Here is a 216,171-nt window from a genome sequence, read left to right on the forward strand (position 1 = left end):
CATATGGACCATGCTGATAATATGATATTTTTTTCAGCCAATAATATTATCACATAATCTTCAACTCAGCCTACTCAGATAAGACAACTCATCAGCTTATTCCTTGCATAAAAGAATACATTAATGGAGTTGGTTGGCAGCTGTAAAGCTGTATCATGGTGCTTTTCTTCATGGCTAAGGAATACATTAATGGAGTTGGTTGGCAGCTATAAAGCACTTAATTTCGAAATTCCCTATGCATGAAGGGTTATTTCATGCAATAGTATTTATTTTTGGGTTTAGGGCTTAGAAAGGACTTTAGAAACTGATGATATCTGGGCAGAAGCTCTCTTAGAGAACCCCCTTAAACTCTGTATCTCTTATATGCGTCCTTGAGTGGTGAGTCTTTTATTTTCTAGTTTTGTATCCTCGTTTAATTTCCGTTGGGTGGTGAACTTTCTATATCTCATTGTGATTTTAAACTTGGTGATGAGCTACTTTTCATTTTTATCAAAGTTGCTTCATTAGTGCTTCCAGTATCAGTTCGTTCCTTGTCTACTGTGATGTTTTCTATCTGAAAAAAATTATTCCATCGGTGTTATTTAGAAATCTATTCTGCGTTTTACCCACACCGGTATCAGCAATGTTCGCTCTTCTAGGCCCAATGCCCGAACTCATGGCACAAAGTCTTCTACTGACATGTCGACCAATCCTCCAGCTCGAGGTCCAATCTTCTAACATGTTCCACTCCAACCCAACATTGATTATTCCTGCTTTAATTGTCTCTTCATGATCGAAGCTAATCATACATCACTCAAAACACATATTAGATCATAAACTCTATTAATTAATTTTATCATCAAAATCCGAGATTCAACACAACCATCTAACATTCCATGAGTGGATCAATCAATGGACTCATTCTCCAATGAGCACCTGCACTATATCCCTAGTGTCCCCACACAAGCAGCTATGAGACTAGCTGCATCCATCATATGGATGGGTATATAACATACCAGTCTGTCCGGTTATCTCAATATCCCTCTCGAGTAACTTATGACCAGGATTATTTATGATCTGTGTTTAAAGGCGAATCGGTCTCATTATCGTGATCTCAACATGATCTGATTCTCATTGCATAGATCCATGCATATCACAATATATTCGTGCAACAGATAATATAAAGTAATAAAATATCAAATAATAATAATAAGCAAAAAGACTACATGTCAAATCACACATGTCATCACTCACATGATTAGCTTGTAGAGCACCTATGACTAGAAATTGGATCTCATCCATAGGATCTAATAATTTGGGGCCTTATTAGATATCCAATAAGATATAAGCTCTAGCGGATATCTCATATATGAATCTCTGTTCGTTGTAACACCTACCATATGTGTGTGACCCTCTAGGCCCAATATCGAGCTAGCTGTGAGTTACATGTGTCAGAACTCCTCGATTAGACCTATTACAAGGCCACTACGCCACAGTCCCTAGACGATATAGGGGAATCTAATCCATTAGACCTATCTATCCTCAATTATAGTATATCTATAGTCCCTCATCAATCTAATATCTCAAAGATCGTATACCGGGTATTGTGCTATCAGGCCCGTATAGTTTCTACTTAAGTCTCGCTCTAATCGGATTCTCCCGGAGAACTTTTTCTCTTTCAATCTGAATGACCCTAGTTAGGGATTTGCTTAAGCAAAAATACATGGGATATTTCTCTCATGACACTGAGAGAGGATGATCCTCTATTGATACTCAATAGCCCTCGTAAGGTTGGCTGCCACTCCCGATGACCGACTGTATTAGACCTAAAACTTTCAGACCTATAAGTCTAGTATTAAAGAGTAGAGTACTCATACTGAACATCCTTAGTGTCTCAAGTCTAAAGACCAAACACACCACTAGGATGATGGAATCGTTATCTGAGACATCATCAATTATTCAACATTCTATGAGCAGATCAGTGAACACATTCTCCAATAAGCACCTTATCCTTGGTGTCCTCACACGAGCAACTATGAGACCAATCGTCTCCATCATATGGACGGGTATACAGTACACCAATCTATCTGGTTATCTCGATATCCCTCTCGAGTAACGTATGACCAAGATTATTTATGGTCTATGTTTAAAAGCGAATCAGTCTCATTATCATGAACTCATCACAGATTCGAGAGAGAACCTTTACACCTCTCTTTTACAATAAAACCTCACTCCTTTAAAAAGACTTTTAAACTCCAAGAGAAAGAGACTAACACTTTAAGAGAGTTTCAACACTTAAAATCTGAAGTTTTTTCATATTTTTGTAAGCAAGTATGATACGAGTATTTATAAGCCCAAATGACTTCAAAAATGGAGCCAAAATTCAAATTCTTGAGTTTTCGAGGTAGTGACAGTACTACCGCCTGCCACCTTGAGCATTGCCGGTACCATCGCTAGTATGAGCAATATCATTACCTAACACAGTTTTGGGAGACTCTATTCTGATGGTACCACTGTTAGTTTAAACGGTACCATCGTTGACTCTAGCGGTACCACCAACGAGTTTTTTTAGAAAAGTACATTTTGTACTTTCTATCTCACATATGGTTCCATCACTTAGCCCAACTTCAAGTCATTGAATTGGCTTTCCAATAGATCCAATTTAATCTCAATTCAGGCCCAATGAGCGCCTAATCAAGATGGCATAATTACACCCATAACTAACTCAATTAAAACCAAACTACTTCGATCGAGACATAAATAATTACAAATATGAATTATATGTTGTTCAGCATGTTATTGGTTCAGTAGGTGCTTCGTCCGAACCTTCGATGTATATCCTCTCCTTCGGTATATTGCTCGATCTATCGACATGTTGACCTTGTTGAATCTCGGATTTTGATGATGAAGTCAATTGTCATTTGTTGTCTAATCTATGTGTTGAGATAAGTGTGCAGGATTAACTACGATGAAAGTTAAACAAGCAGCAGGAGTTGCGCCGAAGTCAAGTTCATGATCACGTTGGGAGTTCGAGAGTTCGACGGAAGTTCGGACGGTCGTCGGAGGTTCTGCGAGAACAGATCCGAGAAGTCCAGAAGCTTGCCAAGCGAAGCTCGTCGGAACTCGCCAAGTGGATCGTCGCAAAGTCCAGGAGTTTGCCGGAAGTCCGCAGGAGCATCACCGAGGGTTCGTCGGATGATCGACGGAAGTTCGCCGGAAACTCGCCGGAAGAAGCGATTGACGCACCGAAGCAAAGCTGCAGAAATTGTCTTAGATCTAATCGTAGTTAGCACATTAATTAAGTTGGAAAATGGGAGGTGATCCCATTAGCTTAATCTTGGGGCAATTGGGCCCCTGAAAGACTGAAATTGGGCCGAATAGAGCTAACCATTCGGACCCTGATTGCACCAGGAGGTGCAACCGCTTAGGCCAGGAGGTGGCACCGCCTGGGCTAAGCCTCCCAGCGAGACTGGGCGGTGCAACCTCCCCAGCCAGGAGGTGGCACCGCCTGAGCTCAGTCTTCGAGCTAGACTGGGCGGTGCAACCTCCATGACAGAGAGGTGGCACCGCTTGAGCTCAGTCTTTGAGCAAGACTGGGCGGTGCAACCTCCCTGACAGAGAGGTGGCACCGCCTGAGCTCGGTCTTCGAGCTCTGGCAGAGAGGTGCAACCGCCTCAGTCAAGAGGTGGTACCGCCTGGGCTCAGTCTTCGAGCTCTGCCAGGCGGTGCAACCTCTCCAGTCAAGAGGTACACCCACCTGATCCCGGAATTCCGGGATTTGATCGTTTTGAGCTCCAAATTTGAATTGGGTTGGGGCTTATAAGTACCCCACCCATTCAGCACTGAAGAGATACAGACCTACACCGAATTCTTGATCTTTTCTGTGATTCTAAGAGCTCAAATTTGTGTAAATCCTAAAGTTCTCCTCTTTCTGTTCTTCAAGTCTTGAGTTGTAAAGAGAGGAGAGAAAGGTCCTGTAAGGGTTGTCTCCTGAGCCCATCAAAAGGAGTGAATCTGTAAAAGGGCAGTTGGCCTTCGCCTATTGAAGGAAGGCCTCTAGTTGACGTCGGTGACCTCGTCGGTGGAGGAAGCCAAAAGTGGAGTAGGTCAAGACTGACCGAACCACTCTAAATCTCCGGTTTGCGTTTATTTTGAGCACTTTATCATTACTGCAAACCTCCTACATAGCTACTGCTCTCTGCGCCTTTACGAACAAGTCTCTAAGTGCTGATCTTTCCGAATCTGCATTCAGACGTAAATCGTGTTTTCATACATTACAGTTTACGATTACGTTTTGTAACTGCAAACTGTCTTCTGCGCTTTTACGAACGAGTTTCTTTGCAGTTTACATTTACGTTTTGATTCTATTTATAACTGCAAACTGTCTTCTGCAATTTTACGAACGAGTTTCAAGGTTTAGACGAAAATCTGCATTCAGACGTAAAACTGCATTTAGACGTAAATCGGCTTTCCTCGTACAATCATCAGATTTCAGTTTATGTTTACGTCTTGATTTCAACTGCATATTGCCTTCTGCGAGTCTACAAACGAGTTTCAAAGTTCAGACGTAAATCTGCGTTTAGACGTAAATCTGCTTTTTGTAGATTACTTTTTGAGCTGTACAATAGCAGCACACTGTCTTTATACTTCTGCTTAAACTGCTTTTGATCTAAACAAGTGATTTATGCAATCTGAGCTTAGACGTAAACTGTGCTTAGACGCAAACTGTGTTTAGACGCAAACTGCGTTTAGACGCAAACTGTGTTTAGACGTAAACTGCACTTAATCATAAGTAATCTTAGAATCAGCTTTTGCATCAAAATAGTTTTTATCGAACGAGCGCAGCTTTCGTTTTTAATCGCTGAAAGATTTCCGCTGCACTAATTCACCCCCCCCCCCCCCTCTTAGTGCTCTCGATCCTAACAATTGGTATCAGAGCCCGGTTAACTCTCACACGGATTAAAATCCAAGAGAGATGGCTTACGCCGGAAACCAAGAGGGCCATTCCATTACACGTCCACCCATGTTTAATGGGACGGACAACACCTATTGGAAGACCCGAATGAGGATCTTGCTTATTTCTATGGATGTAGAACTCTGGAATCTTGTTGAGAATGGTTTTTCAAAGTCTTCTCTTCCAATGATCGATTGGAACGATTCGGAAAAGAAGGCTTTCGCTCTTAATGCAAAGGCTATGAATGCCTTATTTTGTGCACTTGATAAAAACGAGTTTAACCGTGTTTCAACTTGTGAGATTGCATTTGATATTTGGCACACACTCGAAGTGACCCATGAAGGCACAAGTAGAGTAAAAGAGTCAAAAATCAATTTGCTGTTACATTCTTTCGAACTTTTCCGGATGAAACCGAGTGAAACCATTGGCGACATGTTTACCCGTTTCACGGATGTCGTCAACAGTCTAAAAGGACTCGGAAAGAGCTTTTCTGATTTTGAGCTTGTTAATAAGATACTACTAAGATCCCTTCCTAAGAGTTGGGATCCTAAAGTCACGGCTATTCAAGAGGCAAAAGATCTGTGAAATTTCCCTCTTGAAGAATTAATTGGGTCATTAATGACCTACGAAATGACCTGTAAAGCTCATGAAGAGCAAGAAGACATCCTTCCAAAGAACAGGAAGGATATGGCACTCAAAATTTCTGAAGATCACTTGAGAGAAAACTCAAGTGATGAGGACTGTGACGATGACTTGGCACTTCTAACTAGAAAATTTAAAAAATTCATTAAAAGAAACAAGTTTAAGAATGATACTAAAAATAAACTTGAACCCAAGAAGGATCAAGTTATTTGCTATGAGTGCAAAAAGCCGGGACACTACAAGAGTGATTGTCCCCAAGCCAAAAAGAGAACAACAAAGAAGAAGGCGCTCAAAGCAACATGGGATGATTCGAGCGCATCTGAGGAAGAGGAGTCCAACACCGAGCAAGTTGCTCATTACGCCTTAATGGCTATCGGAGAGGAGGTAACGAATTCATTAAATGCTGATTTATCTTTCGATGAATTATTAAATGCTTTCAATGACTTATTTGATGAATGCAAGAGTATCAGTAGAAAATACAAATTGCTGAAAAAGGTGCATGATAGTCTTACTTGTGAGTTTGACAAGTTAAAAGTTGAACATCATGATAGTTTAAATTCATGTATCAAATGTCATGATTTAGAAACTTTCCAAAAAGAAAACCTGCTACTCAAGGACACCTTGAAGAAATTCGAGGTTGGTAGCAAGGCATTGAACATGATCCTTGCAAACAAGGGTCACGTTCCAAAAAGAAGTGGAATTGGATTTGTGAGAAGTCCTCACCTAAATCCAACCACTTTTATAAAAGGCTCCATCTTACATGTTCAACACCAAGCAAAATGTAACTTCTGTTGTAAATTTGGACACAAGACACATTGTTGTCCATTCAAGAAAATAAGTCCAAACAAATTGATTTGGGTTCCTAAAGGAACCATGACAAATTCTATGCAACATGATAAGAAGTGTAGATCTATTTGTAAGGCACCCAAAAGCAAATGGGTACCTAAAAATCATCCCTTCCTATAAAAACATTAAAATTTTAGGCTAGAGCAAGAAATAATATTCTGCTCCTTGATTCTCGATAGTCATAAACCAAGAGTCAAAAAGTAACTCGCAACGCTTAAGTAACAAGTGGAAGTTATAAATGCGATTTGGATACAACCTTATTAGAAACATATGATTCCCAAATTCACATTTCCCCTTGATCTTCGAACCCGTCAACTCTATCATCTACGAATTAATTCTTGTATCATGAAGAAACTAAATATGTCATGATCTTAAAAGGGATACCAAACAAACTATCAACATACGTGCGACATACGCACGTTAAAAAGATCTATCTTGATCATACAAAGAGCTTCTTCCTTAAATAAAAACTCATACGAAATCACGTAAGAAACGTTAATTGCTCTGAAATGAAAAACTCTCCTCAAGGCAAAGGCTCCCTGATCAAATCACATTAGGTGCTCACTGGCTGCAGGCGGTGGCACCTCTCCAGCTAGCGGTGGCACCTCCAGCTACCACGGGTTGCCAGCGGTTGCACCGCTCCAGCCAGAGGTGCAACTGCCCGCAACTCTGCCTTTTTAAACCCACGCTAGGGCCGGCGGTGGAACCGACCCCAACTCACTCCCATTTCCTCCTCTACTCTTCCAAGTCTCCTCCATTCTCATTTCACTCTAAGCTTTCCAAATACCTCCCATTTCGGAGCAAAACATCAAGAATCCTTCCTTCTCTTGAAGATTTCACAAAGGTACTCTCTAAGAAGCCCTTAAATTCTGTTTTGTTCTTCATTTACTCTGGCTCATCATCATCCCTCTAAACAGCAGTAGTTATGGGATCTAGAAGATCCTCAAGGGACAAGGGAAAGAGGAGATTAGTAGAAGAGTTTGATTTCACCCTTTTCAATTCAAAAAACCATGCTGAAAAATTTCCCTCTTTCGAACTTAGAAGTATCAATAAGGGAAAATACGTAGATCTAAATGAACTAAGAGACTTAGAGACTATCCAATGGTTTGCAAACCTAGATCTACTTCCAATCTTGCAGATTAACGAACCCATCTATCCTAGGCTAGTTAGATTATTTTACAATAACATGCAAATAGATGATGAAGGAAGAATGTCCACCTATCTTTTAGGACAACACATCTCAATCACTGATAGGTTCATTTATGATATGATAGGCATTCCCATAAAAAGCATATGACTTTACTTTAGAGGATCATGGGATGATGAAAGTATTGGAACATCCTATGTTGAAGCCTTAGGAACAATCTTTGCCAATCCTAATATAGCATTGGTTCCTAAAAGTTGTGAACATCTACTGCCTTTGAACACTAAGATACTTCATCATATCATGACTAGTATAATTCTTCCTAAATAATACCATCATGATGAAGTAAGTCAATTAGAATTAGGAACTATGTACTTAATCATGAAGGAACATGACATCTGTCTTGGTTATCTTATCCAACAAAACATGTTAGAATTATCTAAGAAAGATATGATGCTCCCATATGGTGGTATAATCACAAGAATAATGAAAGCTTACGACATTCTAATACCACCAGAAGAAGAAGTAATGAAAGTAGATAGATTCAGCATAATAAACAAAAATCTACTTCACCGACTAAGATGTTACTATAGAAACGGTAACTGGGTTAGAATCCCTAGAAGGACTGATCACACTCAACCTGAACCAGAACCGGAAACACCAGTATTTAGGGGTACCCAATCTCCTCCGACCCTTCCCTTTGAGGAAACACATCCAGTTGAGCAAACTCATACATCCATCGAAGAAATTGGGATTCGAATGGATCGATTCGAACAGAGACAAGAACGGATTGAACAACGACAAGATCAAATCCTATCTGAGCTGCAGCAAATTCATAGTTAATTTGACTCCTTGTTTAGGCACTTTAATTTTCCACCTCATCAATGAACTTGTTGAACACCTGTTGCTGTTGTAAACCTCTTATGTTACTCACTTCTGATGTGCTGGCTGTAAACATCTATCTTGCGCCTTGTGGTAAAAGTTATCTCAGATTTTTATGGTATCATTACTGTTTGGTATGTGATGAGTCCAAATTAAGAATGTTATGCTTTGAAACTAAAAGTTTTGAAAACTTTGTGCTAGATTTCAATCTAACCCTAAGATATCTCATCTCAAAGCAGTTAAAAGAATACTTAGATATCTTAATGGAACCACAAATATAAGATTATGGTACCCAAAATCAGAAAATTTTGAGTTAACAGCTTATGCTGATGCGGACTTCGCTGGCTGTAGACTAGATAGAAAAAAGCACATCAGGATCATGTCAATTTTTAGGACATACCCTTGTTTCCTGGTCATCTAAGAAACAAAGCTCGGTTGCTCTATCAACAACCGAAGCTGAATATATTGCAGCAAGTGCATGCTGTGCACAAGTTGTATGGATGAAAAACACTTTAGAAGATTACAAAGTTAATCTTAAAGATATTCTCATTAAATGTGATAACACGATTGCAATATGCTTAACTAAGAATCCTATACAACACTCAAGAACAAAACATATTGATATTAGACATCACTTTATACGAGATCATGTCACTAATCATGACGTAACCATAGAGTTCATTGATACTAAACATCAACTAGCTGACATTTTTACAAAACCTCTAAGTGAAGAACAATTTGATTTCATTCGAAGAGAATTAGGAATGTTGATGTGTCCGAATAGATAAATTTGTTAAAATCATTTTTCGGACTATATTGAATGATCAAATCACTTGATTGCCATGTTTCTATGATTATATGTGAAAATCTGCAACAAAATCTTGTCCGAATGCATCTTATTTATTCGAATGCTATAAAACAGATTTTCTCGTACACTTTCATGAAAAATAAGTTTCTCAAATAGATTTGATGAAGTGATTCATGTGTATGTATTCCATTCTGCAAAATCTTTACATAGACAATGGATTATAACAAAAAGGGGAAGAAGTATTTAAAGCAATCTGTGTAAAATTCCTCTATAAGCTTGCTATTATTATTTTCCTGGCATCATAATTATTATGCTTTTTGTTGATGACAAAGGGGGAGATATATGAATTGATAAACACTGCCATGATTAGAAATACTATGAGTGATGCTATAAACACAGTGCTATGATTATGCCATCCTTGTATCACCAAGAGATATATGAACATGTGCTAAAGTTTGCATTATGCCCTGAGTTGATATCTTATCATGTGAAGAAAATGCAAAACTTGCTAGAATATTTCAAATGTATGCATCATGTAATAGTGCTTCACAGCTTTAAATGATAATGTTCAAAATACATGATGAATAGTTACAATCACAATCATACAAACTTGATGATGTATGTCAAGCCTTGACATCATCTTTGAAGAGATACCTCATGATGAGTATCATGATGGGAGTATTGATAAGTTTAACTGATCTAACTTATCAATACGTCACTTGAATTCTTAGGTATTGAATTCAAGGTTGACTTATCTCAACTATGGCATATAGACAGGGGGAGTTAAGGATAACTCCATTATCAATTGATTGTCATCATCAAAAAGGGGGAGATTGTTGAATCTCGGATTTTGATGATGAAGTCAATTGTCATTTGTTGTCTAATCTATGTGTTGAGATAAGTGTGCAGGATTAACTACGATGAAAGTTAAACAAGCAGCAGGAGTTGCGCCGGAGTCAAGTTCATGATCACGATGGGAGTTCGAGAGTTCGACGGAAGTTCGGACGGTCGTCGGAGGTTCTACGAGAACAGATCCGAGAAGTCCAGAAGCTTGCCAAGCAAAGCTCGTCGGAACTCGCCAAGTGGATCGTCGCAAAGTCCAGGAGTTTGCCGGAAGTCCGCAGGAGCATCACCGAGGGTTCGTCGGATGATCGACGGAAGTTCGCCGGAAACTCGCCGGAAGAAGCGATTGACGCACCGAAGCAAAGCTGTAGAAATTGTCTTAGATCTAATCGTAGTTAGCACGTTGATTAAGTTGGAAAATGGGAGGTGATCCCATTAGCTTAATCTTGGGGCAATTGGGCCCCTGAAAGACTGAAATTGGGCCGAATAGAGCTAACCATTCGGACCCTGATTGCACCAGGAGGTGCAACCGCCTAGGCCAGGAGGTGGCACCGCCTGGGCTAAGCCTCCCAGCGAGACTGGGCGGTGCAACCTCCCCAGCCAGGAGGTAGCACCGCCTGAGCTCAGTCTTCGAGCTAGACTGGGCGGTGCAACCTCCATGACAGAGAGGTGGCACCGCTTGAGCTCAGTCTTCGAGCAAGACTGGGCGGTGCAACCTCCCTGACAGAGAGGTGGCACCGCCTGAGCTCGATCTTCGAGCTCTGGCAGAGAGGTGCAACCGCCTCAGTCAAGAGGTGGCACCGCCTGGGCTCAGTCTTCGAGCTCTGCCAGGCGGTGCAACCTCTCCGGTCAAGAGGTACAACCGCCTGATCCCGGAATTCCGGGATTTGATCGTTTTGAGCTCCAAATTTAAATTGGGTTGGGGCCTATAAGTACCCCACCCATTCAGCACTGAAGAGATACAGACCTACACCGAATTCTTGATCTTTTCTGTGATTCTAAGAGCTCAAATTTGTGTAAAGTCCTAAAGTTCTCCTCTTTCTGTTCTTCAAGTCTTGAGTTGTAAAGAGAGGAGAGAAAGGTCCTGTAAGGGTTGTCTCCTGAGCCCATCAAAAGGAGTGAATCTGTAAAATGGCAGTTGGCCTTCGCCTATTGAAGGAAGGCCTCTAGTTGACGTCGGTGACCTCGTCGGTGGAGGAAGCCAAAAGTGGAGTAGGTTAAGACTGACCGAACCACTCTAAATCTCTGGTTTGCGTTTATTTTGAGCACTTTATCATTACTGCAAACCTCCTACATAGCTACTGCTCTCTGCGCCTTTACGAACAAGTCTCTAAGTGCTGATCTTTCCGAATCTGCATTCAGACGTAAATCGTGTTTTCATACATTACAGTTTACGATTACGTTTTGTAACTGCAAACTGTCTTCTGCGCTTTTACGAACGAGTTTCTTTGCAGTTTACATTTACGTTTTGATTCTATTTATAACTGCAAACTGTCTTCTGCAATTTTACGAACGAGTTTCAAGGTTTAGACGAAAATCTGCATTCAGACGTAAAACTGCATTTAGACGTAAATCGGCTTTCCTCGTACAATCATCAGATTTCAGTTTACGTTTACGTCTTGATTTCAACTGCATATTTCCTTCTGCGAGTCTATAAACGAGTTTCAAAGTTCAGACGTAAATCTGCGTTTAGACGTAAATCTGCTTTTTGCAGATTACTTTTTGAGTTGTACAATAGCAGCACACTGTCTTTATACTTCTGCTTAAACTGCTTTTGATCTAAACAAGTGATTTACGCAATCTGAGCTTAGACGTAAACTGTACTTAGACGCAAACTGTGTTTAGACGCAAACTGCGTTTAGACGCAAACTGTGTTTAGACATAAACTGCACTTAATCATAAGTAATCTTAGAATCGGCTTTTGCATCAAAATAGTTTTTATCGAACGAACGCAGCTTTCGTTTTTAATCGCTGAAAGATTTCCGCTGCACTAATTCACCCCCCCCCCCTCTTAGTGCTCTCGATCCTAACAGACCTTTCACAACATTCGATCTTGAGCAATGTCTGATTCTTCTGGCTTGATATCTGATATCTAACTCCGGCCTAATGTCTGATTCTCTTGCTTCAATTGATTTATCTTTTCATGATCGAAATTAATGTTGTATCACTCAAATGCTTATTAGATCATAACTTCATCAATTAATTTTATCATCAAAATCTAAGATTCAATAAGTAAATCCTCAATGTTGTTCAACTAAAATCTTTACTACTGGAATTGCAGAATTGAGGAGGAATTGAAAGTGATCAACGATGCAGAAGATTTCACTCGTTTCTCTTGGTACCGAAAGCAATGAAGTTTACACTAGTATCATCATCGGACAAAGTCCAATCTCCAGTCAATGGGTCATAGACAAAACCTACCATTTCTTGTACCTGATCCACAAATTTAATAACCTTATATAGTAACAACAGAGTAAAATGCTTTGATTTGAAAATACAGAGATCGCTTCTCTTTCGAAGATCAAGACTTGTTCCTCTAGAGTAAGAAATTGGGACCACCGATGAGTGCCTTTTGGGAGCTGAAAAAAGAAGAAAGAATGAAAAAGTACTTGAATTAGTCCTAGCAAAAGAGACTTCACTGGAAACGAAGTTATATCATCAACTATGGGTTATACTTATACTCGCTTGAAGATAATGTTAAGTATCACAAACTAGAAACATGCAGCATTCAACCTGGATAAAGCTTGCTGTGTAAATGACTTGCCAAGACCAACTACGACGTATGATGTCTCCAGATTTTAATGACTTCTGCAAGACCACATGCATTCGATAGCATTTAAAATGCTAGGATGAGAGTGACAATGAAATCCCAGATGAATCCAAGAACGTTGTGCTTCCTTTGACACGAGCTGAGGTTTCCGACACCCTGTTTCTTATCTATGATTTCAGCAATCCAAGATTTTTTGACATTGAAAGAGCCTACATGTACTAGCAAAGGACTAATGATGTCACAAAGTTTTGGTCTGTAACTTCTTGCAAGGCACACTCAGAATTCCTGTTCCACCACCTACAGTTCAGCTGTGAACTGGAACTTGGACCAGACAATTTCATCGATACGAGTTCATACCACCTGGTTTTCAAATTGGTATACAAGCGTCACCAGGTGATATGCAACCTATCTTCCTCCTGTGCTTATTTTTCTTGCTTAAGCCTTATTTCTTGCTTAGGTTATATGCTACTTCACCGTAAAGACTTGTTTTGTATTTTGAAGCATGCATATCAGATTTGCATGAATTCAGCCTAGATCCACATATTTAGGCTAAATTGATATGAATCTTGGATCTAACACAGTGATTTAAAAAGCATTAAACACCAAAAGTGCTAAGGTCAAAAACTATCCGAGATGCTAGGTGCTCGTCCAAGCAAAACGAAGTACTAAAATATAAAAATATATAATATAATTAATAAATATAATTATTTAAATAAAATATATAATTAAATTTAAAAAATCTAAAGAATAAAATCATAATAAAATTTTAAAATTCAAAACAATAAAATTTTATATCAAAGACATTCATCATAATCAGTATGATACTGTACAGATATTGTATCAGTCTCACTGAGGATTGTTGATTGTATCGGAACCGGAACGAGGTCTAAAATCTTAATCAAAAGTAACAATAAATCAACAAGTTTAAGATGAAAATAGTACAAATGACACCTAGTTCATCTATAGTCCAAGAATCTTTAATATATTTCCATTCAGAAGTCTTATTAGTAACAAAACATCATACCCAGTCAAGGAGGTCCTCTGCAGCAATAATTGCAGTAGCATATGATCTCATAGAACGGTTGATGGGAGAGATAACAGTAGCACCAAGAGGAACTGCAATGCTGCAAGAGATTTGCAAAAATCTGAAGGATCTGCAACATGCTCTATTACATGAAAACAAAGTCAAACGTTCTTGACCTGTAAGTCTGAGTACCTGTGCAAATACAGTCAGCTTTCTCTTATCTTTTTTCTTTTTTTTTCTTATACATCAGATGGACAATCCATCAGGAAGACCATCAATCATATGGTATTAAATAAATATTAGAATTTGGACAAAAACATTAAAGGAAGCCATCAATACTGATAGCTAACAAGATAACAAGGGCAACTGACTCTCAGATGATGCATATAAAAATTAATTCAGTTCTCTCCAAAAAGATAATACTCATGAAGAGAAAGACCATTTATACTAAATAGTAATGCATCATCAGGTTCCTTTTTCCTTAACTCAATACAGTTCTCCCTCAGAAAGCAACTTTTGAACAAAATCAGTTGCACTTAAATACTTAATGACCCTTGGTTTTATGGTCCCTGCTTAATGTCTAGTTAATCCAATCCATTCATTTCCATTGCAATCGACTTGATAATTATTACGTTAATATTTGCATGAAAAAAATATTAATCTAATTTTTATACAAACCTATATTAACATATGTGCACCAATTATCAGATAGATCAAACTAACAAAAAAAGAGAAGATTATGGCACAGATATAGTGCAAACTGTAGGTAAATTAAATAAAAGCCAGTCTCTAGCTCAAGAACAAACTAAAAACCAAATAGTTTTTTATAATAGTTTAGGAACATCACCCAAATAAGAATAAAAAATGAAATATTTTGAATATCACTACAAAAACACAGTAAAAGCCACTTAAAAATACTGTAAATTACTCAAATGGATTCCTAACCACAATCAAACCAACTACAAACTAAAAATATAATATTGTAATAGTTTACAAGCAATGACAATTAGGGAGGTACAATATGATGTTTTTCAGTAGATTTATAGTGTTTTTAACATCTCAATAAGATAATTATAATGCTTTTGAAAGACATGATAAATGAGCTAAATGAAAATACTGTAACAGTCCAAAAATAGTAAAAAAACTAACGAAAAAAATACCATTGAGATTGATGAGAGGTATTATTCGAATTAAGGGACACCATCTAGGAAAAACGAAAACAAGAAATGTCTATTAAGAAAAAATAAAAAAGAAGAACTTTTGAGAAATATCGTATTTAAAATTTTGCCTCAACTTTCTCTTATAGAGATAAACTACGAATAAAGATTCAAATATGTCAATGATGGAGTGACAGGGACTCCAAAATAATAGGAAGCTATTCTAGAGTCATAAATGGAAGCAATTAGGTTGCAGCTAATTTTGCCTTTTTTAGTAAAAAGATGCTATTTTTTAAGCTTCATATTTGATGGTTCATCAATACAAATTCATATGAGAGCAATTCAAATATGAACACGATCATCTAGAAAAGAAGCAGATAACACATATAGTGGACTTAAGAAATCATGACAGATATTTGTAATTCACATTTTTTCCAAGTTGAATTAAAATAGAATACTTCATTTCTCTTGAACATGATCCAAAGCAAGATATTATCTGAAACATGTAATAAAAAGGTCAATACAAAATGCTCAACCTTCCAACATCCGGCATGCAATTGCAAACCTTTACATTATGATGGATAGAACTCATAAATCTTTTGAAAGAGAATGGGTGCATTTTGGCAATTATTAGAAGATGAATAAAACTCAAAAGTATATGTACCCATGAAAGAAAGGTGACATTACCTGTCTAGTATTGCTCTTCCTTGGCTCCTCCAAGCATCATATTAACATAACTAGGAGATGGATGTGAAGAATCCCAAGAGAAAACCATTTTCAGTTAGAAGATTGAACATTACAGATAAGAAAGCTTAAGAAAAGAGATGATACCAGAGAAAACATACAAGAAAACAATTTACCAGTGTAGCTTGAACTTGTGCCATCTTCCAGATTAACAAATATCCTGCAAATTTTAATTAGTGACCTCACTGCAAAGCTTAGCATTATAAGCATGTATTTACCAGTGCCGTTCCTCTTCTTTCATGGCAAAATGACTTGGAACGAAACAAAGCTCTGTTATCCATTCACCTGAGTGTAACAAGGTAACTCAGAGCAAAGTAAATTTGGGGTAGAAGCTATAGACAGTGCACGCTGCCATCTAATATTTACAACATAATGTTTGACATCGACGCCTTGACAAACCTTGCCTGAAACTAAGATTGCTTTATGACAGGCAGAGATAGTATACATCTGAATACCAGATCAGAAGCCTGTGCTTTCTAGACTGCACACAACAAAACTTCCTTCTGTGCTCTCCTGAAGTGTCTGAGATCGGGACATAGCTGCCGGATTTGCATGCAAGACTTTAGTGGCATCTGATGGCTGATTGTTATCAGATTTGGAATGGAACGCTTCAAAGATGCCGCCACCCCTTTTGATTTTCTTACCAGGTGAGATACCTAGTGTTGCCCATATAGAGCTCTTTGCAGCCTCATCCGGGTCATCGATCCTCAGAGTCTTTGGAACCCACAAAGTTTTCTCTGTTTTCTCCACGGACTCAGAAATAGCATCTCTAGAATGCTTGCCCAAGGTCGGAGGGTTGTTGCTGGGACACCCATTGTTACTGATAGAAGATGATGAGAGTAAGTCACAGCTTGGTTGGACACAAGTTACATTCCATGTATCTTTGGGCCAGCTAGACATGTGACCCCAGTGTGAAGCTGGAAAGAATGGGAAGGGTATGACAGGTTGACAGTGTAGAGAAGAGGCCATCACTTGAGGAGGCCACGGGACTGGATATGGACTTCCAGTCTCTGGTCTGTGAACCAACTCAGAAGAGCACTGACCCGTCATCACAAGGGCCATATTGTTCCAACCCAATGGCCATGTGCATGGCCAAGTAAGCCTAGGAAAGCATGGCAAGTTGGACATGTGAGTGACACCATTTGAGTAGCTCTGGATGTGGTTTTTCTCCATGCCTGATGCAACTTTCAGAGGATCATTTTCCATGCAATTAGAGGGGGTCACAGATGTTGTGCAGGAGCCCTCTTCGCTGTTCTCATGACAAGAATTCATCTGGTCTTCAAGATTAAGAACTGCAGCCATAGACTCACAGAGTGGTCCTTCTGAATCAAATTTTGAGACAGTCTCATTTCTCTTCAAGACCTCCATGGTCACTGAGACCGAAAGAGCTGCAGTTTCAACTTGATAAATTCCTGGCTGTGGAACATCAACCCTGTTGCCAATCATTCCTTGAGACGGAACACCGATATGACTGTGGTGGTGCACAGCAGCATTCTTGCTTTTCCTCTTTCCGGAACCCACGGGAAGGTTCCTCATTGTGCCTCCTGCAGTCCAGTACCTCTGGCATTTCTTACAGAAATGCCTAGGTTGGTTCACATTATAGTTATTGTAGTAGCAGAACTTGGTATTCAAACTGTTGCATCGAGGGCATGGCAGAATCTTATCTGGCTTCTTAAGGGTCTTCTCTTGGCCTGAGGTATTTGCCTCACTATTATCCTTTTCATGCTTCTGTCCTGATGATTCTTCATCGTTTTGGGTGGAAACTTCATCGCCATTGCCATTGTTCAAACCAGAAGAGGTGGATGGTTTTTGCAAGTCTACCATTTCTGATGCAGAGGTTTCAACTTCACTTTCTCTTACTTCTGTGCAGGTATCCTGGAATTCACAGTGAAGAAAGTTAACATGGAAAAAACAGTACCACAAATTGCAGGAAATAAAATTGATGAGAATGAACTACAGAAGGGGAAGTTTATCTGTCACTAAAAATGTAAGCCTACCAAAGAAAAAAGATTATGATTTCTTCACTAAGATTCAGGTCTAAGCCTCATCATAAACCTCACAAGAATGACTATTAATATCTCCTTTCTTTTGCTCAAAAGGATAACCATGTCACACCGAATACTTGCACTGAAATGTTCTTGAGTAATCAACAATTACCATAATTTCTTTCTAAAATTGACCAGCTTGAAAATAATGTGATGAAATAACAGTTCCATTAAAAGATTGCAATGAAAAGTTTCTTTTCTTCAAAGATAAGTACAATAAATTACTACTCTTCGATTTCAGATATGTGACAGAGTCGAGTCTTCTGCTCCTTTTTGCATCACAACACTCTTTTCATTAATTTTTTTTATTTTCTTGCATATTTTAATTTTGACTAAAATGAAATTTTCATTAGGCAAAGATTCATAACAAGAAGCAAATTTCTCCTTTCATTAAAAGAATTGCATTAGCGTATCGAACAAGTAGAGAGATTCTAAGCAGCGATTGGAATCTTATTTTGCCCCTTCTTTACACCTGAGCCCTAGACATGTTAGCAGAGGCTTGTAGGAAGAAATCATCAGGAAAATAGGAAATTTCATCTACTTAACTCCTGAAATCATCTAAAAGAAATCCGAGATTGCATCAGTTCTGTTACGGCTATCATTCATCAGAAGGAGGTAAACAAAACAAAAGAGCGCCAACTTTTTTCCGCTTCGATCACATCCAAATCAAAGCTCACAGTTCCTCCATCGACCAAAGCAAAAGAACCAAATCAGGAAAAAGCAACCCCGAAACTGATTCCAAAAGACGAATGAAAGACGGCATGACAGATGGAATAAATGAGCACGTCTCTCTTCACTCACCTTCTCGTGGCGTTCGGACGGGGAGGAGCTCTCACCGGGAGGTTCCGCCGTGCCCTGGCCGTCCTGTGGAGGGATCGTCAGTCAGAACAGCTTGATTGCCAGATCTCTCGCTTCGGACATCACATGGGCGCTACCTACGTCTCGATCCCAAATTCCTCTTCCTCCCTCTCCGTTGCTCGCTGTCGCTGCTTTCATCTTCTTATCGTCGGGAAGAGAGGGAGGGGAGACGGACATTGGGCGTGACCGGGAGACGCCGGTCGAGGTCGAAGAGGGGGCGGGCGACCAGGGGGCCAACTCGGACGACTCCGAGCCACGAGTTGGGATCATAGTGGGGGTACCAAACGTCGGTGGGTCCCACCTAACCCGTTCACGTGATCTCAGCCAATAAGAACCCCGGAGCCGCAAAGCGCGACCGCTGGCTACCGTTCATCTTCCCAACTCGGCCCAGCCGCGAAGGATCGACCGCCACGTGGCGATCCGTCGCGCCGCAGGATGAAGAGACGCTTTTTCCCGCTGCGCTCCGGCCTTGAAGGCCCATCTAGATCTCGAGGGGCTCGACCGCCACGTGGCGGGCCCATGGGGTCGGAGGATAAAAGAGACGCTCTTTTTGGTTTCTGCGATTCCGCCTCTGCTTGGCCTCTCCATCGGACACAACCTGCACCGCACACGTGCCCTTCTCCATCTACATCTCAAAGGGGGGTATATTTACGAGGAAAATACTCGGTGCTATAAAACTCTATTGTTTTGAATTATCATCATGCTTTTTATGATGTGCACAACTTCCAGGATTCCATCAATCAAGGTGTTCAACCACAGCCGTCCATTCATCTGATTCGAATAAAAATAAATATATAATTTTAATTGGATCGAGTCAACGATAGGAGTGATGTCAACTGGGGAAATTACTTCCCCATCTCCAGCCCTATCTCATCCTCGATCTTCCATCTCTATCTTATTCTTATTTAGATGAAAAATAAAAAAAAATTATTAGATGAAAGAATTATAATTCTTCATATTATCTCAATTAATTTATCTTTTTTTTAATAAAAATATTATAAAATTTATTAATAATATTAAATTTTATAACTAATAATAATATTTATAAATTTTATAAGTCATATAAATATTTAATTATAAATATATTTAAATATAAATATAATCAAATATATCTAAATATTCATATAAGATGGATCCTATATAAATTAAAAAATATAAAATATTTAAATAAATCAAATAACTCGACTCACACTCAATTCAATCGAGACTCAAATCAATTTAATTTGAATCGATTGAAAACTTGACCCATCTAACATCTAGATTTACATATTGATGGGATTGAGATGAGTACGAGGACCTCATCCCTGTCGGCAGAGGGTATTAATATTCGTGGATATAAATTTATGTTACCAAGGAGGAAAATTCATTGGATGACTTAGTATGATATGTTATATATATATATATATATATATATATATATATATAATGTCCCAAGATGAGTACAACTTGATATATAAAGTTATGTAATTATTACAATATTTTACTTAAAAAATTTAAGCCTTGTTTTTTGTTATTTAATGTAAGTATAATTTTATAAAATACTAAATAAATAAAAATGTTATTTAAAATTTCCAATTAAAACCAAAGTGTTGTTAAATGCTATTATTGTTTTGTTCTATCATCACAAAAGGAATTTAAGATGAAAGCATATTTTCAAAATTTTCAAAAATTTAATCAAAACTATCAATTAATAAATACAAAAGTAAAAGCAATCATATCAAAGAATAAGCATAAATAAATCATATTCATTGCATGTTGGTCCCTTGATCAAAATTTATAGAGGTTTAATGAATAGTGAGACATGTAGATCTGATTGAGAAAACTAAACAAAATTAAGAGAGAGTGGGTAAATGCAATGGATTAGTTCGTTAGTATGAGAATGCGAGACAACCCCCTTACGGATTCCCGGCGAGAGAACCGGTGACGACGTGCCACGTCCTCATTTCCAAATACCAAAATTCCAGCCTCGCTTTGGATTTGGAAGCCAATAAAACAGTGGGCCACCATCGTCTTCCCGGTCTAAGGAACTACCGAATCTGTCCCTCGTCCACAACGAATTTCCTACATTACACTCGATAATTCCCACAGAACATCGAGGGTAATATAGTCAAATGAGGTCGTCCTCCTATAACCGAGTCTCTGCGCTTCCCTCCCTCCACTCAAATTGACGCCTCCCTTCCTCGATCAGAGACACGGTGGGACGTCCGCGAGAGCCCCGCGGTCGGGCGCCAACGCTCATCCAACTGGCTGGAAGCCTTCCCGCCGTATCGAAGACGGAGATCTCGGCACCAGAAGACGAGCCCAAATAGCACGGTCAGAATCCTTTCCCCTTCTTTCTCCATGAACGTTCTTCCTCCTCTCCCCTTTCCGCTTCACGTCGACAAGTCTTCTTGCTCTCGACGCCCCGGCGGTGGGAGGCGATCCCGATGTGGTTCGTCGACCTCCGTAACCGCTTCGAGATTCATAACTTCTGTAGAATAGGATTAAAAATTTTGGAACTCGAAAGAAACAGGGGCGTCGAGCGGTTCCGGTGCGTCGCTGGAACTGCCCTTCTTAGACTGAACCCTCAAATGCCAGAGATAGGTCTTCGATCGATGTCTTATGCCCACGGATCTCGAAAAAGTTGAATCCTTTTGCCTCTGCATTTACAGCTCATTGGCCATCTTCCCTTTCATCTTCCCTCTTCCAATCAAGGTTTTTTTATAAAAAAAAAATTGATAAAGATTTTGATTGAGTGACCAATAATTTTTATGATTTAAATAGGTCCAGTCAAATGTACAATGCAAACAATTAGATGGAAAATCTTCTATGAATAATGATTAAATATATGCCTGTAGTCATATAAGGAGCAATTGTGAGTATAGATGCATCAGATGAGAGCCAAAATAATGTCGTTGAGATGAATGGGCTTAGTCTCGTTGACGTCACAATAGATAGAGAAGCAGTAAGGGGTTGGCTTTCACCTGTTTTGGTTCGTCGAAATATATGCACTCCGAAAGGGCTTGTTGTTTGCGAGAACACTTTGCAGGTCCGTGGCAATACAATATAATATCACGCCATGTTTCGTGCATCATCTCCTCTTGTGATGACCGTCATATTCCCCACCACGAATATTATAACAAGTCTTTCGGATTGCCGGAGGGGTCGGAAGCCATACCGGCTTTCACGTTCAAGAAGACTTTCACAACTCACATTTCCTAAAAGATCGCAAGTGGATCCTTCAAAAAATGACGTATTTGCCCCTTAGACTCTTCCCGAACCACAGCCGCGCGTCCTACAAAGTTGGGCTTCAGGACGTACCGAATCCATCAGGGTTGAACCGTCAAAGTATCCAATTCGTGGGGCCGACGCTCCATGCTTCTCGAGATGCCTCGTGGGGTTGAAGCTCCTGATAGCATCACCTTCTTTTTCCCCTTAGGGGTGCACCCCTTTTCACGTCGAGGTGGACTCAACCCCCCGCCTGCAGTGATGGGAATGGGGTAGGAGCATAGCGAGGAGGGCAACCGCATCGGAGTTGGGGAAGAAGAACCAAGGGCCGCGAAACGGCTGTTCCAACGCAAACGCTATTCTATTCCTCGAAGACCAGCTGCCCTTCGTTTGACCGCTTCTGCGGACGGACCCAGGAACACCACGTGAAGCTAGGCCTTTGATCGGCTCAAAGAAGGTTTCATCTCGCAAGGAGAGAGAGAGAGAGGAGAGAGGAGAGAGAGAGAGAGATCAGAGCGAGCGTTGTTCTCGAGGCGGAAAGGACGCCGTCTTCTATTGCTTGCTCCGCTCTGTCCCTCCTCCTCCTCCACCTCCTCCTCCTCCTCCTCATGGACTGTTCCATTGGTGGTGGGTTGCTGTATTTGGAACAGAGAAGTGGGGAACAGCTCCCTGTGTTTAGCTTTGGAGACTGCTGAGGTCTGACAATGAGATCTTTCATGTGTACTGCGCCCCTCTTTCTTTGTCAGAAACACTTTTGTTCTTTCATACGTGACAGTATATGGAAGTCGTTTCTTTAACTAGACTGCATCTTCTCCTACTTAGATTCGAGGTTTTATCCTGAACCTGTAAAGGTCTCTTCTGTTTCTTGATTCAGTGCTGGTGAATTGGCTTTGGTTTCTTTTGTTCTCGCGCTTTCCAGTTATACATCTGATTCAAGTTTCTTTGTGATTTGGGAACAGGAAGCTGGGATTTCTTTTTATCAAGATGACCTTAAGATGTGACACATGGAAAAGGGTAATTTTCTTTTTCTTTTGAGAATATGGTGAGGAATGTTATTAAATCTAGTGTAAGCTATTCTTCTTTGTTGACTTTGGTTTTGTGCTGCTGACCTGAGCAAGCAAGTAATCTTTCCTCCTGTTTCTTTCTTTTTCTTGATGGTGCTGGCTGCAGTTTTCTCTTCCAAAAATCGTTCGGACCAAAGATAAGAGTGCCGCAAATGCGAGCCCATCCAACGCCTCTGGTAGCTTCTGCTTTTGATTTAACGCCATTCTTCATGTGTAATTTTTTGTTGCAGTCATCATTTTTGCATTCAGCAAGCAAACTTGTTATATATTGATCGACCAGATTCCTACATCCAAAACATTTCGTTTAGTAAATACAGATTTATCGATAACTACTATGATTTCTTAGTTTAGCTCCCCTTTTTCTTTTTTTTTTTTGACTCTGTGTCTGTATCTGCAAACCAGATGAGTTTCATGGAACTCCAAGTTTCTCAACCTCCTCACCTGTCCTTAGAAAAAGCTTTTCAGGTACATCCCTAGCTTGTCTTTCTTTTTTTATCTTCATTTACAGTTTCCATACTTCATGTTTCCTGTAAAATTATCTTTCCTTTCTTGTAATCTGATACCATTTCTTGAACACCATTCAAGAAACAGACAGCGTGTCAAGGTTTGGGAGCTTAATTTTCAGCGACTACTCATGTCGATCACCAAGCGCAGTAAACACCGAGGCCTTCAGGTGGCTGATATCCTTGTTGCTTGCTTCTGTTATGCCTCATCTCGTATTCCTTCTTCTAATGTTATGCCTCCATTACGTTTACAAATTAGGATATTCGTCGCGACATGGAATGTTGGAGGAAATACCCCTCATATGGGGCTTAATCTCAATGATTTCCTTCCTGCCGATGATCACTCGGATATATATGTTTTAGGGTATGGATTGCTTCATATCTTTTTCAGGACAGAGTATTGAATTTGTATCATGGGTTGCTCGCGGTCCTGAATGAACCTTATGTTTCTGTTTCTTGTGATCTTCCAGGTTTCAGGAGATAGTCCCTCTGAATGCAGGAAATGTACTTGTTATCGAGGATAACGAGCCAGCAGCAAAATGGCTCTCCCTAATCGACGAAGCATTGAACGGTTCAACGGATTCTGAGACTGACACTGACTCACACACGCCATCTCCCTACACTACCTCTATATCTTCTCAAGCTTCCGGCATGAAGACTCCGATCTCAAGAGATTCAAAGATGCACAGCGGTACATTATTCTTCCAGAAGCCATTACTGAAATCTATAAGCAAAACTTACAGGACGGAGCAGGGCCGACGCCTGAGAGCATGCAACTGCCCCTCCAAAGTGACGAGGAAATATTACAGGGAGTCATGTTTCAGATGCCAACATGCTCATATCAGTGACGACGATTCCACAGATGAGGAGGAAGACGATGAACCAAGCAGTTCTTCGGTGGCTGGTTTACCCACCACACTTACGAGTAATCAGCAAAGGTACAGTCTCATAGCCAGCAAACAGATGGTGGGGATCTTTGTTACTGTTTGGGTGAGGAGGGAACTTGTCCAACATCTAGGTCACCTAAGACTCTCTTGTGTTGGACGGGGCATAATGGGTTATCTTGGCAATAAGGTGAGAAGAGGGCTTGTCATAGTTTTCATCAGCCTCTCTATCTGCATCCATCCTGGTGGTATCAGCTTTGATTTAAGACCTGCTTCTTCTTCTTCTTCTCACCGCAGGGATGCATAAGTGTGAGCATGTCTCTGCACCAAACAAGCTTTTGCTTCGTCTGCAGCCACTTGGCTTCAGGGGAGAAAGAAGGAGATGAGCTAAGGAGAAACTCTGATGTCTCAGAAATACTTAAACACACACAATTTAAAAAGGTTTGCAGAAGATCTGGCCGAAGAATCCCTGAGAAAATTCTCGAGCATGAGTAAGCATTTCTTTAAACCTGTACTCTGCTCTATCGCACTGAGATCTGTAAACTAATGCATCGATCGATCCTTCTTTCTGATCTGTTAACTCAGTCGTATCATATGGTTGGGAGACCTGAATTACCGTATCGCTTTGAGCTATACTGAAACCAAGAAACTTCTCGAGGAGAATGACTGGGATTCTCTTTTCGAGAAGGATCAGGTAATTTGTTCTTGATCAAAATGCCAAGCAAATGAAGCATCCAACTCATTGAATACTTTTGCTAATTGGTTGCTCGATCATTATGTGTTGCAAAAGTTTCAGCTTTGTGATCTTATTCATCCGGATTGTTTTGATAGCTCAAGATCGAAAGAGAAGCTGGGCGAGTGTTCAAGGGATGGAAAGAAGGGAAGATATATTTTGCACCAACATACAAATACTCCAACAACTCAGATACTTATGCTGGAGAGATTGTGACATCGAAAAAGAAACGAAGAACCCCTGCATGGTTTGTTAGCCACTGGATTCAATCAACTAAACCGCATTAAGACTAATGCTTTCTGCTAAGATGGTGTTTTTGCCTTCTACCTTCATATTTTGAATAGTACAGAAATAAAAATATACTTATGCCTTTCCTTAACGATTTTAATAGTTGATGCAAATTTTATGAGTTCAAGATCATCTTTTTTCCTTTTTGCCCTTTATCAACTAAACTGTATCGTTTGAGGTGCACATTCTGCAAGTCAGTGTAAACAGCTATTGCAGCTGTTGCTACTTGGAGGAAAAGGTTCACATACTGCTACTGTAAGAGTAGAGTAGAATTCATGTGAAAACCGTGTGTTGCAACATCTAACATGATCAACAATTTCAGGTGTGATCGCATATTATGGCATGGTGATGGAATTGTGCAACTGTCTTACATCAGAGGGGAGTCTAAATTTTCCGATCACCGCCCGGTCTGTGCAGCTTTTATTGTGGAGGTTGGAGTGAGCGATGACAGATTGAAGAAGCAGGGTTTATCCACCCCCAACATGAAAGTAGGTGCTGAAGAGAGATTGTCTTCGAGAGCCAGCTATTTCTGAGTAGACAAATATGTTCAATATATCAAATGGTTTCTGTTTCTTCCCACGAGAGGATCATCATGCTCATGAATTGGAGTGGAGATTGGCATCTAAGAATATAGTTTTCTTTTTTCTTTTTTGTAAACGACTTGTCTAGTCAGCAAATCTATACCATTCAACGATCTTTAAGAGTACGTTCTCAATTCAAGACCAAGTGGGGTTTCATGAAAAGTCCCCCTCGCTTAAAGATTTCAAGGTTTTGCAACCAGTTCGCGATATGTACCAGCCATCAGGCTAACTATATTAGCTTCAAAATAGAATGGCTTGTTCTTTGAAATTTTTTTGTACTTACTGATGGTAAAAAGTTGATCAAATCTATAAGAATCTTACATACTTTTCTCCATTTTTCTTCATTTTTTCCTTGCATCTATCTTGCAGCCACCATTTCTTCATGTAGATGAAGCACAAACTATAAGACAAGCTGGTAAAGAAACTCTACTGTAATTAAAGGTCAAGTTATAATGCTTGGTAGGTTTGCATGCCTACCAAACACATTTGTTTCACTACACTTTATTACTTACTACATGCTGATAGTAAGATCATTCTTGTGACCACAACATTTATTATGCTCATCGTATATAAAGTACATAGTACATGTCATATTTATTGCACCATCATTTTATCAATCGAAACCATACATCACATGAATCAATCAGAAACTGAAACTTCATTTCCTGTGTTCAGCTAATGTAACCCAAAATACGCTCGTCAGTCGAAGTGTATACGACCATAGCGACACTAACAACTTTGTACATCTTTTACGTACGTTAGCCTCTCGTAACTCGTCGCAAAGTATCTGTTAGAACGAATCATGAAGCAGGTAAAGACATTGGTAGATGAGCCGTAGGTAATAAAGAAATGTCCAAACCAGTTGTGGGTCCCGGTGGCGATGGCCGATATCACGCTCTATAAACATAACGGGGCGGGCTCGAAAACCGTGGGCTTTTCTCTTCCTTGTGGGGCGCCCGCGCCCCGCGTCGCTCTGTCGACCGGCGACGCCTCTCCCTCCCTCCCTCGATCCCAGGTTCGATGCAAGCAAGCAATGTCGACCCCAAGATCGATGGATGCTGTTCCAGCTTATAATGGTGAGTGTTGTTGATGGGGCTCTGCTTTTGTATGTGCTCCTTGTTAGGGATGAAATTTTGGGGAGAACGAAAAGATGATCTAAGTGAAGTAAAGACAAAAAAAAGAACCAAGGGTTTTTGGTCGGATTCTGGGAAGGGCCGACTCCCAGTTTTGTTGTGGAAGTTGGATTTTTGTTGGATGCGTCTTTGAATTTATTTGGGGGTTGATCTCCGAGCAGATATCTAATTTTATTTCTTGGTCTTTTGCTTTAAATTGATAGTTGTTCTTGCTCGTTTTAAGAATGCAGTAGGGTTTGTCGAAGAAATGCCGAGTCTTTAAGATGGCTTTACTTTTTATTTTTGCTGTCTTTTGATTAACAGATTGCGAGAGATTTGTGGTTCATGTGCTCAGAAAGTTGATGCAGTGTTAGGAAGTGGGAGGATTGTTTGTGTATTCAAGAACTTTGCATGTGGGGTTTGAGCCGGAGGCTGTGATCACTGATGTATTTTGTTGGAGGAGTTGGTTGATGGGCGTAATGACAATGGCATCGCAGGGTGGGGTTGGCAACAGCGGCGATGGCCAGCGTTCCCAGACTCATGGCCTATCCAGGCAAGGGTCGTTCTATAATATGACCCTTAATGAAGTCCAGAATCACTTGGGAGAACCCCTTCATAGCATGAACCTCGATGATCTCCTCAAGACTGTGTTTGCAGCCGAGGGTAACCAGTTATCGAGTATGGATCTTGATAGTCCAGGAGACCAGTATGCCTCCGACTCTGGTCTCCATCGCCAGGGAAGCATTACTATGTCACGAGAGCTGAGCAAAAAGACGGTGGACCAAGTGTGGAGAGACATTCAGTTGGGAAAGGAGAAAGGTGATGAGGTGCAGAGATCAGGTCATGGTAGGCAGCCGACACTTGGTGAGATGACACTGGAGGACTTTCTTGTGAAGGCTGGGGTGGTTGCCAAGGGCTTTGGGAAAGACAGAAATGATCTGACCGGGAATGTGGATCCTGTAGGAAATGCTGATCTGATTGCCGGGACACAGGATTTTATGCGAGCAACAAGTTGGTTGCAGCAATTTCAGCGGATGGCTACTATTGATCAGCAGATACATGGGCAACAAAGCATGACAGGGGCTTATATGCCAAACTGTGTGCTTCCACAGCCAATGGGTGCTGGTACTGGTCCTATGCTTGAGGCTGTTTTTCCTGAGGGTCAGATAAATATATCATCACCAACACTGGGTGCATTTTCTGATTCTCAAACTTCTAGTAGAAAACATGGAGCTTCAGAAGATTTGGACATATTAGCTGAGAGGAGACACAAAAGGATGATCAAGAATCGGGAGTCTGCTGCACGTTCAAGAGCTAGGAAGCAGGTGATGTGCAACGTATTATGGGCTTGTTTTTCTTTACCTTTGCTGATTTTGTTATGCCATGAGCTGAGAAAAGCTCTTAATTTTCTAGGAAAGGTCTTTGTTTTAAACTCCTTTATTTTGTTATATCAGGCATACACTAATGAACTGGAAAACAAGGTTTCTCACCTAGAAAAAGAGAATGAGAGGCTGAAGAAGCAGAAGGTAGACATATTTTTTTTCTCTATGTTGATTTTGTTGGATTCTGATTTGTCTCGGGTAAATTGTCTTACTGTTATGTGTTACTGAATTCATTTTCTTATTGTACATCTAATTTGGAGAGTCATTCTTGATCAATTCAAGAACAACAGTTATCTTTTTCTGAATAACAGTGTGTGGTTATGTTATAGGATCTAAGATAAAAAATTGTTGAGTTAGATGGCATTCGGAAGTTTATCATTTGGATCCTTGTTTCATGGATTTACCAATAGCGATCCCATTCCTGATTTTGTAGGCTATGCTAGCAAGACAAGAATGCAATTCACCTAAGACTCGACTATGGCTTGTCCTGCATTTGTTTGATTTCTCTGTGCAGATCTCATCCTCAAGATCTACAGGATCTCCAAATATAAACTTATAGGCCTTAATCATTACATGATCTGGTGGTCTGATGCTTGTGCCTCTAGCAAGTTGGCTCTCGGTTCACTATTTGATTAGCAATGCCCTTGGATTGACAAATTAGTTGTTTAGGGTGCTTGATCCGTCACTCAACTTTTGTGTGCTATTTCTGTGTGCATTAAAAATGTTTTCTTTAGTGGCATTGCTTTTTGGGAGCTTTAATTTGAACCATTTAGGAGTGATTATCAGCTTAAGCATTATGTTGCTTAGGCTTCACAATCTCAATCTCATGTTTTGTAGTCTCTTTATTGTGATCCCTTCTGTTGAACTTTTACCACTCTTGGCTGAGAATTTAGATTTTAACCATTGTCTTAAGCATCGCTTTCTCAAATGCACCATTAGAAGTATGCCTTCTCTTTATTATTAAAATAAGGTAGAGAGCATAAGGATAAGGATCTCCATAATACACAGTTGAATACGAAAAATCAGTTGAGAAATAATATGATCTGCCATCGTGATAGCACATCTACCTGAAACTTTGGTACAAGTTTGTCAGATAGCACATGCGAGGGACAAACAACCAGCCTATACAAAACTCATGACTTTAAGAATCTTCTCAATAAAATGCATACATGACTTAATATTGACTCTTATATATTGTATTGGTTGCTTGAAGTGCAAGCCTACTAAAAAAAGAAAATGAATGTTTATCTAATCAAATTCTAATCTAACCCGAAAAGATTAGATAAAGATCATAATCTCAACCGAGCTAAAGTAGACTTACTACCTCCACAATAGGAACTCTTACAATGGAAAATTACATATCAGATAAAAATACCTAATAGAAAAATTACATGTCAGATAAAAGTACCTAATAGAACTTGAGCAATAGCATGTATCAAGTAATTTAGTTCCAAACATATCTATTGTAACCAAAAGTTGAACAATAAATTTGATCAGTGTTCAAATGAAGGGGATGAAGCTGATATTCAGCTTGCTGCCAGAGTGCTGAGATGAAGTATCCAGTCTTGAATCTCGACTGATCATAAAGATATTAGCATGATCCTTTTCTTTTTCTTTGATTCTAAAGTCTCATGTATGTAATTCTTCAGAATTAAGTGTGTGATCATGAAAGTTTCTTTTATAACTAGGATTCCCACATGACCTTAACTATTCACTTATCCTTAGCAATCCCATCGACTAATGTTACTTCATGTAGCTACAGAACAAGTTCATGATCATGAAAAGAATTTCTTTTATAACTAAGATTCCCACAAGACATCAACTTTTAACTTATCTTTAGGAATCCCCCAGACTAATATTACTTCATATAGCCACATGCTTTATTTAATAAAGATGCTTAAAAAGCCTTTTGAGGCTGATTATTTATGGACATGTTTGTCCATAAATATGCATCCTTAAATGAGATATCCTAACACTGTTGGATGTTGAAATGATGAACTTGTACTCTTGAGTAAACATGGTAATGTATTATAATCTTGTTCATCAGGACATTTATCCTGTGAAATATAGCTCCGAGCTGCAAAGAGTTTATTCTTTGATGTAGCATTGTTGCCATCTGATGCTAAACATTGCATAACAACAAATAATTATTTATAAAAGTTGGCAATACGGGTCAGGTTTATGGCACAATTCAGCCATTAGATGCAATGGAATAAAGAAGGCTTGACTTTCTTGGCACATGCTGACATACAGACTGAGACACAAAGTGATTCATGATCTAATAATGTTAGGTCTTGTTGGTAAACGGATATTTTGGTGTGATCTGCCCTCAAGTAATCTGACACAACTCTAGTTGTCACTAACTTGAATTTAGAGGTTCAATTGGGTTATTTCAGGTTGAGATACACATAATCAGATGCTAAATATGTCCTTGATTTAGATTTTTTTTATAAAATATGAATGTTTGTGCTTTTTATTATGTACTTGAGAATTTATACTGATATCTAGCTAAATTCTTGTTTATTTCAATTTTCAGTGTTGTTATATTTGTCATCTTTGTCATCGAAATTCTTGTAATATTGCAAGTACTTTTTTTCTACTTCTGGTAGTCGGCAAAGATTTTAAAACCCTAATACCACTGTTGTAGTTTCCTTACATTCAAGCATGTATATTTGTTAACATGTTTTTGGCTTGTAGTATTTGTTAGGAAGGTGCGCTCGAGTCACTGAGCATTTTAAGTTTGATTGGCATTGGGAGTTAGCAGCATGTTAAGTAGATTTGGATGAGCAGTAGATTTTGTCTTGCATGTTTCCCATCTACTGTTTTATTGCCTTGCAGCAAACCATATTGCAAACTTTGTGTTTTATAAACAATGATCTGATGTACGAACTCCATACATGATAGTAAAATCATACGGTGGAAACACCTGGTCATCCTGATGAAACATTCTGATAAACTAAAAGCCGATGAAACAGTTCTTGATTAGAAGACTAGGCGATATGAAATTACTTGCCTGCTTCTACATCAGGAAAGCAATTCTCTTAGCTTGTGTAAAATTCTTCACGAGTTTCCTATAGCTCACGCTGGTCATAAGTTGGCTTGTTCTTTTGATCAAGCATTTGTTTCAGCTATTACTCTTAGTTTGTCATAAACTTTCTCTTGATGGAAAATATAGCGAAACTGGGTATGCCTTTTTTATCTAAGATATCTTAGACTCATGCAGCATATATATATTATATATTACTCTTAAAACAAGAATGGATGATGATATATTCTCTTAAAATGTGACTGTAGAAGAAATTTATATGCAAGATTTTGCCTGAGCGATGCAACTGTAAACTGACTTGTTTCTCCTTCATTCTGTTGCAGGAGTTGGACAAAATACTTCTCTCAGTACCCCTACCGGAACCAAGGTACCAGCTTCGCAGGACAAGCTCGTCCCCATTTTAGCCTATATCATGTAAGTTTATTGATATGGTTACTGTATTATTATCATTATAGAGGCATGGTAATATGTCAGTTCAGCATTCTTATTTTAAGATCCTTAGGTTTTTATAATTATAGCTGCAGTTACTGTTCCAGTGAATGACTGCTATCATAATAACCTTGTAAATTAATTCAATTGTCTTTTCTTTTCTTTTCTTCCTAGGCAAAATACTTGTGTAGCGATTTCTTTTCTTTTTCTGGCTGATTTATTAGCAAAAACTAAATCTCTGTATGCATTACTGCTGCTCTGGCAAATTTTCAAGTGCAACATGCACTGGATTTTTGCCTATTGCGGAATGGTTGTGGTGAGGTTTAACATTTGGTCTAGATGGCTCAAGTGCGTAATGGACCGGTCCGGTCCGAATATGAACCAAAATGTGGATCCGTCCAATATGGAGCGGTTCACATTAAGTTTTATGAATACGGCTTGTTATTCAGCTATGGGCAGTTGCCCCAAGTCGTCGATCCACCTGTGCTTCCCGGCAACCGTCGATCCGTAGCTGCTTGTGCCGTGGATCACCCGCAACCCTCTCGTTATAGCTCGCGCCATCCGCTGTCCATCGTCGTCGATCCACAACTGGGACTCGTGTTCATGGGGATTTAAGGAATTCCAAACTACAGTAATTGGATGCATGAGGTAATTGTTGCTATCCCACATGCCGTGCAAATTAAGCATATGTTACAACTTATGAAACATCAACCAGAGAAATAATGTGGGAAAAAGATGGAGAGAGAGATTAGACAGTGGTGAAAAGCAATATTCTTGTTGAATACGGAATGAGAGTTCCCTAAATTGTACTACTGGAACAGTCTTCTTCGGCTGTAATGCATCGAGGAAGCAACTCACACAAGTCAGTAGTTTTAGAGTCCTCAAAGCATTAGAAACACCGGTAAAAATCTGTTAACTACTGAAAACTTTTTAGTCAAAGGAAGCAAGTGCTTTTCCACTACATGCAAGTCAAAAGTGGAAGCAACGACACAAGCATCCCTCTGAGGCAGCAGCAGCAGCAAACTGATGCAGAGTTTGTGGCATCGCTGCCAAGCCGTCCCTCCTGCATGATACTAAAGTAGAACAAGTGGCAGAATTCTCCTCGATAACGATGGCATTTTTTTACCTTGAGTTTTTTTTTTAATCTGACAAATGCTGCTGTGATCTTTGATTATGTCTTAAAAAAACCTCTATGTATACATAAAAAAGATGCTGACTCACAATTTTTTTTTCTAAGATGGATTATGGATTTTTAGTTTCATCATAGTTAACACATCTATATTTTGATAATATCATTAAAAGGATCTAAAAGACGAAAAGAACAACAGATCTTATCTGATTTCTTGTTGGTCGCCCTCTTTGTCTCTAGATTTAGGGCTCTCATTCTCAACATGGGTGAGTCATCGTACCATCGATGATAGGAGAATAATAAAGGTGGGGGCTCCCTAAGTAGAAAACCCTATCCTTTTTTTTTTCAATATTGCCCCTATATTATTAATTAAATTAATTTATCAATATTAGTCTAACCCTAAAATTACTTATTATTATACAAGACTATTAAACAAGATGTCTAGGTGAAAACAATTGAAATCACTAAAACAAGATACCAAAATATGTCGCGAACATGCATCAAATACCTGACGATGTCGGTTCTTCTTTGGCTGCTACACCACCTAACTCCAAGCTATTCTTCTTTGACTTCTACACCACTTAACTCCAAGCTAGTCTTTCAATATTGTTACTGAGCAGTTGAACTTTTAACTACTATGTTGCCTTAACTCACTAGTGACTCCAAACTTCAATATGAGGTTTGGTTACCATGGATCTCTTTGAGGAAGGAAAACAAATCTTCATTTTTGAGTGCTAGTTCCTCAAATGTCTTATGTCGGTTCAACCGAACTAATGCACATTAGAGCTTTAACCAGCAGCACCACCTCATATAATTTGAAGTTTTGAGGCATTCTTCTCTTTGGTAAAGTTGATCAACACTAGTAAGGATTTAATAATTATTATCTTCTTTTTAATACTCTTCAAAGAAACTTTTGAAGTGTGCAAAGCTTCCCTATTAGATAAGTAAGAGAAATGAGATACTCTGTTCGATTTTGTCCATCCTCTCAAATGTTAAGAAGACCAAGATTATTTAACTTTACCTACCTCCTTGAGTGTTATACTCTACCCATCATGCTGGTTACCAACTTGTGCTTACCTTTTTCTCACACTTTTGGAAGTATTGTCATAAAGTTGGTTATTGAAATTTACCTTCTCCTTATCATCAAACTTTCATTGCATTAGAAGTGTTTTCTTGAAAGAGTAAAATTTTGCTTGATAGATTTGATTCTCCCTCTAGGGTTGTACCACCTTTTCATTATTTTTATTGCTTGCTAGTCTGAGCAAAGAAGGGAACAACGCTTACTATTGTCTACTTTATGCCTTGGTCGATCACCACCACATTGGCTTGAAATCCCCAACTTTCAGTTGATTTAATAAGAAATCCTTCGACATAAGCCTTGTGAAGACCTCTAGCCATTCTCCATCATCTCTACCTCTTTCTTGACTAATGTGCTCTACCTTTATGATCATGATCAACCAGAAGTTTCACCTCTATAATATCGTAGTGCTCTCTCATGACCATGACCTTGTTAGTGGCCTCACATCACATCCCTTTCTTGTGATCGGTAGAATTTACCACTATAGTCTCTTGGCATCCAATCGAGTCTATCTTCATTCTAATTGATACTTGATTTAGGTAACTAAATCTCTCTAGACTAGTTAAAATTTACTTAGAAGACTCATGTTGATAGCTTTAGTTAGTTAAGTCCATCCATTAATTCCCATAGCTTTATCCTATGCATGTATGGAAGATTTACCTTTATGATACCATGACACTCACTCTAAGTTCATAGACATCTCCAAATGAAAATTAGTAGCATGCATAGAGAACTCACCTCTGTGGTATCAACACATTCACTAATTCAAACTATAACCCTTTTTGTTGTTATGTTGTTTATTGAAATAGAACTCCCAACAACTCTAATCATTATCGTGGATGATTAGGTCCCTCACTAAACTTGTCAGTTTGTTGCTATGTCTCGAACTATTCCATGATGATATGCTACCTTGCATTGTCCTCCTACTTAATGTTAACATCCCTTTGATCTTTCATAGGAACTCAAAGCATGGACCACAACATTCTTTATGGCCTTTGCCAATATGTTATAGGGTAGTCGTCACTTTCAATTATATTCACATCATTGTCTATTGACCTTAGTTTACTTGCACTCGAGCCAATGGATAAAGCTTAACTCTAGAATTTATCGCCCAATATGCCATGACCCTTAAAATAATAGACACATGGATCGAGTTGATGAATCTCCGTAAGTATAGCACAAACAAATTAACAAATGATATTAGAATTGATTTATACTTAGGTGACACAATATTGAAAATCTTCAAGTCATCAATTCTTTTGATCCCATGAGTCATTGTAGTAACTCTTTCGATCACCAATTAACTTTTTACTGATTTGCACAATCTTATTATCCATTACAAGCTTTGACTTTGTACCAAGTATTGTTAAGTTGGATTAATAACATTGAGGTTAGCTATTCCTAGGAATGAATGATTTTATTCCCCATGTCTCCATGCTTATTCTCTCCAAACGATCAGGTGTGTGGACTACCCTCTATGCAATCCTACTAGGTCCCTCATGTGACATGCCAAATGTTTTTTAACATACTTGTCTTACTATGATATTAATATCCATCGTGCAACAACCTTGTGATATATGTTTGCAAAAGGCTAGCCTCCCCAAAATCTCATGCAATCTAGTAGGGACTTGTAAGGAAAAGATGGGTTAGTGAAAGCAAAACTTGTGATCACATAAGTAGATATTATGGCACACTTGTACTAAAATACAAAGATGATCTTTATAATATCTAAATAGTCGCACAATAAAAGGTCTAACCCAGTCCACCACTCACAAAGTCATTATGCACAAATGCTCATTTGACATTGATCCACCCAAAATAAACCATTTTTGGCTATCAGAACGAGCGAATGACAAACAAAGAACGGTATAATACTATCTTGCTACCTGGAAGCCCCATCCATCAAATCCTATGCCACCTGAGAGGTTCAATAGTGCTGAGATTATTAACGTTTTACACTACTTACTATGGTTGCTGTAGCAAGTGAAAATTGTTAGGACTGTATCAGCACTAAGAGGGGAGGGCGGTTAATTAGTGCTTTCATAAAACTTTGATGGTTTGAAAACTTCATTCGATAAAGCCCATATCGAAAAAAGGTTTAACTTGAAAACGTTTGTAAGAATATAATGAGCAAGTAAAGCAGTTTGCAATAAAGGTAAACAACAAAAGAAAAGAGCACACTGGATTTATAGTGGTTTGATCGTTATGACCTATGTCCACTCCCAATTCCTCTTCAATCGAGGCTACCGGCTTCCACTATCTATTTTCTTTCCAATGGGCGAATATCAACTACCCTTACAACTTTTTTTCCTTTTGATAGGCTTAGGAGAGAACCTTTATACCCCTTTTTTACAATGTAACCCTCACACATCTCCCTTAGATCTACTTCTAAGCTTGAGGAGGGAACTCAATGTTTTGACAAAGTTTTCTCGATTTTTTTCTTAAGAATTCTTGCTTCTTTCTTGCTGCCGAAGTAGGGTATTTATATGCCCTAAATGGTTTAAAAAATAGAGCCAAAATTTTAAAATTTTGGGTCTTTTGGGTACGGGCGGTACCACTGCCTACACTAGGCGGTACCATCTTTTGCCAGTTTGACATTGGGCGGTACCACCGCTTGGCAGCCTGAAAAAGTGTGCTCTTGACTTTTTCAGCTTATAGGTAGTTCTACCTAATCTTGAGTCACTGAATGAGCCTTTCACTTGGCCTAAAACAATCCCAACTTAGGCCCAATGGGCTCCTAATTGAATTGGCATGGTTACACCCCAAAACCGACTCAATTAGACTCTAAACTTCAACCAAGACTTAATTACAATCATGAAGCCTACGTTGTCCGGCATGTCATTGGTACATCTGGTGCTTCGTCTGATCCTTCAGCACATTGTCCTTTCATTCGGCGTATTGCTCAATCAATATGTTGACTTCCCACAACACCCGACCATCTTGGCGCAATACCCGATTCTTCTAGCCCAGTACTCAAACTCATGGCACGAAGTCTATCCTTCGACATGTCGACCAATCATTTGACATGTTGCTCTCCGACCCAAATTTAGATTTTGCTTCCATGATTCAAGTTCACGATCAAAGTTTTTCATACGTCACTTATTTTAAACGCATATTAGTTCATAACTTCATCAATTGATTTCATCATCAAAATTCAACATTCAACAATTTCCCTCTTTTGATGATGACAACCAATTGATGACGGAGTTTAAACTAAACTCCCCCTATCAACATGTCATATTGAAATGAAGCATCATTCAAATTAATGATAACCTTCAAATCTAAGTTGAAACGATTTTAATCATGAATCACATCATATGTAATACATCATCATAATAAAATCGTGAGTATTGCATACATAATCATAATTTCAAAACATCAAAGTACACTATGCATGATTCAAATTTCAAATCATTATAACTTCTCCTCTTTGTCATCAACAAAAAGGAGAAAAGTGCAACTATCAAATTTCTGAAACATGCAAAATTTACATCACTTTAGAACATACAAGTTAGCAAGTTTTAGAGATGTACAAGTTTAACAATATTTACTTCTCTTGAGATGCACAAGCAAGCAATTCTTGCTTCTCTTTTGAGATATGCAAGCTGGCAATTCTTTGCTTTTCTTTAGGATGTACAAGCTAGCAAGTTTTTCTTCTTGAAATGTGTAAGCTAGCAAGTTTTCTTCTCTTTGAAATGTGCAAGTGAGTAATACTTTCTTCCCCTTTATTCTTGTAAAAAAGAAGGGAAGAATACAATGTTGTAATTCTTTTCCCTTTATATCAATTTTCAAATCATGACAAAAATAAATAATAAAGATAAATTTACATCAATATTTCAATCATAAGAAATGAAAGATCAAGTCATGAATACCAAAAGACCATATGTCATTTTTGACAAATCTCTTCTTTTGTAAATAGAAAGAATGATAGGAAACGATCTTGATTCATAAAAAAAACTCAAGTTATAATTCTAAAAAATCAAGAGAAACCATGAGTCATATGGATAATTCTCCTCTTTAGTAAATAGAAAAAAGAAAGACAAGAGAACAAAGAAGAGATCTTGATTCATATAAAATAAATCTCAAGTTATAAATATCAAGATCATAGTTTGTTTGTATAAGTCTCCTTTTTAGTAAATGTTAAAAAAAAGAAATCATAGAAGATAAAAAAAAAATCTTGATTCCCATAAAAGATATCTCAAGTTAAGAAATCAAGAGATGGTTCATGATTCGGTTGGAAAAATCTCATTAAAATTTAAATCATCAAAATCATTTTCTTAGTTCAAGAGATTCATAAAATAGATTCATCACTAAGAATCACTTGTTGAAAAATCGAAAAGTTTTAAAGATATTTTCAAGAAAAATGCATTCTCTCCTTTTTGTTTCAATTTAAACAATTGATTTCATACAAACATGCCTAAGTTTTTTTTTTTAATGCCAAAACCATGCATCATTGCTTAAAACCGAAAAAATAAATCATGACAATCATCAAGATAAACATTTAGGCATTCATAAAATTATTCTTATTTGGTATGCGAGCATTAGATTTAAATTTAATTTTATATCTCTTATTGCACAAATGCTTAATGAGTTATGTCTACTAACAAAACAGGTTTAATAATAATTCTAATTATAATGATATTTTCATTATTATTTCAACTAGTGAGCTTTGAAAAGTGTGTTGGATCTCTAATCATAAGCTTTGTGCATCCACTATTAAAATATCATTTTTGCTCATAGCTTTCGATTGTAGATATTTCTACAAGAAATGTGGGTTTGTTTTAGGTACTTATTTAGCTTTGGGTCCCTTATGGTTAGATCTATCTATCTTGATTTTTAGCATAAGGTCATTTATGATTCTTTTAGGAACTCAAAGTAATTTATGTGGATTATATTTTTTGAATGGACATTTATATGCAAAATGACCATGTCTATCACAAAAATTACACTTAACCTTAGGGGTAATATGCAATTAGGGGTAATATGCAATGTGGGTCCTTTAACAAATGTGGTTAGCTTTTATTGAGAGTTACTACTCACAAAATCGATTCCTTCTTTTCTATGAACATGTTTAAAGATTTGCTACCAATTTTAAAATTTTCTAATGTTTGTTTTAGTAACGAAATTTTTTTTTTGTATGAATCTAATTTTTCACATTTAGTGCAAAAGGTTAATACGTAATTATCATGCTCATTTTTTAATTTTTTAAATTCACTAGAAAAATAAGCATGATCTCTTTTTAATAAATTTATAATTTTTACTAACTAATTTAAATTCATCAAATAAATCATTGAAAGCATCAAATGATTCATTGTAAGGTAAAGGAGTTTCGGTTGAGTCATTTACCTCGAAAGCCATTAAGGCATAGTTCGTCACTTTATCTTTGTTGGTTTGCTCCTCGTCATTAGATGTACTTGATTCGTCCCATGTCACCTTGAATGCTTTCTTTTTCTTTGACAACTTCTTCTTTAGTTTTGTACACTCATCTTTGGAGTGCTCCGACTTCTTAAGTTCATAGCAAGTGATTGTCCTTTTTTAGTTTATTTTTAGATTCTTATTTTTATGAATTTTTTTAAATTTTTTCGTCAAAAGTTCTATGCCATCATCACTTAAGCTTTTGCTCGAGTAGTCTTCTTTTGTTCGAAATGTCAAATCCTTCTTGCTCTTTGGAAGGTTGTTCTCGTGTTTGTCATGTGTAATATATGTCATTTCATAGGTCATTAAAGACTCGATAAGTTTTTGTTTAAGTCCTTTGATTCTTGTATTGATGTTACTTTTGAATCCCAACTTTTTGGAATAGATCTTAGAATCTTGTTTACAAGTTCAAGATTAGAAAACATTTGGCAAGAGCCTTCAAACTATTGACGACATCCGTAAAACAGGTGTACATGTCAATAATAGTTTCTCTTGGCTTTATTCGAAATAATTCAAAATCATGCATCAAAAGATTTATCTTAGATTCTTTTACTCTATTCGTGCCTTCATGAGTTACTTCTAGTGTGTGCCAAATCTCATTTGCAGTTTCACATAAAGAAATAGGATTGAACTCATTTTTGTTCAAAGCACAAAATAGAGCATTTATAGCTCTAGCATTCAAAGAAAATGTCTTCTTCTCCAAATCATTATATTCATTCATTGGTTTGAAAGACTTTTGAAAATCGCTTTCATCAATATTTCATAAATCAAAATCCATAGAAAGCAAGAAAACTCTCATTCGGGTTTTTCAATACGTGTAGTCCGTCCCCTTGAATATAGGAGGACGAATAATAGAGTGACCCTCTAGATTATTGATAAAAGTCATTCTCTTGGGTGTTAAACCAATTGAGAAAAACTTAGCTTTAATATCAACTGTTAGGACCATATCGACACTAAGAGGGGGGGTGAATTAGTACTTTCATAAAATTTCGACGATTTGAAAACTTTATTTGAGAAAGCCCGTATCGAAAAGATGTTTAACTTGAAAACGTTTGTAAGAATATAATGAGCAAGTAAAGTAGTTTGCAATAAAGGTAAAAAGTAAAAGATAAGAATACACGGGATTTATAGTGGTTCGATCGTCGTGACATACGTCTACTCTCGATTCCTCTTCACTCGAGGCCATCGGCTTCCACTACCGATCTTCTTTCCAATGGGCGAAGATGAACTACCCTTACAACTCTTTCTCCTTTTGACAAGCTCAGGAGAGAACCTTTACACCCCCTTTTTACAAGGTAACCCTCATACACCTCCCTTAGATCTACTTCTAAGCTCAAGGAGGAGGGAACTCAATATTTTGGCAGAGTTTTCTCAGTTTTTTTCTTAAGAATTCTTGTTCCTTGCTGCCCAAGTAGGGTATTTATAGGCCCCAAATAGTTTCAAAAATGAGGCCAAAAATTTAAATTTTCGGGTCTCTCGGATACGGGCGGTACCACTGCCTGCCAATTTGACATTGGACGATATCACCGCCCAGTTTGGCGATACCACCGCCTGCCACACTAACACTAGGTGGTACCACTGCCCAATCTGGTGGTGCCACCGCCTGACAGCTTGGAAAAGTGTGCTCTTTCCTTTTCTAGCTCATAGGTGGTTCTGCCTAATCTTGGGTCACTGAATGAGTCTTCCACTTGGTCCAAAATAGTCCCAACTTAAGCCTAATGGGTCCCCAATTGAGTTGGCATGGTTATACCCAAAACCGACTCAATTAGACTCTAAATTTCGACCAAGACTTAATTTCATGAAGCCTACTATCACGGACAAAGTTCTAAATGGGATGTTTGATGTAATGCTTATGTATGTCCGTGTCTTTTGGTTTATTCATGCTTTGCACAACATGTAGAGGGATGGTCGAAAGCTTAAAAGTCTCATTTTAGTTGGGTTTGGTAGCCTTCTTATGCTTGTAAATAAAGGTTGTGTCATGTGGACATATGTGAGAGATATTCGGTCTGTAGTGGACCATTTTAACCCTTTGTTGTGCAACCGTTCAGAGCTTGTAAAGTTTGTTTATAATTTGCATTGTCTATGAAGTGTTTCCTAAAATGTTTGCTTGTGGATCCCGAGTGAGGCGCTTTCTCTAGCCCGTTTTCTCTTTTGTAGGTCCTAAGGGACCATGGGAGGTTTCGGGGAGGCTGACCTTTGTGGACAGACACACAAGGGTACCGCACGACTTAGGCAAAACTAGCTAAGTCCATAACATATGGTATCAGAGTAGGACAAGCACTCAGAGAAACACTTGGCATGTAAATGCGGGGGGACCTAGCGGGGCTGTGTTGAGGGCAGTCAGCACACGCGCAATCGTTTGGGGGAAAATGGGCATGGAGATGTAGGGAAAAGGAGTCGCTCGGAGGAGAAGACATCTGAGATTGGCATTCAGAGGAATGGCCAACCCTTCACGTAAGAGGCACCACGAGAACAAGCAAGCTTAGAAGAATGCAGAGCGCACAAAGGTTGGGATGACTGAGTTCGAGTTATGGCTCGTCGTTGACAACTAACTTGATGATGCTCAAGGCAAGCAAGACGCTTGGTAAAGGATGAGACCATGTAAGGTGGAATGAGTTGCTCAGCGACCGAAAGAGTTATACTCGAAGAATTCGGTACTCATACATGGGCTTGTATGTGGACGATGGAATGTTCGCGGCCATCCCAAGGCGACCGAAACTCGGCGCCATGGAGCATTGAAACTTGCTCTTCGGCATGTGAAGGATATGTCCGTAGGAGGCTGAAGTGTGTAGTGAGTTCAACATGTTGTTAGGCCTTGAGTGGTGTAGTAGGGGTTGTATTAATGTAGAGGCAATCTAGCAAGTGCGTTTGCAGGAGGCAAAACAATGCACATTTTGTTCAGCAAATCGGAGTAGTCCAAAGGGGATGATGGTCTCCGAAACTTTCAAAGAGAACGAAGCATAGAGAGATGTTGCTCTAACGGGACATTTATCCAGGAGGGATAGATCCCGGTTCTCTAAAGGGAGAATCATGTACAACATATCTCACATATTGAGGAGGAGTACCTCAAAACACAACAATCCCACGAAGCTCAATGGACCGAGCGAGCAACGAGGAGTCGTCGCATGATCTCGCTTGAGAGACTGCATTGGTGGATGTATTGCGAGATCAAGTGGGGGAGCGACCCAAAGCAACACAAATGAAGGCACACTTGGAGTCGATGTGGAGATCATACTCAAGGGAGGGCCGACCCGTGGAATGGTGGGCGTGAGGGCCACCATCAACTCAATGCAAAACGAGGAGCAGAGCAACTTGGATGTAACTTAGCGAAGTACCCAAGCCGCATGAAGTGAGCCGGCATAGAAGATGGAACATGGAGCGGAGGCATAGAGCTGTCCTTGGACAAAGGTCAAGGACATGAACTCTTGCAGAGGCAAGAGCAGGATCATGTTGTTCCATGGGTCATTCATTCTGACAGAGCGGACTCATCTTGCATGGTGCCAAAGACGAAGGGAGCTTCTGGGCACATGCACCTTATCTCGATGAAGCATTTGATGGAGAACTAAGACGACTCAACTTGCAGAGGTGAAGTTGGGTTCAGAAGGCCTTGGCACGGGGCAAGAGGACGTAGAGGCGGGTACTCTTGAAGAATATGACATAGTGTCACCATTCGAGTTATCATGAAGGAAGCGGTGCACAACGGAGATTATGCTGGTAGGCGTAGAGGCCCAAGATCCAAACAATGGTGCACCATTTTCGGCGAAGTCGGTGGGCTTCGAGAGCTACTAGGCTATGGACTGTCCTAGAGCGGTGCTTCATCTAGGTGTGACCCAAGAGCGAGTGGATGAAGATCGATTGCTAAAGGAGCGAACAAAATCGAAAGTGGAAGAGACCTTACGATGTATTGGCAGAGGCTACACATGGAAGGATTACAATTCGAGTTCATCCCACAAGGATCATAATATAATAGAGATGTCACCAGAAGGTGATATGGTGCAACGGATCGTGGTGGAACAGTTCGTAGCAATGCGATACACACGACATAGTCCCGTAAGGGACTGTATCATACAAAGGTATGATCGGGGGCTACTGGAAGCTCCACTTCGGTGAACAACACGACGACAAGAAGGTCTATGGATTCAAGGAGTGAAGGCCATGGTACCGCAGAGGCAGATCTTCCGTGTGTGCATCGAATTTTGCATCGGATGAAAGCCTTGGTCATCAGCATATGGGGGCTGTGTTCCACCAAGGGAAAAGTTCGAATGCAAGTACTAGTGAGTCCCATGGGAGGGGCTTAATCATGTAGAGGTATAATCGAAGCAGATGGAGAGTTGGACTGCTCTAGAGCCTATATTCACTTAAAGGAGCCCGGCAAGTCAAAGGACAAGGTCGAGTAAGCGAACGTTGCTACCAAGGAAGCTAAGGAGAATAGAATCGGTGCAAACCCTACAACATGATAGTAGAGGCCATGCATGGGAGTTGCAGTCTGTCTTTCCATCGACCAAAGGGAGCTGCTTGGAGAACACAGAGGTGTTGAAGCAGGGGGTCGAAAGGGGTGAGGAAGCGACGACGAGTCTAGAGGGACCTAGCTACCCAAAATCAAGCATCAGTTAGAATGGAGGTAGACTCGGAGGAGTGTCATAGAGACATATATCTACTGATCGTGAAGAAAAAGGATGCAGATATGAGGCAACGGATAGTAGGGCCATGGGCATGGCAGCGCCATGGTACCGCAGAAGCGGGACTTCCGTGAAAGTCATTGATCCCTTGCTCTCATGGAGGGAGAGCGCTTGGTCGTGAAAGGGGCTGAGGAGGTGGAGCATGCAGAGGCAAACTCCAAGTACCAAGACAAGGCTGAAGGGTAGATGCCAAGGAACTTCGTAAGACCGGTGTCAACGAGCTTCTCATCAAGATAGCCGAAAGTGAAGGGTTTTGGGTCATGCAAGAGTGCACGACCAAGGAACAAAGCAGACAGTACGCAGTGCTATACCTTTGCTACTCAGTGGAGTAGGCGACCGGGTTGATAAAGAAGACGGTACAATCCCAGAGGCAACCAAAACTATTAGAGACTTACTCCAAGTTGGGGTGAAAACTTCTTGCATTCCAGAAGTTCGATGGCATTGAGAAGGTGAATCACAATAGCTAACTCAACGCAAGAAGTGCAAACACTTCGAGTGCTTCAGAAGTGTGAGCAAAGAGCAAGCGAAGGCTAGTAACCAGCTCAATGTATGGAGTACAACCCTTGAAGAGGCGGACGAAGTCAAGTAACCATTGTCTTCTCAACTCTTAAGAGAATAGGCAAAACCGAGTACCCTAATTCTCTTATCTATCCAGCAGAGGAGCTCTGCACAGGTTCAAAGACCCTTCGAAGATATTAGAAGACAATAGTTATCAAATCCTCACCAATGGTGATCAATGCTACTGAGATTAAATTATCTGCTTCATTTCCCAACAGAATGTCAATCGAAAGCGGAAGTGATATGAATCTACTTGGAAGTGACAACTAAGTGAAAGAAGAATCGATGAGCAAATTTTGTAGAGGAATGACCCAAAACTTTATAAGTTTACGAGGCGATGCTCGTTAAAGCTCCAACAAGCATCCACCCAGTTCAAGCAACATGAGGCTTTTGAGAGACTGGCGCATAGTAAGGATGGTCTTTTCCTTCATCTGGATGATCCGCAGGAACCAACAGGGATCAACACAACTCAGCCTCCCCATACTAGAGTCAGAGTCATTGGCGAGTTGAAGCAGCATGGCGGATCAAAGGTTCGACTACTCAAAAACAACAGCGGAGAGCAGTTGGGAGCCAAGAGGTGCTTTGTAGCTGGAGCAGAAGATTGAAGACTCAGCAAAGGCGAGGAGTTACAGTGTCGGCAAAGGCTTCGACGAGGATATCGAAGGAATAAGTGGGGGAGAATGTCACATACAAAGTTCTAAACAGGATGTTTGATGTAATACTTATGTATGTCTGTGTCTTTTGGTTTATTCATGCTTTGCACAGCATGTAGAGGGACGATCGAATGCTTAAAAGTCTCAGTTTAGTTAGGTTTTGTGGCCTTCTTAGGCTTGTAAATAAAGGTTGTATCATGTGGACACTTGTGAGATATATTCGGTCTGTAGTAGATCATTTTGACCCTTTGTTGTGCAACCGTTCAGAGCTTGTAAAGTCTGTTTGTAATTTGCATTGTCTATGAAGTGTTTCCTAGAATGTTTGCTTGTGGATCCCGAGTGAGGCGCTTTCTCTAATCCGTTTTCTCTTTTGTAGGTCCTAAAAGACCATAGGAGGTTTCGGGGAGGCTGATTTTTGCGGACGAACACGCAATGGTGCCACACGACTTAAGCAAAACCAACTAAGTCTGTAACACTACGTTGTCTGACATGTCATTGGTACACTCGATATTTTGTTCGATCTTTCGACACATCGTCTTCTCATTCGGCGTATTGCTTAATCGACCTGTTGACTTCCCACAACACTCAATCATCTTGGTGCAATGCTCGATTCTTCTGGCCCGATGCTCGAACTCATGGCATGAAGTCTATCCTCTGATACGTCAACCAATCATCCGACATGATGCTCTCCGGCCCAATGTTAAATTCTGCTTCCATAATTCAAATCTATGATCAAAATTTTTTTTACGTCACTTATCTTAAACGTATATTAGTTGATAACTTCATCGATTGATTTAATCATCAAAATCCGATATTCAACATAAATGACCCAAAAATACTCGAAACAAATCACTTTTTATCATGCAAACAAGTAGTAGCGACGGACAACGAGTGACATGTGGTGCAACATCATTTTGTTACTCGGAGCCCTATTCAATCCTTTACTACCCTTTTACTACCGAAGGTTTTAGGATCATCATAGCACACCAAAACACCCCATTCAAACTAGATCATTTTTTTTTATTGCTTGCAAGACTCAATGTTTGAACCCCATGCCACTAAGACGGTTTTAAGGTGCTAAGACAACTAACATTGTCGACCATTAGACAAAGTATTCCGATCATCAACCAGAAATCAGACATAAAAACAATATTATTTTTTATTATTTTCCCTGACGATGTGACTCTGTCTACAATGTTGATTAAAAACCACAAATATGCCTGCCAAAAAACCAAAATGGAACTGCTAACTACTAAACATACTAATAAACAACCTGTTCCTGGATGCACACATCAACTACGATATATCATAACAACGTTACACTCGTAAATATGATGATTATAATCTTAAAGTAAGGTTTAAGTTAATCTTGACAAGTCCCTATGCTTATTAGACCCGTTGTTGACATTTGATACTTCTCGTTCAACATCCACTATAAGAAGAAAAAGGATGAATTTGCACCCACCGTCCCAAAGTCCTCTATACACCAAAAAAAAAAAAAAGTTCTGCAGCTTAAAATATTATTATTATTATTATTATTATTATTATTATTATTATTATAACAATAACAATAAACAACAAAAATAATAAACATAAGTGCATAATAGCACGGATTGCTCTTTGGATTCCGGAGGATGATTTAGTTAGGATTTAAATTTCCCTGCATCTCTTAATTAGAAAGGTCAAGCGGGGCAATTTTATTAATACAATCAGATTATAAAGCAATGAACCAAACCTTGGTAGAACAGTTACATTTCACAATAAGATTATCGAGTTGACGGCCAAGAAACAGTATGGACTAAGAAATAAGTCAAGAAGATTAAAGTAGGGATGAAATCTTGCAACAATTTGTAGTCAAAATTTGATCTAACAACAATAGGAATTGACCATATTACCAGAGGACACAGGTAAATATTTCTACATCGACTGGCTTCTCTCACTGTTCTCCAGGCATGCTCTTGATGATGTCAGAATCACCTGAAAGACCAATAATCTTAACGGTTAGGGTTGGCTTTTAGGAAGAAAAGCCAAGCAAGCTCCATCAGGTTGATGATTGCACATACCAGGATCCATGATGCTGAGGCAACAAACACGAAAATATTTTCCGCATGCAGTTCCAAGGTCAACATTACCTGAAAAAAGTGCCGAATCAGCAAAAACCCAATTAAAAAAGAAAGGTAATCAACAATGCAATTGGCAAACCTTTTACATGCACCATATGCATCACATAATTAATAAGGAATGCTTAAACTAGAGTAGTGAAGAGCCTCGGTGGTGAAATTTTGTTCACACCAGATGACCAGATGTTCTTCTGGTCAGAGAAAATGCTTTCAGTGGCAGCACATGGTATACCAGGTTGCCATCTCTCCCATCAGTAGTAATAGAATCATGTATTGCTTTTTATGTGACAATTTCATTCATAAAATAATCCACTATAGACAGTTCTAAATGCTGGCTTGTGCCAAGAAAAAGGAAAAAAAAATTCAACACAATAAAGTTACTAATTCATAAAAACAATTCATTCCCAGAGTGACAAAAATTTGAAAGCTAACTAAGAATTTTGGTGGCATGAGTGATAACAAAGATAAAAAAACAGGGCAAGGATTAGAATACTTACTTCCATTAAAATGATGTACTCCAACCTTAGACAACATTGCATAGTACTCGATCTCAGATTTCCGCAGTGGAGGACAGTTGTTTGCGATTAAAATCAATTTTGCTATTGAAACAAAATAAATTTTAGCAGTCACGTATATAGAAAGATGTATTATGCATAACGAAAAGGCAGCAAACCAAAGATATGGCAGACGAGGAATAAAAGAAATAGGATCTCACTCGAACATTCTTCAATTTTTGAATTAAACAAATCATCCAATGTCACATCAACAGGCTAAAAAAACAAAAACAACACTTCATAGTGGTGGGTCATGCAAAAAGTGTTGAATATGCTTGAATAAGCATAGAACAGGAGAACAGACATGTCTAATAACTTGAGCTTTTTGAAATACAAAATCGATGCATAATGCAAAATACCAGTGCAATAAGGTTATTGCATTTACATATTTAGGGTCATTGCAAGCACATTTATCCACATTAGCACATTTATCCACTTTCACTAATCCATTGAAGGTGCTCCTGAAACTCAATCCTCAAATCCTACATTTGTTAATCATGTCACTAAAGAGAGAACAAACAAAGAAATGGCACGTCAAGGAACAAAGAAAACACATCATGATGAGGTTTTCATTTTCCATCAAAACTCTTGGCCATCAGAACAGTAGGGCTGCAACTTGAGCTGCACTCAATCTGAAGTGGCAGATCTAAACTGTCTAAAATGGTTGGTAGGCATCCCAATTCTTCAAGCCCAACAAATTAAGCTTACCCATCACTAGATCTGTAACAACCACAAGTTTAATCACACATCAGGAGCATACCTGGGAGGAAGAAGGAACGCAATGACAATGTCGTTGGCAGCGGCAACGACAGCAACACTGAACGTGAGAAGAAGGCTCATGTTTGATTGGCCTAATTTCTATTTTATTTTTCCCTTTTTAGTGCCAAGTTGTATGGGCCCCACCATTTCTTTTGAATATTTATTATTTATATAGAACTGAATCGAGCCACTTGAAATAGGGTGGCCCACATACCGGCCCACATCCACACTGATACATATTGCCCGTTTCATACCATTTTGTTTTGGGTGGTACAATCATCAATGGATGGCACTAGAGAACACAACGCAACATAAAGCCACCACTACGCTAGATCCCATGTTCACCGTACTAGCATTTGATTTTAAATTATGTTTGAGCCTTGACAAGGACATCAAGTCCTTAACTAGGAGAAATTGTCACACCTTAAGCCACCACATTGGAGGTGGGTGAAAATTTCAATTGCCTTTTAAGGGCATGAAAGATGAAGAACTATTAAATTTGGCTTAAAGGTTTTGATTCAACGGTCAGGCTCAACAAATTGATGGGATCAGTTATCCATCGAGTCATTTCATTACAAAATCTACCATAAATTAATTACCAAGTTCTTGTGCCCTCTTGCTAGCTTACCTCTTTCTCATTGCGGCATCTTAATAAAAGCAACAAATTGAGAATTCAACCAAGTGAAGTCACAACAAACTCTTTTGTCTTCAAAAAAGATCCATAAAAGTATTCAATATCATTTATGAGAACTCCATGACGAATCCCAATGAAATTAAGTTTCAAAATGACAACGATTGAAATAAAAGCATTAGCATTATCGTTACTATCCATAGCACAAAACATAAGGACTGATAGTGCAGAAACTTGTCTAATATATTCAAAGAATAAATCACAATCACAAGAAGAAAAAAAAAGAGAACATTTTGCCTTCCACACATTCCGATAGATTATTTAAACGATCTAATGGGATTGCTCAAAGGGGAAGAAGGCCAACTGGATATGGGAAACTATATTCATCTCTTAGGCACGATAAAACAGCCAAAGAGCCAAACTCCAGTTCCGTACCATTTCCACATCAACAAATACCTCAAACTAAGATGTTTTCCTGCAAATCCCAAATCCATCTACATATCATCGGACTTAGAAAAAAAAAAGATAAGCAAGGTAGTATCACCTTTAGAGCCCCGAAGCGATCTGAGTACGGTCTTGTGCCCGAGGGTGTACTTCCCGCTCTTCATCACGAGAGCGAGTCTGTTGTTGATGCTCTCAGTGCTTTTCTTCTGCGTCAATCCATCGAAGAAAACAAAAACCCCGTAATCGATACGAGGCAAGAGGGACAAAAATCACCGATCCATGATCAAAAGGCGTGAATGCAAAAGAAGACGCAGAGACGACAGTACCGCCTTCTTGACGGCCACCATTGCTGCTCCGAGCCCAGATGTGAGGCGGAGGCGGAAGGATGCTGCGTCTCAAAGTGGGCGGCCGTGAAGAGAGTCGCTCGCTAGGGTTTCCTAAGGGATGATAACTACCCATCGAGAACGGCTGAATAGTAATTATGAATTTACTTTATTACCCTTAACGGCAAATCATGAGATCCGCGGTGTTGTTCTCATCAGGACCGTCTGTTGTTGGGACGCCAGCTTAACGACGACGAAGGTTTGTTTAGACCTCGGATTCGGAGCACCTCACCTTAACGGATCCCGTGATGGGATCCGTTATCGATGAAGCGGACTCAGAAAAAAGATGGTGCAATTAACCAAGAAAAAAGCCCCTATTTTTATGAGCCTCCTTCTAAGAATTAATTTTATATATACCTGAATTAATTCATCAAGATGATATCTTATTATATGAGAATTTGAGATGAAATTGTTAAAATTAATTTTGTTATATTCATAAATGAAACTTATTGCGTTCGTTTTTGTAAGGTCAAATTTGAATTTAGATATCTCCAAATTCACTCAAAATTATAAGTTACTACTGACTTTATTTAGATGCCTACTCCATTATGATGACAGTCCGATGTAAAATGTACATATTTATGTTGTTATATTTGTAAATGAACATTATTATTTTTTTATAATCATTATATAGATTTTAAATTCTAATCTAAATATTCTTAAACTCACAAAAATTTAATTAATTATATATATATATATGTATATATTTTGTGACATCCCACTTAGTCCCATATTGAAAGCGGACAATGACTATGATTGACTTATATAGGTCTGATGAGTATATTATGTTAATTTTTACTTAAGCATTTTGAAGTATTATTTCAAATTAAAAATGTATGTTTACGTAAACATTGATCACAATGATCTGCGATGAGCATAATGTATATGTGTTTTATTTTAACAGCTTTATAGATATACAATAAAAAAAATTCTATAAAATATCGATTAAAATGGTAAAATGATCATGAAATTAAATCAAACATTAACAAAATGGTTAACAATAAGTGTGTCAAGTTAGATTTAAGTAGAGAGGAGAAAATTTGCGTTTTTACTATTTGAATCTTTAACATTTTTTTCTGGTAATTTCTTTTCCCGTAACAAAAAATTAATAGTTGCCTTCCTTTCTCAAAAAAAAAAAAAAGGAATGAATGGAATGTTTTTAGATGGAAATTAGTTCCACATAAATTATTATTTCGCTGCCACGGAATACGACAACATCTCATCCCTTCCAATAATATTCTCATCCAAACATACTTCAACTTTATCGGACGAGTAAATTCAATGTATTTGTGTTTTATGCAAAACTATATATTGGAATTATTGATTACCTAATTAAAATATATATCAAGGAGGACGCATGAGATATTTGGAATCACCATATTTATATAGGAAACCGCTTACCTATGCTTTCCAAGATTCGTGCTAGATCCCAAGATTTTCGATAACCCCGTACGCAGTCTATCGGTCCAATTAGGAAAGCCTTTGTCGCTCATTACCGCTCCGAGGGCGCGGACGCAACGACTCCGAAGGTTAACTCCCCCTGGCTTCGGTCCATACCCCACATAGATATCGAGCATCTCATCATCTATGTAGAATCTAGCAACCAAAGTAGGCAGCTTCCTTCAAACGTAGGAAGAGAAGAAGAGCACAGCATATGCGGGCCAAATATAAGATCTCTTTTTCTCATTGTTGATCAATCCGACTTCGTCGATGGAGCGGAAATGTAGAGGTAGATCATTGATCGATCCTTCGATTGTTTAGAGAGTAAGGCATTGGGTGTTCTACTGAAGTCTCTTCGATTTTCAGGTTACTCCGATTCATTGGGTTACTGGAGGAAGTACTTCCGGTGTTGCATGACCGACATATTTGACGTGATCAGGAACGCATTTCTTGTTGCTTCTACCGACAACCCTGATGAGTTTGTCAACCACAGAGATGAGATGGTGGAGATGATACATACTTGGAGCCAGTGTTCCGGCTGCAGTGCCTTGGAGGCTGAGCGTGTAGATCCCAACCGTATAGGTGAGGACGACGACGGTAGCAGGAGAAGACCTCAAGAGGAGATTAAGGTTGTTGGATCCGTTGACGATCCTGGCACCGGCAAGCAGCCCGAAAAGGGTAAAAGGAAGGTTAGATTTTACAACGATGAGGATGAGGAGCCAAGTGATGAGCCCATGGAGGAGGACACAGAGATACGTGAGGTTATGAGGATCAAGGAGTTGGTGATGAAGCACAAGGGAGAAGAGGTTTGCAATAATGCTGCTTGCATTGGAGTTCTTCAAGTTCATGTTTGATCTTTGCTGTTCTTATTCAGGCTGATGACATCCTTTTCGAGTTACTACGGCAGCTGCAGACGATAAAGATGTCAGTAAACACTATACAGGTCAGTATGCAATTTCCATTTCTTTATGGAACCGATAAAAGGCTTGCCATTACGTGCTCGTTGTTAGGGCTGACCTCCGTCGGGCTACGTAGGTCACTGGAATCGCCAGGGCATTGAGGGATCTGAGGAAGCACAAGTCAAAGGAGATCAAACGACTTTTCAGGGCTCTCATCAAGTAGCTCACACTTCTAACATTGCTGATATATAACATAGTTTGCTGTCTCTGCAATCCAATCTCCAATTTGCTAGTTTGCTTTTCACAAGTAGGACTTGATCATAGGTAGATGTTTGATCATGTTTCTTTCGAGGAAACATTAAGATTTCTTATGGAACTACATGCTGATACACTTGCATCATCTTAGCAAGTTACGGAGAGATTCCCTACTATTTAGATTAGATGTATGCATAGAATTTGATGTGCATCATCTTATTGCTTTTTTGCTGTTTGACGACAGTGATTGGAAGATGATTGTTGAGGAAGAGATCAGAGGCACTGCTCCGACTGCACGTATGTCTCTGGTGGACCAATTCATTCTACTGTCCTTTGGACGTTGTTAGAGATTGCTATTCTACAACGCATCACCTTATACAACTCGCATGTAGGTGTGGTGGCTCTCGACTCTGAGGCCAATCCATCTCATACCAACATGGATGAAGAGGAACTCTTCTCTGCTAAATCGAGTCCTGTCGACCTCTCCAAGGTAGACTCATAATTGCTGACCATGTTCTGACCCGTTCCCTGATTCATTGACGACTAACGAATTCAGTTGCTCTTCTCTTCCTTTCCCAGAAAGATGATGATGGAAGTAAGTTTTGCAGTGAATTCATCTGTACCGATGTACGTCGATCCTGTGTTTACTTCCCAACCTGGTGCCTCTTAAAAATGGTGCAGACGTGAACCATGAGGAAGCGAGAAGAAGCCGTAGTAACCTCACGAGCAAGCCAAATGACGCGGCAGAAGATGCCTTCAGTACTGTAAATCCCCAGGCCGAAGGCCATCGTCCTCAAAAGGTTGCTGACGCTGGAACTCCGAAGGAGGTGGTTGGTGGTAGCACACACGCATGTTTCATTTCAGCACTACAGGTTTGTCTGACTCATTCTACTTGGCTGTTCTATGCAGCTGGTTGGGTCTTCCTGTAGCATGTTGACGGAGTCTGATAAGCTGGAGACTGTAAAGAGGAAGCTCAAAGAAGGATACCGAGAAGCAGAGAACGGTTTGTTCCTTCTTGTCTTCTTGTGGATTAGTCTCTGCTCGTCTCTGAGGCAGTAAAAGACTTCATGGAATACTTACCGGTGCAGCTAAAAGGCAACGGAGAATTCAAATAATGGAGCCGCATGAGTTGCCGGAACCTCCTCCTCATCGGATAGAAGGGCAAGAGACGGGGAAACGTCACTACAGGGGTAGATATGGGCGGTGGTATCGCTGGCGTTGAGTTGAGGACGGCATCCGCATGCCATTTGCTGAGCATGCAAAGCTACTTCACACGCGGAGAGAACGAGGACATGGTCTCAGTTCTCTTTCTTGAACGATGTACAGCACACATATTGTACTACTCACGATGCGGAAAGACGTGCTGTTTGTATAAGCGCTGCTGTCTTCAAAGTACTGTTGTCTAATTGCAGTGGTATCTGAAGGCTCGTGCTACATGTAGATTCTCGCATATTTCCGATGCATAACTTTTGATACTATGATCCTAAAAGGAGCTCAACGAAAGAAAGTACCAAAGGAAGATTTCTGAACTGGAAGCTATATTTCACTTATTATTGGAAATTATCACAACAAGAGGTGTACAAGAAATAGAACTCTGCCGTTGACTTGTATGATGTACTGTATCGTGTCCTGCCACCCATGACACGCGAATCGATCAGATATAGTGCTGTCGTTGTACATCTTTGCAGGCATCACATGTAGGCGCTGTCCGCAAGGCGTGGGCTAACCGCGGTCTTGAGAGGCACTGCCTTGGGGAGCACGAGGCCAAACCTCTCCTCCATGTTGAGCTCTTCCACGTCGTCGGCGAGCTTCCAGTCGAAGGAGTGCACCAAGGAGCCGAGGGTGTACTGCACAAAGACGAGCCCGAGCTGCATCCCTGCGCAGATCCTTCGGCCGGCACCGAAGGGAATCAGCTCGAAGTCGTTGCCCAGCGGCTCGATGTGTGCGTTTTTGCCGCTCAAGAACCTCTCCGGCTTGAACTCCAGAGGGTCCTCCCACACGTTGGGGTCCCTCCCTATGGCCCAGATGTTGATGAGGAGCCTGGTGTTCTCGGGGATGTAGTATCCGTCCACCTCGCACGATTCGAACGAGTAGTGTGGGATGCCCAGCGGCGTGGAAGGATGCAGCCGCAGCGCCTCTTTGCAGATGGCTCGCAGGTAGGGGAGTTTGGGTATGTCGGACTCTTCCAGCCTCCGGCTTTTGCCTATCACTTGGTCCATCTCAGCTTGAGCCTTCTTCAGTATGGTTGGGTTCTTCAGCATCTCCGCCAGCGCCCACTCGATTGTGACGGAGGATGTATCGGTTCCAGCGACGAACATGTCCTACAAGGAGAAGGACAAGGTTACATCTCTGTCAAATCATGACACTGGTGATGTGTGAGGAGCGATGAGCATGATGTGTTTGTAAACGCCGGGGGTAGTTGGTTGTTCATATGATACTAATATGTTATGGGAATTATTGTGGAGGGGAGGAGGAGCTCACGAAGATGAAGCCTCGGATGTTGACGTCGGAAAGCGACACGCCATCGGCGTCCACCTTGTTGGCCAGCAAAAGGTCGAGCACGTCCGGCCTCCCCTTGCGCTCGTGCGCCGTCTCCTGGTGCTCGGCCACGAACTCGGAGAGGATGGCGTCCATCCTCAGGTGGGCGCGGCGCAGGTGGCGCTGCACCCCCTGCAGATCCATCCACGCGATGGCCGGCACGAAGTCGCTGATGTTGAACATCCCCACCCCTGTCAGCATCTCCGTGACCGCGTGCTTGAACTTGCTCGACTCCTCGCCCTGCGCCGCGAACACCCGCCGCGACAGCACCACCTGGCCGATTATGTTGGCGTTGGAGCACACCACCGCCTCCTGGACGAACACCGGCCGGGAGTTTTTGCTCGACTCGCGCATGGAGCGGAGCAGGCGGCCGACCTCGTCAGCCCGGACCTGTGCCCAGTCCGCGATTGCCTTGGGGCCGAGAAGGTGGAGGTTAGAGAACCTGCGGAGAAGCTTCCACCGAGGCCCGTAGTTGGAGAACACGAAGTTCTGGCCGTCGTAGGTGACGTCCTTCCCGCTGATGGTGGAGGGGCGGTTGGCGAACTGGAGGTCGTGCGCCTTGAGGAATGATCGAGCGGCGCCAGCCGTGGAGGCCACCACGACCCGCACGGTGCCCATCTTGAGGTGCATGATGGGGCCGTAGCGCTTGGCGAGTTCAGCCAGCGAGGCGTGGGCCATGGGACCTATCTGCGGCAGCGCGCCGAGCACCGGAATACCCTTCGGCCCGGGGGGGAGCGGCAACCGTGGGTTCGATCGTAGCCTGCGGCGGAGGAGGAGGTGGACGACAACGCTCAAGAGAATGCCGACGATGAGCACAGTGTCAACAGCCATGGTGATGGTGGTGCTGCGTTTGCTTGGCTCAATAAAGGTCCGTCTGATGCTTCATATATATACACAGGGAGAACATGCACGGAGGACGAAAAGTCAAAGTCTAGCGGATGATGTCTGCTTTGAACGTCTCAATTGGCGTTGTGGCCGCCAGAAACCCAAACGTTTATTGCACACAAAGGAAGAACGAGTTGATGGCTCTTTGAAAAGCATTATTATTATTATTATTATTATTATTATTATTATTATTATTATTATTATTTTATTCATCTTTTCTTTTTTATCTTGACTTGAAACATTAAACCTTGTGGAAATGTTTGTTTCTTTTGTGGACTATATGTCTATACATGATCTGTAGGTTGGTCTCTTATATCGATGCATCGTTCTTAGAAATATAGACACACACACACAACAAATGACAGTCTTCGATGGAGGATGGTTTAGCCAAAATTGACTCGTGAAAACAGAGTGAATTTTGGTCAGTCAAACGGAATACTTGAGTGATCAACACGTATACTACTCACGATATGATTTAATTAATAATATATATGACACTTATACGTAGATTCGAACATAAGACAAATATACTAACCAATTGAAGTATCTTAGCAAAGACTATAATACCAAAATGGTAAATCTAAAATTTTACTTATTGTATAATAATTAATACCATAATTTTTTTTTTCACTTTGCACAATAAGCCATAATTCTCTTTTTGTTGTTATAATTTGCATACCGCAATATCATAAGTTAAATCAAGAATAACAATATACTATTAATCCAATGGGGACTACAACTATGTATCCATAAGTGGAACATTTATGGATGCATATGTTAAGCATAACTCTTGATAGGTAAACTAATACAACTAATTCTAAATATTAACAAATAAATCTTTGGTATGAAAAAAATAATTGGTATCACAAGTAAATCGAATTTTGGCAACACAAATCTACTTTTGGTTAGCCTCATAGCAAGGAGCAATATGAAGAACACTACATGACTATAGATTTCTCAGCACGGCAGCTTAATTTTGTGCATCCACACCTCCTCTCTCACCACAAGACTGGCAATTCTTTGTAGTATTGAATCTGTTCCAAGTGCGTTGCTTACGGAGGACAATATTATTTGTGGAGACATGAAAAGGACTTGACTTTGTGATATGTGCAAGTTTAGGGTTCATAAATTTTGAATAAGAATGATGGTGGCATGCTTAATTATTCTCATATATTATGCTCAATTTTGTATCGGATTTTTGTTTAGGTTAACGGTTCAAAATCTCATCACATAAATCGTTATATTTAAAATATTGACTCGATAGTGATGTATTAATCTATTTACTAGGGGTTAAGGATTCATAATTTTCGTCATATAAATTTTATACCTAAGACATCCACTTAATAGTAATATATTAGGCGATATACTAGTGTATCAGATTCGCCTAAAACATTGATCCGATAGTAATATACTGATTTTACGCTTGTGATCAATATATCGGAGACATTCACTAAAAATCGAGATTTTGAAACATCATATAAAATATTAGTTTAATATTCAACTACGAATATTCAAAATCTCATTCGATCAATTTTACACCTAAAAAAATAATTAGGTAGTAGAGTGCGAGGACTAATTAGCAAACGTTATAGAATCAAAGCTCATCTAATAAATTTTCATCTATTCAGAGCCGTAAGATCTTATGATTTAACATATATTTATTTTATTTGACATGAGGTGACGTACTTAACAGTTCTCCTCCCGTCGACGTCGAGCCCTGCATGAACAACGGTGCCATCCAAAAAAGGGGAACCATGTGACGAAGTTTCTTCTGCGCTGATACGTTCTTATTCTTGCGAGAGACAGCGTAGTAAAGCAAACACCGACGAGTCCCTCTACGAAACGCTCCAAAGGGTTTGGTGGTTCCAATTCCCTTCCAAACTAAACTTTGACGCTGCCGTCCACTTGGGAAAGTTTGACACGGCAATCACATCACCTTATCTGCCTCTCCAAATCGTCAAACATCTCTCTCACGGTCAAGCTATATAGTCCAATGAATTCTCTCGTGCAGGCGAGACTGCACCTCCTTCCTTCTTCTGTCACAGGTAGCGGCGATCTGTGGCAACCTCACACGTTGAATTGCTATTCTGCTAGTCAAAGTTTGTGCATGATAGCGGGGTTGGTGGCCATATAGATCTGAGGTTTCTTTATAGGGCTCCAAACAATTTAGCCAACGAATGACTCTTTGTTTTTAACCCTTCCTACTTAAATATTGTGGATCCATTGTTGTCATTTAAGAAGGGATTCGGACAAAAATGAACTCTACAAACGGGCAATCTATCAAAAACTATATTCTTACCGATTCATTAGCCACAAGTAGATGTATGTATGCCGCTAAGAAGATGTCATCAATAATGTGATCGGAGAAATTAGTGTAAGAAGTCATTTTCAGATACAGCCAGCTCAAGGCAAGGAAGGAAGGAAGGAAGGAAGGAAGGAGGATTTTGTGAGATTTCGATTGAAAAAGGGATGGATAATATGAGGTGTTGTGTCATCGTCCTTTGTCTCTGTGCAACTGTTGTATTGATAGAGTAACTACGTAGAGACATGGAAGAGTTGGTGGCATTTTCCATGGTCTAAATTCATGAACATTGAATTGTCCCAATCACGAATTCAACCATACAAAGCATTGAACCACATTCCCGCATATATATATATATATATATAATTCAACTGTTCAACTGATGATGTCTCTATAAAGATATTAAGTACCGACGTCGTCGCCTTCTGCGGTGCTGCTGCTGTTGCAGGCGGAAACAAATATTTTTGAAGTGTGATGGATAAGTGCCATATTCGGAACAGTCACTTCTTGGGAGTAATTAATTGGCAGATCACTCGTGTTAGGCTCATCGAGATAAGTCTTTCCATCACTCTGATGCAAATCAACCCAACGTGGAGAGCTGTTCCTTTCGGTGTGCTCTTTCTTTCTTTGACTGTTGGCCTAATCTAGTTTCTTATGTTACGGTGTGTGGAGGAGAACAAAGACTCAAAACATCTCCTCTTTTTGGCATTATTTATTTATTGATCATTTTTTTCTTAAAAAAATTTATAGAAAATTTAATTACAATAGTTGTTTTTTACCAATTGATTTTTTTTGCTGTCTTTGAATGTATTATTAAAATTTATTTATTGATCATTTTTTTTGTTTCGTTTGGGTTATTAGGAGCCCAAAACTGTTGCCTCTTCACTCCATTAATAAAAATAAAAAGGCTTAAATCTTCTTTGGAAAGGAAGTGAGAGAAATTCTGGTGACACTTAATAGCAAAGAAGATTTTTACAACTATACGAAGAAATCTCTTTACTCTTTTCTTTCTATTCCTTTTTCGCTTGTTTTCTTTATCTGTCTTTCTGTATTTTTGTTAAGGAATCTATCTAATCAACCTTAGTTGTCATGATGATTTATTTTAGTTTTAAAATTGAGGATTTTGGTTCTTCTATATTCGAAATTTATTCCAGATTATTTTAGTTTCGATTCTTAAAAACTTTGGATTCTACATAATTTTGATATCAAAATCATGTGTTTCGGTACGATCATCGTTTTTATTAATAAAAAAAATAAATTCGAAATCGTTAGTTTCGATTCCATTTATGATTTCTAGGAATTGGAAATGAACCATATAATCTCAAATTTGTACTATCAAACCCTTAATTAGGTTCCATTTTGATACTAAATAGCTATGATTCTTATTGGTAATGAATTAGGCTCTCAAAGCAACTCATGTAGAGAAATGATGCAAATCTTTTTCTTTGCTACATAGAAAAGAAAAAAGGGACTAAAATTAAATATTTTTTTGGAATATAATTGAACTTAATTTTAAGCGTTGCTATATCAATTTTTACTAAACTACTAACTCAAGCCTTTACAAAACATGATTCTTAGATCAGAGCGTCATTATAGGATTTAAAAAGAAAAACTCGAGATATTCATTATAATTATTTTTTTTAATTTTAAAATTTTATGATAATGAATTATTAAAATTTAAGATTTTTTGAACCGATATCATAATAAGTATAACTTTATCAACTTCCACTGAGTAAATCTAAATTTTGACAGATGATTGATTTCATATTTTTATTTATTTAAGAAGTTTATAATAATTAATTATTAAAATTATGTTTGGCGATTGAGTGTAATATAGTTTAATTTCGAATATAATTGAGTCAATTTTCACTGAGCTACTCAAACTTTCACCAAATTACTTTGTCATGATTCTGAGATGATTATTTTAAAAAAAAAATTATTTATGATAACTAATATCAAAATAAGAGATTTATTATACGTTTTGTTTTGCTTTCGATTATAACTTAGTTCGATTTCAAGTACAATCTGATCAATTTTTGCTAATCAATTCAAACTTTCACATAATTATTAAGACATAATTTTAAGATGTCCTAATACCAGTTTATTTATTTTTATAACAAAAAAATTATAATAATTAAGTATTAAAATTTTTACTGAGTTCAGTTTCTGAGTGCAACTTTGACCAATAAGATAGGATTATAGGATGATCGATTTATTTATTCTCTTTTTTTAAAAAAAAAATTATAATAATCAATTATTAAAACTAAAAATTTTCGACCAAGTAATAATTTAACTAAAAAAGTCTTAAAGGATACTTCCGAATACCGATGATGACATCAACCGATAAAAAAAATCAATAGTTGAGGGTTTTTTTCCAGTAAAAAATGCCCTTCTCATTTCGCACAACGTTAAAAATTGTACCAACTTTCTCCATTCAACTGCAAAATTTTGTGCATCATCACATCATCATAAAATGACACAAACATTCTCCTTTAACACAAAAAATGAAAATGAAAAAACGTTGAAATTGTTCTTTTATTCTCACGCAACGCTGTCCGAGCATCGAAATGACCTAAAAATTTTCTTATTTCACACTGCAATCCAACAGGGTTGAAACTGCACAAACTTTATTCTATCACACAATAATACGATGGCAAAGAAATAATAACAATTTTGTTTTTTCTGTGCAACAATACAACCGTGGAAAAATGATCTCCACATGCTTGCATTACAGAAAAACATGTTAACTGAGAAATAAAACAGATTCATTTTAATCCATTAACACGCATGAGAAAAAAATGCAAGAATAGCACATTTATACTTTTTTTTCTTTGCACAGCGATAAAAAAAAAAAAAAAAAAAAAAATTGAACTCACGGAGCAATGCTAGAGTAAAGAAATCACATGGCCTTTCTTTTCGGCTGAAACCAAAATTTCAAACTGCACAAAAAACTAATAAACAGGCAAAAGTTCTACAGGCCGAACCGATCAGCATCTGTGGTGCATCAGCCAATGTGACAGTTTAAAAAGAAAGCCAACGATTATCCCAAGACTCGATTGTTTAATTTAAGCTTATTTTCTCATAACAGATACATTTCTGTTAATTTGAAAGGGCCTAAACAACAGATACAGTAAAAGACTAGAACAGATTTGATGCTATAGCGGGGCCTGTCATAATATACAACCTAAACCATGAAAGCTAACACGAGCCAAGTGAATAATAGGTAAGATGGTTTTTGCTCGATTGGTCCAAATGATAATCTACACCTTGTAGTTTCCACTTCCATTAGGGTCAAATATCAAAAATTGCCCAGCTCCTGAGTTACCATCCAACTCCATTTCCTCCACTCGTACCGTCTCCAGTATCGGGTTGAGATGCTACTGATCTCCTAGAATCACCCCATCCCGGAGCTGAAGCACCAAATCCAGTGTTTGAACTGCCTGAGCCATTGGGATTTGCTAATTCCTCAGTCAAACCGCCAAAGCTAGTGCCTCCACCCCAGCCACCTGTGCTGCTGCCACCGCCACCGCCACCGCTATTCCCACCCCAGCCAGGACCAGTACCACCGTTTCCAACTCCCCCCAAGCCAGCCCTGACCTCTCTGCCACCAACATTGCCTCCTGTCCCCCAGCTACTACCTCCACTGCCACCTTCGCCCCAACCACTCTTGCTGCCACCCCCACCCCATTTGTCACTGCCTCTATCAGCATAGCCACTTCCCCAATCCCCACCACCAGTACTACCACCAGTGTTGCTCCCACCCTGTCCACCACCACTGCCCCCACTGCCCCAGCCCCAAGGGTCCCTGCCAGGGGAATTCTGAACTTTGGCACCAGGAAATGTGCTCAAGCCATTGTTTTCATTTGAACCCCATTTTGTAGCACCATAACCAGAATCGTGGCCCCCACTGACCAAATTATTTCCTCTGCCATGCCCTCGCCCATGCCCTCGGCCTGGACGAGGAAGCCCACTTGGATGAACATCTCGACTGCCAATGCTCCTAGAGTCAAATCTGTCACCTGGTCAGAAAAACAACACAGGATGAGAATTGCAATTAAATGCTGCCAGCAACAAGGCATATTTACCAGAAAAGATATGTTGGTAACCAAAATTTACATGCCAACATGACTTCAGTTAAACAAATGAACTTCATCAAACTAGCACATTCAAACAAACACTGTCAAGAAGATGCAATGTCCAGGAAACAAGACACCTGACACTTGTGCCAGTCATCACTCAGCCACACCACGTGTTCCCCTCTTCTGCTTGTTGGACAGAAGAATTAGGACAAACAACCTTACAACTGATTAAATACTAATGTTAAAGTTTGGCCCTGTAGGTGTTATCATAAGATGTTTCTCCCTGAATTGTGGAAGGACCACCACAGCACAAAATATTCTACATGAATACTAGCAATAAAGGTTTTTAAGCCATTTTACTAATTTGCAAGAAATTCATTTTAAATCTGGCCAAATTCTAGCCCATTGCTCAACAATTTTCATGGCAAAACCACATAATAAACCAGCCATCACTACTGATCCATGACAATGAAATGCATTTAAAATGGATCTGATGAATCTTCATACGTAAGGTCAATGTCAACTCAAACCCTGTTTTAATATGGAATGACCAAGTATTAGTTATTTGACTCCTTTTGGGGATTCTCATCAAAGCCAATTTAAGTGTCAACTAAATTTATATTCATAAATAAACATATAAAATCAGTTCATTTGAGATTTAGTAAGCTATTTGCTGGATATCCAATTTACTCTGTTCAACTCCAACAATATTTCTTCCCAGCATCATAATTAAACAATTCCACATATAGCATGAGAAATCAATATAGTATGGCTACTTTTACTTCTTATGGTAAAGCAATCATAGTACCATTTAGTTTTCTTATCCAATATAGTATGAGACACAACTATAACGATAATGGACTTTATCAATGAAAACACAGCTACTTGGGGCCAGCCACAGGAGAATACACGAAATGTAAGAACAATTATTTATAGAATTCAATGAACTAGACATAACCAAACCAAAAATCTCAATTTGATTTGACTCTGGTTTTCAATGATTTTAGGAACAGTTTTAGTTTCAGACAGCTAAGAACAAGGGGCCTGTTTAATTCAAAATTGTCACAATATGCAAAACCAAACTGAACATCCGTACCAATCAGCATCATACCATGCCAAAAAGATATCAGCACAATCATGCTACAAAAGGACAATCCCCGAGATGGATAACACAGACAAAAAAAGTAATTATCAAAAGGTAGCTGACATGTTCTTTGATAGATAACAAAATTTTAAAGGAAATAGTGAAGCTCAAATTCTTTCAGATAGCTCATCAGGAGTGTATTTAGTTTTTCAAAACATGAACTTGGTAAGAGACGGTAATACAATATTAGTAACAATGAGACAATTAAATTGACAGGTAAAAAACACAACAATTTTTTTATTTTCAAAAGCATGGTTGGTGAGAAACGGTGATACAAGATTAATAGCACTGACAATTATATTGACACAAAAATAATAACAAACAACCTTACTCAGCTTTGAGAACAACACATTTCAATTATAATATTTTATCACATACCTGTTCTCGAACCAGGCGTGGAAGATCTTTCCCGGTCTGAATTTGCATGACCTCTCCAGCCATCATTACTGCCTGCTGAGGCACTGCCTACAGATCCCCCACTAGAGGAAACCCATGCAGGGCTTTTGATTGGTACCATTGCAGCAAGTGTTCGTAAAGATGGGCCAGCATCAGGTGGTGGTTTGTCTATGTTCTTCTGAAAATAAGCCACCAGGCGATCAATGTCATCAAAATCCTTTTTCCGAAACCTAAAACCTTTTGGATACAACCCAATATACTCATGATGTGGATTTGAACTTCTGATATAGGATAAAATGAATGTCCCTGGATGTTCATGAGAAATCCCAAAACAATAGACTATCCTCATTGGATTTACTGCCTTCTCTGCTCTCAACAAATCGTCAACTTCCATCTTTGTTCCTTTTCTGAATTTGCGATAAGAAAGCATAATTTTCAGGTGAGCGACCAATGGATCAACATATCTATCCATAACCTGGAAGTCAAGAAACAACATGCCACTTGAGAGATGTCAACTCACCTAAATGTTTATTAATAGAATCAAAAGACTTGTGCATTAAATCCCTCTTTGTTAAGCAATCATATATAGACAATCAACATGATTAAGATGAGAAACATAACAAATTATCAAAACTTAAATTCTGGCAACAAAAAGAAAATGTAAACTTGAAAAAATACAGAAAATCCAAACAATCAGAAGAGTATGGTATGGGATGGAATAGAGCTTCAACGTAATAAATCTTTATTTCGTTCTGTGAAAAAAAGTTAGCCTAACACTTATCGTACATATATAAGTGCAAAATACAACAATTATGATTTTGTCCTTACCACCACCGGTTAGAAAGTTTGAAATGAGAGAAAGAGAAAAGCTTTAAGAGGATTTATTTCATACTCTGGAAAAAGATTTGATATACCATCTTAGCTTTACTTTTAAAGAATGTTAAAAATATATATATAAGTACCTAAAAAGATTTCACTTTGACCAAGGAGTGAAGTCAGAAAAATACCCTTCAATTGCATTTTGTATTATTTTTACAAGTTCTGTGGGAAACCTCTAAAAGTAGGTTAATTAAACAGTTTATCACTTGCAAATATTTAATCTAAGCACCTTTTCCTGAGCTTTTAAAAAAAGTCAAAATCATATTACTTAGTCCATATTAAAATTGAAACTGTGTACTCTTTCATAACACTTGGCAAGCTTTCAACAATTGCAATATATAATGAAAAATGCATAAATAGTAGAAATGGTCTCATGAAATATTTAATTTAGATGCTATATAATACAAGCTGAAATAGGAAATACTGAGTTTTCAAGCAATACATACAAAAAAAACTTATGATAACTGTTATCCATGAAGCATGGTGATTTTGTGTCATTTTATAAAACCAAACAATTTCAAAATCTCTTACTACAATGTTTAATATGTTCTCTAGTGTGTTTCATAATATTAAACAATATGCTTCAAGGATAATCATTACTGAGAACTGAAAAACTGCAAATGCAAGTAAAATATAATAATATATATGTGCACTAACTTCATCAAGATCTTCAAATGTATCTTTATCAATTGTCAATGTCTTTCCCAGTCGAAGTAAGCTGGTAATATTTTTGTGATCTTTTCCACCTTCCACTATTTCTTTATGAGCATATACTCCATCAAAAACTTTCAGTGTCAATGTCAAAAATGAAGGCCCTTTAGAACTGGGTCGGATAATGCTCTCACCAGGTTCCTTATCAGATAGGTACTGTTGCAATAAATTATTTTAAAAGTTAGTCTCAAAATATGAGGGCATTAAGTAAGAGGCAATACTGAATTCCATCAGGGGTGCAACTTGTCAAAAAAACACACCTCCATTGTTTCATCAGCTGTCAAATTCTGGAAACGGGGATGAACAATCATCCTTGGTTTGAAATGTTTCTTTGCACGTTCCTTGTCCTTTCGGGCCTTCTCCATCTCACTCTGCAAACTGATCTCATCCTCATGGTAATAAGGATCACGATTACGAATATTGTAAGGTCTTCTCCTCAAATCACTAGCCTTGGTTGTCAGGTAAACCACAAGTCTATTCTTATTGATCTGCTTAATCTTGCAGGTAAGTATATCACCTTCATGTACCTTCTCAGGATCATATCCGTCGTCTGAGAAATCATCAGAGAAAATCATCCCTTTCAAACCAGAATCAAAAGCACAAATGATACGATTTTCTTGTACATGGCGCACTGTGACCTGAACAATTCTCCCTTCTGAAATGGTATCATCCGTTTCACCAGAGAGCATAGCAAACTCCTCCTCTGCACCAGGTTCTTTGAAAGGTGTCCGCCAATCCTGGAATCCATGTAGAAGCTCCATCTTTATATCATACAGGGTCTCCCTTTTGTTGGTCCCATACTGATTAAAAATGCTTTTGGCATACTCATTGATGTCGAGCACTTTAAGCATATGTGGCCTCTCCCTCACATGTTCGATTGCCATCTCTTGTACATCATCATCCATATCGTTAGGTTCATTCGGAACATCTTCAGCATAAACATCCTTGGCCAGATTCTTTGCTAGATCATACGACTCTGGATGAATTCTTGTGTCATCCAGAAGGTCCATAATGTGACTGCTAGCAGAAGCTGCCCCACTCCGGCAAACACGCAAAAATCCAACAGCATTAATGAAAACTTTCTTTCTAAGAATCTTTCCCATAGGTATCTCCTTACGATTAAAAATGGATCCGGCCCTAACAAATGCTTTTTGCAAAGCAGATGCTTTCCGTGGTCCAAGACCAGAAATGAACTGTAAAGGAGCAAAAAGCCATTCATGACTTGAAGCTAGATTTATATCCACACCAACCTGGTTGGTTGCATCAATCATAACCTGCTCAACAACCTCATACTTCTCATCTGGTGTAAGAAAATGTTCCAGGGGACAAAGTTTCCAAGATAGAATCTCTTTCCCTGGTCCACAGAGTGTAGCAACCATCGCCAAAGGGTTTTGCAGATATCGACCAAGAGCCACGGCACGTTTCACAATACCTTCAAGGAAAACTACATCAGAAGGATCAAGAATAAAATTAGTATATTATTCAAATAAAATAGCCTTTACCTGGTTGACCAGGGAGTTGATCCGAAGAAATTCTTGAATTCTCATATAGGCGAGGCAAGGATTCATCCCCGAAGACAATACTGAAATATTCTAGATCCTGGCTGACATCTTTTGGATGATCTTCCACTATCTTGAAAATAACCTACAAAACATAACATATGGGAAGTCTTAGGTCCTAATAAATTCTCAGAATAACTAATATCCATCAAACAGTCATCAAGTGGATATATATTTCTTCAATTGTATATGCATGAACCAAGTAGTCTTTAATATTCTTAAAAATGCATGATTACTTGTAAAGTTATAATTGTATTCAGAAAGTAATATATGCAGCATTCACTATTGAATTAATCAATTCATTCCCAAAAACAGAAAATTATAAACTACAAAACAACCATTCTTTGTCATCCATTCACAATCAACATGTTTTCTGAGGCATTACATAGTAATTTTATTCAAGTTACTTCATATCATCCAAATTGCATGCCATTATAAGCTGTATTAATTGGAGTATTTGTAGCATGAAGCCGTAGTAGATTATATATCAGCAGTCCACAGTAGAAAGTAGACTATATGTCAGCAATCAATGGAAAAAGAGGTATTAAGTTGAGCATGTCTTCCAAGAATTAGAGGATGTGGCATTCCTGATCATTAGAACCTAAACTGAATTATTTCATCATCCAACATCAATTCCTTGGTACTGGATTTTCTTTTTGAGCATTGTTGCACCTATTGCTTCTCCAAGGACTTCGCTAGTGGTGTAAGATGCATCTAAAACCCATGTATTAAAATCTCAGTCCAATACTGATACCGGCTGGTGTCCAAACTCATATGGTAACTCATAAGAGCAGTGTCCGACACTCAATATGAGTCAGTACCACCCAGACCAGAGAAAAAAAAAACACAGAGAAAAGAGGAAGGTATATGGGCAGAGGAGGAGAAGAGGAGGGGATCAGGAGGAGGCAGATGAAGAGGAAGAGAGGAGGCAGACAAGGACAAGTACTGGCATAAGGAGGTGACAATCTTGATGAGGGGACAACGTCGACCCAGCAAGGAGGCAGTGGCAGCGACACGACGAGGTGGAAGAGGAGGCAACAGAGAAGGGTAGAGAAAACAAACAGAAAAAGAGAGAAGCAGAGAGAAAGATTGCCAACTGTTAGGATGTAAGAAACCCAAATAGTTGCCAGAATTTAAAAACCTGATGTGACATCAAGCTATAGGCTTAATGCATGGTAACCATAACGTCAGTATGTTCCCTGCTAGTAAGTCCAGAATAATGAGCTTACCCAGCAGTTGCTTGGTTTCAGACTTCGGACAAAAAAAGCAAAAGAGAGACAGAAAAAAGAAAACATGGATCGCTACAAGATTCTAAAAACAAGATACCTGTACTGTGCTACAGGTGTAGGCTTACCTTTTGGTACAACTTGGTCGATCTGTTTACTTCCCAATAGGCCCCAAAGTGAAAAAGAAAATCATTCTCTTACATATCAAACACAAATTCCTTGCAGAACCATTTTTCACGAAGTTCTTGATACCTTACCAATCCTTAGACAAAATCCATAACCTAGTAATTCCATTCAGGCTGACAATCATGCTTCTTGAACTCCCAAAGATCCATTCTCCACATCTTTCCTCCAATATTTTCTTTTGAACTAAGGCCTAAACAGAAATATATAGTACGTACTACAATTTTGGCAACCAACTGACACCTAATTTGAACACAGCCAAAAAAATGGTCTTACTGCAAAGTAGTCATCATATGTTAACAAATGGTAAAATTTTGAAGTAAAGTCAGAAACCAAAATTGAGCACAAATCACAAGAGAAGAAAAAAGCTTATTACTTCAATAAGACGCTGCTTGTATTTGACATGGACAACTAAAGTTGAACACAACAGGAAAATAACAAGTAATGATACTCTTATCAGTATCTTAACCAGCTTAGTATAAATATGCAGATATTGAGAAATCAAAGCTGGATAGAAGTATCAGTAATTGCATCTTAGGCCACAGTTTCAGAAGCTACAGAATTTCATATACAGCAAACAACAAAACTAATGAACTAAAGTGCAAAAGTTGCAACCAAGCAGCGATTTAAAAAGGCACTTGGGTGCTCGCCTAGGCGCTCAGACGAGGCGAGGCGAGGCCCGAGCACCTCGCTAATCTTCCAGGCAACGCGCTTCAAAAAGGCGCCGCCTGGGCGCTCGCCCGAGCCCAGGCGCTAGGCGCTTCGGGCGAGCGCCTGGGTTAACCAAGGCGATCGAACCAGGATTTTAGGTCTGGTTTGGTCCTGGTTCGGTCTCCGGTGGTTAGTTGGTTCAATCGAACCAACTAAAAATGATATCAGTGACAACCCAACCCTAACCCTCGTTGCCACTACCGTTGCCGCTGCCGCTCCCGATCCCGCTGCTCGCCGCTGTCGCTGCTCGCAAACACTGTCGCTGTCACCGCTTGCGCCTCCTGATGCTCGCCGCTCCTGCTCCCGCTCCCGCTCCCGCCGCTTGCCGCTGCCTCCTTACACTCCGCTGTCGCTGTCGCTGCCACTTCCTCTTTTCTCAGTCAGCAGGCTCAGCACCCCCTTACACTTCCTTCTTCTCCTTCTGTTAACAGTATATTGTATACTGTTAATATTATTAGGTTTATTTGAAATTATTAATTTTTAATACTGTTAAAAGATTAATAATATATTATTTTAATTTTTAATACTGTTAATTTTCATTTATTTGAAATCATTGCTAGATTTTAAGATAAATGACAAGTGTACAGAGCAACTCAATTGAGTCTCCAATGGCATAAAAAAAAAGATTCAATGAAGATGATTTATGTGAAAATGACTATAATATTGATTATGATGAATGACTTTGATATAAAATTTTATTGTTTTGAATTTTAAAACTTTTTGTTAATGTGACATTGTGATTTTGTATTTTAGATTTTCTTAATTTAATAGCATATTTTAATTTAAAATTTTAAATAATTATATTTATTAATTATATTTTATATTTTTATATTTTAGCATCTCGCTTCGCTCGGGCGAGCGCCTAGCGCCTTGGGCGTTTTTTGACCTTAGCGCCTTTTGACGCCTAACGCTTTTTAAATCACTGCAACCAAAAATTCCAACAAAAAAAAGATGTATATGGAACATGAAAAAAGGAAAGAAACACAGCACGCACTTCATAAATGTCACCCTTCAGAAGCTCTGTTACTAAAGTGCAAACAGCAAACCTAATAAACTAAAGTGCAAAGTTGCAATCAAGAATATAAAAAAAGATGTATATGGCAGTGTAGTCAAAAGTGCTAGGCACCAAAAGGTGCCATGGACCCAAAGTGCCCAAAGCGCGTTGCCCGAGCGAAGCAAGGCGCTCTTAAATATTATAATTCAAAATTATATATCATGATTAATAAAAATAAACTAAAACTAAAATAATACATCAAACTTGCATTCATTTAAAGTACCAAACTACATTGTCTATATCAATAACAAAAATGACAGAATAAAACAAAATTAAAGATATATTAAAATCCAGTTCATCATTTTCAATCTTGTCACCATCTTCCTCTGTAGGTGATTTATATTCCTCTTCTTCCTCTTCCAATAATTGCAGCTGTTCACAGAGGAAGGGGCAGCTGCTGTTCACTACAGGCAGCTGCTGCTCACTACAGGCAAGACGGGAGGCAGCAGGGCAGCTGCTGTTCATTACAGCAAGAAGAAACAGCCGCCACTGCCGCTGGATAAAAGCGTCGCTACAGCCTCCGGAGGGAGATGCTGCTGCAGTGCAGAAACGGGAAAGAGGGTTCTGCGTTAGGGTTCTTCTCGTGTGCGAGAAGAAGGGTTTCGTGCGACAGATAACTGGTTCATTTGAACCAGTTCACTTGCGTTCATTTGGTTTGACTCAGGCTCAACCTGGACTGAGTTAAACCAGGAGGGCGCTCGGGCCTCCACTGGGACCTAGGCAAGCACCCAGGTGCCCGGTGACTTCAATGGTATACGGAACATAATAAAAGGAAAGAAACACAGCACATACTTCATAAATGTCATCCTTCAGTTGTCTGCAGGCCATATTTGCTGCTCCCACACAGACAGCATGAGGTTGATGATCTGTCATGAACTTCAGAAGCCTTTGATGGTCATTTTTCTTTCTCTGTTGATCAGCAACAGCCTGGGATCGAACACTAACAGAACCAGCATACAGCACATCCACCATTTCTCCTGCCGAGTCCAACATAACAATTGTAGTTGCAGGCTTCCCAGGTCCCCAACAGCAAGCCATTACCCTTGATTCAGATTCATCCTCCGGATCATTGTCTGCATCCTTCCGCTTGAAAGGGGCAACAGAGACTTTATTCCACAACTGTCTTCCATATTCCATAAGAAGCCAACTCTTGGCCCTAGCAGTCAATAGTGATTGAGCTTCCTTTGCCATTGATGGAAGAATAAGGGTGAGAAATGAGTCGTCCAATATCATCTTCCGTTGCTCATTCCAAAGCTGAGCAGATCTACTGACACGCTCACTCAGATAATACTCGGAAGCATCACTTAACAATTTCTTTTGGATATCTTCTGGTAATTTGATCGTGACCTTAAGCAGTTTCTCTTCTTCACCTTTTTGGATAAGTAGCCATTGAGCATCCACAAACTCGGATAACGGCTTATTGCGGAGCCACTTGACACCTGCAAGCTGATGATAGGAATCAATTGCCATATTTCCCTCAGGAGTAGGACTTGTTGACACGACAGCCTTCTCCATAAAGATACTGCGCACATGTCTTCTAACATTTGGCTCACATCCAATCTCCACTGCTGCCTGCAAGAAAACAAAGTCAAAGTTGCGACAAGATCAATAAAACTTGAGACTAAGAACATTACATCCACACAGAATCTTTAAGAAGAAAAAGATGAATACAGAACACACATACCATGTGCCGAGCACCTTTAAGCACATCTTGTGGTGTTTCAAACAAAGCACATGTAAAATTTGCTGCAATTTCTTCAGGAGTTTCTTTTGCATCTTCAAATTCATCTGATATCTGATAAAAAGGTAAAACAGCATTCAGAACATTAATTCCTAGTACGACAATGAGCAAAAAGTCACCAGAAACAACAGGCTAGAGGCTCGAAACATACCACATATACACCCCCAGTAAGTATACTAGTGAGTGATACCAAAGGCAAATCACCAATTCTATGAACGTTGACTATTTCTTAAAAACTAATAACAATTTTTAACTTCTTGGGCAAAATAAAACCAGAATAAAACTCACCTTTTCTAATGAGAGAAGCAGCCCAAACTGCTCAGAATTAGCACCAAATTTGTTAGCAACCTCCCAGAGACCAGCTTTGTGGAAACTACTGTACAATGATTTCCGCTTTGGTCTCTTAAATTGAACATCCTCTGTATCAACTTCACCTGGAGGAAAATGCAAATTGAACTTGGCATCAATATCATCGACCTCTCTCTCTGATCTTGCATCCTTCAGAGCTTCCGTAATTGATTTGAAAAGTTGTTGATTTAATGCAAGTCTCGTTTCATTATCAATTCTTCGAGCTTCCTCTTCAAAGCGTTTGTTATAGTAGGAATGGAGGGCACTTTTCCTCTTCTGAAGCAACAACCATTTTCTGTCCAATGTCTGAACAGCCCAGAGCACCTGAAGACAATTGAGACTGCTTTTAAGAATATGTTTTACTCACCCACTATAATTTTTTTATAAAAAAAGCTTATACAATAGGTTTACTAGGAAAATTGAGATTGCTCCACAGAATATGCTATAGCCCACCCACCACCAAAGAAAATTATGCAACAGACTTACTAGGATTTAGTAGAGGAGAATTTAAGTACCTTATGCCACTTCATCTTTGGCGTTTCTTCAATATCTGCCATGTTGGCATCAGGATCTTTCAAAAGACTGTGACATAACTCCTTGCGGTACATGCTAATGAAAGGAATCTGAGAAACAACAGCAATTACTGATCAATATCCTTATAAAACCTTAATAAACATAATTGAATACATCAAAGAAGTCCCTACATCAAGCTTCTGCACATGCATCATTGTCAAGACATTTCCAATTTCCTCCTTATTTATCTCTTTGACTATTTGATCATAACCAACTAGAGGAGAAATACCACCACTAGTAAGTTGGCTGTATATCCACGTACTCTCGTCTTCTATGCTTTTATCATCGGTCGGAGGTGACCCAGTTTTGTCCTCAGACAACTGCAAGGGAAAAGAATATACCAACACCAAGAGATATTTCGTAATTTACAAGTCCACCTACCATATGCTACATCTTAAATTTTATAAACATATGATGAATTGTGTTATTACCTGAATTCTCTCAGGCACATCTGTTTCTCGGATAATGTCATCCTTTGGGGTCATATACTTCTCTGAGAGAATAAAAGGTTCAAACTCATCCTCCAGTCTCTTCTCACTCCAACTGCCATCAGCAGAAACAGCTGCAAGGCCTTGCTTCCGTAGCATTAGAAGCTCATCAACATCACCAAATATTTCATGGGCTTCTTGTAAAGCAGATGATGAAACTCCTGGGGCTTGGCGTGACATCTTTTTCTTGGGCTTTTTCTTTCTATAAGAAGTCATTCAATGGTCAAAATAGTTAAGAGAACAGTAAACGTGGCAACGGAGCATATTGAAAAGTTCGAGGAGAGATAACTCTTCAGACCTTACAACAGCACCAGTCTCATCAACATCTTCTTCATCCACGATAAAATCTGCCATTTCATCTTCCTCCCCAATAATGTCCGCTTCTTCTTCTTCTTCGGGCTGCTCTTCTTCCTCAGCGATATCCTCTAATGGCACCACTGTATGATGAAAGAGAAGGATAGTTAATTTCCACAAACTAATCATCTCTGCAATTACACGAGTTGATTACCTTCGTCGTCTCCAAACAAGCTACGCTTAAGTTTTTCTTCAGCTGTTCGGCCACCACGACTGTCCCTATCAAATTCTTCATCATCTGAAAACCCAGACCGCTCCACTTCATTGTCCCTTCCAGCCTTCTTCAATCGCTTAAATTTGCTACTCTACATGCGATTACCCAATAACAACTCAAACAATACATAGCCATGTTTGAGGAGGAAACACACAAAAATCCCCAAGGGTCTTAACAGTGAGAAGCAAGGTCAGGAGACATACTGGTTGAGGTCGACGGAATCCGGTTATGTTGTTGTCTTGAAGTAACTCATAATCATCCTCATCAAGAACGTAATTTTTCTCTGAATCCCTGAAGTGCAGATCATACAGTTATAAATATGAAGAGGATTTCACCTATTAAAAAAAGCCACAAGGGAAGTCAAGATGCATTACCTTCTCTTCTTCTTCCTTTTTCTATGTCTCTCCTCGTCACTCTCCTGTTTTTCCTCCTCCTCTTCTTCCTCTGCTTCCTCCTCTTCCACATCGTCCACTATAAATCCATCTTGCTCGTACTCATCCTGCCCCTCTTCTGCTGACAGAAAAAATAACTTATTACACGCTAAAAAGACTGTTACCCCAATCACCCAAAAAACTAGGGCCTCTGACCACCACAGGAGAAAAAGATCAGTCGAAATCCCAACTGTACCTTCTTCTTCCTCCTCATCATCGTTGCCCCCATCACCAACGTCATCAGCGTCCTGCTCCATGGCTCGTTCTTCCTCATCCTCTTCGACCTCATCTGCACGCAACGAAAAAAAAAAAAAAAAACTCAAAGATGAGGAACTAAGAAAGTCACTTGATTAAGACACACGAAATCACATCGAACGAGATGCAATTTTGGACCTTCCTCATCGGAGACCACCGCTCGTCCGCCCATCTCGTGTTGGAACCGGAGAAAAAGGTTAGGCTTCGAGATGCAGCCTGGCAATTTTCGACAAGGACACTGTTCTCTGCAAGATTTCGCGATCGCAAGGGAACGGATTAGGGTTTCCCGAACCCATCGCAAACGGCGAATAGAACGAGAGATCAGAAGAGTGATAGAAGAAAGATTAGATGATCGTACCTTAGATCTCGAAGTAGTGAACCGCTAGGGTTTCGGAAGAGGGAGAAGGAAGAAACCCTGACCTCGGAGCTCCACGGTGAGTACGTCGATCGATAGGGAGCGGGAGAGGGAGGGGGAGAGGGGTGAGGAATAATGAGATGAAATTAATACTTAAAAACAGATGGAGGGGCATTTTTTCTAGAAAATACCTCTTCCCAATTGGTACCTTCTTTTTTTTATTTTTTTTATTTTTTTAATTTAAAAAATAAATTAATTATCTCTTAATTAATTAATTAATTATATTATTATTATTATTATTATTATTTGATTTGTTTACCGTATTTTTATTATGGTGATCATCACATTATGATCAATTAATTTTTTTTATTTAAGTGATGTTATTTTTAAACTATCATAAATATTTATTTTATTTCGTAATATGATATATCATCAATTTTTTATTATATTTTAATTGTATTTAATTTATTTATAATGTTTATTATAAGTAGCTTTTAAAGTATCTTTTATTATGATTATCAAAATATTATGTCATGTCAAAAATAGATCGAAACTTATGAGGGATAATTTGAATATTTTCTAAATTAAGGATACTATATTAAAAAAAAAGAGAAAATATTATTTGAGAAAATAAATATTTTCTAGAAAAACCATCCAACCCTCGAGACCGAAGCCAAGGATTACTCTATACCCTATCAATTATAGGGTTTGAACGTGAATCTATTTAAATTTGATTTAGAAGTAGTTAAAATTAATGAAATCATAATTTATGTCAGAGTTCTCCTCAAAATTAAAAGATTAAGATAGTTGAGGGGATATAAAATGAAATAAAATTTTTGTATATGAATAAATACTACCAGACTATAACACACAACGGAATTAAATGAAATCACAATCAAATACAATTCCGAGATATACGTGGAAAACCCCTCCAATGTAAAGGATAAAAACTATGAAGCAAACTAGAGATAATCCACTATAAGAATAATGAATATATAAATCTCAATCTCTTGTCCAAAACCCTAGCAACAATCACAAGAAAATAACTATGATACAATATCTAAATCCTCCATAATTCTCCCCAAGTAATCATAGTAAGAATTTACTGTAGATCTGATCTAATCTGAGATGAAAGCTCTACTATATGATTGAGAATACTCTCTCTGTGTTGTCATTGTCTTCTTCCCTTTCTTTCTCTTCATTTTCTGTCTTGTTCTCCTCATTTTCTTTGGAATCCCATAGCTGCAATAAACTACCACGTTGTTGCCTTTTTCTACCTCTTTTTATAGCCACCACACCCCCCTAATATAATATAAATTAGGATTGGATTAATAAGGGGTGAGCTGTGGGCTGATAAAGCCCACCTTGGGTTGAATATGGGTTGTCGGCCCAATAATAAGTCGGGTATTACAAAATAAACGGAGGAACATTTTAAAATTGACTTTAGAAAAATCATAACATCACATAAGAAAACAATCCTAATGGAGTTATTTAAGTTCTAAACCTTCCAATTTATACAATTTTATTTTATCATTAAAGGCATTTATTTATGCCCTTCATTTTTATTTTTTCTTTTACCATTTGTCATTTTTACCAATAACACCATTCACATTAAATTCTTTGTGTTTAGTCTCTTTTTTTTAAGTAGATATTTTTTAAAAATTAGAAGAAATTTCTATTACATCAAATAACATATCATGTTTGGACTTGAACTTAGGCCCTATGTAACAACAACTTTAATGAACACATATAATGATAGATTTGTGTTTTTTTAATTCACTAAGTCTAAATTGAAGCTGATTTAAATTATCATGCATGGGGTTAAACATTATACGATGTAAAATATTAAAATGATTAAAGAACATATCAATATTTTTTATATACATTCATCTTATGTTTAATCGATCTTTATGATAATTTATGGCAAAAGGTCTCTATTTACTACAAAGAGTTAAAGCGGGACAAAAGATCCCCAACTACAAATAATCTCACCTACTCTCACTTAGGTCAACAAATAACGACACAAAGAACAACAAGTAACGACTTGCAACTCGTAATAATTAAGGTTATAAGAGTTCCGATTCTCGATGTTAAAAAGTTTCAAAAGCAAGTGTTTTTTAATAGGCAAAAATTCATTTCAACAGTTTTTCGACCGGAAATTATTAATTTTTATATTTTATTATTTTTTTCATATATCATTGACGATTTTTCCCAAAAAAAAGTCATAAATTCTTTTATGTCGTTGCTAATTTCTAATTTGATTTTGATTAATTATATATTAGTTTGTTAGATTTTTATGATCCTTTATAATTAGATAAGATATGTAACGTAACTAATTAGATTTTGATAAAATATATTGATCAATAGAAAGGAAGTCATATTAAAATATGATTCATTAGGGGATGTTTACGAGAGAAACTCTCAATAGACGATTTAGTTAAGGGATTACAATATCTCTTTTAGATTGATAATGGATCTAAAGATGATGATTTTGTAAATCACATAAAGATCTCTTTTTTTAGATGACATCAAAATATACGCATTGTAAAATCAAATTTAATTTTATTTGATTTTAATTCTCAAATAGGACAATCAATTCAAAACTTCTAATATATCCATATTGAACACCATCATAAACTATTACAACATAAATTAATTTATTTTTTTAAATCATGACAATTGATTCAAATTAGAATATATATATATATATATATATATAGACACACACTCTCTTTTGCCACTCCGTCAAGCTATTACCGGAGAGTCTCGGCCTTGTCTTCTCAGGCAAAAATCCTTGCTTTTGTTGCTGTAATTGTTGTCGTTGCTGCTTTCTCGCTGTTGGTCTTGCAACTTCCCCTTTGGCAGATAAGGTATGAGCCTCGTCATGTCTGAGAGTTTTATTGGTTTGAGGAAGAACTCCTCTGCTCCTCCCTCCAAGCATCTGTTTGGTAGGGGCACATCGAAACACTTCCACTTTATGGATTGCATCAACTCCAGAATATTAAGCAAGTCTAGCAATTACAAGGAGAGGAAGATAGAAAGATTCTGAGCTTTCCCTTCGTCGAGTTCCGACATCTAATGGGAAGGATATGATGCAGTTTTCTTGATTCCGACATGTAATGGTCAATATCCGCACTTGAATCTTCCTAGTCATTTTTATGGTGATATAACTCATGCAAGAACTTGATAGAATAGAGTCCCTGTAGTAAACGAGCAGTCGATTCATGTTTTTTACCTGGTGGTCCAGGATGGCACATTCTCAGAGGACATGATCACAACTGGAATGTTCTTCAAGGATGATGATCCCTGACACCAATGCAAACTCATAAAAACATTGAAACATAGTTAGGAAGAGAGAGATCGAACAGCCATCATTATCACCTTAATCTTCTTGAGCAGATCATACCCTGTCATCCCAGGCATACAATAATCTGTCATGACCAAGTTCACCTCAATCTTCTACAACCAAAACCACCATCTAAATCTCATCAGGATAAGGAAATCCATGCCGCAAACAATCAAGGGATCATCTATAGATCTCACGTTCTTATCTGCTGGTACAGGTGATGTGCTTTCCTCATCCTCTCTCAGACCCAACATTTGCAGAGCCTTGCTCCCGGAATCCACCGTCGTAACTGAAGCACCAACACATGCCTTTAGATCCCACCCCCTTCGCTCCACTCTATCAAGGAGTGTCGTCGTTACCTTGGCAGGATGATGAGGTCTTGAGGAGCCTCTCGATGAGCTTCCTGTCAATGAGGCTGTCATCCACAGCAAGTACATGAAACTGTGCCTCCTCCGCAGCGACAGCCATTGTTGTCTTCCTTTCTTCCGACGACACCGCCACGCTCTTAGCGAGCGATGAAGATGACAGGAACCGGGTGTAGAATAAGCCGAAGTTGGCGTCTTGTTTGGTCGAGACGGTCTCTTGTCTTCTCTTCTCTTCACCTTCGCACGTCTTCCGGCATCCAGCAGTGAAACACCACCTTCCAACCCACCAAAATCTCACCTCTCGGAAAGCGAAGATCCGAAGGCTTTACTCTATCATTGAATTGGATCCCAAGCAAAGCCACCACCCATCCATCTCTCGCTCTTCCTCTCTCCCTCGCTCCGTGAAACGCCAACGCATTCGTCTTTATCCAATTACCTCAAGATGAGTGCAGGTGATAAAAGCATTTGGATGACAATATTCCATGCCATCCCATCTGCTCTCGGCTGTCTCCATCGTTTATGCTCGTATAAAAATAGAGACCGAATCAGAGACGCCACCAACTGTATCTTCATGCATATATGTTATTATTGTTCTATGAATGATGAGATGGTGGGATAGGACAACGCATCCATGTAGCATGCATGCGCCTCTGACAACTGCACACTTCATAGGCTGTCTACATCGATCGCAGAACCTAATGCAGATATTGCTGCTTCCTATCAGTGGTTTCTTATTATAATTAAGTAATATATATATAATATCTTTAGGATATATTTTTGAAAAAAAAATCTAGTTTTGATAAATAATCGTAGGGCACTCCCTTAAAAAAAAAAAAATCTTTGCAAAGCGTTTTTTTCGTAAAAAAATGATTTTGCCCTTAGGTTTTTCGCTCGTGGCATAATCCAAAGATCTCGGACCCACCATTAACTACCTTTATGCATCGACCCCTAAATAGTGGGGTAACCTTCGTCACCTCTTATAAAGTCAAAGATCTCAACCAAAGAAGGCAAAGGCCTCGGACCCATTCGATATCAACCATCATGTCCTCTCTTTCGTCGTCTTCGTCATCGCTTAAGGGCTCAAGCTTAAGATGACTAATGGTAGAGGCGTAGGAGACTAATGACCTAAATACAATCGACCTATGCAAAGGTGCAAGCGATTAGGATGAAGGTGGCCATCGACGAAAGTGCAAGCGACCATGGGTGAAGATGCAAGGGTAAAATATTTTTTTATATAAAAAAATGTATTGTACAAAAAATTTCGAAAATGAGAATGTTCTACCAAAATTTCTTAAAATCAAGGACATTTTCTAAAAATTAAAATAAAATTTTATATGCATAAAAAAGTAAAACTATACATTCAGAGGAATCTATATGATATGCATAAGATATGTAATATCTTAATATTTTATTCGAGGATGAACTAATATTAGTAAAAAGAAATGTGAATAAAAACTAGTTAGGTGTGACAGGATTAATTTTCTTTATGCCAATGCTGACTTTTTTTTTTTGGGACGTAAAGTGGATGAAAAGAAAACATTGAAACTGTAGAGATTATAACTAAATGAATCATGTTTGATTTACATAATAAGTGTAAACTATAGGAATTATAGCTAAACTGTAGGATTAAAGCTTCCCTCACGGAAATATATAACGAGTACAAGTTTTGAATTATAGGACCACTTGTTTTAAATTTTTTGATCACCATTATTACTACATCTACAAGCTTAAACCTTCAAAGGATACATCATCTACATGCGAGTTCCTAGCTGCATGCATTTGTTTGTTGACCTTTCAAGAGGTAAAACTTTGTTGCGTCTTCTTTTTACTGCGAAGGCTGAATAAATTGCAACATGTACGTATTGGGCTCAGTTTAATGAATTAAACACACCTCTCTTAATTGTCAAGTATCTTAGAAGACCACATCTCATAGAACATTGTCGAGCTACATTCAACCATCCAATAAAACAAACACATGGCATTTCAACTACACCATCGAGCTACATCTTAATTGGCACGATTCCTCTCGAGCGACCCACTGATTCCATCCGAAAGAAGATGGAACGGAATCAGAAGAAGCCCTCCGTCGTTGCCCAATTACGAGTGGCGGAATTCATGAACAGCAATGAGGGCACCGTAACAATCCATTCTCGTTGCACGCGTCGCAACGTCGCACGCTGCCTTCCTCCTGGACGAACACCTTCCGGCTACCATGGCAGGTTGAGCACAGCACGAAACGCACACCGCCACAGCCGCCGCAGACGAAAGCAGGGTCCTGAGCCACGACCCCCTCGAGCATTCTCCCGAGCTCACCGGCGTCATGCCACTGCCGGACCTCGTCGGCCCCTCCGAGCCACCTGTTCCCGATGAACACCTGGGGCAGCGAGAACGGCGGGCCCTTTCCGAGCAAGCGCTGCAGCTCGCAGCGGTACGAGACGTCCATGGAGACGTCGCGCTCGTCCACGGCGACGTGGAAGCCGCGCAGGATAGCGCGGACGGCGCAGCAGTCCGCGAAGGTGCGCCGGACGCCGCGGAGTGAGGTAGAATAGAGGATTACCTTGGGGCGCTTCGGCTCATCGGCGAAGCGCTTATAGGAGGTCTTTGAGGCGGGGTGGCGGTGGTGGTAGCTGAACGAGCGGAGGAAGGAGGAAGGCTTCTTGAAAAGGGAGGCGGCAGAGGAGGAAGACGAGGACGGCGACGAGGACGACGGCGGCGAGAAGTCGTCGGCGAGGTTGGCCATGAGGGCTGCGGCGTCAACGGACGGTGATCAGGGGTGGGTTCCTATGGAGTCGACGTGTCTGCATCCCACTGCTGTACGACCGGCGGTGGGCTCGCCGGACCCATTTCATCCGGCATCTCAACCATTCACCTCCCTCAACAAATAAATAATAATAATAAAAACATTTTGACCAAATCAAAAGCAGAAATTAGAATGCCAGTTGGTGAATAGGTAAAACCGAATCAAATAGGATAAATCTAGATTTTGATCATCTTGAAGCAAACACTTGGTGCCGTTCCATAAGTAAATATATGAGAGAATCCTACCAAAAAGAACATGCAGTTATTGTGAACGACCAAAAGAAATGCGATAAGGAACAAAAACATCAAGAGTACGAAACCAGGGGCTTCATGTAAGCCGCATCTCCCGCAAAGCTCACAGGGCGCATCCAAGGAGGGTGGTAAGCATCGATTGCAATCTCCTGGTTGGCTTGGAGCTCACCTTCCCCTTCATCACAATCATCATTCTCCTTCGCAACCTGAGAATGCAGACCACATGTCAGGATAACCATCACCCGAAGCTGCTTTAGTGCAACCAGATAGTAGTTGCGTTGGAACACCCATATAATATGGTAAGGTACATGCACAAGTACCATAAGATTGCATGCACACAAACCAAACAGTGTAGTAAATCGGATTATATTCGTGTCATATTCTGTCAAATATTTCCAATGGAGATAAATCATTTTCCGTTTATGTTAGAAGATAAATTAAATTGTCCTGAAGACAAATCGCATATTGATCAAGCAGAAACGAATAAGGAGCCAGTTCACATGGATCATAGCAGTTTTTATCAGCAAATGAAAACTCAGGTGAGAATGCTCATTAATTGGTATAAGATGATTGCTTAAATGGAGAGAGAAAGACAGTATGCAGCAGACGGCCTAGTAGATTTGTGAAATTTAGCTTTTCAAAGAAAACAAGCCAAGTTTCCTACGAGGACTTGTGATAGGAATGAGGAATGGTCTCATAAGAACACAAGGGGAAGAAGCAAGGTTCGCAATACCGTATCGTACCGGTATTTCGACCTGGGCTCGGTACCGGTACGATACGGTATATCGAGTGGTACACCCAGATGTATCGAGTACTATAGTACTGTTACAGTACACTCGAACCGGTAACAGTCGGGTCCACGTACCGAAAACATGGATAATAAATTTTATGCTAGAAACAAGTTGATGCTACCAAGATCTTGAACTAATATTACTTTCATGTTCACATCAACATCTTCTAGTTCGGAAGAACAGGGTACAACAAAGTAATTACTGATTGATCGGCCAAAATTTTGGGAAAAGAAAAGAAACATCTTAACAATAAAGAAAAACCTTGGCAATTAGCCACCTTGTCTTGGAGGGGACGTTTTCATCAATTTCAAAGTGAATCGAAAAAGTAATGAAATGCACAAACATAATAAAAAACAAGGAGATGATGCACCAGAAATCATCTAACAGTATTGCCAGGAAAAATAAACAGAGCATCTGATTGCTGGACAAGCCATAGTACTTCACCTGGAGTGGTGCTAGAATATGAGCCACACCAATCTAAATATCATTGGTCTCCCAGAAAAGGGGATGAATGATGACTAACTTGACAAGTTTGCAACTTACAATAAATAACACACCCCTAGTGGATAAAGAGCACGATTGGCATCAAACTTACTGGAATATAACCACCAATGGTTATTGCTCAAGTTAGTTAAACAGGAAGATGACATCACTATAACCATTAATGTAAAATACCTTGATCGGGCAATGACAAAATGTCGGCACAAATCGAATTTTGCAATACTCATTGAACAATATAGTCATGAGTAGGAGTAAAATGGTGGAAACTGAAGCTCCCGGCTTAGACTTCAAACCAAAGATACCAATCATGGTAATTTGCATGAGAATAATGGTGATGAACAGATAGTGATGAATGTGTGGCCAGTACTGTCCACATGTATCATAAGTGATATCATACACATCTTGCATCTGCAAGGGGAGTATCCAAAATTAAATATACAGATTACAGATACCAATGAATTAGACAAATGTAACCCCAACAAACCATACAAAGAGTGATGAGACCACAACCATAAATTACCACTAAATCCATGATAGTCAATAAGCAATTGATTATTATTAGTAACTCATTACAATTAGATGATGTAATACATCTCTGTCTCAGGAGTTTGTTTAATAATACTCGTTGATATGTACTTCTCCATGATACTTGTGGTAGTTATGAGGAGAATAGAACAGTAATGTCATATAGTGTCACCCAAGTAGACAACAATGGGACTATTAGCACAGAAAGATCTTTACCTTGCATGTAGTAGTGTAAACTAACTGGTATTTACTATTCATAAAATCATGTACCCTTATTAACTATTCTACCCACTGGCACAATTATAAATTCTTTGTGATGACCCAGCAATTTCCCAATTAGGCTATGGAAATCTTGCATATCGGTATAAACTACCCAGAGCATCCAGGAAGCAAGAGTCAAACCCTATAGCACCTCCTCAGCAAGTTGAGCATGCTTGGACTTCTTCATGGATGTCTATTATAACTCATGCAGAAATTAGATCCACTTTGGTCGACGTTTGACAAGTTAATGAGATCATTCCTAGTTGTAGTAGTTCAGGTTAATCCATTTCTCATATTAGTCCTAATCCATTCAATCTCACCAAAAAGGAAGAGACAAGGATTTAAACCCCTTTTGTAATGCAGATAGACAGCATTCAACAGTGAGAGCCGACCAGCTGTCAACCCCTTGGTTATGGCCGAACACCCACGAATGCCAGGAGAAGTTGGCAAGGTCAATAAGCCATCACCTGAGGGAATATTTTCGAAATAGTGTGAATACTTAAATAGGTTACAGAAGTCCCCACTCCTGGCAGTCTATATATCATGGATGTAGCTCCTAAAGCAAGTCTCAACTAATCTAAAGAGAATTTTCTCTAGTTTTTCTTTATTCTCTCATCTTCTTTGTCTCCCCTTAATTTATCTCATCTCCCTCTATCTCTTTCTCCCCTTAATAGAAAGAAGGCATTCAATGTAAACGATAGAAAACGATAGAAGTGATGCTCCTATAAATTTAGTATCAAACCCCATTCAAGATCTACACTGCTTCCAAAATATTGGCGCACTCATCAATTGTTGTGTAAATTTAAGTAGATCATATGGAGATAATGATGGAAATGTTGACATGGTTGACTATGAATTCCCCCTTAACAAATCCAACAAATTTCACACTTTGATCAAACAAATGCACAATTCAAAACTTGGTCCAAATCGATCAGAGTTGAAGAAAAAAAATTCTGACTTTTTCCTTCCTTCATAGAAATGTATCAAAACTGACTCATGATAATCCTAACAATTTGCAACTTTTTATTTAATGTACATCTGAAGCAGCACGTTACAGTTTAGATGTTAAACATAGTAAGGGGCTGCTTCAATTCATATGGACCACCAACAGACCTTCAGATAGGCCATAATTTCTGATGAAGAGTCTCGAAAACAGGCCTCGAGATATATCCTCACACCAGAATGACAAATGCAGAATGTGGCTGTATCAAGAGCATGGATAACAATCTATCTGAATCTTTGATAACAAGGACTAAAAAAGATATTTGCAGTGCATTAAAACTAAATATCACTCATGTATAAGAAAGTACTAGGATGTGTATCTTCTTAAGGACTCTTCGAAAGAGGTGCAAGAACATGACTTTTTGTAAAGTAAAACTGATTATCAATGTGAGCAAATGTGCATAAACACAAACATGATGCCAAATATTGTCATACCTTACGAAAAGTCTAAAAGAATGAAAAGACTAGCAAAGAGCTAACTCAAATACTGTATAACAATGTAGAAAGTATATGAAAACATAAAGAATTAAAGGCGATGCAACAATTGCATTCACAGTACCGATGGTTACTAGCAGGAAATATGTTGCCATCTTTTTGGAAATATTCGGAAAGACAGCATACCTGATTTACATAAACTGCATAACCAAGTAAGAAATAAATGATAAGGAAAGGAAGCAACAGCGGTGAAATGACAGCATACACCATCCCGATCAATATTGCAAGTGAAACTATTGGAATAACTCTGTAGTAAGGGAACCCAAAAAGATAAGAATCATTCTCTATGCTTTGACCAAACAAACAGGTCCTCACAACATGCCAAGTAACCAAACCAAGCTGCAGAATTTCCAACGAAAATCCCGATAATCCATCTGTCAAAATGTATGTAATAAAGAAATCCGACTGCAAGAAAAATACAATAACCACAAGATCATCTCGCTGACTGCTCCTTCAGAAACCATGAACAAAAGAATAGGCCTAAAAAAGACATGTTACACATAGTTAACACTTAACAGTGCTTTGATGGCAAATAGGTTAGGTTACTACCATTCTCACACTTGCTAACTTATCAAGTCTATGGTAGGTGAGAACAAAAGCCTTACAATCGAAAAGGTTTCAACCCTTGCTTTGCAAATAGTAACATTCTTATTCAGGCTTCGAAGGAACTGAAATATTTACTACGTTTTAGTACAATCAAATGTTGGGGAAAAAACTCTTAATTTGAAAGAAATCAAGGCAGAATTTCAAAATTTTCCAAATTGATTTCTTTTAAGGATATGAAGTTATGAACCATGATTATTCTCGATGTCTGATGAACAGCTTTCACAGCCTACATAAGAAAAGAAATATAATTTCTTATGAAGCAAAAATGTCATTCATGGATCTCGCTTGGCAAACCAAGGATTAAAAACCTGATCTAGAAACTAATGTACCATTGGTTATCAATTAAGTTAACGTTAGTAATACTACATTTTATAATGGTTATCAATCAAATTAGTATGGTACACCAAGCTACACTATACGTCAATATGAGTTTATAGTCCATACCATACAAACTGGTACAAGAGGGGAGGCTAGGTGGGATGTGGCATGGTAATTTTCATGAAGAGACCAATGACAGTGGTGACAAAAAGGGCAACGAATAGTTGGGGGGGGGGGAAGAAGGTGATGCCAATGTGGTTGGCATGGCGAGTCTTGATACAAGGCCCCAAGGGCTACCCAATGGCTAATTGGGTAGTCATATTAAGGAGGATAAGCTTATCACCTGGTACAAGCCTATACCAAGTCCCTGTTCAGGGCGACATGTTTTAAAGCGAGCTTAAATCACCCAGTTTACTCTGGCTCACGTAGTGATAGATTATTAGACCAATAAATGTTGCATCATACCAGACGATATTAAAAAGCATGGTAATAGAACATTAATAATGCATGACATATATAATTTTAATTTTTTACTTGTCTATAATGTCAAATAAATGTATCATGTGTCCTCACTACTAACTTTACAAGGCATTTTTCATATGTTCTCCTAATACATGATTTGCTAGAGACTTTAAAACATTTTAATTCATTATTAAACTAAACAAAACAAATATTTATTTTTTGCAATTTTAATAGGGTGGAACTAGTCCGATTGGCACAGTACCATACCATCATTGACCCACATCGTGTCGAAACTAGACCTAGATTTTAATCCTTGGCATATATAATGAAATTTCTTCCATAAGGTATGTTTTTAATCATCAGTGAGATACTTATACTGGAACTATGACTTCAGAACTATAAATTCACATTTTTGAGATCTTCATTTTAATGGATCTATGGCATGCCAATTTTAATTGGTCAGCTAACAATATTTCTGCATCCATATTCACTTCATAATATTTTTTCTTAGCATATAGTTATCATACTAACTAGATTCCAAATCAATATGGAACCTTGCAAATATTTCTAGTAAATAAAAAGAAAGAGCAGCATCTCATCAACCCATGCAGCTAAATTGATATTGTTTTGAATATAGTTTAATAACTGTTAATTTTAAAAGCTACCTGAGCTGAAACAGCACTTGCAAGATGACTAGGAAAATCCTTTGGATGAGTGAATGACTCTCCAATTTGTTGCAGTAATGACCCTGATAACAAGCTTAAGAAGAAAACATTCCCAACCAAGAAATAGAAGACCATGCTACAAGCTCTCATTTCTTTTCTGCTCTGAGAAATATAACCCTCTAATGAGGCCATATAGACCATTGCATAGGGAATGACATATATGAAGCTATTAAGAATCACACTTGGAAGATAGCCAGTCAGGAAAGAGCTCAACCCTGGTCTACAATTCAATAGAATATACGTTTGTTTAATAGTTAAACGACATAAAAGTTATGCCGAAAAGAAGGAGAAAGGAAAGTCAATGAAACTAACATAGTAAATTTATTCATAAATTTCCTTCTACTAAATGAACAGATGCAGGCGCCACAAGTTGAGTGGATATTTGATCATACAAGGTTAGAAATTAAGAATTTCATTCTCCTTAATGAACATCCTTATGGACTCGATAAATTTGAAGCATCAGAAGATGTGGCAAAAGAGTGAAAAGGACAGATATAAAGAAGAAGGGAAACAAGAGAAAAGCAGAAAGGATAAAGATAGAGAAAGGAAACAAAATAACAAGCTGAAAATGAAAATAAACTGCACAATCTGTGTGAATGATTTTCATCGTCAACAGACAGATTCTTTAAGAAAACAATCATATACATGAACGACGATAGGTTATCTTTAAATTTAAACAAAACAAACAATGGCGTGGTGGCAGTTTAAAACTTCAAATAACCAATATCAAAAAATGCATAAAAGGATCGGCCACATTCGATTGGTGGGTCTCAAAAGGATCGGTCTATAAACCACGTGTCGTCATATAACGTCTGATGTGTCTGCCAAGTGTTTGCCAGGTTATCCCTTACCTATCAGTAAATAAAAAGATTTATATATACTTATAATTATAGGCATCTAAGGGACTAAAATGTAAAAATGCCATTTTTGACACCGAGGACACTAATGTAAAGTTTTAATTTGACAATTGTCTAGGGACCTACTTGTAATTAATGTTCTCAATGATTAAAATGTAAAATTATACTTTCCATACACATCCTTTCCTCTTCCACCTCCTCAACCTTTCACCACTTCTCATCACTGCCTTCAAAATTTCCACTACCTCATCACCCTATAAAAAGACATGTATACCCTTAATAAAACAGCAAGATAAGAAAATAAGAGAGAGAAAATTAGGTAGTATTTATTATTCTGTTATTTTATTATTTATTATTCTATTGATTAATGTTGTTATTTAGTTATAATGTTATGATATCAATTGGTTAATTTTACGATGTCAAATTGATTAGTCAAAAATTGATAATTTAATCAGCCCAATTAACACGTAAGGTAGCCCAAATCTGTGAACCCAACCCAAGCTAGGTTCGGGTCTATATAAAAACAAAATAAAAATTAGATGCCCTTACCATAATTCAAACCTTAGACCTTTAGTTGGATTCAAATTAAATCTATATATCATAACTAACCTACCTTTTCATATGATATATGCCATTATTTGAACTTAACATTTTCTGAGATCAGATAATACTAAATAATGATTGGTAATCATGTTCTTATATGATTAACTTAAAATTATGATATAAATAATTTTTTATTAGATTCATTAAATATTGATGAATCTTTTTTAGTTGTTTCTCATTGTTATCTGAATTTTTGGATTTAAATGGTGTACTAAAGCATTTTATAATATGTGCCCACATGATTACTAATGTTTACTGAAGACATTGGTCCTTGATATTGAGCAGGCAAATCAGTACTGGTACAGTGAATCCTTTCGGTGATTTAACAGGCCACTAGACATGGCGACTAACGATCTCCTACTATGGCTATGAGAGACATATCTCCACTTGTGGCTAGTGAGAGATACTACCTCAATGGGAGTGTGACATGGACCCGTTCCATTGTTGTTGGAAAGTTGTCCATCCCGAGAGTTTGAGCGTCCTCAGTAAATATCAGTAATCATGTGGGCATATATCATGCAATGCTTTAGTACACCAATTCAAATACAAAAATTTAAATAACAATAAAAAACCATTAAAAAAGATTCATCAATATTTAATGAATTTAATAATAATTGATTTATATCATAATTTCAAGTTAATTATATAAGAATATGATTAACAATCATGATCTATTCTCATTCAATCTTAAATAATCTTTAATTCCAAAATATTTATCACCCGTTTTGTTGGTGACACTTTAAGAAAAACATGATCGCTTATTTTGAATTCCAAATCTCACCTTTTCCAATCAACATAAGTCTTTTGTTGACTTTGGGTTGTTAGCAATCTTTGACTTATCGACTAAACAATTTTCACACCTCTTTATTTCATTTGAGGGTTGAACAATTTTCATATCTCTTTGCTGAATCGATTGAACAATTTTCTTTCTCCCACATCATCCCAATAAATGGAAGATTGATATCTTCTCGCATATAATGCTTCAAAAGGAACCATTTAAAGTCTAGAGAATTAGTTAATTCTACCAAACGTAGATGTTCATCCCAGGCTCCCAGCTACCACTAGAATCCATAGAACAAGCTCTAAGAAGATCTTCTAGTGTCTGTATAGTTTTCTTAGACTATCCATATGTCTAGGGGGTGAAAGGTTGTCCTAAATTTATGTTCCCAATGCCTTTTGCAAGCTACGTCATCATCTCGAAGTGAATCTAGGATCCCGATCTGAAATGATACTGACCAGTACCCCATGGTATCGAATAATCCCTTTGACATATAATTCTGCTAATTGGATTAAAGAGTAATTCTTTTTTATCAGAAGGAAGTGTGCTGACTTTGTTAGGCAATCAACTATCACCCAAATAGTGTCACACTCTCGTTGGGTTCTAGATAGACCTGACACAAAGTCGATAGTCGTGTGTTCCCATTTCCATTCAGGTATAGGCAAGTCTTGTAATTTCCCAACAGGTTTTTTATTCCAACATTTACCTATTGGCACACTAAACATTTGGAGACATTCAGCAATGTCTCTCTTCATGCTTCACCTTTTCTTCCCTAAAAACCATAAATAGAAACAAAGTATTTTCTCTAACTATTTTCTTATATCTAACTCCCAATCAAGACCTAGATATACTCATATACATAATGTATATATAACAACAAATCCTAATTCACTAAGAACTTATCTTCAGACTTGAATCTCTAATCCTAATCTTTATCTTTCAAGAAGTTTGAATCAAATTAGGTTTTATCCACGAATTTGAAACCTCTTAGAACTCCGAAAGTACTTGCTAACCCCAACAATCTTCCCTTGGTGAGTATTTTGTCCACCCTCCCGAAGAGAATATACTTTGCCTCAAACTCCTCTCAATCTTCATCAGTCATCCTTATTGAAACTCTAATCACAAGATCTTTTGGACTTGATACCACTTCATCGGGGAGAAGATTTCCAAAACCAAACAAAGATTATAGAGATCATTAATAAAAAATATACTAAAAAGCCAATATAAGATTTTGACACCCTTTGCTTATATATAAAGAAAATATCTAATTTTTCATCATGTGAGTTCAATTACAAGTACCCTTGAATTAACCTCAATCAAGCATAAATCAGCTTGTACAGCCCTCCACATAAATTCTGAATAATTTCTCATACCTTTTCTCTCACCCTCTTCAGAAAACTTAGGTGCACCCAATGTATTTTCTCACATCTTGCTCTGCCTCAACCTACACAACGTATTTATAACAACAAAAGCTAATTCACCGAGGACTCATCTTCCTACTTGAATCCCTAATTCTAATCTTAATCTTCCAAGAAGTTTGAATCGAGTTAGGATTCATCCAAATAATTTGAATACTCTTAGAACTCTAAAAATACTTACCAACCCCAACAGTTAACAATATTAACAACATTTATTCACTAGAAAAATTGGCTTTTTCTAGCTGACAGACAGAATCAACAACAAAGACGAACAAACTTTAATGAGAAACTAGAACAAAGAACCACTTACATTATCTGTACAGCTCTGGCAGGAGGGAACCACTTCTTTAAGTTTTCAAATTGAGCGATTCCTTGAACTGCTGTCACAGGCAAGGCAAAGAAAACTGTGAGTAAAAGTGCTGCAATGAAAATTCCAGTTCTGTATAGTGCCAAAAGATGACAAGGGATAGCTAAATTTTTCCATATGACATCTCTTGGCTCTGGTGCAGCTTCTGTGGTCCATAATAGTGGATGCATGTGCTGCTGTGTCTGTGCAGCAAAAGCAGCACCACATCGAGACTTAAATGAGACGAAGGCAACAGGTAATTCCTGGAAAATATGACAAGATCTCAAAAACCTAAAAGAACTCATATTTTAAGGTTGACCAGATTACTTGTAAAAAATGCATGCTGTAGATTTAAATTAAAATACAGACATCTATGTAGCAAAAAAAATAGACATTAAGTTCTCAAATTATCATAAGGTCTCTTCTAAAACTTGTCACATCACACTGCAAGACTCAATGTACTTGTGCAACAAGCTACGCCATATAAGTTGGTCAACAAAAGGCAGAAAAACAATATTTTGATGCAGCCAAAATGCAACACAATTCAGCCTTTATAGACATTTTAGTGATCCTAGCTCATTAAAGAAGGAGCAATACATTAGACATGAGATTACTTGAACTTAAAATAAGGTATTAGTGCAGCTTATTTGGGTCCTTACTTTAGATCTAAATCTGTGGTACTGGGTAAGTAATAAACAGTGAGTTCCCTTGCAAATTTAAGAGAGAATTTTCTTTTGTTTCATTTGTTGGTTCCAGGGCGACCACCGGTGGCCTAAAGTTGGTATTAAGAAACTGATGTGCTGCTCCAAGATTTTCCAAGAGTTTTAACCAGGATCTTTAATTCAGAAGTTGCCCAGTCCACGTACTGATTAGCCATTGGACTGTTAAATACCAGTCCATACCGAGCAGTACTATGAGTATTTGAATCTACCAAGAATTATGAAGATGAAAAAGCTACATTGGCTCCTCTGGGTTACCATCTGATCCTCTTAGCGCCGCCTCTGTCTTCTCCTCCTTATCCTCCACTTTCTCCTCTGCTAATCCTCCTATACCTCCTCGTCCTAATCCACCTCCTCTTCTCCTTCTCCTCGTCCTCCCCTGCTTCCTCTCCTGTAGCTAAATGATATTAAGGAGTAAGTTTGCTTATTGTTTGTTATCAGTACTGTTAGTTTTATTTATTTTTGATAGTTGTCACAATTGTTTTTTTTTTTTTCTGTCCTTTCTCTCTTTCTCTCACCACTCTCTCAACCCTCCTATGCCACATCCCTTATGTCTCAATCCCCTCCTCTGCACCACCATGTCACCGCTTCCTCCTCATCTAGATCACCACCTCATCCTTCTAACGCCTTTTTGCCTTCTCCTTCATCTCTTATCCAGTGTTTTCTCCTCCTTTGCCTCCTCTTCCTCCTAATCTGCCATTGCCTCTTCTCCTTCTGCTTCTCCCCCTCCTCCTTCCCCTTCTCCTTCTCCCTCTTCTCTTCATCTCTTTCCTAATGGCATTGACCCATACCAAGAGTTGATACATTGATTTGTACTAGTCTAGCCACGAACCAGTATCAGCACTAGATGGAGATTTTAAACCTAGGTATTACCTATTTAGGAAAGGTATTTTCTTTCAATGTTTGACGTACTGTTTGAAACAGTACAAAATGGGTGTAACTTATTGGTCCACAAACTGACACTTATGTATGTTGACCAACCAGGACAGTAAGAAAAGGGTCAAGTATTGGCTGAGTGATATATTGACCGATATGGGTCAGTATCGATTGAAATTTGATCGATACCAACCCAAATCGGATCAAGTTTAACCCCAATGATCAAACTGACCATTGGGGCCTCTTTTGGGACTTTAAATCCTCTCATGCTCCTCTCTTTTGCTCACTCTTATTCTCACTCTTTCTCACACTCTCACATGTGATTAAAGTTCCTAATTGGTGATTAATGGTAATCAAGCTATTGATTAGGATAAAAGAGGGATTCAAACATAGGATCTAATGGAATTTTTATAAAGATTAAACATGATTAAGATCATTTTCTTGCGTTAGTCCTAATTAGGTCTATTGTCTTACATTTAGGCCCAAATTCAGGGTATTTAGGGTTAATCATGGCCTTATACATTTATTTATGCCTCAAATATATACTATTCTTAATTAAATATAATAAAAATATCATTAAATTAGGATAAAAACCTTAAACTTTTTTTTTGTGAATTTCTGGCTTTTTTTTTTTTCAGAAACTATCAGTATGTCAGTATTGACCGGTATATATTGGTTCACCCATGGACCTATGCCACCGGTTGACACGATACGATGGTCCTTCTCTCCTATACAATAGGTAGTGAAATCCTAAAAGTCCAAAACTGAGAATACTAACCACTTTTAGAAAAGAAACGTGGGAAAGAATATGTCTATATTAAAATCATCACTTTAAAATGGTCTATCGAAAGAATATGTTCATCACTGATGCCCATGAGCCCATCCAAGTAAATTTAATCTTGCTTGTTTATTATTTAGCTTCTTTTAACAAAAAGGTTATTAATGCAACCATGCATCTCAAACTCACAAGTGTTAGTACTAGCACAGTGTAACTACTTCCATCCAACAATATGTAATAGGCAACAATAGAAAGGAACCAATCAGTAGACAGATGATATATTGAAGTCAGCAAAAAAGATATATGGCACATGCTTCAATTTTTGTAGCCCCCAATGATCCAATATTTCCATTCATTACTAAAGCAATTGTATAACATGACATTACTTCAAAGTTCAAATTTCTACTGCACATTTCCATTCATTAATCTTTGGTTTCATTCATGAATAGAAGAATTGAATAGTAGTTAGTACCTTTTTGTTGATGATATTTTCATGTTGTAGCAGATGTATTCTTTGGCGTACTTCCTGAAGACTTTCCTCATGAATCTTTGGGTCTCCAATATGTGACCAAAATGTATCACAAAGACACAACCACTTCATGGGTTTCTCAACAGCTTTTCTATGCAAATCCTTAATTTTGTGTTGAAGTGAATATGCCAATTTCTGCAAAATATTAACTTCTATAAGAAAATGGTACAGAAAAATCTCAAAAACATTAAATAAGATGTACTAATCTTGACTCTAAGTCTGTGGCAATATCATAACTGCATTACTTTTTCTAACATTGTTAGAATGTAGCCTGACCCCCTCATACAGTGCAGAGCTGTGTAGAGAACTTTATGCGAGCAATAACTCAAATGTACTCATGATGTCTGACAAGCAATCTACTCTAATCAAAAGAAATTTTGAGCAAAAAATGATATGCAAGGTCAGAATTTTTTCTGGCAAAAAGAGGATTCAGAAAGGCTCATAGAAAATAAAATGTCCATGTAACAACAATCTTATCAGCAATAAGATCATAAGTAACATCTTATAGATGAAACCAGAAAGGTAGTTTAGTCATTAGAACAGATAGAATAACAAAAGAAAATACAAATAGATATGAAACAGAGACAAATGGTAGGAGCAAAATGCATCATATGTATATATAGTATGCAATGCAGAGCATAATAGGTAAGATTCAAAATTCTAGCATATTGAGTAATAGCTTACCAGTAGCTTTCTAATGCATTTCCCATCATGGACTATTTTGTATGATTGATATGTGAATGGATGATGCTTGGAGAAGAAGTGGTCTACACAGCATCCATAAGCCTTGTGTTCAATACAAAGTGGAACTCCTCTAACTAGCACAGTGAATTGGTCAGGCCGCTGCCTGTTGTTATCAATATGTTGAAGTCGAAGAAATAGTATCACCTTATATTCCTAGTTATGGAATCATGAAACAGAACATTAACACAACTACACAGTAGTCCTCTACTTAAAACAATCATAAATTAGACCAAAGTAACACCAAATAACTTATATAAGCAATTCTAGCTACCACAACAATATTGAAATCATCACCACAATCATCCCTCATTCAGAAGAATATAGTCTTGAACTACATTAAAGGCACACCAATAAGTATAAAGTGATATAACATGACATTGATTCTCTTGAATTATGCTTGAGCTCTGAGTCCTCTGACACAAGTAAAGTTAAATAGAAGGGGCTTCAATGAATTGTGAATGGGACGCTGGGGTATTGACCTTCATTATATACAAAGAGAAGTGATCAATTATGTTCAAGGATGGGCAAGGAAAAAGCAGATACAGCTTTTGTTTGGAAAGCTCAGTTTCATATGCAATTAAATTGTTATACACAGCTCACCACATCAGATCTAAGAACCTATCACTCATCAACAGAGAGACTGCAAAATAATTCATATGCAAGAAACATATAGGACACCAATGGATTTTCCCCCCCCCCCATTATTAGAACAAAGTATACAAGGGAATAGCAAGTGTGACATGATTGCTATGGATGCTTGCCAATGCTTATGAACAGGTTAATATCAGATCATCCCCAGCAAAGATGGAAATATTATTTTTCATCCACAGTGAAATGAAAAGTTATCATACTTTCTAGGTAATACAAATTAAGCCAAGATCGCTCATTTCTTTTCTAGCATTTAATGCAGCCTTATTTTTCTGTCCAAGACCATATCAGTCATTAGCTGGATCAATACAGGTTTAATGTTGTACCACACAGGATGCTAACATACGGGTCGGCACAGATCGAACAGAAAGAGGGATAAAAGAGGTGGGAGGAGGAAGGGCAGAGGAAAAGGAGGAAGAGAAGGTGGCAGAACAGAAGTGGTGGAGCAGCAGCAGGATGAAGAGGAGGCATATAAGAAGAGGATGTCTTAGGCCCTTAACATAGCACAGTGGATGCCGAGGTGACATGATGAGGCAGTGGAAGGAGAGGAGGGAAGAGTGAAATCATCAAGAGGAAAATAGGGAGAGAGAGGATCAATGGAAGGAAAAAAAAGAAAAAAAAAAAGAGGACTAGTTGTCATCAAAAACTTAAAAGAAGGATGTGAATATCAGTGTTAAGACTTCCTATCCAGTACCCCTGAATGTCAAGGGTGGTTTATTAAGGGTTACTAGACAATAACCCTTGTTTCTTACTGGACTATGTCTGTGTTATGTTTTTTAGTTGAACTGGTAAATATTAATCAGTGCAGACTCATCCAACTGGTTTTTAAATCTTTTCTTCGACCTATTGTTGTCATGAGCATATGCTGTTTTAACTTCAAAGTTCAAGGTATGCTCTCTTCACGCTAATTGTTTATCTGTGTTTTCTGTTTTTGTATTGAGAAGTGTATGTAAATTGGACTAATCACCCATTACATATATGGTGAAACTCATATAACAACTTATTCACCTGCTACCTAAACAACACTTATGGATTCTTTATGGATTAGTGAAAATCATGAACAAACACAAAGAACTCAAATCAATGACTAGGTTGTTTTGGCTTTGGCAATAGTTTTACGGTAAAAAGCATAAAGCCTAAAGTGTCCACACTTGAACATCATAATGAAATTAATAACATGAAAATGTTGCACACTACAACTATAAATCTCCTGGTTTCAAATGAAACCTGTTCATTCCCACATCAAATCCAAATGTTTAATTAGTCTAATGTCTATGTTTAGAGTGAAGCTTAAATCATTCCCATATCAGATCCAAACCATATATCCATGTAGTTCATGTGTTTCCCCATAGTACCATTCATGGTCCACCTTATTGGTTCGTATAGGTGTACCGAAAGGCTATCAGTACAGTATTTATTGATATATCCACACATGGTACGGTGGGATGTACCGACAAACCGATATATACCACCCATACCAGTCTCCTATTAGATCGATATGTACCGCCCATACTGGTTAATATGTCACAGTACGGTGTACCTGAGTACCATTTCTCTGCTAATAAAGAATGTGTGAGTTCTCCTATTATCTATGATAGGTTTTTCTTGTAACATTTGTTCCCCTCCCACGAGAGCAAGTGAAAGGTGCCGGATGTCTTGGTTGATTAAGCATGTGAAATTTTAGAATATAACTATGTCGTTAACAGTGTAACTTAGTCAATAAAATCTTTATACAATACTCAATTCAGACAATTATCCAAGTTTCTATTCCAATTGTTCAATATCTTAGTTCAGAAAATGGTTGTGAAATCTATTCAATTTATTCTCTTATTGTTCTGGATAATTGACTAAATACTAGTTAAACATTAAAAGATACTACGGATGATTGGGAATTAATAATGAGATGAATATATAAATACAAAATTGAAACGTGACCAACTAATCTTTTTTGTTTTTGACAACCACTTATTGAATTTGTACATGTAACGTGGTCATATAGTGTTTGTTTAGGATAATGTGAACCAACAATTTCTCGATAAGAACAAATGAAGAATCAAGGTATGAACTTAGAAAAGGTAGAAAATCAAATATAGACATTTCTGATTTATGATCTTATACCCTACATGGAGAATATACTGCTAGTCATAAGTATCCTACAAGCGAATCACGTGAGTGATGACACGTGTGACTTGATACGCAATCTTTTTGCTTATTATTATTATTATTTGATATTTTATCATTTTATATTGTCTGTTGTATGAATATATTATTATATTCATGGATCTGTGTAATGGAAATCAGATCATGATAAGATCATGATATTGAGACCGGTTCGCCTTTAAACATGGATCCTAAATAATCTTGATAATAAGTTACTCGAGAAGGACATCGAGATAACCAGACAGACTGGTGTGTTGTATACCTGTCCATATAATGGATGCAGCTGATCTCATAGCTGCTCATGTGGGGACAATAGGGATATAATGCAGGTGCTCATTAGAGAATGAGTTCACTGATTGATCCGCTCATGGAATGTTGGATGGTTGATGATGCCTTATTATCAAACAGCGATTCCGTCGTCCCAATGGTGTATCTGGTCCTTAGACTTGAGACACCAGGGATGTCCTGTATGAGTACTCCACTCTTTGATACCGGACTTATAGGTCTGGAGGTTCCAGATCTAGCACAGCCGGTCATTGGGAGTGGTAGCTAACCTTACAAGGGCTATTGAGTGTCGATAGAGGATCATCCGCTCTCGATGTCATGAGAGGAATATCCCATGTGTTTTTGCTCAGACAAATCCCTGGTCAGGGTCATTCGGATTGAGAGAGAAAGAGTTCTCTGGGAGAATCCAATTAAAGTGAGACTCGTGAAGAAACTATATGGGCCTGACAGCACCATGTCCGGTATACGGTCTCTAAGATATTAGATAAATGAGGGACTAGAGGTACACAGTAACTGAGGATAAATATGTCCAAAGGATTGAATTCTCATGTACCGTCTGGGGACTGCAACATAGTGGTCTAGTACGTCTACAGTCGATGAGTCGAGTTAATTATTATGGAGATAGTAATTCATTAGAGCCGGAAGGAATTTTGACAGGTATGACTTACGGCCAACTCAATATTGGGCCTAGAGGGTCCCACACATATGGTAGGCGTTGCGACGAGTAGAGGTTCGGATATGAGATTTGTTGGAGCCCTTATCTTATTAGATATCTAATAAGCTCCTGAATTGTTGGATCTTATGGATGAGATCCAATAAGAGCTAATAAGAGATTATTGGATAGAGACCCACTAATCTAAGAGGCTTGGGTAGTTGGATGAAGATCCAGTACCCAATATGGTAGGATCCATTACGATTAAGTTGACAAGGGATCTCTATAAATAGGAAGGAATCAAAGACCCATAGGCTAGAGGTTCTTTTTAGTTGCCTCCTCATATTCTCCTCTCTCCCTCTCCTCATATTGCAGCCCCTATTTGGGGCGTGTGGACAGCAAGAAAAGACAGCCCCTTCTTGATTGCATAGTGCACGCGAGGAAGAGTTTTGGACAGCGATTTGATTAGCATTTTCGTAGCTCATGCCGTGTGGATCACCGTTAGAGAGGAGGATATTTGACCTGCTTCATCCTCTCCCACAGATCTACAGGTTTTCAGGGATATACGATCTCCCTAGGTAATTCTCTTACGCACAATTTTTCGGTTTCGCGGGTTTTTGCGCACTAACTTTTGCATAACGATGAAGCCTTCTTTTCTGCGAGAACTCTGGGTTTGTTTTTTTGTTCTTCCGCTGTGCATATGATGTCGCCCCAGATTTCTCAACATATACACCACTTGTATAAAAAAAACGAAGAACCTACAGGTGATAATGCCTCAAGTTAAAACAATTTCAAAGCTCATTGTTGTTGCATTAGGAGGCCAAAAAGGAATAAATGGCCGAAATAATAAAATCTCAATAAATTCAACTATTTCACAAGATCTACATACATCAAAACTTTTGCTTACAGCCATGAACAATCGTTTCGCCTAGACCAATAAGAAATAAATGGTATGTAACGGTCTAATCGTGCACCAATGCACGGACCACCCCTATTCGTATTCACCTCCTAATTGTCACGAACGATCATCGCGCACCCGCAACAACTCCATTCAACGATGAACTCATCTACATGTACAGTTGCTTGGCAGCAAGTTTTAGCTTGGTTTTAAGTCCTTTTGCTTGTAAAAATGTAAGTTCGAACAAGTTGCAACGCTACAGTGCGACCGCTCACCGAACCGAGCAAAACAGCCCCAAAACAGCCCAAAACAGCTCCGTTTTTACGTGCCACGGGTTGTTTTCTGTAGCTCGCTGCTGCACGCGAAACATCAACCATCTCAGCACCCTGGAACCACCCGAGTGGCACCATGGGGGATGGGGCTTCTATATAGTGTCGGGCGTTGAACAACCTTTTGCAAGTTCGCACGTTACCTTGATGGGAACTTGTTGTTGCGCCCGGCACTCGGTGAGCAGCTTTTTGTAGACTTGCAGTTGTTCGTTCAACCCTCTAAAGTCCTTGTTTTCCTCCTCTCCCTCTTTTCTCTTGTGCACGCAAGGTGCTCGCTGAATTGCTTGTAAAGCTTTCCCTTTTCGCGAGGCGTCGGGACTTGTCCGTTGCTCGTTCTTCGAACAAATCAACTTTCTCTTTTACAGGTCCTTCGGGACCTGCGAGGGGTTGCAAGTGGGTTGATCTTTGCAGACACAAATCGCAAGAGCGAAGCGCGACTTAGGCAATGCAAGCTAAGTTCACGTCTTTGCCGCAATGGTGCCTCGTGACTTAGGAAACGCAAGCTAAGTTCGCGTCTTTGCCGCAAGGGTGCCTCGTGACTTAGGAAACGCAAGCTAAGTTCGCGTCTTTACCGCAATGGTGCCTCACGACTTGGGCAATTCCAGCTAAGTCCGTGACATTGTGGTATCAGAGCGGACAAGCACTTCGAGCGAGCAGCGAAGGAACTTCGCAACTTCGACATGGCAAAGCATCGTGGCTAATCAAGCAAGACAGGGCAAGCCAGAACCTTGCCCCAAGCAGCCGCAGGTGGGCAGAAAGTGCACACTTGCGCTCATGTTGTTGGAGCCGCTCAAGAGGAGCGCGGCAGCGAACATGATGAGCGAGAAGTTGGCTACTCTCCGCGAGCGGAGGAATCGTAATCTGGAGCGCCAACGGAAAAAAAAGAGTCACAAGGAGAGACTCATAACGACGGAAACCCGCTTGGATATTCTTAAAGCGAGCTTGGAGGAACTCTACCATGGCCAACGAAGGCATGTTGGGGTAGAGAGCTCGCAAGAAGAAGCAGAGTCTAGGATCGACAAGGTTGAGGCCTTAGTCGACCGATTATCAAATGACACCAAAGACTCCGTGCAACACCTACAGGAAGTTATGACGGAACTCACTTTAAGGGTGACCATGCTCACAAGAGCACTAAATGCGGGAGGAAGCAACACCCGCGTTGCGCCGCCACAAAACTTGAGGGCACCTGAGCCTCATGTTTATGGAGGGGCCAGAGATGCCAAAGAGCTCGAGAATTTCCTGTTCGACATGGAACAATACTTTCGAGCTACGAAGCCTAATTCTGAAGAAACCAAAGTTTATATAGCAACAATGTATCTGAACGGAGATGCAAAACTTTGGTGGCGAACCTGTTAGGAGGAGATCCAACAAGGTCGGTGTCGAATTGACACATAGGAGGACTTGAAGCGGGAGTTGAGAACTCAGTTCCTACTGGAGAACACAGAGTTCGTCGCAAGAAGGAAGTTGAGACAACTCCGCCAGAGTACTTCCATTCGAGACTACATGAACCAATTTTCTGCGCTATGCTGGACATACAGGATATGTCCGAGAAGGATAAGCTGTTCAGCTTCCTCGATGGTTTGAAGCCATGGGCTCAACAAGAACTACATCGAAGGAATGTCGCCGATGTGATCGGGGCAATTGCTGCCGCAGAAAGGCTCACTGACTTTGTTTCCTCTGAAGACCCGGGAAGAAGGAAACAACCTTTAGGCAATCGCCCTCCAAAATATTCTCGAGGGAAGGAGCTCGGGGACGAACAAAGGAAGAAGACTTCCCACAAAGAGCCAAGCCTGAAGGGCAAGGCCCCGAAACCTGACGGATGCTTCTTGTACGGAGGGCCGCACATGGTGAGGGAGTGCCCACAAAAACAGGCACTCAATGCTTAACAGCTTCCATCCACCCCCCCCAGATCGGACAAAGGCAAGGTTGTCGCTCTTAGTTCGAGTAGTTCTGAATCCAGCAGCGATGGTGAGGAGTCGCAAGGACCCGGGATGGGAGCAATGCATTTGTTAAACACCATGCGGGGTCAAGTGGGGGAGAACACGAAGACAAGGCTACAAAAAGCAGGAAGTGGTGAGCTGATGTACGTAGACATCAAGCTCAATGGCCAAACGACCCGTGTAATGGTGGACACGGGCGCCACCCACAACTTTATTACCGATCGAGAAGCAAAGCGACTTAGGCTGATCTTGGAGAAGAGCCCAAGTCGAATGAAGGCGGTGAACTCGGAGGCCAAGCAAATCTCCGGGTTAGCAAAGGGAGTTCCCATCAAGATCGGAACATGGAGCGGGAACACAAACATGATGGCGGTGCCACTAGATGACTTCCAAGTGATTCTTGGAATTGAATTTATACACGCGACGAAGTTGGTGCCAATGTCGTTCCTTAACTCCCTATGTGTGATGGGAGGTGACGACCCCTGTGTGGTTCCCGTCTCTCCGAGAGGAGCCAGGGAACCCTAACATATATTGGCATTACAAATGAAGAAATAGGTACGAAAACGTGAATTAACATTCGTGGCTGCTATGAAGCTAGAGCCACTCAATGAGAAGGTCATTCATGAACCTGCTGTGGTGGCGAACGTCCTAAAAGAGTTCACTGACGTTATGCTACCCGAGTTGCCGAAGACACTTTTGTCATGCAGAAGCGTGGATCACAACATTGAGCTGGAGCCAGGAGTGAAGCCTCCAGCGAGACCACCCTACCGCATGCCCCCGCTAGAGTTGGCAGAACTCAAAAAGCAGTTAGGTGAACTGCTAAGCGGTGGTCTTATCCGTAGTTTTAAAGCAAGAAGCGTGGATCACAACATTGAGCTGGAGCCAGGAGTGAAGCCTCCAGCGAGACCACCCTACCGTATGCCCCCGCCAGAGTTGGCAGAACTCAAAAAGCAATTAGGTGAACTGCTAAGCGGTGATCTTATCCGCAGTTTTAAAGCACAATTTGGAGCTCCAGTTCTCTTCCAGAAGAAACAAGATGGGAGCCTTCGACTATGCGTCGATTACCAAGCCCTCAACAAAGTGACGGTAAAGAACAAGTATCCCATCCCGCTCATCACGGACTTGTTCGACCAGTTGGGCAAAGCCAAGTATTTCTCAAAACTCGACCTTCGGTCGGGGTATTGGCAGGTGCGCATGGCTGAAGGCGACGAAGCGAAGACTACCTGCATGACCAAGTATGGAGCGTTTGAGTTCTTGGTGATGCCTTTCAGCTTAACCAACGCTTCGGCCATGTTTTGCACTCTCATGAACCAGCTATTCAAGGAGTATTTTGATAAGTTCGTAGTCGTCTACTTAGACGATATCGTCGTCTACATTCAAACGCTCGAGGAGCATGTCAAGCACCTTCGGACAATTTTCGAGGTTCTCAGGGAGAACACTTTGTTCGTGAAAAGGAAGAAATGCTACTTTGCTAAACGGAGATCATATTCTTGGGGCATCGAATCAGTGATGGCTCCATTCGGATAGACAAATCGAAGGTGCAAGCGGTTGCGGAATGGCGAACTCCAAAGAAGGTGCCAGAGTTGAGATCCTTCGTTGGCTTCGTCAACTACTATCGATGCTTCATAGCGGGGTATTCGAAGTGTACAACTTCATTGACGGAGTTGCTGAAGAAGGAGCAGCCTTGGAGGTGGTCTGATAAATGTGAGATTGCATTCCAAGATCTAAAGGCTGCTGTATTGGAAGAACCGGTGCTCAAATTGCCAGACTATGGGGAGCCCTTCGAAGTCCATACAGATGCTTCAGACCTCACTATTGGGGGAGTACTCATGCAGGAGGGTCATCCGGTGGTCTATGAGAGCCGCAAACTCAACGAGACCGAGCGGCGATATCCGGTGCATGAGAAGGAGATGACCGCGGTGATCCACTGTCTACGAGTTTGGCGACACTACCTTCTTGGATCGCGATTTGTACTAAGGACAGACAACATCGCTTTGAGCTATTTCCAAACTCAGAAGAAACTCTCCCCAAAGCAGGCACGATGGCAAGACTTCCTGGCTGAGTTTGATATGGTAATGGAGTACAAGTCCGGAAAGGCGAATGTTGTGGCCGAGACATTAAGTCGGAAAGTGGAGCGTGTGAATGCTGTACAATTGGAGGGCAGAGGTGTTAGGACTCTAGCTTGGAGAGTCCTAATTGAGAGGGACATTCATGTAAAAATGTTAGGACTCTAGCTAGGAGAGTCCTAATTGAGAGGGACATTCTGTTAGGACTCTAGCTAGGAGAGTCCTAATTGTGAGGGGCATTCATGTAGGAGGTTTTTTCTTAGAGAAGAATTAGGAGTTGTAAGGGAATAGGAGTTGTAAGGGAATAGGAGTCTTGAGTACGAGTCATATTAGGAGTTGGTTAGAAGTAAGAGTCTTAAGTAGGAGTTAGGGTTTAGAAGCCCTATAAATAGCCATGTATTCCTTCTCTTTTCATAAGCAATAGATAAATCTTTTATGCAGCCTTTGAGCAACAACTTGGAGGGAGGAACCCCTATAGAGTTCCAAGGAGGCCGATCCCCTAAAGAGATCAACCCCAAGTTTAGAATCTGCAAGGGTTCTAACACCTGGTATCAGAGCAGCGTTCTTGGCGTCTCGCTGCCCTTCCACAGCCATCCATCAACCCTCCACAACCATCCAAAGCAATTCCCACAATTGCTTAAAAGATCGTCCCCGAATTCCGCCATCATCTCCGCCACCGCGGATCATCCTTTGATCTCCCCGTGAATTGCAACAGGTTCTGGTTTCCTACCTTACTGCTGCTGCAATTTAGTTATCCTTATTCGAAAATAAAAATAAAAAAAAAAATCGTTCTTATATTGCTGCATAAACTTTGTCACAAAGTTTTCATCTCTACGATGAAAGATACATTGCAGAATTCCAGCCGCATAGCACAATCTGTTTGATCTTGTTACTGTGCTTTTTCTATCCAAATTTCTACGAAATTTTTATGACATCTTTGACACTTCCTAACAGTGGATTTCCCTTTAGTTTCATCAAAAAATTCTCAGTATAAACTACTGATCTTTTATGTCCAATCTGCTGCACTTGAATTGCAGAATTCAAGCTGCATAGCACCATCTGTTTGATCTTGCTACTGTGCTTTTTCTATCCAAATTTCTACGAAATTTTTATGACATCTTTGACACTTCCTAACAGTAGATTTCCCTTTGGTTTCATCGAAAAATTCTCAATATAAACTACTGATCTTTTATGTCCAATCTGCTGCACTTGAAAATCTATGCTGCAGAAAATTTCAGCTGCATATCGTTGCCTTAACCCATCTATTTGCAATCTTTTTTGAATGAAATTTCTTATAGACTTCATATATCATCTTGGCTTCCATCTAAGATTGATCTATTAAGAAATTCATCTCTAAAAACGATTTTATGTTGCTGCAAATTTTCATCGTAACCCGCTGAAATTTTTCGACGATAATTCTGCAATTGCAACTTGCACCAATTTCTTTACTGTTATACTGCCGAAATTTTCTTTATTAAATTAGATATCCTTGCTGTCATATAAACTGTGATTTTTCTATCAATTCCCTCCTCAATTCTCTCAAGTTTTTGGTGGAAATTACGTCGATAAACTGTTGTTTCTTCGACGACAATTCTACTCTTACAAGACAGCACATACTTGCTGCAACTTCCACGGATTTCTGTTAAACCTTTGCTACCATCTACCACAGATCCAAAACTTTCATCCACAACCCTAAAACTCTACCAAACCACACCCTCAAACTGCACCCAAAACAGCCACAAAACAAGCCTAAACCGCAGCCTACATCCACCAATCCACCAACACTTTCGACCATCACTTCTCTCAACCTATACATGCCTTTAACCCAACAGCAAAAGAGAGATCTTAACATCACTGATTTGGGGCCATATACTATGGCATCTAAGGAGGCAATCAATGCTAAATTCGAAGCCTTGGAGGCGCGAATGGAGGATAAGATTCGGACGCTCTTTACCGAACTCAGATTGGGCCGACCACTAAGCCCGAAGAAATCATATCAAGGAGAGAGCTTTGCCCAATCACACCAAGCCCGAAGAGATGACTTCCAAGGGAGGGTAGGCTCTATGACCAACCCCAACTATCCATGCATGAGAGTGGACTTCCCTAGATGGGAAGAAGGAGACCCGATTGGTTGGATCTCGCGCGCGGAGCGATATTTTCGGTACCACAAAACCGCGGATGTATCTATGGTGAAAATTGCAGCTATACATCTTGAAGGGGATGCTATACAGTGGTTTGACTGGTTTGAACATACTTATGGAGTCCTTTCATGGCGACAATTCAAAGAAGGACTGCTGATTCGCTTCAGACCAACCGATTACGAGAATATTGACGAACAACTAGCAAAGATCCAACAAACCTCCACCATTCAGGAGTACCAAACCAGGTTTGAAAGGTTATCTAATCAAACGCATGATTGGTCTCAAAAACAGCTATTGTGGACCTTCATTGAGGGCTTGAAGCCGGAGATCCGAGGAGAAGTTAAAGCGCGACAACCGTATACGCTTATGGCAGCCATCTCTTTCGCACGACATCAAGAGGAGCAATTGAACCATGAAGCTCGGAGGACTAGGGTCTCTCCTCAACCAGTAATATTGAAGCCCTTAGCCCCCCCTACTGTCGACCAAGTCCCTACACTAAAGAGGTTACCAAGAGAAGAGCTTCGGGAGCGATATGCGAAGGGGTTATGTTGGCATTGTGACGAGCTGTGGAGCCGTAAGCATCGCTGTAGTAAAGGGGGACTTCTTATGATTGAACCGATAGAAGAAGAGGTCATTGAACATCCAAAAGAGAGCCTTAAACATGAAGAAGAAGATGCAGAAGAAGAGCCACAACCGACCGAAGTTACGGTACATACACTAGCTAGCTACTCAAACCCGCAAACGATGAAAATTGGAGGCATTCTCAAACAACAACCAATCACTGTTCTCATCGACACAGGCAGTACTACTAACTTCCTAAATAGTAAGCTTGCTGTTCGGATATCATTACCTATCGAGAATCGCTGCAGGTTTGATGTTAAGGTCACCGACGGACGGATTTTGAATTGTGATCATAGGCGCTTGCAGGAGAAACTATTGCTGCAGAACCAAGAGATAATTGCAGATTTCTTCCTTCTCCCTCTTAACAATCATGAGGCCATGCTCAGAATTAAATGGTTGACGACATTAGGTGATATTTCTTGGAATTTTATGAAACTAATTATGAAATTTTACAGTAAGGAGAAACATGTGACATTGCACGGGAAACGTGGGGGCGACATAACAACGATTTGCACACAACAAATGGAGAATGTTTTGCATAAAGTATGCAGCAGCTTTTTGGTACAACTTGAGCAGCAAACTAAGGGAGAGCCAACAGAATTTGAAGATCCAAATCTACTTCCTTTGCTTGTTGAATTTTCAAATATATTTGACGAACCGCGCAACCTACCTCTTACCTGTCGGCATGATCATTGTATAATGATTCTTCCAGGCAAATCTTCAGCAAATGCTCAGCCATATCAGTATCCACATCTCCAGAAGGATGAAATAGAAAGGATTATAAAAGAGATGCTCGAAACAGGAGTTATTCGGCCAAGTTGCAACCTCTACTCTTCGCCGGTGCTACTTGTACACAAGAAGGACGAAACAAGGCGAATATGTGTTGATTACCGAGCTCTCAATGGCATAATCATCAAGGACAAATACTTTATTCCAATAGTAGATGAATTGCTAGATGAAAGGGAGCACAAATCTTTACAAAGCTGGACCTTTGATCCGGGTATCATCAAATACGAGCATGCGAAGAAGACATACGGAAAACCACCTTTTGAACACACAACAACCACGAATTTTTGCTTTCTTCAACAAAAGGTGGAATATCTTGGGCATATCATATCAGAGGAAGGTGTGGCAGTGGACCCCTTCAAAATTGGAGCAATGCAAAACTGGCCGACCTCGAGAAACATAAAATTGCTACATGGCTTTCTGGGTTTAACAGGCTACTACCGCAAGTTCGTGAAAAACTATGGAAAGATCAGTGCACCACTTACTTCCTTACTAGAAAAAGATGTCTTCCAATGGTTGGACAGAGCCTCCGCTGCCTTCGACAAACTTAAGGCACCCATGACGACGACGCCGGTGCTAACACTACCAGATTTCAACCGACCCTTCATTATTGAGGCCGACACATCTGGAGTCAGAATTGGAGCCATTCTCATGCAAGATGGTCGACCACTCGCATACACTAGCAAGGCATTATCTCCCTCCGATCAAAATATGTCAACATATGATAAGGAGATGCTCGCCATTGTGCGCGCAGCAACGAGGTGGAGATTGTACTTGATCAGGCGATACTTTCAAATCAAGACCGACCATAAAAGCCTAAAATATCTCTTGGAGCAGAAGATATCTTCCCCCGAGCAGCAAAAATGGGTAACAAAACTTCTTGGATTTGATTTTGAAATAACTTACAAAAAGGGGAAAGAGAATGTTCTTGCAGATGCGCTTTCGCAACTACCCGAGCAAGTTGAAGTTTCGACCGTTTCACTTCCGACCAGCGACTTCCTTGAGGATATTAAGATGGAATGGCAGGAAGATTCAGATACTAGTAAGATTATAAAAAAATTGGAGGAAGCACCAAGCCCCATGGCTCATTACAATTGGGACTCAAAAGAATTACACTATAAGGGACGCATTGTGCTTGTGAAAAATTCTACTTGCATCTTCAATAACAGATTTTGGACAAAGTTATTCTATATGCAGGGTACTAAATTGAAAAGGAGTACGACATATCACCCACAAACCAACAGCCAACCGAAAGTTTTAAACAAGTGCTTGGAGACAGCCCAAAGCCACCCACCAAATATGACTACCCAAAGAGAACTCTAGACCCAACCAAGTGCCATTATTGATCGACGGATCGTGACTCGACAACGATGACCCACTAATGAAGTGCTAATACAGTGGGCGAACCTACCAAAAGAAGATGCCACTTGGGAGAACTATGACGACTTGAAGATCAAATTCCCAGAATTCATGAATCATCAGCCTAGAGGACAAGGCTGATTTGAAGAGGGCGGGTCTGTTAGGACTCTAGCTTGGAGAGTCCTAATTGAGAGGGACATTCATGTAAAAATGTTAGGACTCTAGCTAGGAGAGTCCTAATTGAGAGGGACATTCTGTTAGGACTCTAGCTAGGAGAGTCCTAATTGTGAGGGGCATTCATGTATGAGGTTTTTTCTTAGAGAAGAATTAGGAGTTGTAAGGGAATAGGAGTCTTGAGTACGAGTCCTATTAGGAGTTGGTTAGAAGTAAGAGTCTTAAGTAGGAGTTAGGGTTTAGAAGCCCTATAAATAGCCATGTATTCCTTCTCTTTTCATAAGCAATAGATAAATCTTTTATGCAGCCTTTGAGCAACAACTTGGAGGGAGGAACCCCTATAGAGTTCCAAGGAGGCCGATCCCCTAAAGAGATCAACCCCAAGTTTAGAATCTACAAGGGTTCTAACAAGAGGCCAAGCAAGTCAGTTGCACTTCAACTTCCTTTCCAGGATCAGGGATGGACTGTACAGTGATCCCTAGGTAGAAGCCCTGATACAGCTCATTAAAGAAGGCAAGGCACGACGGTTTTGGGTCCAAGAGGGACTCGTTTACACCAAAGGGTATAGGGTTTATGTTCCTCGAGTGGACAATCTGAGACGTGAACTCTTAAGAGAGTGTCACGATTCCCTTTGGGCTGGACACCCAGGCATTCATAGAACCTTGGCTCTCGTAGAGAGGGCCTTCTATTGGCCGAAGATGGGGACTGATGTGGAGGAATATGTTCGAACGTGCCTCACTTGCCAACAAGACAAGGTGGAGCAACGAAATCCGGTAGGACTTTTGGAGTCGTTGCCCGTATCAGAAAGGCCATGGGAGAACATTTCCTTCGACTTCATATCAAGCTTGCCTGTAGTAGGGAGACTCGGATCGATACTCGTGGTGGTCAATCAATTTTCAAAGTATGCAACTTTCATTGCTGCTCCCCTACACTGTTCAGCAGAGGAGGTGGCCAAGCTGATGATGAAGGATGTGGTGAAGTATTGGGGAGTCTCGCACAATATCATCAGTGATCGAGACGCTCGGTTCCTGGGACGATTCTAGACCAAGCTATTCAAATTGTTGGGGTCTAAGTTATACTTCTCCACAAGCCTCCACCCCCAGACGGATGGCCAAACCGAAAGGATATACTCGCTCCTAGAGCAATATCTTCGGCACTACATGAGTGCCAACCAACGAGATTGGGTGAAGTTGTTGGACATTGCCCAATTCTCCTACAACTTGCAGTGGAGCTCTACGTCCAACAAGAGTCCCTTCGAGATCATTACAGGACAACAACCGTCAACTCCTCACACCATGGCAATCGGGTATACTGGGAGTAGTCCGTCAGCCAACCACTTCGCAAAGGAGTGGCACCGAAATACAGATATTGCGCGGGCTTACTCGGAGAATGCGGTAAAAAGGATGAATAAGTGGGCAGACTTGGGAAGGCGACCGTAAGAGTTCAAGGTCGGCGATTTGGTGTTGGTAAAGCTCCAACCAGCATCACTCCAATTCTTTAGGAACAAAGTACACAAAGGATTAGTGCGCAAGTATGAAGGGCCCTTCCCAATTATCAGCAGGGTGGGCAACGTCTCCTACAAGTTGCAGCTACCGGCGTGGTTCAAAATTCACAATGTTCTTCACGCCAGCAACCTAAAAGCCTATCACTCGGATCCGCAAGATGCTTCCCAAAGTGTTCCAACTCGGCTACCCCCCACCAGAGTCTCCTACGAGAAGCGAGTTAAAACTATTTTAGCGGATCGCAAGATAAAGCTACCAAATGGAGCTGAGCAGACCGAGTACTTGGTGAAGTGGCGAAAGCTTCCCCGAACTGAAACCAATTGGGAGCCCGAAGATGCCCTGCGACATGAAGAAACAATTATCAACAACTACCAACACGCGTCGACGAGGGCGTCGACAGTTTGAGTGGGGGAGAATGTCACGAACGGTCATCACGCACCCGCAACAACTTCGTTCAACGAACCATTCGTCGCTCTCATCTACATGTACAGCTGCTTGGCAGCATGTTTTGACTTGATTTTAAGTCCTTTTACTTGTAAAAATGTAAGTTCGAACAAGTTGCAGTGCTACAGTGCAATCGCTCACCGAACTAAGCAAAACAACCCCAAAACAACTCCGTTTTCGCGTGCCACGGGCTATTTTCTGCTGCTCGCTACTGCATGCGAAACGTCAGCCATCTCAGCACCCTGGAACCATCCGGGTGGCACCATGGGGAATGGGGCTTCGGTATAGTGTCGGGCGTTGAACAACCTTTCGCAAGTTCGCACGTTACCTTGACGGGAACTTGTTGTCGCGCCCGGCACTCGGTGAGCAGTCGTTTGTGGACTTGCAGTTGTTCGTTCAACCCTCTAAAGTCCATGTTTTCCTCCTCTCCCTCTTTTCTCTTGTGCACGCAAGGTGCTCGCTGAATTGCTTGTAAAGCCTCTCCTTTTTGCGAGACGTCGGGACTTGTTCGTCACTCGTTCTTCGAACTAATCAACTTTCTCTTTTATAGGTCCTTCGGGACCTAGGTTGCAAGTAGGTTGATCTTTGCAGACGCAAATCGCAAGGGCGAAGCGCGACTTAGGCAACGCAAACTAAGTTCACGTCTTTGCCGCAAGGGTGCCTTGCGACTTAGGAAACACAAGCTAAGTTCGCGTCTTTGCCGCAAGGGTGCCTCACGACTTAGACAATTCCAACTAAGTCCGTGACATAATGTCACCCGTTGTTACCCACTGTCTGCCACTCACCATGCACCACCGAGGAGTATGGTTCCTCCTCTTCCTCTTCATCTTCCTCTATTGCTTCCTCCTCTTCTCCCTCTTCCTCCACTACATCTTCTTCCTTTCCTTTCCCCTTCTTCCTCTTCCACCTGCTTCTTCCTCCTCCCCTCCTCTTCTTTCTTCCTCTTCCTTCTTCCTCCCTTTCCTCCTTTTCCTTCTTTTCCTTGACCAAGCCTCTCTCTTCTCCTTCTTCTTTCTCTTCGATACACTGATTCTTACCAATGTAGCATGTGTTGCTACACCAGTATCAACCGGTATGTACTGGTTTGATCAGGGAATACAGTTCCGGTACTTGAAACAACATTCCTTGGGTGATACAGAGAAGGTAGAAGGTCTGTTAGATATTCTCTTCAACGTTCAACCATTCACAATGAATTGTCTGCCAAGTCACTGTTGAAGGTGAAAGTTCGATTGCATACTCTCTTCAACCTTCAAGAATTCACTGTGTCACCCAAAGATGGCAGTAACACCCAAGAATTTATGTATTTACTTGTACATGTAGACTCTGCACTCTGACATACTTATATTTAAAATATTTAGAACAAGTTTTGAAGTGTGTCACCACTGCAAACATCTACAGATATGCAATATAAAATAGCATAATTAATGTTACTTTAACATATATATTATTGTTTTTCCTAATGATAGCCTAAAATATACTGCACCAAATCAATATATAGATCTATATTTGATACTTCAATTCTTGGTATCAATGTCCATAAAGAACCAAAAAAGGCCCACTTTTATCACTTTCAAATTATCATAAAAAACCCATAGAGAACTATAAAAGAATTATCATCAATCTCAATCCTATCCTCCGGTGACCTTTTCTCTGGTCCTCTGTAGACTATTCTGCATAACTGAATACTAAGACTCTATTGTGTATCATAATGTCCTAGCCGAAACTTGAAACTTTTGCTACACCTACTTATAGTTTAATAATTAACAGCTTGTAGCCTTAGTTAATGGATAATCATTAAAGAAGAACCCAGCTAGAAAAACTAAAATAAGAAAAGTACACTATGCACCCAAGAATGTTTTAGCTTCTGATTAACTTTATAAAATAAGACAAGGCTAACGATGATCCACTTTCAACAATGGAACAAGGTTTATGTAAGCAATATCTATTTTGCTTGGAGAAAAATATATGAGGATCCTTCCAGGTGATGATGTAAATGTTAGAAAGGCTACAAGTGAGAATAAAACTAAAAACGTGCAGCTTCTGTAAAGTAGTATGAACTTGTTGAACCTTACCATATACAGCAAGTACAGGATATAAAATGATATAAAGCATAGGCATGCAAAATGGATCCAAAGCCTGCAACAAAAAATATAAATACTAAGCTCAATGTGAAATTTTGAATTTGAATTATTGTATATGAACTAAGACGGAAGAAAAATGTCCGCGTGACAAGATGCATATAACATAATTAACCAATCAATAGGGAAATTGAAGAGTAAGGATGATCAATAAGAAATTCTTGCCTCATGTAAAAGAAGAAAAAATGTTGATATATATAGCAAAAGTCCAAAATATATTAATTTATGTTGATTAGGTACAGTGACCAATTTCTGTGAGACATTAAGTCCCAAAATCTCGTTGAATATTTTATCATACTAGTCAGTAAATAGAAGGTAACCCAAGATTTCAATAAAGAAGAAGACCAAAGAAAATGCCAAAATCTCTGTCAGAATATAAAAAGAAATTGATGATCATGCAAGAACAAAATAACAAGAACTAAAAAAGCTTCCTGGCAAAATGATAAAGGACATATTCCAAAATGAGGGGTTCTGAAATCAGTTTGACACTTTTTCATGCAAACAGAAAATTAGAACTACCAATTCAGTCTTTCTAAAATGTGTCTGACATATGAAGAAATGACTAGAAATGCTAATCCCAATTTCAGGAGAACTGAGAATACCAACTGTTGCTACAAATTGCACACACAAAAACAGCATGAGAAGTTATGAATTTTCTGATCATGAAAATTTAATAGTTGATGGTAGCAGGTGAAGTTCAATGCCATATAATATGACAATCCTTTCATGAAAGAAAGTCAATCAAATGAAGAAGACACTCATGTCAAAGTTTCTCACCAACAGGAAAAATTATGCTGTGGAAAGAAAAGGAAATAGTGACTTGGGCGGCAACCATTATCTCACAAAATTGCTAATCTGCTAGTGGCACATAAAACCCAAGCACAACCTTGCAATTATTTAGGCAAGCATCATGTTGATGCGTCTTCTATTCAGATGAACCTTTTTTTTTTCTGGCATTTAAATTTAACTAGTCTATGCATAAGTACAAAGAAAATAAGCTTTGGTAAATAAGTGTTTACCCATGTCAAAAATCCAACCCCATCCTTCCATAACAATGTGTCTTGGCACATGCCTGGATGTGATCAGCATGGAATCTTATCATGCCAACTGGACAGGACATGCTTGGACTGCAAAATACTAATCATTAATTCTTACCGTGTTTGGCGATGTTTGAGCCAACACACAATAATGTAACTCATACTAGGGCAGCCCAGTGCTAAATGCTCCAGCTGTTGTGGGATTTGAGGGTTAATTATGCAGTCCTACCTTCCTAATAAAGTGGTTGTTTCCACAACTTGACCCTAATACTTCACTTTTCATTAGACTGCCTAAAATAATTCTTGCATAACTGAAAACTTCAAATGCATGACAAATCAACATTTACAAACAACAACAAAGTCATTAAATCTCAACTATTTGGGTTTGGTTGCAAGCATCTTTTGTCACTATTGAGATCCATAAAAGATCATATGTTTAGTTAAGTTCAGAGTATATAAATCTTTTTTTTTATGATTTCTACTAGTCCTTCTACGTCTTCCTCTACCTCTCATCATAGCACTAACATTAATCATTTTAACTCTTCTAAGTACTGCCTTTATAGATCTTTTAAGCACATGTCCATACCATCTTAAATGATTATCTATCATTTTATCCTCTATCGAGGCGATACCTAGTGATTCACAAATAATTTTTTTTTTAATCTTTTCTTGTAACTCTATACATTCATCTCAACATTCTCTTTCAGTAATATAAACTTTTTATATATGTTGTTTCGTAACACCCAATACACAGGTCAACGTTTGCTAGACAAAATATAAAAAATAAAAAGGTAAGATTGAACAAGGTAATTAACCTAAGACTCGATATGTGCAAACATGATGATAATCAAGTGTTTTTATCAGGTATATTATCTCTTTACTCAAATTAATGTACTAAACAGTTACCATAGCAGTCAATGAAGACAGTTACAATTGTGCCATGTCACAATACAAATACAACAGCCACAAAAACCATTACTAGAAGTTAAGAACTACATTTAATCTAGAAGATGCATTTATAGGTATTCATCATGGCATTAAAATCAACCTATTCCCCTCAATATCTTCCATAGCTATCTGCATTGCAAATTTGATTTTAGCATCTTCAATTATTTAGTGATTAAGACAATCCTTGGGTGGGGCTATGTGCTGAGAAATTCTCAGATTTCTTCGTCCCAAAGAGTATGAACCAATGTTTTAGAATCCAGTTAGGCTGATATACACCAAGTTACCGGTTCGACCAAATACTAAAATTGAAATGCTAAAGCTCGATACATGATATATTAAGCTCGAATTTTTTTTCTTAATTCAATGATACCAAGCAGTACAGATCAGTATAGTACCCATCAAGGTTCTCAATTTCAATGTGTACCACCAGGTACGGGTAGTATGTATCGGTCCGAGAGGATATTGGTACGTGGACGGCCCTCTACAGGGTGGTACCAATGTTTTGACCTCGTATCATGAAATACGACGTCTGTACCGGGCGATAACAGTTGAAATCCGACCATTATTGAGACGTACCGATCAGTACGCTCCGGATTTCAACCGTTATCGAGGTGTACCAGTCGGTACGACCTAGATTTCGATTGTTACTGAGGCGTACCGGTTGGCACGCCTCGGTATTCTTGAACCGCTACCTACAAATATTTTTGGAAGTTTTTTTTTTTTTTTGGGCATATCGTTGGTACACCTGGCGTACCATTGGTATACCTCGATATGTACTGTATCGAGCAAGGCTCGGTACATTGGTACGAAACGAAATTGAGAACTTTGGCATCCACTACCCGGTATACCGATACCATACCTATCCAACAGATTATTAAAACTCTTATTGAACCGATATAAAAAACTTTGTACAAAAGTAGCAACGACTATACTTCTTATTCCATTTAGTAATATCTTCCATATACTGGCCACTTTAAGTCCTCATACAAAGCAAAACAGCTCTATGGACTTTAACAATGTATCCCACTTCATCTTAGAGGACGGACAACAGAAGGAAAAAAAGATGTAAGTTTTGATTCACTACTATCTTGGTAGAAAATGTGTGCAGAGTTCTCTGCCTGCTAGCCATAAAATTAATGTATGTTTCACTATTATTCTCCATGTTGTACGATCTTATAACACCAGGCACTGCAGTCGTTTGCAAATGAGAACTAAAGTTCACAAACCGATAATATGTACATATTGTAGTAGGATATACCAGATAGGCAGATACTGTAAAACAGCATACCATATATGTATGTACTAAAACACAATGAACCAATTAAATAACAGAAATAGCATTACCTGTTACAGCCTTTCCCAATATTAGAAATTGTAAAAGCATCCATTGAATATGAAAATTCACTTCGAGAATGGCCATCTTGACAAGTAAAGTTCACAGGTACAAGTATCAGCAACCCAATTATTGAGCAAACTGTGAAAAGTTTAGTTCTACAAAGTAAGAAAGATGATGTATTAGTGCAATGAATCATATAGATTAAAAAGCAATTCCACTATTTTAACAACATTGAATCCAAAAACATTTGGGAGTATAAAGGCATAAGATCATCCGAGACATAATTGCAAGAAGCCAAGAATATATACAGAAGCATGACATAGTCTAAGAAGATCCGAAACCTTCCACAACCCATTTTTAACTTTCAGAAACCACAATTTCACTATGGATTGTGAGAAAATGTTCCCTAAGTGCATTAAACCCCATATACAAGTAATCCATGTTACGAGACGCAAATCAATGATCTTGTCTGCTGCACTTTTCAGCTTCCAACAGGACATGCTATCTAGTGTCGAGTATGCATAACATTTGTTAACATTGGGTGGAAAGGTCATTTAAGAAATAGTTCAACTATATTGCACACCATACCTACTCTGCAACCAAGATATCCCCATCATGACCCTTCTCTCTTCACATGAAAGAACGATTGTGTTTGCCTACAGGTGTACCAAAACATCAGGCTCACCAACTGACCAACAGCCATTCGTTAATAATAATGTGACTGCTGCAGGCTCCTCAAGCTCCCAATCCTTCGAACCAACTGATATACTCTAGAGATATTTGAGTCTCTCCTAGAGTCAGAAGTCTTTTATTGAGACTAGATGGAGCAAATTACCCCCCTTTTCTTGGCTTTCTAGATTGTGTTAAAAAATGCAATGCTCCCCTCTGCTCTGTCCGTCACTAATCTGATGACAGAGTACAGCATATAGTCTTCAAATATCTTTTTACCACAAAATTTCTGCCACTTCCGATAACTGAATTGAATTATACTTTTAGTCATTATTCTGATTGGGCCCAAGGGGCTTGAATTACTAAAGAAACTATCGTTCACAAACAGTATGTCAGCAAGATTAGGGCCTTTGTTGCCACCTCTCTATGGTTGTTTGAATTGTAACAACTCCATATTTCACAATAGTGGAATCCAAATTTCAACATTAATTTGCAGTACCATTGATGTAAGCAACGAGCAAAACCAGCTACCCTTCATGTCTAAGGAGACACTGACAAAACCATTTCTGTTCATGACTACCTAGCTCTCACGAGTGTATATTTCATGATTGCTCTTTTGGTACAACTAACAACAATACTAGTACAAGTTATATTGTCTATGATTCCAACAACTACTGATGCAGCCTGTTGCTGCTAAAACAGGTATAACGCCCTGACAACTGAGATATGGGCTCCAGAGGACACTACAGGCAAGTTACAAGAACTCAGGAGCAAACGACAGGCGTCCTCAGCTGTGAACTGGACCCTCATTAGCTTCTGCATAACCTATCTTGGGCATGGCACATTCACTAAAGAAAGATAAACAGCAATGAGCATAGTACTGGTTACCCGAATTTGAAGAAGCGGAGGACGACGAGGGCGTCAAGGCCTTGGATGCGCAGGACCTCGTCCTCGGTGACGCGGAAGGCGCGGCTGATCCATGAGGCGGTGGGGCGGAGGCGGGCGAGGGAGAAGGCAGGATAGAGGGGAAGGGCCTCCCGGCGGGCTATTCGACGGGCGAAGTAGACGTTGGCGCTGCAGGGCTGTTTCTTGATGACGGAGAAGAGGGAGAGCACCACCAGCGCCAGCCCTATGTTCATCCCCGCCGACGCCAACAAGCTCGCCGCGTTCATCTCTTCCGATCAATCAATTTGCTAACCTTTCGCCTTCCCCTTCTATTTCGTGGAACCAAAAAAGAGCGATGTGTACGAATTAGTTTCTGTTTGTCAGTTAAATCGAGCAATAGGTTGTTCGAGTCTACACCTGACTAACACGTGGCAATCAATGGGATGTCGAATTGGTCGACGACTCCTAAGAAACCGCCACGTCGTATACTATGCTGTCGCGAAGGAAACGCTTCGCCTATTTAACCCTGAAACATCGGTCGCTTTTGCATGCGGCTTCCGCAACTTGTTATATTATTATAAAGATTTTAATAAAATGAATAGATTTTTAGCGCAACTTGTTATATTGTTATATAATAAAGATTTTATTATATATATATATATAAGGGGGAGCAACAGCAGAGAATCATCCCAGTATTTCTTGACGACTGACAAGCCACAATTCTTTATCAATATCTGATGCATAATAAACATAATGATTACAAAAGGACTCCTCTCTTGAGCAGACCTGAAAGCTAAAAATCATCTACAAAAGTACAGCTTTTGATCTACAAGAGAAATAGATCAAGAATAACCAAGAAAGGCACTGAGCTCGAACATTACATGTAATCGATTCTGAATCAATGAATCATAAGCCAAACACAACTTAGATCGCCCACGGATCATCCGGTGGGCAAGTCTGGCCGCGATGCATCACATTTAATTGTGTCGATGCAACTATATATATACATACATGCCGAGATGCAAAGCAAGCAAAGGCCAAACATGTTACAGGGGAGGAAGTTTTGGACGTAAATATGATCAAGTGTCTTCTGAAAATACTTTGTAAATGAAGTCGCGGAAGCGTTTGGAGTACTGCTTCGGATCAACAGCTGATATCGAGGTTGGATCATACTGAATGGACTTGTAAGCATGTTCGAGCTTTTTGCTGATATCGTAATCCTGCAGAATATCTATGATGCCAAAATACAGAATCACATCATAGAACTCGCCCGTTGGTTCCATAACTAGCAAGGATTCACCCTCATTCCTCACTATTTGTTCAACCCTTGCTGGCATATTTACGCCTAGTTTTGTTGAAGGCAATCTGCATTTTCACGACGATGAAAAGAATCCTGAAACCTTATTATGTACACAAAATGATCGACAAGTCCTCGCATCATACCGTATCAAATCCCAAAGAAACTCATCCATGTCTACTCTTGACAGGCGGAGGGTTGCATCGTTCGTATCGTCGACTTCAGAGGAAGCTGTCAGGAAAAAGAGGAGAAAGAAAGATGACATCGTTAGCATCAACTCATCAGTCACAGAGAAAGCTTTTGAGCACCAATTTGAGTTGGAGAATGACCATCAGTTGTCTCCTGCGAGGTCGATGCTTCTCTGAAATGTACTCCCACCAAAAGACTGTAATCCATTATCCTCTCCTGCTCCAGGAACTCGCAGTCTTTATCGACTTGCCTGCAGGAGGAGAGCGTAAGCTGGCTCAAAGAAATGGAAGACCAGGTGAATGGGAGGAATCAGCACACCAAGACATGAACACCTGTGGAATTCCTGAAACCAGGAGTTCTGCAGCCGGAAAATTAAGTTGAGATCGAGGTCCTTCAGGGTGGTGGTCTCGTCAATCTCCGCCTCGGGCTTGTCCGTCATGCGTCCATGGGAGGACCCTTTGAGGTCGAAGCGCTTATGAATAGGGTGCTCCGAGCAAAACAGGTTGCCCATTATGACGAACCGGACCTAATACATTTGGTTTGGCGAGGCATTAGAGGTTTGGCTTCACTGAGCTGACATCGAACTTGAAACCAACCTTTCTCTGGGCAGCCCCAGTTAGCTTTACGCAGTGCAGACCGAAGAACTTGGTGACCAGAGTGTTCTCAAAAGCTCGGAAATGGTTGTAGTAGGCTGGAAGCATCCGGAGAAGCACCTGCAACAAGCGTAGATAAGACAGACGTGCATTGCTGACACTCAGAATAGCAGAGCACGCACTCACTTTCACTTCCGACTTCTTCATCGTTTTTATCATGTATCGATCATCATTTGTGAGGTAAAAGAAGCTGCCACTCTTCCCCGGGGACGAGAGCTCGCGAAGGGCGTCGTTTCCGCAGATCGACATCATGTAGTCGGCTGGGTCAACCATGAATAGCTTGCGAAGCGTTCTGAACATCCATGTTCAAGAGGGGAAAGATGAGCTTGCTCACACATGAGCCGAAAGAGAAAGAGAGAAGCCATGGCAAGAGACCTGAAGACCAGTGGGCAGTAGTCCTTCCACTTGAACTCACAAGATTGGTGTGGGGGTGTTTGTTTCGTTCCTTCGGGAGGAAACCTCGTCCATATCTTCTCCTTTGGATCGAAGACTGACGTTTTCAGATCAAGTGTTTTGGGTTCAGGTAGCCTCCCTACTGCATGTCTGCCAACGACAGAGTCGTCATGATATGAAGACATCAAAGACGACAAGATTATGAGCTAAACAAATAGCAATAAAGCACTTCAGATCAAAGTACCTGACACCAAGCTGGAGATTGAGCATGAGTTCATAGTTCTTGTGCCCCTTTGAGATCGCCTCCCCCTGCTTCTTCATCTCCCTGGGCGTCCACTTTATCGGCTGCTGGATTCTCCCCACCGCCTTCGACTCCGCGTCGTCGAATCGAAGGCCACCAAGAATGTCATCCACCGACACCTCCGCTTCTCCCTCGATTCCGCCTTCGTTCTCGACGCCACAATCGGTAAGCTCGTCTGTGTCCCATACCCCGTTGTTGTTCCACGTACCGATGACAGTGTTTGCATGGCGATTTGAACATCTCGGCACACCCCCTGTCGAGACGACCTCCACCGAGGCTCTTCTCCTAGGCCGCGAATCTGTCGACTTGGAGAACCTCAAGGCTGCCTGCTTTTGCAGCAAGTCGGATCTGCCCGACCGGTTGACTGCCTTCTGCGGAGGAAGCGCGGATGCATTGTCGCCCGTGGAGACCTTGCAATCTCCGAGATCGACAGAGAAAACTCCATGAGGATCCCGGGCAGTGGGGGAAGATGCGGTCGGCGAAGGGTAGTAGACGCCCTTCTGCTGAAGGCTGCCGTTCTCCTTGCTCCAATGCCCGACGTAAACGCCTCCGTCGGCCCAACGGAAGCTCCCGTCACCCTTGGGGAGTCCATTCTCCCACCCTCCCTCGTACCGGTTGCCGTTCGCCCAGACGAGGGTTCCGTGGCCGTCAATGGCGCCCGCCCGCCACTGCCCGTCGTATTCGTTCCCGTTCTTCCAGACGTACCTTCCATGGCCATCTTGAACGCCGGAGCGCCACTCGCCGTCGTAGTAATCGCCGTTGGCGTAGGACTTCACCCCGTGGCCATGCTTAAGGTTCACGGACCAGGTGCCGCGGTAGGTGTCGCCCAAGGAGCCCGTGTACGTGCCAGAGCCTTCCATGAACCCCGACTTGAACTCCCCCTCGTAGGTGCCGCCGGAGGGCCACGAGAACGTGCCCTTCCCCATGGTCTTTCCGTGGTGCCACTCGCCCATGTACATGCAACCGTCGGTCCAGAGGTACTTGCCGGTGCCGTGGGGCAGGTTGCCGCACCATTGCCCAGAGTAGAAGTCTCCGTTAGCGAGGACGCGCTCGGCGTGGTAGATCTCCTCCTCGCTGTCCGCGGGCAAGAGGTCCGTCGGGGCGGTGGCAGCGGACGGGAGATCGCCGCATGACTCGGGGGTAGCGAGTGCGCCATCGGGGACGTCAGTGGGGAGAACCGACATAGGGTGGGAAGACAAGGTTGTGATGGCGGGTGGCTTGCCGCTGCTACTAGGGCTTGTGGTTGGTGGACTCCCGATCCTCGGGAAGTTGGTCATCCTGAAACATTCTCCAACTTCGCCTCTTCTTGTTCTTCTTCTTCTTCTCCTCCTCCTCTTCCTCCTCCGTCAATATGCTTTCCGCTAATTTGCCATCATTTTCCAGATTTGTTTGCTTAATCCTAATCTTTTCTTTTTCCACTTGAAGAAAAGATTATTACACAGAGTAGTAGAGGAGGAAATGCATGGGTTTGTGTCGCTTGAAGAGTAGGAGGTCTGGCTGGGGCTCCGGGTAGAGCTCTCAGACCAAACACATGGAAGGAGCGAAGAGGAGGAAGTCATATCCATCGTTCCTTAGTTTAAGGTGCTTTAGACGATGGTCAGAGGAAGGAGGGAGGGGAATTATTTGGGGAGAGGAGAGCGGATCCGAAGAAAGAGGTCGATGCATCGTAGCTCTTTGTTATCAAGTATTGGCAACAGATCGTGAGGTTTCAATGGGAGTGCAGATGCACGTAATGGAATATACATAATTGTAAATAAAATAAAAATTAATAAAAATATAATGGAATTATGGATGAGAGTACTATCAATTTAAGCTAATTTTGACGAAATATATGTGTTATGCAACGCATAACAATGACAAGGACAACTTCATAAACGGGGAAAGAGAGGATTAAAAATCAGAATATGGGTGTTACAATGGGTATAACATCATCAAACAAAACCTTTTATGGAAAACATAAGCAAAAGAAAAAAATACCAAAAATATCATTTTTTTTAACTACCAAAATTTCAAGAAAAATTTTGCTTTTTATTTTTTGTACCTTTATCTAACTTCTTTGTATCTACTCTCTTATCAACTGGTTTAGCTTTAAAAATCAAAATTAGGTGATCTTTATTCAATATGTATCTTTTAATATAGGGTAATTTATAAATAAAAGTTTTTTATTTTAAGAAATTCTCATTTAACATCTATTTTTTCAAAAATCTTCGTAGAGCTTTTTTTCCTGAAAGATAATTTTGCTCCTTGCCTTTACTTTGGAAGCCACAACCTCCACCCTTGGTCACTAGCACTTTCATCTCTGTCTGTCTCTCTGGTCATATCTGTCTTGACTCCTATCATTGGTCATCTATGCTTTTATATTGGACCCTTAGTCGCCTTCATATGTTGGGCCTCATTCTCGTTTGCCATTAGTGATTTTTACCTCTGCACTCAACCGCGATCATCTTTGTCCCATTGTCTCCATACCCTACTAATCATCGACTCCATCCCACACCACTATTCTCACTTGCCCGTTTTATCGTTGTCATTCTTGCTCGTGACCTTTTTTATCAAGTTCGATGATGTGGATGATGAAGACAACAAGGGGGTTGAGTGCTCTCAACCGTAGCCCTCACTTATTCTGTGGATAAAATTATTTTTGAGAGAAAAGAGATACTTTTTAAAGTTTTTTGAAAAAGATGACACTAACTTGACAATTTCTCAAAATAAGATTTTTTAAAATTATCCTTTAATATATATCATACTAAAATTAAAATTATCTTGGTTGTCATTAAATGCTTATTCTGCATGAAAATTTGGAATGGCATTCAGTAACATTTATTAATTTTAGTAGGGTATCTATAATTCTTTTATGCGAATCCATAGAAGTTTATTATTTTTGTATTGATTCGAAGTTTAAATTTTATGAATAATAGTAGTAATACATACGAGTGGAGGTTTAAACACAAAATATTCCAAATTAATAATATACCTTCTCATTTTTTAAAGAAAAATTGAATTGTGCCAACTATATCAGGTGCAACGCACGTGACTCTGATCACCTACTACTCCAAAACGTTAGGAGGCGGGGGCGGCCGTCCTGATTGCCACGTGTTCCCCTTGTGTCCCATTCACCGTTCTTGAAGCGTTACGCACCCTCCATCTGCCGGTGCAAGAATGTGGCGCCAAACGGGGGCCACCGTGGGGCCTGCCTCTTTGCAGGTACGTGGATTTGATGGTGAGTCTTCTTGCGTGAAGCTAAAAATATCTGCCGTTTATCATCTACAAAGATAAAAGAGTACCATGTCCAAAGTCCACATGGCGCTTCCTCGACATCACCGCCGCTGCACTCTTCTGTGATGTTCTCCGCCACCGCCGCATGTCCTCTTCTCCGCTTCCGCTCCCTCCCGTTCGGTTGCTACATCTCGCCGTCTCGCTCGTACCGCCAGCGCCGCCCCATCGACTGCATCAGAGTCCTTGCCATGGCCGGGTCCTCGACCTCCGCCGCGCCCCATCGCCACACCAACCGCCTCGCCTCCGAGCACAGCCCTTACCTCCTCCAGCACGCCCACAACCCGGTACCCTCTACCCACAGGACCTTTTTCGCTCGTAATTATACTCTGTTCCTCTTCCTTCACTCTTTCTGTCTTCCAATTTGATTACGTTTGATCATTCCGCCTATACCCCGTCGGTGAATGAAACAATTTGACGGCTTCTTGAGTTGTTTGCTCGAGGTGGTTGTCGAATTTGATGTTTTTGTGGTCCAAATCGGTACTTCTCTATCTGATTTCCTCGTGGACATAATTAAAACGCCGGAGCCTAATTGTCTCGCTGTCCTCAAATGATATTTCCTTTTAAATCAAACATTGTTCTCATATGATATGTTTGGTTTCTTGGAGATCCGAGCATTCCGGTGATTACTTGTGATTGCATTTGATTCGCTTTGACGTCATAGATTATGTCTATTCGTTCTGCATGGATAATGCTCGTGCATATATTGTCGACTTCAAGGATGAAACCAAGTAAAACAACTGTTGGAAATTATTTTGGTGAATTATCTTTTGACAGCTGATTCTCTTTTCGTTTCTGCAATTGAAGGTTGATTGGTATCCATGGGGGGAGGAAGCCTTTGAGAATGCTCGTAAAAGAAACGTTCCCATCTTTCTATCAAGTGTGTGCACTTAACTTTAAATCTTCTGAGAAATTTTGCATCTTTAGGATTTCTGTTTGGTCAAAAATCAGTATATCTTCTTATCTTGCTTAACATATTTGTCCTGTTGCGTTTATCTTCTCATCTACTTGCGTTGACCTGGACATTTCGGTTGAAGTTGGATACAGCACGTGCCACTGGTATGCTTTTTCATCGTACTGTCAGTCCTCCCCGTTTTCTTGTATATGCAGTCTTCGTGTCTTCAGCGCACCTTGCACACTGCATGATGTGTTATGTTGGAATCATCTGCGGGGCTGTTTTAATTTCTTACAAGTATTATGTCAAACACCCATAAGGGAACTTAAATAGATGTTCCTTAAAAACACAATATGGAGAACTATGACTAACACAGGGAGAGAGAGAATGCATGCCATTTTGTCGTGGTCTAGTCATAATTATTGGTAGATCCTTGACTTCCAATCTTCTACTATCGTGTTCATTTAAAACATTTCTGAATCCCCTTGGCACCTCCTCTCCAAGCTAGAAAGATAAGATCCTTACAAGAGACATCTTTGTTTTATGCAAGAGCTAATATGAATCTCTTAAGCCTCGGAGCAAATGCATACAACAACAAAAAGTCATATTATCTCAACTATTTCGGGTGGGCTATATTGAATCTTTTCTTATTGTGTTGTGTACAATACAATATCTCTAGTTAATTAAGAGCAATCAATTCTCTTTTTATTGTTTATAATAAAGTCTTCTTAAATCTCCCTCCCTCTCTTGAAATACTAAATATAATCAACTCATCTTTTCTAACAAAATTTTTAGGCCTCATTTGAATATACTGATACAATATTAATTGTTTCTTTATAATTTAATACTCAATAGAGATTACACCTAGTTGAAATTATCTTAGAACACCTTATATCTATCTTAGTATTCTCATTTCAGCTATATGTTCTGCATGTTATTTTTGTTAGTTGTCCAACAACTGAATTTTTCTTGGTCAAACTAGAGTCTTATATAATTCTCATTTTTATCTAAGGAGCTCTTGCAATTATGGATCTGTGAAACCAATAATGCTTTATGGATCTGACTGTTGAGCAGTTAAAAAAAAACATATACAAAAATTTATGTTGTCAAGATGAGAATGTTGAGATGAATATGTAAAGTTATTAGGAAAGATTGAAAAAAAAAAAAATTTATTCATGAATAAATAGGTATTGTTTTGATAGAGGATAAGATGAGAAAAAATTATTTAAGATGGTATAAGCATGTGCTGAGAAAACCTTCGAATGTAGTAGTCAGAGAAGGTGAAATAATTAATGTTAGTGGTATGATGAGAGATAAATGAAGATATAAAAAAACTTAAATAGAAACTATAAACAAAGGTTCAAGTATTTTGAACTTAACTAAACATATGGTTTTTTACAGATCTCACTGGTGCAAAAGATTTATGTAACTAACCCCAAATAGTTGGGACTTACGCCTTGTTATTTAGAATTTGTTTAGAATATCTAAGGGGCACTTGATAATCATACAAAACCGAAGATATCCCTTTCCATTTCTACATACCCACTTTTACTCTATGGATAATATATTTATCAATCTTCTATTCTGTTGAATAATTGAACAAGGGTACCTACAACTTTTATATACCAGAACTTGTTGTCCATCTACAACTGCAATTCTCTTTATTTTATTGAAAGTAAGTTTCATATGCACTTTTAGTCCTGCATAATCTAAAGCTCAAGTTTCTGAGGTTTATTCATAATGCAAGTTAAAATTGTTTCTATATAGACCTTCATCAAAAAAATTAATCTCATCAGCATATAATACATATTATACTTGACTAGTCAGCTCATCTATTACAAATGTAAAAAGCTAAAGACTTGAAGTTGATTGTTGCGGCAACCTTATAACATAAAACTCATTACACTCCCTCACAAATCTAATTCTAGTGCTAAACTATAATTCATATCTTTCATGACATCAATAGTTTTCATTATATTAATTCATTTGTAATTAGAGCAGCCTTGATTATCTCCTTCTATTCTTGTAAATCGGTACCAAAAAGCTTTCTCACAAGTCACCAAATATCTTCTCATTCTTAAAATTTTGCTAAATGAATTAGTTGGCTACCTTTAGGAGACTTTAAAACCTCAATAGGGCTGCCATTAATATCTACATATTTTCATCCTTTTGAAATTGCTTCTGTCTCATTTTCTGTAATTTTATGAAAAAAACTGTGATTTTTAGACTCACTATTTTCTAACTTTAAAGCTAAATTATCTGTAGGAAATTCATTAAATAATATATAGAAATGGTTTTTCAATCTTTCCTTGATCTACATATCATTAACCAGCATCTTTGACCTTCATACTTTATACACCCAAAGTCACTTAAATCCTTGAGAGTTTTTTTCTTTATCTCTGGCAATCTAGACTCTAGAGGATCTCTTTTTTTTATCTTTAGAGTTTAGTACTTATCTTACCATGAAAACTGCATAGTTCTAGAATTTTGTCTTTTGTGCCTTTTTTTAGCTGCAATGTTATATTCTTATAATTTTGCCAACTTTTTAAGACATAATCTTTTTGTAGTAATTGCTTTTTAAATTTACATCCTTACCCTTAGATTCTCCAAGAAACTCCTTTGACATCAGGTCCACATACTATTAATATCGCCCTTTTCTAGGTTTAAACCTCATCTCTATCCTCCTTGCTTTCAAAAAGCCTTACATGACTGGTTGCAATTTGCTAGATGCAAAATTTATTTCCGTCTGCTCCAGATGGAATGTAAAACATTGTTGATGTGTTCTCTTGGTTTTTGTTAATATTCACTGGTCAAAATTCCAGGTGCCATGTCATGGAAGTTGAGTCATTCGAGAGCAAAGAAATTGCCAAAATGCTAAATGAGTGGTTTGTCAGCATCAAGGTGCATATCATTTCATACAATAATTATCTAATGCTCTTTTTTTGTGAAAATTGTAAGTTAGCATATCCAAAATAATTATAATAAAATGAATTTTAAAAATAAAAGGAGAAGAAGTATACTGTATGTTGTGTTCATACATTAGTGCAACCTACTTTATTTTATGACAATTGTCTCATATGTTCAATCTACTTCTTTTGTGCTTTCGGCCACCGTTGTGCTTCAGTTCAGGAACTTCCAAATGTTAATGCTTGCATATCTTGTAAAATACTGGTTCTAATTATTGGTTTTAATAGGTTGACCGTGAGGAGCGACCTGATGTTGATAAGGTAAAAAATTAATGGGTAATAGTTTTCAGTTACCATTATCAGTCAAATCCCTTTTTCACTTTTGAGAATGTTGTGAAGAGATCATTTCATGTGGTTGATGTGTTTACCTTAAGTTATATAATTGTTTTTTCTAGGATCAGTTTAGGTGCTTAAAGCCTTCTCATGTGGATATGCAAATAATTATATTCTCTGAGTTCTCTAATTATGATCATATGCCTTTACAGGTATATATGACCTATGTTTCTGCATTATATGGTGGTGGTGGTTGGCCTTTGAGTGTTTTCCTCTCTCCTAATCTTAAGCCTCTCATGGGTGGGACATATTTCCCCCCTGATGATAATTATGGACGACCAGGATTCAAAACAGTCCTTAGGTACCTGGTCTTGTCTATTGCAGTTAGGATTAAATGACACTAAATTCATGACCTGTTTAACTCGAGTTTTTGTTGTTACTTGTGCCTAGAAAGGTGAAGGAAGCTTGGGAAACTAAATGTGAGATGCTTGAAAGGGGTGGGACTCTTGCAATTGAGCAACTTTCGGAGGCACTTTCTGCAGCTGCTAAATCCACTAAGTTATCAGATGAACTAGCTCAAGCTTCATTAAAAACTTGTTCTCAACAGGTATATTATGGTAAAAATTCAGTTTCTAACTCATGCTTATAATTTTCCAAATGTACTGCATTTTGTGGCATTGTTAATAAATGTATATCTAATGGTCATGAGGTTTAATCCCTTAATCACATCATTCATCCACTATTCATGCTTATGACATGTGACAAGTTGTTGAGCAAGTATGCTTATATTGTCTCACTATTCTTTTTCAGGACATTATATATTAAGCACCTGAATTGACATATATAGTTAGTTCTATGTGAAAATTTTCCTGTATTAAGTGTGTATTCGTGGTTAGAAAATCTGTTTAGTAAATTATAGACTGATATTTAACAAGATTGTCAAAATAATTTTTTTTTCCTTTCTGATGATTTTGAGACTGAATCTTTAATCTTGTTATGAGTAAGACATTTTTTCCTTTGGGTATTGAACCTAATTATCTCTGTCCCATATTTCAAGTCGCCATTTTTCCAATACTTTCTCCAAGGATCTAATTGGGAATAGATGAATCAGATTGCTGAGTTTTCATACTAACTTGTATGCTATTTATATTACCGTTCAGATCATTCTGGATCGAGCTTATTCTTTTTAAGGTAAACTTGAGTTTGCTGAACCACCTTTTTCATCTTGAGTAGTTCAGCAGTTGTATAAGATATTGATGTAGATGCCCTGAAATGGTTTAGACAAATTGATTGTCTTTGCGTAAGAGTTGGAGTCAGGTCTGGTTACTTTTAGGTTTGCGAAGTAATATAATAAAGCTTGCTTGTCATATAGTGTTGTCTTGAGGGTTTCACTTTCTCGATGTCTTGTTTTATCAAGTGCAACTTCCTCTACATGACCACTTTTATTATTGCTTTTACCACTGTTTTGTTGGCTGCCACCGGTGCTGTCACTGTGATCACCACCATTGCTTCTGACTCCGGTATTCATTGTCTCCACCGGCACCATTATGACCATAATGTTCATCATCACAATTGGTTACCACTTGGTCATCAGCATGGTCACAACTACTACCGCAACTACCACCAACCTTCACCTTCACCGTCTTTCTACTACTACCTTATCACTAGTGGTGCTACCAGTACAACCATCGTCATCTATTATTACTGCCACCACCATTGCAGCAACTGCTAGTGCAGCTTGGTCACTACGATCATTACCACCACTGCCATGAGCGTCATTTTTATCCTCCATCACCATTATCATTGTGGCCACTACTGTCATTGCCACCGCCAACGACAATGCCATTGCTGCCGCCATCATTATTAGCATTGGTCTTTGTAATGTCTCACAGACATTACTGGCCATTGTTACCACCACAATAACTGCCAAGACCATCACCATTAGCTGTCGATACCACTCCATAATAGCAGCCAACCCTGTCATTGCCACTGATACCTCCATCACCATGCCTGTTGCCGCCAACTCCACCGTCATTATTGGCACAGTTAATACCAGTGCTTGTCAAGAGGATTCTCTAACAAACATTTGTTTGGTTGAAAACTCACATGGAACACAATACTTATTAACCAGCCATCTTCACTAGTATGCAAATGTCTCTGTGATTCAGTGTCAAAAGGAAGCTTTTCCAAAAGCTAACTCATGTAGTAGTACTGGCAACACTTTTCTTTTAAGTTTTAACAGTATAAGTTTTTTTCTTTAATTTATTATTGTTAGTGACTAAGTTTTGTCATTGCAAGCTCAGTAGTTATGTGATAGTTAAAAGTTATTATCAGACCCAGCTGGTGGGTTAAAATCTTGTTTTTCTAAAAATGAAAAAGAGGAAGTTTCTATGTGGTGGAAGAATCCAACATTCAGAGTCTTGGAGAGGCATGCTAGATGCTTGTACCTTTGGAACAAATTGACATATTTCCCAAGCATAAACTCACTTTTTATCTTGACTTCTGAACAATTTGACTTAGCTATAGTTAAGTCTTTTTTTTTATAGTAATTTTATTTCTAAATTAACATAAAAACTTCTTTGGCCACTATTTGTCGGGTAGAGATTAGGTTTATTAGCCACTATTAAGGTCTCAGTCTGTGTCTCAGCTTCAACAACACTATAAGCAAAACATGAGAGCGAGGTTAATAGACTGTCTAAACACAATAAGGATCCTATTGTACATTATCTGCAGATTGACGGAGGAGATTTGTTTGAAGCATCTTATTTATGAACACCTGTTTTGTCATGCTGCACTGATTAGTTTGTCATTTTCATTTCTTTGTTCTATTCTTCTCCAAGATACCGTCCTATTCATTCTGACACCAGATTATGCCATTTGAATGTTTTTACTAGCTTGCAAGTAGCTACGATCCAAAATTTGGTGGATTTGGTTCTGCTCCAAAGTTCCCTAGGCCTGTGGAAGTCTGCCTTTTGTTATATGAGTCAAAGAAGTTGATGGAGAACGGTAGGCAAAGTGAAGCTAATAAAAACATGCAGATGATATGTAATACCTTGCAGTGCATGGCCAGAGGTGGTATTCATGATCACATTGGAGGTGGATTTCATAGGTACAGTGTGGATGAGTGTTGGCATGGTGAGTACTTAATGATTGTGGTTTGTGGTTTGTTATATATTAGTCTCTTGGTTCCATTGAGTTATAAAATGATTCCAATTTTTACCATGTGTATGATACAAAGAATTAAATGACTGATCGTCATTAAACCTGCGACCTTTATCATATCAATGGCAACATTTTCAATATTGATTGTGATAGTAAGCAAGTTACATGTCATCATGTGTTGAAAAGTATCAATGATACTAATATGCTGGATTTAAGTGGTAACATAAAATATTTTGCATCATTTTCAAGATTTTGAACAATTTATTAGTTAAAATAATTTTTTTGTTATATATATATATATATATATGTATGTATATGTGTGTATATATATATGTATATGTGTATATGTGTATATACATATATATGTATGTATGTCCCATCTCTAATGAATAGCATAGAACTAGCCCCCATAATTTTTAGGGCATGCCTTTTGGCCTCCCCTGCAATGTGGTCATGGGGTATACTTAACCCAATTATAATATTTTATTTTGTCAATCCTCCATAACAATATGCATAAAGGCTTCATGGTAACAATAATCTCAGCCACGGGATCCCAAAATCTGGCATATGATAATATCTGCTTCTTCAACCACTTGTAGTAGGCTAAATAGGCATAACAAGGGGCTCACATATTGGTGGTGAACATAGTTTTGAGCAAGATTTCTTCAGTCCAAGTCCTATATCGATACCAAACTGGTACAAGATCGATACTTTTCAATGTATCGATCACATGATATGCTGGCACACTGATTGGTATGGACCAAATTGAAAGAGGGAGAGAAGAGGAAGAGGAGGTGGTTGAGGAACGGAGGAGAAGATGGTGGCAGAAGAGGACAAGCCAAGGAATAAGAGGAGGTGGAGTACCAGAGATTGAGCAAGAACTGGCAATAGTAGAGGCGACGCAGCAAGGCAGTGGTGACAGTGGGTGGCTGTGCTGAGAGAGATGCCTAAAAGAGAGAATTTGAGGTGAAAAAGGATGAGAGAGAGAGAAGAGCATGCAAGAAGTAAAAATAGGAAAAAATAAATTAAAAAAAGACAAGTGTTAGAATTATAAAAAATAATAATAAAGGTACCTGGTGGTGGGCTTACCTCCCATTGCTGCTGGTTTCATCCATTAGAAAGGTAGCATTTAATGCATATCTCTACCTAGAATTTCTTTATATATATATATATATATATATATTCACTCATAAAGATAGTTTATATATTTGTATCTTGTTACTGAATTGTCATGGCTTCCTTGATATGCAGTTCCACATTTCGAGAAGATGTTGTATGACCAGGGTCAGGTCGCTAATGTCTATTTAGATACATTTTCAATCACAAGAGATACCTTCTATGCATCTATTACTCGTGATGTTCTGGATTACTTGAGAAGAGAGATGATTGGAGATGCAGGTGAAATTTATTCAGCAGAAGATGCTGATAGTGCTGAGCATCATGGTGCTTCAAGAAAGAAGGAAGGAGCTTTTTATGTCTGGACAAGTCAAGAGGTCTGTTTATTTTCTCAGATTAATTGACAGTTGATTTATGATAGAAAGCCAAGTCATGTAACATGCAAATGCTATTATTCCTTGAATGGTTGTCTGGCAAGCAAGATTTCCTTCCTATCATAAACTAGGGATATATTGTCTTCATTACAAAGTAAAGTAACATGAATTGAAGTGTGCACATTATGGATTACAAACACCTTTCTGAAGTTACTATTGAGCATTTTTCAATTGCTAAAGACATTATCTGGGGCAAATTGTTAAAGATAACCTGTGCTAATATCTGAAATTTTGTGATCTATCTCATCAACGGCCTCCTTTTCTCCAGTAGCAATATTTTGCTTTTTCCTAATTATTTCTATTGAATTTCATACAATTATTTGCCATTTATATTTGTTAGTTATATCTTATATTTCTTTGCTTCTCTATGTGCTTTTCTGACAAACAGGAGTCTTGTCGCAAGTGACTTGGGCTTGATAGTTAAAACTACAACGCTGTTTTGCGTTTTAACTGTTGCAGCTCATTTCTCCTATGATATGTTCAATTCCTTATTGTTATTGTTGTTCGACAATCCATGCACTATGTCCTTGTGCTCAAGACCTTATCATTGTTTTGTATATGGAATCTTAATATCACCTTTAAGGTAATCATTGTTTCCATAAAGATTGCTTGCACTGTAAATCTGTTTGTGTCTTTTGCTTTTGATTGGGTAGGTTGTATCTCTATCTCCTTGTTGGTAACATGGAGATGTAGAATCCCTTGTTCATTTTTATATTTTTAAATGCCTAGTAGGTGTTATAGCTCTTCTTCTCATTTTTTCCTTCTTTCTCTCTCTCTCTCTCTCTTCCCACCATCACCACCTCCTCTCCTCCAGTGCCTCCTCCTCCTTTTGATCTTCTGCTTCCGCTTCTTCTTCTTCCACTTCTGCTTCCTTGTCTCTTCCTCTGCCGCCTCCTACTTGCTGCGAGAATCTTCTTCTCCATCTCTGCTCTCTCTCTCTGGTCGTCCAGCCAACTCACACCAACGATATATTGTACAGCACCTGAATGGTCCAGCCACTGACTGGTGTTGGTCGCAGACTAAGAATAACATACTAGAATACACAGTAACATCACCTTTATGACAATGTATACAGCCCCTTAGTTTGGTGAGATCATTCATTGCAAAATTGTACCATGCATAGAACCTGTCACCTTTGCGGCATGCTGTCCTGTTCAATATTCCTAGTTCAGACTTCCAGGTGCATGCACCTGTATTGGTTCTAGACAGAATTGAACATACTCTAACACTGTAATATCACCTGTATGACAATGTGTATAGCCCCTTAGTTTGATGAGATCATTCATTGCAAACTGGTACTGTGAGGAAAACTGTTGCCATTGAAGCTTACTGTCATGTTTAACATTCCTAATTCAGATTCCCCGGTGCATGCACAGAAAAAGAATTGGAAATGTATGAGGATGTCTAACAAATATAAGGTAATATGATGCAAAATATTCATTTTTAATTCTGGCCCATCTCTTCAGGTGATCTAGCATTGCCTCGTGGAGTCTGCTACCGTCTTATACTTGCACTTGTTTGAATGAATAAAATGTTAACAGAATTTGTAACTAGTAGAAGGTTAGATCCCATTGACTGGTTCAAAAATTTATTTTAATGTTAATGGATTATATTGGTGTTCTTTTTTTTCATACAGGACATTGTTTAACTTGTCTTTTTTTTTTTGCTTTAATTGTCGTTATGTCACTAATATTCTCAATTTCTGCTAAAGGTTGAAGAGCTGCTTGGAGAATATGCAAATTTGTTCAAGGACCATTATTATATAAAACCGTCAGGAAATTGTGACCTTTCTAGAATGAGTGATCCTCATAATGAATTTAAGGGCAAAAATGTGCTTATAGAGAGAGAAGATATTCCCTCCATGGCATCAAAGTGGGGAAAGTCTGTGGATGAGTACTGTCATATTATGGCAGAATGTTGTAAAAAACTATTTGATGTGAGATCAAAACGGCCAAGACCACATTTGGATGATAAGGTCTCAGATTTTTATTTTCTCATGCTCGAATCCTTTGTCATTCGTGAAATTATGACTATGAACTTGTAGTCTCTAGCAAAGCTTCTGAATAAACCTGGTGCATTTTTCAGGTAATTGTTTCATGGAATGGGCTTGCAGTGTCTTCGTTTGCAAGAGCTTCTAGAATACTCAGAACAGAACCGAAAGGAACCAAATATTATTTTCCAGTGGTTGGATGTGATGTAAGCTCACCTCTTTCCAGTCACTTCTCAGCATGATATTAGTTTTCTTGCATGTCTTTTGACATCTTCTAGGTTACCTTGGGTTCTGTCATATAAATGTTCTGTAATTTTCATATATCAAAATGCATGCAATCATAAAACTACTTGTGCAGTTGCTCAGAATACAATCGAATTGAAAACTAATTTTTTGGTGCATATAAATTAAGTTTATGAATTGTCATATATATGTTGGGAAGTAAAGAGGAGAGCATGATGCAACACAGTGAGCTAATGAGGCCGTGAGAATATTCTTTTAAGAGACACTTACTGCTTTTTTATTAGGAGTTCAGTTATTTCTATGTCAAGTTGTAAGTATTCTTTGACATATGCATGTATTCTAATGTTATTTTGCTTCAATTTGAACTCGTCAATTCTTAGCTTCTGGATAAATTTCACCAAGGAAGGCGACATATTAGTTGTAACATATCTCCAAGCAATTGTCATCTGGCATAACTTATCTAGATCTACTTAGATGTTCATGCTGACCAATTGGTATTATTGACTGTTAGAGCTTTCAGTCTAGACATACCATTTTTAACCAACAACCAAAGTGTGAATGTGTACTGGACAATAGTTAAATGCAACTGATGCTTAGGCATAAGTAACATGCTTCTGCCAGGTTCATGTAAGCGGAGCCAGTATATTAAGGAATGTGTGGCCATCTCTCCCACTGTTGATGACATGCCTCCCCCTCCTCGCTCTCTCGCTATTGCTCTCCTTCTTTCTCCTCTCCTTTGCGGTCTCCCCATGCCAAGCCTCCTCGACAGCTCCCTTGCCCTCCTTCCTACTCCTCATCCTCCTCGTCCCCTCCCCTAAAGCTCCGCTCCCCTCCTAAAAAAGGCCTCACCTTCAATCAACAACCTCCCCAGATCCCGATACCCTTCTCCCTCTCCCTCCTCCCAATCAGAGTGAAGGTTCACTAATATAATACATTTTACAAGATGAACCATTGTTGTTGAGAGAACTCTTTGGTATATCTTGACAATCAAGAATCATCAACTTTGTTGAACTCTAAGATGTTAAAAGCATGTCTAGTTATGTATATTCTCAAGAGTAGTGAAAGAGTAAATCTGAATACCTTTCTGTTTAATGATACGTTGGCCTGACATTATGAAGTTCCTGTGTCTTAAATCTTTCATCTTGATGTTTTATGTCACAAAAAGATGTTGAAAAATGCCAATTCTAGCCAGTTCAATTGAATGTTTTATGATTTAAATACCTGAATAATGCACACCTCATTAGCATTTCTGGAATTTAGTTGATACCTGAACATTCTTGGCATGCTACATGTGTTATCAACATTCAAGAATATTCAAACTTGTTCAACAAGTAATAACCTATGATACTAATTGTTGTTAAGTTGCTTCTCTTTGCAGCCAAATGAGTACCTCGAAGTTGCAGAAAAAGCTGCTTCTTTCATTAGGAGAAACCTATATGATTTGAGCACACAAAGGCTACAACATAGCTTCCGAAATGGTCCATCAAAAGCACCTGGTTTTCTTGATGATTATGCCTTCCTGATCAATGGTTTGCTAGATCTTTATGAGTTTGGTGGTAAGATTGACTGGTTATCATGGGCAATTGAATTACAAGCTACACAGGCAAGTAAATTGTCTTTGGCTTGATATTGTCTATGGCTGCATTATTGATGTAAATTAACACAAGGCACCTTTGACAGGATAAGCTATTTCTGGACAGAGAAGGGGGAGGCTATTATAATACTCCAGGGGAAGACCCTTCTGTCTTATTGCGCATAAAAGAAGATCATGATGGAGCAGAACCATCTGGGAATTCAGTTGCAGCAATCAATCTGATAAGGTTGTCATCTATCATTTCTGGTGCAAGGTCTGAAGATTATAGACGGACAGCTGAGCATCTTCTGGTAAATTTTTTTTTGTATTAATCGGTTGACGTTATCATTGCTTTGTTCATTTCGAGGAAATAGTCTTTCTGCTGATCACATAGCTCTAGTATGAGCTTCTGTAAGTCTTGGAAAAAAGTGGTTCAAAATAGGCATCAGTCATTTACTAATTTTAGAACTTGATTCAGAAAGTTGTGGTCCTGGCCAAGCTGTGAAAGGGCTGTCACTGTCAGCAATGATGGTGAGAGGACATTAAATTTAATTTTTCTATCCTTGTAGGGAGGGCAAGCCTTGGTACAATGATAAGGTTGCTCTTATGAGACCTGAGAGACCAGGGTTTGAGTCATGGAAATAACCTACTTAAATATTTAAAGATAAGATTGTGTTCATTGACCCACCCTAGACCCTGCCTTGGCAGGAGCCTCGTGCACTGGATACGCCCGTCTATCCTTATAGGGTTAAGTTTAACGAAGTAAAATTGTATGAGCAATTATGTAAAATTTAGTTATAGTGATTGTTGTTGGTCAAAATTGTGCAGCGTTAGTTTGCTAGTTCCAGTATACAGATTGGATATATGCTATAAACAATAAAATTTTAGTGATTGTGTGGAGTATACAAATTAGGGTGCTACAGTGGTCATCATGTTCCCCACAATACTTTGTACAGGCTGTTTTTGAGATGAGGTTAAAAGATCAAGGCATCGCTGTCCCGCTAATGTGCTGTGCAGCTGACATGCTCGCCGTCCAATCGAGGAAGCAGGTGGTCTTAGTTGGTGATAAAGCATCTGCAGAGTTTGATGACATGGTGGCAGCTGTTTTTGCATCATATGATCCCAATAGAACAGTAAATTCTTCTCTTTTCTTTTTCATCTTTGTTTTTGATTAGTCTTTAAGCTTAAACTATCATGTTTTTGTGGTTGTTCTTAAAGAAAATGGAGTTACCATGGTAAGAGCTTGGATAGCCCACTCGGAAAATACAGCTTCCTGAATTTATACATGGAACCTGTTCCAAATTAAGAATAAAAAATTTATTTCAATTACCGATTGATTAGTTATTACTAGTTCAAAGTGGGACTTCAAGACATTTGATGCAAGTGAACTTGTGTAGGAGTTTAATCCGGGTCATGGGTCGTCATACTGGATTTTAGTCATATTTATCACTGTTCTAGAATTTTCTGAAGGACTTTTCCTTGAAACTGTAGCAATGTTTCTCCTCTATCTATTAATTGCAGCATTTTGTATTGTTGGTTTCTCAGCAAAATAGCCTCTGTATCACTTAGTTTCGTCCACACAAGTGCCACTTCACCATGCATATAATTCTCGTTATCTCAAGTCCTGATTTATCGAGGATTGAAAATTTTGATGAGATCTATGAACGATAAGGATCGAAGTTGGGTAGACCAAAATTTTGGATTATACAGTAGCAATGATTTCTCAGTTTACGAGATGATATATTGTGATGTCAAGTAACTCGCTGATGCTGAAACAACCCTAAGAGGGTGAGTTAGCGATGTCAGCTTTAGCGTAATATAGTATAGTGCATGATGGTGCTTACATTCCTCAAAAATTGCAGGTGATTCAAATAGACCGCAGCAGCAAAGAGGAGATGGAGTTTTGGGAAAACTGTAACCCCAACATCGCACGAATGGCAAAGAGTACTGTGGAAGACAAGCAGGCCGTCGCTCATGTGTGCCAGGACTTCGTGTGCAGCCCTCCGGTCACCGACCCAGATGCACTGAGAGCCTTGCTTGGCAAAGCGTGAGGTCTGCCTCATCCTGTACAAGCCATAGGTAGTCTGCCATGTTCATGAAGACCGTGCTGCTGTGGTGGCTGTTAAAGCTTGCAGAAACAAGTGCGATGATGGCAGTTGTAGATGAACTTGCCATGTGAAGAGATGATGCAAAGCGAAAGAGAAACTGTGTTTAATTTGGTCTCCCGTCGAAATGGCTTGAGTTAGAATCCCGTTGCATGATTGATAGATTGTGATAGGGAATCTATTGTCAGTAGACATGTTATTGCAATGTGAGATCCAAGTCATTCTTAATCCATCTGTTTGTATGAACGAAGATTAAAGTAGGAAAAAATTTTCTTCTCATAAAGGCAATCACAAGTTTCCTTCTCATTTATGATAACAATGAAAGTCTTTTTGCCTCTAGCTCTTTTGTTCTCATCTTCATCAATTTCTCATACAACATGAAGAAGCACCAGAAGCTATCGCTCTTACGCAAGAATGACTTTGCCACCGGCCTCGGACTATCGAAGGTGATCTCCGAGACGATGTTGAATTTTATCTCTAGCGAAGTGAGGGAAGGGGAGATCTTTATGGTGTTGGGTATGAATGATCCTGGCAAGTTCACTCGGATCGATGACCTCGTGAATCACAACGTGGCGGAGAGCCTATAGGGTCCCATCACACTCAACAATAAGAAGCTCGAGAGGTAGCTTCTCAAGGTGATCTCCGCTTATGTCATGCAGGACGATCGCTTGTACCCCATGTTCATCGTGGAAGAGACCTTGATGTTTTCTGTGAAGTTTCGACTGCTGCAGTCAATGTCCGCCTCGAAGAAGAAGAGCTAGGTGCAAGCACTCATCGACCAGCTCGACCTCTAGTCCATTGCCAAGACCATCATCGGTGATGAGATCTAATGCAATGTCTCCGACGAAGAGCGTCACCATGTGTCGCTCGAAATCAACATCATCCACGGCCGAGAGTTAAGAAACCCAACCCGTATAAAGAGAAATTCTAATTAAAGGATAGCTTTGGTTAGGAAACACTTAACGTTTTAATCAGGATAGCTTTGGTTAGAATGTCCCAAGATTTACTGTGCGTGAGTTAGGAAACCCAACCCGTATAAAGAGAAATTCGTCACGCTGAGAGGGCCCAAAATCTGCCATGGTGAGAGGACCTGAAATCTTCCAAGCGAAGGGAGAAATTGAAACCCGCCACGACAAGAGGATCCTAAATCTACTACGAAGGAGGAAGGATATGAAGCCTACCACAGTGGGAGGACTCGAAATCTGCTACAGTAGAGGGAGAAATTGAAGCTCGCCTTAGTGGGAGGACTCGAAATCCGCTATGATGGAGGGAGGACTTGAAGCTTACCATGACAAAAGTCATGTCCTACTGAAGAGAAATCCACTATAGCATAGGCTCAAGGCCAAATGCACTTGAGATGTGTGTTGCTAAAACTTGACTCTTGTGAAGATAAATCCACTAAGGCAGAGGCGCAAAGCCAAATGCACTCGAGACGTATAACTTAGGAAAACCCGACCCATTTGAAGAGAAATCTGCTATGGCGAAGGCATAAGCCCAAATGTGTGTCTAAGATGCATAAGTCGAAAAAACCCAACCCATATTAAGATACATCCACAATGACGAAGATGCAAGGCCAAATGTGTGAGACACGCGTAAGTCGGGAAAACCTAACTTGTACTGAAATAAATCTGCTACGATGGAGGCGCAATGCCAAATGTGCCCGAGATGCATAAATCAGGAAAACTTGACCCATACGAAGATGAATACATTATGATGAAGGCACGATGCCAAATGCGCCCAAGATGCATGAGTCAGGAAAACTGAAACCACGTGAAGAGAAATCCACTATGACGGAAGTTTGAGGCCAAATGCGTCTAAGATGTGTGAATAAAAAAAATCTGACCTATGTGAAGATAAATCTACTATGGCGGAGGCATAAGGCCAAATGAGCTTGAGACATGTAAGTCGGGAAAACCTGACCTGCGCCAAGATAAATCCTACTCCGATGGAGGCATAAGATTAAATGCACCCAAGATACGTGAGTCAAAAAAACCCAACCTACGTGAAGAGAAATTCACTACAGTGGAGGTGCAACGCCAAATGCGCTTGTGATGCGTAAGTCGAGAAAATCTGATCCTGTGAAGAAAAATCCACTACGATGGAGGTGCAAAGCCAAATGTGTCTGAAACATGCATGTTAGAAAAACCTGACCCGCACCAAGATAAATCCGCTATGATGAAGACGTAAAGCCAAATGCGCTTAAGATGCATAAGTTAGAAAAACCGACCCATGCCAAGATAAATTCGTTTTGGCGAAGACGCAAGGCCAAATACACCTGAGACCCGTGAGTTGGGAAAACCTAACTCACATGAGGAGATATGTTATGACGGAGGTACAAGGCTAAATGCATCCGAGACCCTTGAGTCGATAAAACCTGACCCACATGAGATCCACTACAGTGGAGGCCTTGATACGCCCGAGACGTGTAAATCGAGAAACCCGACCTATGCCAAGAGAAATCTATCACGACGAAGATGCAATGCAATATGTGCTCGAGGCGTGCAAGTCGATGAATCCGACTCGCGCCAAGCGAAATTTGCTATGACAACAACATAAGCCCAACACAACCAAAACACTTGAATCAAGAAAACTAAGCCCACAAGACAAGATCTGAACACTCCCACGTCGAACGAACTAAATGACGCACTTCAAACCCCTCCTGAAGCAAGCTTTCAAGAGGTATAAATGATAGAGAATCTATTGTCGGCTGACACGTGATTGTCACATGAGATCCAAGTCACTTAATACCAATCTGTTTACGTGGACGAAGATTTAAAATAAAAAAACACAATTTCTTCTTATCCATTATGACAAGGAAAGCATGATTTAAAATAAGAAAACACAAAATTTCTTCTTATCCATTATGACAAGGAAAGCATTCACAAACTTCCTTCGCATCCTCTAAGGTGCAAAAAGATAATCTCAATCTTAATCTTTGTGCAAATAACACCTTTTTCATCTCAAAGATATTTATCCAAATCCTACTTATGAAAAGACACGAGTAATTATCATATATGTGCGAAGTATCATAGTGTGGATTTTAATTCACGATAGGAGTTTAAATACACAGTTGTTATATTATTTGGCAGAGTGTGTAACAAAATAATTTTAATTTAAGCGCATAAATTAACGGACAATTCATGATCGAATAGAACTTCTCAGAAATTCATGATCGAATAGATCTTCTTTCCTCCTCTAATTGCTAAACTATCTTAAGTAATATCTACATTGACTTTAATTCCATCTTTAACTACTTTAAAAGTGCAGGACTTTAGTTCCACTCGTACTTCATGCTTTAATCATGGTTTATTTTTTGTATATATATATATATGTATATATATATACACATATATATATATATGTATATATATATATATGTATGTATATGTATATATGTATGTATATGTATATGTATATATGTATGTATATATATATATATACATATATACATACATATATATATATACATATATATACAAACATACATATATACATACATACATACATATACACATACATATATATATATATATATATATATAAGCCACAAGGCTTCAAAGTCATAAAACCCTCTCAACAATGAACTAACAACAATCCAAACGACTCGTTCTACCACAACCCAGCAAGAAAAGCCCCGGCAGAGACGTAGCTATGTAAGTATCTGGAGGCTTCGAAGAGTATACATACCCAGCTCGATCAACCCATGCAAAGTTGTCTCAGATAGAAACCTTCCTTTTTGTCTGTCCTTGAGCATTTTTAGTGGTGGTGCCTTTATGGCATAAGAGCTGATAAGCTGCATACATGCTGCTTACGATGACAACCAAGATGATATTGCCAGCAAAAGAATCATCGTCCCGAAACCATATCGCAAGAGTATATCAGCAACGGTATCATCCAACCTCCCTTGTAAAGTCTTCAACCATGCATGGTAAGGACAATGCACCTCCTGAGGAATCCAATTTGTTAAGGAGTATCCAATCTTCAAACTTAGAAGGTTATCGCAAGGAACACACCTTTGCTTCCTCATTGCCAAGGTTCTCCTGGTTAGGTTCCTTTTCAAGCATTATTCTGTGATGCTCACCATCTTCGATAAACAGTGATCCTTCCATTTCAGATGGCATGGACACGCCTGTATATGCTGCATCGGTGTGAACTGTTTTCATGACCGACCCAAAAAAGCTTGTCACAGGTACCTTGTCATGTCCATAGCAAAAATTAGGTGAAGCACACACAAAACACCAAGCTGTCTCGTCCCATCCAACCAATTAAACATTCAAAGTGCTTTAACATCAAAAGAGAAAATAAAAGCACCCACTTGTTCAAGGTGGCTAATTCAAAAAATACCTCACTCGATGGTCGCTGATATAGATCCATTCTGTAGTATGCCGTAGACATCAACAGACTAGGGTTATATGAATTGAAAAGGCTGCAAATACAAAAACAGGTACTAATAAATAAAGTATGCATGAGAAGATGCTCTTGATTGCTATTATGTCAAAATATATTCATTCGGACATATTCAATATAATTGACAAGGAAACAAAGTCATTCACAAATTCAACAAAAAAAGAGACAATAATGGGAAAAAAAACCATAATGTCCAGTGTAGGTCAACAATGATCCATCTGATGAGTCAAAGAAAAATAATGTCTTAACATGGAACAAAGGAGTTAACTAGTTTTTCTGATACTTTCACTAGCACTACCTTTTTGACATTTGGTAACCCATCTATGTCCATATTTATTAGACATGCCCTGCATGTGAAGCATGAATCTTGTCCTGCTTGTCACCAAATCCTCGAAGTGACAGGCACTTAAAACCAGTATTTAGGTTTTCAAGTGTATGCAACATCAGCATTCTTCTTTACCTAATTCTTTATTTTTCTTTCCTGCTCTATTACCAACACTAGACAAATTTTCCTTTTATAGCTCAATTTCAGTTCAAGACATCTTTTTCCCATATTAAATTTTTGGCATCTATGTTATATCTGCCTTGCATTTTTTTCATGCAAGAAAATAAGCATTCTACAAAAAAAATTATTTTTAATAATTGGATGATTGATGTTCCTCTTTGACTAATTAAGAAAATAGATCCATGATAGTAGTGGAATTTTTGGATATCAATAACAAATCAGGCATTAATATTAACACCAACACGATATTACAAAGTTATTGAATATCAGTTCTTTAGCTCTTTGGTGGTGGGATTGTCTCTTCAGAACTATAAAAAAATTACAAAGTAACTCATTAAAATATAAAGAAGAAACTGCCACACAGTTTGAAGAATATTGGTAAACTGTCATAAGTTATACATAATGAAAGATGCAATATGCAGAGTTATAGAAGGCTTAAACAAGATTCATACCTTCTCAATGATGCATTACTGTACATATTCAGCTTCTCAAAAAATGCAAGGGTGTAAAAAGTGAATCTATCCACAACTGACACACCAATCTGTGAAAGGCATATAGAAACTAAGATACAGTTGATTGAAACCAAGAAACAGGAATGAAGCTTAAGCTCAGATCTGAACTAAAACCAGCAAAGTATTCTTACAGAACTGAATGGAATCAGAAGAATTGTCTTACATTAGAGTCAAGATGATGAGAGTACGAATTTTCACCTTTCATACTACTCCCGATAGCCAAAACACCAGGTGACTGAAGCTGCAGAAACCAAGAATTTTGTCAAGAATCTTAAACGAGATAGTGTAAACTAAAACATATTTCTTTTGATTTTCTGAATGATAGCAGAAAGTTCAATGTGTATCTAGGCTATCCACGTCCCATCCAAAAGAGAAACTCAGAGACATTTATTTGCCAGGGCATAAGCAAGAACAGTAACGAATTCCTGTGTTTCTTCTTCCAACCATTACCAAGGGTGGCTGGATAACATCATAAGATATTGCAATCACAACTCTCTTAAAGGCATGGAGTTTCCAATTTTGAGCTACATCTAGTGTCCCTCCCACTAATCTGGAAAAAGTTCATTTTTACTGATTTATTTGTTTGTCTGTTTCGGCTGGATAAATCCTTTGCATGGGCCACCACAAACACTAATATTGACACCTAATATTAGACAAGTTCTGGGAAAAGAACATTATGGAGATATTATGTCTGAGCAAAACACCACTTCTCCAGCATATGACTTGTTCATGACATGTCAGCATAAGCGTGTTCTGACTTATATACACAGTGAACCACATATTACAAGAAATTCATTCTATGGGTATAAATCTTCCAGCCAAGCCATTACACAACAATAATATCCACCAAGAAGCGAAAAACCATAGGGAAAAAGGGGGAAAACTTGAGGAACAGGAAAAGAGAATTACATGGGTTCAACTTCTGGAAAATATCTAATCTTTGTTAAATTATTGATTGCATTAGAATTTAAAACTTGATTAATAACCCTATTGACAGAATAACCTTCTGGAATTTGACAAAAATGGAGAATAACAAAGTTTAGTCATTATTTTTTAGTTACTGTAAATGTACATGGGAGACAAAGTAAACCTGAGAAAAAAGAGTTGCAGCTTGACAGGTGTCAACCATTATAAGCAGCTCCTTGAATCTGGTGAATGATTTTTGCAGAGTAGCATAAAGAAAAAGTCAGAGAACTCCAATATGAAGCAAGAATAAAGCCATAAGATATCACAAGCAATATGTAAGATGTTAACAATGAAAACTTAAGTTTATTAAATATAACAACTTCTTGGAAGTTGAAACTAGAAATGAAAGAATTTAGTACTAGCTGGAAGGACATAAGCACTTGAATTTACAACCTACTCTTCTCTTTCATTTGCCTCACTGCATCAGCTAAATCATGGCTCTGAAGTTCTTCGGAGTCTTGAAACTTTAGAAATTCATCTCCTCCATGCCCAGTCATATACAAGAGAATGTGGCTTCCTTCATCGCTTAAAAGACGCTTTGATCTTGGCACAGCAGGATCGTGCCTCCCGGTCAGCACTCTCAAGAAATTTTCAACAGTCACTTCATAACCTCGATAGTCAACCTAAAGGGTAAAAAAGCAAGCATTTAAAAGTCTTTGTATTACAATGGACAACTACACAAGGAAGAACAAATAATCATATTGCCAACTTCACTTCTCATCACTGTTTTCATGAATCAATCTCTTTAAAGACATAAAATCTCCAGTTCTTCTTCACTCAATAGCTCAAGATTATTTTTCTTCTATGCACCTGTATGTTGCTTTTAATCTTTTATCATGTTAAAGTTGTTTTCCCTTCTAGAGGAACATCATATATCTGTTCAAAATTTCACACAGATTATACTAGTAATTTATAGTTTCCATAATTTTACGAAGTCTCCATCTTTGTTTTACAAACATATGCTTGCATGCGACATAATAGTCATCTTTAAAAAGGATGGGCAGATACTATTAGCAGGCTGATATTATAGGAAATTCATTAGAAATTACTCTTTTCAAATCTTCAGTGAGATCCATTTTTATTGCCAAGTAAACCGGAGTCCAAAACCATAGCTACTCAGATCTCTAATGCCATCTTCTGATTAATAGTAGGCGTGAGATTTTATCTTTAAAATGAATTAATATTTACGAAGTCTGGGTTATTAAACTTCAGTTAAAAGTCAATATAGATCATTGCAACTTCTAGTAGAAGGTGAATGAACATGCTGACACACCAACTGAAGCTAGAAACACATAAAAGGGTAAATACAATCAATCAAGAACTTGCAGAAAGGAGGCAATAGGTGTTATGATAGTGAAGGTTAGAGCATTTTTTAAAAAAATAAAAAAGTCCAAACAATAGAGTTAGTCTAGATCAACCTCAACAATAACAGTAGAAATGATTTCCAAATTGTTAGACAAGAAAACATTATATTGTTATTGAGGTAGAGAAAGAAAAGGGCTTGATAACTTAAATGTGAATTGAGGTATCAGCAATTGTTTTGATGGCTTCCCTTCTCTTTTTTCCTTTTAAACTATAAGCAGAGCAATTGAGCAATCTAATCCAGGCTTACTTCTTTTTCATTGCTTCCTGTATTAAGATCGGCTGCACGAAAGAAGGAAAAATGTTTTACCAAATACCAGGAATACTAATTTCCATGTCTTTGGTTAGTTAAAAAACAATATATAGCTTTTGTTTATTAAGTTTTTTTCTAGAAACAAAACATAGGGTTTTAATCCCTTTTCATAAATTTCCAGCCTATTTTCCTTCATTTTCTATACTTTATTTACCAAATTTTCTAATTTTCCAGGTAAATGTCAAACAGCATCTAAATTCTGTTTACTCCAATTGGCTTATCGAAAAATACCAAGCTGTCACTAATCAATATGAAATTTGGATGTGAAATTAATTGTCAAATATAGCAGAGGTAATTAAAATTCTCTAATGCAAATTAAGAACCACTAAATGACTAGAAGGAACCCAAGACTCACTTCAACATTATCCCCATACAAATTAAGCTGGTGATTCTCATTATTAAAAACTTGAGCAGGGTAGTTGTTTCTAGCGTTGCAAGCCATGTCATCAGCCAGCATCAGTATTATTCTTTCATCTGGTATTCCCAGACGCTTCACTGTCCTGAGAGAAACAGAATAAACCATGCACCTGAGCAAGCTATAAAGATCAAGACAAAAAAATTCTAAGAGTAGTATATGCTTCCACCTCACCTATATAAAGATAAAGTGTTGGCCATATGTCGATAGTTGAACCTGGTAAAAATGAGAGGATTGTTATATCAAACAACAAACTAAAAGAAAGAGTTGGGTTGATGAATGTAAGGAAGTGTGCTTGCGCACAAAACATAAAAGGTATGTGCTCTATGTCACAATTCATGATAAGTGAACCACATGAATAATGAGTCCTAAGCATGGAAGATTGAGAAAAAGGCACTGCCACAGCAAATGCTTCAATCTCCAAAAGTTAATTGCTTAGTATTAATTATGTAGTGACTATCATTTCAGAAGTTAAATACAAATAACTTACTGTTAGAAAAACGGCTATCCATGAATGGCATCTGAATTCACAAGAAGCTCTTGGTAAATGCTTACCCAATTGGAGACTGAAATTAAGAGGCATCAGTCAAAACCCAGTTGGTAACCTATATAAGCTTTGCGAATAACGCCTTGGTTTACATTTTCAATTTTTTGATGATTGAATTCAAGATTTCTGGATCAAGGAAAAAATCATTTTAATAGTGTTAACTTATGATCCTGAGAGTCTTGACTGCTCATGTATTATGGATGCTGCCCTTTTTTAATGATGCTAAACATAATCGGGCTATCTTCTTCTATAAAACTGCAGTTTACATGTTAACCTTGTTGTAAATCTTGAACATGAAGGAACTCTTAAGAAACATCACCAAATTGTAAGATGGGAGAAGCAATTAATATGATGGTTCAAATTAAATCCAGATGAGTCCTACAAACCACAACCTGGGAGAAGGTTGCTGATTTCTTCTCCCAAATCATAGTGATGATTATGCCTTTTGTTAGAATCTCTTTATTTTCTAAGCTTTGAATAATGTTTTATTGAGTTTGTCTAGTTCAGTAAGAGTCGATTAGAGGTTTATTTGATATTTATTTATTTATTAAGAGTCCAAGTCCTGATGGACTCAGGGGTGGAACTCTATAAATATAGATGTATCTATTTTCTTTAACCTATCAATGAAATATTATTTCAGTCTTTTGACAAACCCTAGGAGGCCGATCCCCTTGAAATGATTATCCATTTTCTCCCTCTTCTTCTACGATAAAACCCTAAGAATCTTATCATTTGGTATCAGAGCAGCGATCCTCGGTGTTCTCGCTGCAATTTCTCACAACACTCACCACAGCCATCATCATTAAAAAAAAAAGAAGTCGATAGCCACCCCATCTCGCTAGAGCAAGAAAGGGCCACCGCCGCTGCTCCTAATCCTCGGCATCTCGCTATAGTTCCTCATCCCTTCCAACAGCGTGCCTCCTAGCCCTTAGCAACTGCCACTGGTAGCCGCCCCATCCCGCTTAAGCGAGAAAGGGCCACCACCACTGCTCCTAACCCTTGACGCTCCCACAACCTTCTTCCCGGCCAGCAAATGGACCACCCCTCGTCGCCCTCAGCCAAGATCGCTAGCGCCCATCCCAACCGCATGGTCACCAGCGTCTCGTCCCGTCGCGACTACCTCCCAACGACCACAACGAACCCTCGGCGACGCTGCTCCCAACCGCACAACCATTGCTGCCTCCCAGCCCTTAGCAACAGCGATCCCTCCACACAGCGACCATTGCTGCCTCCCAGCCCTTGGCAGCAGCGACCGCAGCGAGACATTAGTGACGTGCTCCCAACTGCGCCACCATCGCTGCCTCCCAACCTCTAAGTGCCTAGGGCTTCATCGACATCCTCGCAGCAACCCTTAACTCCCACAACGTTGCCAGCAACTAGCGTCACAACAGCAACATCGAATAGGGCAGTGCTGATGCCCTTGACTTGACATCAAAAATAGGAGTTGGGGATTATATATCTGCAGTGTTACGCAAATGGCTACCGACAACACAGTAAAAGCCCAACTAAAAGCCTTGGAAAGTAGGATTGAGAATCGACTGTAAGAAACCCTTAATGATTTCAAAAAGAGCCTATTGGAGAGCTTCAGCAAGTTTCAGCAAGATGAAAGTTCAAATCTTACGTTGTACCGATCTGGAGACACGGGAAAAAGGATCCAAGAACAGGACACAAGCTACCCACGCATGAAGGTGGAATTCTCAAGATGGGAAGATGAAGATCCGACCAGTTGGATCTCTAGGACAAAAAAAAATTTCGATTTTCACAGAACTCCAAAAGAATCTAATGTGGAAATAGCTTCAATCCAACTAGATGAAGATGCAATACAATGATATGATTGGTACGAAATATGCCACAGGGTCCCCTCGTGAGAGCAATTCAAGAGAGAGCTTCTCGTTTGCTTTGGACCATCTGAATATGAGAATGTTGATGGGTAGCTCGCTAAAATTCGTTAGATTTCTACAGTGCTAGAATATCATAGCAGATTTGAACGATTGTCAAATCCAGCCAGAGATTGGTCCGAACGACAACTGGTGGGAACATTTATTGAAGGACTTAATCCAGATATTCGGTGTGAAGTCAAAGCTCGCCAACCCCGCACTATGACAGTCACAATCTTATTTGCATGTTTGCCCGAGGAAAAAATCAGCAGGGAGAATCGTCGAAACAGAAGTGACAACAAACAAATGATTAGCAAGCCACCCACCCCATCTATTCCCAACAGAAACCTTAACACCCAAGACTAACCCGAGAAGAACTCAAGGAAAGATCAACGAAGGGTTTGTGCTGGCACTGTGATGAAAAGTAGAGTAAAGAGCACCGATGTAAACAAGAGCAACTTCTGATGATTGAACCAATCGGGGAGGAGCTAGAAGCTGACAATGTGGACTCCGATCATGAAGGCATAGATTCTGATGAAGATGTTAGACCTGTCATACATATAGTGCATGCATTAGTCGGCTACTCTAACCCGCAAACTATGAAAGTTGGAGGAACTTTAGAACATCAGCATGTTATAGTTTTGATTGATACTGGTAGCACTAACAATTTTATGGACAGTAAGGTTGTCAACCGATTGACCTACCACATTGAAGGCTGTGACAAATTCGAAGTAAAGGTCACTGATGGACGGATTTTAACTTGTGATAGCAAATGTTCAAAGATAAAATTGATTATATAGGGCCTTATGGATTTCTTTTTGCTACCCTTAGAAGACTTCAAAGTGGTGCTTGGAATTAAATGGCTATCAACCCTGAGTGATGTTTCTTGGAATTTTTCTAAACTAATCATATAGTTTTTTATTAATTGAAAGCAGATGATCCTAAAGGGAAGACGTGGAAGTAAGGTCACAACTGCCACTAGCCATCGAATAGAGAGGGTTCTTTAGAAGACTGCAATGACTACTACACCGAAAGGCCGACCTATTACTTACACTATCAAGAAGTGGAGACTGTACTTACTTGATCAACGGGTTGTAATACACCGCAGATATTCTCTGACTGAAGTGCTGAAAGAGAAGCTCCCAAAGTTTGATGTTGTTTAGCCTTGAGGAAAAGGCTGATTTGAAGGGAGAGGAATTGTTAGGATCTATTTATTTTATAACTTTGAATAATATTTTATTGAGTTTGTATAGTTCAGTAAGAGTCTGATAAGGATTTATTTGATATTTATTTATTTAGTCCAAGTTCTGATGGACTCAGGGGTGGAACTCTATAAATATGGATGCATATGTTTCTTTCCACTTATCAATAAAATCTTATTCCAGTCTTTTGACAAACCCTAGGAGGCCGATCGCCTCGAAGTGATCAAGGAGGTCGATCCCCTCGAAGTGATCATCCCTTTTCTTCCTCTTCTTCTACAATAAAACCCTAGGCATCTTATCATTTTTCTGATTTCAGGTACATATTCAGAATGGATCCATTTTTTCTACTGTAAGGCTTTGACCATTTAAGATATCTTATAAACTTGCACCAATGAAGGAATTCAGAACATTCAAGTTGAATCTGCATGTGTAGATCAAAAAATGAATAAGGCGGAGACTACAAAGTAACTATTTTTGGGGTTACCAGAAGCGGGAGGTGCAGACCAAGACGGCCCAATTGTTGTTGTGCATCGTCGCCCACGACGAAGGCGAAGACGAAGTTAGAGGGACTAAAACCAAGAAAAGCAAGAACATGCGCAACCAGTGCGTCATCACCGGATCTCGAGTCGCCATGCCCGTCCAAACCCTACTTCGATCTCGATTTCGGGTTTGGAAGGGCAATTGAGGAGAAAGCAGCAGTGTTCGGCGGTGGCAGAATCGGCGTGGAATGACCGTCCGAGAAGCAAGCCGCCTGAGGAGGCACCGGATCGAGGGGTCGTAGGCGGAAGCCAATGACCGAAGGGTTACGAGCGATTCGGTTCAGTTGTGTCTCGGCTCAAGGTTATTACCAAAGCGTACCGATTGTTCGTGGATGGCTAATTACACATGACCTAAGTAATTATGTAGTTTTCGATATTTAGTATTTCGATTTTCTATTTTAAAAAAATTATATTGATATTTTTATAATTATGAAAATCAAATATCCATACCCATTTACTATACCACTATCAATTTTATCAAAAAATAAAAATAAAAGATAAAAAGATAATTTTAATGATTTAGTTAATGATAATGAACGGTATTGATGTGGCGGATGACAGTATCACTAGGGATCGTGAGTAATTATTGTAGATGAGAAAAGTGACGACAAGATGTGAGGGTCGTTCGATAACTATAAGTGTTGATATAATTATAAGCGACGAAAGAGTCACTCAACATCTGTATCAGTGTTGTTGACACATATGTAGAGCGACAATTGTATTTGCATCAATGTCGAGTAGCATCTGCATCAACGTCGTTCATACATCGATAACTACATTTGCATCAACGTCGAAGTAGTTATTGAGTGATCTTTTCATCGCTCTATATTTATGTAAACATCGATGCAATTACCGACTTATCACCGCCTCTTACCATCACTCTTCTTATCCATAACAATCACTTGCGCCCTTGATTTCATCACCCACCACCACCGACGTTATCTCTCACTATTGATGCTATCCATCATCACTAACTGAAATGATAAAATTATTTTTTTACCTTTCCATTTTGTATTATATTGGTAAAACCAATAACGTTAAGGTAAATGGATCTATATATTTCATTTTCGTAACTATAGCGATGCAACGTTACTTTTTAAAATACAACGATCGGGACACTAAAGAGAACTAAACATAGTAATAACATGTAATTAGTCCTTTCAAAGAACATGAGTTATAGCCCAATGCAACGTGAAATGAAATGGATTCAAGAAGCCAATTCAAATTAGTATCTAATTGGTCAAGCAAACCAATCGGACTCGTTTTAAGACTATCAGGCTTGCAATGCTTGTCATTAGATTATCCCCAAAATAAATGCAATCAAAGCATTTTAACAATATATAATAAGCTAAAGAGTGTATTAGAAAATTATCATTCATATTCCACATATTGAAGGAGTAAAGATGAGATTGGATCTTAAAAGTTTTCAAAAAATATATCCGTAGTTGTTCATATAATCCGCAATGAATCTCAAATAACGGAACCAAACATCTAATTCTAAAGAATAAAATATCGACAGTCGAATCTTTATACTCTCATATTGAAGTTATGATAACAGGAGCATACCGAGCTCAAGCTGAAAAAGAGAAATTGTGGACGCCCTTATGTTTAGTTGGTAAAATCTATAAGATAAAAATAATGCACATGAAAAATAAGATAGGCCTCTCGAATTATATAACCTTTAAGAGCATAGGCGCAGCACCCTATACGACCGATAGGAAGGAACGAGAAGACTCACCTTTTTTCTAACGGTATCTTTTTTTTATAAATGATAGAAAAAAAACTCGTTAATCAAATTCTATTGAAATGGGAGATTTTGTTTTGTTTTGTTTTTTGATAGATTTTGTGATCGAGTATAATTTAATTTAATTTCGAGTGTGACTAAGTCAACTTCCACTAAACTAACTCAAATTTTTAAATAATAGAAAGAGAATTTTTTTTTTAATAAAAAAATTATGATAATTGAATCATTACTATTCTTGAAATGGAACTATTATTAAATTAGTTCAATTCCGAATGTAAATTTATCAACTTGATATTCTTTTTTATAAAATTTTATGATAATTAATTATAAAAATTAAAGATTTTTTTTGAATATATCATGTGATGGTGTAACTTAGCTTAATTACAGTACAACTTAATCAATTTTCACTAAACCAATTTAAATTTTCATCAACCTATCTCGTCATAATTCTAAGATGAGTACTATTTTTTTATTTTTACAAGATTTCATGTTAATTTATTATTAAAATTTTAAAAATCTAAATAAATTCTATGATCAAGCGTAACTCAATTTAATTTCAATTTTAATTTCAATTTTAATTTCATAAAATTACTAAGATGTTATTTTAAAAATAAAAAATAATTAATAAAAGTTTTTCTTTTTTTTTTCGAGCCAATCTTATAATTAAGTAGAACTTAATTTAATTTCAAAAATATTTTTTTTGAAAAACGTGATAAAAAAAAAAGCCAAACTTTTTGGAACTAAAATACCCAAGTTCTTAACCCTGAACTGACATCTCAAAAAATTTCAATATATATATATATATATGCGATCAAATTTTGAACCCTCTTAATAAACGAATGTTAAATGAATACAATTTACCACCAACAATGTAAGTATCACTGAGGTTCTTTGCTAATCCAAATAGCTCAAAGATAGAAAAAGAGTAAATTCACTAAACAGAGTTGAAATAATTATATATATATAATCCGAAATTTTAAACCATAGAACGCGATGTAACATTTACGTTCAAATATCACGTTAACATCCACAGCATAGTTTCTATACCAGACAAGTCAGGAGCATATGATCAAATCTCGGATGAAATACAATGACCAGACAATACTAATGCGAAAGATCATCACACAAACACGAAATACTCCTATCAAGGCAGCAAATCAAAATATAAAGATAGCTCCAATATCCCAAAATGCAGAAACATAAAAATCATCCATGTGATGATGATCACATGGAAAAGAGATAACTAGAGCATATTGCTCATTCCTCATCATCCTCGTCGCCGTCACCTCCAGTTGCCTTCTTTGCAGCAGCTTTCTGATTTTTTCTCTTCACTCTACCAGGTCGGCCTCCACCGAATGGGCTGGTAAGTGAGAAATCTATGTGCTTTGCGGAATCAACTCTGACCATGAATGATGCGATGTTCACAACTTGCCTTCCGACTCTGTAATCATGGCCAACTCAACATTTAATTAATAATAGAGTAATTTAAAATATAGTTAGATTTCACTAGATCTCGATGGAAAATCTGACAGGTACAACTACCATATGAACACTAAAAATCTATTTGACATGACCAAGGTAAAAGAAATAAAGATTATTGTAAAATGGATAGCTTCAATATGGAAGACCAAGTGCTTGTTTCCAGGAACTAAATAATACAATACAGAGTCCAGCATACTACAGCACCTACAGGTAAAACAAATCATAATACAAGACCATCAATGTCAAAGATGCTCTTATCAAACTAGTAAACATTCTAAGAATCACAAATGTCAACATCTAACAGTGATTTTCACAAGCTATATTCGCAAAATAAGTAACACATCCATATGTCAATGGCAGATACTAAAGAAGATAAATATCCATTGTCATTTACCAAATGACAGTTCTTCATGCTAATAGTTGCATTTTAGCACTTCCTCTACCAATATCTCAAAATAAAACAATTATGATAAATAATCCATCTACATGATTAGATTGTAGGTCCAAAACCAAATGCTTGTAAGCAAAACCAAAATAACCCACAAGATAAAAACCATATCATAAGCCAAATGAAAAAGCAATAACAACAGAACCCTGAAGTATCTAAAAACTAAACAAATAAGTAAAATCAGTCAACCTAGAATGTGAGGTCATTTAAGTACCACTATCCTCTCTCTCAATAAAACTACCTAATATACATTCACTACTCAGTTGTACCTGTCAGATTTTCCACCATCACAGCTAATAGTGGCAAATAATAAGAGAAAGGAGGAAAAAAACGTAATTTTAGTATAACTAGAAACATCACAGCTTCTTGCAGATAATCTTTCATAAGAATGAACTTGGAGCTACATTTGAATTTTCTTAGAGAACAGGAGAATGCATTCACCCTTACAGGTTTAGAATCTTTGCAAAGTGTCTTAGGAATATATTTATTACCCCAACCCCTCAATGAGATACACCTGGGACTTTCATTAGCCAGGTTCACAATGCATTACATTCTACAACAACAATAACTAAGTTCAGGAAATCTCAAATAATTGAAGAATGAAGGAATCATACTCGATTCACATCATCGATAAACTACCTGCTCCATATGTTCTGCCGTGGATATTTCGAACAACAAGAACTACTTGAGCAACCACCGAATTTAGAACGAGAAAAACATAAATAAGTGGCATGAAAAAATAGAAGGAAGGATCCAATCAGCTAACTCGACAGAACACCTTAACAAGTCACGTCTGACTAAAAGTAGAAAGGCAAAAGATCACCGAGAAATGAAATCATGAAAGCACACATACGATACAAAACAGACCTTTCCGCACAAATATCTCTACAGCACCGGAGCATTAGCAGGCATAATAGTAAAGTTTGATCACCTGATGTGCCGCTGCCTTATCAGGACCCGAGCATGGTGGATGGACTTGGCCATTCCAGACTTGAACACGAGCGTCTGGAGGCGGCGCTCCAGAAAGTTCTCCACGGTGAGGGCAAGGACGTAGTCGAGCTTGTTCTGGCCCTCCTCAAGGAGCCCGTAGCGGTTCATACGGCGGAGCAGGGCCTCTCCCTCAAAGATCCGTCGGGGGTTCTTCTCATCGAGCGTGAGGAGATCCCTTGCCGCGTTCCGGATCCGGCTGAGAGCGTACTGGACCCTCCATAGCTCGCGCTTGCACCGCAGCCCGTACTCCCCGACCAGTTTGAGTTCCGCGTCCAGCCGCTCCTTCTCGTACGGGCGGCGAGGTTTCTTGAACGTCTTGCCATCTACCAAAACAGATCATTCGATAAGGTTTACGACACATAGGCGTCAAAATCAAAAGCCAACATCATAAATCTAAGGGGTAAAAGAAAGATCTTTGGAACACAATAAAACACTAGCTTTCAAGAATCAGACCGAACAACGACAAACCCTAGGGAGAGATCAACTGACTAAACAGTGGAGATCGAAGGGCTTACAGTTGCGGTAGAAACTGACGTGAACCATGGCTGGTTCGCGTTCTTCTCTGTCGCCGTCGCAAGCGGGGGGTCTCTCACGGAAGAGATGGGAAGAAGAACCCTAAAAGACAGGCGCTGGCTACGGCACGTGCACAGTGAGCCGAGCTCCATGTGGGTCCCTGTTTCTATCAATGGGCTTCTAATGGGCCATTGAAGCCATATTGTGGCCCTCGCTAACCAATTCACCCTGGGGACAACTGGTTGACTAAAATTACAATCCATCTCCCTTCTAATCGTCATCGCTGGTGTGACTTGGAAGTTTGTTGGCTCACCTCCATCGTTGGTTTAATTACGATAATACCCTATACAGAACCAATTCAATTGTACTTCCACGTCAGTTGGCTCACCTCCATCGTTAGTTTAATTACGATAATACCCTCTACATAACCAATGCAATTTTACTTCCACGTCAGTTCCACGTGATGTGGGACCCGGCTAAAACGTAGGGTGCAAATCATGGGTATGTCATTCATGCCGTCACAAGCCAACGGGGCCCCACAAGGAGGTTGAAGGGGTATTTGAGTAATTTACGCGGTTCGAACGCGCAACAGAAACCATTGGAACTGCTGCCAAATAGGCGACCAAATCGGCGAAACCGTCCCTATAAATATCTCGGTTCTTCGACGCTCTTCTCTCGTTTCCAGATCGGCATCGCTCCTCGTCTACGATTCCCAGCCTCGGGAAGGAAAGAAAGCCTGATTAGAAGTGTCCTTTGAGCTCGGCCATGGCGTGCCGAACGCTGGAGATCACTTTGGTCTCGGCCAAGGGCCTTAAGGACGTAAACCTTATCTCCAAGATGGCCGTCTACGCTGTGGTCTCCCTCTCCGGAAAACGCCGGGGGCGGCAGCTTACCCCGCCCGACCGCGAGGGTGGCCGCAACCCAACCTGGAACTCCACCATCCGCCTCACCGTCCCCGTCGACGTCGACCTCGCCCGCCACTCCATCCACATCCTCCTCCGCACCAAGCGCGCGCTCCGGGACCGCGACGTCGGCGAGGTCCGCGTCCCACTCTCGGATCTCCTCTCTGGTGCCTGCGGTGGCCCGCCGCCCATCCAGTTCGTCAGCTACCAGGTCCATAGGGTGACGTCCGGCAAGCCCAACGGCGTCCTCAACTTCTCCTACAAGCCCGGCGAGTGCGTCGCCGCCTTCGCCCTCGTCCCCTCGGCCTCTGCCTATCCGCCTCCCTTCATGGCGCACCCCACGGCTCCCGTGATGTTGTACCCAGCAGGAACGAGCTCGGCAGCTTACACAGCGTATGGAGCGGGGCTGCCGTATCCACCGCCAGTGGTGTACCAGCAACTGCCGCCGCTTAGTTATGGACACCCCCCTGTCGGGTACGGATACGGATACTCGCCGGCGAGTTACGGGTATGGGTATGGTGCTGCTCCGCCGCCGGTAGTACAGCCACATAGGAAGAAAATATTGGGAACAGGGCAGCTCGGTGGTGCGCTTGGCGGGCTTCTGGTCGGGGATATGATATCCGACGCTGCTGCCTACGATGCCGGGTTGTAAGAGGTGCGTCTTCGTCCTATTCATTTCTTGGAAAAATAGCGAAGATTTGTAACAAAATAATTTTTATACATACTTATATTGTTTAAATGATCAATTTAATTAGTTATCAGGTGGAATATTTATCTTTTCTAGTAAACCAATAAAATCATGGATTTATACTGAACTAATCGACCTAAAATGTTCTGAAATTTCTCGACATGGATTTGGAGAAAACAAGTTATGCATGTTATCATTTCGACATCTTTAGAAAAATTCCCATGTTGTAGCAAATTTAGTTTATCTATATGGTTTGAAAACTATAATAAAAATTACATGAGTTCCATTTGTCCCAAACATGAGTGCTAAAAAACAATAGTGATATAACTAATAAAATCCTACTTTGTTAAGGTTTCTCTGTTTTGGCACAAAAGACAAATGATGTGACGAGAGTGACCCCATTGGAAGTACTAGTCATTCAAGCAAACTAGTTTGTTTCTTACCACAAGTGACCTCGAAAAATTTGTTGCTTACCAATATAATTATTTCAACCTTTATAAGAGTAGGAATTTCATTTATGTCAACAATAATGCACTTGTTTTTTTCTAAGAACAGTATAACACTATACAAAATCAATATTACTAGTCTGAGTTTCTTTTTGTAAGGCAGATCATATGCCTTGTACAATGATTACTGAATGGTAATATGGTGGTATAACCCATAAAATCTTTTTCTCAAGTTTTTTCCTTGGCACTATTAGAGCTAAAATTGTGCTGAAAGGTTAAAAAGAATTCTCAAGGGCACTGTCTTATCTTATAATAATGTTCTTATATTGAGTTTCCTGAAATAAGTATAACATTAGTATCACATAAATATTTTCTGTACATGAGATATCACACAAGACAAAGATGCTGACTTTCAAATAATATTTGAAATACACAGAGGGATAGATATATTAACTTGACTAATTATATTTAAGCTAAAATTATAAATTAACTTTACAATAATTATAACAGACCCTTAAAATCTCCAGTAAAACAAAGAGGAAATTACTCCACGTTTATATAGATAAACTCCTAAAGAAGATATTGTTGAGTTTGGGGCCTCAGATGTTATATGATTGGATTTTTGTATCATTATCGAATGTCTTCTTTCATTGATGGAAGAGGACAACCTCAAAAATACAAAATAAATATAAGAAAGAAAGAAAAAAGACAGATGAAAAGAGGGAAGAAGAAAGTTAAGAACTAGAGAGAAGTTTGTGATGCCTCTTAAGGCTTTCAATTGTCTTTATTTATAGGCATTTATGCTTATTTATATTCTTACACAATGTACAAGTGAATAAGGACTCACCATTAAAAGAGTTTATTAATGGAGTATTAATTGCAGACTTCACAAAATTATTTTATAACAAGACCATAATTCTGAATGCGTGATTTTTAATAATATGATAAATGGTATAACCTATAATATGCTCATATTAGGACTTTAAGATACTAATTTAACTATAAGTAAAGACTTTAGAGACCTTCCAAAAAAGGTTAAAAATATAATGATTGAAAATACTAAGTAAACTCCAAATCCTAATAACTCATGGATGTCCTGCAACAGTAGATCACTCCTATTAAGATTAGGAACAGTTCTACTTATGTCTTGAGCTGTGTCTTGTTTGAATTGATGTTAATGTGATTTAGTTTTGCTTAAAACATCGTGTTTCAATATTGTCATGGTGCACCTGGTTTCCATCCTTGTTGCTATGCTCCAAGCCAGTTGGCCCAGTAGCTTGCAGCATGAAATGGTGGTAGAGAAATAAGAACTAAAAGAGGAGAGCTGATTTGAGTATACTAGTGGACCAAGACTGCACAAATGTAATGATGTCATGTTGTTGAACCAAATGACTTGACATATCATCAGCTGGTTATAACTAGCTTCTAGATCATCAAGACAATATACCAACTTAGCAGCATCATCAGCAAGATCTTAACATCATAAAAAATAAGATTCGGATAACAATCCATTGCAGGTCTTGCTCTTTAAAAGGAGAACTCAACTGAAAATTGTTTAGTCTCTTCTCTCTTTAAACTTTTGGTGCACTGGCTCTCTCTTTAAACTCATTTATTTTACAGGATTCATCTTCAAGTGTCCTCAGCCTTTCACAGAGCACCTCGATGGCTTGGTCCAACTCTACGATGCCTTGGTTTTCCATATTGTTCACCTCAGCAAGAAAGCTTATGCTGGCTCAACTTAGCAAGATGACCAAATCTGACTTCGTCTCGGGGCGGAAAGAAGTCTCTAGTTAGTTATATTATGCGAGAAACAATGGGTTGCACTATTATCATTTAATGATGAGTCCATGCCTGTGTTTTATTGTCTATGAGATGTTTTCATGGTAAGTGGCAGAGGAGGAGGTTGTGACAAGGCAATGAAAAGAACACGAGTAAAAAGGGCAAAAATATAGATGGATTCTATCTGAATTTGGAATCCCAGGAGTATATGATACCATAATGTAAATAATAATAATAATAATAATAATAATAATAATAATAATAATCTTGCTGTGCTAGATGATGGTTGTAGAATTATCATGGTTCTCTCACTGAATGATGTATTTTTCTGCATCTTTCTTGGTGTCATAATCTACCCTAAACTAATTCTGTTCCAATTTACCTTGTATGAGTTGTGAAATGGAACCATTACTAGTTCCAACTCTGAATTCAAATTCTGTCATTCCACTGCCTCTCCTTGGTCATGTCATAATCTCCACCATGCTATTATGGTTACTACTGCTGCTGGATTTCTGTTGAGTAATAATTCTCTGCTGCTGTTTGGCTCAGGCATAGTTGAGTTATTTAGACTACTAAGATGAAATTGGTTTTGACTTCTCCCTTTGGATCATCTACTTAATCCCGACACTCACTCGAAACCTTTCAGATTAAGTGCTTAAACTATTACATATTACCCTTGAATGATTGCTGTTATAGATCTACCTAGGTTGGAGATAGATATGATTGCATTCAAGTGGACCTTCAGTGTTAATGTTAATCTAATAATTGGCCGGTTTAATTTTTGGCTTAAGGTTCTAATGGAATAGTAATTTCATGCTTAGTGGCTTTATCTATTGTTCAATTGTCTTGACCAAGATTTCAAATTTCAATGCAGTGTCGATGATGATCTTTGGGCGAACCGGTATAATTACAGTGTGAATAGGTATAACCCCATGCGAGTCGATACAATTTGACGGGAAGAAGAGAAAAGAATTGAAAGAAAGAGAGAAAGAAAGAGAGGAGGCATAGGTTGAAGAAGAACGTAGAGGTGGCAATGTGGTAGAAATAGGAGAAGAGGAAGAAGGAGAGGAGATAAAAGATTAGAATAAAAAAAGTTACCTATCATCATCTTAATCTAAGATGGTAGATTTATCATTGATATTGAAGAATACTATCATATGATAAACCTATTCTCTAATTTGTTATATATATTAATATTTTTTCTAAATTCTTATAAATCTTAATTCTAGTAAATGATGCCATTTTTCTTCTTTAATATTAAATGAGGCTAATTATATATTACCTCTTATAATTAGTTATCTTTAGCATTTGAGTTCTTATACTTTAAAAAAGTTATATTAGCATCCTTATAGTTATGAAAGTGAAACATTTAACTCTATTTATCATAACAATATTAATTTTATTAACAAAAACATAAAAATAAAAGATAAAAAAAAAATAATTTTAACGTTCCGATTGGTGGTGACGAACGACGTCGATAATAGCGAATAGAGTCAGTGATGTCAGACGATGATGCCACTAGAGATCACGGGTGGCTGTTATGGATGAAGAGAGCAATAATGAGAGGTGAAAGTTGCTTTGCATTTGCATCGATACTTGAGTGATAAAAGGGACGCTGATTTAAATGTCGAGCGGCACCGCTTTACATCTACACCGGTGTTGATGTAGCTATCGAGTGATATAACTCGGCATCGTATCATCGACCCTTTTATCGTTTGATAATTGTGTTGACGTCGACGAAGATGCAGAGCAACAAAATGGTCACTCAACATTTACATCAACACTTACATAGATGTAGAGAGGCATCGCTTGGCAACTGCATCGGTACTAACGCAGATGTAAAGAGGCCCTCACCTCTCGTCATCATTTTTCTCATCCACAACAGCCACCTACGACCCCCAATGACACCGTCGTCCACTACTATTGACATTGTCTGTCAACACCAATTGGAACATCAAAATTATTTTTTTTTTATTTTTATTAGTAAAATCAAGTAAATAGACCTAACTATTTTACTTTCGTAGTTATAAGTTTGTCAATATAATTTTTTAAAATATAGAGATTAAAATACTAAAAGTAATTAACTATCATAGCACTACTCTGGTACCATCTCTTTCATTCTCTTTGGACCTTACATACTAGTAGTAATTGGAGACCTCGAAAATAATCTAATGACTTGAAAAGCATATGAACCATCATCATCTCTCACAAATATGGGACCTAAAGGATTTTCCCAAATGTATCTAAATTCTAATTACCCATTATGTTGAATATTCACCAAATAAATGTTAAATGATGAATATTGGAGCTGAGGAGGGTTAATATAAATAGTTTTTTTAATAAATATAGAAGTTATGTTCGTGGCCTAATCGCTACTGACTCACTCATATGTTATAAAGAAGCAATTTTACTATTGTTCTCCATTTATAGAATAATAATAATAATAATAATGTTATTATTATTATTGTTGTTGTTATTATTATTATCATCATCTTATTCTAAACGTAAATAATAAAGAAAAGAATAATATTAAAAAGTACAGCTGACAGTGCATGTTCCTATCAGGCATTAGAAGCTTATGGATTCTTCTTTGCTAACTAAATAGGATGGAATAAATCCTCCTTCCTTAAAATATGTTGTAACTTTACAATCTACTTTAACCATTTTGACGAAGGAATCGATCCAACATTCCCCATCGACTTTATTCTCAGATTATTAATATTTCAATCTCATCCATATCGCCTTTGACAACCATCGTTGGAGGATTTAATGCAAAGATTAGAAGAAAACCATGCTCTATCTAGTTGGGTGAATCTTGATGTTTAAGCTTTGCATCATTGGTGGCGAAGTTATTGGAGCATAAATCCAATCCATGGAGGGAATTGGATGGCAATTGACGTTTATAGTTGAACATGCATGAGTGACAAAATTGACAATTTAAAATAGTTCATGAGGACCCATCACTTGCGTAAAACAAAAAGGAATCACATTCTTTGATTAAAAATGCGAAGTATCTTTTGATATTAAAGTAAATGTAGTCCTTTCAAAATAGAACACATGATAGTGGTTAGATCATGCTAAAAAGGCTTTGTACGGTTTTGTTGTAGTTGGATAAAAGAATTTATCCATTGAGCTTAAATATTTCTTCCTCTCTTCAATTAATTAATTAAGGGTAACACTCGGATAACTACTAAGAACTCTTTAGACTTATGTCTTGAAAGTAAGTCATGGATAATATTGACTTTAAAAGTGAGACATGATAGTACTATTAAAAGTAATTTATGTCAAATCACTAAATTTATGTGCCACATTTTGCTTCACTATTTTTTTTATTTGAAATTAAACATTATACCTATAATATCCTTAGTTTAGTCTCACATCACATGTCGAAGGCATTTAAATTAATTTATAGGAGCCACATGAGTGCAAGATCATATGAAAAGATGGTTTAGATTCAATAAATTAATGAGTTAGTTATCCTATCCAATCGGATATTAATAATAATTTAAAACCAATTTGATAGGTGAAGAGTTAGAATATAAAAAGAATAATATATAAAAGAATAATGTATGAATGAGATGAGAATAATTTAAAGCCGATTTGATAGGGAAAGAGTTAAAGAGTATAAAAGAATAATGTATGAACGAGAGGAGTGTATTCTATCGAGCCCACGAAGAATATGATTGAAAGTACAACTCAGATGAGATTATAATGTAAATACAAAATCTATCACCAATTGGACGTTATCACAAAATAAAATCATTAGTATCATTGTCAAATCTCCATATCACACACATATATATATTTCTTTTACAACATCTAAAACGTATTATGCAATTTATTTGTAGGAACATTTGTCAAACAAATTTGATTGGTAAATTACTTGAAGTTTATTATGACTTCACATATATCAAGATTTTAATGTATCGCATACAAAAAAAAAAAAAGAGGGAATCATCAATATTTTTTAGTAATTCTAGAGAAACTAAGAAAAACATTTTTCTATATATGAGAAGATATACAAAAGTTTTGAGTCTAGATTAATTAGATTAATCTCATATTTACGTAAGCAAAAGGTATAAAAATTTTATATGTCATTTTTAGATCTATATTTTATTATATTTTTAGCATTGTGAAAATGTATAAAGGGTTTTTTTTTCTCTACATATTATTTTTTTATAATAAAATTTATAATTTCTCAGCATTATTTATATATATTTATTTATTTATTTTGGTGTTGCTTTTAGATTTGTGTTTTATTTTTGTTAATCCTATATCAGACTCCATAATTTCTTCCCACCACACTCTGACAATGCAAGATGAAGTCAAGAGAGTGTACCCATAATGATCATGACAGGAACCCTACATCTCATATCTTCTTGTCACCGAGTGGCAGCATTCAGCACACACACACACTCTCTCCTGCAAAGCAGTGCAGCAGAAGCAAGAAGGAAAGCTGGAGAAGGAAGAAAAAGGCAGAGTCACATGTGCACACACACACACACTCTCCTCCTGCAAAGCAGTGAAGCAGAAGCAAGAAGGAAAGCTGGAGAAGGAAGAAAGAGGGAGAGTCAAAAGGTCAAACTAGTTTGGCAGGTTTGGCCACATAAGCTGGCAAGTGTTATGAGTCCACCACATAAAAAGAGTCCAAAGAATCTGCTTTCCTCCACCACCTAACCCCACATGCTGAACCAAAGGCTCAGAGACACAAAACAAGTATCTAATACTGCTTATGTTTTCTTCTTGGAATAGGAGACCACAAAATTGTTAGACAATGGTCAAAAAGAAAGAAAGAAAAGTTGGGGGTGATCTTGATGTCTTTAGGAATCTTAAACATGACTACAACTCTCATTAACAGGTAGCTACATCATGTCTCTTTCCTCATGGTTATGAGCTGTTTTCTAGAAGGGATAATAAAAGTTGACCATGCATGACAGTTTGACCAAAAGCCAAACAAAAAAAAAAAAACCCCTAAATACATGCTTGGACAAAGTATTGCATGTTTAAAATTTTACATCTATCTTATGATATAGGGCTTTTGATCTAGTGGTTGGTGTATATAGCATACATTGTAAGTCATATAATAATGAAAAAGATGAAATGATATCTAGTCATCATCAACCCCCTCCTGATTAGTGGAAAATTAATAATAGGAGAAGAGAGAATAAATAATTAATAATACATTTTTTTGTTGTATGTTCAAATATTTGATCTTTAAATTATACTCCAATTTTCATATTATTTTTTTTATCCATTCCTTCCAGAGTTCAACAAGCACCCATTTGAACTTCAAAAAAAAAAAGAAAAAAGAAAATCCTGTATCAAAATTCAAACAACTTATATTATCAAAGAAACAAGAACTAAGCATAGTTGATGAAATAATAACAAGGAAGCCAGTAGACCAATAAAAATGAACAAGGGAATCCTCATAAATTATTTGCTAAGAAGTTGGAGATGTATGAGGTAAATTTAATGTATAGGCAAAAAATTTATTATGTGGAATAACATGTGAATTTAATAGATAGACCAAAAATATAGTAAGTAGCAATTAGCTATCAATGTACTTTCCTCCAAAGACCCCACGTGACTATTTCGTTTTTCCCTCGTTGCCAAATTCATGTAATCCAAACTCCGTCTTTAAATACGCCTCATCGGCACACTCCCTCTCTCCCATCCCACTCCTCTCTCTCTCTCTCTCTCTCTCTCTCTCTCTCTCTCCCTGTGTTATGGCTGGGGTTTGGGTGTTCAAGAATGGGGTGGTGCGGCTGGTGGAGAACCCGGGAGACGAGCAGGCGTCGACCGTTCGACGAAAGGCGCTGCTGCACACGCCCACCAACGAGGTGATCACCTCCTACGCGACGCTGGAGCGGGAGCTGCTGGGGCTGGGGTGGGAGCGCTACTACGAGGAACCCGACCTCCTCCAGTTTCACAAGCGCTCCTCCATCGACCTCATCTCCCTCCCCAAGGACTTCTCCCGCTTCAAGTCCATCCACATGTACGACATCGTCGTCAAGAACCGCCACTCCTTCAAGGTCATCGACCTGTAGCCTGCCTGCATGCACACCCAACCCTACTCCTACTTTTGAATAGCGTGTACTTTTCCTTCCTTTTTTTCTCTCTTGCCGGTTTCCGATATATCCTGTGAGTGACAGTGTGGTACGAGCCATGTATACATTATATATGTGATATATATATATATACACCGTGATTTGAGTTCTGAGAGGTTCATCATTAACATGACCGCATTACACAGATAGAGGAAGCAATAACATCATCCTCATCTGCTAGGCTAGTGATGTGAGAGAGCATGCAGAAGGCTGTGTTGACGGAGAGAAAGCGATGGCAACTCGTCGGTGGGGGATAGCACGTGTGGTGGAGGAGGGCATCGGAATGCCTCAAGGATGTCACCCCATGCGTGAACTAAGCGGCGGGAGAATCGATTCATGTCGATCTCCGAGATGGCAGAGAAGAAATATGTCGACCTATTCCGTTGACCGATCGATCGCACAGATCATGTGGAACTAATGCGAACGATGCAATCAGAAGATAATTCATGTGAAGTAGAGCTGCGCGTTCGCTCGTTCGTCCCCCCAAGACAGCTAAAATGGCTCGTCCTTCTCATGCTTTTGGCGATGCCCCGTTGCTTTCGATCGTCGACAAGACGCTCAAATTCCCCACGAGGAGTGCAAGCGCATTAGCAATTATTCGCCTAAAAGTTGCAGACAACGAACAACAAGATCGGATGACCGCCGTAGCGTACGCTTCGTCACGTCATGAAAGCAGCGGCAGCAGCCAACCCAGCAGATTCTGATGTTGAATTCTACTCCCTCTCTTCTTCGGCATCTTCCTAAGGTCCAATCTTTTATTAAATTTTCAGAGTATTTTCTCTCTCTCTATCTCTCTCTCTCTCTCTCTCTCTCTTATTGTCGTCCTGTGATCTCCGTGTCGTCCGTATGGCCTTTGGCTATCGTCCTTTCTTTAGATTCTGACAAGAAATAATGGTTCGATAATTTAGTCTCACATCCAAAACGAAAGTTGACTGACACTTTAATTCGCTTCTTACAGGTTGATGTGATTAGTGTATGTATCATTTAAGTATTTCTCGATTTCAACAAGTTAATAAGTTAATGAAATCGTGATAAAACTAATATCTTAAAGGAAAACTTTGAACCCATCATTAAGCCAATATCTATGTGTAAAATATATTATATGATGTTTCGAATATTCACAAGTTGTTGGTATATTATATCATCACAAAATCAATGTTCTTACGAATGATAAGAAATGTCTATGATGTAAAATCTAGAATTTAAATTTTGGTAAGTGAACCTAATAAACAGTAAGATATAAAATTTATCATAAATTGTTTCGAATATTTAATTCGTAGTAAGTGGGACTAATCGAGGGTGTTATTAGATGCCCGATAAAATAAATAATCATGTAGATACAAATCATTTTGTGATAGGAGCCCAAATGAGATTGTGAAAAATTAGATGGGTCACAAATACACAACAATTCTCTTAATATGTTAATTCATTTAGTTATCTACCTATCTAAAACTTCATTTATTTTATTCTATTTTATCATCTCTCTCTCTCTCTCTCTCTCTCTCTCTCTCTAACTAAGGTGATGAAATAAGTTTGAGAATAATCTATGAATCAATTAACAATTGGCTAAAAAGAGAGTGAGATAGCAAAAGAGAATAATGGATTTAATAGCCCAAGCCCAACCCTAGAGGACCAAAAAGAAGCACCAAAGCAAAGGAGGCTCATATGAATCTTCCTTAAAGGTAGAAGAACACACAATCTATTGTATTAGTAAGGGCTGTTTATTTTTCTTGTGTGTGACCTCTTTACCCAACATCTCATGAAGAGAGTCTTGAGGTACCCAAGAAAACACACAATCCAAGAAGATATGCAACGCTAGACTTGGATTCATGTGAATTAAGAATGTGGCTAAATCATCCTAAGCTAAAACAAAATCTCCCCTAACATCGTCGTCTTCGTTCGGTAGCATCGACAAATGTGCAAAGGCAAGAAAATATCCTCGATGTTTAATTTGTTGCAATGTTGATATGGTCAGAATATGATGATCGTGTTTTTAATTCTTAATCTCGAATCGATCAATTCGTTCTTTTCTTAATTTGACACAATCAATTCTCGGTGACAACCCTAATTCTCCAATTTGAAGTCTTGGAGGAAACTTCTTGTGCTCAGGAGAAACCTTACAAGCATGGAAGTGGTGGGTGTCTGTCACCTGTTTGATGAAAAGTCCAGACGGTTCAGTACTTGGACAAAGAAATCCATTCAACTCGCAGTCTTACAAAGCACGCAGTAGACTTTTGTATCCAACGCTGACCACGAGAGAATCTTTGTCTTTCTTGCAGCCTTTGCCCACTGGAGACAGCCAACTCATCCTTTTGGCCAGGAAAACAAGCTTTAAACCCCACACACCCAGTCTTCGTAATGTGTGATCCTCTGTGTCATTGTATAGCTTTCACTTTGTCTTTTGTTTTCCTGCGTTCCAATTGATGCCAATAAGTAGGGCAAAGTTGAGCAATTATTTTCCACATGAAGCTGAGCTTTTTCCGGTGAACCGAAAGGTTGCAGAGAAGTTGTGGAAATTCCAACTGGCGAAAGCTCCGCTTGCTTTGTCTTCAGCCATTCATCCGCACAAGGAAGACTGCGTCAATTGTCTCTCTGCCTCTCGAAGAAGATAAACAGTAAGTGAGAAGAAGAAGAAGAAGAGATTTTTATGGATTCAGACCCCCACCAAGCAATGCTTCTCTCATGAACAACTGGAATTCTGCACATCAACAGGTGTAAGACATGACCTTCATGTGCATGTCTGTAGTTGGTGGCATCATCTGCAGCATGACTGTTGTTCTTAGTCATGACCAGTCCAATTCCATCTCTTTCTCGGTCTCTATTAAAGTAGCTTTTATGAGAATAATTATGTGATCATGGTGGAGATATGACATTGAATTATAAGCCGAGATATTTCATGAGATCAATATTTTTGGTAACTAAGGTAGGCTTCTTGACTTAAAAGAGTCTACCGTGGGTCAATGTTGCCTTGGGTTTGGTCTGAGTCAACCATAGAATCTTGACATCAAGTAGATCTATTATTAATGATTTATGTCTTTTAGGTTAATACATCAGTTATCCTATGAGATTAAATCATAATATAAAAAATATCATAACTTAGTGATAGGTTTGTATCAATCATCTTATCACATCAGACTAAATTATAATAAAATGATATTAAATCATCTAAGCTAATGGCGATCCTTTTATATGTCAGTTGTAAGACTGTATCGGGTGGACCTGATGAAATATCAACAATCATCTGACAAAAATAATATGATTGAGTCAATAATTTTAGTTAATGTCAATGTCGAGCGAATAAAATGTAGCTGTCGATCAAACAGGGGATAGATAATATGTCAGTTTTGTAAGAATGAGGTGTTGATCGAGTGATAATAAAATATCAACAATCATCCACGTGTCGCAATCGCTGTATAAATGATCAATCAAATTTGCTTTGATATCTAGATTTTCCACTTACGAGAGCCACATGATTGCAAAAGAATGAAATATGGGTAACCTTCTCTCTCTCTCTCTCTCTCTCTCTCTCTCTCTCTCTCTCTCTAAAACTGAAGATTGTTCAACCAAAGTTGTCTCCTCCTCACGGTCCACCAAAACATGGCCACTTCAGCACAAGCCAGAGCAATAATCTTTACTATCAGGGGTCCATGACACACTCCATCTCACAGTCCACCAACACAAACTCAATCCACTGCACTGCCACTTGAGCACAAACACACTGGAAAGCTTTCTTATCAGGACTCCACAAGCCAATCTAATCTAAAACAGGAGCCACTTGCCACTCCAACCTCGCTCTCTCTCTCTCTCTCTACAAAGCCAAGTGTGCACACCACAGCAATGTCGCACCGTCACTACCCACCAAGAGAGACCTCATCCCACAGCAATCAAAACACACGGCACTTCCTCCCTCATCATCTCTCCGCTCTTTTGAGTCTTCTTATCTCTCCTTAGCCTTCTTCCAACCACTGCATCATTCTCTACAAGCTTCATGGCATCAGGAGAAGAAGCTTCAGAATCTCTCAAATGCATGGTATTAATTACTGAATCATGCTATTTTTCTTTCTGCCTTAAAATCTTGATGCTCGAATGATGTATTTTGTGGCTCAGACTTGGGTGTTAAAGGTCTCCATCCACTGCGAAGGATGCAAGAAGAAGGTGCATAGAATCCTTAAAGGCATTCCAGGTAACATCATGCCAAAGCCATAACATTCTTCTCTTTTCCTTTGTTTGTCTGACAAGGTTAATCGTCTTCTTCTTTGTCTTTTCAGGTGTTTATGATACGGAGATTGACGCAAGACAGAACAAAGTCACGGTTAAGGCCAGTGTTGACGCTGATACACTCATAAGGAAGCTCGACAAGTCCGGGAAGCGCGCCGAGCTGTGGCCGGAGAGGAAACACAGCAATCAACAGCCCAGCAATGGCGACACCAGCAATAGGAAAGAGAGCAAACAAGTCCCTAAACACAAGGAGCCATCGGTGAGCTCTGAGAAGAAACCAATCCTCTCCGAGAGGAGCCCTGCTACTGCTGCCACCGTCGCTCCCGCTGCCAAACCACCTGAAGCTGACCAAAGAGAAGCTCAAGCCAAACCCCCAAAAGACCCATCACAAACCAATAGGGTAACTGAGGAAAGCGCCATAAAAGATCCCCAAACTTCCGATGCAACGAAGACCGACATCTCCACCAAACAGCACGATAATTCCGCCGCCGCAGCTGCTGCATCCGCCGGCGGAGATCCGAGTTCCCATAGCGGTGGCGGCAAGAAGAAAGGCAAGAAGGCTCAGAAAGAGGGCTCCGCGGACTTGGGACACATGCCCTCTTATCCGATGTACCCGCCACCCCCGGCGTACGTGACGAGCTACAACATGGCGCAACCGAGCTTCAGTCAGGCCTACTACGCCCCCCCAGTGCCGCCCGCTTCGCAGGGCTATGTTTACATGCCACATCCACCTCCGCCAGAGTTGTACTACAGTTATCCGGAACCGAGCTCACTGGCATCGACGCAGCCATCGCCGCCTCACGACAGCATGTTCAACGACGAGAACCCCAACGCTTGTAATCTTATGTGATCGGAGCCGCCGGCAGACGACCGTCGGAATCTGGAAGCCTTCATAGTATATCCTCTCCTTCGTTTAGTCAGTTCGTAGGTGTTCGACGAATCTACCTGAGCTTATACCACTCGTACGAGTGAAGTACTCTTGCATCAGCCGAGATGTGTTCTCCTTCTTCACATACTCTTCTGCAGTAACATGTTTCTCGTGTAATTAATACTAGTGTGATCACTTGTTCAAGCTTAAGACAAAGCTCGGTTGCCATTTGTGTTCTGGTTAATTGCAGGTGTTACTACTGACCATCTTTCATATCTAACAGTAGTGTATGACAAAGCTGACCATATTGGACTGTGGGCGTTTGAGCCCATGTCAACTTCACCTTCACTGACGAAACGGAAACAGCAGCAGCAGCAGCAGCAGCTGGGTTGGTGGAAACATGGGAGGACTTACTGCGGAAATAGGACGAACAGGTTGGCTGCATTCTCGGGGTGTTAGTTGCAAGCCTTTCCTGCACTAGTGTTGGATTATTCTAAGTAGATCAATGGATACTGAAGCCTAAAGTTATGTTGGGAAGGGGTTAAACTATCAACCTAATATTATGACACCCACAGACTGTGATCAAGGCCATGCTTTTGATTATTTTAGAGAAGTGCTCATGAGAGAGGATAATGTTGATGGTGCAACAGCTTGCATCAGGCAACTCCACATGGGGCAGTGCTCATTTCAACAGAGCGCTCAATTATTGAAAGTTTTGCCATCTGCAAGAAGGACAACACCATTGGCATCAATAATGTCACCAAGGCTAATGCTTATTGCACTCACCTGTGCCATCTCCAGGTCCATAATTGGTGCATGACCTTGGACTCCACTTGCCATTGATATCAGTCTCTATCTCTCTCTCTCTCTCTCTCTCTAATTGAAGGATGAGAGGGCACTGTTTGCTTTAGAACAGTGATCATATTTGTCCAGCTAATGATGATGGTGGTGTTGATTGCTTTCTGGGAAAAAGGAGGCCAAGGAAACATGCAGGAAAATGTCATCTTATGTTAGGGGGCTGCATCAGATGTGAGTAGGTATCTTAACTGGGAAGCAAATCATGTGGTCTGTCTCTACAGCACAGCACTTCTTCTCCTTTGGGGCTCATGTGGGGAGCATGCAAATGATGTTAATACAGGTCATTTGCCATTACAGCTAAAACTATCTTGTTTCCAGTTATTTTCCTGGAGTTGGTCTTGTAGTGTAGATTGGACAGTAGCTTACTGATGTAAGAGGAATCAGCCAATGTTAGGAACCTGTTTAATATGGTATGGAATGTGGAGTTCTTCTAAGAATGTATGGAGTAGAGGAGGAGGAAATGGGTGACTTTGGACTGTCGTTGGATTCGGTCTTTGACTTGATTGCACGCAATCAAACTTCCCCATTTGCAAGAAGAATGATCGACCATGACATTGAAGGCTCTTCGTTAGTGTCATGACGATGGAATCGGTAGTTGAATCGAAAGGAATGCTTGACCTTCCATTTCCACATAAGCTAACAAGTCCAATTCAAATCCATCTTTTGGTTTTGCCAACCAATCTCCACTGTACCTTCATCTTTAGTTGATAAATAGTTTAATATTTAATATTTTAAAACTAATATCATCATAGATAAGAAATCCTAATACAAGAAAAAAAAATTTAATTCCTAATAATCAAGATTTGATTATCCTTTAAATATATTATGTCTCTTTGGATTTTGATGAATATATAAGAGGATATATAATGCTTATTTGAGGATCTATGTAAGAGGATATATAATGCTTAGTAGAAATAACTAAAGATCTCATAATTCACTAAATTCTATCTATTGAACCACATTAATCTTGTATGTTTTTTTTGTGTATCTATCGAACCACATTGATTGCTAATCTTGTATCGAACCACGTTAAAATTTTCTTTTCCTTCATAAGAAGTGGATTAACAAGTATTTTAGGATTCTTAGACTAAGTGTCCCAATATGATAAGAAATCATAATATAAAAGGAGTTCTTAATCAAGGAAAAACCCTATGGTAAATAGGATTTGATTATTCTATAAATATCCTATGTATCTCTGGATTTTGATAGGGGAGAGTATGATGTAAGGAATATTTTTAGTATTCTTAGTTTCTCTCTAAGGTGTCTAGAGAGGATAATATATATATATATATATATATATATATATATATATATATATATATAAATAATTTATATAAGAGTATCTATAAGAAAGTCATACTTGTGTCTATTCTTTCTCTAGGATCTCTAGTATTTATCTATAGATGTAAGTGGAATTTATTGAACTATGTCAAATCTTGTGTCTATTTTTTGATATATTATTTGATTATTTATCTCCATGGTTCTCTTTTTTATTATTGTTTATTTTTCTCTCCCTCTCTAAAAGTGATACAAGAGCTCAAAGAGCTCAAAGTTAGATATTAACAAGAATAAATAAAATTTCTAGTCAAGAAGCATAAAAGTGAATAAATTACTTGAGAGATATTATTGAGATTAATAAATATTTTAAAATTTCTGAAACTAATATTCTAATGAGACAATGAATCCTAATACAAGAAAAGATCAAAGAAAATCATAATAATTAAGGTTTGGTTCATCTATTAATATCTTATATATCCCTCAATTTTAATAAGAAGAGAATAAGATATAAAAAAATATTTTTTGTGCATCTCGACTTCTCTTTATGGTATCAAGAGAAGAGAAGATACTCTCTTTTAAATAGTGTAATATATATATATATATGTATATATATATATATGTGTATGTATATATATATATATGTGTATGTATATATATATATATGTATGTATATAAATATGTATGTATATATGTATGTATATATATATGTATGTATATATATATATATATATATATATGTATATATGTATGTATATATATACATGTATATATATATATGTATATATATATACATGTATATATATATATACATATATATATACATATACATACATATACATACATATATGTATATATATATATATATATATATATATATAAGAATTTATATAAGAGGGTAAAGTGTTAATTTTTATAATTGATCTCACGTGATAAAAGATTTAATTTTTCTCATATATATATATATATATATATATAAGTTCTCAAACCATATTAAATTTGGTATCAATTTTTAATATATTATTTAATTATTAATTATTAATGTATATAAATATGTATGTATATATGTATGTATATATATATGTATGTATATATATATATATATGTATATATGTATGTATATATATACATGTATATATATATATGTATATATATATACATGTATATATATATATATACATGTATATATATATATACATATATATATATATATACATGTATATATATATATACATATATATATATATACATGTATATATATATATACATATATATACATATACATACATATACATACATATATGTATATATATATATATATATATATATATATATAAGAATTTATATAAGAGGGTAAAGTGTTAATTTTTATAATTGATCTCACGTGATAAAAGATTTAATTTTTCTCATATATATATATATATATATATATATAAGTTCTCAAACCATATTAAATTTGGTATCAATTTTTAATATATTATTTAATTATTAATTTTTATATTTTAAATTATCCTTTTCCTCGGTAACCGTATATGACATTCTCTTCTTGCCTTGTTTCCTATATTACTATCCATGTCCATGGCCTTGCTCTCCTGCTCTCCTCTCCCCACCACCCATCTCTCTTAGAGGCTTCAGCTTGGACTCTTCTTTCCCAACAGGAACCGCTCTTTGTTCCTCACCAGGTCTTCTACTGACAGTAGAGCAGGCGTGGTGAGTCTTGCTATTACTCCCGAGGTGAAGCTAGAGAAGAAGGTGGAGGTGGCCGGTTTCAGGGACCCCAGATGAATCAGAGAGACATGATACTCAGAAATAGTTTCACGGATGGAAAGAACGATTGGGACACTATAATAAAACATTCTTTTTGCAACTATATTCTTGTCATGATTCTTTCTTTAATTTACTCACACTAAAATACTCCTTTACTTATTTCAGCAGTTCATTTCTAGTGCATAGGATGCAAATTAGAAATAATTTTATTTTTATTTTAAATACTTACAAAAATATAAAAAAGAAAAACCCAGGCTGCTGCAAAATATAGATTATATATGAAGTACCTCAATACTTGAAATCATTATATCAGCAGAAGCAAGAACTTTAGAGTGTAGTATAATATCATTAGCAGGGAAGATTATTCATGAACCAACTAAAAATATTAATTATAGTGGCTTGCTTCACAAGACCTCTCCAGGAAACAACCTTCTATGAGAAGCAGTGGCAGGCAACTTGGCAACTGAGTAGGAGCAGGTTAGGTTAATAAGCGGAGGTTGGATTGAGTTCTACCATCAAGGCTTCATCAACATTAGTTATATGGAAAACTTCATACTGACGTGCAAATCAGACTCATTTTGTAGCTGATTGAAGTTGGATATTTATAGAACCATTTTATCTGCTTTTTGGTCTGTTCTCCTGTTATATGATTCTTGAACTTGTGGTACGCTCCCTGTATTCTGCTGTCATCTATCTGATTGAAGTGCAGTGTATACTATATAAGAATTAAGATCTGCTGTCATATAACAATAATCAGATCATCAAGTTAGAAGTATAAGAATTCACAGCTTTCTTGTGATCTACGTGAAGGCGGGGGCGTACTTCGAGAACGTGGAGGTGGGGAAGAGCAAGACGAACCTGCTGTTGATCGGCGACGGCATCGGGAAGAAGGTGGTGAAGGCTAGCAGGAGTGTGGTGGACGGATGGACCACCTTCAGGTCTGCCACAGTCGGTAAGCCACCTTCCTTCATCTTCTTCTCTTCTCCTACCTCCATGATTTCTTACAGTTCTATCGTAAAAGCCACCTTCCTTCATCATCATCTTCTTCTTCTCCTCTTCTCCATCCTCCATGATTTCCTACGGTTTCATCGTAGTAAGTAATCAAATAGATAACGAAGAGACCAATGACCTCTTGCCATCATAAAAGCTCCAACATTCACTGGTGGACTGCACGTGAAATTTACAGTGCGTGGGTTGCACAGAAGAAACAGCATGTAGGACAGACTAAAGAGGGGGAGTAGGTAATCCAGGTCAGATCACTAGCTAGTACTTCTTTGGTATGTTCTTGCTAGATGTCCTTCTACACCTGTGACTCTGTCCGCTCCTCCGCTTATGCATGCCTGTGAGCCACAAACTCTTCCTACTTCACTATCATCATCATCATCGTCATTTCGACCTTCTTTGCGGTCCAAATCCATGGCAGAAACTGCAATATAATGGCAAGCATTTGAGAGTGGGAGCAGCAAAGCCATGGCTGTGTTCTTCATCCGTGTTTTCCAGTTCAAGTAGGGTCTTCGCTCTGGTCAAGAAAAGCCGGTGCTGCCATGGGCAGGTCGGTGATAGGGAAGATGCCACTGTACACTTCAATAATGGTGTTGGTTAGGCATAATTGAATGCTAGTTCACAGAACATATATGAAAATAATATTAGTGTTGGAGGTGTCATTTACATCCTCGAGCAATTATGGTAATGCATGGTGGAAAATATTTATGTGCTTAAGATTCGAGATAGATGAATTAGAGATTTATCTGGTTAATTATATATTACCCCATATATCTATTAGTATCATTATTTTTTTTATTTAAAAAAAATATATTAGGATCATTATAATTTTAGGAGTAAAAGTGATAAGCAAAAAAATAATTTTAATATTTAATATCGTTATACTTGTTATAACGATCAAATACAAATATATTAAATAAATTATTATTTTTAAAGATTATCTTATAACTTGGTATATGCCCAATTGATGTGATATGTTTTATAGAAAGGATAAGTGATAAGGGTGAGATTGAAACCCAATATCTTCCATATCTCATACAAATATATCACACTGTAAACTAAACAAAAAAAAAAAAGAGATGAATACATCATAATTTACATAATTATTTTAAAATTAAAAATTTCATCTTAACAATTGTTTAAACCTAGAAATTAGATACAACATTCATTGAACCTATTTTAATCTAAAATATATCGATATCAAGATGATACCAGTGAGATAATATTCCTCTTAACAATTTTTTTCTAATAACAATTAGACGATATTCTATCTATTTGAAAAATTAAAATTCAATCTTTATAATATTAAACTTTATATATTCTGATACACTTATCAAAGTGTATTTATTTTTATATCTTAGAACTTAAATGTTAATTTTTGATTTCTTAGCCTTTTTTTTTCTTTTTTTAGAGAGAGATTTAAACAAGGGTTCTTATAATATTGAGTACAAAAACTTTCGTCAGCCACACCTCCGCCTCCATAACCCTAAGAGAAACCCCGTCGCGGTCATGGCGGCTGTCGCCCAGCGGAGGGCCTCCCATCTCCTCTCCCGAATCCTTCCGCGGTCGCCGCTCTCTCGCGACCGCGGTCCCCTTGCTCGCCTCACCGCCGCCGCCATCGATGTTGCCCACCCGGCTGCCCCCGCGCTGCCGTGGCTCTTCGTCGCCCGTCACAAGGCGACTTCCGGCTCCGGATACTCCCCGCTCAACGACCCGTCCCCGAACTGGAGCAACCGCCCGCCAAAGGAGACCATCCTCCTCGACGGCTGCGACTACGAGCAATGGCTCATCGTCATGGAGTTCCCGGAGGACCCTAAGCCGTCCGAAGACGAGATGATCGGAGCATACGTCAAGACTCTCGCGGCCGTCGTCGGTTCGTAAGTGACCCGACTCTCACTCGTGGCGACATGGGCATCCGTGGCTTAGAGCTTTGAATTTTCGGTCTAATCATGGTGCTGCGTTGATTTCAGTGAGGAGGAAGCAAAGATGAGAATCTACTCTGTTTCCACCACAACCTATACCGGATTTGGGGCTTTGATCTCCGAGGAGCTCTCTTACAAAGGTATCGCCTTGATTAGTTTCCATGTTTTAGTTTATGGATGCAATTCTTGGGAGAAATGATTAGGGTTTTTGCTGCTTCTTGCTAAAAGTTGGTCGGGATTTGATTTCGGACAGGATTGCCTGGAGTGCTGTGGGTACTGCCTGATTCTTATTTATTTGTGCCCAACAAGGACTATGGAGGTTGGTAGTGTTCCTTTCTAAAAGTTGGTACTTATAAATATATAGCTCCATGTCTTTTGTTTTGTTGCTTTTGGTAATTATATTTGGTATTCAAAGATTTCCACTAAGTTAACTGATGCAATGGGTTACTTTCTTGCTAATTGCTTTGCTGATGAATACCTTTGTTTTCTTTTTTACGTTGGAATCCTACAGGGGATCTATTTGTCGATGGCAAGGTCATACATAGACCCCAATTTAGATTCACTGACCAGAACCAGGCCGAGACCACGGTACGATAGACGATGAGAAACAATGCAAGTCGAAAGAAGGGAACCAATGATGAGAGGCACTTCGGGGAAGAATCAGGGTCAGTCCGTCCTTCATCAGCTGTCTGAAAATCCACAAGGATGCAGCAGTGGCAAGCCAGAATAATAGAATGGTCCACCAAGAAAAGGTCATAGAGGTTTGTTGGACTGTGTTCATAAAATTGTTTATCCAAAATGGTCATCTGATATATCAGTTCTAAATTAACATGTAGAAGGGCTATATAATTAGATGTTCTAATTTCTTCTCTCAAAACAAATTGCTAACTTTTTGACAACTTAAAACATTTTGGAAGTTCCACATACCATTGCAGTAGAGTGAATGACACTGATGTGGTTCCCTCCAGAATTCTAGATGTATAACCATTGTCTCGTAATTTTGCTTTTACACTTTCGTCTAGTGAGATGGAATGGAGATGTGATGCTATTTGTATTCTTGATTTCATTTGGCTAGCCTTGGTATTTTAGAGGCTTTACGTACTTCCTTTCATTTCCTTTCCTTGGAAAGTAAGCACCTTAGGTCTTGTATCCTTTCTGTGTATATTATGGGTTGCCAAACAAAGAATCAGAGAGGCACACTATTTGTTGCAAATTGAGGAAGATTTGACTATGAGACCTGTCAATATTGACAATTCATGAGATGTCTTATGTAGAAAAAAGATATAAAGACCATTTTAATAGATTCACAAAAGTGGTCATCAAGAATGCTGTTACAGACCTGTTAATGATATGGTTCATGAGAGTTGTCTTCTGTACAAGAAAGATAGAGGGGCGAGTGAAGAACAGACTTGTTCATCTGTTCGGAAATGTCAATTACTGATGGTTATATATGTAGGATGGTTACAAAGAGTGGTTGTCAGGAATGCAGTTACAGATCATTATTTTGAGTTCCTATACCGCAATATATGTAGAAGTTTGATAGGGGTGTTATACACTGTTCCTTCTTGTACCATAGCTATCAAGTTCTTTCCCCCTTTGAAGCGTTCTTATTTACTCGTTACCAGCTTTCTTGGCTTCTGTCTTGTTGTGCCTGTAGAAAATGGTTTACATCTATGCTTCTGCATAATAGTTTATGACAAAACTTGTCAGGATATAGTAAATGTCTCGCACCTTTTTGAACTGCTATATTACTTTTGTTCCTGAGAAATAAGAAACTGTTAAGTTTATCTTTAAATATTTTTATATCTACAATATTGTTCTTAAAATCCTTGTCAACAATTATTTCTTCATCATTTTTATATTTAATTTTTTTAATATATCAAGGTTTAAATCAAATACTATTAATTTTTCTTGATTTTTTCTTATCCATTTAGTCTCTTATAACTAAATAATATTTATTCTTCTTCTAATCATAATGTCTATCAATTCTAATCCATTTCCTAAAAGTAATTTTATATTTCAAGTTACTAATTTAAACTCCTATTTGTGGATTAACTTTTTTACTCCCAATGGTCCAAAATAATGAGAGAATTTTTACATAATTGGCACCACATCTTGGTGTCGATGTGATGGGCTATTTCTAGATGACCTCCTAGACCACTATTTATAATTCAAGACATATAGGTGGTTAAGGTTTCTCATGTCACTTTCGGATAACGACCTAGCTTTATATTGAAATCGATTAAGATCCATGTTCATGATATCTGATATAGTTTTATGTTGACTGTTAGTGACCTAATGTAATTTTCATCTTTTTCATCCAGACTTGGGATTTATTTTAATAGACGCTATTGCTTGTAATTTCTTGATATAGTATAATTAACATGGCCAATTTATCTTAATTTTGATGAAATCATGGGTTTTAATGTTTTTCTAGAGCATGATTGTATGGCGCTTCTTGGGAGCTTGAGAGCGATGAGGTATTGCTTCCTCTCCTTTGTCTATTCCCTTCACCTCTTCACTTAGAAATTTTATTCTCTCTGATTCTTTATAATTATGTAGGGTTTGCATTCAAATTGAGATATTGGAAAATGTACATACTTGTCATGGAAAGAGAGGCTTATGTTCAAGTTAAGAAGTCTATAAGATTGGAATCAAGGTATCTATAAAAATGTTATGATCCCTAGTCTTGATAGAAAATAATTTGCTTATCATGGAATGAATTACAAATTGCATTGATCTGATATGATTTTTAACTTTGATGTCATATATGTGTCGAGGTGTCTCTATTTGACCACCAAAAAACCAATAAAGAAAAATTACATTTTTGTTAAAATCTAAACATATGTGAGCCTTCTTATCTTTGGACTAAGATTATTCTGTCGAGATGATAGTTGAAGTCATTCTGGGTTCTTCTTGATCTTTCTATGTTATACTCGTACTTATTAAATATGAACTATGCTTATAGGAGATTTTTTTTTTTATTATGATGACCTCCCTCTTGTAAGTGAAAATTACATATTAAAGTTGATTCTAGAGAATGTCATTTTTTACTTGCAAGCATGTCATCAAATGTGACTCTGAATAATGTGGTCATCCTCCATCTTCGTATTAGTGATCCCTGGTCTTGCTCGACATGGTTATGTTTAGCTTCTTCTTCCATGGTGAATAGACCTTGTTGGCTAATTGGGAACTTAAGGCTCCCAGAGGTAGTGTGTCGCTAAGTCACTATCTTTCCATGGCTCGATGTCGGTAAGGAGATTTCACCTTTGTTGAAGCACTTCTTCGAGGGTGGTAACGATGAGACTAGCAATCCAGAGTGATACATGAGGAGTGGGTAGATGTTAACATGACTTCTTGATTATGTCCACCTCATCCAACACCAATATTAACAGAAATATTCATATTTTTAGTGTAGCTTGCATTATTAAGCAACTGCTAGGGTTGTCGTCACTAAACTTGGCCCAGAATGGCCAGTCTCCCTCATGATAAGGTGGCGGCGGTGGCAAAGAAGCAACACCGGCTTCATCGTTGTGCTGCTGCCCCATCTGCTGCATGAGGTATGTGGATGATTGCTCGCCACCCTTGTTATGTGTTTCAACTCTTTCCTCATCACCACCACCTTGTTTCTTTTCTTCATTCATATTTGCTTCCTCCTTCTCCGTCTTCTTCTTTCCTTCGACAAGACGCTTTGTGTCATTGCATCCTATATTCTTGTCATGATTCTTTTTTTAATTTACTTACAATATTCTTTCTTTTTCTTCTTCTTTCCTTCGACAGGACACTTCATCTTCGTTTTGTAACTATATTCTTGTCATGATTCTTTCTTTAATTTACTCACAATAAAATACTCCTTTACTTATTTCAGCAGTTCATTTCTAGTGCATAGGATGCAAATTAGAAATATTTTTATTTTTATTTTAAACACTTACAAAAATATAAAAAAGAAAAACCCAGGCTGCTGCAAAATATAGATTATATATGAAGTACCTTAATATTTGAAATCATTATATCAGCAGAAGCAAGAACTTTAGAGTGTAGTAGAATATCATTAGCAGGGTAGATTATACATGAACCAACTAAAAATATTAATTATATGTTTTCTTTGGAGTGGCTTGCGTCACAAGACTTCTCCAGGAAACAACCTTCTATGAGAAGCAGTGGCAGGCAACTTGGCAAGATGATGATACAAAAGCTGGTAATTCAAGTGTCAAAGACTTAGCTGCACTGAGTAAGAGCAGGTTAGGTTATTAAGCAGAGGTTGGATTGAGTACTACCATCAAGGCTTCATACTGATGTGCAAATCAGACTCATTTTGTAGCTGATTGAAGTTGGATGTTTATAGTACCTTTTTATCTACTTTTTGGTCTGTTCTCCTGTTATATGATTCTTGAACTTGTGGTATGCTCCCTGTATTCTACTGTCATCTATCTGATTGAAGTGGTGTATACTGTATAAGAATTAAGATCTGCTGTCATATAACAATAATCAGATCATCAAGTTAGAAGTATACGAATTCACAGCTTTCCTGTAAAAGAAATATTTTTTAAAAATTTTAAAAATATTTATAACTTGACAGTAATAATAATAATAATAATAATAATAATAATAATAATAATAATAATAATAATAATAATAATAATAATTATTATTATTATGATGATGATGATGATGATGATGATTATGATGATGGACCAAATAATAATTCGAAGCTTCTAGAGCCCCGTGGTAAGAATCCTATTGACCAAATAGATCGGCCCGGCCCGAATGGCCCAACCGACACGATATACGAGCTTTGCTAGACCGTTGGAATCCTACTCCCATTTCGTTTCCCAACCGACCACCGCCCTCGATCCCGTCTCGAATGTCTTTCTTGATTGAATCCTAGTTCTTTTCATGAAATCTGTGTTTTTCTTTTGCATCCATGAGTGGCACTGACTGATCTCAAGTTTCGTGTGATCTTTCGAGGGTTTCTTCATTTGTTGTGTTTTTTTTTTCTTTCGTTCTATAAGATCCGTTCGTAGGGTTCTTCATTTTGTTTGTCTCACTGTAGGTTAAAGTGGAGATTTCGCTGATGTGTAATCTCCTCATGATTCATCTTTTATCATCGATAATCTCCGCAGCTTTTATTGATTTCTTGCGTTTCATTGTCTTTCTTTATGCTTGTTCTTGGGACCATCTTTTTCGGTTTTGGCTGGGAGAACCCGGCTCGCGGATCTCTTGACTGCATCTTTTTGATAAATAGCTGGCATCTTTTTTTCATCCATTTTGATGCGTTTCGTGTTCTTACCACCTCGTTTGTGCTTTCTTTTCTAGGTTTGGAAAATCAGTATCGCGGGTTTCTTGTCTTCGAGGACTTGTGTATGACTATCCTCCGAGCTCCCTCTTTTGAAGTGGAACTTTGATGACACATTTTGGCAGAACAGAACCATATTTCAAGCTTGCGGCCGCTGGGTTGTTGTATTTCTAATTTGTTTTTCTTTTGCATCAATTTAGCTTTTTTATAAATTATGTTTTTTCTCTAATAGAAAATGTAGGATTTTGTTGCTTCTCTAAATTCTGGAATCATTCAGCATCTAAAATCTAGGCGAGAGAACTTCATCTGGCGCTTGATTCAAGAATCTAAGGTCCTATTTATTCTGTAGTTCTTTTTTTAATCTCTGAGTTGTTGTCCAATTGTGTTTTTTACGTCCTTCACTGAAAAAAAGTTTATTCTTTATTGCAATTTTGGTGTGTGGAATTATTTGGGCGATGCATCAGGTGATGAAAGCTTAAAATGTAATCTTAGGACACCTTCCTACACTGCCCAAAGTCTCCTTGGGATGTGGATGAGGAAAAAAAAATCTTATTCTTATGATGATGGCCCATCAGATTACTATCTGTGGGGCCCAGTGTTGATGGTTTCTTGGTACATTATTTAATAAATGTGTTTGGAGTCAATATTATTTTTTCCATAGGTGAATAATAGATCTATAGAAAAACATTTTGCAAGTTACTCTAGTTGTGTGCAGAGTACTGATATACTCTAGAACTATTAGCTTACAATCACACTGCCCTATAAATTTTATGATCACTTTTATTGGCAACTTCATTCTTTCAAGTTCCTTAGGGTAATTCCTGATGTGCCTTATAAATTTACGATCTAGTCCTTTTTTTTTTCTTGTCTTAATGAGATTGTTTAGAAAATTTTTATATGTCAGCTTATGATGATATGTTACATAAAGTTGGAATTTCCATACGAGGTTGATAAAACTGTATTTTGATGTAAAGCTTATTAAATGTATTTTTTGTAACATAAGAAAATAATTGTCTTCACTAGGCAATACTAAATTAACTTAAGCTACAACATATATTTTTCTTGTTAAAGAACTTCTATTTTGTTTTAATCACTTCTTGTTTACTAAGGAGTGGTTTTAGTTTTAGTCTATTATCTGAACAAGTCATTATTCCTGTTGTATGCTTAAATTTATTAGTCATGCTAGCCTGATGATTATTATAAGAACGGAGATCTGAAAGGTGATCTTTGTTGAAGTCTAAGTCTAAAACAGCTTGGGCTCCAAAGACAACTATATGCAGATTTCTTTTAGCATATGAAGGCTTGCATGTTCAAGTGTACTTTTTTTAGCATAGTTCTTTTTCATGACAAGGTTATATTGTAAAATGAAGTTGTGCTAATTTGTTATCTTTTTTCTTTTGTTAACGAAAATTGACCTGTTAGAATAACATGCAAGCAATACAGAGGTTTGCTGGTGCATGCTTTGCTGGTTGAAATTTTATCTTTTTCATAAATAGCTTGGTTTTGAAGTATGCACTGTGATCATAGACTTGCACATCGTGAATTTTTTTTTAATTTTAAGAGACTCTATTGCTTGTAATTTCTTGATATAGTATAGAGCTTCAGGTAAACTGAAATTCTTGTTTGAGTTCTGTGGAAGAATAATTATGTTATGTATATTTTTGTTCTTGATTAATATTAGCATGGTCAATTTATCTTAATTATGATGAAATCATGGATTTTAATGTTTTTCTAGAGCATGATTGTATGGCGCTTATTGGGAGCTTGAGAGCGACGATGTATTACTTGCTCTCCTTTGTCTATTCCCTTCACATCTTCACTTGGAAATTTTATTCTCTCTGATGCTTTATAATTATGTAGGATTTGCATTCAAATTGAGAAATTGGAACATATACATGTCATGGAAAGAGAGGCTAACTTTTAACTTTGACGTCATATATGTGTTGAGGTGTCTCTATTTGACCACCAAAAAGCCAAAAAAGAAAAATTACCTTTACGTTAAAATCTAAACATATGTGAACCTTCTTACGTTAAAATCTAGGATTATTCTGTCGAGATGATAGTTGAAGTCATTCTGGGTTCTTCTTGATCTCTCTATGTTGTACTCGTACTTATTAAATATGAACTATGCTTATAGGAGATTTTTTTTTTATTATGATGACATCCCTCTTGTAAGTGAAAATTACATCTTAAAGTTGATTCTAGAGAATATCATTTTTTACTTGCAAGCATGTCATCAAATGTGACTCTGAATAATGTGGTCATCCTCCATCTTCGTATTAGTGATCCCTGGTCTTGCTCGACATGGTTATGTTTAGCTTATTCTTCCATAGTGAATAGACCTTGTTGGCTAATTGGGAACTTAAGGCTCCCAAAGATAGTGTGTCGCTAAGCTACTATCTTTCCATGGCTCGATGTTGGTAAGGAGATTTCGCCTTTGTTGAAGCACTTCTTCGAGGTTGGTAACGATATGAGACTAGCAATCCAGAGTGATACAAGAGGAGTGGGTAGATGTTAACATGACTTGTTGATTTTGTCCACCTCATCCAACACCAATATTAACAGAAATATTCATATTTTTAGTGTAGCTTACATTATTAAGCAACTGCTAGGGTTGTCGTCACTAAGCTTGGCCCAGAGTGGCCAGTCTCCCTCATGATAAGGTGGCGGCGGTGGCAAAGAAGCAACACCGGCTTCATCGTTCTGCTGCTGCTCCATCTGCTGCATGAGGTATGTGGTTGATTGCTCGCCACCCTTGTCATGTGTTTCAACTCTTTCCTCATCACCACCATCTTCATTCATATTTGCTTCCTCCTGCTTCTTCTTCTTCTTCTTCTTTTTCTTCTTCTTTCCTTCGACCGGACGCTTTGTGTCGTTGCATCCTTCTCCTCTATCACTATCGCCCTCTTGGGACTCGACATCTTCCTGGATGTTTTCCTGGTTTTCATCCTTGGTAGCCAACAACTCTGCAACTTTTCGAACCTTGCGAAGCTTTTTGATCAGAATCGCAGGATCTACGTTCCCAGTGACGATCACCCTCTCCTCTTTTACATCGAGATCGATAGCGTGGACCCCTAAGAATTTCCCAACTCAACATCGAAGTGTACGTATATGCAAAGTGAAGGATCAAACGATGCACAAGTAGAATGACATACCATCAATCTTAAGAAGCACCTTACTTATTTTCTTTTGGCACCCGACACAGCATGTGTGCACTTTTAGAACACATGTCTGCTTTTCCTCGACAGGAAGCTTTGTATAACTGCATCCTTCTCCTCCACCACTGCCACCCGCTTGGGACTTGACATCTTCCTTCTGCGGTTGGGTGTGCTCTTGGTTTTCATCCTTCGTAGCCACTAACTCTGCAACTTTTCCAATCTTACGAAGCTTTTTGATTAGAATGGCAGGATCTACGTTCCCAGTTACGGTTACCTTCTCCTCTTTTGTATCGAGATCGATAGCGTAGACCCCTGAGAATTCCCCAACTTAACATCAAAGTGTACGACTATACCAAGAGAAGGATCAAGCAATCCTCGAGTAGAATGGCATACCATCGATCTTAAGAAGCACCTTCCTTGTTTCCTTTCGACACTCGACGCAGCATGTATGCACTTTTAGAACACATGTCTGCTTTTCCTCGACCGGAAGCTTCGTGCCACTACATCCTTCTCCTCCGCCACTACTACCCTCTTGGGACTTGACATCTTTCTTCTGCGCTTGGGTGTTCTCCTGGTTCCCATCCTTCGTAGCCAACAATTCTGCAATTTTTTCAATCTTGTGAAGCTTCTTGATTAAGATGGCAGGATCTACATTCCCAGTGACAGTCACCTTCTTCTCTTTTGCATCGACATCGATAGTATAGACCCCTGAGAATTTTCCCAACTTAAACATCAAAGTAGAATGATATATATATATACCAAGTGAAGGATCAAGCAATGCACAAGTAGAATGATATACCATCAATCTTATGAAGCAGCTTTTTTATTTTCTTTTGGCTCTCGACACAGCATGTGTGCAATTTTAGAACATATGTCTGCATGTGGAGAAAGAGAAACCCAAGTTGTCATATGCTCAAACAAAAAAGAAGGGATGAATTTACCTTTGTTGGAAGGATCTTGTCGTCTTCTTTATCGCTCTTCTTTTCCAGTTGGTCACAATTTTTCGAGCAGAGAAAACAACACTTCATAGATCTGAGAGATCAAAGACAAACAACAGAGAGAGGATAAACAACATGCAAAGCCATTGCGAGATGTCTCGGCTAAGCAAAAACCCAAGAATTCATCTTTTAATCCTTTTGCACTTGCTCAATATCTCATTATAATTGTTTAACTATGTACCATATACCAGATGATTATGCACTCTTCTAATAAATGAAAGAGACTTTACACAATATGAATTCTTTCTTCTCTAAATGAATGATGAAGAAAATTATATATTATTCTGTATCCTTAACTTGCTGCTCCTGACAACATATGGACCGACTGTTCATCCATCATGTCTGATGTGTCTACTCTTGATAAGGAAAACAAATGCATTTTGCCTCACTTTATTTACCATATTCATTTCTTAGCATAAAAGCATTTTATCATGTCCAATGTCCAACATTCATATACATATATGTTTTGCCATGGGCATGAAGCATGTTACATAATATCACATACATATAGTAAAAATCATGTTAAACACACATGCCTAATGATATTAAATTGGGTTTCAAATAATTGATTGATCTCTAAACAATTGTCAAATTTGTTGAACCATGAGATAGAGGGAAACTAAGTCCACTAGCCCATATGATTGGCTTGAACCTACCTAAATTGAATTGGCTTGGATAAAAGTTAAATCTGCAGTAGACCTTAGATCAAAGCTAGGTTAGGTCCAAATCAGATCGGTGCTATTGGGGTCCACATTCAAGAACCTAATCCAACAATCATCCCTTCTTTTCTTTTCTAAATATCATATTGTAAATAATTATTATGTCATATAACTAGTTAATTATTATATGATGACATGAACATCATTGAATCTGGTTTACTAACTATTAGATCATGATATAAAATTTTATAAGAACTAATTAGAATAAAAATAGTTTCTACAATGTAAAAGTTAGTATTTAAAATATAAAATTAGGGAATATTATTTTTATGAAATATTAATGAAATCAAACGATGATTTCAATCCTTAAACTAAAGATAATTATGGGAAACCTACATTCCCATAAAGGCGGTGATTCTCACATATGCTGTCTTTAAAGTCGAATCCCTTTGAGACCGATGATAAGTGAAAAAGCAAAACTTGATTGCCCAAATATATAGAGAGGGGATATGAGAAAATCTCAATCGATATGGTAGTATTTATTCAATATTAACTTATTTTTAATTAAATATTAGATTATTTATTCATATTTAAAAGTAAAAAATAAAGATATGTGTTTAATATTCGAGCATGAAAGATTAGGAAGTAGTGAGGTGTATATGTTTTCTAAATTAAGAAACATAAAAGACTATCTCATTTTTAAGATTTAGTGCTAAGTTCAATTTACCTAAATGGAAGAGATGTTATGTTATATGAAATTTTTTTTTTACAAGATTATAATATCTTTCTAGAGTTAAATAAATAAACATCACTTTATTAATATGCATATCTTATAAATATTTATTATAATATATTTATTTATCAAATTAAAAATCAAAAGTAGTCGTATGTTTTATTGAGAAACACAATTATGCTAACTCGAAAATAAATCTAATTGGCTCTACCTAGTAGTAGAGAAATGTTTACTCTCCAGAATCTGATTTATTATTACTGGGAGACTATTTTAAAAATAAAAAATAAATTTTTTTAATAACGATAAGTAGAAACTCCTATAATTCAACTATAAAATGTATATAAAAGTCAATCATCCTATATCAAATACTCGAAAGAATACTCTCCCAACAATGGATAGAAAGAATTTATACTATTGGATGCGTTTGTGTTCTCCTAACGAAGACAAACTTATATTGTACTCATAACAGGGGGATGGAGTGGTATCCCTCACTCGTCAAAATAGAAATATGTTTCTCTCAATAATAAATGGAGAAATCGTCCAACTACCTCATCAAGTGGCCCATTAGTCCCCGAAACGAATCGCCCAACCTACCCTTGGTAGGAAATAACATCATCTTATATTGGTCATGTCTACATCGGGATTAAATAATATATTAAAATATTTTTTTTTAAATATTATTAATATCAAATAATATCAATTAGCCTTCAATTGAGTTAAACCTTAGCTCAATCGATCCAATTAAACTCGATTTAACAAAAATATATTTGAATCGTTCTTTAATTCTTATTTAATCAGTCTAAAACTACCTTAGAGTGATATAATTTAAATCAAATTAGTTTAATTTAGGTTAAATAGACTTGAATAAGTCAAACTAATTTAGAATCAACCTAAATCAATCTAAATTAATCAAATCTGATTTGATTCAATCCATATTTGGGGTCAAATCAAATAAAATAAGGGTAATGGGCTAGACTGCATAATACTAAGCTAGGTTGGGTTAGCCCATGTATTGATCATATATATGACTATGCATGCACCATATCAGGCTGGGCTAGCCCCCATAGTTTATGGACTGCACATGATTATCCATGTTGGGGCAGTCCAGTTTGAGTTAGCATGTAGGCTAGGGCTTGACCTATAGGTGAGACCTAATCTATTGACTGATTTCAACCCAAATCCTTACCAATTCTCTCAATTTTGAATTACGATATTATAAAATTATAATCAAACATCTATTCATTAGTAATAAGTCATTAAAACATAATAAATAATAAAAAATTAAAAAGATAAACTATATAAAAAGGAAATAACATTCTTAATCAAGTATTATATATATCTAACCAAAATCAAATATCAAGATAAAAATTTTAGAATTGCATATAACATGAATAATTTCAACTTGTTTTAATCACAAAATAAGTTCTAAAGCTTTAATAAGATAAAATAAGATTTTAGAAACTTCATATAATATATTTTAATTTAATAATAAAAATTTGATATTTAAATTAATAAAAAATATTTTAGAATTATATATAACATATTTTAATCCAAAAATAAATTAAGACATTTAAAGGAATTTTGAAGATAAATTTTACTTTTTTGTGGGGAACTTACCTCTCCTCAATATGATACAATTCCTCGCTTCTCTCAATATTATGCTTGCTTTGGTGAGGAACGAAAGAAAGTAATCCTCCCATTTTAATAGGAGGAGGTGAGCCTTCCATAAGGAATTTTTTTTGTATTTTATATTTTATTTAATATTTATTTTTGTTTAATTTTCTAACAAAATTGATATCACCCTACTTGGAATGTTAAATAGTTATTTCTTAAATTTCATTAGCAAAAAAGAAAATAAAAAAAATCATTCCTAAGTTATGGATTTGATTATATTTCTTTCGTTCTAAAGGAAATTTGATCTTCAAATTTAACTTATATCAAGAATGTATGAATACTGCTCTCTCACATCTTTTTCTCTTTCTCAAGTTATCTTTGAACGATACCGTCAATTAATATTTACCAAAGGTATAGTTTTATTCCTTAGAATATGCTTTTTCCTTTCTAAGATCTCGATTGGTTGCTCTACAAAAGTGACATCGTCTTTTAGTTATAGAGGTTGATAAGATATGACATGGGATGAATCCTTAATATATCTCCGAAGCATGAAGATATGGAATACATTAGAGATGCTAACCAAAGTTAGGGCCACTACAAATCTATATTTCATAGGTCTAACCTTTTGTAATATCTTAAATGAGCCAATAAATCTAGGAGCTAACTTTCCCTTTTTGTCAAATCTTATAACTCTCTTAGTTGACGACACCTTTAAGAAGACGTAATCACTAACTTTCAACTCCAAATCTCTTCACCTTCGATCTGCATAACTTTTTCAGTGACTTTGAACTATTAATAATCTTTGATATATAGTTTAAACATTTTCAACATATCTTTGAATCAATTGAGGGCTAAAATGCTCCCATTAGCACACATGTGATATGCAATTTTTTCCCGTAAAGAGTTTCAAATGAGGCCATCTATATACTAGAGTGATAACCATTATTACGAGGAAATTCAATTAGGTGCAAGTACATATCTCAACTTTCACTACCTGCTCTCACTTCTATTTAATTGGAATCCTTTTTAATTTTCTCGTAGGTACTTGATATTCTTTCTTCAACTATTAGCAGCTTAGACATTTAGAGACAAACTCTACTATATTTGTCACATTTCGGATTTATAAAAAGAATAATAAATTAATATTTTATTATCCATAATTTAAATAATAAACTCTTTATTTTTTTTCATCCTTAAATTCAAATCCTTATCTTTACAATAGTAAATATTCTATTAACTAGAAAAAATATTATATCTTCTTGATAGGGTCACAAGTCTCTTCCACTCAAGCTTCAGATCTATTATAAAGTACTAGATTACTATGAAAATAAATATAAGATAAAAACATATCAACAACCACATATGCTAGTAGGAACCTTGAAAAAATCATAAAAATAATCCTCGATATTCATGAAATATAAATAAATATCAATAATTTAATAAGAAATGATAATACATTGATTCATCATAAAACTTATACATCAAATAAATGATGATAATTTCTTACATAATAAACAAAATGATTCATCAACCACATACAATACATACATAATAACAAGGGCGCACATCACCCGATGGTGCACTCTCTCAACAGTGGAGGAAGCGACATATTCCACGAGATGGATTCCTCCAAATAATAGATGGAGATAATCTATATCGCACTCCTAATAATGGATGGAGTGGTATACCTCACCCGCGCAAATGGGGACACGTTCCTCCCAACAACGGATGAAGGAACCGTCTAACCATCACATTTGACGACCCGCTAATCTCCGAAGGGAATCGCTATGCTTGCCCTCGATAGGGATATATAAATATCCATGATCAGTCATTTACACCGATTCATTCACTCACGCATGCATCAAGAAATCAATATGATTAAATATTATGAGAGACCATACTTGATGTAAATCAGCTAGACTATGTTCATTGGTGGCTCCGCATTGTGATAGGCATGTAGCTCCTTTCATAGGTTTTACTTCCAATGTTGACTACCGTTGGGAAATCTCGGAGGGGCGACATCACATGCGTAGCGGAAGAACAAAAATAAAATCCCCTATTCCCAAAAATATATTCGTCGTCGTGCGAAGATTGGTGTGCAAAATCCATAAAATAGAAAACTACGTATTGTAAAGATTGTGTTATCTAGGGAGATCGTATATCCCTGAATCCTTGTAGATCTCTATGAGAGGGTGAAGGAGGTCAAACGCCCTCCTCTCTGGCGATGATCGGCATAGCAGGGTTGCGACGATGCTCCTCAAAACTCCAAGCATTCTTAAGGTGGAGAAGGGGAGGAGTGTTGGGAAATCATTGGGGGGCGACATCATATGCGCAGCGGAAGAACAAGAAAACAAAATCCCCGATTCCCAAAAAGATGTTCGTCGTCGTGCGAAGATTGGTGCGCAAAAATCCGCAAAACACAAAACTGCGTATAGAGATTGTGTTACCTAGGGAGATCGTATATCCTTGTTTCCTTGCAGATCCTTAGGAGAGGGTGAAGGAGGTCAAGCGTCCTCCTCTCTAGCGGTGATCCACACAGCAGGGTTGCGACGACGCTCCTCAAAACTCCAGGCCTACTCTGAGGTGGAGAGGGAGAGGAGAATAGGAAAGGCAAGCAAAGACTCTAGCCTATGAGGCTGTGAATCCCTCCTATTTATAGAGATCCCGTGTCAAACCCTAATGGGTCCTTCCCTAGTGGGTATTGGATCTGCATCCAATAAGACAAGGGCTCCGTCGGATATCTCATATTCGAACCTCTACTCATCGCAATGCCTACCATATGTGTGTGACCCTCTAGGCCCAATATCGAGCTGGCCGTGAGTCATACCTGTCAGAACTCCTTCTAACTCAGTGAATTATTATCTCTGTAATAATTCACTCGACTCATCGACTACGGACATACTAGGCCACTACGCCGTAGTCCCCAAACGATACAGGGGAATCCAATCCATTGGACCTATCTGTCCTCAGTTACCATGTACCTATAATCCCTCATCCATCTAATATCCCAGAGACCGTATATCGAGCATGGTGCTGTCAGACCCATACGGTTTCTACTCGAGTCTCGCTCTAATCGGATTCTCTCGGAGAACTCTTTCTCTCTCAACCCGAATGACCCTGGCCAGGGATTTGTCTGAGCAAGAACACATAGGATATTCCTCTCATGACGCCGAGAGTGGATGATCCTCTATTGACACTCAATAGCCCTCGTAAGGTCGACTACCACTCCCAATGACCAGCTGTACTAGATCTGGGACAGCCAAACCTATAAGTCTGGTATCAAAGAGTGGAGCACTCATACAGGACATCCTTGGTGTCTCAAGTCTAAGGACCAGATACACCACTAGGACTATGGAATCGCTGTCTGACAATAAGGCATCATCAACCATCCAGCATTCCGTAAGCGGATCAATCAGTGAACTCATTCTCCAATGAGCACCTGTACTGTATCCCTAGTGTCCCTACACGAGCAGCTATGAGACCAGCTGCATCCATCATATGGACGGGTATACAGCACACCAGTCTATCCGGTTATCACGATGTCCTTCTCGAGTAACCTATGACCGGGATCATTTAGGATATGTGTTTAAAGGTGAATCGATCTCATTATCGTGATCTCATCACGATCCGATTCCCATTGCACAAATCCAAGGATATCACAATATATGTATGCATTTATGCAATAGTTATAAAGTGATATATGCCAAAATATAATAAGCAAAAAGATTCTGTATCAAGTCACACGTGCCATCACTCACGTGATTGGCTTGCTGGGCACCTATGACTAGCAATCTCTCACTTGACCTAAAGCCAATCACCTATGTGTCTGATCCCCATCAGACCCCTGTGACGCTCAAAGACAATCTGAGACAACGGCTTTGTTAGTGGATCTGCAATGTTATCTTCGGATGGAACTCTTTCCACTACTACATCTCATCGGGTTACGATCTCTCTTATAAGCTGGAACCTTCGCAGAACACTTCTGATGAGACCCGGGTTCCCTTGAGTAATAACCCCATAGTTGTCGCAATATAAGGAAGTCGACTTGTCGCTATCTGTATCGACTCCCAAATCTGTGATGAACTTCTTCACCCAGACTCCCTCCTTTGCTGCATCTAATGCAGCAATGTACTCCGCCTCTGTGGTCGAGTCAGCAGTGGTATTTTGTTTGGAACTCTTCCAGCACACTGCTCCTCCATTCAAGGTGTACACATACCCTGAATTCGACTTGCTATCATCGACATCAGACTGAAAACTTGAGTCAGTGAAGCCTTCAACCTTAAGGCTATTACCTCCATATACTAGTAAAAGATCCTTAGTCCTTCTCAAGTACTTAAGGATACACTTTACTGCTTTCCAGTGCTCCAAGCCTGAATCCCCCTGATACCTGCTCGTGACACTCAGAGCATGCGCCATATCGGGCCTAGTACATAGCATGGCATACATGATAGACCCTATTGCTGAGGCATAAGGTATCATATTCATGTTTGCCCTTTGGAATTTTCCATGCCAAACCTTTTGACAATGGTTTCTATGTACCTGGACTGGGATAAGCCAAGCATCCTCTTGGATCTATCTCTATAGATTCTAATCCCCAAGATATAGGATGCTTCCCCTAAGTCCTTTATGGAGAAGTGTCTAGATAACCAAGTCTTTACTGTGGATAGCATTCCTACGTCATTCCCAATGATGAGGATGTCATCCACATATAACACCAAAAAGGTGATAGCGCTCCCACTTACCTTTCTGTATACACAAGGCTCATCTTCGTTCTTAACGAAGTCATAAGATCTGATTGACTCATCAAATCTTATGTTCCAACTTCGGGAAGCTTGCTTTAGTCCATAAATGGATTTAAGCAACCTACACACCTTATCTGGGCAGTTCTTGGACATGAATCCCTCAGGTTGCATCATATACACCTCCTCCTCGAGGTTCTCATTGAGGAATGCGGTTTTCACATCCATCTGCCAGATCTCATAATCATAGTGTGCTGCAATAGCCAATAGAATTCTGATGGATTTTAGCATTGCTACGGGTGAGAAGGTTTCGTCGTAGTCAACACCTTGTCTTTGACGATACCCCTTAGCCACTAGCCTTGCTTTATAGGTCTCTACCTTTCCATCTACTTCGATCTTTTTCTTAAAGATCCACTTGCAACCGATGGGTACAATACCTTCGGGCGCATCAACTAGATTCCAAACCTTATTGGAGTACATAGAATCCATCTCAGAATTCATGGCTTCTTGCCACTTCCCGGAGTCTATACTCATAATAGCCTCCTCGTAGGTCTAAGGATCAATATCCTCTACATCCTCTCCTCTAATATGTCCCACATATCTCTCAGGAGGATGAGATACTCTATCAGACCTGCGTAAAGTTGAAACTTGTGTATTAGGTACCTGAACAGACTCGGGCTGTAGAGTGGTGCTTGAGCTTGGTTCTCTAACTTCGCTCAACTCTATCATTCTCCCACAGTCTCCGCCAAGAATGTGTTCCTTCTCAAGGAACACTGCTCTCTTAGCTACAAAGACCTTTTTGTCCTCGGGATGATAAAAGTAATACCCACAAGTTTCCTTGGGGTACCCCACAATTATGCATCGCTCTGTCCTTGATTCTAACTTATCGGGGTTGTGTCTTTTAACGTGGGCTGGGCAGCCCCAAATCTTAACAACCTTAAGATCAGGCTTCTTCCCTTTCCATATCTCATATGGTGTAGACACTACCGACTTATTTGGAACTCTGTTCAGAAGGTAAGCTGCGGTTTCTAGGGCATATCCCCAGAATGAGATGGGTAGGTCAGCGAAACTCATCATGGACCGTACCATATCTAATAAAGTACGATTTCTCCTTTCAGAGACACCATTGAGCTGAGGTGTGTAAGGAGGTGTCCATTGGGATAATATCCCATGGTCCTTGAGGAACTGAGTAAACTCTGTACTTAAGTACTCACATCCTCGATCTGATCGAAGAGTTTTGATACTCTTTCCAGTCTGGTTCTCCACCTCATTCTTATACTTTCTGAATTTCTCAAAGGCCTCGGACTTGTACTTCATTAAGTACATATATCCATACCTTGAGAAATCATCAGTAAATGTAATGAAGTAGGAGTAACCTCCAATGGCATGAGTTGACATGGGTCCACATACATCACTATGTATGAGTTCCAACAACTCAGTGGCTCTCTCTCCAGTTCTACTAAATGGAGATTTGGTCAGTTTTCCACGAATGCAAGGCTCACAAGTTGCATATGACACATAGTCGAATGGATCTAGATATCCATCATTTAGCAACTTTTGAATCCTTCTTTCATGGATGTGACCTAGCCTACAATGCCACAGGTATGCACTGTTCAACTCATCTCGTTTCCTTTTGGACACATTTACATTCATGATATGTGGAGTGGTGTTTAACATAAATAAACCATTATGCAATGTTCCTTTCGTGATGATCTTATCATCTAATAATATCGAACAACCATTGTTCTCAAAAACAAATTTATATCCACTAACTGTTAAACATGAAATGGAGATAATGTTTTTGATAATAGAAGGAACAAAATAACATGCATCTAATGCAATAAAAGCTCCACTAGGCAGATGTAGGGCGACCTCGCCAACAGCTAATACAGCAACTTTTGCTCCATTACCCATCTTGAGGTCCATCTCGCCTCTCTCTAGTCTCCTAGGCCTTGCTAGAACCTGCAACGAATTGCATATATGATAAGCACTACCGGTATCCAATACCCATGTGTTATCATAAGAGTCTGACAAATTGAGACTGATCATGAATGTACCTGAAGCTTCATCAAGCTTTTGTTTCGCCCTTTCTGCAAGGTACTCTTTGCAGTTTCTCTTCTAGTGCCCATCTTTACCACAGTGGAAGCACTGGCCTTTGTCCTTTGTTGGGTCTTTCTTAGCAACCTTTGCTTTACCTTGTTTGCCCTTGCCCTTTCCCTTCTCAAGGGACCTTTCTGCTTTCCTTTTCTTTCTGGTCTCACCAGTGTAGAGAACTGGCTTCTCTTTCTTAATAGTACTCTCTGCCTCCCTCAACATATTGAGGAGCTCTGGGAGAGTCACCTCAAGCTTGTTCATATTAAAATTCATTATGAACTGTGAAAAGGAATCTGGTAGGGACTGAAGCACAATGTCCACACACAAGTTATCCTCTAGGACTATTCCTAGACCTGTGAGTTTCTCTATCCACTCAATCATCTTTAGGACATGGTTCTGAACCGGTGTCCCCTCAGTCATCCTAGCGCGGAAAAGGCTCTTGGATATCTCATATCGTTGAGTCCTTCCCTGTTCCTCAAACAATTTGCGGACATGTAGGAGAATGGATTTGGCATCCATCTTTTCATGTTGTCTCTGTAACTCTGGAGTCATAGAGCCCAACATATAGCACTGAGCAAGAGTGGAGTCATCAATGTACTTCACGTAGCGAGCGATCTCATCCTCGCTTGCCCCTTCTTCGGGCGTAGGCATCACTGTATCAAGGACGTACACGATTTTCTCCGCTGTGAGAACAATTCTCAAGTTACGGAGCCAATCCGTATAATTTGGACCAGTGAGGCGGTTGACATCAAGTATGCCACGTAAGGGATTTGAAAGCGACATTTTCTGAAAATAAAGATGTAGCAGAAATAAATAACATACAGAATTTGCAAGAAATAAACTATCAAGATATGGACTTCTATCTTAATATGCTCCCACTATTTTACTATCGAGTCACGCGACACCCTCAGCACGTAAAACGGAAGTCTCCGGCAGACTTCTAGTGGGGATCAGGATCCAATCAGCGTCTTAGTGTAACCTCGAGGGACTCGACCAATCACACTAAGCCTAAAAGGTAGGCAACTCTTGCCGATCACAACTCCTTGTGATTCCCGTCCTGTTCGGCCTCCGAATCACCATGGCCTCGAGGGACTCGACCAACCATGATGCTCGGTTAAGTCAACACCTTCGTTACAAGATGAGTCTGATTTGATGATATACCCTCGAGGGACTCGACCAAGCATACCATGCCCTCAGGTTACCGGTGACATCTCTATGTCGTAAGCAAGATAGCGAATCGCGATATAGGTGAGTCTCGAGGGACTCGACCAACTCAACCTACACCGGGAATCGGTTCCTACTCATAACGATGGAAGGCCACGTGGGTCAATCTAATTGCCTCACGTTTACCGACTTAATATTATCGAGAGATGTTTCTATAATTTGGTCTCCTAATATGACATGTCACACATATACATATTTAATATATATCTACATCGCATGCAAATATATATACATATCTAGTATGTGTATAAGCAATCACACCAGATGATCATGGATCACAACCTAATATGATTAGGCCCGAGCTAGTAGGCCTAATCACTCACATCAAGATCTATGTGTGCAACGGTGCATCTCCATGCCCTGTGATCGTCCATCTCATCCTCGTCGGTTTCGTCGACATTTTGATGCATCTCCATGCAACACGATCGTCCGTCTCGTGGGTCCCGCTATCGCATTCACGCTCCCGCTGCGCCTCCTCACGTGATTACAACTTAATCATAGGCACGCAGGCCCGACAATAAACGAGAAATATAATGGAGGTTCGCAGACCTCAATAATAATAATCACAAGTACACACATCACACGGTCCATGATCATCCGTCCACACATCATACATCACATGTATAAATAATCATCATCATGTAGGACTACTAGATAATAATAAAAATAATAATCAACTAAACCTTTTAATTAATTAATATTTTCTGAAATCAGGGATATATAGGGAATTTCTCAATTCCTAAGGGTATTTTGGTAATTTTGACAAAAGACAGAAACTGGAATTTCTCAAATTCACAGGGGCAAAACTATCTTTTTGCCCAAAACCCTAATTCCCTCTTTCTGCTGCCGCCGCCGCCACCCTGCTGGTGGCGGCCTGTGCGGTGGAGCGAGGGCGCTGCCCTCGCCTGCAGGCGGCACGCTCGCTGGCGGCGTTGCCGCTGCAGGTGGGCTCCCCCTTCGGGCGTCGCTGCCTCCGCAGGCGGTGCTGTCCCGCCGGGCGACCGCCCCTGTGGGGGGGGGGGGGGGGGGGGGGGGGGGGGGGGTATCGCCCGCGGGAGCAGCGGCGGCAGGCGTCGCGCGTCGCTGCCCTACGGCGGCAAGCGCCGCTTCCTTTCGGCGGCAGGCGCCGCTGCCCTGCGGCGCCTCTGCCCGTGGGTTGCCAGCCCCGCCAGCAGCAAGCCTGCTGCAAGCAGACCGCCGGCCGGCTGTTGCAGGCACAACGCTTGCGCATGCGCCAGCGCTGTGCTGCCTGGCTGCAGCTGCGGCTGCCGCTGTAGGTGGCTGCAGGCATGCAGATCGAGGGCAGCAACTGTTGCTACCCTTCCTCGCTTTTGCGTCAATGATTTTGACGTCAAAATTCTTCCTAAACACAATACATGCAATTCAAAACCAATCATTCGCACGAACAACCTGCCTCCGATACCACTGTTGGGAAATCATTGGGGGGCGACATCATATGCGCAGCGGAAGAACAAGAAAACAAAATCCCCGATTCCCAAAAAGATGTTCGTCGTCGTGCGAAGATTGGTGCGCAAAAATCCGCAAAACACAAAACTGCGTATAGAGATTGTGTTACCTAGGGAGATCGTATATCCCTGTTTCCTTACAGATCCTTAGGAGAGGGTGAAGGAGGTCAAGCGTCCTCCTCTCTAGCGGTGATCCACACAGCAGGGTTGCGACGACGCTCCTCAAAACTCCAGGCCTACTCTGAGGTGGAGAGGGAGAGGAGAATAGGAAAGGCAAGCAAAGACTCTAGCCTATGAGGCTGTGAATCCCTCCTATTTATAGAGATCCCGTGTCAAACCCTAATGGGTCATTCCCTAGTGGGTATTGGATCTGCATCCAATAAGACAAGGGCTCCGTCGGATATCTCATATCCGAACCTCTACTCATCGCAATGCCTACCATATGTGTGTGACCCTCTAGGCCCAATATCGAGCTGGCCGTGAGTCATACCTGTCAGAACTCCTTCTAACTCAGTGAATTATTATCTCTGTAATAATTCACTCAACTCATCGATTACGGACATACTAGGCCACTACGCCGTAGTCCCCAGACGATACAGGGGAATCCAATCCATTGGACCTGTCTGTCCTCAGTTACCATGTACCTATAATCCCTCATCCATCTAATATCCCAGAGACCGTATATCGAGCATGGTGCTGTCAGACCCATATGGTTTCTACTCGAGTCTCGCTCTAATCGGATTCTCCCGGAGAACTCTTTCTCTCTCAACCCGAATGACCCTGGCCAGGGATTTGTCTGAGCAAGAACACATAGGATATTCCTCTCATGACGCCGAGAGTGGATGATCCTCTATTGACACTCAATAGCCCTTGTAAGGTCGACTACCACTCCCAATGACCAGCTGTACTAGATCTGTGACAGACAAACCTATAAGTCTGGTATCAAAGAGTGGAGCACTCATACAGGACATCCTTGGTGTCTCAAGTCTAAGGACCAGATACACCACTAGGACTACGGAATCGCTGTCTGACAATAAGGCATCATCAACCATCCAGCATTCCGTAAGCGGATCAATCAGTGAACTCATTCTCCAATGAGCACCTGTACTGTATCCCTAGTGTCCCTACACGAGCAGCTATGAGACCAGCTGCATCCATCATATGGATGGGTATACAGCACACCAGTCTATCCGGTTATCACGATGTCCTTCTCGAGTAACCTATGACCGGGATCATTTAGGATATGTGTTTAAAGGTGAATCGATCTCATTATCGTGATCTCATCACGATCCGATTCCCATTGCACAAATCCAAGGACATCACAATATATGTATGCATTTATACAATAGTTATAAAGTGATATATACCAAAATATAATAAGCAAAAAGATTCTGTATCAAGTCACACGTGCCATCACTCACGTGATTGGCTTGCTGGGCACCTATGACTAGCAAGGAGAATAGGAGAAGCAAGCTAAAGCTTTAGCTATGAACTATTGAATCTCTCCTATTTATAGAGGTCCCCTATCAACTTAACTATAATGGATCCTCTCCTATTGGGTATTGGATCGTCATCCAACTATCCAAGCCTCTTAGATTAGTGGATCTCTATCCAATAATCTCTCATTGGTTTTTATTGGATCTCGTCCATGGGATCCAATAATTTAGGGGCTTATTAGATATCTAATAAGATAGGGGCTTTAGCGAATATCTCATATTCGAACCTCTACTCATTGCAACGTCTACCATATGTGTGTGACCCTCTAGGCCCAATATTGAGCTGGCCGTGAGTCAAACATGCCAGAACTCCTTCTGGCTTAGTGAATTATTATCGATAAAATAATTCACTCGACTCATCGACTGTGGATGTACTAGGCCACTACGCCATAGTCCCTAGACGATACAGGAGAATTCAATCCATTGGACATGTCTGTCCTCAGTTACCATGTACCTATAGTCCCTCATCCATCTAATATCCCAAAGATTGTATACCGAGCATGGTGCTATCAAACCAATACAATTTCTACTCGAGTCTTGCTCTACTCGGATTCTCCCGGAGAACTCTTTCTCTCTCAATCTGGATGACCCTGGCCAGGGATTTGTATGAGCAATAAAACATGAGATATTTCTCTCATGACACCTAGAGAGGATGATCCTCTATCGACACTCAATATCCCTCGTAAGATTGACTATCACTCCCGATGACCGACTGTACTAGATCTGAGACATCCAAACCAATAAGTCAAGTATCAAAGAGTGGAGCACTCATACAAGATATTCTTGGTGTCTTAAGCCTTAGGACCAGATACACCACTGAGACTACGAAATCGTTGTTTGATAATAAGGCATCATCAACCATCTAATATTCTGTAAGCAGATCAATCAGTAAACTCATTCTCCAATGAGCACCTATACTATATCCCTAGTGTCCCCAAACGAGCAGCTATGAGACCAGTTGCATCCATCATATAGACGGGTATATAGCACACCAGTCTGTCCGGTTATTTCGACGTCCCTCTCAAGTAACCTATGACCGGGATTATTTATGATTTGTGTTTAAAGGCGAATCAATCTCATTATCGTGATCTTATCCCAATCTAATTCCCATTGTACAGATCCAAGGACATCACAATATATACATACATATATGCAAATGCAATAGTCAATATAAAGTGATAAATGCCAGAATATAATAAGCAAAAAGATTATGTGTTAAGTCATACGTGTCATCACTTATGTGATTGGTTTGCTGAGTACCTATAACTAGCAATTTCCCACTTGACCTAAAGCCAATTACCTATGTGTTTGATCCCTATCAGACCCCGTGATGCTCAAAGAAAATTTGAGATAATGGCTTTGTTAGTGGATTTGCAATGTTATCTTTGGATGGAACTCTTTCCACTGCTACATCTCCTCGGGTTACGATCTCTCTGATCAAGTGGAACCTCCTTAGAACATGCTTAGATTTCTGATGAGACCTGGGTTCCTTCGCTTGAGCAATCGCATCATTGTTGTCGCAATATAAGAAAATCTGCTCCTCGCTACCCGACATGACTCCAGATCTGTGATGAACTTCTTCATCCAGACTCCCTACTTTGCTGCCTCTACTGCAACAATATACTCTGCCTCTGTGGTCAAGTCAGTAGTAGTATCTTGCTTAGAACTTTTCCAACACACTGCTCCTCCATTCAAGGTGTACATATACCTCGAATTTGACTTGCTATCATCAACATCAGACTAAAAACTTGAGTCCATGTAGCCTTCAATCATGAGGCTACTATCTCCATATACTAGTAAAAGATCCTTAGTCCTTCTTAAGTACTTAAGGATATACTTTACTGCTTTTTAGTACTCCAAGCCTAGATCCACTTGATACCTGCTCGTGACACTCAGAGCATGCATTATATCATGCCTAGTACATAGCATGATATACATGATAGACCCTATCGCTGAGACATAAGGTATCATATCCATGTTCGCCTTTTCTTTAAGAGTCTTTGGGGACATACTCCTAGAAAACGATATCCAATGTTTCATTGGTATGAGACCTCTCTTGGAATTTTTCATGCCAAACCTTTTGATAATGGTTTCTATGTACCTGGACTGAGACAAGTCATGCATCCTCTTGGATTTATCTCTATAGATCTGAATCCCCAAGATATAGAATGCTTCCCCTAAGTCCTTCATGGAGAAGTGTCTAGATAACTAAGTCTTTACTGTGGATAGCATTCCTTCATCATTCCCAATGACCAGGATGTCATCCACATATAACATCAAATAGGTGATAGCGCTCCCACTTACCTTCCTGTACACACAAGGCTCATCTTCGTTCTTAACGAAGTCATAAGATCTGATTGCCTCATCAAATCTTATGTTCCAACTTTGGGAAGCTTGCTTTAGTCTATAAATGGATCTAAGCAGCCTACACACCTTATCTGGGCAGTCCTTGGACATGAATCCCTCGAGTTGTATCATATACACCTCCTTCTTTAGGTTTCAATTGAGGAATGCAGTTTTCACATCCATCTGTCAGATCTCATAATCATAGTGTGTTGCAATAACCAATAGAATTCAGATAGATTTTAGCATTGCTACTGGTGAGAAGGTTTCGTCATAGTCAACATTTTTCCTTTTACGATACCCCTTAGCCATTAGCGTTGCTATATAGGTCTCTACATTTTCATCTACTCCGAATTTTTCTTAAATAACTACTTGCAATCGATGGGTATAATACCTTTGGGCGCATCAACTAGGTTCCAAACCTTGTTGGAGATTATTTTTCAAATAATATTTTCAGATAAAACATTTAAATTCATCAAATCATAAAGGCATGAAACATCAATCTCTCAATAGTCCTCAATCGAGCAAAACCCTAATTGGAATAGCTCAATTGACTTTAATCAAACTCAATTCGATTATGACCTAATAGAACCAACCTAAAATCCTTATAGAACTGATCTAGCATCACCCTAGACCGGTCTAATTTAGATTTATTTGATCTTAATTAGGTCAAGTAGGTTTGAATTAGTCAAGTTAGTTTGGAATCACCCTAAATCGACTTTAATCGATCAAACATGTTTAATTTAGTCAATTAACGAGCTCAAACCAATAAAGGAAGAGAAAATTGGACTATGTCGTATAGTACTTGTTAGGATCGGAGCGGCACTAAGAGTGAATTAGTGCAGCGGTAAAGTGCGATAAACTTTTGATGATTTAAACACTTTCGGAATCTTCGTACGATAAAAGCAACGTTTTCGTTTGAAACCGTTTGAATTGCGTTTTAACTTCAAGGGATAAGTAAGATAGAGACAAAGAAGTAGAGCATTAAAGTGCAAATGGTTTGCAGTAATATAAATGACAATAAGTAAATGCAAACTAGAGATCACGCCGATTTTACAGTGGTTCGGTCAAATGACCTACATCCACTTGCGAGGCCCCTCTTCGATGAGGCTCCCACCTTCCACTAGCAAATCTCTTGAAGGGGAAGGGTAAATACCCCTCTTACAACTTTTTACAAGCGGTTCACTCTCTTACAGATTTTCAGCAAGAAAGAATGAGGTGAACACTAGCAAATTGAAAACAAGACTAGCAAAGACTTTTCTAAGACCTTTCTCTTAATCAATTGCTTCTCAAAAAGTTGTCATCTTAGCTGAGATTTGAGGGGTATTTATAGGCCTCAAGAGGATTCAAATTTGGGCTCCAAAATTTGAATTCTCTTTGGGTTCCCGATGCTAGCGGTGCCACCGCCTGTTAGTGTCAGACACTGACAGTGGACAGGCGGTGCCATCGCCTATCTCTCGGGTGCTGGGCGGTGCAACCGCCCAGTCTAGCGGTGCCACCGCCAGACCCTTCGGTTCACTTGTTAGGCTTCAAATTTAGCCCAAACCAAGTCTAATTTTGGGCCCAGTTGGCCCCTAACCAGGATATAGGATTATCTCTTAATCCTAATCCTAATTACAAGTGAACTACATAACAAAAAAACATCCTAAGCAAGTTTTCAACCGCGAATGTCGAGTCTTGTTTCGGCGAGCTTTCCGACGAACTTCTTCCGACGGACTCCCAGCAAGCTCTCGAACTTGTGATGACTTTAATGAGTAGCCGAGCCTTCTCAGTGATCTCCGTGAACCTCCGACGATCTCTTCAGCGAACTTGTGAAAATTCTGACAGGTTCCCGATTTCTTCTCGGTTGGTTCCGACAGCATTTCCGACGATTCTTCGGACTCTTAAACGTCCATCAAACTTGACTCTAGTATTCTTGCTTTGTGTTTTCTGGTTATCGTAGTTAATCCTGCACACTTAACTCAATAATATGGATTAGATCAATTAACCCATCAATTGATTTTATCATCAAAATCCGAGATTCAACAGTACTAGCCCAAACGAAACCAACCCACTTGAGTCTTGGATGGGTCACATGCACTGCACATACTTGTTCTAAGTAATAGATTGAGTTGAAGTACAACGGGCTAGATAGAGGAACAACAATGTGTCTAATGCCAATCACATAGTTGGGCAGGCTTAACTTCATGGACGAGGCTAAGCCTCACTTATAAGTTGGGCTGAGTCTTACTACTGAACTAGGCCATGCTTGGGTCGCGAGTTGGTCATACCTAGACACATGAGTTAGGGTCGTATTTGACAATATGGATTGGGTCATACCTAGCCGCATGAGCTGGCCCATGCCTGGCCACGTGGTTGGGTCGTACCTTGCCACATGGGTTGAATCATGCCTAGTCACATGAGCTAGGTTGTACTTGGCCATATGAGCTAGGTTGTACTTGACCACATGGGTTGAGTAGATCCAATCTAACAGATCAACCTAACTCAAATCAGACCCCAATAAGACTTCTCTTATCAAATTAAATTTTAATATTTAAAATTATTAAAGAATAACTCAAATCCATTAACTAAAAATTTAAATTCATGATCTTAAATTTAAAATTAATTACATTACAAAATTTCACACATAATTCTTCAAACATAGATATATCTAATTAAATAAATTAGAACTATTATGTTAATTCAAAAATAAAAATTATAATAATTAAATAAATATTAAAATTCACTTAAGCTTAAGAGATTAATATAAATCAAATAATAATTCTAATATCATAAATCAATTATTATTATTATTTACTAATCATGAAATTTTGAAGTTAAAGCATCATCATACATTATAAAAGTATAACAATCTCAACATTAAGATTTTAAAACATAAATCAAAGTTAATTTAAAAAAAGAAAAGATCATACTTTTCCTCGACTATCCTTTCCTCGATATTATCTTTTTGGGAAGGTCTCTCATCAATCCTCTCATTGTTAAGCTCAATGAGAAATAATGGAGGAGTAGTCCCCTTTATATAAGAGAAGATTAGATTTCGCCATAAGATAAGTAATAATTTAATTTTTATTTTTAATTTATTTTTATTTTGCTTTCACACACAAACAAAGAAATATAATATTTATTTTTTATAGTTCACACACGAAAATAGAATGTAAACTATTTACTTCCTAAAAATCAAATCACTCATTAGGAAATAAGTTAATTAATAATTTAATTAATTAGTAAAATTCTTAACTTATCCACGTGATTAAGGAAACCAAATTTAATCATTTCCTTAACTATAGTACACAAATATAGAAATTAATAATAAAGCAATACATCATTTATAGTAATTAATTTATATTAAGGGAGAAATTATCGATGATTATAATATCTTTCTTCGTACCATGCCACTTATAGTCTTGATGCAAATCTCGATACATCTTTGATAGTCTCGGGATGTGTTGAATCTCGTATTTTAATGATGAAACCACTTGATATGTGTTTATGATATAATCTGCATTTTGAGTGACGTAGGATGCTTCGATCAGGATGAGACAATTAAAGCAGGAAAATTATGTTGTGCCGGAGGAACATATCAGAAGATTGGATGTCGGGCCGGTGGATCGGTCAACGTATCGACAGAAGGCTTCGAGCCGTGGATTCGATCATCGGGCCAAGAAGAGCGGACATTGCGCCAAGGATATCGGAGTTGTGGAGTCAACTTGCCGATTGGGCAATAGGCCGCAAGAGAGGATGATGCGCCGAAGAATCGGACGAAGCGTCGAGGGACCAATGACATACCGGACAACTTGATCAGATGCTTAGGATTAATTGTCTAGATCGAAGTGTGTTTTACATGTGCAGGATTAACTATGATAGCATGAAGACATAAAGCAAGTTCACTAGAGTCAAGTTCGATGGGTGTTCGAGAGTCCACCGAAAGTCCGAAGAATCGTCGGAAGTGCTGCCGGAACCGACCGAGAAAGAATCAGAGACTTGTCGAAGTTTTTGGAAGTCTATATGAAAGTTCATCGAAGGTTCGCGGAGATCACAGAGAAGGTTTAGATACTTTCCAAAGACTCGTTGAACTCACCATAAGACCGAGAGCCTATTGGGAGTCTACCGAAAGAAATCCGAGGGTGTATCGGAAGTCCGCTAGAAGTTCGCCGGAAAGCTCACCGGAAGAAAACTCGACATTGCCGGTTAAAATTTGCTTCGGGCTATGTCTTAATTTCATAGTTTGCATATAATTTGGGTTAGGATTAAAGGTTAATCCTATAACCCGGTGAGGGGTCAATTGAGCCCGAGTTTGGACTGATTTGGGCTAAGTTTAGAGCCCAATCAGTGAGCCGGAACAGTCCAGGCAATGGCACCACTGGACTGGGCAGTGGCACCATCGGATTGGGCGGTGGCACCGCTCAGAACCCGAGAGATCCGGTAGTGGCATCGCTAATACACAACAAGACTAGGCAATGACACCGCCCAAAACCCGAGAGATCTGGTGGTGGCACTGTCAGTACACTGTTGGACTGGGCAATGGCACCACCCAGAACCCGAGAGGACCGACGGTGGCATCGCCAGTACATTGTCAGTGTAAGACACTAACAGGCGGTGGCATCGCCAGCACCAGGAAACCCAAAAGCAATTCAAATTTGGAGCCCAAATTTGAATCCTCTTGGGACCTATAAATACCCCTCAATTCTCAGCAGAGATAACACCTTTTTGACAAGTTAGAAAGTGAGAAAAAGCTTTAGCAAAGTCTTGTTTTCAATAGCTTAAGTGTTCACCTCCCTCTTTCTCTTTGAAAAATCTGTAAGGTGTAAACCACTTGTAAGAAGGTTGTAAGAGGGGTATTTGGTCCTTCTTCTTCAAAGTGATTTGCTAATAGAAGTTGGGAGCCTCATCGAAGAAGGCTTCGAAAGTGGATGTAGGTCATTTGATCGAACCACTATACATCATGGTGTTCCTTGAATATGTGAGTGTTTAATTTTCTAAACCATTTCTTTACTTAGTTGCAAATCGTTCGATTTTCATCTCTCTACTCTTGACTACCTTTACTCGAGCTATTTTAGCTAAGTCATCCTTCGTCGATTCGAAATCTCTATATATTTACAAAATCGATTTCAAACTTACGAGTTTTAATCCGCTGCACTAATTCCCCCCCCTCTCTTAGTGCCGCTCCGATCCTAACAATTGGTATCAGAGCAAGGCTCACTCTCAAATTTGGTTTAATACCCAAGAGAGATAGCTTACTCCGACATGCAAGAGGGTCACTCTATTACACGTCCACCTATGTTTAATGGGTCGGATTACACGTATTGGAAGACTCGTATGAGGATCTTCCTTATTTCCATGGATTTTGAGCTTTGAAATATTATAAAAAATGGATTTCAAAAATCTTCTCTTCCGATGAGCGAATGGGATGAATCAGAGAAGAAGGTTTTTGCTTTAAACGCAAAGGCTATGAATGCCTTGTTTTGTGCACTTGACAAAAATAAATTTAATCGCGTTTCGATTTGTGATTCGACTTTTGATATTTGGAGAACTCTTGAGGTCACTCATGAAGGCACTAGCCGAGTGAAAGAGTCCAAAATCAACATTCTTATGCATTCTTATGAACTTTTCCAGATGAACCCAAGTGAGTCCATCGGAGATATGTATACCCGTTTCACGGATGTCATCAATGGACTCAAAGCTCTTAGTAAAGGTTTTTCTAACTTTGAACTAGTAACTAAAATTTTAAGATCCCTTCCAAAGAGTTGGGATCCAAAAGTTACGGTCATTCAAGAGGCCAATGACCTTAAAACATTTCCTCTCGAAGAACTTATTGGGTCTCTAATGACCTACGAAATGAACAATGTGACAAAAAAGGAACTCGAGAACAACATTCCAAAGAACAAGAAGGATTTGTGACATAGAACATTTGAAGACCACTCGAGCATAAGCTCAAGTGATGGTGAACTTATATTACAAATGAAACAAAAATTAAAAAGCAAAAAGAACGAAACTACTTGCTTTAAACGTAAGAAGAAGAACAAAAATTGGGATGAATCGAGCTCTTCCGAAGATGAGGAGAAAATCAAGAATGGCAAGGTGGTAAACTATGCCTTAACCACTTTCAATGATGAGGTAATCAAAACCCCCTTAATTTATTTTGAAATTACTTGATATTTTCCATGATGTATTTTTTTTAATAATTATTTTTCTTGAAAATTACATGTTTAAAAAATTAAAAATGCAAAAATAGGATCATGATCGTAATTTTGAAAATAATAATAAAAATTACATGTTTTATGTTAATGGAATAAAATGGTAGATTTAAATCTAATGATCATATGTATGTTTTTCTTAAAAAGAAAAAATATGTATCTTATGCTCAAATAACAAAATGACAAAATGATCCTATGCATGACTACAATAAATAACAAAATGATTTTGGTTGAAAATACCTTATGCTCAATGAAACCATGATTGATGAATATCCTTTATGTTTAATGATTTCTTTGCCTTGTATGTCCTATTATAATGAATATTTTAAAAATAAATAAAATCACGTTTGATTTGAAGTAATATATAATGATCATGCTTAATGAGTTTTCTTTTGAAATGATGCATATTGATTTTTATGATTTATGGATTATCGATTTTCATGATAATAAAAGTGGCTTTTTCGGTTAAAAAAAATGATGATGCATGTTTTTATTTGATATAAATGAAATTAATATGCTTATATGAAATTATGTAAGTGTCATGCTTGATGATTGTATACTTAATGATGCATAAAGTTGTAATAAAAATATTAAAATTTTGATACCGTGATTTGACGATTTTATGCATGAGATTTTAAAGTTATACATGATGATTTTTGTGGTTTATTGATCTTGATGGTTTTCATGACAAAATTTATTTTTCGATCCTAAATGTTGATGTATGGTTTTAACATAAGAACAAATATTTGAGCATGCTAATATAAAATCAATCACATAAATGGAAACAACTAAAAAGAGAAAAGTATTTTTCTTAAAAAAAAATTTTTCTCTATCTTATTGACTTTAATGAATCTATTTGATCATCTTAAAAGTGATTTTGATGATTTGAATGAGTTTCATCTAACCATGATTTTTATCTTGATTTCTGAAAATTATAACTTAAAAATTTATTTTATAAATCAAGATTATCTATTATAATTCTTTCTTTTCACTATTTGAGTTATTAAAAAAGAATCATAATATGTCTCTTAATATTCAAAATTTATGTTCACTATTTATGCATCTCATCACCAAAATTCTTTTTGATATTTTATATGAATGCATCAAACACTCATGATATGATTTTTATACAATTCCATATATTCATGAAATATTTATCTCATCACCCGATTAATTCTTCTTGATGTTCCTAATGTGATGAAATAAAATTATGCATGAAATACAAATAAGAAGTTAATGATCATGTATGATAGGATGTAATGAACTTTAACATTTAGATACCATTAATTGAAAAGCTATGATCATGTTGCCAAAATGATGCATCATGAATGCTTGAATATCATGTATGATATGCTCATAATGATCATTGATTTATTTGTATCATGTATGAAAAATGAAATGCATAGTTTTGAAATTGTGCATGTTCGAATTTAAAAATATGATGATGCATAATAATGAAATTATGTAATGAAAATATTAAACATTTTGAAACTATGTTTTAATGTTATGCATAATAATCATGCTTAATAAATTTGAAATTATACATGGTGATTTTTAAGTAATTTATGGATTATCAATTTTTATCATGATAAAATGTTACATTTTCGGTTTTAAGTATGATGTATGTTTTTATACAAAAAAACTTGAGCATGTTGATTTGAAATCATGTTTAATGGTTTTATAATTCGAAATTATACATGATGATTCTTGCGATTTACGGATTATTGATTTTTACTATAATGAAAGGGTCTTATTGATCTTTGTCATAATAAATCTTACACTTTCGGTTTTAAACATGATACATGTTTTTATTTGGCATAAATAAAAAAATCATATGAATTGAAACAAGTAAAAAGAGGAAAATATTTTTTAAAAATTTATTTTTCTCTATCTTATTGATCTTGATGATTATTATGATAAATCTATGTATACCATTTTGAATCTATTGAAAGTAATGTTGAGATTTTGATGAATTTGACGATTTGAATTTGAATGAGTTTGTATTTAAATCATGATCTTGATTTCTAGGATTTACTACTTGAGATTTTTTTTTAATCATGATATCTTCTTTGTACACCTACAATTTTTGTTAATTATAAAAAGAAGAGATTTGATAAAATGAATCATGTCTTTTGTAATTCAAGAGGTCTTATCTTTCATGACATAATGCCATTGGATTTATGACTTGTATGCCTTGAAATATTTTACACTATTTTGTTCTTCCCTTATTCTTTCTTGTTTACAATAATAAAATAGGGAAAAGTTATGATCATGCATGACAGGATGCAATTTGAAAGATTAATACCATATGATTTGAAATATTTATGATTTGAAATGATACATATGCTTTTTATTATGATGATGTATGTGATGTATTGCATATGTGTATCATGAATGCTTTAAATGATAAATGTTTGGTACCAACAATCATGAAGTGATAAATACTTAAAAATATTGATTTAATGTTTGGTATCCTGAATACTTTATTATCATATATGAAAATAGTGATAAATATGTTAAAAAAATAAATGTTTGTATCATGTTAGATGATTTTACATTTTGTGCATGAGTTATAGTGATGATTGAAACAATGATTGAAATAATATGAATGATGATTTGGAATCATGCATATAATGATGAGTTTATATGTTTTGAAAATATATATGATGATTTGGTATTATGCATGCAATACTTTAACGTATGATAATGATGCACACAATGATGAAATATTCATGATAAAATAATTATTTTGACATTTAAGACTTAAATTTTCATCTATGCTATATACCTTTGTCATAATTTAGAAATCAATATAAAGGGTCTTCCCTTCTTTTTGACAATGACAAAGGGGGAGAAAAACATGTTAGAAAGCTAATTTGCTAGCTCGCACAATTCAAGAAAAAAAGCAAAATTATACTTCTCAAAATAGAAGAAATTGCTATCTTGAACATCACCAAGGAGTGCTATCTTGCCTATCTCAAGAAGCAAAAAGTGAACTTGCACATCTAGCAAAACTTATATTTAAAGAAGCAAGAGTTGCTTTCTTGAACATCTCAAAATTGCTAGCGCGTGTCTTAAAATATTGAAAATTTTTTGCTAGCTTGTATATTGTAAACTTGCTATCATACTATCATATATATCTATGATGATAGTAAACTTACATGATGATAAAAATGGATATTATGTTTTTTATGCAATAAGTTGAACTTGTATTTCCAAACACATGATAGTGGAACTTCTCCTTTTTGTTGATGACAAAGGGGGAGAAGTATGATCATGTTATGCATGATGATGTGTTGCAAATATTCATGATGAATAATTACAATGACTTGAATTCAGTTTGAATTCAAGATTATATCAATATGACATATTGATAGGGGGAGTTTGTTTAAACTCCGGGAGTTAAGGTTAACTCCGTCATCAAGTGGTTGTCATCATCAAAAAGGGGGAGATTATTGAACCTCATATTTTGATGATGAAACCACTTGATATGTGTTTATGATTTAATCTACGTTTTAAGTGACGCAGGATGCTTCGATCAGGATGAGACAATTAAAGTAGAAAAATCATGTTGGGCCGGAGGAACATGTTAGAAGATTGGACGTCGGGTCGATGGATCGGTCGATGTATCGACAGAAGGCTTCGAGCCATGGATTCGGGCATCGGGCCAAGAAGAGCAGACATTGTGCCAAGGATATCAGAGTTGTGGAGTCAACTGGCTGATTGGGTAATAGGCCGCAGGAGAGGATGATGCGCCGAAGAATCAGACGAAGCGTCGAGGGACCAATGACATGCCGGACAACTTGATTAGATGCTTAGGATTAATTGTCTAAATCGAAGTGTGTTTTACATGTGCAGGATTAACTATGATAGCATGAAGACATAAAGCAAGTTTACCGGAGTCAAGTTCGATGGGTGTTCGAGAGTCTGCCGAAAGTCCGAAGAATCGTCGGAAGTGTTGCCGGAACCAACCGAGAAAGAATCGGGGACTTGCCGAAGTTTTCGGAAGTCTACTAGAAAGATTGTCAAAGGTTCATGGAGATCACTAAGAAGGTTCGGATACTTGCCAAAGACTCATTGAACTCACCACAAGACTGGGAGCCTGTTGGGAGTCCACTGGAAGAAATCCGAGGGTGTATCGGAAGTCCGCTGGAAAGCTGGCTGGAAGAAAACTCAACGTTGTCGGTTAAAATTTGCTTAGGGCTATGTCTTAATTTTGTAGTTTGCATATAATTTGAGTTAAGATTAAGGGTTAATCCTATAACCTGGTGAGGGGCCAATTGGGCCCGAGTTTGGACTGGTTTGAGCCAAGTTTGGCACCCAATCAGTGAGTTGGAATAGTCCAAGCGGTGGCACCGCCGGACTGGGCAGTGGCACTGCCCAGAACTCAAGAGATCCAGCGGTGGCACCGCTAGTACACTACCGGACTAGGCGATGGCATTACCTAGAACCCTAGAGATGTGGCGGTGGCACCGCCAGTACATTGATGGACTGGGCAGCGGCACCGCCAGTACATTGATGGACTGGGCAGCGGCACCGCCCAGAACCTGAGAGGACCGGTGGTGGCACCGCTAGTACACTGTCAATGTTAGACACTGACAGGAGGTGGCACCGCCAACACCAAGAAACCCAAAAGCAATTCAAATTTGGAGCCCAAATTTGAATCCTCTTGGGGCCTATAAATACCCCTCAATTCTTAGCAGAGATAACACCTTTTTGACAAGTTAGAAGGTGAGAAAAAGCTCTAGCAAAATCTTGTTTTCAATAGCTTAAGTGTTCACCTCCTTCTTTCTCTTTGAAAAATCTGTAAGAGTATGAACCACTTGTAAGAATGTTGTAAGAGGGGTATTTGGTCCTTCCCCTTCAAAGTGATTTGCTAGTGGAAGTTGGGAGCCTCATCGAAGAAGGCTTCGAAAGTGGATGTAGGTCATTTGACCGAACCTCTATACACCGTGGTGTTCCTTGAATGTGTGAGTGTTTAATTTTCTGAACCATTTCTTTACTTAGCTGCAAATCGTTCGGTTTTCATCTCCCTACTCTTGACTACCTTTACTCGAGCTATTTTAGCTAAGTCATTGTTCGTCAAATCGAAATCTCTACATATTTACGAAATCGATTTCAAGCTTACGAGTTTTAATCCGCTGCACTAATTCACCCCCCCTAGTGCCGCTCCGCTCCTAACAA

General features: G+C 38.6%; 17 protein-coding genes and 1 pseudogene across 26 annotated transcripts; 8 read left to right on the forward strand and 10 right to left on the reverse strand.

Moving 5' to 3' along the window:
• Window positions 1-16,045: 16,045 nt before the first annotated feature.
• LOC135626455 (cyclic dof factor 3-like) lies at window positions 16,046-18,943 on the reverse strand. 2 transcript variants are annotated; one of them, XR_010492345.1, is made up of 3 exons: window positions 18,640-18,943; window positions 16,193-17,668; window positions 16,046-16,078 (listed from the first exon to the last, which is right to left on the reverse strand). XR_010492345.1 is itself a non-coding variant. In XM_065131764.1 (2 exons), exon 2 carries the CDS (start codon window positions 17,615-17,617, stop codon window positions 16,253-16,255), a length of 1,365 nt encoding a protein of 454 aa, XP_064987836.1. In that variant the 5' UTR covers window positions 17,618-17,668; window positions 18,640-18,943; the 3' UTR covers window positions 16,046-16,252. The 2 variants fall into 2 exon arrangements, 1 of the variants encoding a protein (XP_064987836.1); XM_065131764.1 differs by having other exon boundaries at window positions 16,046-17,668.
• A 1,938-nt stretch (window positions 18,944-20,881) lies between these two features.
• Window positions 20,882-26,224, forward strand: LOC103971549 (type I inositol polyphosphate 5-phosphatase 10). Of its 5 annotated transcripts, none has more exons than XM_009385595.3 (11): window positions 20,882-21,009; window positions 22,863-22,917; window positions 23,074-23,143; window positions 23,370-23,432; window positions 23,553-23,640; window positions 23,730-23,834; window positions 23,941-24,544; window positions 24,652-24,845; window positions 24,940-25,048; window positions 25,186-25,334; window positions 25,698-26,224. In XM_009385595.3, the coding sequence occupies exons 2-11, from the start codon at window positions 22,888-22,890 to the stop codon at window positions 25,906-25,908; spliced, it is 1,623 nt and encodes a 540-aa protein (XP_009383870.2). In that variant the 5' UTR covers window positions 20,882-21,009; window positions 22,863-22,887; the 3' UTR covers window positions 25,909-26,224. The 5 variants fall into 5 exon arrangements, with proteins under 5 accessions (XP_009383870.2, XP_018675924.2, XP_009383869.2 ...); XM_018820379.2 differs by lacking the exon at window positions 20,882-21,009 and adding an exon at window positions 22,019-22,623; XM_009385594.3 differs by lacking the exon at window positions 20,882-21,009 and adding an exon at window positions 22,020-22,599.
• Window positions 26,225-26,892: 668 nt separating this feature from the next.
• LOC135627134 (ABSCISIC ACID-INSENSITIVE 5-like protein 2) lies at window positions 26,893-32,096 on the forward strand. Its single transcript, XM_065133127.1, has 4 exons — window positions 26,893-27,032; window positions 27,393-28,393; window positions 28,523-28,594; window positions 31,820-32,096. Exons 2-4 carry the CDS (start codon window positions 27,539-27,541, stop codon window positions 31,898-31,900), a joined length of 1,008 nt encoding a protein of 335 aa, XP_064989199.1. The 5' UTR covers window positions 26,893-27,032; window positions 27,393-27,538; the 3' UTR covers window positions 31,901-32,096.
• A 15,066-nt stretch (window positions 32,097-47,162) lies between these two features.
• On the reverse strand, window positions 47,163-50,400 carry LOC135627256 (large ribosomal subunit protein eL30-like). The gene is made up of 5 exons (XM_065133273.1): window positions 50,272-50,400; window positions 50,046-50,151; window positions 48,055-48,156; window positions 47,501-47,569; window positions 47,163-47,414 (listed from the first exon to the last, which is right to left on the reverse strand). Exons 1-5 carry the CDS (start codon window positions 50,290-50,292, stop codon window positions 47,374-47,376), a joined length of 339 nt encoding a protein of 112 aa, XP_064989345.1. The 5' UTR covers window positions 50,293-50,400; the 3' UTR covers window positions 47,163-47,373.
• Window positions 50,401-52,038: 1,638 nt separating this feature from the next.
• On the forward strand, window positions 52,039-54,144 carry LOC135627563 (probable mediator of RNA polymerase II transcription subunit 26b). The gene is made up of 10 exons (XM_065133685.1): window positions 52,039-52,057; window positions 52,135-52,574; window positions 52,643-52,711; window positions 52,804-52,886; window positions 53,167-53,219; window positions 53,315-53,412; window positions 53,502-53,517; window positions 53,604-53,749; window positions 53,832-53,925; window positions 54,011-54,144. The coding sequence occupies exons 1-10, from the start codon at window positions 52,039-52,041 to the stop codon at window positions 54,142-54,144; spliced, it is 1,152 nt and encodes a 383-aa protein (XP_064989757.1).
• Window positions 54,145-54,443: 299 nt separating this feature from the next.
• On the reverse strand, window positions 54,444-56,310 carry LOC135626932 (flavonoid 3',5'-hydroxylase 1-like). Its single transcript, XM_065132766.1, has 2 exons — window positions 55,404-56,310; window positions 54,444-55,243 (listed from the first exon to the last, which is right to left on the reverse strand). The coding sequence occupies exons 1-2, from the start codon at window positions 56,289-56,291 to the stop codon at window positions 54,614-54,616; spliced, it is 1,518 nt and encodes a 505-aa protein (XP_064988838.1). The 5' UTR covers window positions 56,292-56,310; the 3' UTR covers window positions 54,444-54,613.
• A 5,377-nt stretch (window positions 56,311-61,687) lies between these two features.
• On the reverse strand, window positions 61,688-75,509 carry LOC135626457 (transcription elongation factor SPT6 homolog). Its single transcript, XM_065131766.1, has 18 exons — window positions 75,352-75,509; window positions 75,132-75,238; window positions 74,935-75,027; window positions 74,682-74,817; window positions 74,511-74,598; window positions 74,248-74,398; window positions 74,038-74,176; window positions 73,683-73,941; window positions 73,383-73,571; window positions 73,194-73,301; window positions 72,619-73,002; window positions 72,274-72,384; window positions 71,382-72,161; window positions 67,359-67,500; window positions 66,117-67,288; window positions 65,803-66,012; window positions 64,249-64,741; window positions 61,688-62,666 (listed from the first exon to the last, which is right to left on the reverse strand). Exons 2-18 carry the CDS (start codon window positions 75,163-75,165, stop codon window positions 61,969-61,971), a joined length of 5,187 nt encoding a protein of 1,728 aa, XP_064987838.1. The 5' UTR covers window positions 75,166-75,238; window positions 75,352-75,509; the 3' UTR covers window positions 61,688-61,968.
• Window positions 75,510-77,944: 2,435 nt separating this feature from the next.
• On the reverse strand, window positions 77,945-79,573 carry LOC135627636 (two-component response regulator ORR9-like). 4 transcript variants are annotated; one of them, XM_065133767.1, is made up of 5 exons: window positions 79,054-79,564; window positions 78,892-78,983; window positions 78,730-78,804; window positions 78,584-78,654; window positions 77,945-78,289 (listed from the first exon to the last, which is right to left on the reverse strand). In XM_065133767.1, the coding sequence occupies exons 1-5, from the start codon at window positions 79,160-79,162 to the stop codon at window positions 78,094-78,096; spliced, it is 543 nt and encodes a 180-aa protein (XP_064989839.1). In that variant the 5' UTR covers window positions 79,163-79,564; the 3' UTR covers window positions 77,945-78,093. The 4 variants fall into 4 exon arrangements, with proteins under 4 accessions (XP_064989839.1, XP_064989838.1, XP_064989836.1 ...); XM_065133766.1 differs by having other exon boundaries at window positions 78,730-78,807; window positions 79,054-79,561; XM_065133764.1 differs by having other exon boundaries at window positions 78,892-79,573.
• A 1,450-nt stretch (window positions 79,574-81,023) lies between these two features.
• Window positions 81,024-81,940, reverse strand: LOC135627324 (uncharacterized protein At5g39865-like). The gene has a single exon (XM_065133381.1). It carries the CDS (start codon window positions 81,797-81,799, stop codon window positions 81,173-81,175), a length of 627 nt encoding a protein of 208 aa, XP_064989453.1. The 5' UTR covers window positions 81,800-81,940; the 3' UTR covers window positions 81,024-81,172.
• Window positions 81,941-82,002: 62 nt separating this feature from the next.
• LOC135627323 (CSC1-like protein At3g54510) lies at window positions 82,003-118,804 on the reverse strand. The gene is made up of 10 exons (XM_065133380.1): window positions 118,463-118,804; window positions 116,914-117,060; window positions 113,519-113,582; window positions 95,385-95,597; window positions 94,644-94,835; window positions 91,763-92,061; window positions 87,737-88,016; window positions 85,812-86,090; window positions 83,577-83,810; window positions 82,003-82,316 (listed from the first exon to the last, which is right to left on the reverse strand). Exons 1-10 carry the CDS (start codon window positions 118,744-118,746, stop codon window positions 82,164-82,166), a joined length of 2,145 nt encoding a protein of 714 aa, XP_064989452.1. The 5' UTR covers window positions 118,747-118,804; the 3' UTR covers window positions 82,003-82,163.
• A 622-nt stretch (window positions 118,805-119,426) lies between these two features.
• LOC135627138 (phosphatidylinositol 4-phosphate 5-kinase 6-like) lies at window positions 119,427-122,721 on the reverse strand (annotated as a pseudogene).
• Window positions 122,722-124,569: 1,848 nt separating this feature from the next.
• LOC135626458 (uncharacterized) lies at window positions 124,570-139,658 on the forward strand. The gene is made up of 15 exons (XM_065131767.1): window positions 124,570-124,849; window positions 125,370-125,442; window positions 125,600-125,621; window positions 128,280-128,358; window positions 128,652-128,684; window positions 128,909-129,057; window positions 129,147-129,303; window positions 131,591-131,831; window positions 133,110-133,351; window positions 135,120-135,383; window positions 135,494-135,604; window positions 137,020-137,244; window positions 137,322-137,525; window positions 138,171-138,347; window positions 139,077-139,658. The coding sequence occupies exons 1-15, from the start codon at window positions 124,631-124,633 to the stop codon at window positions 139,263-139,265; spliced, it is 2,385 nt and encodes a 794-aa protein (XP_064987839.1). The 5' UTR covers window positions 124,570-124,630; the 3' UTR covers window positions 139,266-139,658.
• Window positions 139,659-142,876: 3,218 nt separating this feature from the next.
• Window positions 142,877-152,283, reverse strand: LOC135626459 (uncharacterized). 2 transcript variants are annotated; one of them, XM_065131768.1, is made up of 10 exons: window positions 151,910-152,283; window positions 147,974-148,015; window positions 147,740-147,884; window positions 146,103-146,332; window positions 145,834-145,891; window positions 144,907-144,984; window positions 144,684-144,772; window positions 143,664-143,745; window positions 143,333-143,512; window positions 142,877-143,265 (listed from the first exon to the last, which is right to left on the reverse strand). In XM_065131768.1, the coding sequence occupies exons 1-10, from the start codon at window positions 152,056-152,058 to the stop codon at window positions 143,128-143,130; spliced, it is 1,191 nt and encodes a 396-aa protein (XP_064987840.1). In that variant the 5' UTR covers window positions 152,059-152,283; the 3' UTR covers window positions 142,877-143,127. The 2 variants fall into 2 exon arrangements, with proteins under 2 accessions (XP_064987840.1, XP_064987842.1); XM_065131770.1 differs by lacking the exon at window positions 151,910-152,283 and adding an exon at window positions 148,290-148,392.
• Window positions 152,284-154,652: 2,369 nt separating this feature from the next.
• LOC103971559 (small ribosomal subunit protein uS4y) lies at window positions 154,653-157,282 on the reverse strand. The gene is made up of 3 exons (XM_009385614.3): window positions 157,144-157,282; window positions 156,570-156,951; window positions 154,653-155,149 (listed from the first exon to the last, which is right to left on the reverse strand). Exons 1-3 carry the CDS (start codon window positions 157,169-157,171, stop codon window positions 154,966-154,968), a joined length of 594 nt encoding a protein of 197 aa, XP_009383889.1. The 5' UTR covers window positions 157,172-157,282; the 3' UTR covers window positions 154,653-154,965.
• A 554-nt stretch (window positions 157,283-157,836) lies between these two features.
• On the forward strand, window positions 157,837-158,695 carry LOC135627564 (protein SRC2-like). The gene has a single exon (XM_065133686.1). It carries the CDS (start codon window positions 157,907-157,909, stop codon window positions 158,693-158,695), a length of 789 nt encoding a protein of 262 aa, XP_064989758.1. The 5' UTR covers window positions 157,837-157,906.
• A 7,936-nt stretch (window positions 158,696-166,631) lies between these two features.
• LOC135626725 (flowering-promoting factor 1-like protein 1) lies at window positions 166,632-167,173 on the forward strand. The gene has a single exon (XM_065132281.1). It carries the CDS (start codon window positions 166,683-166,685, stop codon window positions 167,001-167,003), a length of 321 nt encoding a protein of 106 aa, XP_064988353.1. The 5' UTR covers window positions 166,632-166,682; the 3' UTR covers window positions 167,004-167,173.
• Window positions 167,174-170,752: 3,579 nt separating this feature from the next.
• On the forward strand, window positions 170,753-172,393 carry LOC135626461 (heavy metal-associated isoprenylated plant protein 35-like). The gene is made up of 3 exons (XM_065131771.1): window positions 170,753-171,093; window positions 171,171-171,246; window positions 171,332-172,393. Exons 1-3 carry the CDS (start codon window positions 171,052-171,054, stop codon window positions 172,129-172,131), a joined length of 918 nt encoding a protein of 305 aa, XP_064987843.1. The 5' UTR covers window positions 170,753-171,051; the 3' UTR covers window positions 172,132-172,393.
• Window positions 172,394-178,499: 6,106 nt separating this feature from the next.
• On the forward strand, window positions 178,500-184,716 carry LOC135626748 (multiple organellar RNA editing factor 3, mitochondrial-like). Its single transcript, XM_065132328.1, has 7 exons — window positions 178,500-178,928; window positions 179,022-179,113; window positions 179,227-179,292; window positions 179,485-179,734; window positions 181,411-181,453; window positions 181,536-181,632; window positions 184,290-184,716. Exons 1-4 carry the CDS (start codon window positions 178,561-178,563, stop codon window positions 179,568-179,570), a joined length of 612 nt encoding a protein of 203 aa, XP_064988400.1. The 5' UTR covers window positions 178,500-178,560; the 3' UTR covers window positions 179,571-179,734; window positions 181,411-181,453; window positions 181,536-181,632; window positions 184,290-184,716.
• Window positions 184,717-216,171: the final 31,455 nt, after the last annotated feature.

The sequence above is a fragment of the Musa acuminata genome, chromosome BXJ2-11 (assembly GCF_036884655.1).
Source record: "Musa acuminata AAA Group cultivar baxijiao chromosome BXJ2-11, Cavendish_Baxijiao_AAA, whole genome shotgun sequence".
NCBI classification, from domain to species: Eukaryota; Viridiplantae; Streptophyta; class Magnoliopsida; order Zingiberales; family Musaceae; genus Musa; species Musa acuminata.

What these genes read in the sequence shown, in the direction of transcription:
- LOC135626455 (XM_065131764.1), bottom strand. Translation starts at nt 17,617, where the DNA reads ATGGTAGACTTGCAAAAACCATCCACCTCTTCTGGTTTGAACAATGGC.
- LOC103971549 (XM_009385595.3), top strand. Translation starts at nt 22,888, where the DNA reads ATGACCTTAAGATGTGACACATGGAAAAGG. An exon ending in GAGCCCATCCAACGCCTCTG is followed by an intron (nt 23,144 to 23,369) that starts GTAGCTTCTGCT and finishes TCTGCAAACCAG; the next exon opens with ATGAGTTTCATGGAACTCCA. An exon ending in AAACGAAGAACCCCTGCATG is followed by an intron (nt 25,335 to 25,697) that starts GTTTGTTAGCCA and finishes CAACAATTTCAG; the next exon opens with GTGTGATCGCATATTATGGC.
- LOC135627134 (XM_065133127.1), top strand. Translation starts at nt 27,539, where the DNA reads ATGGGCGTAATGACAATGGCATCGCAGGGTGGGGTTGGCAACAGCGGC. An exon ending in GTTCAAGAGCTAGGAAGCAG is followed by an intron (nt 28,394 to 28,522) that starts GTGATGTGCAAC and finishes TTGTTATATCAG; the next exon opens with GCATACACTAATGAACTGGA. An exon ending in AGAGGCTGAAGAAGCAGAAG is followed by an intron (nt 28,595 to 31,819) that starts GTAGACATATTT and finishes ATTCTGTTGCAG; the next exon opens with GAGTTGGACAAAATACTTCT.
- LOC135627256 (XM_065133273.1), bottom strand. Translation starts at nt 50,292, where the DNA reads ATGGTGGCCGTCAAGAAGGCG. An exon ending in TGGTGGCCGTCAAGAAGGCG is followed by an intron (nt 50,152 to 50,271) that starts GTACTGTCGTCT and finishes GGATTGACGCAG; the next exon opens with AAGAAAAGCACTGAGAGCAT. An exon ending in AGTACATCATTTTAATGGAA is followed by an intron (nt 47,570 to 48,054) that starts GTAAGTATTCTA and finishes CACTTTTTTCAG; the next exon opens with GTAATGTTGACCTTGGAACT.
- LOC135627563 (XM_065133685.1), top strand. An exon ending in TGTCAGTAAACACTATACAG is followed by an intron (nt 52,712 to 52,803) that starts GTCAGTATGCAA and finishes CGGGCTACGTAG; the next exon opens with GTCACTGGAATCGCCAGGGC. An exon ending in ATACCGAGAAGCAGAGAACG is followed by an intron (nt 53,926 to 54,010) that starts GTTTGTTCCTTC and finishes TTACCGGTGCAG; the next exon opens with CTAAAAGGCAACGGAGAATT.
- LOC135626932 (XM_065132766.1), bottom strand. Translation starts at nt 56,291, where the DNA reads ATGGCTGTTGACACTGTGCTCATCGTCGGCATTCTCTTGAGCGTTGTC. An exon ending in ACATCCGAGGCTTCATCTTC is followed by an intron (nt 55,244 to 55,403) that starts GTGAGCTCCTCC and finishes TTCTCCTTGTAG; the next exon opens with GACATGTTCGTCGCTGGAAC.
- LOC135626457 (XM_065131766.1), bottom strand. Translation starts at nt 75,165, where the DNA reads ATGGGCGGACGAGCGGTGGTCTCCGATGAGGAAG. An exon ending in TTAAAGGTGCTCGGCACATG is followed by an intron (nt 72,162 to 72,273) that starts GTATGTGTGTTC and finishes GTTTTCTTGCAG; the next exon opens with GCAGCAGTGGAGATTGGATG. An exon ending in TCAACTCCCTGGTCAACCAG is followed by an intron (nt 67,289 to 67,358) that starts GTAAAGGCTATT and finishes TTTTCCTTGAAG; the next exon opens with GTATTGTGAAACGTGCCGTG.
- LOC135627636 (XM_065133763.1), bottom strand. Translation starts at nt 79,131, where the DNA reads ATGTACTTGCTGTGGATGACAGCCTCATTGACAGGAAGCTCATCGAGA. An exon ending in CTGTACCAGCAGATAAGAAC is followed by an intron (nt 78,808 to 78,891) that starts GTGAGATCTATA and finishes TTTTGGTTGTAG; the next exon opens with AAGATTGAGGTGAACTTGGT. An exon ending in GTGCCATCCTGGACCACCAG is followed by an intron (nt 78,290 to 78,583) that starts GTAAAAAACATG and finishes CCTACCAAACAG; the next exon opens with ATGCTTGGAGGGAGGAGCAG.
- LOC135627324 (XM_065133381.1), bottom strand. Translation starts at nt 81,799, where the DNA reads ATGGCCAACCTCGCCGACGACTTCTCGCCGCCGTCGTCCTCGTCGCCG.
- LOC135627323 (XM_065133380.1), bottom strand. Translation starts at nt 118,746, where the DNA reads ATGAACGCGGCGAGCTTGTTGGCGTCGGCGGGGATGAACATAGGGCTG. An exon ending in ATTGGGAAAGGCTGTAACAG is followed by an intron (nt 113,583 to 116,913) that starts GTAATGCTATTT and finishes TTTTTGTTGCAG; the next exon opens with GCTTTGGATCCATTTTGCAT. An exon ending in TTTGTCATTGCCCGATCAAG is followed by an intron (nt 82,317 to 83,576) that starts GTATTTTACATT and finishes CTGCATTCTCAG; the next exon opens with GTTGCGAAGGAGAATGATGA.
- LOC135626458 (XM_065131767.1), top strand. Translation starts at nt 124,631, where the DNA reads ATGTTCTCCGCCACCGCCGCATGTCCTCTTCTCCGCTTCCGCTCCCTC. An exon ending in TAAAAACTTGTTCTCAACAG is followed by an intron (nt 129,304 to 131,590) that starts GTATATTATGGT and finishes TGTTTTTACTAG; the next exon opens with CTTGCAAGTAGCTACGATCC. An exon ending in ATGTCTGGACAAGTCAAGAG is followed by an intron (nt 133,352 to 135,119) that starts GTCTGTTTATTT and finishes TTTCTGCTAAAG; the next exon opens with GTTGAAGAGCTGCTTGGAGA.
- LOC135626459 (XM_065131768.1), bottom strand. Translation starts at nt 152,058, where the DNA reads ATGGCGACTCGAGATCCGGTGATGACGCACTGGTTGCGCATGTTCTTG. An exon ending in AACACTTTATCTTTATATAG is followed by an intron (nt 147,885 to 147,973) that starts GTGAGGTGGAAG and finishes TGTTTCTCTCAG; the next exon opens with GACAGTGAAGCGTCTGGGAA. An exon ending in CTGCAACTCTTTTTTCTCAG is followed by an intron (nt 144,985 to 145,833) that starts GTTTACTTTGTC and finishes TGGTTTCTGCAG; the next exon opens with CTTCAGTCACCTGGTGTTTT.
- LOC103971559 (XM_009385614.3), bottom strand. Translation starts at nt 157,171, where the DNA reads ATGGTTCACGTCAGTTTCTACCGCAACT. An exon ending in CGTCAGTTTCTACCGCAACT is followed by an intron (nt 156,952 to 157,143) that starts GTAAGCCCTTCG and finishes CTGTTTTGGTAG; the next exon opens with ATGGCAAGACGTTCAAGAAA. An exon ending in ATAAGGCAGCGGCACATCAG is followed by an intron (nt 155,150 to 156,569) that starts GTGATCAAACTT and finishes CCATGATTACAG; the next exon opens with AGTCGGAAGGCAAGTTGTGA.
- LOC135627564 (XM_065133686.1), top strand. Translation starts at nt 157,907, where the DNA reads ATGGCGTGCCGAACGCTGGAGATCACTTTGGTCTCGGCCAAGGGCCTT.
- LOC135626725 (XM_065132281.1), top strand. Translation starts at nt 166,683, where the DNA reads ATGGCTGGGGTTTGGGTGTTCAAGAATGGGGTGGTGCGGCTGGTGGAG.
- LOC135626461 (XM_065131771.1), top strand. Translation starts at nt 171,052, where the DNA reads ATGGCATCAGGAGAAGAAGCTTCAGAATCTCTCAAATGCATG. An exon ending in CAGAATCTCTCAAATGCATG is followed by an intron (nt 171,094 to 171,170) that starts GTATTAATTACT and finishes TTTGTGGCTCAG; the next exon opens with ACTTGGGTGTTAAAGGTCTC. An exon ending in AATCCTTAAAGGCATTCCAG is followed by an intron (nt 171,247 to 171,331) that starts GTAACATCATGC and finishes TTGTCTTTTCAG; the next exon opens with GTGTTTATGATACGGAGATT.
- LOC135626748 (XM_065132328.1), top strand. Translation starts at nt 178,561, where the DNA reads ATGGCGGCTGTCGCCCAGCGGAGGGCCTCCCATCTCCTCTCCCGAATC. An exon ending in CTCGCGGCCGTCGTCGGTTC is followed by an intron (nt 178,929 to 179,021) that starts GTAAGTGACCCG and finishes CGTTGATTTCAG; the next exon opens with TGAGGAGGAAGCAAAGATGA. An exon ending in GCCCAACAAGGACTATGGAG is followed by an intron (nt 179,293 to 179,484) that starts GTTGGTAGTGTT and finishes GGAATCCTACAG; the next exon opens with GGGATCTATTTGTCGATGGC.